The following is a 288,358-nucleotide window of genomic DNA, read 5'->3' as shown; positions in this document are numbered from 1 at the left end:
GGTAGAATCCTTAGCTACGTAGAGAACCTCTAGCTCCCTGGTTCTTCCTGATGTAAGCTGGCTTGTAGAAAGAGAAGTATCTATGATTTAGCTTAAAGTTAGTACTAATTTCTTCATCTCGATTTTCTTTCTTAAGATTTCCTAGAATACTTATGAGTAACTATAACAGGTTAACCCTGCTGTTCGGTGATGGTGGGTTATTTTAACAACAGCGAGGTTTTCAGATTTGCTTTATGCTTATTTTCCAAGTTTTCCCCCCTGTCTATTTTTACTTCCTCCTTTACTCAGAAGGAGAGATAGTAAAGAAATATGAAATTTTTTAAACATTAAAAGTGACTTCATTGACTTATTGTCTAATCCATTCTCTCAGAAAATGGCTACAGGTCATTTCCAGCAGCAATTAAGTCATTAGAACACATCTTCAGAGGGCTGGGGAGATGGGTAAAGTGCTTGTCACCAGCCTGAGGACCTGACAAGTTCAGATCCCTAGGACCTATGTAAGTTGGGCATGGTAATGTGTGTTTCTATCCTAGTATTTCTATGTCAAAATAGGAGGGAGAGGCAGACAGAGAATTTCCATGGAAATTCACAGACCAGCTATATATACGGGAATGGACAACACATCTGTCTCAAACACAGTAGAAGATAAAGATTGACATCCAAGGTTGACCTCTGACCTCCATAGAGGTGGGGCACACACCTGCACTTGCTCACACAATCTTTGTAGTGGCAAAGCAAATTAGTTAGCTCTTTTTATATATCTATATTTTATAAGAATATATATATTCTGGAATATTTTAACAGCTGCCTTCCCAGAATTCTTTATAATGTGTTCCCAAAATAAGGCTCAAAGGATCGCAGTCTTGAGGAAGGTGATTTATGTTAGAGTAAACAAATGTTTTCAACAGAGCCCGTCTGATGGATGTTCCAGATGTTCACAGCAGCAGTTCTCAAAGGAGATTTCTAGAGCAGCAAGCTCAGGCTCACAGAGAGCACGTTGTCCTGCACCAGACCAACTGAAGCAGGCTGTGGAGGCAGCCTCAACACGGTCTCCAGTGCCCCTGACATAGTCTAGCTTTTGGGTACCCCTTTCGTATTTTTCCTAATTCTGAGGTGTAGGGTTCCCAACGTGCCGCATCACAAAGGCAAAACAGTGAGAAATTAGTTTCGATGAAAACAAATTCAAGCAGGCGAAACAGCGGAAGCAATGATGGACTGGTGGCCATCGCCCCGACCACAAATGCTACTCGTATGTCCCTTCTATGATCTTATCAGTTTTCTCATTCTTTTGTATCAAGGAGATTTAATATTGTCCCAGAATGCAATAGAACAACTCATAAACCGGCGTCTAATCTGTCTGGTGGGTATTCGCACCGTCCAAGGCTTTACACGCGTCTCTCCCAAGGAAGAAGGCAAAGTGCATGCAGAGGGCCAGCCACCTCTCTGGAATTTCATTTACAGCTCGTATAAAACACAAATTTAGGACACAGGACCAAGCAGAAGAATTTACTCCAGATAATCTAAACTTGAGATCCAGTGAAGGTGAGGGCAGGAGCAAAGGGACAGTCGGGGAAAGGTGAGGGACCCAGGGACCAGCAGCATCGTGTTTAGGGAAGAGGCGGAGGGGGAAACTGTTCCTGGGGACCAAGTGGCTCAAGGCACCACTTTCATGGAAAGGACCTGGCAGGGGAGGAGGAGGAGAAATGTCATAATGGAACTCTCTTGTGTATCATCTCTTTGAATTTGAAAAACTCAGCAGGAGCCCGTGGCGAGGAAACTTGGGTGCTAGACTCGCCGCCGGGTCTAAGTCCCTGGGCTGGAGCGAAGCAGAGAGGCTGAGCAGGGTGGGAGGCCTGAGTGAAGCAGTGGAAAATGAGAATCCACGAACAGGACTCAGGTTTGGACTCATGAAACGATGCTTTGGAAGCAGCTGTTGTCCTTTCTCTCTTCAAGACTTTTATTACACCTGTGTATTTATTTCGTGTGAATGAGAGTGAGACATGTGGGCCACGGTTTGCGTGTGGGGGCTGGCAACTTGCGAGGGTCGTTTCTCTCCGTCCACGATGTAGCCCCAATGCTGTGCCCACTGAGCCACCTCGCCGGCCCATCATTTCTCTTTATGAGAGGCAGCTTTAAGGTTGAACCCCGCTTTTGAAATTATTGGAGAAAATATTTACTGTCGCGGTGTTTTAGAGACTCTAATGATGTCAAATTAATTACAAGAATTATCAGAGACTTTTAGAAGTTTTGATCAAGAATGTCATTAGAACAATTTACACAGTCAAATAGCTTTAAAACATTGCTTCTATTACACAAAAATGACTCCTAGATGACACTAGCATATTTTAATTAACAGATATGAGTAGTACAATTATATCTAAATTACATTTTGTGATCTCCCTAATAGCTTTGCAAGTAATTTTCAGATATATTTGAAATTCTGCCCAGAGGGTTTTTTTAAAAAAATAAAACAACCAAGGAGTTTTTCATGACATTTATAGAAAGTTTCGTAGCAACATCCAATTTTCTAAGCCATATCAAGATCAAGGTTTGGATACTGTGGGAATGTCTAATTAGCACTGAGACTATCACAAAGTCACCTTCTTGTTAGGTATTTATTAATTACTTTTCGAGACAGGATCTCATGTGTCCCAGGCTGGCCTCAAACTTGCTGAGTAGCCAGGATGATGGGAACTTCTGACCCTCCTGTCTCTCCCTCCTGAGTGCTGAGATAATATGTTTGGAGTCAAACACCCAGCAGGATGCAGGGGGATCAAACCCAGGACTTCACACCAGCTAGGCAACCACTCTACCAACTGAGCTACGTGAACAGTGTCTCTGTTTCACTGATAAGTACCAGTAAGACCCCCAAGTGCAGGGCAGCCCTGTGGCACGCTGCAGCCGGTCCGTGAGAGCCAGTTCTGTGTATCCCCCTCCCAACTTGGCCTTCAGTGACTGCATCAACGGTGCAGTAAGAGGGGAAAGTATATCAATGGAACCAACAACAAACAACAACAAAAGCCAACCACCCCATCCTCTCCCCCTCCTTCCTTTCTGAAAACAGAGACCCACCAGGCACTCAGCTTCTTTTCCCTAGAACCTGGTGTTTTTGCTGCCTGCGGTTTGCTGGAGACTGACTCCTGCCATGTGATTCCCTGGAGTTTAACTATTTCAATGCGCCCTTTGGGACTCACGGAACTGGCAGTTGCCTTTGTGTGTTCTGTTATGAATTGAGGTAAGGGACGCAACTCCACTGGGGGCCTTCAGTGTGACTCTGAGCTAGGTCCCTAACACGTCCATCTCAGGAAGACACTTTCTCTCACCGTCGTGTTCCCAGGGCCTGTGCTCAGCCCCGGTTAGTCTCTTCAGACTCTCCTTACACACCTTTTGGCACTAGTCTCGATCCTGCCACGGTCCTGGTGCCCGAGGAGCTGGTTTTTCAATTATTTTTAGAATATATGATTTTCCTTTGGCCCACACCAAATCTTTGCCTTCTCCTCACATACTTCTGACACTACGGGACAGAGAAGCACAGCCTAGCACCAACACCACATTCTCAGTTCAGAAGCCACATGAGCCAAGCCAAGGTCCCAAATTAGCCTATGCCATCATCACTTTCCTCCTAATACTTGAAACTGTAGCATGTTCTGGGCAGAACGCCAAAGGCTTTCTATCTTGGGACCCAAAGGCCTTCATTACTAAATAAAATGATGCCTGAAATAGAAAAGTCAGATTTTCTTTAACTCTTTACTGACATTTTCTTTATGTCACAAATTATCATTTAGTATCCTTGTGAGCTGTGGGACACCTTGATAAGGATGAAGTTTCCTTGTAACATTTTCATAGTCATATGTAGACAAGAAGTATAATGTCTTACCAGACTCAAACAGCAAGAGTTTTGTACAAGTTAGAAGAAGAAATCTCTTCGTGTGAATTGACAATGGAAGGTCTGTGCAGCTGTCAATACTACACCCTTCTCTGTCGGTCAGTTTTCCAAAACACAGAATGGTAGCTGTGATGTCACCCACCTGGCTGGTCTCAGGTAAGAACCAAAATAGAACTTGCTGGAAGCACGTGTCTCAGCGTGTCAATCATTGTTGTAATTATTGCCAGCCTGAAGCCAGTCTGTCTTCTGTTCTAACTCACGCTGAGTAAAGTTCAAAACAGAACATCTTCATCGCTGTTGTGAGGGAAGTGGTAATATAAAAGGGAATGTATTTATTATGGGTGACTTTCTCCTGAGTCTTAGTCAGTGTTCTATTGCTGTGAAGAGACACCATGACCAAGGCAGCTGTTGTGAAAGAAAACATTTAATTGGGAGCTTGCTTACCATTTCAGAGGTTAGTCCATTATCATCACAGTGAGGAGCATAATAGCATGCAAGCAGACATGGGCTGGAGAAGAAGCCAAGAGCCACACTCTGATCCAAAGGCAGAGAGAGTTTGGACCTAGTGTGGGCTTTGGAAACCCCAAAGCCCCCCCCCCCAGTGACATACTTCCTTTAACAAGGCCACACCCCCTAATCCTTCTAATCCTTTCAAATAGTGCCACTTCCTGGTGACTAAGCATTCAAATATATGAGCCTATGGGGACCATTCTTATCCAAACACCACATCCCAGTATGTTGAAGCTCTCTGATGGAACTCTTCAAAGTTGCTTTTAGATGTCATTCATTATACATTCCTTGGGAGGCATAGTCAAGCAATTGAAAGTGTAATGATAGGGAAAAGAAATGTACAGTTAAAGTAGAACAGAACGTGGTCCTACTGCAGTCTGGGACTGCGTTGATGTTCATGGCCCAAGTTAACCATCTAAGGACATTCCAATATGCATGATCTGAGCTGCCACCTGAAGCCACTGATGTCCGTGGGTTGCGTTGCTACTGGGGACCATGCTGATGTCTGTGGTTGCTGCTGCAGCCAGGGACCAAGTTAATATCTGTGGTCATGTGTGTGGTCTGTGCTACCACCTAAAGCCATATTGATGTTCCTGGTCTGGGCTGCCACGGAGGACTGTGTTGGTGTCCGTGGCCTGTACTGCCAGTGGAGACCATGCTGAGGTCCGTGGCACATAGTGACGCCAGAAGCCACGTGAATGTTCTTGGTTTGTGCCATTGCCAGAAACCACTTAGAAGTCCATGATCTGTGCTCCTGCCGACTATAAAGGACAAGGAATCTTCTTCTTCAGTGGTGTCAATGCCTGCAGACTCATAGTTGAGAAGAGACATAAAAGGCTTCTGGGAAAACCACCCCCACCTCAAAAGTAACAACCTAGACAGGAAGGCATTGAAAGGAACTCTTAAAAATTGGGATAAGGATATTGAAGTGTAGCTCTCCACAATAGATGGCTTCTGGCAGGGGTGGGGATGAGGAGGAACTCACCTCTCTTTAAGGGGCTGGCCACTGGGAGTTTGACCATGCCCCAGTGACTATTATAACAGCACACATTGGTTTTGTTTTTTGGTTTTTGTTTTTTCTCTTTTTTTTTTTTTTGAAGGGAAGGGTACAAGAGCTAGGGAGCAGATTTGGGAGGACGGGGAAGTATTCTGTAAACTTCCAAAATAATCAACAAAAATGTTATGTAAAATAAATACATAAATAAATAAAATAAAGTGGGACAGAAAACCATGGCCACAAAAATGGAATTCTTAATAATAAAAATTCATCTTCTGGCTTCAGTCTTTTTCACTCCCTGGGAAGATGCTCTACTTTTCTTTCTCCAAATTCTTTTATTTCCTTCTTCCTTTTCATTGGTTTGTTTGTCATTGTTAAGGGGTATTCTGTTTGTTTGTTTTTAGGGAGTCTCACCATGGAACCCAGGCTGGCCTTTGACTTGATAGCCTGTTGCCTCAAAGTGCTGGGATTGCAACTGTGCACACACCTGTGCCCTGAATGGTTCTCTTTCACAGAGTCAAGTCATACAAAAGGTTCTCTGTAGTCAGACAAGTTGCAGAGACTAGAGGGGGGGAACTATTCTCTAGCTGAGTGTATCAATACTTTAATTATTTCATTATCCTGCTAAGTCTAGTGGATTATAACTATTTAAAAATTTTCTAAACATTCATTCACTTAAGTAGAAATAAAAAAAACCCAAATTGATAGAGAAAATAAGGACTCCCAGATGTGGATTGAAAGTTTAAATTTCATGTACCTAATAGATTGGATTCTTGTAACTGCTTTAAAGACCTTTAAAAATATAGAACAACATAATAAATATAAAATTGTAATGATATTCCATTTGTATTTTAATAAATGAAGCTGGCCTGAAGATCAGAATGCAAAACAGTCACACTATACAGGCCAGGCAGTGGTGGTGCACACTTTTAATCCCAGCAGCCCACACTAGTTAGCCATAGAGCAGAGTGGTGGTGGCTCACACCTTTAACCCCAGCACTAGAGAGGAATATAAAGCCGGATGAAACAGGAACTCGCTCTCTTTCAGTCTGAAGATTTCATAAAAGTAAGAGCTCTCTAGTGGCTTGGCTGTTTTATGCTTCTGACCTTCAGGTTGAACCCCAATATCTGTCTCTGGGTTTTTATTATTTGTACTACATTTGGTGCCCAAGGTTTGGGGTATGAATTCATAAAAAAGCTGTTTGCCTCTGGCTTTACAGACAGCAACATAGGCCAGAGCTACACACTGCTGGAGTTACTGTCCTACTGGCTATGTTTTTCTTTTGTATTTTCTTCTGGCCAGCTTTCCCTGAACCCCCTTCTTAAGCTGCTGCCAAACTAAGTAGCTGCCTGGGAATCTAGTCGGCTTTTACTGTTCTACACAGCAGCAATAAGCCTCACATCTTCATTAACATCATCAGCAGATTTGGGAATTCTTAAAGGGAGGAATTAGTTAAAAGAGAGTTTTTCCCTCATTAAAAAATGGAACACACCATTGCATCAGAGGGATTTGGGTCTCTGTATGATAATACACTGGACAGTTTAAAGATGGAATGATTAAATAGGAGGATAACTAATTTATAAATGAGAGGATAACTAATTTAGATGAGATTTATGAAACATCAATTGTAAGCATTATCAGCATTATCATTTCAGTGATCATTGCTGTATCACTAAAAAAGTTAGCTAATCTGAGGGCTAAGACACAGGCATAGGGAGAGGGCAGCTGCTTATTGTCACAAAGCAACTCACCAACCTCTCAAGTTCCTGTAATGGTACAAATAAAACTGTGCCTTTCCCCGAGTGGCAGCCATGGGCAGCCGGTCCCAGGCAGGGAGCCATAAGGCAGGAGAGAGACCTCGGTGGGTCAGCTGGTCCCACGAGGAGCTCAGTGGGTGAGAGATAGAGATAGAGACAGATAGACATGCCATGCAGAGTGAGGTTGGATATTTATATAGTGGGTTATGGATGGGAAGGGGGAAGGGGAAAAGGGAAAAGAGCAGAGAGAGGCAGAGGGGGGGAGAGAGAAACAGAGAGAGAGAGAGAAACAGAGAGGGGGAGAAGAGAGGAGAGAAGAAGCTACTTCGTTGGGAGAGAGACAGAAAGGAAAGAACTTAGGCTGGAAGTGGAAGGAAGATCCGCTTGCCTCAGTGGATGGGGAGGGAGTAAATGGGGCTTGTCTCTTCAAGGGACAGGATAGACCATTACATTCTCATCTCTTTTTTTATAATAAAAGGCAGGAGGTTAAGCACAAGTTAAAGGAATTTGGTTGGTGGATTCTCAAGATGACTTTCTGCTTATTTGTAGGTGTCATCTTGAGCGGGGGGGGGGGGGGGGAGGGGGGGCTGAGAAAGCTGGGTGCTGGTCACATCCTGGAGAAGCTGGTCTCTTTGCTCCGGTCCAGTATTTGTGGTATGGAAATGTCTGGTGCCTCTTACAACTGTTTAATGTTGGCGGGAGCTGCGGGCCTGCTTTTCGTCCTGCCCAGCTCCCGCACGGCTAGCTTTACACCAGAAATAACAACACACAAGTTGTATTCTTTTAAACACTGCTTGGCCCATTATATCTAGTCTCTTCTTGGCTAACTCTCGCACCTGGACTAGCCCATTTCTAATAATGTCTGTAGCACCCCAAGGTGCACTTACCGGGAAAGATTAAGGATGTCTGACCTGGCGGCTTGCTTCATCGCATCTGGCTCTGAGAGGAGCTGCATGACGTCTGAGCTCACTTCCTCTTCCTCCCAGCATTTTGTTCTGTTTACTCCACCTATCTAAATTTTAACCTATTAGGGCCAAGGCAGTTTCTTTATTTAACCAATGACCTTCCTCCATCAGTTTAACGTATTGGCAGAATAAAGGACAAAGTTAAGTTTAGGGAAAAAAGGGTGTTTTTAGGACCAGGGAATTGAGAAGGGGTGTATCTGACCTGTTAATCCTTTAATTTGGATCCCTAGAACTCACAAGAAGAAATTTTTTGGTTTGTGAAAATATGAACTTTAGCATATTTATGTCAGAATGGCTGTGACAGATTTTTTGCACAGTGAAAAGTATTTTTAATACTATGAAAGGCAGTGTGAGAGAGAAATTTAATAGTGTGCACTTGTCCTCACACCTTTATAACTTGCAGGCACATGCCTTAATAACTTGCATTTGTATTTTGCTGAAATTTGTTTGGTGAGATTGTCCTTTTAAACTGACAAAACCTCTCAGCTATCAAACTGAATCAGGGATCTTTGAGAAGGATAAACTTTTACTTGAGTTATTGATTAAAACACAACAGAAAACTTACTTGATTGGCACCTAGAGCTACTCCTTAGGGTCCTCCATGGTTGCTGAGGGTCGGATTTGCCTTCTTCTGTCCCCCTTGCACAAAAGATAAAGAACATGCAGAGTTAACTTTTACCCTCAGATCTTCACCTGCCATAAATATCCAATACCCCTAAGGGGGTACTGAGGCTGGTACTCAAGCACCCCATACAGAGGCAGCAAATCTCTGTGAGTTCGAGGTCAGCCTGGTCTTCAAAGCAAGTTCCAGGAAGGCCAGGGATACACAGAGAAACCTTGTCTTGAAAAACAATAACAGAGTGACTTCTGGGAGCAGGAAAGCAAGGCCCAAGCAACCTTCAAGAGCAGGCAAGAAGGCCTGAGAGACTTCCAAGAGTGCCGTATGACCTCCAGGAGTAAAAAGTGACTGGAACTCCACCTCGAGGACCAACCATCTGAGCTTTGGACCCACTGGTACCTGGAGGAGTGATCACCAGAGACACAGCCCCAACTCCAACAACTGGAGGAAAAATGGGTAGACAAGGTAAGAACACACTTAATAATACAAAAAGCAATATGGCACCACCAAAAACTAATGGCTCTACAAGCAAGACTTGAACACCCCAACACAGATGAAGCAGAAGGAAATGACTTTAATAAGAGCTTTAGGAGAATTATTGAGGCCCTTAAAGAGGAAATGAAAATATCCCTCAAAGAAGTGAAGGAAAAAAAACAAACAAAAAAATTGGAAGAAATCAACAATACCGTAAAGAAAACCAAGAAAAAGCAATCAAACAGGTGAAAGAAACAATTCAATACTTGAAAACTGAAATAGAGACAATAAAGAAAACACAAACTGAGGAAATTCTGGAAACAGAAAGTATGGGTAAACAATCACAAATGCAAGCATAAACAGCAGAATACAAGATATGGGAGAATCTCAGGTGTTAAAGATATGATAAAGGAAACAGATTTGTTGGTCAAAGAAAATGTTAAATCTAACAAAAGCTTAACACAAAATATCCAGGAAATATTGTACACCATGAAAAGACCAAACCTAAGAATAATAGGTATAGAAGAAGGAGAAGAAGTCCACCTCAAAGGCACAGAAAATATATTTAACAAAATCATACAAGAAAACTTTCCTAACCCAAAGAAGGAAATGCTTATGAAAATACAAGAAGCTTACAGAACATCAGATAGATGGGACAAAAAAATACTCTCACCACATAATAATCAAAACATTAAATATACTGAAGAGAGAAAGAATACTAAGAGCTGCAAAGGAAAAAGGCCAAATAACATATAAAGGCAGACCTTTCAGTCTTCTTTATATTACACCTGACTTCTCAGTGAAAACAATGAAAGCCAGAAGGTCCTAGTCAAGCATTATGCAGACATTAAGAGACCATGGATGCCAGCCCAGACTGCTATACTCAGCAAAACTTTCAATCACCATAGAAGGAGAAAACAAAATATTCCACAAAGAACCAGATTTAAATAATACCTAGCCCTCCACAAAGTACTAGAAGGAAAACTCCAACTCAAGGAAGTTGGCTACATCCATAAAAACACAGACAATAGATGATCCCACAGCAGCAATTCCCAAGAAACGGAAAAGCACACACAATAACATCACCAACAATGAAAACTAAATTAACAGGAGACAGAAATCACTGGTCATTAATGTCCCTTAATATAAATGGTCTCAACTCATCTATAAAACGACACAGACTAACAGATTGGATACAAAAACAGAATCTATCCTGCTGCATACAAGAAACACACCTCAATCTCAAAGACAGACAGAGAAATGGTTGAGAAGTTTTTTCCAATCAAATGGACATAAGAAACAAGCTGGTATAGCTATCCAAATATCTGACAAAATAGACTTCAAACTAAAATCAATCAAAAGAGACAAAGGACATTTCATGTGTATCACAGGAGTAATCCATCAAGAGGAAATCTCAACTCTGAATATCTATACCCCAAATATAAGGGCACTTACATATGTAAAAGAAACATTACTACAGCTTAAATAACATATTAAGCCCCACACAATAATAAAAAAAATCAGTGGGAGACTTCAAGATCCCACTCTCACCACTGGACAGGTCTGTCAGACAGAAAATTAACAGAGAATTAAAGGAACTAACAGATGTTATGACTCAAATGGACTTAACAGACATATATAGAACAGTCCATCCAAACATAAAAGAATATATCTTCTTGCATCACCTCATGGAACCTTCTCAAAAACTGACCACACACTAGGTAACAAAGCAAACCTCAACAGATACAAAAAAATTAGAATAACCCCTTGTATCGTATCAGATCACCATGACTTAAAGTTAGAATTCAACAGCAACACTAATTCCAGAAAGCCAACAAACACATGGAAAATAAACAATGCTCACCTGAATCATCAATGGATCAAGGAAGAAGTAAAGGAAGAAATTAAAGACTTCCTAAAATTCAATGAAAATGACCGCACAAAATACCAAACTCATGGGACACAATGAAAGCAGTGTTAAGAGGAAAGTTCATAGCACTAAATGCCTACGTTAAGCAGTTGGAAAAATCCCACACTAACAAGAAAACCTGAAAGCTCTAGAACAAAACGAAGCAAACTCACCCAGGAGAACTAGATGGCAGGAAATAATCTAATTGAGAGCTGAAATCAACAAGATAGGAATAAAGAAAACTATACAAAAGTCAATGAGACAAACAGTTGGTTCTTTGAGGAAAAATAAAAAAAAAATAAACCTTTATTCAAACTAAACCTCTAGCACAAGGTAATGCAGAAATCAATCATTTATTGCTGAAATGTGCTGAAGACCTCTGAATTTCATTTAAAGAAATCATGTCAGTAGCAAAGGTTTTAAAACAGACTTTTCTGTCACGTGGCAACAAGCCAAGGAAATTATAAGAAAATGTCCTACTTGTTCTTTATAAAGCAAATACCACTATCTGTAGGAAGTAACCCAAAGGGTGCTCAAAGGAACAAAATCTGGCAGATGGATGTGTTCCGTTTTGTAGAACTTGGAAAAGTAAAATATGTACAACACACCATGTATACCCATTTAGGTTTTCAATGGAAAACTCCTTTGAGTTTGGAAAAGGCTGATTCGGTAATCACATTTGCTAGAAGTTATGGCTATCACAGGTCTACCTGCACAAATAAAGACAGACAATGTTCCAGCATATGTCTCTAGAAAATGAAACAGTTTTTTGCTTATTACAATATAAAGCATATTGAAGGTATACTACACAAACCTACAGGGCAGGCAGTTGTAGAAAGATCAAATCGAACTCTATATAAGGATATGTTAAATAAATAGAAAGAGATGATAAATACCCTCTGAAATAGATTGCATAATGCTTTATTAACTTGGAATTTTCTAAATGCTAATGAGAAAGAAACAACAGCTATGGAGAGACATCGGATACTAGAAAAAAACGACAGAATTAAATCAGCCTTTAATTAATTAATTGAATTAATCAAATCAGGGCTTTTGCTTTTGTTTTCACGGAAGAAAAGCTATGGATACCTTCAAAATTGATGAAGATTCAATTTGAACAAGAGACACCTCTTAATTAGAAGAGATGATAGTACATCAAACATCATGACTTTTTAATCTAAACTAACCTATAAAACTAACAAATAATTTTCACTTGATCAGATTTAACTTTCTAAAAGAGAATCTCCCCAGAAGTAGGTTGGGGAAGGGCATTGTTTCTGTCTTTTCAGGAAAATAAAAGTATTCAACTAAGGAATCTGAAGACCACTGGACAAACGAGACATCTGAAGAAAAAGGACAAATCATCCAGAAAAAAATCTCAAAAAAAAAAAGAGTAAATTGGGGGACTGGAGAGATGGCTCAGAGGTTAAGAGCATTGCCTGCTCTCCCAAAGGTCCTGAGTTCAATTCCCAGCAACCACATGGTGGCTCACAACCATCTGTAATGGGGTCTGGTGCCCTCTTCTGGCCTGCAGGCATACACACAGACAGACTATTGTATACATAATAAATAAATAAATATAAAAAAAAGTAAATTGTCCTATTGGTATATAATGTTTCCAAAGGGATAAAATTTCACAAACCTTCCCAAATGTTTGTTTATGCTGCTTTCTACAGACATATAACGCAAATAGCCTTGTCCCAATCTAATTAAAAATCAAGGCTGGATTTGGAGTTGGAGTGTGGCTCTCTCCTTTTCTTTCTTTTTTTTTTTGGGGGGGGGGGGGTTGAGACAGGGTTTCTCTGTGGCTTTGGAGCCTGTCCTGGAACTAGCTCTTGTAGACCAGGCTGGCCTCGAACTCCCAGAGATCCGCCTGCCTCTACCTCCCGAGTGCTGGGATTAAAGGCATGTGCCACCACCGCCTGGTGGCTCTCTCCTTTTCTAAACCCACGCATGCTTATTAAAGTGAAATCCAAAATCTCTGTCTCATGTCAGAATAGCCACCTGGTATGGGACAGAAGAAAAACAAATATATAAGCACTACTTTGTTGCCACTAATCTCATAATCCTTTGGTTTTATATTGACTTTTTATATAGCTTTTCTTAAGGTATAATATTTATAATATATATATTAAACTTTTTGTCATGATATTAATGGTCATATAAAGTACTAAATAATTCTAGAAAAAGATTTTATCTACCTTCCTGTACATGATTTCTGGTTTGAGTCTCTATCTATTTTCTGCAGTGAACCATGAGCATGCCTAACAACACCTTTGTAGTCTCTATATAAAGGATGGGAGCTCATAATGACTGTTTCCCCAGGACTATGATAATATCACTAAGCTAAAAACAAACAAACAAAAACACCAGCTAAAGATCAGTTTTGGACAACAAACTGCTCAGAACATTTTTGTGGTGGCTAGCTGGGATGATCCAGCGTCACAGACAAGACTAGTCAGTACTCAAGTCCTGCACTTTTCCATTACGCTGAGACTGGACAACAAATGGTACAGCTGCCTCTCCCAGGACTTGACAATTAACCCAAACTTTTCTTTTCAGGATCCCTTAAAGATGTCATCACCCCCAGACAACAGGAAGCAAATTTAAGAATATGATGCCCACGTTCCCAAGAGATGGGTTGGGTAATTTTTGCTCACTTGATGGGTTGTAGATATTTGTCATTGTTTAGGGGGGTTGGTTACAAGTTGTTATTGGTTATGGTCAGGAAGAAAGTTGAACAGAGAAGATTAGATAGAGAGTTCTTGTTTTGAAAAGAAAACAGGAGGATATAAATATGATAGGATAAAAGGGTAAGTTATTAAATTTACTCTGAAAAGAAAAAAGGGAGACTATATAGAATAAGATAAAAAGGTAGATTATTGAATATACTTTTAAAAAGCATCAACCAGTTTTAAATGTTTTACTTGGATTGGAATTTTGTGTATTGATACAAATTTGAGATTAATTTTGTTAGAATATACTGTACATACATTTCTACTTTTGCTCAAGGTATTTGTACCTATATACCTCATCTAACAATGTAATGCAAATTTCTAGTTATTGAAAGCTATTATTACCAACTGCTTAGGATAATAAGGAAATGAAGGTTAGTAATTACTTACCTATTATAAACAAACTTGTAGTCACATTAGGTATGTTTTCTATGTCAAACAAAGATATATTTTAGATAGACAGGTCATCTTCAAGCACTTCAGAGATCTACAGAATATGGCATTTAAGATGTTTTAATAGCATAGGTTCTTTTTTCCTTTTTTGTAACAATGAGACATGTCTGTTCCTGGCAACACCAGTCTATTTCAGAGAAGATGATGGGCATTGCAAAAACTCCACATGGAGTTTACTTTCTTTGTGGCAGAAGTAAGCCACTTGGCAATAAAATGCCCTCAACTGCTGACAGAATGCTGTCCTAATCGGACAAGTAGGACACAAAAGAAAGTGACTGCCAAACACTGTCAAGACAGGATTGACAGCCCTTCAGAACATTCTGCTTAGAGAAATCTGTCAGATGTGCTAGGCCTGTAGGCCAAAGATGGATGTCCCAACGTTGCAGAGGAACCTTGGGTGACTGTCCAGGCTGCCAGCTGTTTCTGTCATTTCTCACATTTTTTGGAAATCGCTTACTTGCACTTCCTGCTTACTCAGTTAATATTATTTCCTTCTTGGGTCTCTGAGGGAGTTGGAAACTAGATAGTTATAGTTTTCCTTGTTTACCAGATACAGAAAGCAAAATATGATAGAAAGTAAATTAGGTACAAGACTTTGGACTCACCAAGATAGGATAGACATGGAGTATTTTCTCTGAATTTTCAAATGCAAATTTACTATACATTGTTGACGTATTTATTGCCTGTATTTATATATTGCATATAGTTATTGTCCTTATTGTTTAAAATTTTTCCTGTATTAGTTATAGCCTTCTTTTTTATTTTAGATTAAAATGGGAAAATGTAGTGGTATTTCATTTGTATTTTAATAAACAAAGCTTTCCTGAAGAGCAGAACACAAAATAGCCACACTAGTCAGCCATAGAGGCCACGCCGTGGTAGCACATACCTGTGATCCCAGCAGCCACACTAGTTAGCCATAGAGGCCAGGCAGTGGTGATACAGGATTATAAGGCAGGATGAGACAGGAACTCGCTCTCTCTCAGTCTGAAGATTTCATAGCGCTAAGATCTCTCTAGTGGTTTGGCTGCTTTTCTGATGCTCAGGTTGAACCCCAATATCTGTCTCGATAACCTGTTTATTATTCATGCCACACAGAATTGGGTATATATTTGGACTTGAGAGGGAGGGGGAGGGTGAATGAGTGGAGGGGGAGGGAAATGGGAGGAGGGAAAGAGGTGAAAATTTGTAATAATAATAATAAAATAAAAATAAAAAGAATTGGGTATATATATGTGTGTGTATGTGTGTGTGTGTATATATATATATATATATATATTTATTTATTTATAGTGATGCCAGCTGTAGACATGCTAATTCCTTGTATTAAACTTTCCTTGGTCTTTTTACTCTAACAGGGAGATCTCTATCATGGAAAATAGAGTTTTGAAACCTAAACTATCACACTCCTAGGTCTGAGTCAACGGCTTTAACCCTGTTTCACCCGCCAGATTAGGATGGTTAATTGTATCAGAGTTTTCTCTGTTTTAAAGCCGAAGAATTACAGACTCATTTACATTTTTATTGTAAATAATGAGTTTGGTTGTAGAGCAATTGAAGCTTCATGCTCCAGAGCCTCTGAGACACAAAACAAATTTGCCTGAATCAAATAGTCCAGGTACGGCGAATTGTAATTTGGAATAAGACTTGATAAAAAAAAAATACCAATTAGCCAAGTGAAAATAGCTTTTATGGTTGTACTGCTGCTACCTTGGTTACAGAGTTTTAATTCACATTTTCCCTTAGTCTTTCTAACTTTTCATTTCTCACAAACATTATAAAGAATATAATACCTGCCCTAGAAGAAGGCTACATAAAGGTATAGGACGGGCTGGGGGAAACTGCCCCACGTTACTTCAAAGACAGGGCACAGCTTTACCGTTACAGCTTCTGTCCTGAGACAATTTCTTAGGACTTGGGGACACTATCGCTGTGCAATAGAAAGACGGTGCACATCAAGGAGAAAGAACTCCTACTGATGACTTCAGGTGCCAGCGTGGATGCTAAGGACTTTTACATTCTAATAGAAACTTCTAACATGAGATTCATAAAGAAAAACTGCAGGTTTGCTCCCATAAAGACACAGGCGTGAAAGTATCTATATCAGAAGGGGAACTATTTCAGGGAGAGGGTAAGGACTAGGAAAAGGAGAAGGGAAAAGAAGATGGCCATGCCAGGCCATGGTGGGGCATGCCTTTAATCCCAGCACTCAGGAGGCAGAGGCAGGCGGATCTCTGTGAGTTCGATGCCAGCCTGGTCTACAAGAGCTAGTTCCAGGACAGGAACCAAAAAGCTACAGAGAAACCCTGTCTAGAAAAATCCAAAAAAAAAAAAAAAAAAAAAAAAAAGAAGATGGCCATGAGGAGAGTGAGTATTAGCAAGTTATATATATGTATGTATTTGGGGGAGATTCTCTTTTGAAAAGTTTTATCTCATCAAGTGAAAATTATTTGTTAGTTTTATTTGTTAGTTAGTTTAAATTAAACAGCCACGATGTTTGATGTACTATCATCTCTTCTAATTAAGAGGTGTCTCTTGTTCAAATCGAATCTTTATCAATTTTGAAGGTATCCATAGCTTTTCTTCTCCCATGAAAACAAAAGCAAAACCCCTTTCCCAACATAACACATGTCCCGGTTTCCATTCTGAGGTCAGCACATCTTTAAAGTATATTGGCTGATTTAATTCTGTAGGGTTTTTTTTTTCTAGTATTCAATTTCTCTCCACAGCTGTTGTTCCTTTCTCATTATCATTTAGAAAATCCAGTTAATAAAGCATTATGCAATCTATTTCATCCCTTTCTATTTATTTAACATATCCTTATATAGAGTTCGATTTGATCTTTCTACAACTGCCTGCCCTGTAGGCACGGAAACACTGAAGCCAGCAAAATGACTCAGTGATTGAAGACGCTTGCCACCAACTCTGACATTCCGAATTCAGCCTCCAGGGCCCAACGGTAGCAGGAGAAAACCAACTTCCCCAAGTTATGCTCTGACATGCATGAGCCACGGTACAAGCGTGCCCACAAGAAGACATGTATACATAGATAAATGAATTTTTTTTAAAGATTTATTTATTATCTATACAGCATTCTGTCTGGATGTTTGCTTGTAGGCCAGAAGAAGGCACCAGATCTCATTACAGATGGTTGTGAGCCACCATGTGGTTGCTGGGAATTGAGCTCAGGACCTCTGGAAGAGCAACCAGTACTCTTAACCTCTGAGCCATCTCTCCAGCCCCTAGAAGAATTTTTTTTAAAGTATCAGTTGTGGGTGGTGGCACATGCCTGTAACCCTAGAATTTGAAAGCTTATTTATGAAGATCACAAGTTCAAGTCCAACCTGGAATACATGACAAGATCCTATCTCAAGACAAAACCCTCAATTTTCATATTATATGCAAACAAAACCTCAGAGAAATGACTGGTCTTAAAATAAATGTTAAAACTCCCGTGACCTGCACGAATTAGGGATTGGCCTAGCTGGGACAGCAGGGAATGAAGAACTGACAGGAACCGGGGTCAGGTGGACCATGCACTCTGATGCAGATGTGTCAGCAGCTGCCCAGACACTCAGTGCATTTGTTCTGTACACGTGAGGAGGATGCAGGTTAGCTGTCAGCAGGAGTCTCTATAGTGAGCTCAACCTCAGGTCGCAGTCAGCCAAGGAGGGGTGGTGGTCTGTCCCTGCACACACTGGCTTTAGCTGAAGGTCAACCATTTGTCAGCATTCTTTCTTGAACCAGGGGACGGCTAATACATGTCCACTGTGGATTTTATCTGCTCCCCACCTAACAACTATTTTATAACTCGTAGAAGAAGACATAATTTTAGAAATCTTAGATTACATTTTAGATAAAGAACCAGCTATCTGTGTCTTTAACGTCTAAGAGCAGACAGGGTATGAGGAGCAGAGGGGTGAGAAAGAAAATCAGACACACAGATGCAAAAGTGGGCCGTGATTACCAAACTTTAATCAGATACAAGTGGACTTTAAGTGGAAAAACTCTAAAATGAGGCAAGTAGGCTCAAAACATAACAAAGAAATAGTCATCAAGAAAATGTAACAATTTAAAGCATATGTTTCCAATACCGGGTCTAAAGGCATAAGCCAAATAATGGACCTAAAACAAGAAATCAATACAAAGCATCCTTGATCACTCTAGTTACAGTGGCGAGCAGACCAACAACTAATAAAGAGAAGGCGCGGTCAGGAAAGGGTTCGACTTCCCAGCCCCCACGTAAGGGGGCAAAGTGCTGGTCTGTAATCCTTGCACTGAGCGGGTGGAGACAAAGAGGATCCCTGGGGCTCGCTAGCCAACCTGTTTAGCTAAATCCGGGAGCTCTAGGTTTGATGAGAGATTGATTCAAAAACGGGGGAGCATGCTGGAGGAAGTTATACAACACGCTTCTGGCTCTCTCACCCACACACAGAAGTCAATGAGGAAACATTGAATTTAACCACACTTTAGGACTGTGGTTCTCAACCTTGCAGGCAGATTTTCCTGTCCCCCCAACCAGCTCCCAGAAAATGACATGGAGACTTAGTATTAATTGTAAAAGCTCAGCCAATAACTTAGGCTTGTTTCTAACTAGCACATATACCTTAAATTAGCCCGTTTCTGTTCATTTACTTTCGCCTAATGACTTTATAACCTCATCTCCATAGTGCCCATCCTACTTACTCTGCATCTCATGGAGTCTCTGCCTGCTTCCCAGTGTCCTCTCTGCCCCCAAAATCCTGCCTAGCTATTGGCTGTTCAGCTTTTTATTAAACCAATCAGAGCGACAAGTCTTCACAGTGTACAAAAAGATTATTCTGCAACACAACCTTCCTAATGCTGTGACCCCTTAATACAGTTCATCACATTATGGTGACCCCCAACAATGAAATTATTTATGTTGTAGTCCAGAGATAAAGCATCTCAAAGGTTCATCACTGGCTAGAAAAGTCGGGTGAAGTCATGGTGAAATGTCCATGCCAGGGCAGGCGGCAGCAGTGATTATGTCCCAGATGATATGTTCAACAAGATAAGCCAGACACATACTGTAAAGTTCTGTCTCCATCATGTTTTAAAGTGGGCAAAGGGGATCTATGGTTATGGGGAAAAGGAACTTTTGAAAAATGGCCTCAGATGAGGATGAGGCAGGGATTGTCTGCCAGGATCTGGAGAGGAGGTGGAAGCTTCGGGGTGCTGGGAAGAGGGTAGTGACAAGGAGGATAACTGGCCCCAAACTGATCAAACTGTGGTTTAAATGGGCAGTTTATTATATGTCCATTTTGTCTTGATGATGATTTCATTTTTTACAGAGGTCAAATCACATTGTCCTGAGAACTTTCCCATAAGCCCCCTTTGACTTAGCACAAAAGTCAAAGTTCCCACCCTGGCCGTCAAGGTCCTTCACAATCTGCACCTTCCTTCTCTACCTCCCAACCACATGCTCCTTCTCTCCCAAACAATGTGGCCTCCACATGTCCCCAAACAACCGAGCTGCCACCTCAGAGAGCCTTTGTGCCAGCTGAGCCTTTCATCTGGAATTCTTGCCTCCAGAAGCCATGTGTTTCTTCCCCTCCTTGGGTCTCTTCTCAAATGTCGACAGACCGGTGAGATCCACCTTGGGAATCCTATTTAAAAGGACAGCCCCTCCTTCCATTCTGCATACCTGTTACTTGCTGTCATTAGTTCTTCCTAAGTGCAGGGACTGTATGTCGCAATACCCACGTGGGAAGACAATTTGGTCTTGTAAGCCAAATTCTGAGGTGATCGTTCCCTTGAGCCAACTTCTCTCCTAGAGGAACACTGAAGATGTTCCCAAGGAGGGCTGTGCCAGGGTGTTCATTGCAACAAATCTCAAACAGTGAGAAGCTGGAAATAATTAGAAATTTTAAAATTGTGTTTGTCGTTACTATTGTGTATATGTGGGGGGGGGCTATGTATATGGGGAGCTGTGTATATGGGGGGCTGTGTACACAGCAACACACATTTGTAGGTCAAGGGACTGACCTGGGGTCAGTTCTCTCCTTCCACTTTAATGTGAATTCCAGAGGTCAAACGCAGGTCTGTAGGCTTGCATTGTCAGCAGCAAGTGCCTTTATCAGCTGAGCCATCTTGTGGACCAAAAACTGGAAATAATTTAACAATCTATTAGCAGAGGAATGAGTAAATATATTGATCATATCTACACTACGAAGTTCTTTTCAGAATTTAAACAGAATTGGGTGTTCTACCAACACGAATTAATCTGTAATACATACTATTTATTGAGTGAAAAACAAAAATTAAAATTTTTATCAGAAAGTGAAGAACAGAAGCTGTGTCATTGTTCAAAATGGTGAAAAAATATTCTTTTGACATGAATAATTCTCTCTGCTGGTCGTGTGCTGGTGTTGTGGTGTGGGAAGTCTACACGTGTGCTACAATTACACAGGTTTGCACCATGACTGCATGCAACCTGGTACAATCTGAATAAAGTCTGTGGGTTGGACCAATGTCAATGTTCTAGTTTTGACACTAAACCATAATTACATATATTACTGCCAATAGGAGGAGCTCACTGAGGGGCTTTCAGTTCTGTTTATGTAGCTTCCTGGGAATCTATAATTATTTCAAAATTTAGACAGTTAAAGTGTTGTGAGATATTTGATCACACTGTGAACCCTGAGATTGCATTATTTAAATAAAATTGACCACTGGTTAAAAAAAAAAAGTGGAGCAAGCACCAGTTGACTGGAAATAGCCATAGAAAGTGAGGGGAAGTCAGGAGGTCAGAGAGAGAGAGGAACAGGAAGTGAAGGGAGGGTCAACAGGTTGCAGGATGTTTCAGATGGCATCAGAGAGAGCTTTCTTTCGGGGATGTTGGCAGAGGAGGAAGGTCAGTTGGCTGCTTCCTTTGACTCTCTGAGCTAGCAGGTTTTCACCCCAGCATCTGGCAGAAGGGATGGAAAGATGGTAAGAACTGAGGTTGTGTCTCCCAGGAACGCAGGAAGCTACAACCATATGATCTCACCAACATTTAAAAAAAAAAAGACTTCCCACTGGTTCCACCCAGTAAACAAATTCTGAGGCCAGTTTTGCCACAACAGCGAAACACAACAGAGAGAAAGAGGAACAGTAACATGCTTCATGAACATGTGTCATGGCCATGTCCCAGAACCCCCAAAATACAACAGAGAGAAAGAGGAACAGTAACATACTTCATGAATGTGTGTCATGGCCATGTCACAGAACCTCCAAAATACAACAGAGAGAAAGAGGAACAGTAACATACTTCATGAACGTGTGTCATGGCCATGTCACAGAACCCCCAAACAAGACCACCGCAGAGCTGGTATCCGATGCAAACACACTGGAGGTTATTGATTACAAGTTAGCTAAATCAGACCATAATAAAACACACTGCCACACCTGGTGAGGGAGAATGGCCCTGAGGCTTCACAAAAAGGGATTTTAAAGAGAAAAACAGCAAGGCAGGGTGTCACAGCCCTGGTGTTTCGGGACTGGGTAAAAGTATTGGGGCATAGGAAAATTTTAAAACAGTCAAAACAGCAGTTAATCGGGTAGCTACAGGACGTTTGAAGCAAGCAGATGCTGTTTGGACACCCTGGTAGGGTCACTTGACCGGGGCTGGCACAGTTTCTTGGGAATGCTTATGACTTTGCTGGGCTGCTTCACCCCCTAGTTAGGTCCTGTCTAAAGTGGAGCTCGTTTTCAAAATGGAGTCTGTTCTTCTCTTTCACATGAATGTAAATTTAACATTAAGTGTTAGTGAGCAAATGGAAATAAAGCAAGCACATGACTAAGGTGGAAGGGGAGGTCCATTGTTGAAAAGCAATCACTATGATCTACCATATGGTCAAACAGCCATATGGAGAGCCAAAAGGCAAAGGTTAATCTAGAGAGAAACTCAGTCCAGAGAGAAAAAGAAGGCCACTGTATCCTGGAAAAGAAATGTGTTTCATCAGCAGGTGAAAGTACCTGATGATCCATGTTTGACTCTGAACCCATGGTGAAAACAGAATTGACTCCCAAAAGTTGTCCTCTGAGCTCTGCATGCCCACCATGGCACATGCACACCCCAACTTACACAACATATCATGCATACACAGATGCAAAAAATAGTAATAATAAAGAAAGATGTAAAAGGCTAAAGGAATGGAGGACCCAGAAATAAACACAGCAAGTTACGAGTGCCTCACTTTCAACAAAGGTGCCAAAAACATACATGAAAAAGAAGACAATCTCCTAACAAATGTTATTCACCTGCAGAATAATGAAACCAGATCCACATCTCTCAATCTAGAAAAAAAAAATAAATCCACAATGGGCCAAAGGCCTGAGTGTACAAACTGAAAGTTTGAAAAAGGGAACATGAGTTACAATGCTTCATAGATGTGGGTTTTCTGAAGACCCTGAGAGCTCAGAAAATAATCATCAGGGGTATAAGAAAAATGGGATTAGATAAAATTAAATATAAAATTCTACTCAGCAAAGGAAATTGACATTAGATTAAGGAGTTGGCCTATCAAACAGGACAAAACTACCAATTTCTCATCAGACAGGAGTTTAATAGCTAGGATATCTAGCAAAATATTAACCAAAATAATAATATCCAGCAAAAGCTAAACACCAAAAAAAAAGAATGAACCATGCAATAAGTAGGCTGATGAACTAAATATATAGCTGTCAAAAGAAGAAGCGCAAACAGTCAATAAAAATGGGAAAAGTACTCAGTATCCTTCATCATCAAGGACTCGCTCATTAAAACTGCTTTGAGACCATCTCACACATATTAGGATAGCCATCATCAAGAAAACAAATACCAGATGCTGGTAAGGATCTGGAGAAAGAGGACTCCTTTACACTCTGGTGGGAGTGTAAACCACCATTTGTAGGAGGAGGGGCTGTTTGTTAGTCCCAGCCGCCCAGCTAGCTTAGGCCCAAAATAATCACACAAAAACCATATTCATTAAATCACTGTTTGGCCCATTAGTGCTAGCTTCTTATTGGCTAACTTTTACATCTTAGTTTAACCCATCTCCCTTAATCTGCGCATCACCACGAGGTCGTGGCCTACCAGCAAAGTTTCAGCATGTCTATTTCTGGCGGTGTCAGACCCATGGCATCTCCTTGACTCCGCCTTCCTCCTCCCATGTTGTAGGCCGAGGCAGTTTCTTTATTCATTAACCAATAAAAGCAACACATACACAGAAGGACCTCCCACACCATTTCCCCTTTTCTGTTTAAAAAAAAGGAAGGTTTTTTTTTAACATAACAAAACAGGTATCAAGCAAGAATTACAGTTATAATATATCTATCTGCTTTCTCTTTTATCATAACTAAGGAAAACTATAACTATAAATTCTTCAACTCCATCAAAGACTTCAGAAGGATATAATATTACCTAAGTAAACAGGAAGTACATTGTAAGCAACTTCCAAAACTCTAGGAATGACAGAGATATCGTGCTACCTGGATAGTCACCCAAAGTACTTCTGTACTGTTGGGGCATCCATCTTCAGCCTTCAGGCCCATGGTATCCAGCAGACTTTTTCATGAAGCAGGAAATTTCAAAGATAGTTCAGTTACTTTCTTCTGTATCCTGCAGAATGTCTCACAGACTCTTTCATGAAGCAGCAACCCCAAAGGATCATCTCACCTTTAGGCAAGTTCAGAAGTCATTTCTCTGAGGGTCCTACATGTCTAGTTAAGAAGTCCAGGCAAGCGCAGTTTCTTGCCCAAATGGCTAAAGAGCCTCTTTGATGCCCACCATCCTCTTGAAGTAGCTTGGTGCTGCCAGAAGCATACTAGGTAACAAAGCAAACCTCAACAAGATACAAAACAATTGGAACAGCTCCTTGTATCTTATCAGATCACCATGACTTAAAGTTATAATTCAAAAGCAACACTAATTCCAGAAAGCCAACAAACAAATGGAAATCAAACAATGCTCACCTGAATCATCAATGGATCAAGGAAGAAATAAAGGAAGAAATTAAAGACTTCCTAAAATTCAATGAAAATGACTGCACAAACTCATGGGACACAATGAAAGTAATGTTAAGAGAAAACTTCATAGCACTAAATGCCTACATTAGGTAGTTGGGAAAATCCCACACTAACGAGTTAATAGAACACCTGAAAGCTCAGAAGAAAAAGAAGCAAATTCACCCAGGAGGACTAGATGGCATGAAATAATCAATTTTAGAGCCGAAATCAACAAAATAGAAACAAAGAAAACAATAGAAAGAATCAATGAGACAAAGAGATGGTTCTTCGAGAAAATCAACAAAATAGACAAAACTTTATCTAAACCAACCTAAAGGCAGAGAGAGACTATCCAAATTAATAAAATCAGAAATGAAAAGAGGGATAGAACAACAAACATGGAGGAAATACAGAGGATCATTAGGTCAAATTTTGAAAACCAGTACTCTGCAGAATTGAAAAACTTAAAGGAAATGGACAACTTTCTGGATAAATATCACTTACCAAAATTAAATCAAGACCAGATAAGCAAATTAGACCTATAACTGCTAAAGAAACAGAAACAGTCATTAAAAGTCTCCCAACCAAGAAAAGCCCAGGACCAGATGGTTTCAGTGAAGAATTCTACAAGATTTTCAAAGAAGAACTAATATCAATACTCCTTAAATGGTTCCACACAATAGAAACAGAAGGAACATTGCCAAACTCTTTTTATGAGGCTACAATTACCCTGATACCCAAACCATATAAAGACATTACTAAGAAAGAGAATTACAGACCAATTTCATTCATGAACATTGATGCAAAAGCACTCAATAAAATACTGGCAAACCGAATCCAAGAACACATCAGAAAAATCATCCACCATGATCAAGTCAGCTTCAACCCAGAGATGTAGAGATGAGAAAATCTGTCAATGTAATCCACCATATAAACAAACTGGAAACAAAAAAACCCATGATCAACTCATTACATGCTGAAAAAGCCTTCAATAAAATACAACATCCCTTCATAATAAAGGTCTTGGAGAGAGCAGGGATACAAGGAATATACCTAAACATAATAAAGGCAATATACAGCAAGCTAACGACCAACATCAAACTAAATGGAGAGAAACTCAAAGCAATCCTACTGAAATCAGGAACAAGACACAATTGTCCACTCTCTTCATATCTATTCAGTATAGTTCTTGAGGTTCTGGATAGAGCAATAAGACAACAAAAGGAGATCAAGGGGATACAAATCGGAAAAGAAGTCAAGCTCTCACTATTTGCTGATGATATGATAGTTTACATAAGCGACCCCTAAAATTCTACCAAGAAACTTGTACAACTCATAAACACTGTCAGTAATGTAGCAGGATATAAATTTAATTAAAAAAAAATCAGTATTCCTCCTGTACACAGATGATAAATGGGCTGATAAAAAAAATCAGAGAAACATCACCCTTCATAATAGCCACAAATAGCATTAAAATATCTCGGAGTAACTCTAACCAAACAAGTGGAAGACCTGTATGGCAATAACTTTTAATCTTTAAAGAAAGAAATTGAAAAAGACACCAGAAAATGGAAAGATCTCCCATGATTTTGGGTAGGTAGAATTAACATAGTACAAATGGCAATCTTACCAAAAGCAATCTACAGATTCAATGCAATGCCCATCAAAATCCCAGCAGAATTCTTTACAGACCTCGAAAGAACAATATTCAAATTCATATAGAAAAGCAAGAAACCCAGGCTAGCCAAAACAATCATGTACAACAAAGGAACTTCTGGAGGCATCACAATCCCTGACTTCAAACTCTACTACAGAGCTACAGTACCGAAAACAGCCAAGTATTGGCATAATAACAGACAAGAGGACCAATGGAACCGAACTGAAGACCCAGACATTGATCCACACACATACAAACACCTGATTTTTGACAAAAAAAAAAAAAACAAACAAAAAACAAAAAATATAAAATGGAAAAAAGAAAGAATATTCAACAAATGGTTCTGGAAATACTGGATATCAACATGTAGAAGAATGAAAATAGATCTATACTTATTGCCATGCACAAAACTCAAGTCCAAATGAATCAAAGACTTCAACGTAAAACTAACCTCATAGAAGAGAAAGTGAGAAGTACACTTGAACACATTGGCACAGGAGATCACTTCCTAAATATAACCCCAGTAGCAGATACTGAGAGAAATAATTAATAAATGGGACTTCCTGAAACTGAGAAGTTTCTGTAAAGCAAAGGACACAGTCAACAAGACAAGTTGACAGCCTACAGAAAGAGAAAAGATCTTCACCACATCAGACAGAAGTCTGATCTCTAAAGTATACAAAGAACTCAAGAAATTGGTCATCAAAAGAACAAATAATCCAATAAAAAAATGGGGTACAGACCTAAATAGAGAACTCTCAGAAGAGGAATCCAAAATGGCTGAAAGACACTTAAGGAGATGCTCAACATCCTTAGTCATCAGAGAAATGCAAATCAAAACAACTCTGAGATTCCATCTTATACCTGTAAGAATGGCCAAGATCAAAAACACTGATGACAACTTATGCTGGAGAGGTTGTGGGGTAAAGGGAACACTCCTTGCTGGTGGGAGTGCAAGCTGGTACAGCCCCTTTGGATATCAGTATGGCAATTTCTCAGAAAATTGGGGAACAACCTACCTCAAGATCCAGCAATGCCACTTTTGGATATATAACCAAAGGATGCTCAATTGCACCAAAGGACATGTCCTCAACTATGTTCATAGCAGCATTGTTTGTCATAGCCACAATCTGGAACCAACCTAAGTGCCCCCTGACCAAAGAGTGGATAAGGAAAATGTGGTACATTTACACAATGGAGTACTACACAGCAGAAAAAAAATAACTACATCTTGACATTTGCAGGCAAATGGATGGAGCTAGAAAACATCATATTGGCCCATCAAAATCCCAACAAAATTCTTCACAGACCTCAAAAGAACGGTACTCAACATCATATGGAAAAGCAAAAAACCCAGGATAGCCAATACAATCCTGTACAATAAAAGAACTTCTGGAGGCATCACAATCCCTGACTTCAAACTCTTCTATAGAGCTACAGTACTGAAAACAGCCTGGTACTGGCGTAAGAACAGACAGGAGGGGCAATGGAACCGAATAGAAGACCTGAATATTAATCCACACACCTTTGAACACCTGATTTTTGACAAAGAAGCAAAAAATATCAAAAATGGAAAAAAAGAAAGCTGTGGGGGCCAGCCATGATAATCTAAATCTGGGCAGGTCACCCAAAGAAAGTTCTTTACTTCCAACCATTATCACCTGGGACTCTGGCCATCAATAAATTTAAATAAGAGGCCTGAGTCTCAGTAGTTTACCCTGAAGCAATACCTGGTAGCAGGAAAACACCACAAGCTGAGATTACCCAACCCTAAGAGCAGACCATTCAAAGGAAATGCCTGACATTCCAACTGCTGTAGATAGGATCACCTGCCAGGGCACCTCACTAAGACACCCCTAGGCAAATGTCAGTCAATCAGGGGTCCTGAACCTCAGAGACCCCCTCACCCCCACTTTTACTACTATAAAAACTCAATTCTAACTGAGCTCGGGGCTCTCTGGATATTCCAATACATATTACATGAAAGCAGAAGGTGGGGTTATCCTTGGGGAAACAGGACCAGAAAGAGGGAGGTAGGGGATGAGGGAGGACAGCTAGAAAGAGATGGATAGGGACAAACTGGAAATAACACATAGGGATAAAAATGCTATAACCAAATGCATTCTTTTATATGTTCACTTAAAAAATAAAATAGCGAAGTAAAGGAAATAAACCTTTACACTGTAATTGTGGATGCCTGTGGTAAAAATGGCAACGTTCACTAGGCAATGGTGGCGCACACCTTTAATCCAGCTCTTGGGAGGCAGAGGCTGGCGGATCACTACGGAGTGATCTACAGAGCGACAGGCAGAACTACACAGGAAAGCCCTGCCTCAAAACAACAACAACAACAACAACAAACAAACAAACAACTTGCAACAGTGACTTCGGCAACACAGACTTAAACGATCTACCATCATCTAAGCAAGAAGATTCAAGTTAGTGCTATCCTGGTACAAACTTTCTCTTTCTCACAGACTAAACACAAAGGCGATTTTAACCATGTAGCATATTTATCCTAAAGTTCATATGGGAAAAAGACAAGTGGGAAAACTACCAATGACTATTTTTAAAAGAAGTAATAATGTTGTGTCTGTGTTTTTACTCACAAGAAACATTTAAAAATATACTCAGAGATTTGATGAAGATTATAAACATGAGCAACATTTTGTTATAAGTTAAAATATGCACCTACAACAGATTGTCTCGAGGGTGATGGAATGGTGGAATAATTTTTAAAATCACAGTTATATTTCCTAAATTTTCTAAAATAATGTATAATTACATTAAATAAGGGAAAAGCAACAGGCATTTCTTTTTTAAAAAACCTAAATATTTCTTTTGCCTCTCAAGAAAATCTTTATTCAGCCCCATCCCTTCCTGTCTGGCTAGAGATCTCTGTTCTCATTATGTAATACTTCGGATAGAGGATATCACAGTTCTTCATCATAATCTAGTCCAACAATCTGAGATTTTCATAAAAGAAGCTTTCAGTTATCTGTGCATCCTTAATAAAAACCTTAATACACTGTCAGTTTTCAGTATTTGTTGACCAAGAAAATAAAAAAACACACTTGCAACTCCTTATCTTACCACCAGAGGGCACCATATCTCCACTAAGACAGTTCCGGGGGCTAGGGAGATGGGGAGAAAAAAAAAAAGCTGTGTTTTTTATTTTTTTGGTTTTTTTCCAACGGAGAACGCTTCCACAAAGCATTGTCAAGTCCACCTGAAGAGGAAATGAATGTGAACCATTCGCAACGATGAAATGTCGATCCTAAGATGAGATAGACTCCCTTATCTAAATGTTGTGTGCCTCGTGTCTGCGCCATCCTTTCTGGCTCTTATCGTAAGAAAAAAAAAAAGCAGCTTTACCGAGTAAAAAATTAGATCCTGTGTTTGCCTCCAAAACAAAAAACGGAAGAAAAAAAAAGCAAAACTAAGTTTATGTTTAAAGCTCATTTCTCTTTCATTCACCAGTTCAGTTTGAATCCTAGGAGTGTAAAAACGCTTGCTTCGTTGAATTAAAAGGTTAAGATTCCCTTTGAATCTTGTGCCTCTCCCAAGAAAAATCCAACAGGCAGAGTTCCAGATTTACAAAACCCAAAAATGATGCGTTCGTTATGAAAACCTTCTCGGATTTACGAACGGTTTCAGTACAAGTCACAATGGAATGTTCTCCTGATTGACTTAAAACAGGGTCCTGTTTTAAGAATTAAAGTGGCAGCCAGTTTCACAGGGATGTGATTTAAAGACTGGCAGGCCCTTGCTTTTGACAGTGGACAGGCAGACAAGACCACTCACAGGAGCAGCGATTCCTCCAGAAAAAAAGGTGTAACTGGAATACATTTGGTATTTAAAACAGGAGTCTACTTGATGTGGCTCTGCCGTGTTGTTGAGACTGGGAGGCATGGAGTAACTAATAAGTTTCCATCAACACACACACACACACACACACACACACACACACACACACACACACACCCGCCGCCTACCTTCCCAAACCCAAATCCCAGCCCCTCCCCCCACTTACTGATCTCGACAATTGCCCAGCTCCTCCAAACTTCCTCCCCTCCCCCCATCAGAAGCGAGACTGTCTTGCTTAGGAGGGGTCTCAAGAGGGTTGCATGAGACACGGCGGCGAGAACACTACCTAGAGTACTACATTCAGTCACCGGTACTAGTCAGAGTACTCGGCAAACGACGGGGGAAATATCTAAGGCGTCGTGCCTGGCCCGAGTGGGCACCAGGTGTGGGCTATAATTTTCTTGTGAGAGAAAGGCTCCAGACAGCCCGTGAGGTTCTTGATCCCCGTGAGAGAGGCATTATCGTCACGTGCAGGAGGCAGGAGACACCCCACTCGTGACAGTGTGGGCTCCCGGATTCTGATTTCAAACTCAGCTATTAAGGAAATAGCTTGCCAAGAAGGGAAGGCAGGGGGCAGCTGATCTGATAGGACCTGGAGTTTAGGATACAAAATACATTCGCATCCCCACTAAAAACCTCTCCTTGACCAAATCCAGTCCCTCTCAGCCACAAATTGAGACTTACAGTCTTTACCTAGGAATATTCTTTTTTGTCTTACTTCTTATTAGCTATATTAGTTTATAGAGGAGCTTTATTACGACATTCCATACATGTACGTAACTAATGTATTTGATCATATTCTTCACCTATTACTCTTTCTTTTGCCCTGCCCACTCCTGCTGAACCCTGTCTTCCCAACCTAGTCCCCTCCCCCGCCTCTCCTCGCGCTCCCACCCATCCCCCACCCCCGCCACTTCGCACCTTTTTTTTTTTTTTGGTGACTTGGTGAGTTTAGTTAGGTTTACTTAATTGGACCATGTGGGAGGGCTGTCCACAGGGGCATGGGCATCTCACCAGTGGCCACACCGCTGAAGGAAAGGTCTCTCCCTCCCTCAGGGAGGGGTGGAGCCCCATGAGTCCCCCCTTTCCATTACATGGTGTTGGTGGGGACCCCAGTCCGGTGCAGGCAATCCCAGCTTCCAGAGTCTTAGAAGACTGCACCCTGGCAGGCTCAGAAGTCCCCATCCCGTCTCACTCCACACCGGGGAGTCACTGCATGTTCTAATGGAACAGGGTTTGTTGGAGCCAATCAGCAAGCATTAATTGAGCACCTGCTGTGTACCAGGTGCGGTGCAAAAGCACTGCAGAGAAAGACAATGGGCAAGCGGGCAAGCCCACCCCCACCCCCATCTCCGCTGCCATTGTTTGTGTTGTTCTAAAGGGGAAGACAAACTATGATTAAGGGCCTGACAAGAAATACCAGATCAGGGACAAGTACCAAGAAGAAAAATAAAATCGTGCTCGACAGTGTGTGGGGACGTAGGTGCAGAGAGCTGCAGTTTTGCGCGGAGAAGACAGAGGGAGGTAAGAGTAAAGCCGCTGGCCAAGAATTGGCTAACCTCTGGCTGCGCCGCTGTAATGTGCCGGGGAAAGCCAGAGTCTTCACAACGGAGCCACTGTATCTCCCCTTCTGCTGAACTCATAAGCATCTGGGGTCAGGACCACCTGGCCCACAGCCACTCCCTCCAGTGAGACCCCTGTCCCACCTCCCAGGGCCTCCAAACACGGAGACTTTCAAGCAATCTCCCCTCACCCCCACCCCGTACCTCTGCTTTTAGCCCAGCGACCACAAAACCTTTCCCTTCTCGTTTTCAACGGGAGTTAGCCATGCCTAACATGACAGGCATAAAGGGCTCCATGACCCCGGTAGGTGACCCTCAAACAACCCAGTCCAGCTCTACTCCATGAGACAGCCCTCGCCCCCTCCCTTCCCCGTCCCGTCCCCGCCCCCCCGCCCCCCCCGCGCCCCCGCGCCCCCGCGCCCCCAGCCTCAGTCTCCTGAAAGGAGAAATCTCTGGTCTGGAGTTTGATGAGCCTCTATGCTAAGGGTCAGAAAAGAATCATTTACAGTTTGTGAGATAAATAGGTTTCTGCCATCCAGTTTTGTTGCTATTTTGACACTGATTACAATGTTCTTGTTTTTGCTTCTGTGTTGAAGATTTCTTTAAGGTTCTTAGCTGTGTTTACCGGTGCCTCCTGTAGTCTGACCACCCCCACCCGGATCCATCTGTTGATTCACATTGCCCTCCACCAGTAGCTCTCGCGTGCTCGATAAAGACCTCTTTGTTGGGCTTAGGGATTTATTGGCTTATTCATTTATTTATTTGGGGTTTTTAAGACAGGGTCTTACTCTGTAGCCCAGTCTGGCCTTGGGTTTGCAATCCTCCCGACTCAGCTTCCTGAGTGCCGGGATTGCAGGCGTGAGCCAGCTGGAGGCATTAGACGCAGGCAATGGGCGGGTGGGTGCTGGGAGGGACTGACGTGGAAGTCTGCAGGATTCTGTCAGAGCCACGGCCCTGTGGCCAAGGGGACAAAACATTACAAGACTGTTTTATGGTCCATCTTGCTTTCTTAGCTCTGAGGAAATATGAACCCCAACTGAGCCCAAACCCTTACTTCTTTCCCCAGGCAAGACTGTGGCTAACTCCCAAGCCTGTGGTACGAAGCACAGGAAAGAATTACAAGATATATTGAGAAAAGAGATTTGTTAAAGCACTGTGAGGGCCTGGCGAGGCTGCCAATCACTAAATGGCCACCTGGACATCTCACTCCAGGTGTGGGGTCCAGGAAGACTTCAGATTGGTGCAATCCCACAGCCTAGGGCTCATGAGATATTTTAACAGCCTGCGGTATACATGTCTACTAGGTGAAAGCTCAGTCCCCAATGCAGGCTGGACCACAACAAACCAGGAAGAGGGTGCGGCAGGTGAGCCAGAACAGCTGGTGCTTACCGTACTCCCTAACAGCAACTTCTGCAGGTGGAGAGGCAGTGACAGATGCTCAAGGTCAAAGGTAATGAGAGCAAGGAACACCAGAAATACCAGGGAGGCCACTGGAATTTCCTTAGGATGTCGGAAGGGACTCAAACAATGTTTCATTTTTAATTTTTTTAATTGAATTTTATTTACTTATTTTTTTAAAGACAAGTTTTCCTGTATCCCATTTTGGCCTTGAACTCAGTACGCAGCTGAGGGATGACGTTGGACTCTGGTCCTCCTGCCTGTACCTTTGGAGTGTTGAGGTAACAATTCCTCCCTGCTCACGCAGTGCTGGGGATTGAACTCCATCTTGCTTGGTTTACCTGCCCACTGCCCGCTAGGGTCCCATGCCTAGGGTCAGCTGACCTTCCCAGACCAGCAGCTACCACCTGCGAGCTTGTGAAAAATCCTGAGTTTAATACTTTATTCTTGACTTCAGAAACTGGTGGTGGGGGTTGATGGGGAGGCTGTCGGTCAGCATTTCACAAGACTCCCAGTGCTTCTGGGGCAGGCTCACCTTCAGGTACCACTGTCATGATGATCTGCCCAAGACACACATGGTTAGGGAAGAGTAACTGAGTCCCCACCCACTTCTTTTCGCTGTTCCTGCAGAGTTCCCTCCTGAAATCCAGTCCTTTCCCTCCCCTCACAGCCTAGGAGGTGACACTTCTCGCCAGTCAGCCCTCAATCTATGCCCTGCTGCAGATGTCCACACTCTGTCTCTGGAACTATGCGCTGGTGGAAAAACTTGGTTTCCTTTCCCACAGTCAACTCTGGCTGTAGTTTTGCCATTTGCCTTCTCCTGATATCTCCTCTGAGACCGCAGAATTACCGTTAACATCTAATCTCTTCTCAGCCACGCTTGCCAGTAACCTTAATTCTGGTCCCTGTCTGTACTGGGACCTCCTCTTAAATCACCAGGGCTCTAGACAACTCAGAGGACAGAAATCACCCTGGCTCACAGAGCATGCAAATACCTTCTGGTCGCATGACACTGCCCCAGATCACAGAAAAGGGATGTACTCCCTAAAGCTGAGTTCAAATTCATATTGACCATGACTTAGGTGACTCACCAGCCTCTTCTTCCATTGCTGTTTCCCTGCAACTTTCTCCTGATTTGTCCTGTTCTCAGCCGCAAAACAAACCCAATTCCAGGAGATTCTGTGACGATGTTATATACACACAGCAAGAAGAAGCCTTCCACTGGGCACTCCAAGACCAAAGGTGTTGTCTGTCCTTACAGGAAGCCACCGTTGTCTCCTTCCCATTGGATTTGCTCCCTGCGGCACAGTAAACTTTCCCCCAACTGCCTAAATGCTTCTGGGACAAGCTGAGCCTTCCTGGCATCTTGGAGCCATGCATAGGATATTCCACAGCCTTAGCAGTGAGCCCAGCACACAAGTCAGGTAATCGTAGATTGGAGGAACTTGGGCAGGTCTCGGGCAAATGATTCCAAGTCACCACCAGGCAACCCTTTACCCAGAATGAGGAAGCTCAGTCTGTTAGGAAGCTTGGTGACAAAGGGAGGAGAATTATCAGCCCAATCTAGTTTTAAAAGCGGAGTACCTTGGGCTCTGCTTCTTTCTGTTTGTCTGTCTGTCCTTTTCCATTCTACACACAAGAGACTGACCTGATACTACCATTCTTTGGACCCCTTTCTCTTTTAAATACAGTCTTAAAAAAAAAACTAAAACCAGCAGCTACATCACGTTGCTTCTTGACGTATGCCATTCAAGATCATTGTATATTTTTTTCTGTACTCGAGATTCATTGTGTAAGCTCATTACAAATAATTAGCTATCATAATATAAGCAGCATAGTGTCATCTTGGAGAATTTATACCCTTGATATCTTCACAGGGCATCATATGAATCATATCAATATGAATCATATCAATATGAAAGTAATTATATTTGTTCCATTTGACATTCTGTTCCTGAATTCTCTTGTATATGATTTTAATGCCATAGTGACACATGGGTGTGTTTCTCTGTCTGCATTCATCTCTAATATTCCTACCCATCTCACTATTTTTTTAACTTCTTAGTCAATTCCATTTTAGAAACACCATAGAATCAAATTTCCTACTCCCCTACCCCCCCCCCTTTTTTTCACTGAGTCTGATACTGATATCTTTGGCTTTTGGTCATTTTTAGCCAATCACATCATTGCAAGAGCTATACTTGATCTCAGTTTTGACCCCTTATTTTATGCTTCTGTTCTTAATGCTTCCCTTTTTTTTTCTAACTCCAGCAATCAGATTTACTCCTCCTCCCATTTGTCATTTGCAAATTACTTTCCATTTTGTTTTCTCATTTGAGCTTACTTAATTGAAAATGTATGGATATGATTAAATTAAGCGTCTTTATTTCATTAGCTAAAAACAGTTGCACAAGTGAAATGTTTGCATTTGAGAAATTCAAGTAGCAGCTAAACATGCTGGGGTATGCCTGAGATTCCAGTCCGGGAGAGAGGCTGAGGCAGGAGAATTGTGGGGGTGGAGGGAGACAACCTGAATTTACACAGGAAATTTTAGACCAGCTTTGGGCTACATACAGTGACATCCTATCACGAACAAAACAAGTCAAAGAAGACCAAGACGTGTGGAGTGTAAGTGTAAGTTTCTTTCAAGGCTCCAATCTCATTGCCCTCTAATAACCCCAGAAAGCCATTATGCCAACACGAGTCCATATTGTTCAAACCTTCTCTATGCAAGTGGGAGAAAGTGTGTATGTGCAGATGTGTAAACATTTTGAAATTCATAATCAGAGCCCATGCCCATGGCTTCCTGCTCTTTGCTTCTTCCATTGGTAGATCTCACTGTCGAGTTCCCTGTCAGCACTCAGAGACCTGTCATCTGTGCTACGGCAGTCGCCCATAAGATGGCGATCCCCAAGTTACATACCTTTCCTGTAGTGATCAGTGTTTAGTTTTCATTTCAACCATGTTCCTGTAACAAATCTTTGACATGCATAGTTGTATTGATAGTTGGAAGTGAAGTTACTGAGTCAAAAAAGTATGTGCCGTTAAGGCTTTCAGAATTACTGCCTCAAGAAGTCAGGGGCCGGTGAGAGAGATGATTCAGTGGGTACGGACACTGCTGTCTGGTGACCTGAGTTTGATCTCTGGAAAGAGGAAAGAGAGAACTCAGCCCACAAATTGTCCTGTGATCTTCACATGCATTAGTATACACGTACACACACACTTGTGCCCACACGCACACACGCACACACACATGCACACACATGCACACACACGTACACACATGCACACACACGCACACACATGCACACACACATGCACACATACACATGCAAGCACACACACGCATACACACATGCACACATGCACACGTGCGCGCACACATACATACGTCCTCAAGAGGCACACCTAGTGCCTCACACCCTTACTAATCTTGGATCTTTAGGATGTCTAAGAGCACTTGCTGCTCATCCAGAGGACCCGAGTTCAGTTCCCAGGCCCCACAGCAGGTGGTGAAAGTGGCCTCTGCCTGACGTATGGTCACCGCCACACATGTAACGACCCTGTAGACTCTGTGAACGCCCTGGACTTTGCCCACTGGCCTACACCATCTCCCGCCATGATACTTAGTAGGTGATTCTTGTGAGTGTGTTAATTCTTTGTCTGGAATGTTTGCTGAAAAATAAAATTACGAGCTCAGGGCCTGATTTTTTTTATTGCTGTTGTTGTTTATGATTACTTTTGCCTACAAGATTTTAAGAGTTTGTAGGATGTCAATCAGCACATATTTTCTTTCATGGCTTCTGGGGTTTGTGTCTTCCTCGGCTACTGAATAATCACAGAGATGTTTTCACAGTAACTTTTAAATTCATATTCTAAAATTTACAAACAAGATTTTTTTGAAGTGCTCCACTCCATGAATCTGAACAAATTATGTAGCGGCCAACACCACAGGAGATAGCAGAGTTCTAGAATCCTCGACGTTCATGCCTGTCTTCTCGCACGCCAGCCTGTGGTAACCCCTGATCTGATTTATTACTGTTTTTATCATTACTGTTATTGTTTTATTTTTTTATTTTTTTTCGAGACAGGGTTTCTCTGTGGCTTTGGAACCTGTCCTGGAACTAGCTCTGTAGACCAGGCTGGTCTCGAACTCACAGAGATCCGCCTGCCTCTGCCTCCTGAGTGCTGGGATTAAAGGCGTGCGCCACCATAGCCCGGCTACTGTTATTATTTTAATATGTGTAGGTGTGTATGTCTGCACGTGGGTATGTTGATGTGAACGCAGGTGCCCTCAGGGGTCAGAGTGTTAGAAGCTACCGGAGGTTGCAAGCCGCCTGATAGGGGTCCTGGAGACTAAACACAGGACCCCTGGAAGAGCAGCAAGTGCTCAATCCACAGAGAACCTCTCTGGTCCCTCTGGTATGTTACGGGATTTCTCCCGCACACAGAACTGACTTCTCCCACTCAGCCCTGGTGTTGTATGGATCACTGTCTGCCTCCCATGGCTTCTTCGCGCTTCATTCTATTATAAGGAAGAATCCTTCACCCGCTGAAAGGCTCTTAGGCTGCTTCTCAAGTTTGGGCATCTAAAGGGTTAGAGGGTTTTACGGGAGCTGTTGGGCCTCACAGGTGGTCACCCTGTCCTCTAAAGCAGGGATACTATTCTGTGTTCCTCCCTCGATGTCCTTCACTTGCCTAGTTGGAAAAACTTGCCTAGTAGGTGTAAATGGGTAATTCACTGTGAGTTAAATTCACTTGTACTTTAAACAAAAACTGACCATGTTCAGCATCTCCCATGGGTGAGGTATCTGAGCACTTCATACATTGAGGGGTTTTCTTATTTATTGAATTTCCAAGTTCTTTATATTTTTAAATAAATCTCTTGTCAGATGCACAATTTGTAAAAATTTCTTCTAGTCTGCGTCTTGTCCTCAATGTTTTTGCAGTGTCTTTTGCAGAAAAAAAATATGTAAGTGTTTATAATATTTAAAGAAATCCATTCTTAACAGTTTATATTTTGGGTATCGTGTATAAGGAATCTTGCCTATCCCCATAATACAGCCATTTTTTCCCCTCTTCTGTGGATTTTCTTCATAGCCCTGGAATTTACATTTAGGTCTATGATACATTCCGGTCATAAGTTTTTAGAAACTGCAAAGTACAAGATACAAGATTTAGATCGGGATCATGTTTGTTTGCTTGTTTTCTGAGAGAGGCACATACTATGTAGGCCAGAGTGGCTCCAAACTTGGGATCGGACTCACACTGTCCTAATAACTGAGGCTGTAAATTAATTCCTTAAATCAAATGATGTGACAAAATGAACTTTATTCTTTTCCAGAATTGTCTTACATTAGTTCCTGTCAATAGATACGACCTGCACAGGAGTCATGACCGATTGGGATTCTGATCTGGACCACACTGAATTGACACGATTTCTACCCTATGCTGTGTCTTCCGTGAACTTGAACTTGTGCATATATAAGCTTTCACTGGTGTTTATTAATTTTATAATCACAGATAATGCACATTTCATTAAACATGTATTAAATATTTCTCATTCGGTGCTAGTTTTAGTAGAAAGCCTTTCTTTTTCTTATTTTTGGTTTTTATTTGTCCATTGTCTGGATATAGGAATACGATTGATTTTTTTTTAATATTGACCTCACATCCTAAAACCTTCCTAAAATTGCTTTTTGTTTCTTGTAACTTTTTGATAGATTCCTTGGGAGTTTTTAAGCAGACTGATCTCATCTGGAAGAGAGCGGTTTCTCGCTGACATCCCAGCAGACATGCCTTTCTTGTTTTGTTTTGTCTTCATGCCTCACTGCATGAAAAGGGGTGAAAACCTCCAGGAAGGCACTGAACAAAGACTGGAGTGGGCCGCCCTCGCTTCCCAGTGGCGGAGGGGACGGTCGCCCCACGCTTCATCGTTAAGTACAATAGAAGTGTCTTTCAGACATCCCATTCACAGTTAAAAGTTTTCTGTGAGTTTTTGTCAAATACTTGTGTTTACTGAGAATATTCTTTCACATCCTAAACTTTATTTTAGAGCTCAGATCGCTCATCCACATAGAACTTTTTGAAGATCGTATGTGAAAGTAATTGAACTTAACCCCCACCCCCCCAAACGACTGTCAATGTTCTTCAGTGAGTGTCCATGTCTCCCCTCACTTGGAATGTCGCCGCTGTTGTTCTTCCCCAGCTCTCTCATTTACATGGCTGTTTCTGAATCATGTCTTTTGTTATACCAATTAACGAGACTATTCCCATGCCTACACCACACCGAATCTTTATGTTTTGAAAGCTGCTAAAAAATGTTACTCCTGTCGTGTTTCTCTTCCAGATGAACTCAAATCCGCTTGCCAGATCCCATCCAGAAACCTGTTGCTTCTCTGAATGGCAGAGCGTCGCATTTATAAATATTTATAAATACACTCGATACTGTGTAGCTGTCGGTACTTACTGAGCTGATTTTTATAAACAGGGTCGTTTCGCAGCACCCAGCATCTCTATGAGGAAACACTATGTGTTTCTCTATTTTCTCAAACCATTATTTATGCATTTCAATTTAGTGGTATAACTCCTCCATGAACATGTGTGTATAGTTATCCCATTGATATCTTACTAGCTACATAGTTTTTAGACTTTTCTCTTGAACTTTAAAAAAAAAGTTACAATGGGAATATCTGTAAAAAAGTAACAGACAATTTTGTATCTTAAAATTTTTCACTTACTTCACACTCTTCAAAGCATTGCATTGGTTGGGGCGTCTGGTTCAATTCTGCACTTATTCCTTCATTGTTCCCATTGTTCATGACTAGACGGTTAGTTCAAGCCTCAGATGTTTGGGAGAGAACTGCTTTCAGACAGCAAATCTTTCTCCCCTTATGACTTATCCGCTAAGATTTGTTTAGCCAGGACTGTGTGTTGCGTTTATCAATTGCTTTCTGAAGCACCTATGGAAAATATCATCCTTGTTCTCTTCAGAGAATACAATGAATTCCATCAAGGTCCAGCCGGCGAACACGCAACACTTGAGCAGGGTTTCAGGGCTCTTTCAATGTTTAGACTGTTTGTATGGCTGTTTGCAAGATTAACTTCTTTTCGCTTCTATCAGAGGAAGCTGTTCCTTGTGAATGAAAAGGTGTCTCTCTGTTTTGTGAGTCCCTTACTTCATAAGACAGAAAGGCCTGTTCCTTTCTTTTCATAGTTGTACATGGCAAAATCACTTGGGTCTGCTTCTGGTTTCTTTCTGATCTTTGATTATTTTCTTTATCCCCCCCCCCCCAACACATCCCAAGACAGGGGTTGTATAGCTCAGGCTGGCCTGGAACTTTCTGTATAGCTAAGGATGGCCTGCTAGAACTCTGGGTGTCTGCTACCACACCCCGTATCCATTTGTTTCTACTCAGCTACTGCTTGTTGAACCATCATCCTGTCTACCTTCCATGGATAGAGCGTTTCCTCTTAATGTTAGCTGTATTTATTTTAAGTTGCACACAACAATCCCTCAGTTTTCTCACACACATTTCTTGCTCCTTACATTGGTCATGTCTTTTATATTTTTCTCAGTCAATCACTCATCCATTTTATTGGTCTTGCCAGACAGAGGATGGTTATTGGTTTTATTAATGAGGTCCAACTATTTTTGTTTTTATTTGGTTAATTTCTAGTTTGTTGCTATTCTTGTCTTCCTTTTACTCCTCAGGATGGTTTTTTTTTTTCTGTTATTTCTCTAACTGCTGGAGTCCAATGCTCAGTTTGTTTATTCTCACGATTTCTGTTCCCACAAGCTCCTAGGGCTGCAAACCTCTGCATTTGCTGCACTTTGCCAGTGCGCAGACCTTGAAGTGCGATTGGTTCGTTTGCTCCTTTCCAAGTAGTTTGTAATCTCAAATCGAATTCCTCTGTAATCCAAGTTAACTAGATGCGTACTTGCCCACTTCCAAGAGGATAGTGGCTTTTGTCTTTGTTGGGTTTTAAAAAACTACCTTTTTGTTGTTAAACAGTGACTTTATGCTTAGGGCAGCAATTGTAGGTTGTGTGATTTCTGTCTTACCCTGGACTTTCCTGGATAGAGCGCTATGTCAGTCTAAGCAAACTGCTCGCCCAGTATTTCTTGAGTATAAAGTGTCTTAAGCATTTTATTAGAATATACCAACTGCTTATTTTGCTACTTGAAATGCTTAAAAATAATATTGGTTTGCATGGTTGACATTTACATAGTATATCTTTTTATATTACCTAAATTTAAATCCCTGGGTGACTTGGTTTTAGGCGTTGTAGATACATAGCATATAGTTTTTAGGATTTTTGGTCCTCTTTCTGTTGACTCCAACCTGAAGGTCTCCGTATTCTCAGTGTGGTGAATCTATTCTCATCAGCATTATTGGCACTTCAGTCTAGCCACATCCATTTAATTATCTTTTATTTAGCATATTCTTTTTCTTTTTCCTGCCCCTCCTCTGTTGGATTGTAGTGTTCCCCTTATTTCACTATAAATATAAATAAATAAATGTAATGGTTGGGAAGTTATGCATCTTACTTCAACTTTTCCCAGTGGTTGACTCTTTAATTTTTAAGCCTCATGTTTAATCGTATTTATAAAATTAATATGTTCAATTATTCACTCTAACTAGCTGCTCGCTAAACAATCAAAAGCCTGCCCTGGACCTTCTGCTGCCTTCTAAGTAGAAACCATCAGGGACTTTAGCTGCAGCTCAGAGGGTTGGTCCGCCTCTCCCCGCACCCCTCTCCTCCCTCCTCCTCTCCCCGTCCCCTCCTCGCTCCCCTCCCCCATCAATAATCATTTTAAGTTCCACTGGGTTTTGTCCCTAAATTTCCTGCCTTCCTCTTTCCACCCATCATTTCCCCAGAATACGCTAACTGCTCTTGCAGGGAGGCTCCTGGGTGCCCTGTGCTCTGACCACGTGCCTTTCTTAAAGTGTTTGTCTAATTGGTTCACCTGAGCGGAGGATCTGAAGTTCAAATCGTTTTCCCAGCGAACCTTGATAGCCCCACTTCACTGTCGCCCCGAATCCACGTGGTTTAAAGGCCGCTTTCGCTCCTAATGGCCAACATCCCCCCTCCCTCTCTCCTAGGAAGCAGACTAAGCGGGGCATCTGGCTAGACATTTGCGGGGCTGCGTCCTCAGTCCCTGCCACTCCATAATCACTCAATCATCTCCGGATATTTGTTGTGCATCTGATGCTCCAGCTGTGTTCTGGGACTTTAAAAAAACTAAAGCATTGCATGGGCACAGAAAAGTACAGAGAATAATAAGGCAATCAGCAATGTACCTACAGTTCACACGGACAAATCTTATCATTTTGCCTCATTCATTTCAGTTTTTTTTAAAATAAACAAACCAGTAAAGAATCAGGCAAAACTTTCCCTTTTCCTTCCTGCTCTAAATTTTTTGTTTACCACAACTGATATATCATACTTTAAAAATATGGGAAGAGCATTATGGATGTAGGTCGATGAAGAATATAGAGATAAACGGCACATAGTAACAAATGCAGTGCTTGCTACCTGCCTGTGTGCTATAGAATCATAGTCCACACATTAACATATTCCTGCTATAACCTGGTGAAATAGGTGCTATTATTCTTTCTATGAACCAGGGACCGTCACGTAATTACTGTCACATAGGTGGTAGGTGACAGCGTCAAACCCTGGCAATCCGGCTGCTGTTTGACCCGCTCACAAAATAGGAGGAACTGATAAGGTAATAATTAGCCCATGTTCAGAAAATTAAGTAGGTTTTCTTGTTGGTGGTGGTTAAAATAAAAGCGGTATCATTTTTGACACCTACTTCTAAAATCTCGCAGTATTTTTTGCCTCTACTCTGCTTACTGAACAGAAAACACCCCCCATGATCTAGCAAGCTTTGGTTCGTCATTTATTTTTAATCCTATATAGCACTGCCTTGCACTTTCATAAATATTTAGGTTGCTTCAAAAGACCACAGGAAATGCTGCACTGAACATGTTTGTGGATGATCTCGGAGGGAGATTGTGAGTTCCTCTGAGGCATGTCACCAAAGCAAGGAATGGCTGAGTAGCGAGGCGTGCACATCGTCATCTTGACAGGTTACTGTCACCAACCTATAATCCCCTCCATGGGAAAGAGGAGGGCACCACGTCCAGCCTAGCTTGTTACATCCCCAAGTCAAATCCCATGTTCTGAGCTACTGAGCAGAATCCAGAGAATCTCACAGGAACTTCCTTCCTGTCTGAATGTAGCTAACTCTCCTGAGTCAAGTCTTATGTGAAAGTTTACTGGGGACTTTCTCTGTTTTCCAGTTCTCCTCAGAAGCTTACAACTCTACAGGCTCTGAGTATTGACCTTTAGTTAAATTAAGGGCCATTCTGTTTTCGACAGATGTAGAGCATCTAAAGCGGGCTAAAGTCCCTGTGTTGTGTAACAGAACTTACACTGTTCGCTCAACTCTGTCCCTCTTGACCACTTCTGCTTGTGAATGAGCGTGAGCCTGAGTGTTAAACAAAGTTGTTCAATTGGATCTAAATGAAACCTGGTCGTTAGGAACACAGTAGTTTACCAGTCCAATCTAAAATATTGAATGCCTTGATAAGATTTTTGTAAAGTATTTTACTTTTAGAATTTAACACTAAATCGATAGCTTTAAGAATATTTTATTATCAGTACACTAAAAAACTCTTTAAGCAAATAATTACATGTAGCATTTTAAGAAACTCAACATCCTGTTCTTCAGGGATAGTTGTGAAAACACACTAGTTCTTTGGTCCTTTTATCCCATCGGTCAACCAGGAAGCAGCTGGACCTCAAACAGCAGGACCTTCATACAGCCAACTCTGCACCTCTACATACATGTCTAAAAGAATGGCTCAGAATCTCCAAAACCAAACTTCCACTTTTTGTCCCCTGAGTCCCACTTCTTTTAAAGCATCTGTTTCCTAATAAAAAATGTCTTGAAGATGCGATCTTTGGAGGAGTTCGCCAATTCTAGTCTTCTTTCATCCCCTCTAGCCAACACATCTGTAAACACCCTGCACTCTGATTTCAAATAGCACCCCAAATCTGGCCACAGCCTCCCCCCCACCTACTTACCACTATCTCTTCTTGTATCTGCAGCAGCCTATAAAGGGGATCGCCTGGTCACACTCTTTCCTGAACCCTAATGTATTTGACACACAGCATCTAGGGAGACTCTTCACAAATTAATTTATATGACCCCACTGCTCAAAATCCTCCTTGAGGTTACCTAAGGGACTCCTTCCATTGGTTTGCAAAATGCTCCATGGGCTGCCTCCCACCTGCTCCAGATCCCAGGACTCTTTCCTCTCCCCATGCTTGCTTTTACTCTATCTGCTTTGGCTTTGTGCTAAGCAGGATGTCCACACCCTAATACCCAGAACTCATAAACATGTTATGTTTGCATGCCAATGCAGAGCGAAGGTGGTAAATGAGCTCTAGGCCTTTAAAGCTGGTCTGGAAATGCAGAGGTCCTCCGGGGCCACTCAAGTGTGCTGCCTGCAGTCACAAGGGCAGCTGAAAGTGAGGGGCAGAGCAGAAGTTCCAAGCAATGCAACAGGGAAAAGCAAGACGTGGTCCAGCCTTGCTCCATTGTTGATGGAGAAAGGTGTCCTTTGAAAAATCATTGCGTGTATTCAGTGTGCTTGCTCATGTGAGTGTGAGTGTATATGAGTGTATGTGTGTGAGAGTGTGTGTGTGAGTGTATGAGTGTGTGTGGTGTGAGAGTGTGTGTGTGCGCGCGTGTGTATGTGTGTGTGTGTGTTCCCACATGCAGCACTTGAGCTTGTACGAGCCAATTCTCTTTCCACCATTGGGGGCTGGGGACTTGAAGGCAAATGCCTTCACCTGCTGAGGATTCTCACCAGTCTGGAAGGTGTCTTTTGTAGCTAAAGATTCAGCTGCCTCTAGAAGCCAGGACTAGAAACAGATTCTTACCTAGGGCCTGCTGTGTCCTTTTTTTTTTTTTCTTTTTTCCTGTTGAGACCCATTTTGGACTTCTGAACCCATGAGAAAACAGTTTTTTGAGTGTTTTAGGCCACTGATCATCTATGGTAAATTGTTATTTGCTACAGCAGTCACCCAAACCCTGCTGCCCAGCACCTCGCCATTTTCTGCCCTGAGAGGGTCCTTTCTCTGTAGTCCTGGCTGTCCTGGAACTCACTAAGCAAAGCCTCGAACTCACAGAGATCTGTCTGCCTCTGCTTCACCAGTGTTGGGATTAAAGGCGTGCACCACTGTGCCTGACTGAGATCTCTGCATTTCCTTTCCCTAGTTTTTAATTTTCTCAATAACCCTACCCAGAATACTCCCTTCAGAACCCCTATTTCACCGATCCCATTGCATAGCTCCCTATAGCATTCATCAACTTCCTGACATGTGTATTTGCCACTTATTGTCTGATATTTGTCTTCCTAAAATGCTAACATGAGAACAGAGACTGTTCTGTTCACTCCAGTGTTTGCCTCATATTCTGCCAGGCAAAGAAGAGAATCCTGATAAATGATTATTAAATAAGTGGATCACTTTGTAACAGAGAGAACAGGGGTTACACTGGGGGGACGTCAGGCTTCTTGGAGGTGGTAAGACTGGGTAAAGATGCCTAAGAGTTCCTCCGCTACCGAGTGAGGCATGAGCAGCCAAGGAGGAGGAAGGAAACCCACTCAAAGGCTTATGAATCTTCAGAGTCTGAGGACCTAGAATTTCCAGAGGCCAGTGGAAGCTGGACTGTAATCAGAGGAACATGCAGGTGGAAAAACAAGCACCAGCCAGGTCGTTTTCTTCTATTTTGGGTTTGCCTTGACTATGCCTAGCTTTGAGGACTTTGTCATTCAGTGGATGACAGAGAAGAGAATGGAATAGACCAAGGGGAAGCAGGGTAATCAGGGAGGGGAACGTGGGAGCACTGTACCGTATTCAAAAATGACGGTTTGGAGTAGGATGCTGGTAGGGAAAATGAGCGACGTGGACGATGCAGATCTAGTTTGAAGGTAAAACTGAGCAGACTTGAGATGAGTTACATGTGGGACTCATGTGGAAAGCTGTGAGAAGCTTGGCAAGCTTGCTAGGAGTGCTGGAGGCTGAGACGGAGAGAATGCGCAAGAATTCAACTTCCGAACCTATTGTCTGAAATATCTGTTAGACACGTCAGGAGGGTTGGGGTGTTACCAAGGGGTTAGATGGATTTGAACCTGGCATCTCTGGAAAAGAGATCTGGGTGAGAGATCATAATTTCCAAAGTTAAGAGTGTACCTATGTACTTAAATCATGGGAAGTACTATACATTACCTAGAGAGACAGGGAAGGTAGCCTGGGAGACAGCTCTGCAGAACTTAAAATTTTAGAGGTGAAGTAAAACAGGAAAAAATGAGTAATTAAGACTTAAACTGCTAAAGAACCAAGAAATGAAGAAAGCCTCAAAGAATGTCGGGTTACGGAAGCCAAGAGACGAGAACGTTTCGGGATTGCTCAACTGCTCAGCTCTGAGAACGCTAGTTACTTGGTGGTTGGATTTAGCAATGAGAGGACCCGGGGGGGGGGGTTATTATTATTTTTAAGCAAGATTTTATTGTGGTAAGGTATCTATAACCAAGTTTGCCATTCTTCGGCATATAGCTCAGTGGGGCTGAGCACCGACACACTGCGAGGCGTCTGCATTATCGTAACCAGGACAATCTCTGTAGAAAAGAGAGAGGGCTAATGCTAAAGTGGCCTTAGTAATACACAAGGGTAAGGAAGGGGTGGCGGAGAATGCATTCAGGCTCAAGAAACGCGCGTCTGAAAGGCAATATAGTTATTGTGTCTGATGTATTGAGGGGGGATTTTTAAAATTAAAGCTATTAGTCCATTATTTGATATTGACTCAAATTGCTGTAAAGAGACAAGGACAAAAGAGCCTGGAGAGGGAGGAAGCCTGTGAGGAACTGGAACTGGGAGAAGAAAAGGCCCAGACCAGGAATGGACCTGCTTTTGACAAAGAGGAACCAGACTGAACCAGATGCAGCTGGGTTCACAGTGTTTCCAGGAAAGCTGTCTTTTTGAGACTGGTGATCATTCATCTATTCTGTGTGTCCTTATTGAATTCCTACTGCTTTCCTGCACGGAATCATTAGGTCATAGGGGGATGTCGAGATGGTCTTCCAGGACATCTGTGTGATGTTCCTGGGAGTCTCTGAACGGGCTTGCAAGATTATCTTAGTAACATTTATTTCCAGGCCACTGTATACACCACATTGAGAAATCACCCTTATTCTACTTTTCAGTTCAAATCATCCTCAATTGTACTTCCAAGAGCCAAATCCCAAGAGCTTCCCCAATAAACACTGGCTACAGAAGGGTTCAAGTGACCTAATAGCCGGGAAATCCAGGAAGAGCGCCCTTCTGAAAACTGAATGTTTGAGAAATCACAGTGAAGTGGACACTCAGCCCGAGTGTCAGGGGTTGAGAAAAAGAAGCCCAGGAAGTAAACATGTGTCTCCATATTTAAAAAATATATATATTGTCAACCAAAGCTGCCCATTTGAAAGGATCACAAATAGCAACAGGCTCGTAAAAAAATATAAATAAACCTTTGTTTATTTAGGAAAAAAAGAGTTCACTATACATAGATATATATGGAACAAAAATGGGGTATGACAACAGAAATAGCAGTACACGTTAAAATGAGATACTATGAGCCAAATTTCAAAATTTTGTAGATTTGAATATATCTATTTTTAAGAGAAAGCTGAATTACCAAAATGATTTAGAGGATAGAGAAATTGTATTAAATTTTCAAAATATGGTAGCTTCACAGATGAGATTCACTAAACATTCGAGGAAGTAATAGCTATCAGAAGCAAACTGTCAGAGAAAATTGGAAAAGAAAAAATTTTCCAAATGCATTTTTTGCAAAGGTAATATAGCCCTGATACCAGTCAACACTCAAGCACAGTATAAGAAAGGGAAACCCTAAGCCTTTACTTGTGAATAAGATGCTAAAATAAATATCTATATATAGATACATAGACAGACAGACAGATAGATAGATAGATGATAGATAGATAGGTAGATAGATAGATGATAGATAGATAGATAGATTGTTTGAAGCAGTGCATTGAAAATGTAACAGTAGTTTATGGAAAGCACCGTTGCTTTATCTTAGAGAGTCAACAGGCTCACGCTGGAAAAATCTATCAACATGACCTGTTGCTTTAACATCCCAAAACAAAATCTATAACTGCTTCAACGGTCTGAGGAAAAGTATATAATAAAATTATAGTACCCATCTCATTTTAAAAAGAGGCCTACTATAAACACAAGTTGGATAGAAAAAAATACCCTAACTTGATAAGGGTTCTATTTAAAAAAATGCACAGCAATCAGGATAAGCAGGGTGGACACCAGATATATCCCCAATGAGACAGAAATGGGTGAGCGCCTCCCAGCACTCTTACTGCACGGGAGGTCCCAGCACACGCGGTGAGATTAAGGTGGGAAAGACATCAAGGGTGTTACTTACTGATCACATGTTAATCTACATGAAAAACACAAAAGTCTTCTAAAAATAAACTAATAAGAATATTTGCCTTTTAAATAAGATCATTAGCCCTTTCATAAACAGCAATCAGTAAATTACATTTTTAATAAAAAAAATTATCCAACTGTCATGATAACAAAAGCTGTAAGGGCCCCCCCGGGGGGGAACAAACAAACAGGCACAGGCATTCTGCAAACAAATTATAAAATGTTATTGAAGGATGCTTGAAAATCAGAATGATATTCATGAACTGGATCACTTGGCTTTATAAAAATATCATGGCTCCTCAAATTAAATTGTTAACCCAGCAAAATACTTTTCTTTAGAATCTGACAAACTGATGCTAAAGTTAGTATAGGGGTGAAGTCTAAAAATGGTCAGTGCAGTTGCAAAAGTGAACTAGAAGGGGCACATCCTTCTGTACATCAGGAGTAACTATCAGGCCATCGTAATTACGACTTATTATCAAGCCGCGGTAATTAAGAGTGTGTTATTGGCTCAGAATTGGTTTGATCCATGGAAAAGGACAGACTAGGAACAGTTCCATGAATATATGGAATTTTAATTTGCAATCATGGTGCTATTACACATTAATAGACACAGGATGACTGCTCAGCAAATCAGGTCACAGCAGGCTTTCCATGGTTGGGGAGAGGGGACTGAAATGAACTCCTGCTTTTCACAAGTGGAAAGGAAAACACCAGAGAGAAAGACGTGCAACTTCATGCATCAGGTGTGGAGGTGTTGCTTAAATGATACAGATGCGGCAAAAACTGTTGTTGTTGTTGTGGTTGTCGTTGGTGGTGGTGGTGGTGGTTTCTAAGGGATCAGTGTGACCACAACTACATTTTACATTTTTTTTTTTATAATACAGAAGACATCAAAAGTTAAAAGACAAGCTATAGATTGGGACAATATGTTCAATGTACATATGCAAGAGACACTATAAATCTAAGGGATGAAAGATAAAAAGCATACATAGCCTATTGGAAAAATGACAAAGGCTATGGGAAAACAAATCACAGACTTGGAAACTTCAACAGCCAATAAATATGCAGAAAAATGCCCAGCCTCACTAGCAGTGAGGGAAATTCAAATAAAATAACAAGATACTGGGTATTTAAAAAATCAAATCGGCAGAAATAAGTCTACATCTAGAAAGTGTTTAATGTCGTGAGGGAGACAGAACCTCTCACCCACTACTGATGGGTGTGCAAACTGGAGAGTCATTTGGCAGTGCCTAATAAAACTCCAAAAGTGGAGTGCTGCCTAGCAGTGCCTCTCTAGGTACACACATGGAGAAAGTCTTACATATGAGCAAGACAAACATGCACCAGTTAATATCAAAATATTGGCAGCAACTCCAACACTCATCAATAGGACCATCGATAAACAGGACACATTCATATGCCTGGATCTAAGATGGAATAATTAAAATTAATGAACTACATTTATATTTAGCAACATGAATAGGAAAAAATAAAAACATACCAAGAAGGAAGAAACAAGCTGAAGAATAATATATACAGCCTAAAACCATGGGTATGCATTTTTAAAAAGCAGTGTCTCATATAGATTTATATGCAGCTGAAAGTGCGCAGCCTAAATTGCAAATTGCATACCAAATTCATGATAGTGTTTGCCTTTGGGGGAAAGGGTGGGGAGTGCTGCCAGGGAGGCAGGCAAAGGGAGCAGAAATGATAAAAGAAGATCTGAAACAGATATGACAGAATGATAACATTTATCAATTACAGAAGACAGGTACGCTTGTATTCTCTTCTTTCAGCATTTAAAAATATCTTTACATGTTTTTCTAAATCACAACTTGAAAAGAGAAACAGGTAGAAAATCATTCTGGTAGAATTTTCCTGTAAAGATTGCTGCAGCATATGAAAATTTGAGGCAAATACCTTTAGCAAAAATCATCAGTTTTAGAACTGGCTCTCCTTAATAACAGTACAGCTGCCAGTATTATTTATTTTTTTTTTTTTTGGTTTTTCGAGACAGGGTTTCTCTGTGGCTTTGGAATTATTTTAAGGCAGCTCAAATGAATAAGCAGCTCTACAGGTATCAGCATGAAAAAAATCACACTGAGAGAAGCAAGCTGCAGAAAGTGCAGCACTGCAGCATTTGTTAAAAATTGCAACTACCCCAACAAGGCTTCATAAACGTATTTACATACATAGGTGACTGGGCAATAAGGTATAGCAAGTGTTGGAAGAGGATACACTGCACTTTACCATAACGAGTAGCTGCGAGGAAAAGAACGTACCGGGGAGAAGAAAAGGGACAGCCAGACAGTCAGCCCTCTCTGAATGTTTAATATAAGTGAAAAATGCGAAGCAAACACGACAAAAATATCATATTTGATTATTCTAGTCATTAAGCATATGGACATAAGTTATTCTTGATGCATGTGTATCATTTTAATTTTCCAAAGGAAAAAAAACACTGAAGCATTGCAAACAAAATGCACAGAGCTTCATATTATAAAACTAAAGCCTGTGTACATCCCAAACTGTGGCAGGGCTATGTTTAGAAATGATCCTGTTTATTTTCTGTGGGTTTTTTAATTTTAAAAATTGAAAAAGGGGGAGAGCAAATAAGGCAGTGAAGACGTGTAATAGCAATTATTCACATATTTGATTATAAACAAAGAAAAAGCCCTCCACAATCACAAACCACTGGATGAACATTCTATATCATTTTGCTGCATTTTCTTATTTTTAAATTTTTGTCAAAAGAGAAATAAAAGACGCTGCCTAATTGGAAACGCGACTTTCTATTATTAAAATTGTGGGAGTCCATTTTAATGTGTTTATCTCGCTGCTAGTCTGTAATTTATATTTCAGCGCGGAAATTTGTTTGTGTGCCTGTGACAGGTTAATGCAGTTTAAACATGCGTTTTTCTTTCGTTGCTTGAATAGTTAAATCGTTACTCCAAGGATTTTAAGTTTCTATTTCAAGCCGGGAGGATTCTTCGCACTCGCCAGGGTTAAAAACGTTTCTGCTTCAAAACGCTATTAATTAGTGGCTACGTGGTGGATCTGTTTAGGACACGGCTGCCGATCCTGCATTAACAGCCGAACTGCTAAATGAGAAAACTTTGTTTCGCCCCCGTTTTCTTTTGGATGCAGACTTGGGGCTATTTTCAATTTGGGCAGCGAGCGGTGGACGCGAGTCAAACGCAATCCCAGCCCACTTCGCCAGCGATCGCGTTTGCGAAGCGAAAGACAAATCAGGTACGAACGCGGCTTTTTTTCGCCCCCCCTTAAAGGAAAAAAAAAGTTTCTAGGACTCCGCTGGACACCCAGCTGGCCAGGGACCAGGGGCGCGGGGGGGCGAGACCGGCAGGCTGCCCAGAAGTTGCGATCCGGGACTTGCGCGCATTGAAATTACCTGGCTCGCCAGCAGCGGAGAGAAAGCGCAGACAAGATAATTTCTCAGGCTGCTGGGAAAGCCTTAGCTCGCGCGGCAGCGCGATCCAGGGGTGTCCTCGGGCCGGGGCGTATCCCCACCACCCCCGCAGGGTCCAGAGAGTCAGGGGCGCGTCAAGCGGGGCGGGTTCAGCGCCGGCAGCGGCGGCTGCGGGACAGCAAGCGGTGCGCACCGGTCTCCGGCTTGTCCGGCTCCGAGCGGCGGGACGGACGCTCCGGAAGACTCTCCAGCCCGCGGCGGGCCGCGCTCGGACGGCGCTCGCCCGCAACCGGGCGCCGCCAGCATGTCAGCCGCCGTGGCTTGCCTGGACTACTTCGCAGCCGAGTGCCTGGTGTCTATGTCCACCGGACCCGTGCTGCACCAGCGCGCAACGAACCCCGAGGGAGCGGGAGCCGCAGCTGTCGCCGAGGTGGGTGAGGTGCCACGGGAGTCGGCGGGGACGGGTTCCGGGACACGGGGGGTGCTGTGGATCCCCCCGGTCCTCCAGATCCCCTCCGCTAACCCTGGCGAGGACGATGGAGCCCCCCACCTGTTGGCTGCGAGCGCTTTGGCGGATCTAAGCTGCAGTGCGGTGGAAGGCTCCCGGGAGACCTCGGGAGAAGTCCCGTGTGCCTCAACTAGCTGCTGCGAGCCGACTTGGTGCTCCAGCCCCACTGGGTGCTCGGAGCCGTTCCCGGTCTTCTTGGAGGAGGAGTACTCCGGAGCTGAGAGCTCCTGGGGTGAACCTGCCATCCTGAGTGCACCTGAAGCCCAAGAAGACCCCGATGACAGCGGAGAGGGGCCCGAGGGGCCCGAGGGGCCCCCAGGGGCCCGCCCCTCGCCAGCAATGGGCCCGACGTTCCGGAAAAGGCCGATTACACCCGCATCCAAGCGACACCAGTGCGCCTTTCCGGGTTGCAACAAAGCCTATTACAAGTCTTCGCACCTCAAGTCACACCAACGCACCCACACGGGGGAACGCCCCTTCTCCTGCGACTGGCTCGACTGCGACAAGAAGTTTACGCGTTCTGACGAGCTGGCCCGCCACTACAGGACGCACACGGGTGAAAAGCGCTTCTCCTGCCCGCTGTGCCCCAAGCAGTTCTCCCGAAGCGACCACTTGACCAAGCATGCCCGTCGCCATCCGACTTACCATCCCGACATGATCGAGTACCGGGGGCGTCGCCGCACCCCCCGCCCCGCACCCCCAGCCATGGCGGAAAGCTCTGGTTCCGACTCCAGCTCTGGCTCTGGCCAGGAGACCAGCTTCACTGCTTGACTGTAGGACTGTCCTTGCAGTCTGTCTTTCCCTCGAGCACAGCCCCCTCCCCCACACTCCTGCCCAGGCCAAGTCCTTTTCTCTCTGCCGATTCCTATGTTCCAGGGTCGTTAGACAAAGGCACAGACTGGTTGCTCCGCTCTGAGGATGGGTTCCAGACAAGGCTGTGGGACTCTGGAGAAGGTCTGGGAGCCCGAAGATAGTCGGAAGTCTTGCAACGCAATTACCATCTGAAAGGAAGGCAATTACCATCTGAAAGGAACTGGTGCTTCAAAGCAGTCAGTTAGGAACCGAGGAGAAGGGATGAACTTCCGGTACTCTTCAACGTACTGAAGATTCTTCCTTCCATGGAACTGAATTCTCTGAGGCTTGAGGAACTCCCAGTCCAAAAAGACTCTGATGTCGCAGTCGTTGACTAGGGCGGACTTTGGCGATGGTACCCAGGGTGGCAGTCTTGGAAATGTCCAGACTTGGATGATGAGAGGCCTTTGGAAACAGAAATTATTTCTATTTCTGTAAACAGCAATGTTTACTAATTTATTTCTATTATCTTTTAAACAAGAGTTCCAGGTTGATGGGAAGCTAATATCTTCCACTCTCCCAATTGTCCCAGCTACCTCTGCTTTGTGGATGTATGGCTGGGATGCGCTTTTTTGTGCCTGGGGAGTGGTATGGGTCTGCTTGCAGTTCCTATAGCATAATGTGGAACCCTGCGCTAGCGTTTTGGCCCTTTTCCTCTTAAAAAAAAAATTCCTTCTCAGGGGTGGTAACTTTCTGGCCCTCGACTATGAGGAGATTGATTAAGTAATTAGAAAACAATCATAATAGCACCAGAAAGAAAAAGCTGGTCTGAAGTACTTTCTCCTTCACCTAGAAGGCAAGCTCAAGTCACTTTTGGGTGGGACGGGTGCAAAACAAGACTTTTCACAACCATTGATAGAAACAGAGAGACGAAGTTCCCGCTGCCTCACCCTGTGTAATCTCAGGCGTGGTAGAGTCTATTCACTTCTTAGTGGCTAAGTAGGATTGAATTTCTGTGGAGGTCTGTACATTGTTGTTTCGGTTACAGGCGAGTTGGTGGGTGAGGGGGAAAAGGTGAGAGATTGGTTTGTTTTAGAGCGCTGCTGTCTTGGGTTTGCAGAAAGAGCAACTAGATAATAGCTGTTTTGAAATAGGAGCATCTTTCTCTAACGACAGAATCTTAAATTAGGACCTCCTTGAAGGAATCGGACATCAGAAGTATTTTTCTGTGGTGTGTCCTAGCTACTGTGGATTGAAATCATTGGTGTGTGTGTGCCTGTGTTTGTGTATGTGCCTGTATGTGTTCCTTTCACTAACTATGAGGCTAGAAGGCCTTTCCTAACCTGATAAGGTCCCCTATGGTCCCTCCTGGATATCTTATACCACCCCATGAATCAACTTGTAAAGGATGTTGTAATCTCGTGGGAGCCTAAGAGGCACCCGATTAAGCAAACTGTTCTCCCCTGTTCTATATATTTAAATGCTGAAGCTTAAGTTATCTTGAAAGTTATATGCTAAGTTTCTGGCAAGTGCTGTGAGTAAAAGTGAAGTGTTTGCCTTTTAAATGGCTTTCCTTCGTGCTTGTGTCCCCATTTTCTCCCTCCCTGCGACCTGAGACAGAGCCTGCCTTCTGTCTCCACGTGCCCTCTCCTGCTTTCTGCTGCTTCTGTAAACCTCTCATGCTGGGGGGGCTCCCCGAGTCCTTTGGCTATTGTATTTAATAAATACCTAAACCCTTCTCTTTCCTTTCCTTTTTATTCATTTATTTATAACTTTATTATGTCTTGGGGGTGGGGGACAGGATTTCGCTGTGAAGCCCTGGCTGTCCTGGAACTAGCTCTGCAGATCAGACTGGCCTGAACTTCACAGAGATCCACCTGCACTGCCTCCCAGGTGAAGTCCATTCTCATGCGCACACACTGTGGTTTTAAAGTGAGAATGGTTCTTTGGCAGCCTGGGAGAAACCTTTCCTTTGGGGCTAATGGACTAACTCTGAGTGTGTTGGTCTCTCTTCCTGGTCCTGGGCATTCAGGCATCCGTGAGAGACTAAATGAGCACAAACATGGCATTGGAATGCAACTAGGCTCTCATAAGCTATGTGTGTGTGTGTGGGATCCTTGGGGTAGCCCAAAGAAGGGGGCCTATAATCCTCAAGAGGTTCAGTATTTTATAATAAGGGCATGAAGAGCAAAGCAGATGGGATTTCCCTTGAATTACACAGAGGAAGAGGAAATCCTAACTTTAAAGGTGATTTTTTTTCTTTTTTAAATTAGTAAGAGAATTAAGAATCACTTAAGAGAATTAAGAATCCCTATAGCTTGTCTGTTTCCTCATACGAGGCTAGATAGTTTGGGTCCTATGGGACCCAATGAGGTAAAGTTTTCTCCTTATCCTTTCACTAGGGGATTTACCATTGGGTAAGCGAACTAAATAAGCTAATAAGAACTGCTATTAACCATTCTGGAATTAAGTTTTAAAAAAATACGTAGATTTCCAACTGATACATAACTTTCAATTTTCAAGGTCTCAAATAATGTCCACAGTAGTAGTCTACCTTGGGGATTTTCATTGAGAAAGCCCTCTGATACTCTACTGCCGTCAGGTCTTAGAGTGCCAATCAAAGAGACACTCACTACTCCACAGTGGACAGATGAAAGAGACAGGATTTTTTTAATGGTCTTTCTTGATCTGAACATTCTTCTTCGTGCTCCAGCAGGTTTTGAGGAATAGTTATGAGTACAATACCTTAGGAGAACATTTTAAATCTCTTGGAATTCCTCTTTCTACTTTTTGTCTATCAGACCAGGCTTAAGGAGGAAATGTTTCTGGGGATTGGTTGGATTTGGGCTGAACCCCTATATCCTTACCCAACCCTCTTCTCCTCAGATCTGATATAGGAATGAACTAGTAACGAATCTATTAATAGAAGTCTTCTTGAAATTTGGATTGGAAGCTGGGAATTAATTCCAAGTCCGACCGTGGATGTGAGATAAGTGTATTTCTTATCTTGCATAGAGGAGGTGAAAGGAACAGGCTGACCCTGCCTATGGAGGCAATGATCTGTTCTTTGTCCCTGTTTCTCTGTTCCTTTCCAAGCAAAGGATCATTGTGAAATATTTCTCTTTGCCCCACCTACCTCTCACTTCTCCCATTAGAAAAAGATTACAATCTCTAGTCGGGGCATCAGGAATCAGGTCGTTTCCATTCTCCATCCGGCTCTCTCCTGTGACTCCGGCTTTGAGTTCATGTGCTCATGAACTGGCTGAGACCCAGATCTGCCTTCCAGAGGCAGGCCTGAAGAGAATCTGGCTCTTAACTACCTGGAGGACATCACTGCTGTCCAGGTAAGGGTTTCTTTTGTATGTCTTCTTTTGAGTGGGTCACCCAAAGTCTAAGAATTGGGTGATGTTGGGGACACAGAGAATTAGGAAGACCTTATTGATCATGATATAGCTTTATCGGCAAAGTACTGATATTTTGATTTTTATCGCTGTATCTATTGTTCATTTTATTGAGAACTTGGAGGGAAATACATATAATACATATTATGTATATATACATATATATTATAAATACGTATTTTTCTCTTTTAATCCCTAACATATGTAAGTGTGCCTTTGATGTTCAGTCTTGATTAGACATTCTGACTGGGACTAAGGGACTGAAATGGGGTGTCTAATTGCTAGGACACCGTTTTAAAGCTTTAGTTAGCTTGAATCTTGCAGTTCTTTGAGTTTTTCAAGTCCAAACAGCTTATGCCAACAATGTTTTACCTTTAAATCACTGTTTTTGAAAGACATTGGAGATTAAATGTCTCCATTTGCAAAAATGGGCCACACAAGAGGCTCGTCTTGATTCTCATAGATGCAGCTGAGACAGACTTGCGGCAGAAAGGGAATGGGTTACACAATTGAATGAACCGTTTTCTGCTGCCTTTATTCCCAACCACCACTGGGAAGTGGTGACTTTAGGTTCCAAACTCTCCCTATACTTTAGAACGCAAGCTCAGAAAGCCCTTGCCCTAAAATTGTGCTAGAAATTATCACACAGCATTAGGTCCATTTCCAAGCTTGATCTCAATCTGAATTGCATCTTTTCCCAAAGACTGATGGGAGAGACCAAGTTCTTTACCTCATATGGAGTAGATGCACTTTCTGTGTTTGTTCCTAGTTGTTGTTAGATTTGTTGACTGTGTAAGCCCCCAAAATGGAATTTCAGGGACCTACTCAACTGAAATTCTCTGTGTTCAACCAGAGATAAAGAATTGATTTTATCATAAATACATAAAAAAGAATAGAGTATGCATTACATGGAAGTTTAAGAAAGTGAGAAGCAATGTCATATTATAAACCCAAAGGCAAAAATATATTTAAAAGAGTTGTGTCATATGTATGTTTTAGATACTGAATTCAAAAGACAAGCATGGAGCCAGTGAAAAAGTAAAAGGATGTGGTTGATTAAGTTAGAGGAAACAAATTTATTAAGAAGAAAGATTGCAGTTTTGGGCGAGAGAACTGATATAAAAAGAAAAATAAAACCAAAAAATACTATTTAAGACAAGATTATAAAGGAGGGTGATATTGTAGTCACTACTAAATTAGAGGAGGTGGAGGGAAAAAGATCTGACAAAAGAAGGAGAGCAAGTTTTCAGAGAAATCCCATCTCTACTGGAGACCTGGGGTTTATAAAAATTTTAGGAAGCATCTGCCTAAGTTTGCAGAGAAAATAACGAGAACTCATCCTTCTGGTCCTGATGTAGGAATACTAGATGACTTGAAGAGCGAAATAATTAGATCTGCAGGAGAAAACAGGAAGACAAGACTCAGAAATATATACAAATAATTAATCAAATGAATTTAAGAAGTTAAGCAGGAAAGATAGCATGAACATCTTAGTAGCCTCCAAAATAAGTATGCGTTACAAACAAAACACCCATTTGTTATTTAATTTACAAGGAAACCAGTAGTAAATGGTGAAGTTGGTAAAGAATGTCTATCCAAAGCCTTCTGCAAATATCAGACCAAGATGTTGAAATGCGATGTTGAAAGTTTACAAGCATTCTTACCCGAATATGTGGTAAGATAAAATAGCTTAATAACCAAGAAGACAGTAACATAAAATACACCTATTTTTATAAATATAATATTAATTATATATAACATATTTATATTATGTAAAATAATACGAACATAGTATTAAATTATAATTAAGCCATTATAATTTTGGAAGTCTAAAAGCAAAGTTCTACATAACTGAGATAAAAAGAGAGATTAATGAAAATATAGAACTGAATGAGAACACACAGCGCAATGCAGAATGGTGAATTGTGCTAAGGCTAGAAATGCAGCCTGGACCTTTTCTCGAAAGAAAGCCAGCCAAAGAAAGGCTGAAAGTAAATGAACTAAGGTTCTCAACTGTAGAAGAAAAAGGAGACAAGCAAATGCAAAGGACACATGCCATGGCCCCGTAGTCTCAGTTAGAAAGACAGTGAGCACAAAGCAGTTTTTAAAAGAGATTCTTAAAGGTAGATACACTGTAAGTGTGATTTAAACTTTCACACAAGCAGGAGGTGGGACGTGATTATGAGATCCAAAAACAATCTTAGTAAGATCATGTTTTTAAAAGTTTAAAAGAAGAAATTAGTGAGACAGAAGACAAAATTAGTATAAGCAAAACCTTTAAAAGCTTAATAAAATCATTTTATTTTAAGGCAAATGAGGATTAAAAATAAGAGAGTTGGCAAAGAGACAAAATCATGTACCACATGAGTAGAAATTTTAATTTTAAGAGAATAATACAAATAACTTAACATCAATAGGAAATGGTGGATAATTTTATAAGAAGAATATAGAATTTTAAAATGGCCTGAGACAATATAGAAAATCTGAAAGTGAAATAGTAGTAGAAGATCTATTCTCCAAAAGGTTGGGCATTTGTATACACAAGTTATATAAATCTATAAGACATAGATTGCTTCATGGGAGCCGGAGAGATGGCTGCAGGAATGGCTGCTCTTCCAGAGGATCAGGATGCAGTTCCAGCCCCAGCATGGTGTCTCATAACCTTCTGTAACCACAATCCTAGGGGATCTGGTGCCCTTTTCTGGCCTCGATGGATGCTTAAAAAAATAGATTACTTCTAAATTTTATAAACTGCTCCAGAGCATAGGGGAAAAAAAGATGTGAGTCTATTTATGCAATTAGTTCTGATACCGAAAATGACAAACAATAAAGAATAAATATATCTATTTAATCTATAAAAACAAATGCGAAAGTCCTAAACCAAATATTAGAAGTTTGAATTCAGCATTAAATGAGAAAGAAAAACATCACAATTCCATGAAGTCTATATCAGCAAGGTAAGATTAATTCAACAATAATGATATATCAACATAATGGCTGAATAAAAAATTAAGCACATGTTCATATTTCAGCAATTATCAATCAGAAAATATAATAGACTAAAAGATTCCACACATCATAGCAAGAAACAGCATTTACAATCTTTGTGGAGGCAGGTATAAAACTGTTACTGAGTGACAGAAGAAGTGGGGGTAATTAATAGAAGTCATGTCTGCGGGTGGTGGAATCTGGTGATTCTGGGAAATATTAGTTCTTCCTTCAGATTTGCCTAAATTGTTAATACCATTTCCAACACCCCCCATGGCTCTCCACTGAGTTGGCCTGCTTTGTCTTGATTTTCTTTTTTCCTCTCTCTCTCTTTTCTTTTTTGAAGCCAGAGCCTCAAGAATGCTAGGCAAACTATCTACCTCAGCTCTCATCACAGAGGAGAGAGAGAGAGAGAGAGAGAGAGAGAGAGAGAGAGAGAGAGAGAGAGAGAGAGACCTCAGAAGAACCAGAAGTAAAGAAGGGAAACTGTTTCGGCTGATGTCAAAATAAGATCAAGTTGAAATGATTGAACACCATAGTCCAGTGTAGTAGCTGGCAAATGGGTAGGAAGAATTGAATAAATACCTCATCAATAAACCCACAAATAGGATTCCTGATGGGTAGGAACAGAGCTACTTCATGTAAGCACAGAAAAAATAGACGGGTGATAAATGCTACAGAAACAGTGATTAATCATGAGGAAAGGGAAGCAAAACATAGCATTGCTCTCTACCGCACAGCTTCCGAAAAGATAAATTCCTCATGGTAAACACTTAAACTGTTTAAAGTTAAAAATGTTGACAAATCTCTCTACTCTCGTTAAACAAGGAAAGCTGTCTTGGTTATGACACAATTTTAGTTTTAGATATTGAATTATTTATTGAGGGGATAAGACTTGAACACAGGGCCTTATGCATGCTGGGCAAAAAAAAAATCAAGAAGGAAAAGAATTTGGCTAAATCAAAATTTAAAAATAGCTTATATCTGAAAACCAATAAGAAAATACATATTAAATTATAATCTGAGAAAAACAATAGCAGTCGGAATATTAATATTCAGGTTATATTAAGAGCCAAGCTTCAAGAGATGAGGGGCTAGACTCATGTACACACAAAACAGCCAAGTGATTGACAGGCATTTAAGCAAAGTACGGGATTAAGAGTGACAGGGGCACCATCCCTTTATATATTACTTGAATCAGTTAAAAAGGCTAACATTTTAAAAATATTTTAAAGGGAAGAAAATTATTATTTAAAAGCCAGAAGCATCCAGGTACCGTGGTTCACCCTGTAATCCCAGCATTCGGGAGACAGGAGCAGGGAAGTTCAGCTTATGCAAGTGCAAGCTACACATCGAAACCCTGCCCAAGAACATAAATAAGGGCAGGTATTAACATTCTGGGTGAATGTTAATAAAAGCAAGCAAATGTGACATGCTACAGTGTCAAGTCCAAATTCAAGGCACAAACCATTAGTAAGATAGAGACTTATTTTATATAGAACAAAAAGTATACTAAGAATCAACCAAAAGCCACCTAAGACCTTTTGCCTCTATTGGAGGGCTGTCAGTTCAGGAGCTACGGCATCCTTTCTGTCACTGGGGCAAAGGGTTTTGTCTTCGCTACCTCTGTGGCTGTAATTTCACAGCAGGTGCAGAGGCAGCAAATGTCAGCAAATATCACAGAGGAACAATGTGAACCTTTGAGAAGCTCCCTGCCCCTCTTCCACAATACATGCGCCCATCTTAGTTACTCAGAATAGCTATTGAGGATTCGGGGTTTGACCCTCAACACCAGTAGCCCCTTCAAAATTTGTAGCTCTGTAAAGGGAGTGATGAGCAAAACCAAATGTACAAACACTTGCAAATCAATCTGAAGGAAAAAAACCGTTGTGTTCTTTCTTATCTATAGCTCCCTGCCTCTGATTAATAAGCTCCCACCCCCATTCGTGACAGAGGGAAAATGCAAATTTGTCAATTAAGGTAACAATTAATTTCTATTTGTTGTTTGCAGTTAAAAATATTCCCATTCCGCTTAATTTTGATTTTGAGATAAAAGTGGAATCGATTCAAAATTCAAACTCTTTCCGAGCTGACTTCTCCCCATCTTCTTGCCGTGGTTTCTGAATGTTGGGGCGTTTATGTATCCTCAGAACAGTAGACAGGAAGTGATTTCAGGATGGTGTGCAATGCTGGTCTCTGGGTCTTCATTCATTCTCTCTGCTTATGTGGCCAGGATGGAAGTTTCTGGGCAAATTGTGATTGTACCCAAAGAATTATAACAGATCTTGTTTGGGTTTTGTTCCTGTTCTGTTTTGCTGCCTTTCTGGTGTTCAGGCTGGAGTCTGAGGTCTGGCTAAATCTGCTCTTCGTGACATCCCCACTGAGTATGACATCTTGTCTGCAGTGTAGACTTTTGGGCTTCCAGTTTTCTCAGCACGCCTGCTCACTCCAGCCAAAGTGTGAAATAAAAAAATATTCTGGTTCTCCTCCATATCCCACGAAAGCCCCAGGGAGCTGGGTACAAACAGAAGCCATCTGCATAGATGCCTCCGCTTCGTAAGTGTCACCAAGGTACCGTGCTATCAATAGGCGTGGAGTAGAAGTGAGGAACTTACCCAGACATTACAGATTCTACCTTAGTGTATACAGGGTTCCTAGTATCATGGTGCCTCCCCCGTCTTGGCATATGGAAGGAGGGACTAGTGGGCTACTTCTCAGGGACCTAAGGATCCAATTCTGTTCCAATCCTTCTAGCCTCTAAGCAGCCCTTGGCTCTTCCAATGGGAAAAACACTTGACTTTCTCACTCAAGAGGTGCTAACATCCTAAGTTTTCTCTACCTACTGACTGCATACAGTTAAAGTTTGGATTCAGGCTATGTACATTGCTCTTAATATTGCCAGACTTGGAGATTTCGGGTTCCCCTTTTCTTTCCCAACAAACATATCAGGACTGCTATTGAGTTGGAGATCAAATGCGCATGATGAAGTAGAGTCCTTTATTTCTATATCCCTGCCCTAGCAGCCTGGATACGCTCTAGCTGAAAGAGAATAGTCACACAGAAAAGAAGGAAGGAAGAATGCACAATATTTTTCAAAACAAATTTTCCCCCTTATGTCTATTTTTGGTTTGCTTAAAGACGGGGTTCTAGTTTTGAAGGTAGAAGCAAAGAGGGGGAAAAAATCTATTTTTCTTTTTTTACATTTTGTTTTTCCTCTCTAAGCCTTTCTAAGTGAAGACTTTTGTCAATATAAGGAAGGCAAAGGAAGCTGTACTCTGTCTTTTGCAGGTCCCCCAAAACCAGGAAAAAACCAAGACAGAGGAAGAGCTGCATCCCTTGTTGCTTTATGTGAGTGAGAGCGCGCGTAGATGGCAGAGCCAATGACTGTAGAATCTTGTCATTACTGCTGGTCCCCAGGGAGCTCTAGAGCTTCCTGCCCCATCAAAGGAGGGATGGCAACTTGGTCAGTGAGTTCCAGCAGGGGTCAGCAATGGATTGCACTGGAATGTACAGGAAGGCCCAGAGGTGATGGGAAAGTCTTTCCCTCTGGCCTGTCATGTTGCCTTGGCTTTGCTCTTTAAAAACCAGGTTTCCTTGGGCATGCCATCCAGTCACTGTTTATCAAACATTTTCAATGTGTCAGACACTGCCATAGGCATGTTGGGGAAAAGGTGAACAGAAAGAAAGCTCTTTCATATTCCAAAAGAAATATAAAAAATAAACAAGAAATAAATTATATAATGGGATAGTTGCTAGAAGATGTGGAATTAGGAAAAAGCAGAGATGCTAAGTGGACTTGAGGGTGCTAGTTGGGAGTAAGAGTTAGGTTGAGGGCTTTGTTGTGCACAAAAGATACAAAGGAAGACTTGAAGGAGGTGAGGATAGAAGGAGCCAGCAGATAAAAGCATCCCGGGAGGAGAACACAGCTAGGGGCTGAGGCTGAGACACAGGTAACATGGCTGCAGCACACTAACAGGCAGAAAGGAGGGGGTGCTAGACTGTATGTACCTCAAAAGCTGTTGCAATGAATTTGTTTTCTTCTCAGAGTAAAACATATTCTTTGGTCTGATAGGGAATGATTTCATTAATCTAGCTAGGAAACTATGTTGCCCTGGATCAAACCAATAGTAGGAGGTATAAGGAGAAGAAATCAAATGTGAATAGCTTTTAAAGGAAAAGCCTTTAGACTTCCCTAAAAGATTTACTATTGGGATGAAAAGAAAGAGTCCAGGAGCTTCAGAGGTCTTTGACCAAAGCATCTGGATAGAGTTTCCATCAGCTTAACTGAGGAAAGCCAGAAGTGGGGCAGATTTGTTGGGAAGAAAAGCATCCATTTGGGGCGTGTTGGACTTTAGTGTATTGGGCGTCCCAGTAGAAAATTTGAATAGGCAGCAAAATAAGTCTAGAATTTTAGAGAAAGTCTGGTCTCAATAGAAAAACAATAGCAACAACATATATAGATATTATTTACACCTGTAAGTCTGAATCATAAACAAAAACAATTATGGAGAGTGAAAGGGAAAAGGTTAAAGTTGGTCCCAAGAGCATTCATTCATGAGGAAGTCAGAAAGGCTAGGATCCAGCAAAAGAGACAGAGAGTAAGGCAGAAAGAAAGCCAAGAGCAAAACATCCCCAGAGCCTCACAAAGAAAGCACATAAAATGGGAGTGGTCCACATCATGAGACGTGGTTGCTAAGTGGTTGCTAAGTCAGGCCGAGGGCTGGGGAGTTGACCATCTCTCTGGCTCTCAGTCAGTTACTGGTGACACAGTAAGAGCCAAGTGTGGTGGAGTGTCAGGAGCTGTGAACTCAGAAAACAGCGAGGACACTGAAGACCACAAGGATAAGGCACTATTGTGAGGGGTTTGTCTCGTTTTGTGAAGAAATGGAATGGAAATCGGCTGGAAAAAACAGAGACAAGATAAGCGACTTTTGGGATTAAAGATGGGAAAGAAATGAACCTGTTAATGAAAATAACCCAAGAGGCAGTAAAAAGTTGTTAGTTCAAGACAGAAAGTGCTAGAACACTTTCCCTCTGCAGACAAGAACAGTGAGGTCTAGTGGATGCATGGGAGGATGGGCTTCCACTAGCTGCATGGGTGTTTCATCTTAAAGCAAACTGTGTGGTAGACAGTGGGTAGAAGTGGTTGTGGGACTCACTGGAAGGTCTTAATGATGGCTCAGAATTTCTCAGGGAGTTCTGAAAGAGAAATGTCACCAACCAAGTTTGAGACTAGCACATGAGCGTGTAGGGTTTGAAGAGGGAGGTGTGTAACGAAGTCACTGGGGAAACTGAGAGAGAAATTAACCAGGATGTGTCGTTGCCAGGCAGCCTGAAGAATTTCACTGCGACTTCATTTAACCACATGGATTTAGGCACAGATTGGGCAGACAAGCCGAGTTAACTGCTTTAGTTTGACTCAAAAGAAATCAGTGTGGGCAAACAAGAGAATTACCGGTAAGTGGGTGGGCATATGTGCAATGACAGAGCAGAGAATTTAAACTGGGTGCGAAGGCCGGAGAAAGATAGTGGGAAATAAATTCCCGGTGCAAATGAAATAATAGATCAGGAGTTCAAGGTCATCTACCACAAGGTGAGTTTGAGGTCCTGTCTCAGAACACCCTGCACCTCAAAGAAAAGAGAAAGAAAAGGACAGTAATGACAAGAACAGAAGTGAGGCCGGAGACTAAATTATTAAGAAATATTGACAAATGACCCACTGAGATTTTTGAAGTAAATCACTAATTGAATCTTGTGACTGAAACATACAATTTATGACTTAATGTAACTATCACACTCAATGAAAGATAATATTGCTACAGAGTAATATGTGCTTGCAGGGGTCTGAACCTAACAAGGAGAGATTTCCCTGGGGATTCCTGTCAATATTTTCCATTGCTCAAGTGTTTCTTCTTAAGGAGAGGGAGCTACACTTTTGACGGTGTGATTACTGCTTTTATACCATTCATGTCAAGGAAAGAGACATTCTGAGCAGCTAAAAAGAAGGAGAAAAAAACCTCACAAAAACCCTGAGTTTCATATAGCCCTGACTGGCCTCAGACTCAAGATGTAGCTGAAAATGACCCTGAACTCCTGAGTTCCTTCCTTTCCACTGCCCCCAAAAGCTGGCATGTACACCACACTTACAGGCATGTACACCCACTTACAGACATGTATACCACACTTACAGGCATGCACACCACACTTACAGACATGTACACCACGTTTGGTTTTATGTGTGCAGGAATTGAACGCAGGGATTTGTATGTGGTAGGAAAGCCCTCTCTCTACCGAGCCATATTCCTAGCACTGGATATTTCAGTTTTGCTTTTCCTTCCAATAGCATAAAATGATTCAGATGTCGATTATTATTTCTATACTTATTTCTCTATGTTTATAATGTTTATTTTTTATTTTTGCAAAAAGCCATACCCAGGGGCTGGGTGGAGAGATAGTTCCAAAGTCAAAGTGCTGGCCAAGCAAGTTGAAATTCCCCCTACCCATGTAAATTCCGGGTAGGTGTGGCGGTCTACCTTAATTCCAGTACTGAGAAAGCAGAGGCAGGAGATTTCCTGAGTAAGCAGGCTAGCTAGACTACTAGCCTTATGTCTGAGCCGGGGTTCAGTTGAGAAACCCTGTTTTGATAAGTAAGATAGAAACGATCAAGGCAGACTCCCAAACTCAGCTGTAGGTTCCACCCATGCTTGTACATACGTGTGGGAGCGTGTATCACACACACACACACACACACACACACACACACACACACACACACACAGATATATCACATAATAGAGAGCACCTGGATCATGACAAATAAAAAATAGCATTTTATTTTATTTTATTTTTTGAACAATAAATTGACTTCTACCAACATAAGCCGTTCCATTCGCTCAATTCTTTGCCCAATTAAGGGAGATTTCGAATTCCTCCCCACTAAAGTCTGTTCCACATCATACTCTCTCCTTAATTACTCAAACACTAATCTAATGCATGATGGGGCATTTATCTCCGCCAGTAGATTTCCAGATTCCACAGCAAAGAAACAGCATCCACTGAAGAGTTTTGAGGTTTTTAAGCTGACTTCTACACGACGTTCTATTCTGTACCTCTCTCCTGAGATGGCTAATGTTGCTTAGTTTATTTTCTTATCAACATTTTCCAAGGCCGAGCAGAGGTATTTTAATCTCTGTTATAACTGCAGAGGTATTTTAATCTCTCTTATAACCGCAGTGACTGCTACAGTCTGGATCCTCTACTTCATTTTGGTGACATTAGTGTCCCTGTGACAGGCCATCTTGCCTTGGGGCCCTGGCCAAGTGGAGGATTACTATCAGTGTGTTCTTAGTGCAGCCTGTCCTGGTACATTTCCTGTGACGTACAGGTAGTTTCTGTTCTGAATCTTAATTTAAAAAAAAAAAATCCTACCATCCTCTGTCCCCAGATGTTAAGACAGATAAAGCAAAATCTCTGTCCTCAGAAAGCAATTAGCTTCGTGAGCACGGGGTTACCGGCAGGGACCCAGCCATATTCCCCAGGGCTATTTCTAAGGTGCTGCAGTCGTTCCTCCCGTAGGTTGGGCAGGCCGGGGATTACAGGGTTTCAGGATCCATTCTTCACACTGTGCAAGAGATACAGCAATGCTATTTGCTGCGAGTCACAGGTCAGCCCTTCCCCATCTTGCCCATAACAGTTCTCCATCATGAAGATCTCCTCTTGGCTTCACCTGGTGCAAGTCTCTGTAATTCTGGGAGCATCCTTGGGGGTCTGAGCTCTATTAGCATAAAAAGAAGGAAAGCTTGGGCTCAAAAGCCTGGTGCCAAGACACCCAGAAACCCTTGGTTTTGTTCTTCACGGAGATGTGCTTTGAGGGCAGGGGTTCCCCTCTTCTCCCCAGACTGCCATGCTGCAGTGGATGTGCCTGGCCCACACTGCTGTCCTGAGGGGTACCAGCTGGTGCACCTATCACCAGGGGCCTCGGTATGAACAATAAACCACAATTTACCTGCAGTAGTGGCTGTGAAGGAAGAAGAACCCAGCATCTTCGTCCTATGTTGACTTTCCACAGCCCGTGACTTGAAACTTCAGGCAAATGTGAACTGGCTGTTGAGGGTAGAAGCCAGTCTTATTAGCTTGCAGCTGGGAAACCAAGTGTGGCTATTCCTGCATGTCAACATTCTATACTTGGACGGCACCTATTCAGCTTTCTTAAAGGGGACAATGGAGTCTGCCCTCTAGGCTCCACTAGCATCCAAGGCACTGGCTCTTAACCTTGCTAATGCTGTGACCCTTTAATACGGTACCTACCTATCTATGTATAATGGAATACCATTCAGCTGTGAAGAAAAATGAAATTTTCAAGTAAATGGATGGTACCAGACCGGAAACAAACACCACATGTTCTTCATCTGCAGCTCCTAGCTCCAAACCTTTAAATGTGAGTAAACCACATGGTGTAGGCAAAGAAACCAGGGAAATATAAAGACACCATGGGTTGGGGTGGGGCGGGGGTGACAGGGAAATAGCAGGATACCTACCGGCCGTATGAACTAGGAAATGGAAGGCAGGAAGGGGAGGTCAATACAGAAGCCGAGACAAGTGACACCAAGGTTGTTTGATAAAGTCTCAATGAATCATATTATTTTATATTTACCTAAAATTATACATTGTAAGTTTGTGTGTGTGTGTGTGAGCACCTAGGGCAAAGGGAGTTATGCTACTTGGGCTGCCGGTGCTCCCCACAATAACCATAAACTAACAAAGTCCCTCGTATCGGGCATAAGAAACCTCCTTTCCAACGGTGACTCTCAAAACCATAGAAGCCATTGCTGCTGCCCTTGGTTGTTTCTCAGAGGCTGAGGGTAAGTCCCGGTTGGCGAAGATACTGCACACTACAGACACTGGACTCACATTATTTGAGCTGGATCTAACCCGAGAGCCTCCTCCCTATGGGCTAGCTCCCGTGGTACCAGGAAGTACTGGGCAAGCCGCCAAGGAAGGTGCTCTAGAGAACGACCCCTCCCCCCACCAAGGCTCTCAGGAACACCTGCTGACATTTCTTTTAAAACCACAAGACACTCAGCAGCGCTAGCCTATTAAGGGTCCCAGTAGGAAACATGACACTCTCAAACTGGGTCAATAGACTTTAATAAAGGAACTGCCTTCAAGGAGGTAAGAAGAGGCTAAGGCGGCGGGGTGTCAGCTAGTGATTTGCCCTACTGTTTCCGCGGGTAGACTTGGAGGAAAGAGCCCAGTGAAGACCTCATATGTGTGAGAGAGAGATGCAATATTCTTCCAGGAGGGTAATTGGCTGACTGGAAGCCAGCCTGTAGGGGTGGACCCAGAAGAAAAATTACCCCGGATTCCTTCCCATGTAGTTGTTGTTCCTTCCCCACTATTGGCCAAACCCAATGGAAGCCAGACAAGGAGAGAGGGCCAGGTTTCTAAAGGAGGAATAGGGAATAGATGTGGGGAAGGGGGGGGGGGGAGTCTCGGAAGATAGCCAGGACATTACCACTACTTTTGGAGAGCTGGAGAACTGTCGGCAGCTTTCTAGAAACTACTATTTCCCCTGTGTTTTGATTACAGAACAAAACACCTACTCACCCAAGACAAGATAAGCAGAGCACACGTTAATGGACGCAGTGTCCAAGTCTCATCTCCCAGGAAGATCTAGAGCAGACATGTGCTTAGCATCTAACCCCGGGAAGATTAATTTTGAAAGCCCTACAACAGCTCAGAGCGTCCAAGATTTTTGTCCTTATCACAAAGCAGAAGTCATACATCTCCATCATGGGACATTTAGACATACAAACGAACCAAAAAGAACATAAAACTGTCTTGGAAGCCCAGCGTCGTGATAACTAATGCTAATATTATAGGATTGTTTTTGAATCTCTTCACTTACATAAGCACTTGTAGGCTCTTCATTTTGACAAAGAAATTACAGGAACAGCGCACAAAATTCTCACATTATTCCCATGCCGGTCTCCCAGATGGCACTTAACACAGTACTCACCCACTGTGCATATGCTTTTGTGTATTCATGTGTGCATGCATTTGTGCACATTCAGATGACACAAATAGAATCTATGTGCTTCCACACCTATATTTTTTCCAAATCATTTCAGAGTCATCAACTTCACAATATTTACAGAGGTACGTCGTGCCAAAAGTCTTATTTATTTAACGTGTTTTGTTTTTTGGGTTTTTTTTATTTGTTTGTTTGTTTGTTTGAGACAGGTTATCTCTATTATGTAGCTCTGGCTGTTCTGGAACTCACTCTGTATACCAGGCTGGCCTCAAACTCCCAGAGATCTGCCTGCCTCTGCCTTCCAACTGCTAGGATTAAAGGTGTGCACCACCATGCCCAGCTAATGTGCCAATACTCTTTAAATAATCACTTTTATGCTTGCAATGAATAGTCCTCTAAACTATAAACAAAATAATAATAGTGATAGCCCACCGGGTCAGAACAGAAGCAAACACCATCTTTTATGAAAACCCCAGCAGATTACTGTGATTCAGAAGCAAGATGGGAAGGGTCCTTTTGGGCAGGCTGTGGCCACACTTCCACTCATGGGGATGAGATGCTGCAAATTGGGACAACCTGAGAAGTACTAGGCAGCCACTAAAGGCTCAGAGAGGGACCTCAGAAAGTGTTGTAGGAGCTGTAGGCTGTGTTCCTGCCGCCCCAGCTCCTGGTCGCCTGGCTAGCTTATGCCCCAAAATAACAACAAACAAATTGTATTCATTTAAACACTGCCTGACCCATTATATCTAGCCTCTTCTAGGCTAATCCTTACATATTAATTTAGCCCATTTCGAATAATCTGTGTAGCACCACTAGGTGCACTTACCGGGAAAGATTCGGCATGTCTGACCTGGTGGCTTGCTTCATCGCGTCTGGCTCTGAGAGGAGCTGCATGATTTCTGAGCTCACTTCCTCTTCCTCCCAACATTCTGTTCTGTTTACTCCGCCTATCTAAATTCTGCCCTATCAGATGGGCCAAGGCAGTTTCTTTATTAGCCAATGACCTTCCTCTCGCATGACTTGGCCAAGTTATTTATTATACAAGACCTAAGCTAGTTAGAATAGGATATTTGTACTTATTGTATATAATTTCGTAGTAGGTTTAGAACTCTCTTACTTAAACAAAAGGGGGAGGTGTTGCGGGAGGTTCTTCCGCTCCTCCAGCCAATAGCTGGTGAGATACCAGCCCATTGGGGCATGGTCTCTCTCTTTAAAAAAGCAGCCACTTCCCTCCTCACGCTCTCTTTGCTTCCTGCTTCGTTTCCGGTGACTAGACTCCTTCCTGATTGCGCAGAGGGCTGTTGTCTGGGACGGTGATCTGTAAGTTTTTTCCCCTTTAAATAAATACCACCCTATTAATCATAATTCCAAACTGATGTGGGATTGTTTATGACTTACACCTTCAAGAAAGTCACCTGTGAGGGGACATCTGGAGGTACTGAGCCGGACTGTGGGCTGCAGATCCACAGATGTTTATTTCAAAGACACTGTTGCCTAATGTCCCGTCTAATTCTACAGTTCTCCTTCCGTGTCAGATTACAAATGCTTGGTCTCGAAGACGGAGGGAGCAGGCTTGGAATTAGTCAGTGGGGCAGGTCATCAACAACCTCTTAGAGGAACCACTGAAGAAGGGACAGCAATGGAGGCCCTGGTTACCCTGCAGGTGCTGATTTGGTACTAGATTACATAGTTTTCATAGGCATGGCACATCGTCTTAAAAAGTCTAAGTACAAAACCAAACCAGATGAGCAGACTGTCCATGTCTCTGAAAGTCAAGGGGGGGAGGGCTTAAGGGTCAAAGCATCACATAATGGCCTTGGGGCACTGGGCTGACCGCAAGGGTGCAGGGAACGTTAAGAAAGGCTCGTTAAGCCAGGCAGTGGTGCCACGGCCTTTAATCTCAGCACTTGATAGAGGCAGGCGGTTTGAGACCAGCCTGGTCTCCAGAGCAAATTCCAGGAAGGTCAGGGCTACACAGAGAAACCCTGTCTCAAAATCAAACAAGCAAACAAACAAACAAACCCAAAAGGTTCATTCAGGAGAACATGACCCTAGACTTTGTTACTTGTCTGGCTTTTTAACAAGGAAGTCCAGAAAGCCCACCCTTTTCCTTACAGTCCCAGAGGGGTCAGTTAATCTGGGCTATTTCTTGATCCAAAGGACAAAGCCTGACAGAGGTTTCTTCTCTTCTAGACAGGCGTCTGTGTCCAGTGAGGGAAGCTGGCAGACGGCACAGCAGATAGACGATCCCGTTGTTGTCACAGAGACACTGAGCAATCTGCCCTTGGGCTTTGAGATGAGGAAGAAAATGTTAAATAAAAAAATGTCATCTTAATTTTATTTCTATTGCTATGATTAAAACAAACAAATGACCTTGGCCAAAAGCAGCTTAGGGGAGAAAGAGATTTATTCCAACTTTTAGAAGCCAAGGTTAGAAACCATCCTTGGAGGAACTTCAGCTAGTCCCATCCCATCCGCAGTCAGAGCAGACAGAAAGGAATGTGTGGGTAGTACAGACTCACTACTCGATTGCCCGTGCTCAGCTCCATTTCTTTAGTCTTCGACAATTCAAGACCACAGTGGGCTGGGTCTTATGCCCACAGGCCCACCCAAGGAAGACCAGCCCTCAGAAAGGCATTTCATAAGAGAACAGATTAGGGCTGGAGAGGTGGCTCAGTGGTTAGGAGCTCTGGCTGCCCTTCCAGAGGTCCTGAGTTCAATTCCCAGCACCCACGTGGTGGCTCACGACCATCTACACCGGGATCTGATGCTCTCTTCTGGAATGCAGGTGTACGTGCGGAGAGCACTCATACATAAAATTAAATGAAGTTTAAAAAAATAAGAAAACAGATTATTACAGTAGTCATTGTGGAATTTCTTTTTCCATTTGTAACACCAGTTGAGATTCTTCTCTAAAAAAAAAATAATAATAAGACAACTACTTTAGACGCCTACAGTCACCTTCCCTCTTCCCAGTTTGCAAGCACACCCCACCTTCCATTCACACCTTCTTACGGAGCGGCACAAGGATCAAAAGCACACCAGCCAAAGTCAGAGCCTTTGTCTCAAGGCTGACCTCTCAGGGGTGTGTGGAATGAACCCTGACTGGCTAGGAGGAAGTCTTAGCTTCCAGTTTAAAGGATCCTGACCTCACCCCCACCAGGGAAGCCTTCCTTCTTTTGAGATTAAGAACTTTCAACGAGTTAGGTCCTAGTGGTGGTGTGTATTGTAATCCTAGGTCTCAGAAGTCAGGGTAGGAGAATGGTGAGTTCAAGATTAGCCTGGGCTATGTGTGAATATTGTCTCAAAAACAAAAAACAAAAAGCAATGTGAAACAGAGGTATGGGGCGGGGGGAGATTTTTTAGAGCTTCTCATAAAGCCCAAAATAAAGACCACGGTGACATTTCCCCGGAAACAGCGTCATCTTTCAGTTCTGGTTCATACCACGTAATTGCTCGGTAGCTCGACCCTGAAGTGTTTTGTGTCAGCGGACACCTAAACTGAGACTTCAGAAGGCCTTTCTGTCCGGTCGCTTCCAGAAGACAGAGTTCACGGTAAAGCCAGTCGATCCTCTTGGGCATAGTCAGTTTTGTGCTTTACTTCTTGTATGGAGATTGGATTTCTTAATTCAAAAAAAAAAATGTATATGAGGGCCGAGGGTATAGCTCAGTGCTAGAGCACTTGCTAACGTGTCCAAGACTTTGGGTTTGATGGCCACGCTACTGTCAAAGGCAATGGTAAAATTTATAACAAAATCCCCAGTTTGTGAATAAGCACTAAATTCAAAGATGACAAAAATAGGAGCCACAGGCAAGCAAGGAAACCAAACTGGAATCTGGGAAAGCAGCACGTACCTGTGATCCCAGCACTCGAGAGATAAATTCAGGAGGATCAGAAGTTTAGATTATTCTTGGCTACTCTCCATTGAGTTCAAAGGCAGCCTGAGACCTTGTCTCAAAACAAATAAAAAGCGATCCATTGATGATTGAAGGAATTCAGTATAACTTACCTATCACCCTCAGCCAAGGAGAGAGGTGCCCCGCCCACCCCCTCGCCACCCGCGGTAAGGCAGGAGAACCAGCCCCGCCCCGCACTGGTTCCAACACTTGGAGAGGGCAGGCAGGCTCTGCATCTTGCCTGGGCATCACAGTAGAGCTGGCCCGGGTGGTAAGGGGAGTGTCAGGGTTAGCACCGCCCAGCCCGAGGGTGTGAGAACCGGAGAACTGGCCCCGCCCCTCGCGGCCTGCAATTTGGGGTGAGCTAATCCTGACAGTGCTGGAGAGCTCTTCCTGGTGGTGAGGATAGGGGAGAACTGGCAGGCTGACCAATCCAGCAACCACCCAGGTTCAGATGCAGGGCTATGAGTTGACCGCCCAACATCCACCCCATCTATGATCTGCTGGAGCACCTGAAGGAGCCAGTCCTACAGATCCAAAGCCGAAGGACCTCCATGACACAGGGCAGCAATAGGATATCCAAGAGCAGGTCTAGTGAGGGCCCAGTATCCACCGTGTAGCAGAAGCCAGAGACCTCCAACCAGACCAATGACTCATTGCAAGGAAAGTTGTATGAACTAAAGGGTGTGTTGTGTGACTCACTGTGACACACTACAGTTCCATGACAAGATTTATTATTTTTTTTAATTTTATTTTATTTTTTGATAGGAGGTTGCAAAGACAGAGGGTAGATACAAAGGGATGGCGAGATGAGCGGGATTAGGGTGCATAATGTGAAATCCACAAAAAAATTAATAAACAGTTAAAAAGAAAAAGAAAACCTTACCCTTTCTGATTGTGAGGGGAGAAATATTAGACATCATTAATGTAGTTGAATCTTTCAAGGAACTTTTATTATGAACAGGAGAGAAATGGGCCAAGAGTTAAGAGTGGGGAAGGAGAATCAAGAAATTTTAGAGCCAAGACACCTCCCTTTTTTACCCTCATTGTTCCCAATCCTCCAATCTTATTCCAAGTCCCCAACTGTGACAAAAGCATGAGTCCTTCCCTTACCTGCAGCCAGTGTGCCTCCTCCCCTAGGCAGCTGTAAGTAAACAAATGGTTCATATTAGACCATGGCATCTCATCTTCATAGACAGGAGGCCTTGGGTTGTTCTGCTTGAGGTCCTCCAACTATTTCGCTACTCCATTTTCCCTCTTGGTTGGCCTTGGAAGGAGCCACAGTCCTTGAGAGGATTCCTACCCGGTGCTACTGTGGAGGGCTGTGTATAAACAAGGGTCCTGAGAAGAAGCGGACACGTGCTAAGGCAGGTTTACCGGCATGGGTAAATCTGTGGAGCCCAAGTAAAGGGTTTTTGTGTGTGGACATTGTTAATTAGAAATTCATGTATTTCATGAATTAGGAATTCATAGAGATGGCTCAGAGGCTAAGAACACTGACTGCTCCTCCAGAGGTCCCGAGTTCAATTCCCAGCAACCACGTGGTGGCTCACAACCATCTGTAATGAGATGTGATTTTCTTTTCTGGTGTGCAGGCATATGCACAGGTAGAGTGCTCATATACAAAAGGAAAAAAGGAAGAGAGAAAGAGACAGGCAGACAAACACATACAAAGAGAGAGAGAGAGGAAATACGTGTATCACCAAATAGGAAAAGACATTACTACATAAAGAGAATGTTCAAGTGGTCAAGAAAAAAAGTTGTTTCAACTCTTGTTTTTCATAATGTCTTAGCCAATTTTCTAAAAAAAGAAAAAAATTATATTGGTGGCCGAAGGGAAAAAGATATAACTGTTCTCATCTGTACATGACACAGGAGCACTGAACAACAACAACCAAAAAAGCAAAACTATCAAGAACTAGTTTAAACTAATAATACATATCTAGAAAGGTAATAATAAAAGTAAGGCACTATTCCTATAATCAATAATAAACCATAAACTAGCTAGACATATGTAGACAGAATTTTCTTTCAGAATTTCGGCTCCCCAATAATGACATGGAGACTTATCATTAATTATGAAAACTCAAACAATAGTTTAGGCTTATGTCTAAATAACTCTTATAACTCAAATTAACCCATTTCTATTCATTTACTTTCTGCCTCATGGCTTTATTACCTCATCTCTGTATTGCCCATCCTGCTTGCTCTGCATCTCCTGGCATCTCCCTCTTCTTCCCAGAGCTCTTTCTGTTCAGAAGTCACTGCTATACCTCCTGCCTAGTTGTTGGCTGTTTAGCTTTTTATTAAACCAATCACAGAAACATATCTTTACACAGTATAATCAAATATCTCACAAAAAACCATAAATTTAAACCCCAGTTTAAAAAAAAAGTCTATAAAATACTGTTAAACTCCAAAAGAGGAAAAAAATTTACCTAAATAAAATTACCTAAATTACCTGTATTTTATATTCTTTTTTTTAAAAAAAAAGATTTATTTATTTATGTATGTATATGGGTGCTTTGTCTGTATTCTATTATAGATCACGTGGTTGTGAGTTGCTATGTGGGTGCTAGGAATTTATGTATGTATATGGGTGCTTTGTCTGTATTTTATTATAGATCAGGTAGTTGTGAGTTGCTATGTGGGTGCTAGGAATTTATTTATGTATGTATATGGGTGCTTTGTCTGTATTTTATTATAGATCAGGTAGTTGTGAGTTGCTATGTGGGTGCTAGGAATTTATTTATGTATGTATATGGGTGCTTTGTCTGTATTCTATTATAGATCAGGTAGTTGTGAGTTGCTATGTGGGTGCTAGGAATTGAACCTAGGACCTCTGGAAGAGCAGTCAGTGCTCTTAAGTGCTGAATCATTTCTCCAACCCAAGCATTTATCATGGAAGAATTACATGATAAATTTTACAGTGTAATAACTTAGTTATAAGGAAAATCTCTAATCAGTATGATAAGATCTAAATAGAAAAAAACTCATGCTTTCAAGTAGTACAGCTTGTTAGGACTGGTGGCCCATGCCTTTAATCCCAACACTCAAGAGGCAGAGGCAGGAGGATCTCTGTGAGTTTGAGGCCATTCTGGTCTACAGAGTGAGTGCCAGGGCAGAGCTATGAAGAGAGACCCTTGTGTCTCAAAAACACAAGAAAACAGAAAGGTAGGAGCTTTATAATACATTTCTCTCAACTAACCTGTACTTTTGGCATGATCAAATTCAAGATTAATTCTAGGTAGACATTTTGAAGATGAAAAACTGACTCTTTTTGTTTGTTTGTTTTATTTTGTTTTTTAAGACAGGGTTTCTCTGTAGCTTTGTAGCCTGTCATGGAACTAGCTCTTGTAGACCAGGCTGGCCTCAAACTCACAGAGATCTGCTTGTCTTTGCCTCCTGAGTGCTGGAATTAAAGGTGTGTGCCACCACTGCCTGGCTTGAAAAACTGACTCTTAAAACTTGATAGAAGTCAATTTTAAAAATGTGAAATTTAAAGAGAGAAATAACAAAATAGTCTTTGTTGTAGAGATATTAACAGGTTTGGGCTCAAGACCAATGGGATAGAATTTAGTGACAGCCATTTATACTAACGAAGGCTCCAAAATGATTTTTTTCCAGTAGATGTTGAGGAAACTGTTTCACTCTGTAGAACAAAGAGTGGATTATTAGCCAACACTGCATCATTACTTTGTGGAGAAATGGGAACTGGAATCCTTGCCTTGCATCAAATACAAAATGGTCATGAAGGAAGAGTGAGATCTAGATGGTCTAGAGACTCAAATGTTGGAAGGAGAACTTGCCAATCAAAGAAAAGAGCTCTCTCTCTCTCTCTCTCTCTCTCTCTCTCTCTCTCTCTCTCTCTCTCTCTCTCTCTCTCGGATTTATTTATTTTAGGTGTATGAATGTTTCACTTACATGCATCTATATGTACCATGAATGTTTCTGATATCCACAGAAGTCAGAAAAAGGGTGCTGGGTACCAGGCAGTTGTCACCAAGAATTAAATCTATATCCTGTGCCAAGAGCATCAAGTGCTCTTCAGCACTGAGCCATCTCACTGCCCAGAACAGGTTCTTAAATAAAACTTAGAAAATACAAACCACAAGACAAAGCACTGATGTATCTGACTGCATCAAAATTGAAGCTATCCAACACATAAAGTACAACTTTATACTCATGAGAGTTATTTTTTTATAGCAGATAGCAAGTGTTTGCAAGAATGTAGAGGAATTGGAAGCATCATCCATTGGTGATGAGACCATACAGTGGCTCAACCACACTGGTAGACAATTTACTGGTTCCTTAAAAAGTTAAATGAAATTAGAGCTACAGTACTGAGAATAGCCTGGTATTGAAATAAAAACAGGCAGGAGAACCAATGGAATTGAATCGAAGACCCAGATATTAATCCACACAGCTTTGAACACCTGATTTTTTTATTGATTTTTATTGAGCTCTACATTTTTCTCTGCTCTCCTCCCTGCCTCTCCCCTCCCTTCCAACCCTCTCCCAAGGTCTCCATGCTCTCAATTTACTTAGGAGATCTTTTCTTTTTCTACTATCCATGTATATTAGATCCATATATGTCTCTCTTAGGGTCCTCATTGCTGTCTAGGTTCTCTGGGATTGTGATTTGTGGGCTGGTTTTCTTTGCATCATGTTTAAAAAACACTTATGAGTACACATGAACACCTGATTTTTGACAAAGAAGCAAAAAATATCAAATGGAAAAAAGAAGCATATTTAACAAATGGTGCTGTCATAACTGGGTATCAACATGTAGAAGAATGAAAATAGATCAATATCTATCATCATGCACAAAACTCCAGTCCAAATGGATCAAAGACCTCAACATAAAGCTAGCCACACTGAACCTCATAGAAGAAAAAGTGGTAAGTACACTCGAACGCATTGGTACAGGAGACCACTTCCTAAATACAACCCCAGTAGCACAGACACTGAGAGAAACAATTAATAAATGGGACCTCCTGAAACTGAAAAGCTTTTGTAAAGCAAAGGACATGGTCAACAAGACAAAAATGGCAGCCTACAGAATGGGAAAAGATCTTCACTAACCCCACATCAGACAGAGGTCTGATCTCCAAAATATATGAAGAACTCAAGAAATTGGTCATCAAAAGAACAAATAATCCAATAAAAAAAATGGAGTACAGACCTAAACAGAGAACTCTCAACAGAGGAATCTAAAATGATTGAAAGATGCTTAAGGAAATGCTCAACATCCTTAGTCATCAGACAAATGAAAATCAAAACAACTCTGAGATTCCATCTTACACCTGTATGAATGGCCAAGATCAAAAACACTGATGACAACTTATGCTGGAGAGGTTGTGGGGGAAAGGGAACACTTCTGCACTGCTGATGGGAGTGCAAGCTGGTACAACCCCTCTGGATGTCAGTGTGGCGATTTCTTAGAAAATTAGGAAACAACCTTTCTCAAGACCCAGTAATACCACTTTTGGATATATATCCAAAGGATGCTCAATCATACCACAAGGACATGTGCTCAACTATGTTCATAGCAGCATTGTTTGTCATAGCCAGAACCTGGAAAGAAACTAAATGCCCCTTGACCAAAGAGTGGATAAGGAAAATGTGGTACATTTACACAATGGAGTACTACACAGCAGAAAAAAAACAACGACATCTTGAATTTTTCAGGCAAATGGATGGAGCTAGAAAACATTATTTTGAGTGAGGTAACCCAGACACAGAAAGGCAATTATCACATGTACTCACTCATAAGGGTTTTTAAACATAAAGCAAAGAAATCCAGCCCACAAACCACAATCCCAGAGAACAATAATGCGGATACTAAGAGAGACTTACATAGATCTAATCTACATGGGAAGTAGAAAAAGACAAGATCCCCTGAGTAAATTGGGAGCATGGGAACCTTGGGGGAAGGACTGAAGGAGAAAGGGGAGCAGAGGAAAATGTAGAGCTCAATAAAAAAAATACCATGTGACCCAGTAGTGCTATTCATGCCTGTCAAAAAGCAGTAACAGCTCAAACGTCTATGAATTAAAGACTGGAGAGATAGATTTTAGTATGTCCACACAAGGAGATTATTTGGCTATTTAAAAAAAATGAAGTACTGATAAATGTTCACAGTGTCCATATTTCAGAACATGGATCTCTAAAATGTATGTCAAATAAAAGAGGCAGGCATAAAGGACGTGTACTGGATGAATTAATTAACATGAAATAACTGAAAATGGGCATAGCGGTGCACAATTGTGACCCAAGCAGTCATGACATGGATGCAGGAGGCCAGAAGTTAATTCTTGGCTATATAGCTCAGGTTCTCTCGCAGTGCGTGTGGGTGAGTGTGTGTGTGCGCGTGTGCAGTGCGTGTGGGTGAGTGCGTGTGGGTGAGTGTGTGGGGGTGTGCAGTGTGTGTGGGTGAGTGGGTGTGCAGTGCATGTGCGTGAGTGCGTGGGGGGTGAATGTGTGTGCGCACACGCGTGTGCAGTGTGTTGCAGTGTGTGTGGGTGAGTGTGTGGGGGTGAGTGCATGGGGGGCAGGTCCCACAAAGTGAGAACCTCCTTTAAAAGAAAAGAAAGAAAGAAAAGAAGAACAAGGACCAGGGGTAAAAATGTGAATTCATTTTCAAGTAACTTATTTAAAAAATCTTCTTAGGCAATTCTCCAGTCATGCGTTGCATTTATTTATGCAACATACCCACATGTGCCCTGTGTTGCCACTCAAAATAATGCCTTTTTCTTAGAGTAAGGTTGGTCAGTTTACTTAGGAGATATCCTTTATGCCCCCAAAGAGCATCCTCTAGATATATGAACATAGATGACCTCATATTTCTTATTTTCTGCATGCTTGTATTTTATCAAAGATCTGAGACTCTGTCTGGATTTCTAATTTCTCAGTGCAGTGAACCAGGGCTGTTTTCTATTCGGTAGTGAGAGGATTAAAGGTCCAGTCCGCATGGTGGAAACCACACTACACTTCAAATGAAGGGCACTTAATCAGAGGAATTAATTAGAACACCACACAAGCAAAAGGAGAGGTTGAGGATGTCAGAGATTAATGTCTTTAGAAGTAGCTGTCACTCCAGACCTAGAAGAACTTGTGCTAACTAGTTTTAGGTCAACTTGACACAAACTAGAGAGGAGGGAATCTGAATTGAGAAAATGCCTCCATCAGATCTGGCTGTAAGGCATTTTCTTAATTAGTGGTTGATGGGGGTTGGGGCAGGTCACCGTGGGTGGTGCCATGCTTCAGCTGGTGGTCCTAGTTTCTATAAGAGAGCAGGCTGAGCAAGCAATGGTGAGCAAGCCAGTAAGCAGCATTCCTTCAAGGCTTCTGCATCAGCTCCTGCCTCCAGGTTCCTGCCCTGTTTGAGTTCCTGCCCTGACTTCCTTTGGATGAACACTGATATGGAAGAGTGAGCTAAATAAACCCTCTCCTCCCCAAGTTGCTTTGATCATGGCATTTCATCGTAGCAATAGTAACCCTAAGACAGAACAAAATGTAGGAAAGGTGAGATCAGAATCTAGGCAAGATGATACTAGTCTTGCTTGGATTGGTGATGGGTAGAAACCAGGCCACTTAAGGGATCATGACCAAATGGATCAAAGCAAAGGGTAGGTCTGGTTGCTTCTGTTGTCGCTATGGAACATAGTAGACAATCCCTAAGAATGTTTAAAGGAGCCTGGGGCTAGAACCATAGCTGTGTACAGCAGATGGAAGTTATAGCAGGCTCTAGCTACAAGCTGGAGGAGATGCTTTCTTTCTCTTTCCCATTCCCACCCCCAGCAATCCCATTTCTGCCAACTACACCCCACTTTTTTACTTTAATTAATTAATTAATTAATTTTTAAAAAAGCCATCTTTTCTCATTTTATATACCAACTCCAGTTTATACTTCCTCCCCTCCTCCCCTCTTCCTGCTCCCTCCACCGCTCCCCCACCTCACTCCCTTCCCCCCCATCCACTCCTCAGGGAGGGTAAGGCTTCCCATGGGGAATCAACAAAGTCTAGCACATTGCTTTGAAGGACCAAGGCCCTCCCCACTGTATCTAGGCTAGGCAATGTATCCCTCCAAAGAGAATGGGTTCCAAAAAGCCAGTACAAGCAGTAGGAATAAATCCTGATCTCACTGCCAGTGGCTACACAGTCTGCCCCAGCCATACAGCTGTCACCCACATTCAGAGGTCCTATGCTGGTTCCCTCGCTGTCAGGCCGAGTTTGTGGGCTCCCATTAGCTCAGTACACCCCACTTCTTAAAAGTTCCACACCAGCTGGGAACCAAGTTTTGAAGACATGAGCCTATGTTTGACTTAACAGGCCAAACCATAAGTCTCCAGCTGGTAGAACCTAACGCAAAACTAACTTGCAAAGGATCCTGGGAAATAAAATTTGTGGTCTAGTTGCCCTACTATAGTGCAGGTCCCATAAGTTAGTAAGTTGTAGAAAGTGCTGACAGTGTATGATCGCTCTGCTAGATGAAAGTCCTCAGTACTTTTCCTTGCCAAGGTAATCAAATACCCACCTAGAGACACCTGATGCCACCGAGAGGCTATTAGTAGCTTCTTGTGTCCCAGAGAGACACTGGGTTTGTCCTTTAGCATAGATACATGACACAGAAGTAAAGTAGGGGAGAAGAGAAATTAAGAAGAGAGAAGGGAGAGAGAGAATACTTCTCCTTTGGACTCTATTCCTGTTGGAGCCCACAAGACTCTACAGTGAATGCAGATCCACAGGAAGTGTATACATACATGTCTACTACATACATGTCCACATGGAGCAACCCGTTTTGCAGGGCTGCGGGAACACTTGTCTGTTGTGAAAGTCACTTTCATATCTGTAAAAACCTTGTGAAGCCATGATTTTTTTCCTTCAAAATGGGATTCGTTCCCGGAACACCTCAGCAGTGAAACCTCTGTACAGGCAGTGGAATGACCTTTCTATCCCCCCACACCGTGAGGCCTTGGAGCAGCGGCATTCACTCTTTGTCCTCACAGTCAAATATACATAGAGTCAGTCCCACAAAGTTACCTGCTAATGGACCACACAGAGATTTCTTAAAGAAGACAGGCACGGAGCAGGAAGGCAGCATGCCCCACCTTTGCTAACAAACAAATCTGGGCGTCCCCAAAGCTGGTTCTCACCAAAGAGATTAGATGAGGAGAATGGGTGAATCCAGGGATCGGAGATGTTTAGTAACTTTATCTAATGGTTTAGGATGTCAGGTACTTCCCCTTGGATGCTGGCTCTTCCCTGGGTGGTGCCGTCTGTTCCAGAGCACAGCTTTGTCAGGTTCTACCTGCCCTCTTTGTGATTTTGATATGCATATTATCATTGTCCTTGCCTGTGGAATTTTCCAACTATGTCTGTAAAAACTAGAAACCTCGTGGAGATCACTCCTTCTTCTTCTTCTCCTCACTACTTCTACTTCTTCCCCTTACTCTCCTTCCTTCTTCTCCTTATTCTTCCCCTTACTCTTCTTCTTACTCTTCCTCCATGCCCCCTTCACTTCATTTTTTTCCCTTGGGCAAAAAATAAAGAAGATGTAGAGGTCATGTACTTGAGTTAATTTTTTTACCCTTAGATCCTTGCCTGCGTAGACATCCAATTCTGAGCCCAGAGGGGGCTCTGAGGCTGGTACTCAAGGCCCCCGATATATTCCATTTTCAACTATTCTGTACTTCTGGTTTAAGTGTATCCAGGTAAAGACTGCATGGCTGGATTTTTTAAAATTATGTTTGTTTATTTATTTATGATATGTGTTTGGGGGAGGGGCATGCACACACCGTTGTGCATGTGTGGAGGCCGGAGGACAGCTTTCAAGAGCCAGCTCCCTCCTTCTGTCACGCGAGTCCTGGCACTAGAACTCAGGTCATCAGGTTGGAAGTAAAGTCCCTTTACCTGCTGAGCTGTTTTACTGGCTGGTGGCTGAGTGATTTTAATCGAACCTGAAGATACCTTCCTCAATAGAAAATTTTAACCATTTGCTTATTTTTTATTGATTTAAATTATGTTTACATATTTTTGATTCAATTTACTATATTTTTGACTTGCTTCCCCTTTTCCTCACTTATATTTTATCACACTTTCTTTGGTCCCTTCTATTTAGTTAAAAACTGTGAATTTATCCTCAAACGTCTCCCACTTTAATCAACGCCCTTTCCTGAAAGCCAGATGTTGCAGATGAAAATGTTAAACGTGATCTTGTTTTCTAGGGTTTTAAATAGAAAATACTACACTGGGTTAGATATCAACAACTCCCCTGCCCCCACAAGTTCCTAAAACAAAACAAAACCATCTCTGGATCATTCACTGACTCCAGTATTAGGAAGAAGGTTTTAAAAAGCATTCTAGTCGGAAACAATGTAACTGCTCAGAAACAGTTGGTTTGATGCAATAATTTGGCCTTTTAGCATCAGTGAAATCTGAAACGCATATTCCTTTGTCAATACTGTGCTTTACAGCTCCCTGTGATTTCCACAGTCTGCTAATTTTAGGTGGAATTTAAATATAATTATCACTACTCGCACACTTTAAAATGCATGCTTTTAGAGTTGTATTGAATTCAAGAGGCATGAATACCATTTTTTTTTTCTAGATGGAAAACACTGTATTGAGCGATGTATTTCAATGACATGAGAATTTACAATCAAAGAAATACAGTGGTGAACGTGTACTCTGAAGGAAATATTCATGCATGTATTTATTAATAATTGAAAATTTTCAACATGCAAAATTTCAAAGCTCATTTCAGATGGAAAAAGAGGGAGATTGGGTTTGTTTGCCCATAATGCCCTGGACCCATTCTTTGGCGTGGCATTCTGGCCCCTCGGGTGGGTCTCATTTTCTTCGAGTCCTGTCCTCGAACATTACCTGGACATATTCTTTGGGGCATGTGTTAGCCATGTTTCCCCATCCACAAAACCATGCTGTCCTGAATCCACTAAAGGATTCCCAAAGTATCTTTTGATCATTATGTGTGTGTGGGGAGGGAGGGCTTCTCTTCTCGTGTAAATTTTCTGCAACCGTTTTGAGTGGTTGTTCCAATGATCAAAGGAGGGTCCAATTGTTCCTATTAAGATTTCCTACCTGTCACCATCAGAGGGCAACTTTCAATAGTTTCCTAGCTTTACGTTTCTTCTTGGGGTGTAATTCCAAATTGGTACCCTGCATCATTTCTTTCCTCTTCTATTAAAATTCGCTGGGATCCATTCTCATCAAAAACATCCCACAGCCACAGGCATAGTAACGAGAAAGGACATGATTAGAACGGGCTGACTTGACTGTATCTGAGGACTAGTGAGAAGGCCAAGACTGGGCTGGAAAGATGGCTCAGTCAGCAAAATGCTTGCAAGGCCGACATGAGAACCCGAGTTCCATTCTCAATACCCACTTAAAACAGAAGACGCAGAATTGGGTGGGGAGGGGAGGGAGGGTGAAACTGGGAGGAGTTGGGGGAGGGGCTGAATGCAATCAGCATACATTGTAGGAACTTTTCTTTGAACTAATAAAAATGAGAAATTAATCAGTCAGATGGAGCAGGGGCTGGGGAGAGCCAGAAACAGTAACACATGTTCCGCATGCATACAACAACAACCCCCACCAAATAAAAATAAAATAAGTCAATAGAAGGTTCTTGAAAGAAATAGGAAGCCCCAAATGGCACGAGCACCTGACATGACAGAGAAGTTAGGGAGGAGCAGGGAGAACCACGCAAGTTTTAGAAACAAGCAGAGGGCTCAGCAGTTACGAGCATTTGTTGATCTTGCAGAGGACTTGGTTCAGTTCCCAGCATCCACACGGTGGCTCACAACCATCTGTAGCTCTGCTTTCGGGGGATCCCACTCACTCTTCTGGTCTCCATAGGCACTACACACACACGGTTCACAGACGTACATGCAGACGTAACATCTATACACATAAACTCTTTTTATTTTTTGAAAAACAGCAAACAGTTTGAATTTATTCCAAATATAACGAGATATTAGGCAGGTTTCGAGCAAGAAATTCCATAATTCTTTTACACTAAAAATATTCCATTAGGGCTCAGCGTGTAAAGGGAATTACCAAGTCGGTCTAATACTCTGAGTTCAGTCCTGGAACCCCACGAAAGGGCAAGTATAAGCACCAACGCCATAAAGTTGTCCTCTGACCTCCACAGACATCCCTGCTGAGGCACATGAGACTCCTTCATACACACATACACATGCATATAAGTCATTTTTAAGCGATCTATAGAAATATATTTGGCTTTTGTCTCTGTCTTTCCACAAGGCAGGCAGAGTTGCAGATTCTGGGAAATGGTGTCTGAGATTATAGTTCAGGGATTTCTGGGCCCAAGGAAGACCATTCAGAATTCCGTTTTAAAAATAGAAACTCTCTAAGTTCTCCACAGAGCCAAGAAGCACACCCAGCACACAGCCTAATTGCTGCCGGCGGAGGGGGGGCTCATTTCCTAACGCCTCTTCTCTCTGCCCTGCCCCCATCTCTCCCTCTAAAGAAATTCACAGGGGTGAAAACTCCCAGGTGAGAAGGCGCTGTGGTGTGGTCCCCGGATGGCTGAAAAGCATCCTGACTTCAGATTCAGAATACATCTGAAGACAGGATCAGCAAGACTTGGCAAAAGACCATTTGGATGTGTCGTGTGAGAGAATAAGAAAAATCAAGAAAACCTTCAAAGTTGCCATTGTCTAAGGGACAGAATGAGTGGCCTTGCCCCTGAGATAAGGAAGAGTGTCAAAGGAACGGGTCTGAGGGGAGATGGGATCCAGGATTACTTTAAACGCTCTGAGTCTGAGGTGCCTATTAGCTATCCAAGAACTCTGGTTGCTCAAACAGGAATGGGCTGCTTCTCTTTGCTCCTCTGTCCCTGGAACCTACAAGAGACGCTGGCACACAGCAGGTGGTGAATAAATATTTCTTGGATAAGTGAGTGAACATGCGTTTGAAGCTTCAGGAGTCTGGCGTCCTGGACCACAGCTCTGGCTGAATAGAAAAGCCAGTTGGCAGTGGAGACTGTTTATCAATAACTCGAGTGCTAAGAGAAATTGCAGATGATCCCACCACTTCTGCCAGAAAGGCGGACAAGAGCTGGAAAAACGGGAAGGGCTTCTCATTTCCTTCAGTCAAGTCCTTCTTTTTTGACAGAAACTAAGAGGAAGCCGGCTAGACAAGGGAACCCGAAGAGTACACTATCTCAGCTTGGAATTTAAGGGGGGTGGGGTGGGGGCTCGGAGTCAAGAGGAAGTAAGTAAATAACTAGCATAGAGGGGTACTGAAAGAACTGAGGAGCCCAGGAGGACATCCTATTAGCTACACTTAACCCTGTATGTAGGACAAAAGACAAAAGAAGGCCAGGACAGAGAGGGTCAAGCCACACCCTTCTTGATGAACTTTTAATAGTCCCCTGAAAAGAAAACGAAATACAAATATCAAAATGAGTTATTCTCTTAAGAAAATGCTGAGTGGGACCACGAGAAAGAAAAGACTTCCCGAGAGCCCCTCACCCCAGCCCTCATCACTCGAATGCCATTAACCTCGATGCTCTCAAAACTTTTGCCAGTAGTAAGATTCAATATTCAAGATCCAATATCACAATAAAGTTGTGAGAATTTAAGGCACGGGTGCATATATGATAATAGTTTGGTATAATTTTGTGTTATCCTCTATTAACTGCTGGGGGGTAGTATGCCATGGAGTCTGGAGTTATTTGGAAGAGCTGGAGGAAGACTCTGGAAGAGAAAGTATTCAGAGAGTGGGAGGCTCAGAGAATGGAGTGCTTGCTTTACACAGCATAAGGACCCGAGTTCTACCTCAGAAACCAAATAATTAGGTGTGATGGTGTGGGTTTGTAATCCCAGCACTGGAGAGGGGGAGGTAGGCTGATCCCTGGTACTCCCTGTCAGTCAGCCTAACCCGGTTGGCTAGCTCCAGGCCAGTCTGAGGCCCAGATCTTCAAAACACAAGATCAGTAGCACCCGAGGAACAATCAAAATGGTCCTTTGGCCAGTGCCTTATGCCCAAGTGAGAGGATGGGGGAGGCTTTTTTATTTCAGCATCACTGAGGTACCAATAAATTCTTTCTGGTTGCCTAGAGTCCCTTTTAGTGAGTACAATCAATTATGCTCAGCCGTGACACCAATGTCTCCCATTGCTGGACAGAATCGCCAAGATGAATAATTTTCTTCCTTTGTGAGGCAGTTATCAGCACTGATCACATCTATTGCTAAACCATTCTCTATTACAATCAGGCTTCCGAAGCGCGCGTTTAAAGGTTAGGCTCTGCTGCTTCATTCTTCAGTTCCATTAAGTTAGATCAAGACGACAAGCGCAGGTCTGAGGGTAGAGGAGGCACCTCAGATGGGAAGCCCACGCCCTGTGCTTTTTAAGTCTGCTTCTTGTACTGGAAACGTTGGGAAATTCGCGATAGGCATCTCCAGTCCTAAGAGTTTGCCCATCCACTCCCTTGAATCCCTTCCTATGCACCTGATATTTTCACAAGCGCAAGGCCCCCTTTTTTCCTTTGTTTCTTTCTTGTTCTTAGAACGCTCGGAATCCAATACTAAACTGAATGGAAGTACCGAGGGGAGAGTCTCTACTCTCACGCAAGCATATTCCTCCACATGTTAAAAAGATAGGCACACAGACATATCTCAAGGTCCCGATTCTGAACTTTTAGGCTAGCCCTCATCATCTCGCTCAATCTTGATTATTCTCCATTTTTGCCACTCTGCCTCAGCTTCCTGCATGTGTCAGAAGGGCTATTGTTGCTGCAGAATTCACCTCCTCGCAGAACTTAGATAATCATCTTCCAGTCATTATCTCTGAATAATACTAATTCTCTTCAGATGTGATGTTGTGGTGAAAGAATTTATAAACCCTAATTCCACTTTCTGGAGGGCAGGTTGCTAAGCAAATCTCTCTGCCCAGTCTCCCATTTCCAGTGGGAGGCTTTTTTTCTGTCTTAAAGAGACAGCTTTCCAGAACTTCGCTTTGCTGGTTGTACGGTATCTGAATCAATGTGGAACGTTAAAATTGCAACAGTGGCATTTTCCCCAGCCAGGATATTGCAGTGTCGAGCATTTAAAATGTTTCAGTCATGTGTGTTTTGCGTACAGCTCCAAAAGCATTATTAAGCATGTGCATGATCACCTAAGTTCAAACGCCCTCTCACTTTTCCCTCTAGAAGGAGGTTTGGAGACATGGTGGCTGGGTTCTGACCTGGAACAACAGAGCTCTTGCTGATGGAAGAAGAGCTTTGCGTGTTGTCAGCAGCTACTGGAAAAAGGAAGAGAGCCCAAACTGGGAGGCGATGTCCCGCTCAGCTTTCTCACTGAAGAAAGAACTATGGGTCTAGCTTCCCAGAAATGGAAGAAGAAAATGTCTTCTTGCCTTTGTGTCCTAACCCTCTTTTGCTTCAGAGGATACATGTAGAATGCACTATGGGAACTGGAGAGATGCTCAGAGGTTCAAAGAGCTTTGCTGCTCCCCCAAAGGACCGGGGTTTAGTTCCTGGCACTTGCATCAGGCAGCTACAGCCTGTAAACCCAGCTCTAGGGAATCTGACACCCTCTCCTGGCCCCCATAGGCACTTCACACACACACACACACACACACACACACACACACACACACACACACACAGAGAGAGAGAGAGAGAGAGAGAGAGAGAGAGAGAGAGAGAGAGAGAGAGAAATGGGCAGATAGAGGTTTTCATTTTTATTTATTAAGATTATGTTTTTCTACATAGCTCTGGCTGTCCTCGAACTCACTATGGAGAGGCTTCAAAGTCCCAAAGATACACCTGCCTCTGCCTCCTGAGCGCTGGATTAAAGGTTTGGACTGCCACATCCAGTCACACACAAGTTTTTTTTTTTAATTTATTTATTTATTAAAGATTTCTGCCTCCTCCCCGCCACTGCCTCCCATTTCACTCCCCCAATCAAGTCCCCCTCCCTCATCAGCCCAAAGAGCAGTCTGGGTTCCCTGCCCAGTGGGAAGTCCAAGGACCTCCCACCTCCTTCCAGGTCTAGTAAGGTGAGCATCCAAACAGCCTAGGCTCCCACAAAGCCAGTACGTGCAGTAGGATCAAAAACCCATTGCCATTGTTCTTGAGTTCTTAGTAGTCCTCATTGTTCAGCAAGTCCGGTTTTATCCTATGCTTTTTCAGACCCAGTCCAGCTGGCCTTGGTGAGTTCCCGATAGAACATCCCCATTGTCTCAGTGTGTGGGTGCACACCTCACAGTCCTGAGTTCCTTGCTCGTGCTCTCTCTCCTTCTGCTCCTGATTTGGACCTTGAGATTTCAGTCCGGTACTCCAATATGGGTCTCTGTCTCTGTCTCCTTTCATCTCCTGATGAAGGTTAATAATCAGGAGGATGACTATATGTTTTTCTTTGGGTTCACCTTCTTATTTAGCTTCTCTAGGATCACGAATTATAGGTTCAATGACCTTTATTTATGGCTAGAAACCAATTATGAGTGAGTACATCCCATGTTCCTCTTTTTGGGTCTGGCTTACCTCACTCAGGATAGTGTTTTCTATTTCTGTCCATTTGCATGCAAAATTCAAGAAGTCATTGTTTTTTACTGCTGAGTAGTACTCTAATATGTATATATTCCATACTTTCTTCATCCATTCTTCCATTGAAGGGCATCTCGGTTGTTTCCAGGTTCTGGCTATTACAAACAATGCTGCTATGAACATAATTGAGCATATACTTTTGTTGTATGATAGGGCATCTCTTGGGTATATTCCCAAGAGTGGTATTGCTGGGACCAGGGGTGGGTTGATCCCGAATTTCCTGAGAAACTGCCACACTGCTTTCCAAAGTGGTTGCACAAGCTTGCATTCCCACCAGCAATGGATGACTGTTCCCCTTACTCCACAACCTCTCCAGCAAAGGCTATCATTGGTGTTTTTTATTTTAGCCATTCTGACAGGTGTAAGATGGTATCTTCAAGTTGTCTTGATTTGCATTTCCCTGATCGCTAAGGAAGTTGAGCATGACCTTAAGTGTCTTTGGCCATTTGAACTTCTTCTGTTGAAAATTCTCTGTTCAGCCGGGCGGTGGTGGCGCACGCCTTTAATCCCAGCACTCGGGAGGCAGAGGCAGGCGGATCTCTGTGAGTTCGAGACCAGCCTGGTCTACAAGAGCTAGTTCCAGGACAGGCTCCAAAACCACAGAGAAATCCTGTCTCGAAAAACCAAAAAAAAAAAAAAAAGAAAGAAAATTCTCTGTTCAGCTCAGTGCCCCATTTTATAATTGGGTTGATTAGCATTTTACAGTCTAGTTATTTGAGTTCTTTATATATTTTGGAGATCAGACCTTTGTCAGTTGCGGGTTTGGTGAAGATCTTCTCCCAGTCAGTGGGTTGCGTTTTGTCTTAGTGACAGTGTCCTTTGCTTTGCAGAAGCTTCTTAGTCTCAGGAGGTCCCATTTACTCAATGTTGCCCTTAATGTCTGTGCTGCTGGGGTTATACGTAGGAAGTGGTCTCCTGTGCCCATGTGTTGTAGGGTACTTCCCACTTTCTCCTCTATCAGGTTCAGTGTGTTCGGACTGATATTGAGGTCTTTAATCCATTTGGACTTGAGTTTTGTGCATGGTGATAGATATGGATCTATTTTCATTCTTCTACAGATTGACATCCAGTTATGCCAGCACAATTTGTTGAAGATGCTCTCTTTTTTCCATTGTATACTTTTAGCTCCTTTATCGAAAATCAGGTGTTGGGTTTGTGGGTTAAAGTCCGGGTCTTCTATTCGATTCCATTGGTCGACTTCTCTGTTTTTATGCCAATACCAAGCTGTTTTCAATACTGTCGCTCTGTAATAGAGTTTGAAGTCAGGGATGGTAATGCCTCCAGACGATCCTTTATTGTATAAGATTGTTTTGGCTATTTTGGGTTTTTTGTTTTTCCATATAAAGTTGATTATTGTCTTCTCAAGGTCTGTGAAGAATTTTGATGGGATTTTGATGGGGATTGCATTGAATCTATAGATTGCTCTTCATAGAATTGCCATTTTTACTATGTTGATCCTCCCAATCCAAGAGCAAGGGGATCCTTCCATTTTCTGGTGTCCTCTTCAATTTCTTTCTTCAAAGACTTAAAGTTCTTGTCAAATAGATCTTTCACTTCCTTGGTCAGAGTTATCCCAAGATATTTTATGCTATTTGTGTCTATCGTGAAAGGTGATGCTTCTCTGATTTCCCTCTCTGTTTCCTTATCCTTAGTGTATAGGAAGGCAACTGATTTTTTGGAGTTGATCTTGTATCCTGCCACATTACTAAAGGTGTTTATCAGCTGTAGGAGTTCTTTGGTAGAGTTTTTGGGGTCGCTTATGTATACTATCATATCATCTGCAAATAACGAAAGTTTAACTTCTTCCTTTCCAATACGAATCCCTTTGATCCCCTTATGTTGTCTTATTGCTATTGCTAGAACTTCAAGCACTATATTGAAGAGGTATAGAGAGAGTGAACATCCTTGTCGTGTTCCTGATTTTAGTGGGATGGCTTTGAGTTTTTCTCCGTTTAATTTAATGTTAGCTGTCGGCTTGCTGTAAATAGCTTTTACTATATTTAGGTATGACCCTTGTATCCCTAATCTCTCCAAGACCTTTATCATAAAGGAGTGTTGAATTTTGTCTAATGCTTTTTCAGCATCTAATGAAATGATCATATGGTTTTTTTCTTTCAGTTTATTTATATGATAGATTACATTGATAGATTTGCGTATGTTGAACCAGCCCTGCATCTCTGGGATGAAGCCTACTTGATCATAATGAATAATTTTTCTAATGTGTTTTGGATTCAGTTTGCCAGTATTTTATTGAGAATTTTTGCGTCGATGTTCATGAGTGAGATTGGCCTGTAATTCTTTTTCTTGGTTAAGTCTTTGTGAGGTTTTGGTATCAGGGTGACTGTAGCTTCATAAAAGGAATTTGGCAATGACTCTTCTGTTTCTATATTGTGAAATACATTAAGGAGTATAGGTATTAGCTCTTCTTGGAAGTTCTGGTAGAATTCTGCATTGAAATCATCTGGTCCTGGGCTTTTTTTGGAAGGGAGGTTTTTGATAATAGCTTCTAATTCTTTGCTACTAACAGGTCTATTTAGATTGTTCACCTGGTCTTGGTTTAACTTTGGTATGTGGTACTTATCTAAAAAAAAATGTATTTCTTTTGTATTTTCCAGTTTTGTGGCATACAGGCTTTTGTAGTAAGATCTAATGATTCTCTGAATTTCCTCTGTGTCTGTCGTTATGTCCCCCTTTTCATTTCTGATCTTATTTATTTGTGTGTTCTCTCTCTGTCGTTTAATTAGTTTGGATAGGGGTTTGTCGATCTTGTTGATTTTCTCCAAGAACCAACTTTTTGTTTCATTGATTCTTTGGATTGTTTTCTGTGTTTCTATTTTGTTGATTTCAGCCCTCAGTTTGATTATTTCCAGTCTTCTACTCCTCCTGGGCGCGTCTGCTTCTTTTTTTTTTCTAGAGCTTTCAGGTGTGCTGTTAAGTCTCCAATGTATGCTTTCTCCGTTTTCTTTAAGTGGGCACTTAGTGCTATGAACTTTCCTCTTAGCACTGCTTTCATCGTGTCCCATAGGTTTGAGTATGTTGTCTCTTTATTTTCATTAAATTCAAGGAAGACTTTAATTTCTTTCTTAATTTCTTCCTTGACCCAGGTGTGGTTCAGTAGTTGACTGTTCAATTTCCATGAGTTTGTCGGCTTTCTGGGGGTAGCAATGTTGTTGCCTTCTAACTTTAATCAATGGTGATCTGATAAGACACAGGTGGACACTGATATTTTTTTGAATCTGTGGAGGTTTCCTTTGTTACCAAGTATGTGGTCAATTTTTGAGAAGGTTCCATGAGCTGCAGAGAAGAAGGTATATTCTTTCCTATTTGAGTGGAGTGTTCTATAGATGTCTGTTAAGTCCATTTGCTTCATTACCTCCAATAATTCTCTTAATTCGCTATTAGGTTTCTGCCTGATTGACCTGTCCATTGGTGAGAGAGGTGTGTTGAAGTCTCCTACTATTAGTGTGTGTGGTTTGATGTCTGCCTTGAGTTCTAGTAATATTTCTTTTACGTAAGTCGGTACTTTTATATTAGGGGCATAGATATTCAGGATTGAGACTTCATCCTGATGAATTGTTCCTGTTATGAGTATAATTTGTCCATCTCAATCTCTTCTGATTGATTTTAGTTTGAAGTCCGTTTTATTAGAAATTAGTATGGCCACACCTGCTTGTTTCTTAGGACCATTTGCTTGAAAAACCTTTTCCCAACCTTTTACTCTGAGTAGATGCCTGTCTTTGTGGTTGAGATGTGTTTCTTGTAAACAGCAGAATGTTGGATCCTGTTTTCGTATCCAATCTCTTAGTCTGTGCCTTTTTGTAGGTGAAATGAGTCCATTAATATTAAGTGATATTAATGGCCAGTGGTTGTTTACTTCGGTTATTCTTATTGTTTTTGGTAGTAGAGTTTGTGTGTCTCCCTTCTTTGAGTTGTGCTGGTGAAGGGTTGCTAGATGCCTGAGTTATTGTAGGCACTGTTGGCAATGTTGGATTCCTTGGGTTGTGATTTTCCTTCTATTACTTTCTGTAAGGCTGGATTTGTGGCTACATATTGTTTAAATTTGTTCTTATCCTAGAATGTTTTGTTTTCTCCATTGATAGTGAACGATAGCTTGGCTGGTAATAGTAGTTTGGGTTTGCATCCATGGTCTCTTAGCTTCTGAAGTACCTCTATCCAGGACCTTCTGGCTTTCATGATTTCCATAGAGAAGTCAGTTGTAAGTCTGATCGGTTTACCTTTATAAGTTACTTGACCTTTTTCCTTTGCAGCTCTTAATATTCTTTCTTTAATCTGTATGTTTTGTGTTTTGATTATTCAATGGCGAGGGGATGTTTTTTTTTGATCCAGTTTATTTGGTGTTCTGTATGCTTCTTGAATATTCAAAGGAATATCTTTCTTTATGTTGGGAAAGTTTTCTTCCATAATTTTGTTAAAAATATTTTCTGGGCCTTTGAGTTGTGACTCTTCTCCTTCTTCTATTCCTATTATTTTTAGGTTTGGTCTTTTTATTGTGTCCCATATTTCCTCAATGTTTTGTGATGAGAATTTGTTGGCTTTGCTGTTTTCTTTGATCAGTGCGTTTATTTTCTCTATGGTGTCCTCAGAATCTGAGATTCTTTCTTCTATCTCTTGTATTCTATTGATTATGCTTGTTTCTGTAGTCTCTGCTCATTGACCTAGATTTTCCATATCCAGCCGGTCCTCAGTTTGTGTTTTCTTCCTTCCTTTCATTTCAGTTTTCAGTTCTTGAACTGTTTCCATTACCTGTTTGATTGTTTTTTCTTGGTTTCCCAGGGTATCATTTACGTATTTATTCATTTCTTCAAACTTTTTGTTGTACTTCTCATCCATTTCTTTAAGGGCATTTTTTACATGTTGTTTAAGGGACTCTATTGCTTTCATAAAGTTAATTTTTTCCACTTCTTCTGTGCTAGGGTGTTCAAATCCTTCTGTTATAAGATCATTGGGTCCTGGTGTTTTCATGTTGTTTTTCAGATTGTTGGGTGAATTCTTTCCTTGGCACCTGCCCATCTCCTCCTACCAATGCTATCTAATGGGTCTTCTAAAACAGGATCAGATTTCCCTGCTGGCCAGGGGCCCCACTTACAAAATGCCCCCGTTCCGTTTCCTGGCTCCCGCCACGGGCCAAGATCCCTCTCACCACTCAGAAGGGTCTTCAGGGACAGGACCAGGCTCCCCATTCGCCAAGGACCTTGCCAACAAAAGGCCTACCACTCTGCAGGCCAGCCACCAAAACAAAGAAACTCCTGCTGCCCTCTGCCCCGAGCACCTGACCCAGTGCCCAAACAGGCTAAATTGGGTGATCCCTCGGCCCCACGGAAGGGAGGGAGAAGGAAGGAAGCCCCTGGGTGCAAGCTGGGATGGGCCAGGGAGAGAAAGGTTGCAGCAGAGGAGGAGCAGCCCCAGCAGAGGGGAGCAGCCCCCGCAGACTGACCAGGGAGTTAAGGGGGTCGGGAATGCCCCCGCTCCTTTTCCTGGGTCCCTCCGTGGGTCAAGAACTCTTTCACCACTCGGGAGGGTCTTTAGGGACAGGACCAGGCTCCCCAATAGCCAGGAACCTCGCCAGCAAAAGGCCTACCATTCTGCAGGCCAGCCACCAAAAAACCTACTTGATTTAGTTGTAGTGGGATGATCTGCTCTCAGTGTGGGCTTCACTGTTTCAAGCTTGGACCATCAAAAAATATAAGTTCGCATCTCTGCGCCGCATCTCTGCCGTGTCTGCGCAGTGTCTGCGCCGTGTCTGCCCACACACAAGTTTTTTTTTAATTAATTAAAGATTTCTGCCTCCTCCCCGCCACCGCCTCCCATTTCCCTTTCTCTTCCCCAATCAAGTCCCCCTCCCTCATCAGCCCGAAGAGCAATCAGGGTTCCCTGCCCTGTGGGAAGTCCAAGGACCACCCACCTCCTTCCAGGTCTAGTAAGGTGAGCATCCAAACTGCCTACATTCCCACAAAGCCAGTACATGCAGAAGGAGAGAGAGCACAAGTTTTTTAAGAAGTTAAAAATGTACAGCATCACTTCAGGTACCCCGTCATTTACACCCAGATGTTTCTGGGGTGTGGACTCCAGCTGAATGTGGAAAGTGTTGAAGATAAAGGGATGAGGAGGTAACAAGATGTAGGAAGTGATGTGTACCCTGAGTTATGGTTGATACAACCCCTTATGTCTCTGGAAAAGGCTATCACTGGCCATTCACATTATCTTGTACCAGATGGTCCCTGAGTCTTTGAACAAGCCCTGGTTCTTCCAGGAGCTCAAGCCTGCTATATCTTTTTCAATCTCTCTGTTTGTTTGTTTGTTTGTTTTCTGTTTTTTGAGACAGGGTTTCTCTGGGTAACCTCTTTGGCTGTCCTGGAACTCACTCTGTAAACCAGGTTAGCCTTGAACTCACAGAGATTCACCAGCCTCTGTCTCCCGAGTGCTGGGATTAAAGGCCTGAGTCACCACACCCAGAAATCTGTCAGGTTTTTGTCTGTCTTAAAACTGGCAGCCTTGGGTTGTTCTTTAAGGCTTCGGCCACCTCTGTGAAGTGTTTCTTGAGACAAGATCTCCTGTAGCCCAAACTCATCTCAGACTCACTGTGTAACTAAAGATGACCTTGAACTACTTGTTCTCTTCCAAGTACCGAGGTTATAGGCATGGATCTCCAAACCTGGCAGCTGTTTTGGTCTTTTTCTGTACCTTCAGGAGTAGCTGTTTAGATGAAAGAGAGGCTTAGCTTCTTTTATTGGACTTCTTGTGACTATGCAGGTACTTTTTCCTGCTTCTCCTCCCAGCCCTAGCCTTTCTTTTTTCATGTTCTTTATCCCGTCTGTTAAGATCTGTGTAATGTGGGGCTCCTCTGCCCTAAGTCTTCTATCTTCTCAGAGCACCGTTTCTTCTCCATAACCTCATAGTCCATTGTTTCAACGAGCACATTCCCTTAGGACTGACTCCTAAGTATGGAGTATATCCCAAATGTCTGAAAACAGTTAGGTTGCTATAGCCAAATGCTGGGAAGCTTATAAACACCGAAATTTATCTCTCATTGTTCTAAGGGCTTAAAGTTGAAGACCAAGGTGCTGGCAGACACCTGATGAACTTCCTAATTCATGGATGGTATCTCTTGCTGTGCCTTCATGTGACAGACTGGACAAAGCTGCTTCCTAGAGCCTCCCTTATTAGAGTATTAGTCACCTCCCCCAAAGGCTGGAACTTCTAGTACTCTCGTTTGGAGGGTTAAGCATCAACCTATGAACTTGGGAGAATATAAAACTCCAATCTTTAGCCAGGCAGTGGTGGTGCACACCTTTAATCCCAGCAAAATTAGACAGAAGCAAGCAGATCTCTGAGTTCAAGTCTGGCCTGGTCTGCAGAGGGAGTTCCAGGGCAGCCAGGGCTGCACAGAGAAACCCTGTCTTGGAGGAAGAAATTTCCAATCTGTAGCATCAAACCTGTCTATTCTAAACTCTGGATTCATCTTTTTAAATATTATATTTATCTTATTTTGACTCTAGAGACTAAACCCGGGGAGTCTCCTTCATGCTACCCTACCACTAGACTACACCGCAAGCTTCAGGCTCCTCATTGAAGCCACCTACTAATCATCCTACCTGTCCCAAGTAAACTCACCGAAACTAACATATTTCTCACATTGGCTCAATTGGTTCGTTCTCTATTATTCTTGAGTTTGCAGAATCGCACCCCCACTTCCTCAGCCAATAAGACTAAAATATAATGGTATTCATTTTCCATGGCTACTCGATCCTGGTCATCCTACCATCCTGATGCCTTTTCCTTCTCCCCACAATCTCTATGTGCTTTAGCGACAATGTCCTTTTGGGCATTTTATGGTGGTTGTTATTGTTATAAATCATGGAAATGAAATCTGATTAATGTAGGCCAAAAATGTTTGTTTGAAAGAATATTGGCAGAGTTCAGAGACTTGGAAGGAAAGCTGAAGAGCCGTTGCTTCAGGAAAGGCTGAATCTGGGGTCTCTAGGAAGCAGCACAGATTCTATCATCTTTCAATGCTGTGTCTCTTTATCCAGCTTTCAAATTCTCAGCAAAGAGATCGAGTCCTTCGGGGCCAGGACCAAGGGTAAATGGCGTACATCTGTAACCGCAACAGACCCTTATCATCACTCAGTCGTCCCCGTCCCCCCACATGCTACCACACCTTATCTTCACTTCTCCATTTTCTAGCCTTACAATCTCCTGTTGTCACTTTCAATGCCACCATTTTCAAAATATTTTCTATTTTGTTCAGCTTATCTTTGTGTGTGCTCTTTTGTCTTTGTGGCTCTTGTTGTTTTAAGACAGGGTATCCTGTAGCCTAGGCTGGTGTCAAGCTCACTATGCCACCAGAGATGATCTTTAATTTCCCATCCTTCTGCCTCCACTTCCCAAGTGTGCGGATTGCGGGTGTACACCACCATGCCTGGCTTAGTGTTTAAGGTATCTTTTTCCCTAAGACTTGTTGATAACTTCTTGTGCTCAGTACAACCGCCAAGCTTCCTAGAGGTGACTCCACTTTAAAATTGAGATTCTGTGTTCTTCTAGCTTCAGGTCTTGCTTCCTTTCCTCTCCTTTTAAACCCTAGACCTTCTGCAGTCATTTTAATACTATTGAACTGAGAGGACCAGGGAGTCAGACCAGGGCCATGACAGGTTTCTATTGGCCCCCGCCAGGGACCAGGACTTAGTTTCGGTTCTTGGGAAAGCCGCAACCCAGGAGCAATCAATTCAAGGCGCCCCCCCCCCCCCACAGCCTTGTACAAGCTGAAGAGAACTAGAGATAGCTTTCTCCCACCAGCAGCTGAAAAGCCCCAACCATGAGCAGCCAACCGATCCTATAGCAACCCATGCACTCTTTGTTTAAAGCTACCAATCCATCCCCAGACTAATCTCTCCTCCCTAAAATTTCTCTAACCAGGTTTAGAAAGAGCCTGTGGGCTTCTCTCAGGGTCACCATGTGCCACCCCAACATGTCGGAATTAATAAAGAGCTCTTGTTTATTGCATATGTGGCTGCTGGTCTTTCCTTGGGGGCCTCTCTCAGACCCTGACAGAGCAAGTTGTCCTTTGTTCCAGTCTAATGTTTTTAGTTGTGGCGTTCCCTCTTTCCCAAATCCTTCCCTTCGCTTAGTAATTCAGTTTAGAAGTTAGTTCTAAGTCTCTACTAGGCTCTTTAAAAATATATGTGGGTTTTTTTTATTTTTGTTTTGTGTGTGTGAGTGTGTTCCATGTGAGTGCTCACAGAGGACAGAAGAAAACATCGGATTCTCCAAACCTAGTTAAAGGTTGTTGTGAGCCATCCAACATGGGTGTTAGGACCCAAACTTCAGAACCTCTGGAACAGTAGCAGGTGCTTTTAAAGCACAGAGACATTTCCTCTGCCTTGGATTAAGTGTTCTTCCTCATTGCCCCTTTGGCGTCCCGAACTTGTCTCTAAATGTGGAAATCACAGTTTGCTGCACTCTCCTTGTGTTTCTTTCTGGATTAATTGCTGTCCTTAAGCTTGAGAAACACACTGAATTTGTGTTTGGTTTCAGGAACCTGGGACTGTGTCTGGTGTATTAGCACATATGTTAGAATAAACCAACGTTGAGTGCCTAACATGCAAAACACCAAGTGGCTGAAAATATGTATAAAAGTGGCAGGTCCATCTTTAAGGAGCTGAGGGTTTTGGAGGGAAGCGAGACCAGTGTGTCAGAAACACACACCTAGAACTACAAGATACTTATGTGCACCAAAAACAAGGCCTCCAGACCTGGAGCAGGAGGCTGGCGGAGGAGTAGCCTAGAGAAGCATCAAATGGTTAGGAGGAGTATCTTAAGGTGGGGGTGGGGAGGTGGGGGGGAGTGGGGGGTGGGGAGTATGAGAGAAACACTCCCTGTGCATATGGCAGACTTACTGTGTTGAGAGATGGGATGAAAGTGTTGGTTAAGGAAGAGATCAGGGGGTGCTGGGCAGGTCAGTGGGAGGGAGAGGAGCAATGGGTTAGACAGACAAGAGCAGAGCATATAGGATTTTCTTTTTCTTTAAATGTGTGTCTTTGTCCCTTACATTCTGTCTTCAGAACAGAGTACTTCAGCATTCTAGATTGCTAATCCATCACCAATTCCTCAGCACCTTCAGAATCCAGAACGGAATTGTGGCCCTCAACATGGGAAGTTTCCCTATTAAGGAATTATATCTTCCTGAGATTTCCTAAAGTCCTTAAAGGTATTGTATGCTGGATCCTTTTTCTTTGCTCCCTCTTTTCTTTCTCTTCCCTCCCTCCCTCCCTCCCTCCCTCCCTCCCTCCCTCCCTCCCTCCCTCCCTTCCTCCCTTCCTTCCCCTTCCCTCTTACATGTCTTTCTTTTTTAAAATAATTTTTTATGATTTATTTAACTTTATTTTATGTGCATTGGTGTGAAGGTGTCAGATCCCCTAGAAGTGGATTTACAGATGGTTGTGAGCTGCCATGTGGGGTGCTGGGAATCGAACCCGGAACCTCTGGTGCTCTTAAATGCCTAGCCATCTTTCCAGCCCTTTCTTTTCTTTCTCTGTTAGAGTCTTTCTATGCTGCCTGTGATGACTTCAACCTCCTGAACTCATTCTTCTCATGCCTTCATTCTTCTCCTTCAGTCTTCCGAGTAGCTGGGATGACTATGTCCCACCATGCCCAGATATATCTTTCCATCTTGACCGTAATTTTGTGTTTGTGTGATTCTTCCTCTTCAACCTGGATTGCACACAAACAATGCAAGACACACAACTTCTCATTGATAGTAAATTTTTTTATTTCAATTTCAATACATACTCAAAACTAGACAGACAATTCTAGAAATGCTAAACATGAGAAAAGAATAAAGAACTCATTAGCTCCCTTCCCAAGAATGGAGCTTTCAGGACTTCATTCAGTCCAAGTCACAGCCTGGACAATTTTTTTTTAAAGGATTTCTGTTTAGACAAGCAAACTGGACGGAAACCCTAAGGGGAAAAATAAAACCTACCAATATGGATTTGGAATATTTTTCCAAACTTTGGTTTTTGCAGGACCTGGGTTTACCAGTCTCGTCAACATTCCACTTAATTTTCAAGGGCCCTATTGGTTACCTCCTTGATTTCTTACTGCTCAAAGCAGCAACCACTAGCCTTCCAGTTTGGTGCTTCATATGCCATCCTAGAAAATTCCTTCTTCTTCTTCTTCTTCTTCTTCTTCTTCTTCTTCTTCTTCTTCTTCTTCTTCTTCTTCTTCTTCTTCTTCTCCTTCTCCTTCTCCTTCTCCTTCTCCTTCTCCTTCTCCTTCTCCTTCTCCTTCTCCTTCTCCTTCTCCTTCTCCTTCTTCTTCTTCTTCTTCTTCTTCTTCTTCTTCTGTTCTTCTTCTTTTTGGTTTTTTGAGACAGGGTTTCTCTGTGGTTTTGGAGCCTGTCCTGGAACTAGCTCTTGTAGACCAGGCTGGCCTCAAACTCAGAGATCCACCTGCCTCTGCCTCCCGAGTGCTGAGATTAAAGGCGTGTGCCATTACTGCCTGACTTTACAAGATTCTTCTTAAGTCCCACATTCTTTAGAAGACCTCCTTCCCAAGCCCCATTATCCTCTCCTTTCTCTAAAGGACAGGTCCCCTCAGCTTGTATCTCATGTCTCTAATAGTCTGTATTAAGAAACACAGCAGGAACTGGAGAGCTCAGCAATGAAGAGTGCTTGCTGCCCTTGCACTGCACCTGAATTTTGTTCCCAGCACTCATGTCAAGTGGCTCACAAATGCCTTTAACTCTGGCTCCAGGGGGATCCAACACCTACACTCATGTGCCCTACCCTTCATAAATAATTAAAACCTAAAGAAATCTTTTTTAAGGTATAGCAGCTCCACCCTACACACATACACACACACACATATACACACACGCATTTGCCAGTTTCTCAGCCCTTAGCTGTAGATAAGGATGGCTATGCGTTGAAAGAAGGAAACGGAAAGTTGGAAGCTCTGCAGATTTCCTTCATCTACATATGATTTCAATTCATTTAGAATCCTTATGGAGGTTAAATCTTGCTACTGTCACCAGATTAGAATGTCACCTTTAAATCATTATGTTAATAATTTAACTTTATAGGTGAAATTGAGACTTCTATGAGATGAAGTTGCTAATGTATTAGCGTGTATTTTTCTTTTCTTGTTTCAGATTTAATAATTATTTCCTTTCCTCTCCCCTCATTAGTTAAATAAATTTAATTTCTCAAGGGCAAGGCTCATCATGCTTATTCAGCTCCCATATCTACAAAACCATTTATTAGTCTTCTTGTTTCCCATGCAGGATCAAGATAGGGTCTGGTTACACAGTGCGTGCTAAGAAAAGAATAATTTTATTGACTTGAATCCTCGTAGAACGTGAATCATTTAAAGAAGCTGAGACCTCAGTGACTTCTTGCTGCAAGTTGGTCCAGTTCTCAGTGAACAGCCATGGGCTCAAAGAAATATACCAAGTACGTAATCTTGTTTACTCATCTAAGCCATAAACACCAATCTCCACTAATTTTGTCACTCAAAGCTCTCTAGATGGCGTGAGTCACAGAGCAGGACCTTGACTAAATGTGTTTGACTTGACCGTCTGTTCGCAGAAAAACGAAACAAAACAAAACAGAGTTGGATCTGTGTTTCATGCGGCAACAAAAGACTTTTGCCAAAAAGAAAGCACCAGGCTGTTCAGGATGGGAACTGCTGCACTATTGAAGAGCGTTTAGGGTAGTTCAAGACTGGAGCTGAGAGTCTGTGCTGTTTTGTAAACACACACACACACAATCATTTTGAAAATTTGCTACACTAAAAATGATGCAGTAGTATTGTTGTGTAATTACAGAATGAGAATACATCAAAACAGCACAAGCTTTAAGAAGTTTAGTCAAAATAAACTTATTTGTATCTTTCCGTTAGACTTGGGAATATTTTTAAACCCTTTTGCCTGAACTTGGAGGACTAGGGATGTAACTCGGGTGGTGGAGCCTTGTTTAGCAAGTGCAAGTCCCTAGGTTCAGTCACCAGTATGGGAAGAGAAGAGTCAAGGACTCCAAAATAATTTCTTAGGTATTGCAACTTTCTCCTTTCCCTCAAAAGGAACTGGTATCTAGTAGAAGATGGAAAAATAAAGGAAATAATAGTACATCAAACTGTTTGCCATTGGTGACTGGTTTTGCTACCCTAGTTCTAGGAAAAGAAATTTTTAGATGTGGTTAGGAAGATGATTAGACCATTAATCCAAGCAAGCCAGTAAGAATCAGAAATGGAGTTGTGACATTCCCTAGCTATATTCTTTTTTTCATGACTGGCCAATTGGCCTTTCCTGGCAAAGTCAGGGCCATTTCAATATGGAGGGCAAGTAGGTAGGTATTCAAAATTGCTGTAGGAGGTCTTTAAGGTAGGGTAGTCTAGTTGTCTGCAGGAGTTTCCTTGGGCATTTTTCTAAAGCAACTTCTCTGAGTGATTCAAAACTCCTATTAAAAGAAAGTTAGCTTACTGGATGCCAGCCTATCTTGGAGAAGACCGTATTTGCTTAACCCTTTAACCTTAAGTTTTTCCTCAGCGTGCAAGCTAGCTATGAGTTCTATTCAGTTCATGAGCTCTCAAGCTCCCAAACTTAAACAGAGGGAGACTGGAGACATACACAGAGTTTGGATTCTTGAGTCAGCAATGCAACTGGATATTCTATTTTTTTTTCTAGGTTTCAAAAAAACAGGGCATTAAAGCCTATGGCAAATGTCTCTATTAAATTTGAGAAAAAATTAAGTCCAGATGATGATGAGGTAAGAAAAACAGGGTTAGTAGTATATGTCCTATGCCATTTTCCTTGGGATTGCTTACAAGGGGCTTTATAAACTTCCCATGAAAAGCAAAGAGAAGCAAACATTTATATCCAGAGTGAGGTTAGTTTATTTTATTTTACGAAAAAGAAACAGAGAAGTTAAGGGGGACAACAAGGACATATTAGCAACACATCAGGAGACAAAACCTAAAAATTAGTAACTTAGGACATATTAAATACTAATTCACATAGACATCAAGCCATTTTTATAATCGGTTAACGCACAGTACATATACATTTTTTGATTGATTTTTTTAAGTTAATATATAAAGTATTTGTTTGCTTGTTTTGTAGTACCAAAGACTAAAGCCAGCCCCTCATGTGTACCAGCCACTCACTCCACATAGAGCTATCTCCATACCCACATTTTAACTACAGGGGTCTCACAAAGTTGCCCAGGGTAGCCTTGAACTCAAGATCCTTCTGCTCTGGAGTAACCAAGACCACGAGCCTATGCCACTAAGCCTAGCAAAGTAATAAATTTCAGTATGGCACTGGATGTGTCTTATGTATGTCAGTATAATTGATTTCTATTTGTCCCCTTCCTGCCACTTCCCTTTCCGTGTTCTCTCTCTTCCTCTTGCTGACCCATTTCTTCCGCCTGAAACAGTACCCTCTTCTGTGTTCATGTCACCTATATTCCACAAGTAGTGTCCTAGTTAGCTTTACTGTCAACTCGACACAGCCCAGAGTCACCCAGAAGGGAGTCTCAGCCGAGGACTCGCCCAGGTCAAACTGGCCCGGAGACAGGTCTGCAAGGGGTTCTCTTGATTGTTAATTGATGTAGAAAGGCCTAGTCCGCTGTGGGCAGCACCATTCCCTGGGTAGACAGTCTGGGCTAGAAAGCTAACTAAGCATAAGCCTGGGAGTGAGCCAGCAATCCTTTCATGGTTTCTGCTACAGGTCATTTCTCTTAACAGCGGACTGCGCCTGGGAAGTATAAGCCCAATAAATCCTTTCCTCTCCTGAGTTGCTTTTTATCAGTGTGTTTTTATTGCAGCAACAGAAAGGGAACTAGATCACCCACCACCTTGAGACCTCTTCCTCCCACTGATGGTTTCTTCCTCCACCCTCCAACACATTTAAATCTAGTTTTTGCATATGAAAGAAAAACAAGTGCATTTATCCTTCTGAGTATGGCTTGTTTTACTTAACATAACGGGCTCCCATCCCTTTTCCTGAAACTGCCATAATTTCATTCTTCTTTAAAGTCTATTATGTATGTAGACCACAAAGTCTTTATCTATTCATCTATTGGATATCTGGCTTGGTTTTCACCCCTTAGTGATTGTGAATGGCACAGCAGTAAGCATGGCTGTGCATAGCTCTCTGTGGTCTGTTGATTTGGGGTAGTATAGCTGCAGTCTCCTTGTTTTTAATTCTTTTGAGAAACTTCCACATGAACTTCCGTGGTGGTTGCACGGTTTACACTCCCTCAAGCAGTGCAGACGGGTTTCAAGGTCACAGCTTATAGCAAAATTCCATTGGATGTCTTGGTTGCTTTCCCAAGATTATCATATTCAAGTGAATTTTTGAAGCCAACTTTTATTTCGCCAGTGATAATGTAAGTCAACTTGACAAAATTAAAAACATATTCCAATTGCTAGGTTTAGTCAACTGCTACAGGCTGATTTGGAGCAGAGGTGCCATTTCTCAGAAAAGTCCAGAAGTTAAAATGTTTTCCTCACAGACTTTTCCCCATAAAATTAATTAAAAAAAAAACTTTAAGGGGGAAAAAAGGTCTTCATATCACACAATATACTTGTTTTCCTTAACTTTCGTTTTGAACAAGTAGACGTTAGTTTTCCAAAAGCTAAAAACAAAACGATTAGCTCTTTGGGTTTTGTCCCATATGTCTCCTCGCCCTTTCTGAGAGAAGGGGCTGGGCTCCTTCAGTCCTCATCTAACCCAAGGGCCACAGCAACTGGCAGCTTCCTCCTGCAGTACCATGCACTCCTCCCGCCTATGGCTCTACCCCATTCTTACTGTCTCCTTCTTCTCCATCTGCTTCCAGCTTCATTCGCTTTTCAGCGCATGCCTCCCTTTCCCAGAACCCCACCTTAACTCTTTGGGGGCATGGCCTCTTCTGAAAGATGATGCAAACCTCGGGTTATGCTTGCCTGCTTGTATTCTGATTTTTAAGTGTGCTACGAAGGCAATTCATGGTCTCCGTCTCCTGTGTTCTTCTTCTTTCCATTCCTACTTAGACAACCCACAGCTAAGCACATGCGGAGGAGCCCTTACTTTATCAGACAGGGCACTCTCACGGTCCGAATAGCAACACTTCTACCAATACAATGATGTTTCGTACTACACAGAGAAGTGACATCAAAATTTAGCTATTTTTCAACAACTTTAAAAGAATTATATTTTGCAGAGATATTCAGAAATGCAAAATGCTCTCTCTTTCCCCTTCTATGGGGAGTCAGTTCCCAGCTCAGTTGGCAGAGTTGCCCCTGGAGGCCCTTGGAGTCGGCACTGCTTAGGTTGCTGTCCTTTGTAGCTGGTTTTCTCCTTAAAGGTTAGCCTCCGGGTCAGCATCAGTTGAGGGGAAAGGTGTGATTCCACGTGTCTGCTACTCTACAGCCTATGTGGCATTGTGCATGTGTAGGCATGTGCTCATGTGTAGGGTACATGTACGTGTGTGTGTATGTGTGTGTGTACATGTGTGTGAGGGGGTCTATGGGGGCTGAGGGTACATGTGTGTGCGTGTGTGTGTGTACTTGTGTGTGAGGGTCTATGGGAGTCAATAGTTCATGTGTGTATATGCGCATATGAAGACAAGAAGTCACCCTCAGGTTTTGCTCCCTGGGACCCCCTCACCTTATTTTTTGAGACCGAGTCTTTCACCCGTTTCCGGCTTTGCTGCTCAGGCTAAGCTGACCAGCCAAGTAGTGCCAGGGCTCTCCCTGTATTTGCCTCCTCAGAGCTGGGATTCCAATCATGTGTCACGACGCATGACTTTTTATGAGGTTGCTGTGGATCTCTTGCTCACGTGGCAAGCACTTTTCGTGACGGAGTTAGCTTCCAACGGCAGGTCCACATTACCGTCTACAAACTTCTTCCTAAATCTCAGGATTTCAAGAATCTTGCTCTCCTGGCTGTAGACCTTGTTACAAAACCCCCAGAATACAACACAGGCAAAAGGGTCTCCTCATTTAGGGTCTGGAAAAAGACCCTCCCAGTGAGAACGAGATGAGGTCATGCTGTTTAGTGAGTGTGACTCGGGCACAGGCAGAGCGCTCAGTGGGAAAGTGTTCACAATGCATGTGTGAAGGACCTGAGGCTGAATCCCCAGGTCAGGGCTGGTAGACTGCTTGCCTGGCATAGGCAAAGCCCTCGGTTACCCCAGTACTGGATAGAATAGGCATGATGGCAGACGCCTGGAATACACACTTAAGAGGTGGAGGCAGGAGGATCAAGAAGTTAGCTTGGGATGCATGAATCCTAGTCTTAATAAAAAAAGAAAGATTTTTTTTTTAATGTGGCAGTGTGGGCTCATAACTCCAGTATTTGTGGGGAAGGGCCAGAGACAAGATTCCTGGGACTTGCTTGCCAGTCCGTCTAGCTGATATAGTAAGCTCAGGGTTCAGAAACACTGTCTCAGAATATAAGGTGGGGAGAAAGACAACTGATGTCTGGCCTCTACCAGCACACACACACATACACACACGCACATACAAACACACACACGTGCACAGAGAGAGAGGGACAGAGAGGAGAGGTGTGGCTTGAGATAACTAATTCTGTTTCTTGTCTACAGATATATGATACAACTGGGCAATCAAAATTTGTCCTTAAGAACCTCAGATACTACACAGTCCATCCAAATATGGTAGGTGGCAAAGCATCCCCGCAAGACCTCTGAGGGTGAATTTCAGCAACGGGTCCAGAACTCCAACTACAGAGTAACCCTAATATCTCCAAGTATCCCCCTGGTTTCCAGGATGGGGAATCAGGAGCGGTTTTGGGGATGCATGGTGGGAGGAGAGACTCAGGGAGGAAGTGGTCCCTGCTCATTTTATTCTTCAGTAGAGAAAATTCCATCAGGGAAAATATGTGTAACCCATGCTTCCTCCCTCCCCTCCGCTCTAGTCTTCCTATTCAGAGAAAAGCAAGCTACGTGGTGCTGGTGCGCACACCAGCAGTGACTCACTGTGCTTTGTGACTGTCTTTGCCTTCTAACCCCTCTACAGCTTGTTAATAATGCCCGTGCCTGGAGACAGATGTTGGTGGAAATAAGAGAAGAGCTGAGCTGAGCTGAGCTTCCGGGGTGCCCCTCCACCTCAGAGACAGGTGGAGAAAGGCCAAGCAGGCTGAGCCACAAACAACTTCTATTTGTGCCACTAAGGCTAGATGCTATCTTTTTTGTGTGTGTGTGACTTTAATCATCTTGTTCTGTTACTATGGAAACCCTTCCGGTGCATTTCCCCAGGCTCCTAGTTTATTTGCAGTTTTAAGGGGAGGCTGTGACAGAGAGCTTCTAAAAGTTTGAAATCAACAAAGTTAAAGGCAGGTTGGTTCAGGCCCTGCTCAGCCTCTCAGCCTACCCTGCAGAGTGAGGGAAAATTGGCCAACTGATGCCTTAGTCCTCCCTTGATCTAATCCCTTTGTCTGTCTGGAAACCTTTCTCTCTACTCAGGCCAAATACTATGAGCCTTTGAAGCCCACTAAGCTGCAAAGATTCCTGGCTCAAAGGAAGAAAATCAACAGTTTCATGGTAAACGTGACTGAGTACGATCAGGATATGACCTTACTGCTCATGACCAACAACCCACCTCCCTGCTCTGTCAGCCAGCAGGAACAGGAAGGAGCTCCAAAATACTTTCCCCCGGAGTTTCAGTTCAAGGTAATGGTGCCCAAGAAAGTCTCCTGGCAGCCTCTGTATGGACCAGAGGGAGGCAGGGATGAGAGGAAACATGGAGAAAGCCAATTTAACCTAGAGAAGGGTTACCAAGATGCTACTACCTACCTCCTTCTTGTGCCTGGCCATACATTCCCTGAAATCAGAATAGCTGTGAGTCTACATGGGCTACATAGCAAAACCCTGCTGTCTCAAAACAAAACAACACACTGAACATATGCTGAACATATTCAGTAAAATAAAAGCTAGAGCAAGACTATGGCGTGATCATAGGACAAATTCTATCTTGAAGAACCTTGGAATCCAATAGGCCAAAAAACGATATACATAAATTACAGCAATTCTACTGTACCAGGATATGTGAATAATCTAAGAATACTTAAGATATAGAAATTATGTAGACTGGAGAAGAATCTCCATGTTGGGGAGAAGGGAGTAATTGTGGAAGTGACTCACTACAAAAGAATAGGAGACTGTTCCAATAGGGACTTGGGCAGGCTTGGAGACATATGAAAGGGAGGCACTTTCATGGGGGTCTGAAAGAGAAAGTGGCAGGAGACAAAAGGGTGTAATCAAGTTTGTGTATTAGAAAGAGCATTTGCAGGCTGAAGGAAGGTGCATTAGTTACAGAAGAGACAAAAGTCAGAAAGATTACTTCTGATGCTGCCTTAATAGTCGATATGAGCAGCACTGAGAATTTGAACTAAATTCAAAATAGCAGAGGAAGTGAAGACAATTCATTTAAGAGTATTTGGGATTCAGGAGCTAAGGAAAATGGTGACAGCCTGGAAAGCAGCCCCAGCCTAACAGGAAGAAATTAAATAAGTAAAAGTACAAACGAAAGAAGCTAACAGAGATGCAAGTCTGGGAACGGGAGAGCCCAAAGAGACCTATTCTTATAGCAAAATGTGAGCCGGGAGTAAGGACTTCTGTCACCACTACATGGGTGGCAGTGAGCGATGCCAAAACGCAGTGGTGTATACTGAAAAAGAACTCATGAGTTCATTGTCTGCGGTCCCTCGGGTCTCAGACTTTCTGCCCTTTGACGGTGACTTCAGTGTTTATTGTGGTAGTGGGTGTAATGTGTTTCTGAGCAAGGGACAAAGGTGGGCCAGGGTTGCTCTCTTTAACACAGAGAAGGGAACAAAACAGACATGTGACCTGAGTGTGCAATGAGCTTTCTTTCCAAAGCTGCACTCCCCCCCCCCCGCCCCGTGAGACCCCGCCTGAGGTCAGGGGCAGGCCTGGTCGTGCTGACCAACAAGCAGTACTAGGGGAATTGTATCAGTGGACAGTGTCAAGACTCTGCCTCGGAAGACTGGAGAGCATGCTGTCTCTAGTGGCTCTGTTCCTGCTGTACGTCCCTCCCCAGCTTTTTGAGACCTAGGGTTACACGCAAGAAAAGCAGTCTTTACTATGTCCAGGCACAGTGTAGCTTCCATTACGCAAGCAGATGAACGCTCCCATCAACCGTTGTTGCTCTCAGCCCCTTCTAAGTGCCTCTGGCCCCAGCACTGTCTTCTATGAGAATGCCCAAGGAGCTTGGTTTTGCACAATATGACTCTCTCTACCCCTAGTATGGACCAGGTATGGATAAAAGAGCCACAGAAACAAAATTCCTAGGCTGGTAACTTATCTGAGGTGCAGACTGTTGCCTCCAAACCCAAACAAACCCAAATTAAACCAATCAACGTACTAACCACCAAATCCCCGAGTTAATCAGAGATTTTCATTTCTAAGCACCTGTATTAGGAGATGAACTGATTAAGGCAATGGGAATGGAACTCGAAAGGGCACACAGGGTGATGCCGTAAATCAAACCAAGGGGAGGAGGGTAGTGAAAGGGCCAGAGATGTGTGTGTTTGAAGTTATGGTGAAGGAAAAAAGATCGATATAATTATATAGATTGTATCCCTTGTATCTATCTCTACATACGTATAAATGTAGATTACACAAGGGCTATAGAAGTTTCAGAGTTTGAGAAGGGGAAGGGAAGAGGAGGAGGAAGAGACAGACAGGAAGACAGAAGGGACATATTAATATGTCATAGTTAAGATAACCGGTAACTCTCCACTAATGCCATCTTGGATCCTAAACAACTTTCAGTTCCTGCTTATTTTATTTGCATTTAAATCTTAGAAATGAAATGAAGAAAGCCTTTACTTTTGAGAGGCGAAGGAGTGGCATGTGGAGGTCAGAGGACAGCCTGGCAGGCAGGGTAGGCTCTCTCTTTCATCTTGTAAATTGTGAGGATGGAAATGAAACCCTTAGGCTTGGCGATAAGCCCCTTTATCTACCTTTACCAATGAGCCGTCTCACCGCCCTTTTCTTTTCCTTTTCTTTTGCTCTGAGGTCCAATTCTACTAAAGTTCTGCTGTTTTTAACGGCAAGGTCATTAACGGTGTCTTAGTTTCTAGGTTCTGCTGTCTCCTTAAGTCACCTGTTAACTTACAGAGAATCTTGTTGTCTTCCAAGTGGACCAGCTTCAAGAGAAGGCATTCAGAACGAAAAAGCAATAGTTCAGTGGCAACTCCAACTATTTTTTAAAAAGATTTTAAAATGATGAAAGAGTTCAGTATGTCAATTGGTAACTCCGTCTCTTCTACTATGTGCCAGACCCCATGAAGGCTAAGAGTCCCAGGGTAAATAAGCCACCAGGGGCTTTGCTTTGCAGAAGTATAAGTCTAATGGCTTATCTATGCAGACCACAGGCAAAGAAGCAACCACACAGATGGCAACAGAATGGGACAGGTGCTGTGGAGATCAGGGAAAGGGGATGCCATGTGAGGGGAGCTCTACACTGTGATTCAGGGAGGTTCTCAGCAGAGCTCGGGACTATTCATCAGATACTTAGGGCTGGGGAAATCTCATGTGATTGCTGCTCCCGGCAAGCGGGGCTCCTTTTTACATAGCCTCGCATTAGGAAAACATTGATTTTTCTCTAGTGAGCTAAATCAGGAGAATAAGGCAATTCAAACGGAGTCAGGTGAAGAATGGTTCAAGTTACTGACGATGCTTCTCTTGGGAGAAACAGAGCCTGGGAGGAACATGGTGGACGTCCTCGCGATTTTTGAGTATGCTATGCAAGAGGCACTGGATTCCTTCTGTTTGCACTGTTTCGGAGAAAGCTACAGGAGATGGTTATTGGTTGACTGAAGAGGAAGCTTATTTCTAACATCATTGTCACGATGATTAGCGTGTGTGTTACATGAGGAGGAGGCAGAACAGGCATGCTTATATTAGATCATATGTGGGAATCAGAAGCCAACTCTGTGGATTTAGCTCTGGGGTTGGAACTCAGGTCTCCAGGCTTGTACAGCAAGTGCCTTTACCTGCTGAGGTGTGGGACAACGGGATCACTTGGCAGGAAGATTATGGATGGGATACGAGTGCCAGACAGTCCCACTGGATGACTTTTAAGAATCTGAAAGTTTTTGATTATGTGACCTTTAGGAATGGTAAAATTATTACCTCATAAGACCTTCCATTCTATGGCCTTTGCACAGGAGAGAAAAGAATGTAGTAGATAAGGCAGCCATCTCTAAGGAAGGAAGGTAGTGGTTCATGGGCCTGTTTCCCAATTTACTCCTAAATATTTGGTCTCCCACGCAATTCACAGATGGGGTCTAGGTGTGCTGTGTCAGAAACACAGACAGGCACATCTGTGTCCTTACCCAATGTCAGAATTCATTGAATAGCAATAAACTCACAGGCGACTTTGCTTTCTTTGGTTGGCTGCAATTTGCCAAGCGGTCCTGATTTCCCTCGATAGCTGGCTGCCGGCAAACACAGATCATTTCATTACAATCTTAACTATGAAAAAAAACCCTCTCAGTTTGGTACACATTACACGTCACACAGTGAATCTGTCTATCCCTTTATCCAGCTACAGATATGAAGGTTTCAGAATAGCTCGAGAAGGGTCATAGGGGCTGCAGAGACTTTACTGGAGGCAGAGGCAGGGTTATTGCCGATGCAAATGAATTACCACAGGTGGTTAGATCAGATTAGCAATCCACGTGGAGAAGAACCCAGCTGGAAAGCTCCCGGAAGCACAGAGCTAAGTGGCAGTGTTGCAGGGTCCAGCTGAGCTGCGGAGGCACAGGGCCATGAACGTGGGGTCTGGATGGATGGATGAAGGAATGGGTGGATGGGAAAAAAAAATCAAGTTAGCTTTGCCAAGAGGTGGAGACTAAGCTGAGCCGGAGCCTCAGGGGCAGCCATGAGTTCTCCACTTGCCAGTCCTTTGGCACACGCACTGGTCACATGGTCACATGGCCAGTCTCTGGGGCTGCCGCCAGCACAGTATTAGGTGACTTCTAGGTGACTTCCTCTTTATGGAGTTCAGGAGCGAGCCACTGGTTTGGTGTGTCCAGTATGGTCTCGGGTTTTTCTGATATGGCTTTACCTATCAGTTTAGGAGTAAGTTACTTGCCTGTGTGCCTCGGGGTTGGTGCTGAATGGGAGATGCTTCCTATGTGTGCTACGAAATACGGAATCCTCCTTCTCTGCATCTGCCCTCAAAATGAAGCCAAATGCAGCTGAGGAACGGCACCGCTACTGTTTCACACAACATGCGGTTACTTAGACCAAGACACAGTGCGACTGCATAAACTCTTTCCCCAAACCCAGGGAGCTTCCTCGGCCATTCACTTTCGGGAGCCCATAACTAAGGAGTTCAGCAGATTGCTCATAAAACCGACCAAACTTTAGGAACGTTACCTAACAACGGATCTCCAGTGTCTCCACTCCTCTCATTGTGGTTTCTGAGTTCCCACCTGTCCTTCTGCTAGGCTGGGCACACCATTTTACCGTAGGCCATTGTGATCTAGTCTAGGAAGCCAGCTCAGATGGTCAACTTCCAAGGATTCAGCTTCCTTCCTCCTTTACTCTTTTCTCTCCCCCCCCCAGGAAACTCACTGTCAGCTCAAACCCACCAAGGACTTCTGCCTCCCCACGATGCCTCAGAAAAAGAAGTTAAGACCAGATCTGAAGCCAATCTTCTCTGTGAAACAGACAGGCGACCCCACCTTCAAGGGACAGCAGTGGTTTAGGTGAAATTCCAGCTCTTGTTGTGTTTGTTTTCTTCTTCTCTTTCCCTTGGTTGTATTGCTGTGTCACTTAGCAAACACAAATGGAAGCCCAAGGAGATTGAGGATGAGGTCGACTGGAAGAGGATGCAGTGGGGCTTCCTCGTGTAATTTTGGTTGTAAAAAAGATGTCAAAGCACGTAAGACAAGTCTTCATGTTCTGTGAGTTAAGTGTTGTCTTCAGCAGCAGGGCCGACCATCAGGTAGCGGAGATGCAGTAGGACCAAGACACATAGGAACTCACAGCGACTGTGGCAACTGGTACAAGACCTGACCAGGTTAAGACAGAAAGTTCTCAGCACTGAGAAGTGAACATGGTATCCTACCCTTAACCAAAACACTATCTGCAGTAACTACACACTGGCAAAGAGAACACTGGTTTTCTCCAATGGAGTCTCCATATGCCACATTTCAGGACAGGCCCTGTGCCCAGGAGTAGTTGGCCAACACAATACGACAATCCCAATGCTATTTTTTTTTGTGGACTTTTGATCTAATTGTTCTTTGTTTTAGCATTTCATTAGCCTTTTGCTTATTTGTTTTGATTTTCATTTTTGTGGGTTTTTTTGTGTTTCTTATTTTCTTTTCATTTTTAAATTCTTTTTTTGGAGAGAGAGAACAAGAAGTTGTATGAGGAGGATCTGGGAGGAATTGGGAAATGGAAAATCATGATCAAAATTTGTATGGAAAACATTTTTTTCACTACAAATGAATAAAAAAAGCAGGGTTGTGGTACTGCACACCTTTAATCCCAGCACTCCAGAGGTAAAGGCAGGCAGATCTCTGTGAGTTTGAGGCCAGTGTGATCAACAGAGCGAGTTCCAGGTCAGCCAGGGATACACAGGAAACCCTGTCTTAAAAACCCCAAAAACAAAAACCAAAAACAAAAACGCAAAAAAAAGGCTACAATATGACCTATGACATCACTTATATGTTAATGAAAGAAACACAGCTAAGCAAAACTAAAGTTTTCCACTGACGGTAATTTCAAAACTGAAGGAAAATGTATAAATGTATTCTAAGGTCTCCATTTGGAGGAGACAGCAAAATCAAAGTGTAAGTTAAGAACGAGAGGAACAAATGCTATGAGGACACAGCAAAAGGAGGTTTTTGAAGGCTGGGAGCTGGCTCAGGAAAGTGCTCACTGCACTCGTTTGGGGACTAACTTTGGTGCAAACCCATCACACTGGGAGGTGGAGACAGGAGGATCTCTGGAGCTTCCTGGCCAGACAGTCTAGCAAACTCCAGGTTCAATGAGAGCCCCTGTCTCAAAAACTAAAGGAGAGATTGAGGAAGACACCCAACACATGTCTCTGGCTTCCACACTTGCATGCACACATATGCACACGTATGCACAGATGTATGCACATACATTAACATTCTTTAAAAACAGTCATAAGAAGCATTTATTTGAAACTATTCATAGGAAGAGATTTTAACTAACATTGAAAAGACAGGGGATTCTGGAATTGGCTGAAAGGTTATAGTGTGACCAGTATCCTAATCCCGACATTTTTTTTTTAAACCAACCACACCAACCCTCTGGTCATTGTCCTTTCTTGCATGCGATCTCTGAGGATGTAGCTAGCTTGACTTTTAGGTGACTGTCCATTAGCCTACAGCCCTGGGTCAACCAAGTGCACTTTTGTTGGTTAAGGTTTTCCACTGACAATGATTTCAAGACTGAAGGAAAGTATTCCAAAATGTATGCTTTGAGGAGACAGAAGAAAATGTATCCTGATCTCATCTTTGCTCCAACCTCCCAAGTAGAGGAGAAGAAAGACGGTAAGTTCTCCTCCCTCAGCACTGTGCTCTACTAGACTGTGAGCTCTCCTCCCTCAGCACTGTGATCTACTAGACTGTGAGCTCTCCTCCCTCCTCACTGTGCTCTGCTAGACTGTGAGCTCTCCTCCCTCCTCACTGTGCTCTATTAGACTGTGAGCTCTCCTCCCTCCTCACTGTGCTCTACTAGACTGTGAGCTCTCCTCCCTCCTCACTGTGATCTACTAGACTGTGAGCTCTCCTCCCTCAGCACTGTGCTCTACTAGACTGTGAGCTCTCCTCCCTCCTCTCTGTGCTCTACTAGACTGTGAGCTCTCCTCCCTCAGCACTGTGCTCTACTAGACTGTGAGCTCTCCTCCCTCAGCACTGTGCTCTACTAGACTGTGAGCTCTCCTCCCTCAGCACTGTGCTCTACTAGACTGTGAGCTCTCCTCCCTCCTCACTGTGCTCTACTAGACTGTGAGCTCTCCTCCCTCCTCACTGTGATCTACTAGACTGTGAGCTCTCCTCCCTCAGCACTGTGCTCTTCTAGACTGTGAGCTCTCCTCCCTCCTCACTGTGCTCTACTAGACCAATATGTGGGTTGGAGAGAGAATCTGCTGGGCTGAGAGAGTTGCTTGAGCAGGCATCTTTTGTGATGGGTCCAAACATGACTTTTCCTTGTAGAAGAAAGCACTCGGGAGGCAGAGGCAGGCAGATCTCTGTGAGTTCGAGACCAGCCTGGTCTACAAGAGCTAGTTCCAGGACAGGCTCCAAAACCACAGAGAAACCCTGTCTAGAAAAAAACCAAAAAAAAAAAAAAAAAAAGATACTCAAATTTTGAGAAGGTTCAGAAGTTATAGGGTTTCCTGAACTATATCATCTACCACTTTCATAGTTTTTGTCATAATGATGCATGCCTTTAATCCTAGCACTTGGGAGGCAGAGGCAGGCAGATCTCTGTGAGTTTGAGGTCAGCCTGGTCTACAGAGAGAGTTACAGAACAGGCTCCATAGCTACTGAGAAACTCTGTCTCAGAAAAACAAACAAATAAAAAACAAAAAGAAAACAAACAAACAAAAAACCAACAAAACAAACAAAAAAACCTCTTAAACTAAATACTATAATCGCTGACAACATGGTTTTGAAATTTAGGTACATATAGCTTAAAATGTTAATCTGTGTACAACCTAAAGCCTCCAAGATGTGTATAGATCATACTTTCTGGAAAATTGCTTTAAAGGGCCAAAGGCTAAGTAGGTGTGTCACAAGGATGACACAGTTGCTCATGCCTCTAATCCCAGTACCCAAGATACAGGTAGGCAGATTTCATGAGTTTGAGTCAGCCTGGTCTACATAGGGAGTTCCAGCACAGCCTGAGCTACATAGTGAGACCCTGTCTTAAAAACAGCAAAAAGTATGTGACTCTCAGAGGCTCACAAAGTCTCTTTGAGAAAGGGGCGAGAATAAGGTGGAAGTGGGTTGGGGCAAGGATTATAGAAGAAAATATAGTAAGAATGCTCATATATTGTCTCTCATTTAATAACACCCATTGGGGGCCTCTGTGCTAGACTCTTATTAAACTCCAAAGGTAAAGACAGTCTAGACTAAGAAGGGCCTTGTATATTATATACATATGGGCTTGGATTTTCTCCATTATGTAGTTGTTGCGCCTCACCGAAAAGTTTCAGAGTGTCAAGTACACAACTGTATGCTAGACATGCAACTGATGAGCCTTTAGGCTTCACCAGCCATAGCGTTAGCATAAGACAATCATTTCTTAAGGGTTGTATTTTACTATCTTTTCATTGGCTCCTTTAATCTTCTCTGTTCCTCCAAAACTAATTTGCCACCTCTTTCGTTCTATCCCTACTAGGCTTCTCCTTGGTTCCCCATATACAACCAAAACCAGTCTATGGTGAGGGGAAAGAAAAATGGATCAATGTCCAAAAGAGTTGAAGAAGCAGAGTGGTCCATCTTGCTTAAAAGAGCCCAGCCTCAGTTTCTTCACTCTTCTACATGCCTTCGCATTTACCTGTCCTTGGGAATAGCCAGGTTTCATGACCCTGTCCTTACCTAACTCCCAGCTATGGTCCAAGGGAGAAGAGGATCTCGATAGCCGGGTTTTCTTGTCAGACTTACTTTGGACCGCCATCCCCCATTAGTAATAAGACACAGAGACTTATTATTAATTATGAAAGCTTGGCCTTAGCTTGGGCATGTTCCCAACTAGCTCTTATAACTTAACCCACTTCTATTAGCCTGTATTCGGCCACATGGCTCATTACCTCTCTTCCATACTCTGCGTCTCACTGCTTTCATCTCTAGCATGCTTCGGATTCTTCCCAAGTTCCTCTCTCTTTCCAGAAGTCCTGCCTATCCTCTCCTGCCTAGCTATTGGTTGTTTGGCTCTTTATGAAACCAATCAGAAGGTGCCTTGGCAGAGACACAGCTTCACAGTGTACAAAAAGATTATCCCACAACAGGGCTCTCTTTCTCCAAGGCCTGTTTATTTTCAGTCTTAGTATATAGAAAAGGAAACTTCTATTTCTTTCATGAGAAAGCCCACCTGATGAGTATGGATTAGATTTAACAAACAGAAGGCAGCTATAATCATTAGCATAGTACTTAAAGATTTATTTATTTTATTTTACATATGAGTGTTTTGTCTATATGCCATATACCACACGTGTGTTTGGTGCCCACAGAGATCAGAAGAGAGTGCCTCAGATCCCCAGGAGCTAGAGTTACTGATAGTTGTGAACTACCATGTGGGTGCTGGGAACTGAATCCGGATTAGGCACGTTATTCAGCTTAGTCTGTATATGGCGGGGATTTTTTTTTTCCTTTTTGGTTTTCTGAAACAAGGTTTATCTGTGTAGCCCTGGCTGTCCTGGGACTTGCCAACCATGACTAGCATGAAATTTTTCTTTAAGATTTGTAATTCAACCTAGATAAGACTTTCTCTAATTTTGCCAGAGCCCTGTCCTTAACAGGATGAGCTAGATACATGCATAAAGTAGTATGTCAGTCTGCGGCCTCTAGTGACAGTAAGGAGTGGTTATTTAGTTTACTTTTGTACCTGAACGGCCAGTTTATGGCGCATTTCTTCAACAATAACCTATCAGCCAGGGTGTTTTAGTAGCGGCTTCATTTCCAAGCTAACATCTCCTCTGTCCTCCAAATGATGTCCCACGACATTTGTGTGTGTGTGTGTGTGTGTGTGAGAGAGAGAGAGAGAGAGAGAGAGAGAGAGAGAGAGAGAGAGAGACAGACAGAGACAGAGAGACAGAGAGAGAGAGAGAGATTTCGAGATCGATCTGGGTAGAAGCTGTGAAGGCTGGTTAGGAGGTTGCCCAAGAAGCAAACCGCGCCCTGAATCGCTGACAGCACTTAAGATCGCATCAATAGACAACGCCCTAAGAACCAGTGAAGCAGGAAAGGCCATATAGAAATGTGACGCCATCCATGTCAAAGGTAGGAAAGTGTGTTATTCATACTCCGAGTCGAGGACGAATATGAGAAAATGTTTTGGGAAAGCACTGAGGTAGGCGATGAGTTTGTCCCTTAAATTACTCTAGTGTTAATGAGTACGGCTGCAGACTGAATCACTTGGAAAGGGCGAGAGCTACGAAGACTACACTGGCAGTGGGTTCTGGTGAAGAAGGAATCCAGAATCATATAAAAGGTCAGGAATGACAGTCCCCAAATCTACCTTCTCGGTAAGAGTTAAGACCCACTTTCTGGTCCCTCCAAACGGATCACTTCTCGCCTTCCTTTTAAGTATCCTTCTAGTGCTTTCAGAGATGCCCATTCAACGTGTCCTGTGCTTTGTCGTAGTCTCGAAGAAGTCAAAGGGTGAGCCACCAACTTCGCAAGTCCTTTGGGAACCACTGACATTTTCAAAGCTCCTGGAAGAGAAGCCCACCAGATGTGCGCCAGGGGATAGCGTCTTTCGCTATGGAAGAGCCCAGCAGTGGGTTATCAAAAATGCCGTTGTCATTTAGGGGTTATCAAAAGTGCCGCTGTCGTTAAGTGAAGACGAATCCTTCAAGTCCCCTTCCTGGCTCTCCAAGAACTGAGAAGGCCTAGAGATGTCACCAACCAAATAAAGTTCCACACTTGCTGCCTCAGACCAGGGTGGCACAGCTTGGCAAATGGGGCGGGGCAAACCTCGGGGCAGCGCCTGGCCACGCCCCCGTGCGGCAGTGGGCGGAGCGGAGGGCGTGCCTGCGTCCCTAGGGGGCGAGGGCGGCCACAACCGCCCGAGGGGGGCGGGCCTTGGCCCCGAGTGACGGCCCGCCGGCCCAACCGGTGTGAGACCACGGGGCCGGCCTTCCTGCAGCGTCTTCCGCTCAACGGCTGAGGCGCCTGGAAAGGTTGCGGTGGGTCTGGGCGCTGGGAAGCCGTCCAAGATGATTAAAAAATTCGACAAGAAGGACGAGGAGTCTGGTACGCGCAGCGCTCCGCACGCCCACCCTCAAGCGCAGGGGTCCCCTTTCCCTCGCCCGCAGCCACCTGCTCCGGGGACTGGCCGCAGTGGCGGGGTCTGCCCGAAGCCCCTCCCCCGGCGCCGGGGCCTTCCCTCGGGCCGCGCGCTCCCGGCCCCGGGTGTCGCCTTGAGCGCTTGGCGGCTCCGCCCCGGCGCGTCCCCGCCCCCCGCACCCGCCCCCCGGCCGAGCCCCTCTAAGCCGGCCCTCCGCGGGGCCCTGTCGGGGGGCGAGGAAGTGCGCGCGCATGTCTCGGTGGCCTGGGGTTGCTGGTGGGGTTAGGCCCCCAGGGCGAGCACCCCTTGTTTTTGGGGCTGGGGTCGACCGGGCCAGGGTTGCGTGTTTATGGACTCTGAAGGGCCTTGATTCTCCTGTTCCCAGGGGTTAAGACTGCCCGGTGGGACACAGCTCATTGAATGCGCAGGCATCTAGAAGTGACTTGCGTGTTGATACCTGTCTGTGGTGCAGTGCAAGTGGGGAAGATGCCAAGCCTCTTCAAAAAAAAAAAAAAAATCTTCAGCTCTTCAGTGGTAGCTGCTCTCACAAGTGTGGTGGAAGGTTGGGTTAGTGGACCTTCATGGCCTCATCCTGCATGGCCTCTTTACATTTGTGATTCTCTGCTTCAGTAAATGTGTGAAACACATAAAATAGGGCTTGTTTTTTTCTTTTAGGGAAATCCATAGTGTCCTGTCATCTCATTACTCTTGGTGGTGGTGGAAACGACACATTTGTTGACATCCATGGGAATGGGGGAGGGGGAAGCAGGGAAGGAAGGCACTCATTTTGGACAGGGTTCCTGTATCCAGAGAAGTCCAAGCTCTCAGCTATGACAACGATAGAATTTGTACCAGAATCCAAATTACTTCATCCAAGTTAATTGCATATTGGTAATAGTTGTCCTTGTGACTTCCAAGGGATCATCCTGTTTAGGTGAGATTTTCCAAGCATGCAATATCTTTCTCTAGAAAAGTCTTTATAGGACAGCTACTGAAGACCTTCTCTTTTTCTTATACTATAGGAAGTGGTTCCAATCCTTTCCAGCATTTGGAGAAGAGTGCTGTCTTGCAGGAGGTATGGCATGGATGTATTCAGTCTCTTGTCAATTCTGTTTGAGATAGATGGGCAACGAAATTCTGAGGTACTAAAATCAGGACACCCCAAATGAGAATGAAGGAGCGTAGAACCATGTGACTGGCTAAAGGTCACTCTTCCCTATATTTGATCAAAGAAAGAAATTCATTTTTCATTTCTATATTAAAAGTAATGGAGTGTAACCGGGTGCAAAGGATAGATTTAGGGAAAAGGACGGCCTAGAACTATAGAAATATATAGACATGCAGATTGTTGTTCTGGGGGATTTTAATGAAATACTAGAAGAAATAGTGATAAGTGAGAGGTTATTGGAAGACTTTACAGATATTAAGCTCTTGATGTTCATATGCAGACAGAGGTTCTGGTAGAGTCTTTAAAGTTGAAGTAGTCAACCCAAGGGAATAAGAAAGTATAGATAGGAAAGTTTGGGTCACATCCAGTAATTTATTGCATACCATCATAACTTGAGAGCATAGACAACTGACATTTGGAGAGTGTACTAACATGTTGGTAATGTTATTATTAAAGGTGATTTGCCCTGTCCTCTCTGATAGAAAATACACTACAGCATCCTGTTTTGCATATTTCTGTAGGCACGCATATTCAATGAAACCCCCATCAATCCAAGAAGATGCTTGCATATTTTGACAAAGATTCTGTACTTGCTCAACCAGGTAAACTGTTCTGACTGACTTCCTTAGATTTGTATATTAGGACAGAAACATGTGACCCGCAGTGAAGTACTTACTGAAAAGTAGAATTGTTTTTTTAAAAATTATGAAATTTGAAAATGCAAAATGTTTGTTTAGAACAATAATGTGTAAAAACTCTTTAATATAAGGACTATATTTATTAAATTCATGAGGTATTAAGCCAGCTAAACATGTATGTTTCTTTTTTTGTTTATTTATTTTTGTTTTTTTTAATTTTATTGATATTTATTGAGCTCTACATTTTTCTCTGCTCCCCTCCCTGCCTTTCCTCTCCCCCCTTCAATCCTTCCCCAAGGTCCCCATGCTCCCAATTTACTCAAGAGATCTTGTCTTTTTCTACTTTCTACTTCCCATGTAGATTCGATCTATGTAAGTCTCTCTTAGTGTCCTCATTGTTGTCTAAGTTCTCTGGGATTGTGGTTTGTAGGCTGGCTTTCTTTGCTTTATGTTTAAAAACCACCTATGAGTGAGTACTAAACATGTACATTTCAATAGATATATTGATTTGAATTCAACAATAGTACTTAGAACATACTTGCTACATGTAATTATTTTTAACTTTTCAATTTGTTTTCAATTTAATTTTTTTATGTGTATGAATGTTTTACCTGCATGTATGTTTATGTACCATATGTGTGCCTGGTATTCATAGAGGTCAGAAGAGGGCATCAGGTCCCCTGAGACTTGAGTTACAGAGCCACCACATCGATGCTGGGAATCAAACCTGTATAGAAGGAGCTGCAGGCTGCTTCCCACCGCTCAGCTCCTGGCCACCGGCTAGCTTTACCCAAAATAATTACATGGAATCTGTATTCTTTTAAACACTGCGTGGCCTGTTATCTGTAGCCTCTTATTGGCTAACTCTCACATCTTGATTAACCCATTTCTAATAATGTGTTTAGCACTGTGAGGTGGTGGCTTACTGGGAAAGATCTTAACCTGCATCTGTCTCAGAGAAGAGAGGCATGGCGACTGCCTGAGGTGTCTGCCTCATTGCCTTCTTCCCAGAATTCTGTTCTGTCTACTTCACCCACCTAATTTTCTGCCCTATTAAAAGTCCAAGGCAGTCTCTTAATTAACCAATGAAAGTAACATAGACAGATGACCCTCCTCCATCAAACCTGGGTCCTCTGTAAGAGCAACAAGTGCTCTTGACTGCTGAAGCAACTCTCCAGATCAGTTGACATGTATTCATGCCAACTTTGAAAACCCTTTGAAAATACAGTATAAAGTCAACTGGGAGGTTGGTGGCATACACCTTTAATCCCAGCACTCAGGAGGCAGAGGCAGGCAGATCTCTGTGAGTTCGAGGCCATCCTGGTCTACAAGAGCTAGTTCCAGGACACTGTAAAGTAAGTCAGGCAGATTTCAAATGTTTGTTTGCTTATTTATTTGGCATAATAGTGCTGTGTTAAAGTTTTTGTCTTAATGTTCAGGTCTCATATTTGTATCATTACACTAATACTGTCAATATGATTTTGGACAAGTAAGTTAACCATTATGTGCCATACTACTCTGCTTTAAATGAGGATTATAATACCCCCTTTCCCCCATAGTTTCTCTGTGTGATAGCCCTGGCTCTCCTGGAACTCGTTTTGTAGACCAGGCTGTCCTTGAACTCACAGAGCTCTGCCTGCTTCTGCCTCCTAAGTGCTGGGACTAAAGGTGTGCAGCATACTACATCTGGCTGATAATACCAGTTTTTTTTAAACATTATAGTTAAATAAAATAGTAGGTGTAAACCATTATAATAGTGCTAGGCACATAATTTTTACTCAGAAATACTTCCCATTTATAACTTAGTAAATTTTATTGCATGCCTGCTATATCTTATGTATTAGGCACTGGTGTTACAGTAGGCAAAGCCAAAAAATATTTTTTTAATTCTGTATTCTATTACTACTGTTAATTTTCTTTTTATTTTGCATCAAACTGTAAATGTAATCTCATAGACATTTAAAACCTTGGAAAATATGATTTTATTTTATAGACAATATATATCTCTATAGGTATTTACATACAAACATATAGACATTGCATATCTAAGATATTTATATGTAATGCTAAATGAGTTATACTTACCAACTTAAATTCTAGGAAAATCTTTTATTTTAGTTTTTTACAGTTACTTATTAAATTTGTATGTGCTTGCAGAAAATGTGTGTGGAGGTCTGTTCTCTCTACCATGTAGAGGTTGAGAATTAAACACAAATCATCAGGCTTGGTGATAAGTGTCTTTATCCACTGAGCCATCTCATCAGCCTCTAAAAAAAACATTTTTATCATGTAGTTTTAAAACCAAAGACCTAATCTAAAGATTTAACCAAATTTTGTTGTTTGCAAATGACGACTGAGAAATAAGCATGTAGTTTTAAAAAGACATGTTCATGAGCAGCATAACCCTACCATGGCAGCATATTAGGAACGTTTAAGCCCAAATCAGCTTGACTTTACTTTGTGCCATATATGTTGTGTTGTGTCCAAAGTGGCTAACTCCATTGTATTAGCAGAATTTGGAGTAGTCGAAGCTGAAGTCAGTATCTCTTTCTTGGAGCAACAACTCATGTTAAGACAATTATCTTGATAAGGTGATTGAGCATAAACTTGGTCATGAAAACAGGTTTGGGAGCATTCATTTTATCTCTTTCCCTGGTCCTTGGTAGAACATTATGAGGGGAAAAAAGCCTTCAGAATTTCTACTAGCGTTGACAGAGCCAAATACTCTTGAGTTAGTAGTAAGTCAAATGTAGTAACGACTTTTCTAATATGACTGAGGAATCCCACGGGCTTTTGGGTATTTGGTAAGTTTCACAGTAACAAAGTTTTCTCCCATGCTGATGAGCAATTGGATACTGATTTAAATAGTTGTAAACTCTTTTTATACTTTGTCTTTCATCCCAAACTTGAGACTTTTTTAATGAAAATTCTTATACCATGGCAATGGATATAAGACTACTTGTATTTTATGTAAAATCTGAACTCTGAAAACAAATTGAGCCCAATGTGTTATATAGGAGCACTTCTAACGAAAGAAGTTAAGTGTTAAAATGGTAATATTTGAGGAAGTCTACAACTAGAAATGTTTTGAAAAGTAGTGAGTTAAGTTGTCGAGCTGAGCTACTCCAGATCAGCAGCATTGGCATGTCTGGGAGCTTGTACCAAGTGGTCCCTCAAGATCTCACTGAAGGAGACTGTATTTTGAGAGGGTCTCTAAATAATCTTTTACTCACATTAAAAACTGTAAGATCCAAATCATGCTTCTAAGAATTTGGGTCAGTGTCTTGGGCTCTATAGCACCATGAAACATAAAAAGGAGGTGAATCTAGATCCTTCTCTTTTGGTTTGGATCCTGTCTTGCCATATTTTCTGAGATTTCTCATAAGCAATCCTTACAGTTATATATATATGATGTACTTGTCCTGTATTGGGCATGTGCCAGGCATTAGAGTGTGGAAATTTACAAGGTGTAATCCCTGCTTTTAGGTTGTTTGACCTTATGCAATGCTGACTGGAAATTCTACTTCCTGTCATGTTTGCCTCCTTGTAAATCTGTGAGGGGAATAAGCAGTTTCTGTTAAAAATGTAGAGACTGCAATTCCGGAACTGTGGCGTGCTATTTTGAATTATTTTAAATAACAAGTCTCTAAATGGTCGTGAGGGGGGTTTTCTCCTCTGCAGATTTCTAAATTGAAAGCCAAACTGTTGCCATGAATGCTAATAAAGAGACCTCCTCCTGAATTCAAAATGATTATTGAGAAGTAAAAGCAAATCCTTAATGTCTACATTTTTTAGTTTAAAAAATTGTTTTCAATTTTCCTTAGGGTGAGCCCTTTGGAACTGTGGAAGCTACAGAAGCCTTCTTTGCAATGACTCGCTTGTTCCAATCTAATGATGTAAGTCTGTTTTGTTATTTTATGATGAAAACATTTGTTTATTTTCCCCCGGGAACTAGAGTGTTCCAAATTAAAGAGGGTTGTTTGAAATGTTTAAAATTACTTTAAAACCATTTATCTTGATAAAACTTACAAATGCTTTTTAAGCAATATGTAAATGTGGAAGAATTAAAGTACATAGTATAAAACTCTTCCTGAAGTCATTAGAGAAAAAGTTGATACCTACAGGTCCACATCTATTGGTCCTAGTCAGGTTTTCTGTGGGCCTGGGTTATTGGTCAGCAGGGCTGGCAGTTGAGAAGAGCTGGGTTTGGCGTGGGGATACAGTAAGCCTGCCAGTACCTCTGTAACTGTGTCTCGTTACCCTGGGCTCCCTCAAAGCTTAGAGTGTAATTGCTGCTGCTTCCCTTCTGTTTTCTGAATGTGGCACAGTTCTTTTATGCCCAGGTTTAATACGGAAAAACACAGAGAGTAGGATTCTGGGGTACATATATCTTAGCTTTCTGTTAGCATATATTTGCCAAATTCTTTTTATACATAATATATATCAGCATAGGCTACATTTTGTGTTTAATTCCCAGGACCCCTGTGCATTTGTGTCTGCTCATATGTCTTGATAATGAAGATTTTAGGAGTAGTTCTTCAGGAAAACCAACAGACCCCTGTAAGACAGTTATATTAGCGGAAGCCTTTATATATGCTCAGACAGAGGGAGGAGTGTCCCCTCAGATTAAAGATCTGACAAAAGGTGCTTGGCAGAATTTGAGGTTTTAGGTACCTTTGTCTGTTTGTCTCCACCTCACTTTCATGGCAAATGACTTCCTGTTATATAGCAGTAGTGTGTGTGTGTGTGTATATCCTATATATAGTATAATACACACACACACACAAGCAGAGAGGCTCTCTCCTTCTTTCAGACTTTCAGCTGTCCATTTAAACCTGTTATGCTCATCATTTTCTTTTAAAAAAACGTGTGTGTGTGTGTGTGTGTGTGTGTGTATGTGTATGTATGTATGTATGTATGTATGTATGTATGTGTGTGTGCATGCGAGTGTGTGATGTGTATGTAGATATAAGAGGACAACTTGTAAGACTCAGTTCTCTCCTTCCACCATGAAGGTCCTGGTGGTTGAACTCAGGTCTTCAGCATTGGTAGCAAGTGTTTTTACCTGCTGAATCATCTTTATCAGCCCCCTAAACAAATTACTTTCAACATCTTAGTTTTTAAGAACTTATTTTTATTAAAGTATACTCCAGCAACATTTGCTTATTTACCCAAAATGTTGTTTTCTATAGGTTTTTACATAAATAATTTAAATATTTATGCTATTTCATGCTATGGACTACTTACATTCCCTGATTCCCTAGAAACAAGATCATTGTTATCTTCAGTCCAAACAGAAGCAGTTTCAAGTTCCTAACATTCAGGACATGCTTTCCTTTAATCGCTTCCTGTACCAACAATTCAGGGTTTAATCAAAGAAGCAGAGCCACTGTGAGTGTTATGGGATTAGGCATTTCCTTCAGGAATTAGACTAGAAAAGTATGCATTTCAAGTTGTTGGAATAGGGCCCAAACATTGCTGTTAGAAAAGTCAGGCTCTATGTGGCTCTGATTTTGCAGTCAGGTACTTAGTGTTGGGCTAGATGGGGTCAGCAAATAGTTATAGGATTAAGGGGTTATAAATGATGATAGAATGAACATCTTGGTTTTTGGAGCCAGGAGTGGTAACTGTCACTGAGAGAGGCTGTGACAGTGAAAATGAGTCACCGTACTTTAGGGGAGAAGGTGCACTGAAAGAAGGCGTTGTCAGGAGCCGATAAGGCAGTGAAGAGTAGCTTCTTTGTGGAGAGCATGAGAAAGAAAACAGCCACGGTTTAGAAAGTTACAGGGCCGTCCTTAGGGAATAAAAGATAGGATAGGAACATTTATGGAAGAAGTTTGAAATGATATGGAATTTTTCTGATGAAGAGCCAGAGAAATTTGACTGTGTGTGAGTAGGGGGGGAGTGGAAAATAGAACTGTTCATAATCCTTTTTTATATAATGTAGAATCTGTAATGATATCTGTCATTCTGATATGGGTAAGTTACAATTACATCTTGTATTCCTTAGAGTTTTATCTAGAAGTTTATATATTATAAATATCTTCATGGAACAAGCTTTTTGATTCATTGTTTTTCTTATTAATTTTTCTTTTCTAAAATAGTTGGAGGAAAATATAGTGAGCTGAGGATATTGGTTAGTTGGTAGACTGCTTGACCTGAATGCATGAAGCTCTGGGTTTGATCTCCAGCCCCTCCTAAACTAGGCATGATGGTGTACATGTATACTCACTTGGCAGGTAGAGGCAGGAAGACCAGAAGTTTAGGGCCATTTTTAACTGCGTAGTGAGTTCAAGTCTAGCCTGTGTCAGAGTGTGAGACCCATTGAAAGACTGAAGCAAGATAATGAGAGCGAGAAAAGAGAAAAACACACAGATTTATCTAACTTTATACATAAATAAAGGATACATGTTTACAGAACTTTGCTACAGACTTGGAATAAAAGCAGACAAGTAATTTTAAAGGAACAAAAGCATACAGACTATGTTCCTTAGTTGTAGTTTTAACTATGCTGCAGCAGGGTTAGAAGTCAGTGGTGAAAGAAGCAAGAAGAAAGGGGTAGGAAAAGAAATAGTTATTTTGTATAAATTACTCTATGTTTTGATGTTCAGAACCACATTTCTGTTTTGTTTCCAGCTGTGTAAATGGCTGGATTTACCTTGCTACCATAAATACGAGAGACCCAAACAAAACATACCCAGTTTCAGTTTTCAGGTAGTATGTCCAGCTTGCAATGACTGTGATTTGAAGAAGAGAAGCAAGCAAGATGCACCCTGGGATTGCACCAGTTAGCTGCCTAGAGGCAGATTACAGGTACCAGGAAGGGCAGGTAGAGTTGGGAAAGCCAAAAAAGTTTAAATTTTTAGGAAGGATAAAAGTGAGGAGGGAAACCAGTGTACTTGAAGACAATGATAGAAACAGTCTGAAATAGAACTGAAGAAGGAAAAAAGGCAGCAAAGTGAAGAACACCAGTTACATACTGGATAATATTTTCAGAGTTTTTGACAGTTACCCTAAATTGCTTCATGAACTTATAAAAATCTAATACTCATTTTAATCTTTTCTCTGCTTGTGGGAAATTTGAGAGTCTTAGACACTCTTACCATCTCTAAGAATATGTTAATAGACATGTTTATATATATTTCTAAATGTATTTATATATATATATATTTAGAAACATATCTTTTTAGGTTTTGTTCCTTCAAATAAATTTATCTTGAATACTTTTTTTCCTTCCTACTTTTTATTCCTTGCTATATGTCTGAATTACTATCTGGAATATACTATCTGAAATATATTCTGCACCTGCAGAATATATTTTTTAGAACCCATTTTTTATATACTATTTCTCATTCAGTGAGATTTCAGGTTTCTATTTCATGAGAATGAGTGTTTGTTTTTGCTGCCAGAACTCCTGACCTGGGAATTTCTCTGTATTTTGTCCATGGCTACATAGTAAAATTTTGGGATCAGTCTTTTCATGTGATTATTGGCCATTTATGTCTTTTTGGATAAATGTCTCTTCAGATGTTTCCCTAAACATAAGCTGGACTTGCTGAGTTTAAAAAAACTTAGAAAAGGACACAAAATTGGACAAGTAGAGAAAGGGTGGGGGAGTTGAGCTGGGAGGAGTTGGAGAGTGAATAGGATTAAAATACAATATGTAAATTTTCAGAGAACTAATTTTTAAAAACATCACCAAATCCTTTATCCATTTAAAAAATGTTGTGCTTTTGTTATTGAGTTATGATAGAGTACATATAATCTAGATGCATATTCTATCATACATATTACATAGAAATTGTTCTTATACTGTGAAATATTATTTTTAAAAATAAACTTTGATTCATATTGTGTTTAACATTTCTGTGTATTTATCTACATAATGTGTTTTGCTGGTTAAAAGCACACTTATGCCAACACTTTGCAGTGCTAGTTTTTAGAAGTTTTGGCATTCTGAGGGCCATGAGGTGTGTCTGAATCTAATTTCCATTTGCCTTATGCCTGCTAACTTGAACACTTGTTTTTTTCTTCTACTTTGGCTAATCCAGTTTTTATCTGTGTTTTATACTATGTCTTTTATGTAGAATGGAATTTGTTTTAGTTCTGAAATTTTGATTTCTATTTACCATTTTTTGTTGTTCGCTTTGTGTTTGTGTGACTTTGATTTGTTGTATACTTGCCTGCCCACTCCCCTCCCCTCCCCTCCTCTCCCCTCTCCTCCCCTCCTCTCTCCTTTTCCTTCCCTTTCTTTTTCTTCCCTCTTCTCCCTCCTTCCCTTTCTTCCTTGTGTTAAATCACTCTGAGAATCTTCCTTTTCTTCTTCTCTTATTGGGTTCAGTGGTGTCAACTAAATTTTTACTATAGCTTAGGCTCTGGAACTGGGTCTGATGGTGAGTTTCTGTATTTATAAGTACTGAAGGTACTTAGGAGGCTGGGTAGACTAAAGGAGCCTGGGGTCTACAAGTAAATCAGAGATGCAGCTGAGGAGAGCTGGGCTGGGCTGGGCTGGGCTGGGCTGGGCTGGAACTGTTATTGTTACTGTCTCACTTTGGATCCTGGTATCCATCTGGAAACTTTGATAACTTAAAATGGGAGTTGATTATCCAGCAATGAGTCATTTTAGGAGAAACTTTGGTATTCACTGAATGGAGGGGAAAACAGAATTAGCATTATGTCTGCATACACTCTTTCTTTCTTTCTTTCTTTCTTTCTTTCTTTCTTTCTTTCTTTCTTAAGATTTATTTATTTATGCTAGGCAGTGGTGGCACATGCCTTTAATCCTAGCACTTGGGAGGCAGAGGCAGGCGGATCTCTGTTGTTGGAGGGCAGCCTGGTCTACAGAGAGAGTTCCAGGACAAGCTCCAAAGCTACAGAGAAACCCTGCCTGCATGAATACCTACATGTATGCGTATATACCATAAGAGGTCACCAGACCTCATTACAGATGGTTGTGAGCCACCACGTGGGTGCTGGGAATTGAACTCAGGACCTCTAGAAGAACAGCCAATGCTCTTAACCACTGAGCCATCTCTCCAGCCCTCGCATACACATTTCTTAGAAATCTTAATAATACATTTTGTGAGACAAGTCTTTATCACTTTAAAACAGTTATATCTCTGTAGAAGAGTAATTGATTGTGTGTGTGGGGGGGGGTTTTGCAGGGCAGGGTTTCTCTGCATAATAGCCTTGGCTCTCCTGGTACTTGCTTTGTAGACCAGACTGGCCTTGAACTTGTAGTTTTCACCTGCCTCTGCCTCCCAGCAAGGAATGGATTTTTTTTTAAAGCAGTCTTTTATTTTACACACCAATCCTAGTTCCTTCCCCCTCTCTTTCTCCCCCATCCCCATCCACTCCTCATGTGGAGTCAACAGAGTCTTATTGTATCACTTGAGGCTCGACCAAGCCTGCTGCTCCCCCATCTCCTGGTTCTTGCTTAGCCAAGTAATTGATTTTTTTTAAGGCTTTGCTTTTATGTTTTCTCAGATATCAATGCATCAAGTGTTTTTGCTTAAGAAATAGTAGTATTTTGAGTGTTTTTAAAAAATATCCGTATAGTTTTAATGATATTTTTTAGATATTTTGAAGGCTATCTCCCTTCTTTGTTTTTAATGTTTGTTCATGTGTGTGTCAGTAGATAACTTGTGGGAGCTGGTTCTCTGTTTTCAGTATTTGGGTTTTAGGGATTAAATCAAGCTATCAAACTTGGTAGGAAGCACCTGAGGTATTCTTGAGGTATTCTTGCTGGCCCACGAATACCTCTTAATATACTTGAAGTCTTACTTAAAATAACTAAAAAGTTTTCTTACAAATAACCTGCTATAATCTATAAATACACTTTCAGCAAACATTGAGGAGAATGTGCTACCTGACCATTAAAGAAATGGCCACCATCTCTGAGGATGTGATCATCGTCACAAGCAGGTATGTGACTAGTCCAGAGTCTGGGATCGAGTCCTTCTGCACTAATGGCATATCTGCTGTGTTCTTGTAGGAATAGCCTATCTTAAATTATTCTTTTTTAAATTGTAATTTTCACATACAATATTTGTTATTCTCTTAATTTGATGTTTCTTTTAACTGCCAATAAGAATTTTCAAGAACGTTATATCTTAAACCCTCCTTTTCTAAACCACAGTTGCCATATAAAAATCATGCCTATCTGTTAAGAGGGTTACAAAGGGTACTGATAGTAAACTGTGGGTTAGTTTTTAAAAGTCTGTAAAAATTGGGATGGAGAGATGGCTTGAGTGATTAAAAACTTGAGTTCAGTTCCTAACACTCATATTGTGACTCATAACCATCTGTAACTTGAGTTACTAGAGATCCAGCACCTTCTTATGGTCCCTGTGGATGTCGGGTACACATGTGATATACATACATACCTGCAAACAGACACTCATACACATAAAATAAAATTTCTTTCTTTTTTTTTTTTTTTTTTGGTTTTTCAAGAAGACAGGGTTTCTCTGAACAATAGCCCTGGCTATCTTGGCACTTTCTTTGTAGACCAGGCTGGCAGAGAGATTCACCTGCCTCTTCCTCTCTCAAGTGCTGGGAATGAAGGCGTACACCACCACACCAGGCATAAAAAATATCTTTTAAGCTCATAAAAATAAATATAGGTAAAACTGAAAAGTAACTGCTTACTTAAATAAGGTATTAATGCTTACAATAAATAATATCAAAAGGTTATCATCTTACATATAAATTATCCTTAAAAAATACTGAGGGATAGTTTACAAAATAACCACTGTAAAGATCTAAATATCTTTAGTCACTGTCGCCAGTAACCAAAATAAGTAAATTAAACATTTAAGAAGGAACTAGAAATACTCACTTATCAGATGAGCGAAAGAGCAAAGGCATATTATTACATTCCTCTACGAAGACTGGTGCTCCGGCACCCAGAGTAGAGCTGGAAAGCTAGGAGCGCTTGGGACTCCTCATAGTGCCACGTTCTGATCACTCATCTGCTGTGTCTGCCATTGGTAACATTAGTTCATTAGCAAGTATTGCAAGCTTTTGGAATTATTTTTGAAAAATCTTTAAGAATATGAAAATTCTTTAATAAACATAATCCTGAATGGAGGTGGGTACTCTGTATAGCCTGACTTTGAAATATTGTATATGTGTGTGCCTAACATGGTGGTGAACAGAGATATAGTAATAGTGGTGTACATATGTGTATAACATGGTGGTGAACACAGAAGTAGTGATAGTAGTGTATATATGTGTGTAACGTGGTGAACACAGATGTAGTGATAGTGTACATACGTGTGTAACGTGGTGGTGAACACAGATGTAGTGATAGTAGTGTACATACGTGTGTAACGTGGTGGTGGACACAGATGTAGTGATAGTAGTGTACATATGTGTGTAACGTGGTGGTGAACACAGATGTAGTGATAGTAGTGTACATACGTGTGTGACGTGGTGGTGAACACAGATGTAGTGATAGTAGTGTATATACGTGTGTAACGTGGTGAACACAGATGTAGTGATAGTAGTGTACATACGTGTGTAACGTGGTGGTGAACACAGATGTAGTGATAGTAGTGTACATACGTGTGTGACGTGGTGGTGAACACAGATGTAGTGATAGTAGTGTACATACGTGTGTGACGTGGTGAACACAGATGTAGTGATAGTAGTGTACATACGTGTGTAACGTGGTGGTGAACACAGATGTAGTGATAGTAGTGTACATACGTGTGTGACGTGGTGGTGAACACAGATGTAGTGATAGTAGTGTATATACGTGTGTAACGTGGTGGTGAACACAGATGTAGTGATAGTAGTGTACATACGTGTGTGACGTGGTGGTGAACACAGATGTAGTGATAGTAGTGTATATACGTGTGTAACGTGGTGAACACAGATGTAGTGATAGTAGTGTACATACGTGTGTGACGTGGTGGTGAACACAGATGTAGTGATAGTAGTGTACATACGTGTGTAACGTGAACACAGATGTAGTGATAGTAGTGTACATACGTGTGTAACGTGGTGGTGAACACAGATGTAGTGATAGTAGTGTACATACGTGTGTAACGTGGTGGTGGACACAGATGTAGTGATAGTAGTGTACATACGTGTGTAACGTGGTGAACACAGATTTAGTAATAGTAGTTTATATATGTGTGCAACATGGTAAGTGGTGGTGAATACAGTAATGTAGTAATAGTAATTTATCTTTAGCTGCTTGGAATTGTGGTTAATATTTTGTTTAAATGTTTGGTAATTTCTAAATATCTTAGAATGAATGTGTATAATTTATAGTAAAATATACAATGTTACTTAAATATAGTTGCATTTTTAGTGATTAATTATAACTCATTTAACTGAATATAGTTTTCATACAGTGAAACACATTTTGAATACAAGTCAGTATATTGAATACAATTTCAATTAAAGCTTTCAATTGAAAATATCAGAAAAGCAGATGTAAAAAGTAACTTAAGAAGAGAATGTATTTTCTCTCGTGTAACTGTCAGTCTGGAGGCACAGACCATTTGATAGTGGCAGCACTGGTATCACTTGGGTTCTTTTGGATGCACTCCATCATGGCAAAGTAGATGCTTGAATTACTGGCAGTATCCCATGTTCAAGCAGGAGAACCACTGGGAAGGGGCCAAGGGATGCCAGCACCATCTGCCTCTTTTAGCAGAATGCAGTAACATTTCCTGAGCAGTTTTTAGATTTCATTTGGCCATCTATATGATATGACTCTTCTTAGGAAGCCAGGAAAGTAAGTATTTAGCTTTATCGTCCAAGTACTTAGGGGCAGGCAAGGAAGAAGGGGTTGAAAATTAGTGTTGAATTGATCAACTAATAGTGTCTGTGACAAACAAACAGAAACCCTTCAGTTATATTTTTTTAATTCACTAAATACTTGAAAAATTAAAGATAAAATAACTATATTGTTTGTTTCCTTTCAGTGCTTAATGCTTTCCTCTGAGCCTAGATATAATTCTGGTTTATTTTTTAATAATATATGTGATTAGTGTGCATGGTAGCCCAGATAATGGTCTTCTGAAGATGCCCATGTCCAAATTCCCAGGACCTGAGAATGGGTTATATTTTATGGTAAAGGACGGTTAAAGTTGATAGGAGTATTCTGGTTTATTCATGTGATCCTTTAAAAGGTAAGTGTTCTTAAAAATGGAAGTAGAGGGCTAAAGAGGTGGCTCAGCAGTAAAGAGTGTTTGCTGCTTCTCCAGATGGCCCAGGTTTGATGCTCAGCACCAATATTGGGCAGCTTACAACCACCTGTAACTCTCACTCTAGGGGATCTAGGAGGAGGCTCTCTTCTGGCCTCCTTAGGCCATTCAATCTCTCTCTCCCTCTCTCTCTCTCTCTCTCTCTCTCTCTCTCTCTCTCTCTCTCTCTCTCTCTCTCTCTCTCCCCCCCCCCGTCTCTCCCTCTTTCTGTCTCTTTCGTCTGTCTCTGTCTCTCATACACACACACAAATAATAAAAACATGTTTTTATAAAAATACAAAGGGGTGCCAGGTGGTGGTGGCACACACTTTTAATCCCAGCACTCAGGAGGTAGAGGCAGGCAGATCTCTGAGTTCAAATGCAAGTGGGAGGCAGAAGAAGAGTGTCAGTAAAGAGATTTGATGATGCAAGTGCTGGAGAGATGCTGCTAAAGATTTGACAACAGAGGAAAGGGCTGAGTCATGAGCTCTGACGTTGAGACAGATGAAGAAATGGAGTCATCCATCTTTACTTTTTTGTTGCTGAAACAATGCCTGGAGCTGGGTTCTTTAACAAGTAGGGAGATTTATTTTGTTGATTTGTGGCTAAAAGTTCAAGATTGGTGTCTTCGTTTTTTTCTGTTGTTGTGGTTAATACTTGGACAAGAGCAGCTTAAGAAGAAAGGGTTGTTTTGGCTTAGAGTTCCAGTCTGTCATGGTGGGAAGACATGGCTGCAGGCAGGGAAGGAGTGGTGCAGGAGTAGGGGGCTGGCTGGTAATCCACATCCAAGAGACTGAGAGCAAATAAAGATGTACCAGGCTATAAGGTCTCAAAGGCTACTGCCTCCAATGACCCACTTCCTTTGGTGAGGCTTCACCTCCTAAAGGCTCTACAACTTTCTTAAACAGCACCAGCCAGGGACCAAATGTTTCAATACATGAACCTATGGAGAACATTTCTTGTTCAGACCACAACAGTTGAGTAGCTCTATCTCTTTGACCTCTGCTGGGGGCTCCATGGATTATAATAAACATCATAAACATCATAATGGCAGGAGTGTATATAAAAGAGGTCAGGTGGTGAGACTAGAAGTCAGAGGAATGCAGGAAGCCAGTATTTATATATATTTTAAATAACAACCTGATCTTGCCGAACTAACCATGTCCTCAGTGATTTTAATAACCACTTCTGAGGGCAGCGTCCCCAATGACTTAAGTACCTTCTACTAGGTCCCATCTGTTACAGGTTCCACCACATTTATACTGCCAATCCGAACAATAAGCTTCCAGCACCTGGACTTTTAAAGGTCAAACTCAGCAAACCCCTATGACTTTCATAATATAGGCCTCCAAAAATCTTGATTTTCCAGTGAGACCTGTTTTGGATACCAACTCATTAACTGTAAACTAACTACAATATAAAGTGAATGCTACTCTAACCCTCTAACTTTGTGGTACATTGTTACAGCAACAGTAGGGTAGAAAAATAATGCAGATTTTATACTTAAATATGGAGTGCTACTATAACAGAAAATCTGAAAGTAGCTTTGGAACTTTAAGGAGATGTTAGGAAAACCCTAGACCAGTGGTTTTCAACCAGTGGATCACCTCCTTTGAGGATTGAACAAACCTTTTATGGGGCTACCTAAAACACAGATATTTACATCACAGTTCATAACAGTAGCAAAATTAGAGTTATGAAGTAACAAAGTAATTTTATGGTTGGGGGGGGTCACCACAACATGAAGAGTTGCAGTATCAGGAAGATTGAGAATTGCTGCCCTAGAATGTTAGTGGACATGTAGGTTTTAGTCACTGTGCAAGACTTAGAAGTTAAAGGAGCAGGGAAAAAATTACCTTAAAGAATATCCAAATCACTGTGAATAGATCATTAGTGGAAACAGGCATTAGCGATGCCGATAGTGAGGATCCAGAGGAAAATGAAGATGTAGGAAGTGAAATCTTTTTATTATAGTGGCAGGAAGCTTAGCAAAAATATATTCTGTGATTATGTGAGAAGCATGACTTACAAGAAATAAACTTAGATTTTAATTGATGAGATTTCCAAGCAAAGTGTTGAAGATGCATTCTGATTTCTTTTTATGTGTTTAGAAAAATTTGAAAGTAGGTAAATTGAACCAAGTTTTCTTTAGTTGAGACTTGGGAGGTAGAGGCAGGAGGATCAGGAATTCAAGGCATTTTTGGCAACCTAGCAAATTTGAGGCCAGTCTAAGCTACATGATGCTGTGGGATAATGCTTTTATACCCTGTAAAGATTCGCTTGTATTGGTTTAATAAAACGCTGATTGGTCAGAAGTCAGGCAGGAAGTATAGGCAGGATGACCAGACTAGAAGAATTCTGGGAAGGGGAAGGTCTTAGTCTGCAGTCTCTAGCCAGATGCAGAGGAAGCAAGATGAGAATGCCTCACTGAGTAGGGTACCAACCACATGGTCAAACATAGATAAGAATTATGAGTTAATTTAAGTTGTAAGATCTAGTTAATAATAAGCCTGAGCTAGTAGACCAATCAATTTATAATTAAGCCTCTGTTTTGTTGGAACTGAATGGCTGGCTGCAGGACCAGGCAGGACAGAAACTTCCGTCTACAGCATGAGATTCTGTCTCAAAAGCAACAACCACATCAAAATCAAAGAAACAACAACAAAACAACACAAACCACCAAAAAGTTAGGACTTGCTAATTTTGGAAATTGTCTAAAGGGCATAGGGATGCTAAGACTGAGACCGTCACCTGGCCATGGTGGCACACGTCTTTAATCCCAGCACTCAGGAGGCAGAGGCAGGAGGATCTCTGTGATTTTGAGGCCAACCTGGTCTACATACTGAATTCCAAGATAGCCAGGACTGTTTCACAGAGAAACCCTGTCTCAAAAAACAAACAAAACAAAAGACTGAGAGAATCATTGTCATGAAAGTGTGCTATAGAGAAACAATGAAAGGAGTCAGTGCTAAAAAATGAGATCAAAAGGTCAGAGTGTTCATTTTGAACGCTAAAGAGGTCAACAGTGAGTCCTTACCAGCAAAGCAGAAACTGGAAATAGAGATGAGATTGTTAAAGCACGATCTGTGGTTGAACCTCTGTCTAAATGCAGTGAGTCTCTGTACTTATGGTAGCTCCACAAGGTACTTGAGCATACTATACCAGCAGAAATGCTACTGTCTTGAACCTAAAGGGACACAGAGAGGACAAAGTGAAAGAAGTTTTCAACCTCAGACTTGAGCACATAGGAAATAGGCTAATAGTCCTACTCAGTTGTGAGTACGTGTTAGCTGTACCTGTGGCCAAGTGGAGGTGGCTGCCTATGTGAGCAGAAGTGCATGCCTAAAGAATGCCACTGGGAACTACTTAGGTTGCTGCTTAAGCACTTTGCCCAGCTAGATTTTAAAGTTGTTTAGGGCCTGTCTTGTATCTTTATCTGTTGCTGTGATAAAGTACGCTGACAAAAACAACTTAAGGGGTAAAAATTTGTTTGGTTTACCGTTCCATTTTACTAGGGAGTCAAAGCGGCAAAAACTTGAAAGAACTGCTCACATATTTTTAAAGTTCAAAGTTCCAGGTTACAGTTCATCAGGGCAGGAAAGTCATAGCAGTAGGAGTCTGAGGGAGCTAGTGACTTCATGTCCACAGTTAGAGAAGAAAAGAACAATGAACAAATGAACACTTAGTATTCAGCTTGCTTTTTCCACTCCTATTCAGTCCAGGATCCCTTGCCTGGGGAATGGTGCCATCCACAGGGGGAGGTCCAAAATAATCCCCCATAGATATGCCCAAAGGTCCCCCTTCCAGGTGAGTCCAGATTTTGTCAAGTTGATAATTTGCACTAGCCTTTACAGGGCCAGTGACTTACTCATCTTTCCATTTTCTCTGTTTTTAAATGGGCACATCTGTAATTGTTACACTGTGGCATTCTTACATTTTATTTTATTTTTTATTATTATTATTATTATTATTTTGGATTTTCGAGACAGGGTTTCTCTGTAGCTTTTTGGTTCCTGTCCTGGAACTAGCTCTTCTAGACCAGGCTAGCCTCGAACTCACAGAGATCCGCCTGCCTCTGCCTCCCGAGTGCTGGGATTAAAGGCGTGCGCCACCACCGCCCGGCTCTTACATTTTATTTTTGTCACAGGTTCAGAGATGGGGAGGATTGTTGCACCAGGAATGACAAAAATCTCACCCAAATCTAATTGATGATTTTGATAATAAGATTGAGATTTTTGAATCAGTGAAATTTAGATGAGATTTTAGATTGACTGGATACTATAGTATGTTGATACTGTATATCCTTGATACTACAGTCTGGGGAGATTGTGGGATGGGGTGAATGTATTTTGCAGATGAAATGGATGCAGCTTTCATGGCACAATAGTTTTTGGCCTAGTGAGTACTATGTTGGACTTCAGTTCTACAGAACTGTAAAATTATAAATGTGTGCTGTTAAGCCTCTAGTTGTGGTAATTTGTTACAGTAAGAATAGAAAACAAATAGTGCAGGTGACCATTCTATACACATAGACAGTTGCGTTAAGAGGGCAGGAAAACCTGAAGGCAGATACTTCATAATAGAATATATATGAATTAATAATAAGTACATGGAACTGTGATTTATCAGGGAAATGCAAACTAAAATCTTAATAAGCTATTATACCATAGGATAACTAAAGAAACCTAGCAATATAAAAACAAGAACAAGACAACAAACTTTTGCTCTAGTACAGAGTAGATAGAACAACTGAAACTTTCATGCACTATAACAGAACTATAACTATTTAAAAAACAGTTTCCTATAGAGTTAAATGTGTACTAACTCTGTGACCAGTAATATGTCTAGATATTTACCTACAGAAAATGAAAATATATGTGTACATACAAAACTGCATAAGAATTCTGTAGCAACTTTATTTGTTTGTTTGTTTTTTTTTGTTTTGTTTTTTCGAGACAGGGTTTCTCTGTGGTTTTGGAGCCTGTCCTGGAACTAGCTCTTGTAGACCAGGCTGGTCTCAAACTCACAGAGATCCGCCTGCCTCTGCCTCTGCGAGTGCTGGGATTAAAGACGTGTGCCACCACCGCCCGGCTAGCAACTTTCTTTGTAATAGGTCTAGTCTAGAGATAACCCAAAGTACCAAGTATAGAAAAATGGATAAATACAATGTGATAGACTCATGCAGTGGCCTGCTGCACAGCTACTGAAGAGAACAAATTGCTGATTCAAACAATAGCATAAATAAACCTCTAAAACTTCCTATTGGAACAATATCAAAAAGATACAAAGAATACATCCTGGGTGGTTCTACTTTTATATCTTAAGGACAGCTCAAACTCAATGTGTTAATAGAAGCTACAAGTCTGGTGGCTTGGAGGAAATTGCCTAGAAATGAGCATGGGGAGCTTTCCATGGACATGCAGATGTTTAATAATTTATTTTTGGTAGTTACATGCATATCACACTTGCCTGAACACTTAATTGTTTTGGTTTATAGCACAACTCAATTGAAGAGTAACTTAAAGAGATTTTGTTAATGGCTTAAAGTTGGTCACATAGATTAACATCTGTTGATACTGTTCTGTGTGTAAGTCCACAAGTAAAGAATTCTTAGGATTCTGGAATTGAGTTCTGAAGAATGGTCCTTCACTTGAACCTCGGGAGTAGTATATTTGTGGCAGGGTGGTGCTAAATCTTCATTGCTGATCTGAGTAGCTTTAGAATCACCTGGAAGATTGGGGAGGCACAACTTTGGATATGTCTGTAAATTTGTTTCTGAGGAAGGAGTAACCACCTGGAATGTGTGGTTCCCCCTTATAGGCTGGAGGCCTGTAGAGTGGGGGAGGTCAACAGAATGCTGTCATTTCCCATTCTTTGCTTCCTGGCTCATCATGACTTCAACTGCTCTGCTTTATCCTATTCACCACAGTGGGCAGAACCCACTGAAACCATGAGCTGAAATAAATGCTGTTGGTTTCTGTAAAGCATGTGGTTACAGCAATGAGGAAGAAAAGTGATACAGGATGGGTTTCAGTTGGAGTAAGTTAACACCTCTAGTCTTGGTGAATAAGATCTGTAGTTCATTATTTGTGATTTGGGAAGAAATAAATGTGTTGTAGAGTTTGTAATCATGTTAAATTTTGAATTGTAGAGTTAATATATGGATTTTTGTTGGGGGTGAAAATAGTTTTAGAAAAGTGAAGTCTTTCCACTCACTTGATAAGAAGCATACAAACCTGAGCCAGTTTTTCTGATTGAATAACTGTTGTCACTGGATGATTAGTTTGAGGAGTGCCTGACTGGGACATGCTCAGTCTTTGCTGTGGTGAAATTCTTCTTTCAGAGGTCTTCAGTAACTTTTTCGTTGCAAAATCAAAAAATGAATTTCCAGCTGATATTGAAGTTCTGCTGTCTTTGGCTGTGAGGAACTTTAGAGTCCTAAATGATCTCCCATCTCTCCTCCAGTTTGTGTTCAGAAGTGCTTACTCATCGCCTGCCTGGGTCAGAGAACACTTGAATCCTGGGAATTCATGTCAGTGCAGTTCTATGGCCAAAATCCCAATGCTGTTTGATATCTTGTATCTTTTTACGTGTTTCTTTTCATGCTGAGAATTGTCCTGTTTCCTTTCTACATAGCTCAGACAGTCTTTTGTGTATTGATTTCCCCTATTCTTGACAGTTTACCAGTTTCATTTGTTCCTGAAGCACTGTTTTGTAGGCATGTTCTGGTATTTAGTGTGTTGTTTTAGATCTTGAGAGCAAGAGCCATATCCTACACTGCTTGTACTGTTAAAGCTGAAATAGTGTCTTCCATTTGTAGAAATTCAGTGTAGGCATGTTGAAGAAGGTGAACATAGCATAGTCTGCTTTTCTGCTTTAAGCAAGGGCATTGGAAGCCTGAGGATTATTTATCTTTCTTTTTTAGGAAAGTCCTTTCACATAGTCACAGTATGAAAGGTGTGATTTAATGGCTGTTGAGAAACCTGTCTGTGTCTGCTTTTCTTTGTATTTGCAATACTACCTTGTTTGTAAGCCTGATTGTTTGAATTAACATTTATTCTCTTTTTAAATGAAATTGTAACAGCTCTTGAAGACATCTTCTCCCAAACCTACTGAACAACAATGACTAGAAATGAAGGTCAGGGACTTTTAATTCCAGCCAAGATGAAGTAAAGACACTGTAGTCTATTTTTCCCAGCAGTACAACAAAAAACCTCAGGAAAAAATAAACTACTGAGGCCTCCAAAAAGGAAATTATAGCAAATAAATGGGGGGGAAGCATTATTTAATAAATGAATGATAAAACAATAGCAAGCTTCATAAGTTCTCTTCCTTGTATTCTGGGCAGCTGAATTTAGGACTCTGTACCAAATGGGCCTCCAGGGAGAAGTCTTCCTCTTTGTGCTCAACAGATTTGAAGAAAAGGGGCCAGTGGAGAACCTGTTTTCCTGAGCACAGGAAAGAATTCTTGTTGCTTTTTTTCCCCTCTAGTTTTTTCCTGAGGTCAGCCCCAGTAATAGAACACTTGTACTATGGTATGTAACTGGTATTATAGACACGTCAACCTTGAGAACAAAGCTGTTCCTAGACAGGGGTACATGATAAGTAGGGAGAAAAATCTACTTAATAATATTATTATTATTAACAACTTTTGTTTAGTATTCCTTGTCCTGAAAGTGAGTCCAGTTATGTAAAATTGGGCATTAGCACAGAAACTAAAACTGAGTAACCTCACGTTTCTCAGAGAACAGATAAAAGAGGTCTTTGATAGCCAGAGATATTGACAAAAATGATATTCAGGAGATTGTAAAGTTCTGGAAGATCTGGAAAGATCTGAGTGCTTTTTCAGGGCAGCACAGATGTGAAACCACATGACAAAGGTTTTGAAATATGAACTAACTTTGAAATCAACATGCATAGGACAGATGGGATCTGGAACTGAGTTAATTCCTTTCTAACTAAAGCATCAACATCCCTAAATCTTCTAATAGAACTAGGTACAAAAAGTGATCTCCAGATTTAATATTAATTCTCAGCTGAATGACCAATAGCATGCTTCACAGAACTAGAAAACAATCTTAAATTCACATGGATACAAAAAAGATCTTTAATAGCTATGGTGATTTGAATAAGCTATGGGCCCCATAGGCTCATATATTTGAATGCTTAGTCATCAGAGAGTAGCACTGTTTGAAAGGATTAAAAGGATTGGGAGGTGTGGCCTTGTTGGAGGAAATGTGTCACTGGGCTTGGTATTTGAAGTTTCAAAAAGCCCATGCCAAGTCTAGAGCCTCTTTCTTAGCTACTGCTCCAGTGCCTACCTGTGTACTGCCATGTTTCTTGTCATGATGATAATGGACTAAACCTTGGTCATGGTGTCACAACAGTAGAATAGTGGACTAACAAGACAATAGCCAAAGCATACTGAGCAAAAAGAACCATGATGGAGTTATCTACAGTGCCTGATTTCAAAATATATTCCAGAGTCACAGTACTAAAAAACAGTATGATACCAGCATAAATATAGATACACACAAGACCCAAAAATAAATTCACACATCTGTATCTAAATGACTCTTGGAAAAAATGCTGAAGGCTTATGTAAATAGAGACTGCTTGTTATTTCCCCATCGCCCAGACCTGAATAATCACACAAAACTATTATTAATTAAACACTGTTTGGCCAATAGTTTAGGCATATTCCTAGCTAGCTCTTATATCTTTTTTTAAATGATTTATTTAACTTTATGTGCATTGGTGTGAAGGTGTCAGATCTCGTGGAACTGTATTTTTCAGACAGTTGTGAGCTGCCATGTGAGTGCTGGGAATTGAACCCAGGTCCTCTGGAAGAGCAGTCAGTGCTCTTAACCACTGAGCCATTTCTCCAGCCCCTAGCTCTTATATTTTAACTTAACCCATTTCTATTGATCTGTGCATCACTACAAGGATGTGGCCTACTGGTAAGATTCCAGTGGCAGCTACATGGCGTCTCCCTGGCTCCACCTACTCTCTATTTTCTGCCCGATTTTATTCTGCTAAGCCATTGGCCAAAACAGCTTTATTCATTAACCAATAAAAGCTGAATTATACAGAAGGACATCCCTCATCAGTCTTGCTTTGGGAAAAAGACAGCTTCTTTGATAACTGGTACTGGGAAAATTAGACTTATTTTATATAAAAATAAACTAAAATTATATTAAAAAAATTTTAGTAGGACACCCTAAACTTTGAAACTACTAGAAGAAAACATTTATATGGGCAGTGATTTCCCAAATAGCACTCTGGTAGCCCAGAAAAGAAGCAAGAACTGAGAAGCAGGATTATGTTAAATTCAATAGCCTCTTCACAGCAAGAAGGCAATAGAATTAAGAGGCAATCTGCAGGGTGGTAGAAAGCTCTGCAAATAACATCTGACAGTGAATTAATGTTTAGAATATATAAAGATCAGAAAACATACCAGAAAAAAAAATCAAATTCGACCAGAGAAGGGCAAATGATAAAGACATTTCTCAAAAGAAGTACAAATGGTCAATAAGTATGGGATAAACAGCTAGGTATCTCCAGGCATCAGGACAGTGAAAATTAAAACTGCATCAAGAGCATTTTTATATTCTGATAATATAAAGAAATATATTGTAAAGCAATTTTGTTATGCATATTATTTTACCATTTATTAAAAATGAACAAATTTTTATACTAATGATATTTTTATTAAGGAATTAAATTTTAGCTAAATATTTAATATATAGGATGTAGAACATCTTCAGTGATTTTAGAGTTGATTTTGTTTTATAATTTTCAGTTCTGAGAGCGTTGCTTTGCACAGATGTGTAGTACAGAATGGCAGAAGAAAATGTGTTTGGAGCCATTTTGGACCCTCTAGTTTCAGTCTGAAATTCATTTAATTGTTTTTTATGAAATTAAATTAATCATCTCAAAGAGCAGTTTTAAAAATAAAACATTTTAATTTAATAAAATCCAGAGATGCAGTAATTTGATGCTGACATGCTCCAGAATTATGGTAGAAAAGTATCAAAAAATTTTGCTTTTCCATAAATTATGTTTTATAAAAGCAAAAAATTCATTTGTACAGGAAAAGTACTACACTTCATAACCCACAATCCTCTCCATCTGAGCCAGTGTTTTTAAAGCAGCATTGTTGACACTGCTAGTATGATGGTCTGTGTTGTGTAAGAGCATGTATTTTGAGCTCAGAACCAAGGCCTCAGTGAAGTCACATTGTGTAACATGGTGAGCATTGCCAGAAACACCTTGACTTTGTCCTGATTTCCACACATGCACTGTGGCATGCATACAGCCCCACTTAATGTACACCCTCCCAAACATGCACACATACACACACTACACACAAAGACACATTTCTTTAAAATAATCTAAAGGCAATTTCAGACATATAGAAACTGAAGTATTCGTTTTTAGTATATTAATATATAAATTCAAACTTTTTTCAGTCAAAATAAAGTGATAATGAAAATGTGGATCTACATAAAGGAATAGGACATTGAAAGTAAAAACTCTGGAATATAAAACAAGCCAAGGGCATGAAATAGGTACGTTCTCATGAATACTGTACTTGATGTATTGTTATAGTATGCTACAAGACATTGCCACCTATTTGATGGCAAAACAATGTGACAGTAGATGTGAGTATGGGATGTAATGGTTAGCATGATGGATTTTGCCTAGAAGCAGGCAACCCAGTGGAGTGCTGGGATGCCTACTGAAGGGTATTAAGTCAGAGGTGGTTCCCAATGAGGCTGAGGAATATGCCTTGAGGACAGCAGTTCTTGACCGTTAGGGGTCGCATATCAGATATTTATATTGTGGGTCATAACAGTAGCTACATTAAAGTTATGAAGTAACAATGAAAATAATTTTATGGTTGGGGGTCACCACATGAGGAACTGTGCTAAAGGGTTTCAGCATTAGGAAGCTTGAGAACCACCACTTTAGGAAGCAGTATATGATGGCATGTGTGTGGTGCTGTTTTAGTTCCAATGCAGTAATATGAAGAAAAGAGGGCTTTAGGGGATATTAATTAGGTCACCCAGCAGATTAATGCTGTTTTAAAAGAAGCTTCACAGTACTGCCTGAAATTCCTGGTGCAAGCGAGAAGGAAACACGGAACAAATCCACTTAGGAGTTTATTAGACAGGGTGCTTACAGGCTTGGGGAATCGGTGTGCAGAAAGAGGGAGAAAGAGAGAGAGAGGAAGCAGAAGCTGGTGCATCAGGTTTTTTAAAAGCCGCCTAGCGCATGCGCACAGGGGGTTGGCATGACTATGTCATAGCAGACGATGGGCTCATGCATGCGCACAGGGGCTTAGCTGAGTCATCGTGGACGTAACCACGCATGCACGCCTGTGTATCACACAGGTGGGTCACATGGGCCCTTTAACGTTCAGGCACCTCCGCGCCTGAGGGCCCATCTGCATGTGCACGGCTCCAGAACCCCAAAATATCAGCCTTACGTGGCTGAAATCATTACACTGCCTCTTTGACTTCAGGCCTTTTGACCCTTTGAAGTCCCCCTGGGTAGTGCCATCTATAAAGACCAGGCCCTCTTCACACATTAAGTTTATTGGTACTTGATCTTAGACTTCCCATCCTCCAGAACTGTAAGCAAATGAGTTTCTATTTATGATAAATTAACTCAGTCTAAGGTATTTTTTTTTATGTCAGCAGAAATAGACTAGACAGTATTCTCTTCTCACTCTCAGTGTAGTTTAGAGATCCCTGTTTGTTGAGGGATAAAAAGGCAGAAACATTTAACTAATTAGCTTCTTGTTACTGTTGGGTGATGGTTGTCCTCAGCACAGAAATACTCCACATTTCTCTTTTATATGCCCCTGAATGAGAAGTTGACAGCCATGGTTACCCCACACTCCCACATCAGTGAAAGCTTGGGAAGGAAGTGAACTATATAGTATATCAGGAGTAATGCCTGCTGGGCCACTTTGAAGTCAACATATTAGTGAAGGTAAAGTAAGTCACTCTACTCACAGAAGTAATTGATTTTGTATAGTGGCAGCCAATAGCATTGTATTCCAAATCCATGTTACTCATTTGACTACATTTTGGTGCTTTTATGTCTATGACAGTGGTGAATTGGAAGTAGGGAACAATTAATAGTCCAACCAGGGTACATCCAACAAAGGGCTCCCATCCTGTGGAATGTAGGTTTGAGGCAAGTCTTGGAGAGACAAGATTGGAGTAAGTCCATACTAAAGATCAGGGGGAAATAGATTAAATGGCATAGGAAAGAGATGATGGACGGAGGGGTCCTAGCAGCATGGCAAATATGATGCCAACAGGTTTTGCCTTTTCCCCTTCTCCCCCTTGTTACTAAATTCCTAACGCTAGCCCCCATGGCCTATTCCACTGACTCAAGTCCAGCAATCGAAGTCCAATGAGGATTTTCCAGCACAGATTCCCCCCTTTTCTCCTTAAACACCCACTCCTGTGAAAAGCACCTCCTTTGTTGCTTGCACTTGCTGCCTTTGCTTGCTGTCTGCCTTTGCAGCCCCCCTCCCTATCTCCTTTGTGCTGAGAATCTGGTGTCTGGGTATGTCCTTTACTGACTCTGAGGGGGGCAACATCTCTTAAAATGGGACATAGTTAGCCTTGGATGAGCTGTAGAGCAAGGATTACATACTGTGTGTTCTGCTCACTTTCCTGTAGTAGACTTTTGTTGAAATAGTAAATGGTTACCATCTTGAAATTTTAATAGTAGATTAGACTTAATAGAGATAAGCAGATTGAAGGATGTGTGTAACCGCCCAGTGGGTCAGTTAGTCTAGGGTTGTTACCCGCCTGGCAGGTCAGTTATTCCAGGGTCCTGAAGAGGCGCTATCTGAAAAGACATGGGCGGGAAAGAGGTAGGAGGCCAAGCAAAATCTGTTGTCAAAGCCTCCATTTATTAGCGTAATGGCAGCAGCTTATATAGCCCTTGGATGAGGAATTTGGCTTGGGATGGGGGAAGGGGGCAGGGGCATGGGATCTTGCCAGGGCAGCAATGGTCACTAATCGACACTTGGTCACGAGTCATCGGTCAGAAGGTCACGAGTCGACACACCTAGTGTTTTCTATGTAAGCGGAATCGTTCCTTTTGTGATTCCAACCACAAACAGTTCTCTAGATAGTTGGAATGTGAGGCAGGTTCCGCTAACAGGTACAGGTAGCTCTCAAGATAGTTGGGTGTGGAGTGGGCTCTGCCAACAAACAGTTCTCAATACAGTTGAGGTGTGGGGCTCTCTGCAAACATCCCCAGGACAATGGTCCCCACTATACTTTTGGGAAAATGGCTCCTGACAGATGTGTACATCCTGTATTAGAAACTGTTATGTCCAGATCGTGGGGTCCCCCGAAAACCACCAGAGTCCAAACTTGTATGTATAAACAAAGAGCCTTTATTCAGGCTCAAACTTGGGCTCCCAGTCTGTCTGAAGCAGTGGTGAGAACAGAGAGCCTCAAGCTCAGTTGGGGTAGGGTTTTTATCATAGCAGACGTTGGGGGTGAGGGGATTTCTAAGGTTCAGGATCCCTGATTGACTGACATTTGTCTAGGGGTGTCTTAGTGAAAAGGAGTGGCTGTGTGCTGGGTTAAGGCGTCTGTGATCTTAGCTATAATGGTTGGAATGTTAGGTATTTTCCCCTTGGATGTTGATTGTCTTCTTCCTGGGTGGTGCTTGGGTGGACTCATTTTGTGGTCTTTCCTGGAACAAGGTGTTACCTTACAGTAAACTCAGGTCTACTTTCTGGCTGGTCTCTATTGAGCCTGTCATGGCCGTATAGCCAAGGTACCCTGGGCTCCATAAATGCCTTTTGTGGGCCACTTGATATAGTTTTAGGCTTCTTTGATTTCAGCTATGGTATAGTGAGCAGTTTTGTGCAGGATTCAGCTCATTTAATTTATACTGTCTTATTTCTGGCTTTTGTTATGTATTTCGTTTCCAATCTAGTGGGATTACAAACAGACAACTCATATCTACATGCCACAGAAAAGTGGAAGAGTTGCTTGAAGTTAATGTTTAGCCAGGGCTAACTAAGAGTAGTGGCTCTGGAGTATATTTCAAAAGGCTCCTTAGAAGGCTGCTTTGTTAGTCAGTTTCTAATCTCTGTGACGCCATACCTGATGAAAGGAATAGAGGAAAGACCGTTTCAGAGGCTTCAGGCCTTTGTCACTTGGCTCTCTTGTTTCTGGTCTCATCCCTGATGAAGCAGATCATTGTTGGAAGGAGAAGGGGGTGCTTGTTGGTTCCGGGCCGCTCAGCTAGCTTAGAACCAAAATAATCACACAGAAACTGTATTAATTAAATCACTGCTTGGTCCATTAGCTCTGGCTTCTTACTGGCTAACTCTTACATATTAATTTAACCCATTTCTATTAATCTGTGTAGCGCCATGTGGCAGTGGCTGACTCTGGTGGTGGCTCCATAGCGTCTCCCTCTCCTCCTTCCTTCTCCCAGCATTCAGTCTAGTTTTCCCTGCCTACCTATGTTCTGCCTTTTCAACAGGCCAAGGCAGTTTCTTTATTCATTAACCAATAAAAGCAACACATAGACAGAAGGACCTCTCACACCAGATCATTGTGTTGGGCACATAGTGGTTGGCCATTTGGGACAAACGTGAGGCAGAAAGCAGAAGAGAAAAGAGTTCGGGACAGAATATGCCCTTCAAAGCACCTCTCAATGATGCCATCATACTACAAATCCATCAGGATCACAAAAGCCATTAGCTGGTAACTGAGTCTTTAACACATGAGCCTTTTGATATAGCACTTCATACCCCAGCCATACAATTGCTTATTAAATAACTGGTTGCAAACTGGAGAAAATCTGTTGACACTGGTGTCACCTACTAACCTGCTGCCCTTGCTGTGCTTCGTAGTTGTGCAGCACATTGCCATAGAAGCCTTCTGGAGCAAGCCTTTTCCAACACACAGGGAAGCTAAGACATTTATAGAACATAATTTAGGGAACTCTGGGCCATGGCTAAAATCACTGCTTACTCTTTTAAAATAAAATTTTATTTGAATATAGCCACACCCATTTTTTTCTGGAGCTGAGGACTGAATCCAGGGCCTTGCTCTTGCCTAGCTTACCACTGAGATGAATCCCCAACTCGCCACACCCATTTTTTAATGTATTGTGTATGACTGCTTTTATACTATAAAAGATTCGAATAGTGTTGAGGAAACATATAGACTACAAAATTCTAAAATGTTTACTTATTGATCCTTTTCAGAAACAACAAAAATCCAAGCCTGTTTCCTACTGCTGCTTAGCAAGTTACTACAAACCTGCTAACTTAAACAGTTTGGTGGTTTAAAAACAGGACAGAGAGCTCTTTTCCAGATGAGGCTAGGAAGATGACTCAGATGACTCAGCGGGCAATACATTTGCAATGCAAGCATGAGGACCTGAGTTTGAGTCCCCATGGTTCAACTGGTGGATAGCGGCTAACCTCAGTGCCTCCCTGTAGTGAGCCAGATGGGAAGCTTGTGGGCCAGCTGGTCTAGCGTGTGGAGCAGTGAAACAACAAGGGGAAAGGCAAGGACTAGCATTTTAAGTTGCTCTGACTTCCACATGTTTGCTGTGGCATACATGTGATCACTCTTACACACACGATTGTGTACATATATACATATCATATACCAACATACACAGAACAACTCTGAAAAGCAGTTTCACTTGGCTTGAGTCAGAGGTATGGCCAAGGCCTGCTCTCTGGCCACTCTAGGACATGCTTACCTTCTCTAGCTGGAGGCTGCCTGCATCGTCTATCTTGAGCTTCACATCTTGTACTTCCTGTGCCAGGCTCCTGCTTTACTCTTAGAAGGATGCTTGTGATTATATTTGGGGCCTGCCCCACTGTTCTGGCATAATCCCTCCCATCTTACAATCTTTACTCACTTCTACAAAGAACTTTGCCTCATAAAATAAATTTGTAGGTTCTAGAGAATAATACCTGAGTATCTTTGGAACCTTGCATATAGCTGATCAGTCTTCCCCTAGTCCCCGCAGGTTTACATCTGCCCTACATGTAAAATGAATTCTCCCTCTCATAATATCCTCCAAAGACTAAACCCATGATGTCAACTCTAGCTCAAAAGTCCTAGATGTCCCCATGTAAATTGTCAAAATGTAGTTATGGGCAAGTTCCTTGGCATATTTCCTCCTGGTGAAGAATAATGTGCTTCCTAGTTTCTTACGTCCACGGGTCTCTCCATATGTGCTCCCCAAATACAGTGGTGGAGTGGGCAGAGAATCACACTTAACACTCTTTCTCATTCTTAAAGGGAGAAGCATAGGGGGAAAAAAGAAGAAATTAATAGTGCTAAAGAACTTTGAAATCCAACCATGTAAACGTCTTTTAGGCTTAAGGTTGGGAATACTATTTTCCCTACCCCTGTGTGTGTTCTGCTTCTGTGTTTTTGTGTTACTTTAGTAGAACTGAGTAGCTGTGAGGAGGTCTTACAGTCTGCAAAAGCCTAAAATACTGCTTAGATTGTCCTTGAGAGAATATACACTTGTTGACAGCAGGAATATTTGTCTTTTACTCATTAACATATCCAAGTCTCTAGAATACCATTTGCTATATAATAAACCCTTACTGTAATGTGGAACAAAATGTAAAGATTAAGGTAGCAATGGAAGTGAGGGATAAACCTTTAATATTGCTGAAACCTAGTTTATAGATAAACGAAACATTCATTGATAAAATAGGAAAAAATTTTCTTGGCTTATAAAGAAAGAAATTAACAGCTTAAAATAGCATACTGCATTCAAACAAAAATTACAGTAGAATGACCGGTGCTAAAATACATCTTGGAGAGATTATATTGTTGAAAAAGACAATACTAGTCACGTAGATGTGATGGTGCAGGTCTGCAACCCTAGCACTTTGTAAACTGAAAGAGAGGGACTGAATTCCAAGTCAACCTGAGCAGTATAGCAAGTTCCAGGCCAGCCTGTGCTATATAGTGAATGGGGGGCAGGGAGAGATAGACTTCAGAGACTGACCTCTTGACCCAGTCTGATTTTAGCCATTCATGATAATTTTAAGTGTCAGAAAAGAATGGGGATAGTGTCCGCAAAGCTATAAGAGAAAGAATGAGATTTAAGAGTACTTTACAAATTGCTAAGCAAGTTGTATTTCAAATACAGAGACAATAATCAGACTTTTAGACTTAAAAGAATGTAGGGACCATAACATCAATGAGCATTTCTTACAATTCAAATTACAGTAATCCTAAAATTAAGAGTAAATCCTATAATAGGTTGTAGAATATGAGTTAGCAGTGAACATTGAGTTTATAAAAGAAAGGATAAAACCACTCTAGGAATTATTGTTAAAACTGAATATAAATATTATACATATATGCATATAAATATTTCTCATAATTCAAAAATTCAAAATTGAGGAGAGATGAGCAAGCAGACAAAAGTGATGTTATATTTACATTAATTTTCTTAGGTTTTATAAGTTAATTTTTTATTTAAAATTTTGTGGCAATCACAAAAGAGCTGAAGTTAAAATATAAACCTTGCACATTTCAGAAAGAAAGCATAACACTTAGTAGAGCACAGTAACTCTAGCTCTGTCAGTAAGATAGCAAGTAGCTATGTAGGCTACGAAAATTATAGAGAACATAACTGAAGCTGAATTTAAGACTTAGTTCTTTAGTTCCTCCCGTATATTGTGAGTGCTCAGTAACAATAAAGAACCTATAGATAATATATTCAATGATGTAGAACATTCTCATCATTGTGAGAAGTCTCTTGCCTTCTAAGAAACAAAGAAAGTATTCAAAATAAAAGTTGCTACACAAAATGATTAGATGCAGTTAACCCTAAGTATAGTCTGCTAAAAGAGATACAGAGATAAAATACAGCCAGCCAGGTATGGTGAAGCACAGCTCTAATCTTAGCACTTAGGAAGTGTTAGCAAAGAGGATTCCAAATTCAAGGCCAGCCTAAGCTATATAGAAGAATGATTTGAGCCAAAACTTAAAACAGAAACTAATTGTAGAAATTAATTCCTTTTAACAGGTTTTTTTTGTTTGTTTTGTTTTGTTTGAAACAGGGTCTCATTGTGAACCTTGCTCACCTTGGATGAGTTCTGCTTGCCTCTACCTTCCAAACATTAGGGTTTTCCAGCACCCCAGTTTTACTTGAAGCTTTTATAGCCAGATGGTGGTGCCTGCCAATTATTCCCAGCACTTGGGAGGCAAAAGCAGGTGGATCTCTGTGAGTTCAAGACCAGCGTGGTTTACAGAATAAGTTCCAGGACAGCCAGGGCTACACAGAGAAGTCCTGTCTTGAAAAAATAAATCATACAAATAATATTGAATCCATATATAGTATAAACCTCCAGGCCCAGCATTGGGAGGCTGAGAAAGGAAGATTGTGAATTTGAATCTAACCTGGGCTACATAATGAGATTATAATAAATTATAATATTTTATATCTGCAGGACATTATTCCATATTTCTACTTGAAGCATCTTATGTTTTTAAATAAAATTAATCAAATAAGGAAGTATCATATCAATTTTTAAAGTATGTGTGTATGTAGATGTGTGGGCATACACATGCAATAGCATACTTAAGGAGAGCAGAGAACAACTTTCTGAAGTAAATTGTCTTCTTATATAATGTGGGTCTCAGGGATTGAACTCAGGCCACCCCTTATCAATTCCTTAACACATGGAATTCCCTTCATGTACTGTCTTGCATTAGTATTTAAAAGCAAAAACTAAATGATTATATATCCAAAGAATATTGTCAAAATTCAATGCCTGTTATTTTTTTTTCTTTAAAAAAACATTGAGAAACAGAAAAAGGTGAAGAATGCATTGACAATTAAAGTATATCATAAACTTAAAACTAGGGATACAGCTCAATGGTAAAGTGAGTTCAGGGTTCTGAGTCTGATCCCCTAAATAGCAGCATTGCAGTTAATTTAATGGGAAGCATTAAATAGGATAAAATACCTAATATTATCATTCTTTTAGAATATTAACTAATACAGTCACTTGGTAAGAAGCAAAAGAATATTGTTTTGAAAAGAAAATAGCGAGGATCTAGGAAGGATCTTGTTTTATTATTAAGTAAAAAAGGAAAGGTCAGCATTCAGGGGTAAGCATTTTAAAAAATCTTGGTGTTATGGTTAGTGCTAATAACTTCCTTACTAAGAAGTTATTCTCAGTTAAGTGGCATTGAAGACTTGGTGGGTGAGGAGAGACAAGTGTTAACATTTGTTTTTCACTGATCTTTTTTAATACTTAGAACCAGTTTTGTTAAATTAATTGCTTTTATAACTTAAGGAGTAAACAGTGAGTGGACTCTGAGTTTTTCATACTTTTTGCTCCCACTGTCCTAACAGAAGGAGTCAGTTGTGGCTATTTTAGATGACATGAAGAGGAGTTGAGAAAGGGGGAGTTTGATTCCCAGTTTAGGCGTAGTATAGATGAGTAGAGCACATGAGTAGGAGGATGAAAGGCTAGCCTTCTAAAGAATTATGTGAAACCACATAGCTCAGCACACAGCATCTGCCTACTTCTAACGCTTGGCAGAAAGAGCTGAAGTAATTGGTGATTGTCAGTTTGGGAACCTGTGGGTGAGAAGGCGGAAAGAGGGAATGAATGAGCGTATCATATGTTAATTTCATATAGAAAGTTTCTCTAGTCTGATGGCTAGGATTTTAGGATTTGGGGAAACTTTAGCGTAGGGCTTTCTATAATATTGCCATTATCATCATTATTATTGTTTATTATCTGTACTTTAAATTACACGGTTTTTTTTTTCATTTGTCGTTTGTTTTTTCTTTTTTATCCTATTGGAGTGTGTCTTCCAGGTCAGTATTTGTTGAACTAGTGGTGGTAGTAAAGTCACTATGAAGACAATTAGGAATTGGTTAGAAGTGGACTCTAGGGAGAGAACATTTTGATTAAACTCATGCTAATTAATTTGTCTTTTAGTCTGACCAAGGACATGACTGGAAAGGAAGATGTGTACCGAGGCCCAGCCATCAGGGCTCTCTGCAGAATCACAGATGTGAGTTCTCTTTGTTTTAGTAGGTTGCTAAAGGAGACTATCTTTAGGTAGCATGCAGATCTAGACCCCAAGTCTGACTTGGTGGATCTTCAGTGTGAAGAAAGGTGACCACCAGAGAGGTTATTAACTCCAGTATTTTTCTCCATCAGCTTGTTTTTCCTTTTATGTATTGCAGTCTCTTCTTTTCTGTTTGCTGTCATGAACTATTATACTTGGGTACATCATACATAGGAAACAAAAACCTCATTTCATACTACCTTTTTACAGAAGCTTTATTGTAGACTCAGATCTTTTAGGATTTGAGGTAAACCTTTAACAAAAGAGGGACTAGAGCATCTGTCAGGAAATCATCAGTGCGGTTTCCCTTAGCCACCGTGGTAATCCATCACTTACTAGTGATGCAGATACTTGAGGGTAGATATGTGACTAGTCACCAGAAAGCTGGTAGATTATGTCTACCTTGCCCGGGTCATTTGTTTACTCTTATCTATTCTGTTCTATGTGGAAAGGTAAGATTATATAGCTGTCTCTTCTAGGAACTCGGAGTAGGAAAATTTAAAAGGGTCAGGATTGTCAAGCAGATTGAATAATCGCTGCAGATCTATGCTTGGGTGTGTCTCTAAATTGCAACCTTTTCAAGATTTTTAATTTTTTTGAGATAAGATCATTAACTCAGTACATACCTCAGACTGACCTTGAATTGATAATCTTTCTGCCTCAGCCTCCTGAGTGCTAAGATTAAAGGTGTGGATTACCATACCTGCTTCATGTTTTATAATTTGATCCAGATCAAATTGGAAATCTTATAAACCTAAATACTAGAAGAAATAATATAAACAGCTTGATTTATTTTTTCTACCTTACTATTTTGTTGCTTTCTTTTTAGTATTCTTAGTATAAGACTTGGAAATATTATTGTTTGCAATAAAATTATTTTTAATCTCAATGCTGGTCTTAGTATATCTACTCATTTGTATCTGCCACTACCCTTCCAGGACAAAAGCCTTTTTCCATGTTTAAAAGAACCTTACTTTCAAAAGATTCCATGCTGAGGGCTTGCTATAATAGTGTATTATACATTTAATTTCTTATACCTTAAAATAATCAGAAATTGCATTCGATGTGTAGAATTGTTCAAGATGTAGAAAATGTACTTTTTGTACAGAAATATCTAACCATCTTCAGGATTTCAGAAGGACCCTCCACTCCCATATAGGAATTTCTTTTTCTTTTCTTTCTTTCTTTTTAGGGGGAGACAGAGTCTAATTTGCTCAGGTTGGCCTTAAACACACACATACATGCATACACATTTTGTCTCTTTCTGTATGTGTGTGTGTGTGCGCATGGGCGTGTGTGCTCATGTGTAGCTTGTACTGGTTTTGAGTTCTGTTCTCTAGGATATTATTACTATATATAATCTTTTATTACAAAATGAATATTTACACAGAACACACATATATGGCCAGTTTCCATACTTTTTTTATGGGTAGTTATTTTATATGAATGATTTTTAACAACTTTTTCTTTTTGAATGTTATTAGGGAACAATGTTGCAAGCTATTGAAAGATACATGAAGCAGGCCATTGTGGATAAAGTCTCCAGTGTATCCAGTTCAGCACTTGTATCTTCCTTAGTAAGTGATGAGGCAGCAGCTGTTTCTTATACATGGTCTTGTTTCTAGTTAAAACAAATTTCACTATTGTTCTCTCACAAGAGAAACAGTCAAAAATGTGTGCATCCTGTTACTTTATCCAGCTGTGTTTTATTTAGAAGAATACTGATCAGTTTTAATGGGCAATAAAAACTTGAACTTTCCATGTTTGGAAGCTGTGGGGAACCTGAAAATTGTGCACCTACTGAAGGTGGTGCGTAAGATAAGAGCAGTGAACAGGAAAGAAACAGCATTGGTTTTTATGTTCTTCCTTTGTGCCCCATATGTTTGCCTTTTTCCTCTTTGTCCTTAGCTCTCCCTGGTTTCCTGTATCTATGTCCTTTAAAGTCTCCCTTACCACTTCTGAATTTCAAGAACCTTTTGCTTCAGTAATAGCTTTTCTTTCTCCTTTCATCAAAACAAAATTATTCATTACAACCTTACACATTGCATTTGGTTAAAATCAGGAAATGTGGAACTAGGAAGACTGCTTGGTTGATTAAATGCTTGCCAGTGAGCATGAGGACTTGAGTCAGAGTTTCATAACTCACATAAAAAGACATGCATGGGGCATATGCTTGTAATTCCAGCTCTGGGGGCTGGGGGTGGGGAGAGGCAGATTTCTGGAGCTCACCAGCTAGCCAGCCTAGACAATTGTCAGGTCCCAAGTTCTAGTGAGAGGTCTTGCTTCAAAAAATAAGTTTGACCTCTAGCCTCTGTATACATGTGCACACCACCCACAATATCTCACCCCCAGGAACAAACATACCTACCCATACATGCATTCAAATCATTAGAACACTGAAATTACAAGACTGCCTGATTCTAGGATGTAATGGATTAGGCTTTAGACCAAGGAGTATATCATAGTCTGTCTCTTCCAGGGGAATTTTCTGGAAGTAAAGCTTATATTAACATTATTTAAGTACATTCTATATTTTTCCCCCTTTTGTTGCTTTCTTTAGCTTGCCTCTCTCAGCTCACAAAGGAATGGGTGTTTATTACTTTGCAAAGAGATATTGAGAAAAAAATTACAGTTTATAGTTGTCCTAGGAATAGAGACATTGTAGACTTAAAAAGAAACAATATTTTCAGTGTTTGGGAAATGTCTTCTAGTAATTTTTGCAAGAAATTTAACTCACATTTCTAATGTCTAATGATCATGCATTATATATTCTCCCTTTTTTCCTAATTAGCACATGATGAAGATAAGCTATGATGTGGTGAAACGATGGATAAATGAAGCCCAAGAAGCTGCATCGAGTGACAATATTATGGTGCAGGTACTATCTTTGAGTCTTGTCATCTTATGTTTCAGGACAAAGTACTGGTTATCCAATATTAAAGGCAATTTTTGACATATTAGTCCACTTATTAGTCATTTTATCTACTAGGTATCTTACAAATTTTGATTATTTTCATTTGTTTTCAAGTGTTTGGTAGAAAATAGACAATCTCTTGTAGGAGTGTTCAGGGAAGACTGTCCTTTCAGTAGTACATAGACATGCTTATTGCAAAGGGATTCACAATGCTTTCCAGTCTTTCACTTGAAAATAATTTGTGTAAAAGAAAACTCTGTTTCTTAGGTGTTGATGATATATATTGTAAAAATAGTCAATTTTACTGTGTAAAACATTAAAACATTTTATTAAAAAGATCTTAAGATAAGGTCTACAGTACAGAGCTAGTTCCAGAACAGGCTCCAAAGCCACAGAGAAACCCTGTCTCGAAAAACCAAAAAAAAAAAAAAAAAAAAAAAAGATATTTAGTAGGCTATTCTTACCTAAAGGAATATGATCAAATTTTTAACTGATGGTTTTGTGTGAAGTCTCTGTATATGTTTGACCAAGTATTAATATTTACAGCTTCTTATATTAGCATATTTAATAATCTGGAAAACAGTCATTTTTCTGTTCAAAGACATCTATTTATTGGTCTGATTCTGATCATTGTACTTTTATACAAAGCATCAGGATGATGACACTCTCCTAACCTACTTTAGGAGATTAATCTTTTGTTAAGGTGGTAACAGATTTAAAGCCACTTGAAGGGGCCTTGAACCAGGTACAGTGGAATGTACTTATAGTCCCAGCACTCAGCAGGGGAGGATCACTTGAGTTCATGAGTTTGAGACCAACCTGAGAAATCCAACAAACCCTGTTTATAAGTAAGTAAATCTGTTATGCTGGCAGAACCTTGGATCTGAGGATGTAAGCCAGTGTTGAAACCACTAGATCTAGCTTCAGATTGTCTGAAATCCCTTTCTTACTTGTCTACTCTGAATTTAAAACTTCTGAAGTAAATTAGACTCATTTTTAGTGTTCCCTGTGTTTAATTTCATATAAAAAGATACTGTATTTTGTCCATTTGACTTGCACATCTTTTTTTTTTGAAAATTATTTTTGTCTAGTTCCATGCAGTTGTCTTTGCTGTAGGTATCTTATCATCGTCCTAAGCTCATGGTGCACTTTTTCTTGTTCTTAGTACCATGCATTGGGAGTGCTTTATCACCTTAGGAAGAATGATCGCCTCGCTGTCTCCAAGATGTTAAATAAATTCACCAAATGTGGTCTGAAATCACAGTTTGCATACTGTCTGCTGATTCGAATTGCTAGTCGCTTACTGAAAGAAAGTGAGGATGGGTAAGTACACTAAGCTGAGCTGGCTTCAGTTTACACGTTAATGCACCTTATCATAAAGGAATTGATTTCTTTTATGAATATTTTTAGGAAAGCACTGACTTTACAGATTAAAAAGAAATTTTTTTACTTTAATGTTTGCATATATATAATAATTATTAATAATATACCTACAAACTAATGGTGGACAAAAATACTATTGATCATAAGTTGTACAGATGATTGAATATGATATCTAGGAGGGATATTAAGAATGATCTTGTATATCTTGTATTTTTATAAGAGAGAATGTTGATATACTAAATCTGCCCAGGGTTACTATGTAAGTGTGCTTTAGAGGTGGACTTAGCAGTAATATTGTAGCAGTCCTAGAGGCTGTGGGGGAGAACAGGAAGAGGAAGGGATCTTTCAAGGTACAGCAAATTTGAAACAAAGAAGGCTCCTCATCCTAAATGGTTGTGGTTTTTCTTTTTAACTTATAGACAGGATCTCTCCAGGTTAGCCTCTCTTGCCTCAGCCTCCAAGTGCTGGGATTACAGGCATGCATTACTACCTGGCCAATTATGGCTTAATTTTAAAATAGCTTTCTCATTTGATCTCCTAACACTAAGATCTCTAGACTAGGGAAGGATAATAATCTGTCTTCGTGTCAGCTGTGACTGTAGTGTGCTGAATTTGATTAAAACCAAAACAGCTGAGCCCAAGGTTAGCTACTGGCTTCTCATAACAGAAAAGACTTGCTATTTTCTTGTTTTAAGTATTATTTTATGCCAGTCTGTACTATACTTTTATAAGCAATGCTTGAGTTTAATAGTCAAAGCAAAGAGGCAAGAACAGTGTGACTTTAATGAAGAAAAAGTATTAGAAACAAATTCACTGATGACCACTGCTAGTTAACAGTAACTTCAGTAGCAGTTTCACCTTAGGGTACCTTTGCTAATTATGGTAGATACGCTTTTTCATGAGAGTGCTTTTTGATAGTTGAGACTGACTTTACAGCTCTTAGAACTTTTGGAATCCGGTATAGTAATCTGGCAGTTTCCCATTCTTTTAACTTGAAAGGCATATTTATACCTTATAGATGGAATAGTTATGCTTTTAGATGTGAATTTGATCCTGGTAGTAACTGGCACTTGTGACTTAAACAGCTTGACATCTCTTAACATCCTTAACTTTGAATTTATCTGTCAGAATTATTGCAGTGTTTTAAGTCAAGTACATTGACAGTAAAGTGGACAAATTACTAAAGAACAAAGTATTATTCTTGACCATATCTAATGTAGTTTATATACAAACCTTTTGTAACAACTGAAATCCCAAGTTGATAGTGTTACATAGTAGTGATTCCTTAAACATTTGGCTGTGCAAACATCTGTCTACAGATATGTCAAGGTAATCAGGTATTTCTGATGCTTACCATCCTACTCCTCTGTTGTGTGACAAAACTTTTCCTGGTGAGACATAATATACACATCTAGTCACCCCAGATGGGGAACTGAGGACAAACCAAAGTACAGATACCACTAACGTTCAATTTCATGAATGAATGAGTTTTACAGGATGATGGTGGAAGGTTACTTACAGGCGCAGAAATGACTCAAAGCTGCATCATCAGGGCCCACCACAGGATGACTAATAGCTAATAAAAGATGGGAACCTGGAGCACACTGCATAACCAGCAGGCAGCTCAACAGTTTGGAGAGTGTCCTTTCTACGTGACTCTGGTTTAAGCCTCTTCCAGGCAGGTGATTGATGTCAGATACTTCTTTGTAGCTTTTCTCCTCTGAAAGTCTTCTTTGTAGCTCAGATTGTCTACTCAGACAATCTTTGCAGCTCTGTTCCCATTACTTAATCTGGCAGAGAGTGGGCCTAGTGAATCTGGTCAGTTTCAGGAACTTCCTGAAACTATTTTGAGTTATTTACCTTCCTACTTATGGAGCTTCCCTGCAGGATGAATGTTTCAATATTGGAAGAGACTGTTAACATGACATTCCACCTCTTCCTTTGACTGGGCCAGATAGACGTTCTTTCCACTCTCCCTTCTGTAATGATCTCTGAGCCTTGGAGAGGGTGACTATAGAACTTCACTGTGACTAAGAAATAGACCACCACAGTAATATGCCACAGGAATAGCCACTTCTTCTCAGGAGCTTCACCAGTGGTTATGGGTTGAGGCTTAACAACAGTGATCTATCTATAAAACACACATGTTTAGAAGGCAGTTTGATAGGCACATCACATCTATCTAGAAAAACCATAGGACTTGCTTCCGTATTGGTAACCATGACCTCCCTATTTACAGATTTTTGTGCTGGCTTACAGTATCTGACATGAAAGTCCCTTTTGTGGAGAAGGACTTAAATCAGTTGGATTTACTTAAATCAGTTGGTCTTATTCACAATAGCCAAGCCACTATTACACAAACAGGCGCATCCTGCCTGGCATATTGCTGTTTCAACACCGAGGGTCTATAGCCAAGCAGGAATGTTGGTGACAGTTCTTCACCAGCAGCCTCCCTGGCCCCTTCTGGCACTATGAAAGCCAGCCAGCAAGGTGTAAGCTTCCTGTTCAGTCTCAGCTTTATTTTTCCATTCCTGTAGTCATAGTATATACATGAATTGTCTTCATCAATAGGATCTTACTGTCTAGTGCTAGGATACAGCCAACAGCAGTAGCAATAGCCTTCATGATTTGTGGGGCCTCGGGGGCTTCCCTAGCCAACAATTCACAGGAAAGTAATCTACCCCTGGCATAGGGTTTTCATTCAGTAACTTTATGGACTCTGGGAGTGTCCATTTTCACCCATGTAGGATACCTTTTGGCTTTGTTTCCCTATCAGTTAACCCAGCCTTCGTAAGGTTGTAAGGTAGGTGGAAGTACCCTTGCACCTAATTGTCTCTCCAGTGACTTTCCAAGTCTGCAAAACACTCAGAGGTCAGCATTGTGTCATCTTTAAAACAAAACCTTTTCCAGAGGGTGGGCAGGACAAGGCAACATGCTAAACTACCATCCCATAACAAATAGTGGGGTTACACAGATAACCTTAGGGAAGCACCATCAAAGTGCTTGGTCATCTGTTCTGAGCAAGTGTCAGCTGACCCCAAAAGTTTGCAAATAAGAAGATACTAAAAGAGAACTTAAGCAACTTCTAATACAGCATGGAAAAATTCTATCCATTTATATCAGTTGCTTCCTCCACAGATCAGAGTTGGATACAAAGTGTGGACAGGAGGTGCTAACTTAATTAATTCTTAACCTTCAGACCTTTTCTTTGAGCTGTTTACATTTCCTGGAGGTCTTCCACTGAGCCTTCCTATATTTCTCTACACCTGATAAACTCAGTGGGCCTGGCCTAGTCTGTTTAAACCTACACCCAAAGCCAAAGGGGACTGTGGTCTTGCTCTCCCTTGCTGTACCTGTTGGCTTTCTGGGTCAGAGAGGACCTGGGTTGGCACTGTGGATGTAGCTGCAGCTGTTGGGCTCTCCATTCACAACACCTGGCTGTTGGAGGGGGTTCCCAAATCGGCAAACCATCTAAACTAGTGGAACCTTTTGCTGGAGGGAAATGTACTGAGGTTTTGATCACCCTTGGACATGCTTGGTTATCTTCACCTGTATTATTGTTCTTCTGTGGACTGCTCCTTGGACTTCAAAGCCTTCCAGAAGATCCTTAGCACAGAATTTGATTTTATCAATTCTTACTTAGGAACTGTAGCTTGACACAAATCCTGCCACATTTGTCTTCGAATAACCCAGACAGACCTCGTCTTTTGCTTTATCATTTTCTCATCCCTAGGGTGCTCTTACTTTATGGACACTCTTTACATGCTGGTCTAAGTCACTGAGAGCTACATAAGCTTTTCCTACTTCATAAAGATCCTGCCTCACACCAAAGGGCCCAGCAAAGCCACTAAAGCTCCACACCAGCCTCAAGGTCCCTGTAGGATCAACCTTTTCTTTAACTTCTCTTGTAAACACAGTTCTATCTGGGCTAGTGAACTGGGGTTCAAACATAGTTTCTCTAATTCCTAGTTCCCTTAATAGCATCTGCCCCTTCTCTATGGTTCTCCAGCCCTTGATACTTATGGGGACATCAGATGGGGATAGCCCAGTGTTCCTAGTGACTTTGGTAAGCCAGTCTGACTTCCTTCATACTGTACAGGTTATGCAGCCTTTGCCTTAAAGGGGGATAGGTAGTTAGTTAGATGACTCAGTTTTTCTGCCTCTACAGCAGTCAAACAGATCCCATATGCTCCTGTGTCCCACAGCCTCTCAAGCTATGCTATGACAGGCTCTTTCATTGTTTGCTTAAAAGTCTTTCCAAATTCTAGAAGTTCAACTGCCGAATATTCCCTGATCATCCTAGTTTCTTATACCAGACTATTGTAAAGGTCCCCATCTTTATGTTGGGTGACAGATTTTTTTTTCTCTTTTCCTATTAAAAGTTGAACCCTTTAGTTGTCTTCTATTGCTTTTACTATGTTCTCCTCTTCTTCACTTTCTGAATCTTTCCATGGTTCTTGGATCCCACAAAGAGTGTTGGCACATGAATCTAACTTGTACTCTCTTTTCCTTATGGCCCGCAAGCCTTAAGCAATAAGCCAGCACCTCCATCTTGTCTTCTACTTTATCTAATTTACTTGCCCAGTCAGAAGCTAACCCAGAGGATGCTAATTGGATATCCCTTCTTGTTGCAGTTGCTTCTTTACACAGACGACTTCCTGCTTTACACAAATAATTTCCTGTTTAGCTGTCATCTTGGCTTCAAATGAATTTCTTATTTCACCCAACAGAGGCCAGGCAACCTGAGCTGCTGCTTGCTGACAGTCTTGACCCTTGTCCACTAATCTCTAAGACTGTAAAATTTCCTTTAAACCTTAAAATGTTTTCAGGGCATCTACATCTTCATGTTTACATTTCATGTCTGCTACTACACAAATGAAGTCTGACGTCTGGGATTCTCCCCACAGACACTCCTAGTCCTGATGGCTCACCCTTAGTTACATGTCTCACTCCCCTACAGAGCCATGCTTCTGCTGTCATAGCACAGAGGTACAGTAACACACACCATACAAGAAAGGACAACTCAGAATTTCCTCTGAGGATGATCCTCTCTCAGTCTGCTCAGCTTCAGTTACATGCCTCCCTCTACCCATTGCCTGGATCATGTATCCACTTCTCACCAACTCTTCGTTTGTTCTTTGATGTCTCTGTTTGGGTGCCAATTATGTAATATGACTAAACTTTTTTTTCCTGGAGAGATATGAATAGATACCTGAAAAGGAACTGACAACAGACCAAAGTATGGATACAACCAAAGTCCAGCGTGTATTGGTAGGATATTACTTATAGGAGCAGAAATGACTCTGACAGCTATATCACCAAAGCCTTTCCTAATTCATGTATTCCAGGACAGTAAGGGATATGTCTCAAAAAAAGTCAACAGATGGCACTTGGCAAATGGTACCTGAAGTTGTCTTTTGGCTGCTACACACATGAACATGGACCTATTCTCTCTCTCTCTCTCTTTCTCTCTCTCTCATACTTGAACTTGTAAAAAAAATGTAAAGCAACCATATAAAAATGTTTAAAGATTTAGTTTAGTGGACATTTAAATGGGTAAGAAATTTCACAAATCATTATAGACATGAAAAAAAAATCTGATCAAAATACAGCATCAGAAATAAAAATATATTTGAAAATTAATTACAGTGGGAAAGAGATTAGAGAATTTTGGACAGTTCAATGGAAACTACCTAAGTTGAAATATAGGAAGAAAATAAGGGAGAAATGAATAGAATACTTGAAGGCTAGGGAAAAACATCATAGTCTAATGTATCTGCAGTGTGACTCAGAAAGAGAACAGGGAATAGGCAAAGTGAGTATTTGAAGAGATAAAAGTCAGCTGCAGATCCAGGGAAGCTGGTGAATTCAGGTAGAGTGAATAAGAGTGAACCACATCTAGTCTCGGTTAAGAAAGCCTAGAAGACAGAACTAAAGAGAGCAAAGCACGTCAGAGTCGAGGAGATGAAAGTAAGAATGACAGTTGCTGTGATGTTCTTCATCATTGTCAGCTTGACCGGACTTAGACGACCCAAGAGACACACTTCTGGGTGTGTCCTGGCCTGAATATGGCCTAGGGTTCCCAAATGAAGAAAAGGTAAAAAGGAGAGTGTGAGCTGGCATCAGCATTCATCTGTCTCTGCTTCCTGACCTTGGGAAGAATGTTTCTAGCTGCTGATACTCCTGCTGCCACAGCTGGAGCCACTTTCACTATTGTGTGAGCCAGAGTAAACCCTTTTTCATTTGGTTTTGTCGTAGAAATAAGAAGAAAAATAACTGACATAGAAAACTTATTCCAGAAAGTGGGGCTGTTGCTGAGACTACCTGACCATGTGTCCCAGTTACTTTGGAACTGCTTTTTGTTAGTTAGTTAGTTTGTTTGTTTGAGACAGGATCTATCTATGTAGTTCTGCTTGTCCTGGAACTGTGTAGATCAGACTGGCCTTGAACTCAAGAGATCCCTCTGCCTATGCTTCCTGGAGAGGCTGAGGCAGGAGGATTGCCACTAGTCTGGGCTTCATAATGAGTTTCAGGTTAGTCTGGCCTACAGAGTAAGACACTATCTCAGTATACATATATATATATATTATATGTACGTATACATACTTATATGTACACACATAATTAAAATAATAGAAATAAAAACTTGGAAACTTCATTGAACTGTGATGTCTAGAGATGGAGTCTTTGAGAAGTGCTTAGGACTAGATAAAACCATCAGGGTGGAACTCCTGTGGTTGGGTACTGACGCCTTTTCAAGAAGAGAGTATTGAGGATATGGCTTGTACAAATACCCTCTGACTCTTGCTGTATTCTGGCCATCCTCCCTTAAAGTAATCTCTATAATCTTTTGTAATTAAACCATGAAATTACCAGGGTTTCTAGATAAAGGATTAGTATCCAAAGTCAGTTTCTTATTCAGGCAACCAATAAATATGATAGAATTTTGAAAAGATAGCATGATTTATATTTTTATTGAAATAAAGTCTGTAGGAATAAATTTTCCAAAAATGTGTCTCTTCACAGAAAATTATAAAATATTATTTTATGTGCTACTTGAAAAAAATCAAAGTATATATTTTGTTTTTATACTGAAATATTCAATATTATAATAGTGTCATCTCTTTTAGACTGACCTGTGGATTCCATGAATCTAGAGCAAAACAAAACAAAAAAACCCCACCTCAGTCACTTTATAAATACCAAACAGAAATGCATACACTGTATGAAAAGACATGTACAAGAAGGTTTAATCTTAAGATGTAACAGTCCAAGTGTCCATGAGCACTGGAGTCCAAAAATAAATTACCGTGTGTTCATACAAATATTATATGATAGAAATGAACAATTACTTTTTAATGCAGCCCCATGGTTAAATCTGAGAAGTCATGCACAAAAGAATACATCCTGGGCCTGGGATGTGGTCCAGTGTTAGAGCATGTGCAAGACCATAGGTTCAGTCTGCAGCACAGGGAGGGGGAAAGATAGAGAAAGAGAGAGAGTGATTGGTTGATTGATCCCACTTAGGTTCATTTCAGTGGGAAGAGCTTGATATCTCAGCAGGATATCACTGTGTATCCCAATTCTAGCCTGGAACTCAAAATGACTCTCCTGCTTCAGCCTCTTGTTGTTGAATTTTCATCCAAAATTATCATAGTCGTGTTCTGTTATACTCAGCTAACTACTAGATGTTTGGTGTCTTTCTTGCAGTTGCAGTCAGGATAATGGTTTGGGTTGCAGTCATCTTGGAGCCTGAAAATTTGACTCCTAAATTATTTTGCTGGTGTTGTGTTGGCAGAGATATCTCAGTTGTTTGCCATGTCTGCCTCTCCATAGTGTTGCTTGAGTGTCTTCACAGCATGGACATTCTACAGAACAACAGAGAAAGGGCATAATTTTTTCTGACCTAGTCTTCAGAAACATACCAACTGTTGTTGGATAGCAAGACTAGCCATATTAAAAGGAATAGATAAGGAGATCAAAGAATCATTGGGGATTGTTGTCAAGTTTGACTACTATGTTAGCTGTAGACTGCCATAACAAAATACTTGAAACTGAAGGCTTACACGGCATGTTCACTGCTCTCTATGCCACCGTAGCTAACCCACAAGTTTCCTGCAGTTCTCCTGCCTCTCCTCCTACCTTGCCTTTGGACCACCACACTTTGGAGCTCAGCATACTGAGGTCTGCTACTCTGCCTGATTTTGTGTGTGTTCTAGGAATCCATACTCATGTCCTTACTCTTCCATAGCAAACACTTGATTCACCAAATCATCTCTCAGCCCAGAAGTTGGTATTTCTAAGTCAAAATATTTGAGTGATGAAATATGTGTGTGTGCATGTTCTCATAGTGAGTACATGTACTTGTAGGTCAGGTACATATACATGTTCATGTGGAAGCCAGAAATTTACATCAGATATCTTCTTTGATTGATTTCTACTTACTTACTGAGGCAGAATTTCTGAGCCCAGAACTTACTGATTCACCTAGTCTAATTAGTCAGCTTCCCCAGGGCATTTCCTGTCTCAGTGTCCTGAGAACCTGGATTACAGGCCAGTTGATGCTCCCACACAGTTTTTATGTTTTATGTAGGTATTGGAGATCCAAACTTTGATATATATATATAATTATAAATATATATAATTATATATATTTTATATAATATATATTATATATTTATATATAAATATAATTAAAGAAAATTACTTTTCATTTTGCATACCAAACCCAGTTCTCTTTCCCTCCCCTTCTCTCACCTTCCTCTCCCCTTCCCATACCCCATCCACTCCTCAGAGGGGATAAGGCCTTTCTTTGGGGATCAACAAGGTCTGGCATACCAGCTTGAGGCAGGACCAAGCCTCCCCCCCATATCAAGATATCGTACCATAGGGAATGGGCTCCAAAAAGCCAGTTCGTACATGTGTGATAGGTCCTGGTGCAACTACCAGGGCTCCCCGCAACATATCAAACCACATAACTCACCCACATTCAGAGGGTCTAGTTCGGTCCCATGCAGGTTTCCCAGCTGTCAGTCAAAAGTCCATGAGCTCCCAGTAGCTCAGGTCAGCTGCATCTCCTGGGTAAACTGGGAGGGGAGGTAGGAGGGAGGGGATGGGATGGGAATGTGAAAGATCAGGGAGATACAAGTTGGGGGAAGGACGGAGTAGGAGAGCAGTGAAAGAGATAACTTGACAGAGGGAGCCGTTATGGGGTTAGGGAAAAACCTGGTGTTAGAGAAATTCTCAGGAATCCACAAGGATGACCCCAGCTAAGACTCCTAGCAATAGTGGAGAGGGGGTCTAAAAGGGCCTTGCCCTTTAATCAGAATAGTTACCACCTTAATTGTCATCATAGAACCTACATCCAGTAACTGATAGAAGCAGATGCAACGACCCACAGCCAAGTACTGGGCAGTTGAAGAGAGGGAGGAGGGATCATATGAACAAGGCGGATCAAGAGCCTGATGATGAAAACCACACAAACTTTGGTCTTCATACTTGGTGACATGCACTTTATCCACTGAGTCGTGTTCTTAGCTTCTAAGCCATTTTTTAAAATTATTAAAATTGCCAGGCAGTGGTGGACAAGCCTTTAATCCCAGCATTTGGGAGGCAGAGACAGGTGGATCTCTGAGTTCAAGGCCAGCCTGGTCTACAGAGTGAGTTCCAGGACAAGTTCCAAAGTTACTGAGAAACCCTGTCTTGAAAAAAAAATTAAAATTATAATAATAAGCTCTGTGATTCCAGGGGAATCCCAGAATAATAAGTTGTAGTTAGTATATGGTATTAGAAATAAAGGGGTGCTTTTTTTTGTTTGTGAAGAAAATTATAATTAAACTTATATAAGGTTATTAGGGGCAATGATAAAGTGATACATATAAGCAGGAGACAGGATGAAAATGTCAGTGTTTTAGATAGTTCTTGCTGTGCACAAAATTGGCCTCAGACTTCTTAAAATAAGCATTTATTTTACAGTCGCCATCATCAGGGATCTGGTAGCAGCTTAGCTGACCAGTTCTGATGTGGGTGACTTGTGAGTATACAGTCAGGTTGGTCAGGCTGCAGTCCTCTGTTACTGGAAGATCTGCTCATATTTGCTGTTGACTTCTCCCTGGCTACGGGCCAGATCTTCCACCCTTGAGAACTTTTTATTGGCTGTTCAGTGTCCACTTAGCATGACAGCCACTTTCTCCCAAAGCAAGTGCATACGGGAGAGAAGCTCATTTGGGAACTACAGTCTCGAAAGTGTTGTGTTGTCGCTTGTCTCATATCCTCCTGATGCAGTAATGTACAAGGAAACTACACGGGATTTGAATGGTTAGCAGTGCGGATTTGGTGGACCCATCCTCGTGGGCTCTCTAGTGCAAAAAATACATCATTTATCATAATAAACCTAAGTATTACCTATTGAAAGAGGCTCAGATTAAAAAAATAGTAAGATTATGGTTGGTTCGTATGTCACTAATAAAAAAACTGACCTCGTATTTAGGATGCTCTTCCAAAAGACCCAGGTTCAATTCCTAGCTTCCATATGCCAGCTCACAACTGTTTGTAACTCCAGTTCTAAGGAATCTAACACCCTCACACAGAGATACATACAGGCAAAACACCAAAACACATTAAAAAAGGAATAATTAAAAAATAAGGCACATACAGAAAATGAAAAACTTATTTATATGTCTGTTATGTGTATAGGACTGAGTGACTGTGTATATTAGGAAATAGCATTTTGTAGTGCCATGCTTTATGTATGTTACTTAGTTATAGCTATTGATCTCCAGAAGAACAACTAATTTGACATTTAAATCACTCATTTCTTTGCTTTTCTTTGTATTTTTTTTTACTCCCCTATATCCATTCCTAAATATTGAAGTTGTTTCATCTTGTTCTGAACTTGTTATTGATAGACTCATGTTACATTTTGTGCCTTGGTTTTTTTTTCCCACTTAGAATGTTGTTGTAAGAATCACACTTGGTTTTGTTTATACACTTGTTATTCACTGTTCATTTAGACATATTCCTTCGTAATTTCCCAGCTCGTTCTTCTTAGAACAGACATCTCTGTTGTTTTCTGGTTTTGGCACTTGCGAATAAAACTGCTGTTAAATAGTTTTCTTGTCTCTCACACTCCTTTCCTCATCCATTTTTGTTGCTATAAAAATATAGATGCTCTTCAATTTATGATAGTTTGACTTGGGATTTTTTTAAAAAAATTTTTATGTCAGGTGACAGCAATATGCATGGGGTGACTCTTCCCCAGACCTTCAGTAGAGTACTTTATGATGATGAAGAGTAGCAGCCGTGAGCCATAGCCACGAGTGTGCAGAATGAGGGTGGAGAGCTGTGCTCCACGTGTGGTGTGCTGCTAGGCTCTGATGATTAGTAGATAGGCATAAAGGAGTTTTGAGTTATATTGTTGTCATTTATTATAGGTTTATTAGAACATACCACGTTGTGCATTGAGGAGCATCTATATCTAAAACCAAGACATTTATTACAAGAGATGTTGGATTTAGCTCAGTTATAGAGATTGGGAAGGCAAGAGCCTGCTGCTGGCATTTGCTCAGTATCTGAAAAGCCTTCTTACAGCCTTACATGGTGAGACAGAGGAGAGATGTCAGTTGAGGTATCTTCTCTTTACATTACTTACAGCATTACTCTTGTCATATGTCCCAACCCCCACAATACCATCTAATCCTAATTACCGTCCCCCCAAGACTCCACTGTAAATAGCATTAACATATGGATTTGGGGATTAAGCGTTCAGTGCATGAACTTCTGAGGAACACATTCAAGCCACAACAGTGCCATAGCCCTGTTTCCATGGTTAAGCACACACTTCTTTTTTTTTTATCTGTTTCATTCTTTTTTTTCTTTTTTTTTTATTGAGAAAAGGAAAAAAAGTATCTGCTTCCTCCCAGCCTCCCCTACCCCCTCTCCCCCTCCCCCAAACTCCTCTCCCCCTCCCTCTCCAGTCCATAGAGCAGTCAGGTTTCCCTGCCCTGTGGAAAGTCCAAGGTCCACCCCACTCCGTCCATGTCTAGGAAGGTGAACAACCAGACTGGCTAGGCTCCCACAAAGCCAGAACATGAAGTAGAATCAAAACCCCGTGCCAAGGAAGGGTGGATTGTGAGGTCATTGTCATATATACATCTGTGCTTTATAGGTTAACACAAGACTGTTTTGCCAAAATTGTTGTTTCTACACACATTCCATGGAGAAGGGAGATTTCCTGAAGCTGAGATGTGGAATTGAAAAACTTCTAATTGATGAAGTACCTTACATAGTTTTAGTGAGATGTAAGCTTACAGACCATAACAATCGCCTTTTGATAATGAGGAGTTTAGTGTTTTAGTATATTCTAAAAGTTAGGTCACCATCACAAAGAAGTCCTATTCAATTAACAATCACTCTTCAGTCTCCCTTTCCTCTGTGTAGGAGGGAGGCCGCTTGTTCATCCCGGCCACCCAGAACCAAAATAACCACACAGAAAATGTATTAATTAAATCACTGCTTGGCCCATTAGCTCTAGCTTCTTATTGGCTAACTCTTACAAATCAATTTAACCCATTTTTAAATGTGATTTATTTATTTATTTATTTGTTTGTTTATTTATTAAGGATTTCTACCTCTTCCCTGCCACAGCCTCCCATTTCCCTCCCCCTACCCCAATCAAGTCCCCCTCCCTCCTTAGCCCAAAGAGCAATCAGGGTTCCCTGCCCTGTGGGAAGTCCAAGGACCACCCACCTCCATCCAGGTCTAGTAAGGTGAACATCCAAACTGCCTAGGCTCCCACAAAGCAGTACGTGCAGTAGGATCAAAACCCATTGCCATTGTTCTTGAGTTCTCAGTAGTCCTCATTGTCCGCTATGTTCAACCTACCCCTGGACCCAGCAATACCACTCTTGGGAATATACTCAAGAGAGGCCCTATCATACAACAAAAGTATATGGTCAACTATGTTCATAGCAGCATTGTTAGTAATAGCCAGAACCTGGAAACAACCTAGATGCCCTTCAATGGAAGAATGGATGAAGCATGGAATATATACATATTAGAGTACTACTCAGCAGTAAAAAACAATGACTTCTTGAATTTTGCATGCAAATGGACGGAAATAGAAAACACTATCCTGAGTGAGGTAAGCCAGACCCAAAAAGAAGAACATGGGATGTACTCACTCATATTTGGTTTCTAGCCATAAATACAGGACATTGAGCCTATAATTAGTGGTCCTAGAGAAGCTAAATAAGGAGAACCCATTTTTATTAATCTGTGTATCACCACGTGGCTATGGCTTACCAGCTAAAGTTCCATCTGGCTCTGGTGGGGCTACATGGCTTCTCTCTGACTCTGCCCTTCTTTCTCCCAGCATTCCATTTAGTTTTCCCTGCCTACCTCTATTCTTTTGCCCTATTAGACCAAGCCGGTTTTCTTTATTAATTAACCAATCCTATTCAAAGGGGAATCTCACATCACCTTTGCTCTTAGAAAGCTGGGAAACAATCTTGTTTTTTTTTTTAATCTCCATGTATTTGCCTATTCTAGACATTGCTCACAAATGAAATCATACAATATACAGTTTCTTGTTTCTGACTTTTTTCGCTCAATATAATGTGTCAGTGTACATCTGTATTGTGGAAGTGTCAATTTCTCTTTCCTCTTAATGGCTGAATACTATTTATTCCATTATGAAGATGGACTACTTTCATTTTTCCATTCATTTATTCAGGGATATTTGGATGTATCCACTTCGGGCTGTTATGTGGAATGCTGCTTTAAATTGTATAAGTTTTTCTTTGTGTGTGTGTGTGTGTGTGTGTGTGTGTGTGAGAGAGAGAGAGAGAGAGAGAGAGAGAGAGAGAGAGAGAGAGAGAGAGAAAGAGAGAGAGAGAGAGAGAGAGAGAGAGAGAGACAGACAGATGATGGAGGAAGGTCATTGGCTAATAAAGGAACTGCATTGGCCCATTTCATTGGTTAGAAGATAGGTGGGAGGAGTAAACAGAACAAAACGCTGAGAGGAAGAGGAAGTGAGGTCAGACTCAACAGCTCTCCTTTCGGGGGCAGACACCTCAGAGAGACGCCATGCTCCCCGCTCCAGGGAAGATGCACGCATGAAGCTCCAACCCAGGATGGGCATAGGCTAGAATCTTCCCGGTAAGACCGGTGCTATACAGATGATAAGAAATGGGCTAGTCCAGGTGCGAGAGTTAGCTTAGAAGAGGCTAGGTAGAAATGAGCCAAGCAGTGTTTAAATGAATACAGTGTCCGTGTAATTATTTTGGGGCATAAGCTAGCCGAGCAGGCGGCTGGGGTGTTGGGGACGCAGCCCCGCCTCTCTGTATTACTACAGACAGACAGACACAGAAAGACAGGATCTCAATTTGTAACCTTGGCTGTCCTGAAATTCATAGAGATCCACCTGCTTCTGTCTCCTGCGTGCTGGGATTAAGGGTGTGCACAACCATGCCTGACCCAGCATGTATAATTTTTAATATGAAAATATGTTTCAGTTCTTAGTTCTTATGGGTATATACCTAGGAATGGAACTTCAGGCCCCTAGTCTAACTCTGTGTTTAACTTTTGAAGGCACTGCCAAACTGTTTTCCAAAGGAGCTATACCTTATAGCATTTTTATCAGCAGTGTGTTAGAATTCTCATCCTTATCTGTTTTAGTAAACCTGTCCTAGTAAGCATAAAGATGTTGTATAAATTTACTTATTTTAATTTGCATTTCCCTAATCACTAATGATATTGATATCTTTCACATATTTATTAGTCATTTATATATCATCTTTGGAGAAACCTCTGTTTGAAATCTTGAAATTGAGGTTATTTGTCTTGTTATCATTGGATTCTTTTTAGCTCTTTATGTATTTTGGATATAGTAACTTTAACAGATATATACTTTGCAAATATTTCCTCCTATTCTTTATGTTGTCTTTTTTACTATTTTTATAGTGTTCTTTTAGGAACAGAAGTTTTAAATTTTGATCAAGTATAATTTGTAAATGTTTTTTTTTTGCTTGTTTGTGGTTTTGGTGTTGCACCTAAAAAACTATTGCCTAATTCCTAGGTCACAAAGGTTTATTTTCAGAGTTTTTATCTTAGATATTTAGGTTTTTGATCCATTTTGAAATAATTTTTTAAAACTTTTAAAAATGATTTATTTTATTTTACGTGCATTGGTGTTTTGCATGTGTGTATGTCTGTGTGAAGGTGTCAGATCCCCTGGAACTGGAGTGATAGAGTCATGAGCTGCCATGTGGGTGCTGGGAATTGAACCTGGGTTTTCTGGAAGATCAGCAAGGCTTTTAAACACTGAGGCATCTCTCCAGCCCTTTGAAGTATTTTTTAATGTAATGTGAAGTAGAGGTTACTTCATTCTTTTGTATTCTAATATTATGAGCTGAATACAAAATTCCCTCTCCCTATGGACTGAAACTTGGTCTGTTGGTAGTGGTGCTGTTTTGGGAGGTTCTAGAAACTTCAGAAATGAAAGCTCTAGTTGGAAGAAATAGGTCCTGGTCTGTAGTCTCTTCTTCACTCTCTGCTTCCTGACTGTCTAAGGTGAACAGTCTCCTCCCTCACACATATTCTGTCATAATTTTCTTCCAGAGTATATGGGACCAAGCAGAAACTGACTGTTCTCTCTAAAACTGTAAGCCACAATAAACCCTTCCTTCCCTGTGTTGTTTTTGTTTGGCATATTAGTCATAATGATGGTAATACAAACTGATAGTTGTTGTTTTACCATTATTTTGTAAAATGCTATTTATTCATTCATCAAGTTTATGTCTTTGTTATTGTGGTTTTGATGTGTAATCTTAACAGTTTTTAATGTTCTGTTTTATTAACAAATTTTTTTCTCTAACAATTTCACATATGTATTTAACGTATTCCGGTTAACTCTCCCACACTTATTTCGCTGCTGCTCCTGCCTGACTTCTTTCTTACTAAAAGTCTCTTTCCTATATTCATGACTTTTTGTTTTGTTTTTGTGTCCCTCCGTGGTTAGTTAGCTAGGGATATTTCTCTCTATGAACATGGGTTTGAAACTATCCATTAGAACCTGGTGGACTCACCTGTGGGTATACAAACACCTGAATTCTTTTCTTCCCATTCTCCCAGATTCTATTAGTTGCTAATAATTAAGAAGTAAGTGATAGGGCCTAGTGAGCCCCTCCCAAGTCATAGCCAACTGTTAGTAGGGCCTGCTGTGTCTGCCCAATGCCTACAGACCACTGTTGTGAATTCATGATTTCCATGGATTTGTCATGCTTGGAAGATGTTTTTTCTTGCTTTTCTTCCTATCTCCTGTCTTCTCACACTTAAATTCTTTCTGCCCCTCTCCTGCTGTGTTCCCTGAACTTTGAGGAGTAGTATAAATGCCTTATTTAGGTCTGAGCCCTCAAATGTTCTTAGCCTCTTATGTGACCACGGATCTCTTCATTCACTTGCATTCAGTGCTAGGAGAGGCTTCTCGGATTAAATCTAAGATTTGTTTCTGGATGTAAACATAGACTTTTAAAAGGTGACTTAATGCTCTTGACACTCTGTTTCTGAGTTTACTGTTCATTTGATTTTCTTAATATGGGAACACCTGTTTAATTTTGCCCAGTGGTTTTATTGTATTGTCTGCTTTTCCCATAGATTTGTAGGAATTCTTAATATGGAATAATAAAAGTTCTTGATTGGTTATAAGTATTACAGACATATTCCTCCATACTTTAGATTGGCTGTTCTTTTTCTGATATCTTTGATGAACATAAAAGAACTACTTAGACGTAAGACAAGTGTATTGGTCTTTTTTGTTTTGTTTTGTTTTTCGAGACAGGGTTTCTTTGTAGCTTTGGAGCCTGTCCTGGAACTAGTTCTTGTAGACCAGGCTGGCCTCAAACTCACAAAGATCCACCTGCCTCTGCCTCCCGAGTGCTGGGATTAAAGGTTTGTGCCATCATCACTTGGCGTGTATTGGTCTTTTATTGAAAAAAAGTTGTTTTGTTGTCTTGCTTGAGCCCCAATTTCACAGATACTGTTTTTGTTGTCTTGATTAAACCCTAAGTTTATAAATATATTTTCTGTATTATTTCAAGCACTATAGTTTTAATTTGTATGCTTTGGGTCTGTATTCTACCTGAATTTGTTTTCTAGGTATGATGTAAAATGACAACTTAATTTTTCACCTCATCTGAAAGCTAGTAGACTCAGTATCATTTGTTGAAATGAGTCTGAGTCCATTGCTGTATAATATCAGTTTTATTGTAAAAACTAGATTTCGTTACATGCTTTGGTCTATTTGGGGGTTTCTACTTCCCACTGCTGTCAGTTGCAGTATCTAAGCCACCACCCTGCTGACTTCATTAGCATTACAATAATGTAAATATAGGCTAGAGGCAAATCTTTTGTTTTTCTGCACAAGAGTTTTTTTAGGTCTTGTTTTTCATCTTTATTTCTCTGTATCTATATGATATAAACAAGGATTACTTATCTTTCTTTTCAGTGGAGTTTGTTTATTCTTAAGAGACTTGCATCAAGGCATTATTTTTTTTATTGATTTTTATTGAGCTCTACGTTTTTCTCTGCTCCCCTCCCTGCCTTTCCCCTCCCCTCTTCAACCCTTCCCCAAGGTCCCCATGCTTCCAATTTACTCAGGAGATCTCATCAAGCCATTATAACAATCAGGAGTTCTAGCCTAGTTTGTTAATCAGCTTTTCATCATTAAGATAAACATCTTAAAACATAAAGAAATATTTATCTTGGCTCTTGGTTTCAAAGGTTTGAGTTTGTGGTTGTGTTGCAGCATTGTTTCTGGGCTCATGCATGGTAGGTAAGACAGGATTATGGTAGGGCACATGTGATGGGAAAAACTGATTCAGTTTTTCCTCCAATAAGGCCCTCCATCCTAGTAGTCCATTCACTTTGAACTCAGTGGATGAATCCTTTGATTAAAGTTAGTGCTCTCGGTCACCTCTCAGTAACCAGGGATAGAGCATGAGCCTTCCCATGATCTTATCGCGAGGACACTTTACTTCTAAATCATAATACCTGTGTGTTCTTAAGTCCAGTTGTTTCAATTACATGACATTTGGATTGTTTTCCCCCAGACAGACAGTGATAAATGTCAGTGGCTGGTAGTGTTAAGTAAAATTTTCACCTCTGATTCATTGATTCACTTCCAGAAAGCCATGGCAGAAATCTAACTTGATGCCCAGTTTATATGACATTTTAAAAATGCAAACCAAGCACAAATGGCCAACTTGGACTCATAAATTCAACAGGTATAATGTACATTGAAGGAAACTCTTAGAGATCAGACTAAAGTAATACTAGGTGCTCTAGCCCCTCCGTTGTCCATTTGTGCTAGGACAGTGTACAGGAGAGGAGGGGACAGGAGTTGGACATAGTGGCACTCTCAGCTATAATCCCACCACTTGGGAGGCTGGCCAGCCTAACTACATAGCAAGACCATGTCTCTAAATAAATAAATAGTGTGCAAACCATTTTATAATTTTTCACTAAGTAAAGTCAGTGTTTTACTAAAACAAAGATTTTGCAGTGGACATTTTTAAAAAGTTTCACCTCACCATTAATCAGAAACATACACATCAAAATAAAATACCATTTTCAGCTATCATCATATTTGCAAAATGCTTAATACTTTATACTATCAAATATTAACTAGAATGTGAATATTTCCAACGTTGCTGGGAATATAAAACAGAACAGATACTTTGAAGGGTCATTTGCATGACTATTAAAAATCAAAAGCACATACGTTGCTGGTCTATAATCCAGAAGTTTCTCTTCAAGAATTTCATAGAGGAATATTTGTACATATGCACAAGGAAACAAAATGTCAGTTCCTATATTATTTATAATGTCTGAATTTTGAAAGATATTTTTAATATGGACCCAACAAAAATTGTATAGAAAATTTAGTTATGAGATATTCTAAAATATTTAATGATTTTAGATAATAAATGAATTTTATCCATATGTCTTTATCTCTGAAAAATACTGCTTCTTGGAAAACATATGGTAAAGTGAATGAAGACTAGCATCATTTCTGTAAAAGAAAACAGTGCACTGAATACAGTCTCATGTGGTGCATATGTGTAAGTGTGTTTATGTGGGTGCATATGTGTATGTGGTTGCATGTACACATGTGTATACATGCATATGAAAACCACAGGTCAACTTCATGCAGCTACTATCTGTCTTGATTTTTTTTTTTTTTGAGATAGTGTATGTGGTAGTTTGAATGAAAATGGCCCCAAAGGCTCATAGGGAATGGCCAAAGAGCAATCAGGGTTCCCTGCCCTGTGGGAAGTCCAAGGACCACCCACCTCCATCCAGGTCTAGTAAGGTGAGCATCCAAACTGCCTAGGCTCCCACAAAGCCAGTACGTACCGTAGGATCAAAACCCATTGCCATTGTTCTTCAGTTCTCAGTATTCCTCATTGTTCGCTATGTTCAGTGAGTCCCGTTTTATCCCATGATTTTTCAGATCCGGGCCAGCTGGCCTTGGTGAGTTCCCGATAGAACATCCTCATTGTCTCAGTGTGTGGGTGCACCCCTCGTGGTCCTGAGTTTCTTGCTCGTGCTCTCTCTCCTTCTGCTCCTGATTTGGACTTTGGGATTTCAGTCCGGTGCTCCAATGTGGGTCTCTGTCTCTGTCTCCTTTCATCACCTGATGGAGGTTAATATTCAGGAGGATGCCTATATGTTTTTCTTTGGGTTCACCTTCTTATTTAGCTTCTCTAGGATCACGAATTATAGGCTCAATGTCCTGTATTTATGGCTAGAAACCAAATATGAGTGAGTACATCCCATGTTCCTCTTTTTGGGTCTGGCTTACCTCACCCAGAATAGTGTTTTCTATTTCTGTCCATCTGTATGCAAAATTCAAGAAGTCATTGTTTTTTACTACTGAGTAGTGCTCTAATATGTATATATTCCACACTTTCTTCATCCATTCTTTTTTTTTTAATTAAGGATTTCTGCCTCCTCCCCTCCACCACCTCCCATATCCCTCCCTTTCCCCCAATCAAGTCCCCCACCCTCATAAGCCCGAAGAGCAATCCAGGTTCCCTGCCTTGTGGGAAGTCCAAGGACCTCCCACCTCCTTCCATGTCTAGTAAGGTGAGCATCCAAACTGCCTAGGCTCCCACAAAGCCAGTACGTGCAGTAGGATCAAAACCCAGTGTCATTGATCTTGACTTCTCAGCAGTCCTCATTGTTCACTATGTTCAGCGAGTCCGGTTTTATCCCATGATTTTTCAGACCCAGTCCAGCTGGCCTTGTTGAGTTCCCGATAGATCACCCCCAATGTCTCAGTATGTGGGTGCACCCCTCGCGGTCCTGAGTTTCTTGCTCGTGCTCTCTCTCCTTCTGCTCCTGATTTGGACCTTGGGATTTCAGTCTGGTGCTCCAATGTGGGTCTCTGTCTCTGTCTCCTTTCATCGCCTGATGAAGGTTAATATTCAGGAGGATGACTCTGTGTCTTTCTTTGGGTTCACCATCTTATTTAGCTTCTCTAGGATCACAAATTATAGGCTCAATGTCCTGTATTTATGGCTAGAAACCAAATATGAGTGAGTACATCCCATGTTCCTCTTTTTGGGTCTGGCTTACCTCACTCAGGATAGTGTTTTCTATCTCTGTCCATTTGCATGCAAAATTCAAGAAGTCATTGTTTTTTACTGCTGAGTAGTACTCTAATATGTATATATTTCATACTTTCTTCATCCATTCTTCCATTGAAGGGCATCTCGGTTGTTTCCAGGTTCTGGCTATTACAAACAATGTTGCTATGAACATAGTTGTGCATATACTTTTGTTGTATGATAGGACATCTCTTGGGTATATTCCCAGGAGTGGCATTGCTGGGTCCAGGGGTGGGTTGATCCTGAATTTCCTGAGAAACTGCCACACTGCTTTCCAAAGTGGTTGAACAAGTTTGCATTCCCACCAGCAATGGATGACTGTTCCCCTTACTCTACAACCTCTCCAGCAAAGGCTGTCATTGGTGTTTTTGATTTTAGCCATTCTGACAGGTGTAAGATGGTATCTTCAAGTTGTCTTGATTTGCATTTCCCTGATCGCTAAGGAAGTTGAGCATGACCTTAAGTGTCTTTTGGCCATTTGAACTTCTTCTGTTGAGAATTCTCTGTTCAGCTCAGTGCCCCGTTTTATAATTGGGTTGATTAGCCTTTTGCGGTCTAATTTCTTGAGTTCTTTATATATTTTGGAGATCAGACCTTTGTCAGTTGCGGGGTTGGTGAAGATCTTCTCCCAGTCAGTGGGTTGCGTTTTGTCTTAGTGACAGTGTCGTTTGCTTTACAGAAGCTTCTCAGTCTCAGGAGGTCCCATTTATTCAATGATGCCCTTAGTGACTGTGCTGCTGGGGTTATACGTAGGAAGTGGTCTCCTATGCCCATGTGTTGTAGAGTGCTTCCCACTTTCTCTTCTATCAGGTTCAGTGTGTTTGGACTGATATTGAGGTCTTTAATCCATTTGGACTTGAGTTTTGTGCATGGTGATAGGTACGGATCTATTTTCATTCTTCTACAGATTGACATCCAGTTTTGCCAGCACAATTTGTTGAAGATGCTCTCTTTTTTCCATTGTATACTTTTAGCTCCTTTATCAAAAATCAGGTGTTCATAGTTTTGTGGGTTAAAGTCAGGGTCTTCTATTCAATTCTATTGGTTGACTTCTCTATTTTTTTTGCCAATACCAAGCTGTTTTCAATACTGTCGCTCTGTAATAGAGTTTGGTCAGGGATGGTAATGCCTCCAGAAGTTCCCTTATTGTATAAGATTGTTTGGGCTATCCTGGGTTTTTTCCTTTTCCATATAAATTGGCAAAACTTTCTTTACTTCTTCAAACATTCTTTCTAAAGTATCCATGTTTGAATCAGATAGCAAAATGTAATCCATGTAATGGTAAATTATAGACTTAGGGAATTGTTTACGGAGGCATGCTCTACATAGGCATAAATAGTATAAGAAGCCACACCCCAGTGGGCGGATAACCACTAACTGTAAGACTTTCTACAGCAGTGTCTCTTCACAGCAACAGTAACCCTAACTGAAACAGAGCCTTTCATTGGCTTGGAGTTTACAAAGTAGTCTAAGTAAAGGACTGTTGGAAGTGTAGTAAGTGATGGACTATTGGAAGTGTAAGATGAGATAAACCCAGGTTGATGCCAGTGTTTCATGACAGCAATAGAATGCAAATCAGGACAGTATCCAGGAAGATATTGGAAACTGTTTTAGACTACTGGACATAAGACTTTCTGCTGGTTTTTTGAATTATATTTTAAATATAGTAGAGTCTATGAAGAGTAATATTAAAAGATAGGGGTTGCATTTAATTTATTCACTATTAATGCAATCTGGGTGTGATGACTCATGTCTGTAATTCCAGCACTCAGGCAGAAAAGGCAAAAGGAGTGCAAGTTTGAGCCAGCAAGGGTTACAGAGGGAGGCCTTGTCTCTTAAGAACTAGCTCCACTTTAATCTCAACACTTGGAAGGCAGAGGCACATAGATAGATCTCTGTAAGTTTGAGCCTGGCCTGATTTACAGAGCTAGATTCAAGATAGCCAAGGCTACACAAAGAAACTATGTCTTGAAAAACAAAACAAACGAAAACAGAAAAAAACTGCCTCTCCCAAAAGAAATTTTAAAAAATGTATTGTTGTTATATGAGAGCATGTGATTAAGAACTTTGAAAATTATACAGTTGATTGATAGAATCAGCTCTAGTTAGTTAATGGGAGTTGAAAACAGTTACCTTGGGTGCCACCCAAGAATAAGAAAGAAAGATCCATTTAAAAGAATACTGTAGAAGCAGCTTTGTTTGTCATAGTCAGAACCTGGAAAGCTAAATGTCCCTTGACTGAATAATGGATAAGGAAAATGTGGTACATTTACACAACGGAGTACTACACAGAAGAAAAAATAACGACAGCTTGAATTATGCAGGAAAATGGATGGAGTTAGAAAACATTATTTTGAGTGAGGTAACCCAGACACAGAAGGACAATTATCACATGTATTCACTCATAGGTGATTTTTAAACATAGAACAAAGAAAATCAGCCTACAAACCACAATCCCAGAGAATTTAGACAACAGTGTGGACACTAAGAGAGACTTACATAGATATAATGTACATGGGAAGTAGAAAGTATAAAAAGACAGGCTCTCCTGAGTAAATTGGGAGCATGAGGACCTTGGCAGAGGGTTGAAGGGGGGACGGGACAGGCAGGGAGGGGAGCAGAGAAAAATGTAGAGGTCAATAAATATCAATAAAAAATTGAAATAAGAATACTATAGATACTTATAAAAGAATACTATAAACTTAAAAGAACATAATCTAGATTTGCCATCTCTATAGAGTATAAGATAGAAAAGCAGTTTGCTGATGAAATGGCAAGTACTTAGTAAAAGTACTTGCCATGAGAGGATTTTAAGTTCCCAGGACCCATAATGAAAAGAGAGCAACAACTCTAGACACTGTTCTCTAATCTCCACACATGCACACCCACATTCATTCTCTCCCATAAACACACACTGATAATAGTAATAATTAACTAATAAATAAATAACTTTTAAAATAGTTTGTTTTGGTAGCTCTTGATAACATAGTAAATGAATATGAACTTCTTTTTAGAACAATTAGGCTTCCTTCTCAACAATATTATATATGAAAAGATTTTCATATTTTAAATTTTGTACTAATGTAATATGTTTGTTTTTTAATTAGGGCTTCATTCTATAGTCCAGGCCTGCTGGGACTCATAACAGTAGCCTCTGCCTTTCAAGTGTTGAGATTATAGGTGTGAGCCAACCGTACTTGTTCACTGTTAGGTATTGTTTAACAATTTCATTGAGATTCATTTACAGTTGCAAGCTTGCAATTATATAATTTATTAATAAGCTCATATAGCTGCACCCCCATCTGCACAATCTGTACTTAGAATGTTTGTGTCACCTTCTCAAGTTGCCTACTTTTATGTCATTAGTTCCTCAGCCCTTGAGCTGCCTTTTGTCTCTAAATTTTGCCTGCATGGACATTTCCTATAAATTGTATCATGTCGTGCTGTTTTCATTTAGCCTAATATTTAGTCCTTTACTTCATTGCAGCATGGATCTTTGCTCATTTTTATTGCTGAATGATATTACTGAAAAGTTTTTGCTCCCCAATAAAACTCTTTGCTGACGCAATAATCCAAATTAAACCAAATTAGAAAAAGCCCAGGTTTAATGGCTACTAGTGCTCCTGGGAGCCTTCCAGGCCCTCAGAGAGGAGATGGGAAAGGAAGACCAGGAAAACATGTTTGTTTGGTCTCTGAGGGGCAGTTTAAATACCGTTTGGAAGTGGTCTCGAGTGTCTCGAGGGGTCATCATTTGGCAGACTTTTGGGGAGGTGGAGTCTGGACTGAGGCAACTTCCAGAGGGCGCTTGGGATGGAACTTCGACCCAGTTACAATGGTATGAGAAGGACAGGTTTTGTTTATCAATTGATGGCCATTTGGGTTGGTTATATTTCTACTATGGATAATGATAACTATTGATAGGTACAAATCTTTGTGTGAACATACATTTTCTATTTGCTTGGGAAGATTCCTATAAATGGAATACCTAGACTATATGCTATTTTTAATTTGTAAAGAAGCTGAAGATGAGTTTATGAAGTTCCATACTATTTTACATGCCTTTGCTCTTATCTGCATCAATGTGTGATGTTGTTTCTGATTTCTACTTGTTTCAGATTGCTATCACTGTTTATCCCTGTCTGACCTGGAGCTCTTCTGTCTCTGCCTCCTGAGTGCTTGGATCCTAGATGCACCTATGTGCCTGGTGTTACTAATTACTCATAGTTACTTTCTCTTCAGCTGCTTATTGCTTTACTACTTTCTTCCTTTTTTGCTGTTACTAAGTAGAAGTCATTCAGATCTCTTACCCACTTTTAGAGTTGCTGCATTGTTAGACTTCCTTACCCATTCTGGATACAAGTCCTTTAAAAAACTACAGATAAAAGCCAGGCGGTGGTGGCGCATGCCTTTAATCCCAGCACTCGGGAGGTAGAGGCAGGCGGATCTCTGTGAGTTCGAGGCCAGCCTGGTCTACAAGAGCTAGTTCCAGGACAGGAACCAAAAGCTACGGAGAAACCCTGTCTCGAAAAACCAAAAAAAAAAAAAAATCAAACAACTACAGATAACAAAATTTGACAAAAATTTCATAAAGTCTGTAGACAAGTACATCTCCTGGTATACCTCCCTCCCAAATTTTAATAAACAAATACTTTTACATAGTCTGTTGCTTGCCTTTTGTTTCCTTATTTTAACATTTTATTGAAATTTGTTTTATCACCTTTGTTTTTGAGAGATTGTGCTGTGTAGTAATAGGAGCGGCGGGGCTGCATCCCCAGCACCCCGGCCGCCTGCTAGCTTATGTCCCAAAATAACAACACACAAATTGTTTCATTTAAACACTGCTTGGCCCTTTAGCTCTAGCCCTTACTGGCTAATTCTGATATCCCGATCAACCCATCTCTAATAATCTGTGAGCACCGGTCTTACCGGGAAGATTCTAGCCTACGTCCATCCTGGGTCGGAGCTTCATCGCATGTGTCTGCCCGGGAGCGGGGCATGGCGTCTCTGCTCCAGAGAGCAGAGCTGTCAATCTCTGTCTGAGGCATCTTACCTCACTTCCTCTTCCTTCCAGCATTCTGTTCTGTTTATTCCACCCACCTATGTTCTAAGCTATGAGCCCAAGCAGTTTGTTTATTACTTAACCAATGAAATCCACAGATTGATATATGACACTCCCACATCACTTCCCCTTTTCTGTTTAAAAAAAAAAAAAGTAAGGCTTTAACTTTAACATAGCAAAATTACATATAACAAAACAGTTATCAAGTAAAAATTACAATAATCTTTATCATAACTAAGGAAAACTATAACTATAACTAACTATTCTTAACTCCATCAAAGACTCCAGAAAGATACAATATTACCTAAGCAAACAAGAAATAAGTAACTTTCAAACTCTAGAAATGACAGAGACATCTTGCTGCCTGGACAGTCACCCAAAGTTCCTCTGTATCGTTGGGGCATCCATCTTCGGCCTACAGGCCCATGGTATCCAGAGACATTTCCATGAAGCAGGACATTTCAAAGTCAGTTCAGTCACTATCTGTTGTGTCCTGTAGAATGTCTTGCAGACTCTTTCATGAATCAGGAACCCTGAAAGATCATCTCACCTTTAGGCAAGTTCAGTAGTCCTCTCTCTGCGGGTTCTCTGTGTCCAGTTTATGCAATAGTCCAGGCAAGAGCAGTTTCTTGCCCAAATGGCTATCAAACTCCATAAGGATTCTCTTCGATGCCCATCTTCTTCTTGAAGTAGATTGGTGCTGCCAGGAGCAGAGTGTCTCATTGTCATGAAAAGTCCTAAGTTATTAAAACATTTAAAATGCCATATTCTATAAGTTTTGAAAGATATGAAGAATGCCTATCTAAAATATATCTATGTACATCTAGAAAATATTAACTAACATGACTACAAACTTGACTATTATGATTATCTATTAACTACCTATATACATTACATTTTTAAATGAACTACACAATCACAATACCTTAATCAAGATCAGAAATACATATACATATAACAAAATTGACCTTAAAATCCATACCAATGCAAATTATTCATACCTATATCATTTCCCCCTTTAAATGTAAAAGAACGTTTATAAACCATATTTGGGAACATGGGTGCAGTTTTTTCTCTCCAAACTGCTTCCTGCTGAATGGGAGCATCTTTAATTAGGTCTTTCATGGTATAACCTGTGTGCTAGTTTCATCTCAGTTGGCAGTTGAGCAAAGCAATTTTCTGAAGATGTTCACAGCAACCCTTCAGGAGGGCGTGGTCCATCATACCATATCGGAATAGAAGAAATGAACAGGGTCTCATCCTCTGTGAAAACAAAATAAGAAACTCCTTTCCAAAGCATCATGTCCTTAGATCCAAATTTCAAAGTCAAGGCATTTTCAAAATATCTGTGGTGGATTAGTTCAGCAGCATTTATAAACAAATACCCTTTAGCAGCTGTTGCTCCTTCCTCAGCATTCAAACAATTCAAACAGAGCATAATAGCATACAGTATCAAAATTCTCTGTATTTTCCATCTTTGTACAGCTTTGTTTTAACCTCTATTTCGTTTATTTTTACTTTTATTTTTTGCTTTTTAAGACAGGTTCTCTGTATCTTTGACCTGGAATAACTCTGCAGACCAGGCTGTCCTTGAACTCTCAGAGATCCGCCTGTCTCTGCCTCCCAGGCATTGGGATTAAAGGTGTACTACTACACCTTGAACTCACAGAGATCTGTTTGTCCCTGCCTTCTAGGCACTGAGATTAAAGGCGTGTGCTACCATACCTTGAAGTCACAGAGGTCAATCTCCCTCTGCCTCCCAAGTGTTGGGATTAAAGGTGTGTACTACCACACCCAACTACTCTCTTTCTTCCTTATTTTTTTTTACTTTAAGAATTTTAACTATTAGTCTGCATATATTTTAACACTGTAAATCATTTAAAATTTTTCTTTGTCTTTGACGCTCTCTTTACTGTATCTCTGTTTTTCTGACCACATGAGTCTTTAATGTACCAAGCAATATCAGTAGGACTAAAGCCGTGGCTTTGCCGGCTAGATGTAGCCCATTCCTTAGCTTTTCAGCCTCATGGCTGAGGTACTGGCTGTAGCCATGTTTATAGCCACAACTCTATGGCGTTTCAAGATCCCTGCCAGCCAGCGAGCTACAACAGACAACACTCAAGTCCTCTCTCTGTAGCCTGCCCTCCTGCCTCAAACAGTCAGAGTTTGCCCTGGCAGGATAGCCCAGAAAGCCGGCATTTTTAAACGGTGCAGCTTTTTTCCTGCTACGGCTGAAAACCGAAAAGCATGTGTTCAGCTTTTTGTCAACAGTAAGTGTTTTGTGGCAGGACCTCTTAATGAGCTGCAGGGTTTTGCAGCTAAAGCTGAGTCAGGAAGCCTCTCTTAGATGAGAGCGCTTGCTTGCCTCTAGCAAGCAGAGTAGACCCGAGAAATTGTCACTACCAAGAAAACATGCTTTACTCTTTCCCAAGCTTTTCAGGCTTTCAGTAGATACAGTTGTCCACACATCTGGGCGCCATCTGTAGTAATAAGGGCGGCGGGGCTGTGTCCCCAGCACCCTGGCCGCCCGCACGGCTAGCTTTACCTGAAATAATTACACGGACACTGTATTCTTTTAAATACTGCTTGGCCCATTTCTATCTAGCCTCTTCTAGGCTAACTCTCGCACCTGGACTAGCCCATTTCTAATATTCTATATAGCACAGCTAGATGCGCTTACCGGGAAGATTCTAGCCTACGTCCATCCTGGGTCGGAGCTGAATCGCATCTTCCCCGGGAGAGCGGAGCATGGTGTCTCTCTGAGGAGTCTGCCCCCGAGAGGAGAGCTGTCGAGTCTCTGAGCTCACTTCCTCTTCCTCCCAGCATTCTGTTCTGTTTACTCCACCCGCCTATGTTCTAAGCTATGAGCCCAAGCAGTTTGTTTATTACTTAGCCAATGAAATCAACAGATTGATATATGACACTCCCACATCAGTGCTGTGAGTGTTGTGTCCAATAACTGCCTACTCAGGATTACAGTGCCTTCCTCAATGTGTTCTTCTAGAATTACATTGAGAGCCCTCGAGAAGATTTTATAGTTTTCAGTTTAAAATTGTGATAGTTTTATTAAAATCATTTAAAAGTATGTGTCTATTTTGTGTGCATGTAGAACCCATGTGGATCCTGGGGAATCAAACTCAGATTTGAAAGCAAGTATATTAACCGACTGAGCCCCAAACTTTTGTTCTTAGGAATGGAATGGTTTCATTTCCTTTACTTTAGATTTCTTTTTGCAGCACATTGAAACAGAGTTGTTTTTATGTCCATCTTATAGACTATAAACTTACTATGCTTCTCGCTCTCTTGATCTTTTGCTCTCTCTGTCTCCTCTCTCACTCACTCTCACTCTCTGCATTGGTGTACTATGGATTTTCTGTGTACAAAATCATGTCGTGCCACCTATGAACAAATATGTTTTCTAGTCTTTGTTTCTAGACCAACTTCTGTATTTTAGGCTTGATCTTTTTCACTGCTCAAGCCTTTAGTATACTAGTGAGTAGAAATGTTGAAAGATGGCTTCTTTGTCTCACTGCAGTGTTACAGGGAAACCATTGAGCTTAATGGTAGTTATAGGTCTTTAAACATCTACTTGATCCAATTGAGGCCATGCCTTCTGGTTGTTAGTTTTAATGTTGTTGTTTATAATAGTAAATGTGTATTAGTGTGATATATAACATTTGATTTTTTTCTAATAACCAATTTTGTTTTATTATAATTATGTTTTATATTACATGTAATATAGTATATTGTATAATAAGTGTTTATCATTTATTTGTTATGAAGAGTGCAAGTATCTGTAGTATGCTGACTTAGATTCATCCAGATACATACTTAGCAGAGATATGACTTTAGTTTTTTGAGGAACCACCATATTGATTTCCATAGTGGCTGTGCTGATTTACAGTCCCACCAGCAGTGTATGAGGGCACCTTTATCTCTGCATCCTCACCTGATTTTCTTCTCATTTGTTTTCTTATCATGTAGCTATTCTGATTGGGGGAGATGGAATTTCAATGTAGTTTCATTTGCATATTGCTGTTAAGGCTGGTTAAATATTTAATATATTTATTGGCCATTTTTACTGCTTTTGATAAATTTCTGCTCATTTACTCATTTAATTTTTTTCAGCTCTTTAGTAACAAGTACCCTGCCTGATGAATAAGCTAACAAAACTTATCTCCCATCCTGTAGGCTGTCTTTTCAGTTGGCTGTTTCCTTTGCTGTGCACAAGCTTGATGTGATGTCTGTCAGGCCTAGCTATTATCTCCTGAGCTCTGGAGTCTTACTCAGAAGGTTGATGCTTGTCCCTGTATCTTGAAATGTTTGTATTTTCCTTTCATAAGTTCAAAGTTTCAGGTCTTATTTAAGGCCTTTAGTGCATTTTGAGTTGATTTTTATACCAAGTGGAAATAAAGATTGTGTTTCAGTCTTTGCCACATGCATATCCAGTTCCCTAGCACCATTTGTGGATGAGGTTATTTTTCCTCCCGTAGTCACTTTGGCATGTTTGTCAAGAATCCATTTCCTATAGGTTTTCTAGTTACTGAAAGGTAAGTCTTCAAAATCCTTCCTAGTGAGCCTCTGGGTTTCAGGGAATATTTGTTATAACACTCGTTCACCCCTTTCACCTCTGATGTTGGTTATATTGGTTAGTTTGTCTAAGCATTTGTCAGTCTTGTTTATCCTCTCATAAAAGCATCTTTTTTTTTTGAGACAGTGTTTTACTCTGTAGGCCAGACTGGCATCGAACTCAGAAATCTGCCTGCCTCTGCTTCTTGAGTGCTGGGATTAAAGGTGTGCACCACCATTGGCTGGCTCATTGATTCTCTTATGATCTTCATTTCATTGATTTCTACCCTAATCTACTATTTCTCTTTATTTCCACATACTAATTTTGTTTGTTTTTTTCTTGTTTGTTTCTTAGTGACCTTGAGGTATGTCACTAAGATATCTATCAGAGAATTCTCTTGACCTGTGAATATAGGCACCCATCTCAATAAGCTTGCCTCTTCTGCCTTTTCTATATACCAAAAAATTCTAATAAATCATGATTTTATTTTCACTTGATTCTAGGATTTCTTTAGTTTTTAAAAACTATACTTTATATGTAACAAGTATAGTTTACATATTCAATCTCCATGTGTTTGTGTGGCTTCTATACTTTCTCATGATACTAATTTTATTCCATTATGACAAATAAGATATAAGAATTATCTTGGAACTAGTGTTACAGGTATTTATGAACTATTTGACATGAACTTGACCACTGAGCCATTTCTTGATTTGGGTAGTTGCTCTAGTCTGTTCTTTTCAGGTCTTTCTGCAGCATAGATCGGTTGGTTAGTTTAGTGCACTAGAATGTTATTTTTATTATTTCTGGATTTTGTTTTCTTTGTTGTTATCCGAATATAGATTTCCCACTTTTGTCATCAATCCTGATAGCTTTTCCTCTACCTGCTCTAGGCTGTTGGTGATACTTTCTAGTAAGTTTTTATTTGACTGAGTTTTTCATTTTTAAGATTTTTTTTGGCTGAATTTTTTATCCAAGTACTAAATTTTTAGTCCAATTTTTTTGTACAGGTATCATATTGGTATCTTCACTCTTCTCTCATTTGAGCCTCCTTATTAATCTCCATGTGTGTATTTTGCAAGCACATGAATATGAGAGTATGACCATGTATGCAGAAGCCAAGAGCAGGTTGTCAGATGGCTTCCTCTGTCACTCTCTGCCTTACTTCTTTGAAATAGGATCTTTCACTGAACCAGAAGCTCCCAATGTGTCTCCTCTGCTCCCCAGTCCTGGTATGTGCAGCCATGCTTGGCTTTTTATGTGGATGCCAAGAGTTCTAAATCAGGTCTTCATGCTTGCAAAACATGAGCTCTTACAATGCCATTTCAACAGACCCTCTTTGATCACTTTTAAAAGCAAACTTTTGAAATATTCTGGCTTTTTAATGATTTCAATATCTTTAGGTTCAATTATTCAAGAATTGCAAATTTTTAGAGGATCCACGCTACTTTGTGTTTTCATGTTTATGATTTAGGTTACACATCTATTAAAATGGCTATTCCTTTTTTTTAGTTAGTTTTTAGTGAGCAGCATTCTTAAGGACTCTGCTCATGAGGAAAAAGAATTGTGATAATACCATTAACACCAAAATAATCATACATAAAAATACGATTAAAAGAGGCTGGAGGGATGCCTCAGTGTTTCAGAACATGGGCACCGCTTTTCCAGAAGAGTTGGTTCCCAGCATCCTTATCAGGCAGCTCACAATTACCTATAAATCTGCTTCCAGGGGATCCAGTGCCTCTGACCTCTGCACACCTATGTTTATATGTGCATAACCACACACATATACATTATTTACAATAAAGTAAATCTTTAAAAGAAATATAGTTCAAAGAAATTAAAGTCATTTACTACATAAGTGGAAATAGAAAAGAAAATAATAAAAAAGAACATAGAATAAAGTATGAATTTAAAAATTAATAAAAGCACAAGTGGTGAATGAAGTAAAAGAGAGGAATGAAACAAGATTTAATGAAAAGAAAAAGGCACAGGATATAAAAGGAACAGATAGCAGCATGCTAAAAATTCACAAAATTAAACAAAATACAGGAGAAAAACTGGATAAAAGTAAGATGAACAGAAACAAAAAGATGGAAATAAAATAAAACACTAAAATATCAGAAAAAGGAAATTATAAAGATGCATAAAATATTATAAACAGTAAAAATTAAGAGAAGGAGAATGGCAGAAAGAATGAAGTAATAAAAAATGAATGAATGACTTAGACAAGCTTCTTTCTATGTCCTCTAATATTCAGCCTGGGAGGTGGGAGTTGGCAGTGAAACTGACTGGGTGCTGTACATAGGGTGTAGTCCCCAAAGTCATCCATTAATTATATAATTCTATTGATTTCTGTAAAGTGTGATGAGTTGTCTTGGTTTTTTTTACCCTGTTGCTGTCAGAATTATTTATTTACTTGATACTTCAACAACATTGTGTCTATATGTATTTATCCTGATTGAAATTTGTTGAGTTTCTGTGGAATGTAGACTTGGTTTTGATCAATCAGTCTGGAGATTTTCAGTCATTATTTCTTCAAGTATTTTTCCCCCTTGTCTCTTTCCTTCTGTGACTCTTAATTACATGGAGTTGACATATTGCTCATGCTTCCAGGTCTCCAAACCTTGATCATTCTTCCTGTCTTTCTTTATTTCACTTTACTTGTAATCAAACCTCTATAGCAGGCTTTTTCTTATGGGCTACCAACCAGCTCCCAAATCATGACACGGAGACTTAATATTAGTTATGAATGCTTGGCCTAGCTTAGGCTTGTTTCTGGCTAGCTCTTTTAAATTAGTATGTTTCTTTTTTTATCTCCCTTTTGCCTTGGGGTCTTTTACTCTGTCTGTCAGTCTGTCTGTCTGTCTGTCTGTCTGTCTTACTTTCCTTCTGTCTCTCCGTTTGACTGGCACCTGCCTGGCTTCTGCCCCAAGAGTGTCCCTTACTGTCTCCCCATTCTCTTCATTTTTCTTCTTTCTCTTGTTTTTTCTTCAAACCTAGATTGCTCCTTCTATTTATTCTCTCTGCCCACCAGCTTCACTTATTCCTCTTCTGCCTAGCTATTGTCCACTCAGCTTTTTATTAGACCTATCAGGTGCCTTAGGCAAGCAAAGTAAAATAGCAACACATCTTTTCATAATTAAACAAATGCCGCAGAAACAAATGTAACACATCTTTACATAGTTAAATATTCCACAACAAATCCCCTTGATTAATCTTTTATTACACTCATTCCTTTTTCCAAATCTCTGGTTTTTAATCAGTTATAATCTCTCATAGTTATATGTTGATTTAATTCTTTTGATGTAGTTTCTTTTAGTCCTTTGAACATGTTTGTATCAGCTGACTGTTGTGTTTGTCTAGTAAGTCTGATATCTTAGGCTTCCTCAGGAATTGCTGGTGGCTACTTTTCTCTTGTGTTTGGGCAGAATTTTACTGTTTATTTGTATGCCTTGTGATTTTTAGGTTAGAAGAGTAATTATGTAGTTTTCAAATTTTTATTTTATTATTTTTGGGGGGTTTTTCGAGACAGGGTTTCTCTGTAGATAGTTTTCAAATTTTTAATGTGATACGTAACATAAATTGATTTGGCTGATGTTAAACCAGTTCACTGAGGCTGCTGACAGTCACAGGCTGAGACTGCTGGTTTCCAGAGCTAGAAAGAAGGGATGGGAATTGGGAGTACAGCAGGTAAAAGCACCAGAAAGCTCACTATTCTCACTGAGATCCGTGTTTTTCTTCAGTAATAGCTCACTTGGTTAAATTTCAAAGTTCTGAAAAAACTGGGTTTAACAAATGTCATTGCTTTTTGAAGAAGTGAATTTTCAGTGATCTTTTATACAGTGTTCCAGAAGTATATCTCAGTCTACCTGTGCTTTTAACCGTTGTGCATATACCCTGCTATTTGATATGTAAACATGATCTATTTGCATTTATTGGCAGTCATGAAAGTCCACTCTTTGATTTCATTGAGAGCTGCTTGCGAAATAAACATGAAATGGTTATTTATGAAGCTGCTTCTGCCATTATTCACCTTCCTAACTGCACTGCAAGAGAGCTGGCGCCTGCCGTCTCAGGTTAGTTGTATTTGATAGCTGTTCTCTATGTTCTTACGTTGATTTTTCTTTTTTTAATCAGTGGGTCTGCAGAGTGGTCATTAGAGTGGTGTTTAGGGCCGAGATTGCTCAGTGAATAAAGAAGTTTGTTAGTGATTTCAGTTCTCTTTAATGTTTAGAAAACACATTTGTGCTGGGCGGTGGTGGCGCATGCCTTTAATCCCAGCACTCTGGAGGCAGAGGCAGGCAGATCTCTGTGAGTTCAAGGCCAACCTGCTCGACAAGAGCTAGTTCCAGGACAGGCTCCTTTGCTCTCACAACTAGCACTATTTCTCTTAAACAATTCAAATACTAATTGGGATATTAATTCTTAGAGAAGCAAAGCAAACCTTGTTTTCTATTAAAGTTTTTACACCTGAACAGTACTTTACCCCCTGTTTTTTTTTTGTTTTTTTTTTTTGGTTTTTCGAGACCCCCTATTTTTGATATTATTGTTCACATGAAGATTTTATATTGTGATCTAGTTTTCTGATACAAACAGTGAATGTGATTCATTACACATTGTAATTTTCAGCTATATGGTGAACAGGAACCACAGTTACTTTTCTGTTTCCCTTTTTCCAGTTCTTCAACTTTTCTGTAGCTCTCCTAAACCAGCCTTGAGATACGCAGCTGTGAGGACCTTGAACAAAGTAGGTATCCCGTTGGTGATATAGACTTGTATGTTTAATTCAGAAACCTTAAATACAAAGCATTTGGCTTTCTCTTCAAGCTTAGTATATCTGATCTATGGGCTTCACATGTGTAGCGCCTTAGTTGTGGCCATTTATACTGTTAGTCTATGAAAGATTTCTGACTTCTGAGTACTTTATGTTCAAGGGGTACACTGTTCAATGTGGAGGCCATTCACAAGTGCCAATTTAAGTTTATTAAGATTAAGTAAGGGGTTCAATTCCTTAGTCACACTAATCATATGACCTATGCTTATAGCCACTTGTGGTTAATAAAAATCATATGAAACAATACAAAGATTGAACAGTTTTATCAATTCCTCATCTCTCATCTTGAAACAAGTTGTGTCTTGGAATTCACGTGTTTGTGAATTTTAGAGAGGTTATATAGTGTGATGCTATCTTTTATATTAACTCCAGTGGGCCTGAAGCAACACCTCACCATTAAAATACACAGAGATTTCTGCATAGAGCCTATGACTCTTTGCTACATGGATAAATGAAGATTTTTTTCATTAGTCTGGGTCATCTTTTTCTGTTGAATGAGTTTTACTGATAATGATCTGCAGAAAATGAAGATTTTTTTCATTAGTCTGGGTCATCTTTTTCTGTTGAATGAGTTTTACTGATAATGATCTGCAGAGTATTTTTACATTTCCAGATTTTTGGATCAGACATTCTGTGCCAATATGGGATAAACAGAGATGGAACATCAATGTAGAATGACAGACATATTTTAGCAACAATGAGTACTCCAATTTGACAGGAATTTGTTTAGTTGCAGGAGTGTTTTAAAAGTGACAGAATGTCTTTCATGATTAGCATTTACCATAATAGATCTTTTTCTCAGAGTTCTAATATTTTGTAGAATAGACACTCATGAACATATAAACTATAAGGAGATATAGGCTGTCTATAAAAAAGAGACTGATGCTGTCATTAAGGTTACATGGAAGAGGTTAACAAATGAGAGTACTATGCTATATTGTGGCCATTACTTATTTATCAGGTGAAACCTGGTTAGTTAAAAAACAGTTACTTTGGGTGGGGAGTTGAGACAGGGTATCAGGTAGCCCAGGCTGGCCTGGAAGTTGCTAAGTAGCCATGGTTGACATTGAACTTCTGGTTCTTCTACCTTCAGCTCTCAAGTGCTAAGGTTATAGGCATTCACCACATGACCTAAAATGATCCCTTTAGATTGTCACTTACCTTATTTAAAGTTTAGGTTCTGGCTTTTATCAACAATAATGTGCGTTATTTTTGTTGTTGTTGTTTGTTTTGTTTTTCTTTTACCTTCTACAAGGTGGCAATGAAACACCCCTCTGCTGTTACTGCCTGCAACCTGGACTTAGAGAACTTAATCACAGACTCAAACAGAAGCATTGCTACCCTGGCCATTACTACATTGCTCAAAACAGGAAGTGAGAGCAGTGTGGACAGGCTTATGAAGCAGATATCTTCTTTTGTATCTGAAATCTCAGATGAGTTCAAGGTAAGAATTTAAATAAGCTTTTCCTTGGTCTGTAGCTTGCTATAACTGTGTCCTTTGAGAAGGTCTTAATTTTTATGAAGTCTGCAGTATCATTCTTTTCCTTCCAAGATAATGCTGTATTGTACATGAATAACTTTTATATTTCTCCAGGTTGTAAAGATATGTTTTATTCTAAATGTTTTATGTCTTTAGCTTTTACATTTTGGTTTGTGACCACTTGAATTTTTTGTATGATAAGTTGGGTGTTTTCCTATACTCATACCCACTTATTCTAGCATAATTAGTTCAAAAGACTTTCTTCCCTAGTGGAGTGCTTTGGTATCTGTCTTAGTTAGGGTTTTATTGCTCTGAAGAGACACCATGATCACAGCAACTCTTATAAAGGAAAACACTTAATTGGGACTGGCTTATGGTTTCAGAGATTTATTCCCTTATCATAATGGCAGGAAGCATGGTGGCATGTAGGTAAACATGGTGGAAAAGGAGCTGAGAGTACTATATCTTCATCCGCATGCAGCAGAAGGAGGCTGTGTGCCACAATGGGCATAGTTTGAGCATATGAGACCCCAAAGCCCACCTCTACAGTGACACATTTCCTCTAGCAAGGCCATACCTCCTAATAGGATCCATTCCCTATGGACTAGGCATTCAAACACCTGAGTCTATGGGGGCCATTCCTATCCAAACTACCACATTCCACTCCCTATCCCCCATAGGCTTGTAGCCATAGCATAATGCAGAAATGCATTCAGTCCAACTTCAAAAGTCCCCATAGTATATAAAAGTCTCAAACTTTTAAATAAGTTTAAAGTTCAAAGTCTCTTCTGAGATTTATACAGTCTCTTAACAGCAGTCCCCTGTAAAATCAAAAACAGATCACATACTTCCAACAAGTGAAGGTACAGAATATATATATTACCGTTCCAAAAGGTAGGGAAGGAAGTATAGTGAAGAAATACTGGACCAAAGCAAGACCAAAAACAAGCTGTGCAAACTCCAAACTGCATCTCCATGTCTGATATCAAAGTGCTCCTCAGATCTCCAGCTTTGTTCAGCTTTCCTCTGCAGGTATCCCACAGCTCTGCCTCTCCAAGCTTCACCTATACAGCTTCACACAATGGGCCTTCTGGGCCTCCATACAGAGACATCCCTGCCACACGCCTGGCCTCTGTGGCTTTCCCAGAGAGAGATAACCCCTTTCTTCTAGCCTTGACTCTAAAACCAGAACCACGTGGCTAAAGCTGCCAAGTTCTGCTGCTTGCTGGGGCCAGTATATGCCCCCCCCCCTTCACCTCATTCAATTACACCTTCACCAGCTTTCTGTTTTCCATGGTCTACTTCACAGTTTGGCTGTCCTGGAACCCAATCTGTAGACTAGGCTGACCTCAAACTTAGATATCCGCCTGCCTCTGGGTCCTGAGTACTAGGATTAAAGGCCAGCATCACCACACCAGGCTCTGAGCTTTTCTTTAAATTCCTTTTCACAAATTGGAAGTTTAAGTACGTGAGGTCTTGCCCTAAGGTCACCACTCCCTTTATTCCATTTACTTTCAAGCTTTTCTTTAATCTGTTTATCTCCTTGAACACTGGATTTAGCTCCATTCCACTTCCTGATGCCCCTTTTCTCCTTGAACTGTAGGTCTTGTGTTGCCTTCCTCAGCTTGCACCTGTTCGTTAGAGAGCTACATAAGAGTGACCTCTTATAAACACACAACAGAGTCAGTATTAGGCTGTTTCGAGGTTTCCTCTGCTAACAGAATTGACCCAAAACTCTTCAACTTAACCTCAGGTAGACATTTTGGACAAGGGCAAAAACCAACTACATTCTTCATCAAAATATCACAAGAATGATTTCTAGGTAGCATACTAAAATTCTTCTCCTCTGAAACCTCTTGAGCTGAGCCCCCATATTTCAGTCATTCTCAGCATCACTGTCTTCCACTTAAAACATTCAACTGCTTTTCTAATTCAGAGTCTCAAAGCCCACATTACTCAAAACAGAAACATAGTCCAGCCTATCACAGTAATACCCTAGTCCCTGATACCAACTTCTGTATTAAGGTTTCATTGCTGTGAAGAGACACACCATGGCCTTGGCAACTCTTATAAAGGAAAACTTTTAATTGGGACTGGCTTACAGTTTCAGAGGTTTAGTCCATTATTCTAATGGCAAGAAGCATGGTGGCATGCAGGCAGACAAGGTGCTGAAAAAAGAGCTGAGAGTACTGCATCTTGATCCACAGGTAACAGTAGGAGACTGTGCCACACTGGGCATTGCTTGAGCATATATGAGACCTCAGAGCCTGCCTCCACAGTGACACACTTCCTCCAAGCAAGGCAACATCTACTCCAACAAGATCATACCTCCTAATAGTGCAACTCCCTATGGGCCAAGCATTCAAACACATGAGTCTGTGGAGGCTATTTCTATTCAAAACCACCATAGTATCTTTATCTGAAAATCAAATAATCAAATAATTGTTTATTACTAATGTGTAAAACTATTTTTCTTTTAATTTTCCATATTAACTTTGTATCACGTGATTTTGCTGAATTACCATATTGCCTACATTGTTTGAAATTATCTGTATAAATAATAATATCTTGTGTAAATGAGGTTTCCTTATTTGAATCCAAAGATCTTTCCTATCTTTTTTCTTATCTTACTAAAATAGCCAGCACTTTTAATAAAGTGCTGAGTAGAACGAGTGACAGTGTATTAGAAAAGATGAAAGGACAATAAGTTTTAGTGTAAAGAAAGAAGACCTTACCATTCTTTCCAACACTCAGCCATGTAGCAAAAGGGACTGTTGCTCTCTACTTAATATGAAAAATAAACAAAAGTAGACCATTTCAAACTTTGGAATGTTATAAAAATTGTTTAGAATGGAAAGAATGGAAGTTGGCAAATGACCATAAAATAAATATTTTAGATGATCTGGGCTCCTGAAATTATCTGTTTACATGTTCTTTAGTTTTATTCTTAATTCTTTAAAAACCCTAAAACATTAGCTCAGGTAAACTGTTTCAATGGGTATCCCCATCATGGTCTTGACCTCTTTGTTCATATTCTTACTCTTTCCTCTCTTTAACTGGACTTTGGGAGCTCAGCCCAATGCTCCACTGAGGATCTCTGCCTCTACTTCCATCAGTTGCTGGATGAAGGTTCTATGGTGACATTTAAGATAGCCATCAATCTGACTACAGGGCAAGGCCAGTTTATGCACCCTCTCCTCTATTGCTTAGGGTCTTAGCTGGTTATCCTTGTAGATTCCTGGGAATTTCTTTATTGCCAGGTTTCTTTCTTTCTTTCTTTCTTTCTTTCTTTCTTTCTTTCTTTCTTTTTTTTCTTTTTGGTTTTTCGAGACAGGGTTTCTCTGTGGCTTTGGAGCCTGTCCTGGAACTAGCTCTGTAGACCAGGCTGGTCTTGAACTCACAGAGATCCGCCTGCCTCTGCCTCCCGAGTGCTGGGATTAAAGGCGTGCGCCACCATCGCCCAGCGAGTGCCAGGTTTCATGCTAGCCCCATAATGGCCCCCCAATCAAGATATCTCTTTCCTTGTTCTCCATCTCTGTCCTTCCCCCATCTCAACTACCCTGTTGCTTCAAGTTTTCCTCCCCCCTCCATGCCTCCCCTCCTCCTCCTCTTTCCACCCTCCCTTATCCCCCCACCCCATGCTCCCAATTTTCTCAGGAGATCTTGTCTATTTCCTCTTCCCAGGTGGATCTATACATGTTTCTCTTAGGGTTCTCCTTGTTACTTATCTTCTCTGGGGTTGAGGACTTTAGGCTTGTTATTCTTTGCTTTACAACTAGTATCCACTATTCCTGAGCTAATGGGAGCCCACCAACTCTGGCCTGACAGGGAAAGAACCAGCACAGGATCAACTAGGCCCTCTGAATTTGGGTGACAGTTGTATGGCTGGGACAGACTGTGGGGCCACTGGCAGTGAGACCAGGATTTATCCCTATTGTTTGTACTGGCTTTTTGGAACCCATTTTCTTTGGAGGCATACCTTGCTTAGCCTAGATACAGTGGGGAGGGCCTTGGTCCTGCCTCAAAGCAGTGTGCTAGACTTTGTTGACTCCCCATGGGAAGTCTTACCCTCTCTGAGGAGTGGATAAGAGGTGGGGGGAGGGGGTGGAGAGAGTGGGAGGAGTGGAAGGAGTAGGAACTGGGATTGATACGTAAAATGAGAAAAGACCATTTTTAAAAAAAAATAATTAAATAAAAAGTTTTTTTAAAAAACTAAAACCATCATAGCGTTCAAACCCTACAAAAATAGGATATACGTGTGGAATGGTGTTATGTGCCAATAATCTTAGTACTCAGAAGGCTGGAGCAGAAACATCATGAGTTTCGGCCAGCCTGAGCTACATACAAGTTCTAGGACATCCTGGGTAAATAGCAAGACTCTTGTCTGGAAAAAAAAAATCAAGTAGAATGCAACCAAGATTGGGTAATAGTTTACTGTCTTCAACTTTAGAAAATTAAAAAGTTTAAAAAGATTGAAAATTAAAGTGCACTAAAAAATTGATGGCCATGTTATGATTCATTGGAAATATTTGTTTATCCTTGTGTACAATTGCTTGTAGCATTAAAAAAAATCCAATGTCTACTAAAAGTGAATTTTTTTAATGTTTGTTTTCATTTTTTTCTTCCTAGTAAGTCGGGTTCTTACTAGGTAGCCTGGGCTAGTCTTAGACTCACAATCCTGATACTCCAGCTTTCCAAGGGTGGAAATTATAGGTGCTACCATGCCTGACTAGAAAAAAGAAGAAGATGATGAAGAGGAGGAGGAAGAGGAGGAGGAGGAGGAGAGAACCCCACAGTTTCACTCTTTGAACTATGAGACCTTTTCAGTTGTACGCATTACTAGAAACATATTGGGCAAGTTGCAGGTTATATACAGAATGATACAGTCATGTCAACACCAAAGAGTAAACTTACATAGATTTATTGTCTGGGGGTACATTAGTAAACTGAAGAACAATAAGGAAATAGGAAAGAGATCAGGAGAATAATCATACCAAGGGAGGCTACAACAGATATGATCAGGCAGTAAAGAGGTACATAAAAGAATTTCAGATTATAAAAATCTTTTAAACTATGAAGAAAGTATATAAGCATTGTTATTGTAATAACTTTGTTATTTTAATTTATTTAATAATGCTATATATTTTAATAAATAGTCTGAAACATGCCATAAGAAAGTTAGAGCCGGACGATGGTGGCGCACGCCTTTAATCCTAGCACTCGGGAGGCAGAGGCAGGCGGATCTCTGTGAGTTCGAGACCAGCCTGGTCTACAGAGCTAGTTCCAGGACAGGCTCCAAAGCCACAGAGAAACCCTGTCTCGAAAACCCCCAAAAAAAAAAGAAAGAAAGAGGTGATAATACTTTTGTTAAGCTGCATTCTTCTGCAGTCAAATGCTCTACCACTGAGCTATACCCCCAAAGCTGCATTCTTTATTAGCAGAATCTCTCCCAATTACTAATTTGCTAGCTTTTTAACCTTATAAAACAAATTCTCATTAAGTTGTTTAAAGCTCTGTGTACTTTTTAATCATCAGTAATTGAAAATTGTAGAATTGAAAAAAATTATAGAATATCATCAGTGATTTTCTTGATTTTTTAGTTCTTGATTTCTATGACTGTGTGGAGTTTTATAATAAAAACAGGATGAACTCATAGCCTCTTATTTCCTGTAGAAATAAAAGCATAACCTCTCCCACAAAGTAACATATCTTTTGACTTAAATTTTGAAGTCAAGATATTTTTAAAATATGTAGGTTTGTTGAACATAGCAGTTTTTATAATCCAGTGTCTCTTAGCAGTCAAAAAATTCAAAGATAACACAAAAACATACATGATCTAAACTCTCTGTATATTTCCCATCTTTACATGGCTTAATATATTTTTTATTACTCTATTTTATTTTTTTCTGAGACAGGGTTTCTCTGTTTAGCCTTATTGCCTATACTGGAAGTAGCTCTTATAGACCAGGCTAGCCTTGAACTCACAGAGATCCTCCTGCCTCTGGGATTAAAAGTGTGTGCCACCACCACCTGTCCAGCTCTATCCCTTTTTTAAGGACTTTCTCTACCCTTTTTCTTTTTTCTCTTAAGCCTTCATGTATTTTTAGACACATTTTTACTCATTGAAAGGTATTTTTTTTTTCATCGAATCTGTCATTACTGTGTATCTGTAACCTTTTCTCTCTGCATGAGCAAAAACCCTAAATCTGCCATGCAGCATACTGGCAGAGCTTGCTCTGGCAGCTCAAATCTGCAGGCAGCAGCTAGAAGTCTCTCTGTACTGAGACCCTGTGAGAGACTGTGGGAACCTACCATGGCCCTTAATGCAGCAGTTGGGAGATGCTTCTCTGCCCTGCAGCTGGCTTGTGACTGTCAGACTAGGAAGCTGTGTTTGGCTCTGTTTTTGTGTGTTTAGAACCTTTATTTTAAAAGAACTTAGGTCTTACGTGGATCGACACCCTATGATGGATGCCATTTGTAGAAGGAGTTTTCCTGCCCCGCAGTCACTCTTAAATAAACACACTACGGCTTATATTGATTATAAATATACTTCAGTTCTGCTTCTACAAAGTGATTCAGAGAAGTCCTATTTGCTTGAAGAGGCAAGCCAGCACCCTTAACATGATTGCTTGTGCCTGAGAGTGATTTCTTGATAGAGTGGGATGTGTGTGTGTTGCATGTGTGTGCGCGTGTGTGCGCGTGTGTGTGCGCGCATGTGGGTGTGTCTGCGTGTGTGCCCGCATACGTATATATAATTTTAAAAATAAAACATAAATCTGACAAACTAGAACTACTATAGAATTTATATCTTTATTTATATTTATTTATATTTACATCCCATTTCCTGAATCCCCAGCTTCATCCCTTTACAAATTTCATCCCATATTCTATTCAAATATTGATAAAGTATTGATGCTGAGGAATGTTACAGTGTAGGCAAAAAATCACATTTATACTGTAAATGTGAAAATACAGGAAAAATCTTCGGAACAACAGATATATTACGTTTTTTTATTTGGGGAGAGGGGAATTTGGATTTGAGATAGTTAATTGGGGATGTCAGTTTTTGCTCCCACCTCCCAGTCTTAGCATTAACCTTGTGTTAACTTTCCTCTCCCTTTCTTTCATCATTTCTGTCTCTGCATTTTTATTGGTTTACATACATTTCAAACATATACATTTCATACATTGTATACATAATTTTCACACTAGTATCCTCTTTGCCTTCCTCCACCTTCTGCTAATCTACACCCTTTCCCCAACTATCCTCCCTTCTACTTTCATGGTATGAATGGGGGGGGAGGGCAAGGGGTTGCTTCCCAATAAATTTTTTTCAGGTTGTTTACAGGAGCATGAACACCTTACCAATGTCTATACCACTGAAGAAAATGTCTCTCCTTCCTCTCTCAACCATAAATTGTGAATAAATCCTCAGAGGGGGTAGAGCCCCATGAGCCTCTCTCCCTTTCATGACAAGGTATTGATGGGCCCAAACTTGTGCAGATAACAGCTGCTATGAGTTCAAGAATGTGCAATAGTCCTATCAGCCAGGAAGTCAGCATTCCACACCACTCCACCTTCCTTCCTGTTCTGACATTCTTTCTGCCCTTCCATCACAGTACTCCCCATGGGAGAGCGCGCGCGCGCGCACGTGTGTGTGTGTGTGTGTGTGTGTGTGTGTGTGTGTGTGTGTGTGTGTGTGTTTGTGTGTGTGTATAAATGAAACTTTAAGGGGGGATCTTGTTTATGGCTATGTGTTCAACAGCCATTTATTCCTAGTACCTTGACCAGTTTGAATTGTCTGTATTCACTCCTGATCACTCCATAAAGAAGCTTCTCTGACTACAGCTGACAGCAGTATTAATATATGGTCTTAAACACAGTGTTTAGAAGGCAAATCCAACCAGAAAAGTGTTGGTTATCCCCATAACAGACTTGCCACTATTGTACTATTGGTCATACTGACTGCCTAGTTGATATTTCCTTTCCTTAATCTTTTAAAAGTCCATCCTTTACACATATTTTCATCATCTACCGTACTTATATGAATTGTTAATCTAGAAAGAAAATGCAGATGGCACCCGATTTAATTAGGGTTTCAATTGTTGTGAAGAAACACTATGTCCACAGCAACTTTTATGAGAAAAAACATTTGAGGCTGGCTGATAGTTTCAGAGGTTTAGTCCATTACCATCTTGTCAGGAAACATGGTGGCATATCGGCAGGCATGGTGCTGGCAAAGGAGATGAGAATTCTACATCTTGATCTGCAGGCAACAGCAAGTGAACTGTGTGTGGCAGTGTGCATAGCTTGAGCAAAGGAGATCTCAAAACCTACCTCCAAAGTGCCATATTTCCTCTTGACAGGCCACACCTCCTCATAGTGCCACTCCCTTTGGGGGGCCATTTTATTTCATATACCACAGCACCCTAAGAAGTAGTTTTAGATCAACTTTAAAGAAAAAAAAAAACAGACTAAGATGGCTTCTAAAGAGAACATACTTGCTCAGCTCATAGATCTCCTGTATCCTGTCTTACTGTAAATTCATGTCCCATAAACGCTCTTTATGGTCCCTGCATTCCAGAAGACAAAATCTTTAGATGAAGGAGTCTACTTTGTCTTCTTCAGGGTCAGTATTCAATGGACTTGCTTTTCTTCACCAAAGCAAACATCTAATCTTAACAAAACTACCATAAAGCATGTACCTAAAAATTTCTTTTGTTAAAAAGCATTGACTCCTCCCTTGGACCCATAAATTAACTAGAAGGATGAAAGCCTGGCATCCAAAGTGTACGGTGTCTTCAGCAATAAACTATTGGTTTTTCAAGACAGGGTTTCTCTGTAGCTTTGGAGCCTGTCCTGGAACTAGCTCTTGTAGATGAGGCTGGTCTCGAACTCACAGAGATCCTCCTGTCTCTGCCTCCCAAGTACTGGGATTAAAGGCATGCACCACCACCTCCTGGCTAGCAATAGAATCTTACCTTCAAGTTTTAGGATGCAAACAGGGGCAAGCAGTACCTATATTGCTTTGTTTTAGAAGTCTCTTGGACACTGCCTACCTTGATGAGGATGAGGCAGACCAAAACTTACATATATTTAGTGGAAATATAAATACAGTCATTTTGGAAAAATTTATTAAGCTTAATGAATCCATGCTCTGTATGTGATCCAGCAGTTTTACTCTTAATTATATTCCCTACAGAAATGCATGTTTAAGACTCATTTTAAATGACAGATCAAGCAGTTAATTTTGAAAAGAGAGAGAGAGAGAGAAGAAAATGACCTCTAAATTCCTGGAATTAATTTTATGACTGACAAGATGTGTGACTCTGGCTGTCTCAGTTTCCTTGGCTATACCAGGGAGATGATGATAATAATAATAATCTCATAGAGTTGTTGTGAGATATAAATGAAATAATAAAAAGCTAATTGTGCCCTAGTGTTACCTACTGCTGTTTTCTGTGTGTTTAATATGAAAACTGTAATTACTCATGTAGAGTGGTTAATTTTTTTTGGATTAATTCTTATATTTTAGTGCAATTACCATAAATCTTTTATGAACAAATAGACTAATTTCTTTCAGCTTGTTTTCAGTTGTAGTATTGCCCTTCCCATTTAATTATTTCATTTTTGATATGTAAAATATTATACTATTCCAAGAAGTGTTGATATATTCAAAAGAGTATCACTTCCTCCCATACCTCCTTATAAAACTATTTGCTTGCACATCTTTGGTGCACCTTTTATAAATATAAAAGATACATCCATGTTTCCTGTTTTATTGTACATTAAAGATAGCATACTGTTGCGTTCTTTTTGTACAATGTTTCTCCTATTTTCAACTTAAAAATAAATAGAAGTCATTTAATGTTTTTGGAAAGAGATATGCTTTTTTTATTTTTATTTTTTTCAGTCTTTTCAGAACAGGGTTTCTGTGTGCTCTGACTGCCCTGGATCTTGCTCTATAGACCAGACTGGTCTCAAACTCTGGTATGCTTCATATTTCTTTCCAGCTGCATAATATCCCAGCAGCTGTGTGGAATGTAGCTTATTGAACTAGTCTCCTGTTTGGGTAGTGTGCAGTTATTTTGTACTTAGGAATAATGGTGCAATGGATACTCTGAGCATGTGTTTTTCAAACATTAGATCTATGTCCTCAAGGCATATTATGAAAGCTAAATATAATAAATACATCATTCATAGAGCATGCTAAATGCTGCCAGCAGTGTATAAAAGTATTAGTTTTCCTAATCTTTCCAGGAGTGTGTGTTGAGCTATTGTTTGCCAACCTTTTGGATGAGAAATAGTGTTTCTGTGTTTAGTTTTAATTTGAATTCTGTTTTTATGAGGAATATAAAACATCTTTCTCTTTTGAAAGCCCTGTTTGTGTGTCTGCATAATGTTTGTGTGTAAGAATATGCATAGGCGTGGGTCCACACATGGTAGAGCACATGTGGAAAGGCCAGAGGACAGTCTTGATTGTTACCACACTCACCACCCTAGCTTGTCCACTGCTTCCTTCTCCCATCTCCCTGGAGAAGCTCTGAGATTACAGATGCTCACTACTTGGGTCTTCACACTTGGTTGATGTACACATTGATCCGTCTCCCAGCATTTCTAACCATTGTCTTCACTCTTAAAGGTCACTTAAGACCTCTTTGTGAGCTGTCTGTTGAGTTTTCCACCATGTTTTTTATAAGGTTTTGTCTTTGTTTCTCAATTATTTAAAGTCTTCTTGTATGTTAAGGATACAAACATGAAACATATTACTAATTTTTTTCTCCCAGTTTTTCATTTATCTCCTGTATTAGAATGGGTTTTGTAATACACAAGTTTTGGGTTTAGTTTCTGTTTTTAGTTTGGTGGTTGGTGGGGTTTTTTATTTTATTTTTTATAGTTTGTCAGTCTTTTTGTCTGTTCCACTTGATTTTGAGTCATTGATAGAATTCCTACCCTTCAATATGGAGGAATTCACTCATGTTCACTTCAGGTACATTTTACACTTCTATGTTTCACTCAAGTTCCATTATGTGCTTGTTCTTATTTTCTATATACTTGTTTATTCACCTATTTGTACACCATTTTAATAAGCTTTATTGGGCCTGTTAGCAACTGTTAACTCCCCACTGAAGCTGTTTTTACCCTTTTCTTAGCTATGCTTGTTTGTTTTTCTTATCAAAATAAAGCTTCCTGATTTCATGAAATTTTTTATTGTCATTTTTATTGAAATTATATTAAATATAAAATTACCATAGAGGAGAACAGCTATCTTATTGATGTTGAAAGATCCTAACCAAGTACAAGGAATGGTTTCAGCTCCTTTAACTGGTCTGTGCTTTTCCACAGGTGGTGGTTGTGCAGGCGATTAGTGCTCTCTGTCAGAAGTACCCTCGAAAGCACAGCGTCATGATGACTTTTCTTTCCAACATGCTGAGAGATGATGTAGGTAGCAGACTACTTAAACATTGGAAGTTGTTCTCTTAAATTCCCCTCATTGCTGTTAAATATCACAGTGTTTTGTTGTTGTTTACTCAACAAAAAATGGTTTGCATTTTTATTTTATATTCTTTAAAAATTGTATACATATATTCAATGATTCTTAATCATGTCTACTCTTTACTTCCCCCTGTACTTGCTCCAGTTCAACCCAGGACATCCCATTAGTATTTTAAGTACCTTTCTTTCTTTCTTTCTTTCTTTCTTTCTTTCTTTCTTTCTTTCTTTCTTTCTTTCTTTCTTTTTTTGGATTTTTCGAGACAGGGTTTCTCCATAGCTTTTTGGTTCCTGTCCTAGAACTAGCTCTTGTAGATCAGGCTGGCGTGGAACTCACAGAGATCCGCCTGCCTCTGCTTCCCGAGTGCTGGGATTAGAGGCGTGCACCACCACCGCCCGGCTTAAGTACTTTTCTTTATAGTATGTTAAATATATTTCTTTCTCATTTCTGTATGTCTCTCAAATACTATACAAGATTCCAATTGCTGTATTATCATGGCTATTTATTTTCCCACTTGAAGGGGAAATACTTCATTGTTATTGTTATTTTAAGTAAAGGATGTTAATTGAGATATTATAAGCATGAACCTTGAAATACAAGCATTTCTTTTTGGAAAAAAATCCCTTAAAATGGGGATGGGGTGGTGAAAAATAAAAGTATGAATATTGAAATTTAAGCATTTCTCAAAAAAAAAAACAAGATGGGCACTTATTGGTGGGAGAGAAAAAGGTTCTAAGAACAAATGGCAGTTTTATCTTCTCTTTTATTAGGGAGGTTTTGAATACAAAAAGGCCATTGTGGACTGCATAATGAGCATTGTGGAAGAGAACCCTGAGAGTAAAGAAGCTGGTCTAGCCCACCTCTGTGAATTCATTGAGGACTGTGAACACACCGTTCTGGCTACTAAGATTCTACACTTACTGGGCAAAGAAGGCCCTAGAACTCCTGTCCCCTCCAAGTACATCAGATTCATTTTTAATAGGGTAGTCCTGGAGAATGAGGCTGTCAGAGCTGGTGAGTCAGTAGAACACAACTAGTGATACGATTGCTGGTCTTTAAAAATACGTAATTCAAGAGGGTGGTAATGAAACTGGACAACAAAGTTATAGGTGTGCTATGATTTTGGAGGGTCTAGATACACAGCTTTTCCTTTGTGTTCCAACTTCTATACAGATTTTGGCCTTGTATTGGTGTCCTACAGCCCTTACCTTCAGTGTAACAAGAACACTAGAATGGTACCTCTTTTTTTGGTTTTTCGAGACAAGGTTTCTCCATAACTTTAGAGCCTTTCCTGGAACTAGCTGCCCTGGAACTAGTTAGAGACTGGCCTCAAACTCACGGAGATCCACCTGCCTCTGTCTCCTGAGTGCTAGAGTTAAAGACGTGCAGTACCACCACCCGGCTTGATACCTCTTATTTTTTTCATTAAACCATTAATTAAGAATTAATTAAATTAAAACATTAAGTCAGAATGTATATGGGATTTGTGTATGAATGTGTCCATCTGTACATTTTAAGAGATTCTAGCGTATTCCACTAATATAGGTAAATTCTCCTGTAATCCTTTGTCCCATTATCTCCTGATCTTATCCTTCTACTTTGTAGCCAGATAAACTCAGAAGCCATCATTAGCTGCCTTCATGTGCTCTTGTCCCATTTTCTTCTCCACTCAATAAAATTTGGTCCTCTTCTTATTTTTTTTCTCAAATTACTTTTTAAATTACATACAACTTAGCTGGAAAATGAGACTAATATTTTTACTTTAGTTCACATCTCAACTTGATATACTGTTCAGTGGCTGCTCAAGGAAACTCTCTTCCTTTGATTTCACAGTGTACTTCATGTTTCTTCATCCTTTGGTCATTTATAATCTTTCTTTCTAAGACATTAATTGGCCGACCGTAGAACTGTCTTGTCATTGTATACATTCATCTAGATGTTTTGGGGGCCTCTGTTGATAGGCATAACTCTCCTGAATATGAATGCTCACCATCCGCCCCAGATGTAATGTGAAATTCAAACTATTGTGAACTGGAGTCTTCACTTGATCTTCACTCAGAAGGCAGAGTCTGAGGTCATGGCTCTGAAACCTCATCCATTCTTCACCACATCCTGTTACTTTCACCTCCTTACTGGTTTCATCATTCTCTTATTTCTTGTCATTGGGTACTGGTTTAGGCTTCCATTCATTTCTGATCCCTAGCTGATCTGCTTCTAGTGTCACAGATATTATGTTTGTTTGTTTGTGGAATATGAAGAATGGGCCTTAAAATAACACAAATTTGGGCTGGAAAGCTGACTTAAGGGTATTTACTGATCTTGCCAAGCTCCTGAATTTGGCTCCACTTGTAACTCCAGCTCCCAGGGGATCTGTTACTTCTGGCCTCTCCTAGCACCTGCACTCATGTGTTCATATCTACATACAAGCGTATATACTTTGCATAATTAAAAATAATAAAAATAAATGTTTAAGAACAATCACAAATATATCCTGTGCCTATGTGGTAATGTAACCTTTAATTAACATGCAGAGGTTGAGCTATGTGCGGGTTTAGTTTATCTCTAGTCTCTAACAGAGTCTAGTGCTCAGCCTTCTTATTCAAGTCTAGTAATTACACTTTCTGCTCTGGGCATAGGACATTTTTATTTGCTTTTCTTTCTAATACTCTTATCCTGCCTTTTCCCTCTGACCAAACTAACTATTGTACAAAGTTAGCTGCAGTAGAGTTTCTCACTTCCTTTTCTGAGCCCAGCTCCATCTCTTTACTCACCTAGCATCCTGGCTCTAGTTCTGCAGAGATTTACTAGGCTAGGCAGGCTCGTTCCTCACCTCTCTTTCTCACTTCACTCTCACTTCTTACAGCACAGACCATGTCTTTAGCTTTCTTCCTCTCAGCTCCTGCCACTTCCAGGTACACTTTAGGTGAGCGTTGAATCTTTGTTGAATGAAAGGAATTTTAGTAATAGTTTCTTGGCGGTAGTTGTTGGAAACCTGAAGTAAATCATGTCAGAGGGTGGATGAGAGGCTGTCATGCGGTAGAGACAGCTCACACTCAGTATGTACATGATTCTTTTTCCTCACTGAGTATGTCATGTTCCTATGTAGAGCTCACTAGATGCTTTACAGTTCTATTTATGCTTAAGCAATCAAGGAACTGCTAATGAGATGAAACTTTATTTCTACTGAATACTAGCTGCTTCTCTGATTCACTTTGGTTTTGGTTTTTTGTTTGTTTTTGTTATGTAGCCCAGGCTGGCCTAGAACTCATTATGTAACCCAGACTGATCTCAGACTTTGAGTAATCTTCCTACCTTGGCCTCACAAATGTCTGATTTGATTTTGGAATGCTTATTGCTTAACTCTGAGAAGCTAATATTTATGTTGCTTCATTTTATGTTTTACAATAGCTGCTGTGAGTGCTCTGGCTAAATTTGGAGCTCAGAATGAGAGCCTTCTCCCAAGCATCCTTGTACTCTTACAAAGGTATGTAAAAGAATGTCAGTTTTTGAAAAATAAAGATTCCGTGTAGCTAAGTAGTGACAAGTCTCATTGTACTATGTCAGACACACTGCTGGGCTAAGGGTAGAGCTAATAGAACTAGAGAGGGCCAATGGAGTGCTTCCATTTCTGACAATTATATGTGCAGGATAGATGTGGAATTTGAGTTTTGGATTTCTTTTACATGACTTTGAAAAAGTAAGGTAAACATATGTACCTCAGTTTGTACAGTAAGCACTAACTTCAAAGAGATGTTAAACGATTTATATGAAGTAGTAAAGATAGTAACCTTTCATGACCTTCATCCCTCCCTAATTAATAAAGAAAAGGCCTTTTTAGCAAATATTTTGTGATTGCATTTTATAATTAAGGCAATTAAGTCATAAACAAAAGACTGACTAGTTTAAATGAATCAGAATAGTACTGAGTACTAGTTTTCTTTGTCTCCTTTGTGAAACATGTTCATTTCTTAGTTTTAGAGAAGCTAAGTCTTTGTTGGGTTCAAGGTTAGACTCTACATTATTATGCCATGGTACTGTGTTCTTCCTAGTGACATCAGTACCTCCTGATTTGCAATAGCAGCATTTCTTTAGTAACTCATAGCCGCTCAAGAATTGTGGAAAATTTAGGAGCCCATGTTGACTCTTATTGACTCTGTCATAAAAATCATATCAGGCCGGGTGGTGGTGGCGCACGCCTTTAATCCCAGCACTCGGGAGGCAGAGGTAGGCGGATCTCTGGGAGTTCGAGGCCAGCCTGGTCTACAAGAGCTAGTTCCAGGACAGGCTCCAAAGCTACAGAGAAACCCTGTCTCGAAAAACCAAAAAAAAAAAAATCATATCAGATGACCTCAACTGTGCTCTACAGGAATGGTGGCAAAACTGTTGGAAATCTTTGGGATTTAGAAACACATCTCTGCCATTTCTTCCGAACAGGTGTATGATGGATACTGATGATGAGGTACGGGACCGAGCTACCTTCTACCTGAATGTACTACAGCAGAGACAGATGGCTCTGAATGCTACGTATATCTTCAATGGTCAGTGAGAGGCAGGAATGTGGGGACATAATACTTGTTCAAACCTATTTTATGGTGATTCACATATTACCTGACTCCTTTAGGCAGTTGCATGGTTTTAATCTTTGAATGCAATTCCATTTCTAGGGAAACCCCATATTCACAAAGGTATTTCCTAATTTGGTGATAGAAGTTCCTGTGAAATAATATATAAGAATATATTTTTAAAAATATAATAGGATCAAATGAACATTTCTTATCCCTGATTCTTCTTAGGCTCCCTCTTATATCTCTCCCCATTTTTATTTTCTTCTGCTTTTCTTGTTCCCATGTAGCTATTTAATTTTCTGAGAGATGCTTGCATTTTGTTGACATTTTTAATGCTCTATTCCCACGTTTCCTTGAAAGAAATAAGGCAGTTTATAGGTTTATAAAACAGTTTTATATAGTAATCTTTACTTGGAATACCTAGGCTATAGCAGTAGTTCTCAACCTTCCTAACGCTGTGGCCCTTTAATACAGTTCCTCATGTTGTGCTGACCCCAACCATAACATTATTTTTGATGTTACTTCATAACTGTAATGTTGCTATTGTTATGAATTGTAATATAAATATCTGTGTTTTCTAATGGTCTTAGGTAACCTCTTATGAAAGGGTCGTTTGAGATCTTTAGTAATAAGACTTATGACATTGTTTAAATTTAGGATTTTAATTTTAACTCTCTTGGGTTTTACCCAAAAGCAAGTACAAGAAAATGTCCCAAGATGAAAAAAGTTTTTTTAAAGTCAGTTTATACAAAATGTCACACTACTTAAAGCTGTTTACTATAGTCTTTTGATATGCGTTTCTCTTCCTTCAGAGAACTTTAAGAAGAGATTGTAATGCTGAGATTTTTCTGTTTATAGGTCTGACAGTTTCTATACCAGGGATGGAAAAGGCCTTACACCAGTACACACTAGAGCCTTCAGAAAAACCCTTTGACTTGAAGTCCATTCCTCTTGCTATGGCTCCTGTCTTTGAACAGAAGTCAGGTAACAGAACTGTTTAACTGTTAGTTTTTCTGAGTGTAGGTAATTTATTAAAAAAAAAAAAAGCTTGTAAATAGTAACATATCATTTAACCTAGAAAATAAAACTAGGAAAGGCTTTTAAAAATAGCATAGTTTCGAGCCTGGCGATGGTGGGGCACGCCTTTAATCCCAGCACTCGGGAGGCAGAGGCTGCCGGATCTCTGTGAGTTCGAGACCAGACTGGTCTACAAGAGCTAGTTCCAGGACAGGCTCCAAAGCCACAGAGAAACCCTGTCTCGAAAAACAAAAACAAAACAAAATAGCATAGTTTCTCTCATTTTAAATTTTTGTTTGTTTGTTTTTGAGACAGGGTCTGTCTACATAGCCCTGTCCTGGAACTCACTCTGTAGACCAGGCTGGTATTGAACTCACAGAGACTCACCTGTCTTTGCCTCCCAAATGCTGGGATTTAAGGTGTGCGCCATTGGTGATCTTTTAGTACTAAGGTAGATGACATTGTTTAAATTTAGGATTGTCTCTTGAGTTTTACCCAAAAGCAAGAATAAGATGAAAAATCCCAAGATGAAATTTTTTAAAAGTTATTTAATATAAAATGTCACAATACTTGAAGCTGTTTGCCACTGTGTATCTGCTAGAAGTTACTGTCCTCATCTCTTTCTGTATACATGGTTAGCTAAAAGTGGAGAGAAACTCACTTGATTGCTTATATCTGTCTTTGTAGAAATCACACTTGTGACTCCTAAGCCAGAGAAGTTGGCTCCTTCCAGGCAAGACATTTTCCAAGGTATTTTTTTATGAGTACAAGTAATAATTTTAATCCCTAGGCATTATAAATTAATAACATCCACCACTTTTATTCAATTTGATTAATTCTCAGTTCAGTAACTTTTTCCATGTCATAGGTTATAGTGGCTGGAATTACCTGGTGTCCATGGACTTTCCAGTGACTAATTTATTACCTGGGAGTGTTGTTCTTGGGCATATTTTGTCGGTTAAGAGGGGAAAAATATCAGCAATTTAGTGTGTCCTCCCCCCGCATACAGGAATCTAGAGTTATTTTACAGAAGCTTGGAGACCACTGACTGGGTGTTGAGTTGAGTTATTAGTAAAGCCATAGAAATGAAACCATCTGTCTACTCCGTGGTAACTAAAGCATTTTAATAAAATCTCTACCTGTCTTCTTCATACTGTACTTCTACTTTTCTTTCTCTTCGTGTTTAACAGAACAGTTGGCTGCCATTCCTGAGTTTATGAGTCTGGGGCCCTTGTTCAAGTCTTCTGAGCCTGTTCAGCTCACAGAGGCAGAGACAGAATACTTTGTGCGCTGTATCAAGCACGTGTTTACTGACCACATTGTGTTCCAGGTGAGATAAAGAATTCTTGGTTCTTTCTAGGCCTTTAAATATAAGCTGGTATATTGTAGCCAAATAGCACTTCCCTTTAGTTTATGATTCTAGTTCCTTTCATAGAGGGTTAATTTAGCAATAATTCTAGTTTTCTTTTCAGAGGTATAGAGGTTTCTTCTTCTGAGGGGCTATTTTTTGATAACTAAAATTTAAAAGGATATAAAATTGAGTGTCTCAAGAAATAGACTATTTTAAAAATATCAGCATTTAATCCAGGTGGTGGTAGCACATGCCTTTAATCCCAGCACTTGGGAGGCAGAGGCAGGCAGATCTCTGTGAGTTTGAGGCCAGCCTGGTCTATAGAGCGAGTTCCAGGACAAGCCCCACAATTACAGAAAAACCCGTCTTGAAAAACAAAACAAAAACAAACAAAAATCAGCGGATGGCTCAACTCGAAGAACTAAAAAGAAGCCTGCCTGTTTCACTGGGGCAGTTTTTAGGGGATGTGGGAGCATACTCGTGGCAGGTGTGAAACCTGGGTTCAATCCCTAATTAAAAAAAAAAAAATCTTAGGAGTCTATAGTGCTATTTATAGTGTTGAATACAGTGGATTCCAGAGTTGAGCTGTGGACAAATGAGTGAGTAGAAACAACTTTTTGGAAAATATTTCTTATTCTTTACAACTTTTCTATTGCTGACTTTTCAGTTTGATTGTACCAACACTCTGAATGACCAGCTGCTGGAGAAAGTAACAGTGCAAATGGAACCATCTGATTCCTATGAAGTTCTTTGCTGCATCCCAGCCCCCAGCCTCACCTACAATCAGCCAGGAATATGTTACACACTTGTTCGCTTGCCAGATGAGGATCCTATAGCAGGTACTAACTCATAGAAGGGAGAAGATACTTAGTGGTCTAAAATGCATCACCCCTTGAGCTGGTAGAATGTCTAGACAAGTATTTAATGCTCAAGAATATGATTCTTTCCAGAACTTAATGTTATGTGAGGGGTATGTTTAAAAAATTGGTTACTATTGTAGAACTATTACTTTCAAAACTAAATCTGTGAGATTGTTGATAATAATGCTAAAAGAGAAGCTGAATGTATATAGTGATAGCCCCCAAAAGAATTCAGGGTTTCTGTTGAAACAATGTAACCATGAGTTAAGGTTCTAATACCTGATATGTCTTGGAAGAATCATGATGTTTCCTTCCAGTGTTCCTGGGAAAACTTGGTTATTTAGTAGATGGCTGGCATTTTAACACGTCATTTTAACCATCTTGTTGTATAAGGCTGTGGTCTGCAATGTTTCAGCTTAATAAGTAGTTTAGTCAACCATTTTGTATCCATATTTGAGAAAGCCTTTATCATTTACTTGACCTATGTTCAGTCTTGGTGTAGAGGTGGCATAAGGGGTCTAAAAGAGAGCCAACTGCTAGTGCCAGTGATAGTATTTGTTTGAGGACTTAGGATAGTCTAGACAATAGATCCTTTATAAAATGTTGGAATATATCACAATTGAAGTCTTTCCCTCACTCAGTTTTCCCATACTCAACATAGACCACGTAACAGTAGTTACCCAGCTTTCCCAGAAATAAGCACACACACCACATTATAGTTAAACAGTTTTTACTACTAATTAAGTACAGGAAATACAGAAATTAACAATATTAACAAACATAAGGGAAGTTACAGAGTTACAAGAAATCATAAAGTACTAGTAAATAGTTATCCCCAGTCATCATTCAGTTACATTTGGGGCTTAGTTCCATTTGTTTGATAGCCCCTCTCCTAACTCCCTTCTTCGATGTTCATTCATGGGAGCCCCTGACCAGTCTTAACTGTGTTGGGCGCTAGACTAGACTACTCAGACTCTGGCACGAGGTAGATTCATGTTGGCACCATTGCTGAGTCCCCCTGGTGGGAAGGCACTTTCCTATCTGGACTGTGACATTTCTCCTTTGAGCTTTAGGCCATCTGTCTTTAAATTCCATTGCTTCCTTTATTCCCTTGTGAGATTTTTTACACATTCCATTTCCTTAGAGCTTCACTTTTCTCTCCTGGTCTGTTTTCCTCTATAGGTGTGTGTGTGTGTGTGTGTGTGTGTGTGTGTGTGTGTGTGTGTGTGTGTGTATACATATATGTGTGTGTATATATATATATATCTATATATATATATATATCTGATGTCAGCTAAGAATAATTAAGCTTTCTGTTCTCAAGTAAAGCTAGTTTTATTTGCCATTGTTACACATTTATATCTGGATCCGGCCTTAATGTAGCTCAGTGTCTTTTGCCATCATCCCAGGAGACTGCATTTTATATTATTTTTCCAACAGCCATTTTTCCTTGCTTCAGAATTCCTCTACAATCACTACACTTCTCGCGAAACCTATGGGCTGTTTTATTTTTAAGGGTTGTCATTACTTTACCACTTAATTACAAAGGGAAGTGAAATCTGAACCCGTAGTAGATTCCAGCCCCTCGCAGTTGAGAATACTAGCTACTCAAGCTCTTCAGATGCCCTCTAATATGGGATAACTCAGGAACCCAGTCCACAGGGAATGGGATTCAAAGAATAAGTACAGTTTTACAATACCAAATACACAAACCAACAGTATTAAAATCACAGTAGTTACATAGACAATAGGAAAACAACAGTAAGTGTACACACTTCCCCAAGAGAGGAGTAATAGACACTGCCTCAGCCCTCTTTACTGAGGAGGGAACTTCTTTTTAAAACAGATCTTACACATTATTAGCCCAAAGGTCTCAATGTTTGGTCTGCTGGCTATGGACTATTTGGGTTTTGTTTATAAAAATTTGGCAATTAGAGAGAATTTTCCTTACGTTAGATTCAGAGTGTTTCCTGATCAGTAGCAGAATGTGGTTATAAAGTCTAATCTTGTTTCAACATTTTGGTGTTTGATTACCATATGCATGATTACTCCTTTCTATTCTTTAGTTTTTATTAAAATTAATGAAATTTTAATCCATAGCCAATCTCAACTCTACTTTGCAAAGAATGAAGTAAAATACCAGGACATAGATGGTAATGGAGTCCTTACCTATCCTCCCATCCTTCTTTTTTTGAACATTTTCCATTGCAGATACTCTAAAAATTAACCAGTACTTCAAATTCTTTCACTTTCTAATATCAATCTTATCTCAGAAAAATATTTTTCCTTATGGTCACAAGGGAAAAAAATAGAAGTTCTTGGTTATGATTTCCTTCAATTTGAAAATAATATAGCATATTAAAGAGAAATATGGGTTTAATAGATAGGTATAATAATTTGAGTTCTGGCCTTACTACATGCTGATTCTATGAATCGGACAAATAATTTTCTTTGTGTATATCTGATCTGGCACCAGACACAGTAGATAATAGATAATATTTTGTTTAATTCTGAAATTGCTTAAATTTTTTTCTTATATCAGTTTTAAAAACAATTCTTCTGCAATTCAAAAGATACATGCCTTCTAGTATTCTCCAGAATATTATTCTGTTAATTATACCTTTCTTTGCTCAACCTGTAAACATCATTGGCTATCAAATACTGGAGATTGTTGATCAAGCTGTTCACAAACACATGTCTATGTGACCATTTGTTCTCTTTACTCAACCCATTCACAGGTGATAGCTGACGAAGATTTTAGGCATTCAGATTGTCTGTTGATAAGTTCTTAATATATACAATTCCTATTTTCCTTTATTCAGAATAGATCTTCAGTAAGCAATACTACTACCCATCTGACCATTCAAAGTGTCCTAAGTAAATCCCAGATGATGTAAAATGAACACTAGTCACATAACCCAGTTCCGTTAGCAGTATTTCTTTTCCATTTGGGACATGTGGATTTTGTTGCAGGCCATGTTCAATACAATTCAACCTATGTCCAATTCTTTTCTCAATTACCATCGTTCCCTACCCCCTTTTTAAAGTTTTTTTTTTTTAGTCTTTTTCTTTTTCTTTTTTTTTTTTCTTTTTCTTTTTTTTTTCTCTTTCTAAGACAGGGTCTCCCTTTGTATCTCAGGCTCGCCTTGAACTTGTGATCTTCCTGCCACTAAACCTTAAACCTAATTTATATTTTCTGATTTTATATTCAACCATGTGATGGTATCACTACTTTCCTGTGATTTTTGTCCTTCTGTCTTTTAAAATCAGTGAAGTTGTTTCTATAATGCATGAAGGCTTTGTCACCTGACTTGTCTCTCTTATAAAGACAACTCTGCTTAGGCCTTCAAAGTCTTTGTATCATTCATTGCTTAACCTGGAGATCTGATAACACCTCCCACCTTGGAAACCCTGAATTCTGCCTTTTGCTTTCCTGCACTGGCTCCATTATCAAGGGTGAGCCACAATTTCAATTGGTTCTGTCCACCTCTAACCCTTTCATTTCTCATCAGTTGTGTGACCAATTGGATTCAAAATGTTTATTACCCGCCTATTGCCACCTTCTTCAGTGTCTACTTTGGATGCAGGATTAATCCTTGTAAGACCATGCCATATATTTTTCTCATGTGAATTTTTTCAGAGACATGCTGATTCTTCCTCAACACTTTTCTTGGAACCTTCCAGTTGGTGCATGGATTCGGGAGTCTTTCTAGCCCTATCTGATCACGTCCTGATTTGTACTCACTGCTCCCAGCTTTGCCACCCTCTGAGCCTGGGGCAAGCTCTTGTGAGTCCAGGTGCTTTCTGAATTCCCCTATAACCAGACTAGCTTCTCAGGGCTACCATTGTGGAACAGTGGTTCTCTGGTTTGGAAGCACTGTTGCCGTGATTTTCAGTGACATAGTGCTCCCAATTATTTTCAAGGTACTGCCACCTCCAATTAGCACAACTGAAGTGAAAGCTTCATCTTCTCTTTCCCCTCTAAATCCTGAGTGTACCTTCCTGGAATGGTGCCTTCCCCTGAGCCTCTGTGTACCCTCTGCTCTCTCAGCTGCTGGCTCCTTCCACTGCTTATGCTAGTTTGTTAACTCAGTGGCCCAGCTCTTCTCTCATCCTCTCCCACCTATTACAAATTCCTTGCCTCCTCACAGCAGTCCTGGGTCCAGCTAACCCCTTCTCCTGCTCTACCTTTCACTGCCCTGAGAAGCAAAGTTATCCTCCCAACCCCTGATGCCCTCTGTGATGCTCTGGTGTAGTCTGTGGACCTCTGAGCCTGCACCCTCACTTGACCTGTCCTCCACATCCACCACTTCAACACATTTGGTCCTCTGCATCAGACTGATTGCACCAAGTCTGCATGTAGCCCTCACACCTACGTATCAGCCATCTCTTCCAGCCTCGCTCCTCCACCTCAGTCCTCAGCAGGGACCACAGTGTTGGCACTGCATCCAGTTGCTCACTGTCATCCCCCTGCACCAGCGGGACCTTTTCTCCCAAGTCTGACGGTCATGACTTGATGTCTCCATCTGCTCACCCTTCCTTCTCTGTAGCCATCTCCAGTCCCTGCCCCCCCGCCTTCCACCAGTGATTCTCACCCAGAGGTGCATGGCCCCCCAGTAGCCTATCAGAACCATCTTCTAACTGGTGTTATTGTTAGTATTTGTGAGCAGATCACTGCCTCACCTTTGGTGTTCTGATAGGCCACCTGGGGGCCGTGCCCACCCACCCCTCTGGTGGAACCCCTCCACCCCCCACCCCCCGGTTAAGAATCACTGCAGTGGATGGCCCCCTCTTCTCTCAGACTTTCAGTCTTCAATTCCATGCCTGGAGCTTTCTAGTGGTGACTGCTTGAAATCCTCATTTGAGCATCTTAGCACTTCCTCAGAACTTCACTCTCCTCTTGGAACCACCTTTATGCTTGTTTATTTCTGCACAGATAACATGCCTGCCTTCTCTTTTCCTACAGACTGGCTCTTCACCCTTTATTTCTGTCCTTTCGTCATCTACTCTTTTTTTTTTCTTGAGCATTTTCAGTATTCTCCCAGGCTTTAGTCATCACTATAAACACAGGACCTAGAACCATCTGCCAGCTCCATTCAGTAAGATGTCTTCTTAATGCCTAAAACTAGGCTTATGTCTCCACTCCAGTCCCCACTACTTCCAAAGCTCACCTTCCATTCAATCCAGTGAGCTGTATCAACCCTAGCCCAAATCCTGTCCCTGCAACCATCCTTATCATCCTCCCTTTCCTGCCAGACCCAAAGTAAAGAGCCTGGCTGCAGATTTGTACCATTCTAACAAGGTTCAGGGGTTTAAGATCATAGATTTCCCTGCAGGTTGCTTCCCATCCTTGTTTGATTTGGTTTGGTTTTTCTTCCCAAAGTATGGTTTGCAAGTTGACTGGAGCACTCTTAAGGGCCTCCTTCTGCCTCTAGGACTTCCTGCTTTCTTGTTCCTGTCTAGCTTGTGTCCCTTCTTCCCCGTTCCCTGTGCTCTGCTCTGTTCTCTCTGGGTGTCTCCTCTGCCCTGTCTTCTCCAGCTGACTCCACTGCTACATCATCTTGATATGCCTACTTCCCTTTCCACAGCCCTACTGCTTGAAGCCTGTTCTGCTTTTGCCCTCTACTTAGTAGAAAACCTCTGCTTTTTTTCTGTGGCCCATACTTTTCTCAAACAACCTACAACATGCCACTTGATCGTACTCATGACTCTCGTCTCCAGGACTTTCTTCTTCCTGTATCTGCTTTCATACTCAGATTTTTCCCATCACTGTCCCACCACCACTACTGAAGCTGTTTAGGTCACTGATCTGGGGTTTTCATTGATTCTACCTGCTCCTTGTCTTAGACTGTCATTCCTTCAGCTCTCCCATGTCAAACATTTTCCTCTTCTTTCAAGCAGCAAGTCAGAAGAGTAAAGCCAGTCCTGCCACATCCTACTCCTCACTTTCTCACCTCTGTTGCAAACCTCCTGAAAAGAACATAGCCTTGCTTGTTGCTGACACACTACTTGAAGCCCACTGGATGTTTCTCTTTTCCTTGCTGCCACTTGGAAATACAATATTCATTATACTTGTATTTATATTTGAAGACATTCTCCTTATGTAAATACCACACTATACCCTCTTTTTTATTTCCTTACCGTTTTTCCTCTCGATCAAGCACACGGTAGCCTAAGCCCAACCTGTCACCAGAACCTGGCCTTCTAGGCCAGGCTCATTCCACTGCTCATGGACTAGTGACCTACCTTCACCCTGAACCTGTGAGATTCCCATGGTATTGGAAGGTCCTTCCTACCCTGGGCAGTTAGAAGGTCCTTCCTGCCTTAAACGGCTAGAAGGTCCTTCCTGCCTGGTAGTTGGAACGTCCTTCCTACCCTGGACAGTTAGAAGGTCCTTTCTGCCTTGAACGGCTAGAAGGTCCTTCCTGCCTGGTAGTTGGAACATCCTTCCTACCCTGGGCTTCACCAAGACCCCTTACACGTCTCTCTGTTTCACAACGCACCTCTTTTCTTTTCAGCCAATCTTGAACAGTAGAAGCACAGGTTCAGAGGTCAACTGCGAAGTGGCTGTTCCGCATTGGTACCCAGCTGTGCCTCCACCGTTTGCACAATCATATATCTACATTCTTACCGGACTCTCTTCATGAGAGTCTAGTACTGGACTCTTTATGAGTCCAGTCCCATTGCAGAGGTGGCTCTAACAGGTGTCTGTGCAGGAGTCTGTAAGGTGCACCTCACCTGGTTTCCTCTAAATTAACTCAAGCCACTCTTGTCCCTTTGCTATAAACACCATCCAGTTCCATTCTACAAACTTCCGGGCTTTTGCTCATCTTTTCTGTCCCGCTAAAATCTGACATTAATACCATCTTTTCAACAAACTTGCCCTCTGAGATCTGCCAAGGATCTCAGTTAGGGAACTCTACTGTCTGCTTTATTGTTTTCCATAGTGGCCCCTCATCCTTGACTGAATCCACCACAAGCTCAGGAGACTGAAATGCCTCTTCTTTTTTTCCCACACCAGCTGCCCTAATCCAGCTCAACACCACCTTTCACTAACAAGCCAAAGATGGCTTTTTCTTCCATACAGGGGCTCTAAACTTTCTACCACCATCCCCTGCAGATTGTCCCTTTCTCTGTCACCGACACTGTGCTTACACTACTAACTTCACCTGCTGCCTTTCAGTCAGTGCAGGAACTCCTCATCAGTCTTCCCTTCTCGGCTCCCTTCCCCACCTTCACCCATTCCTGACATTGTCAGCCTCTGTGTCCAAAACAAGTTCTCCCGAGTCCATGCTGTTGGAACCCACCATTGCCAGCCTCGCTTCCTAGTTCTTCACATTACAAGCAAGTCAGCTACTTGTCTGAGACCTTTATATCTAACTCACTGTGGCCTCCTCTAACATAGTGTCCCAATATTTCGTGGGTATCGTGCTCACCACAGCCTACTGCAGATGCTTCCTTCACCTGTCGTCCTGCTCTCTCCCACCCAGACCGTGCTCTTTGCTTCCCTGGCTGACTGAGCTCCATTCCACACTCTCCATCTTCTTACTTTTTCTTCACTCTTACTGTACCATCCTTGATGTGGTGTCTTCCCCTGAGCCTCTGTGTACCCTCTGCTCTCTCAGCTGCTGGCTCCTTCCACTGCTTATGCTAGTTTGTTAACTCAGTGGCCCAGCTCTTCTCTCATCCTCTCCCACCTATTACAAATTCCTTGCCTCCTCACAGCAGTCCTGGGTCCAGCTAACCCCTTCTCCTGCTCTACCTTTCACTGCCCTGAGAAGCAAAGTTATCCTCCCAACCCCTGATGCCCTCTGTGATGCTCTGGTGTAGTCTGTGGACCTCTGAGCCTGCACCCTCACTTGACCTGTCCTCCACATCCACCACTTCAACACATTTGGTCCTCTGCATCAGACTGATTGCACCAAGTCTGCATGTAGCCCTCACACCTACGTATCAGCCATCTCTTCCAGCCTCGCTCCTCCACCTCAGTCCTCAGCAGGGACCACAGTGTTGGCACTGCATCCAGTTGCTCACTGTCATCCCCCTGCACCAGCGGGACCTTTTCTCCCAAGTCTGACGGTCATGACTTGATGTCTCCATCTGCTCACCCTTCCTTCTCTGTAGCCATCTCCAGTCCCTGCCCCCCCGCCTTCCACCAGTGATTCTCACCCAGGGGTGCACGGCCCCCCAGTAGCCTATCAGAACCATCTTCTAACTGGTGTTATTGTTAGTATTTGTGAGCAGATCACTGCCTCACCTTTGGTGTTCTGATAGGCCACCTGGGGGCCGTGCCCACCCTCCCCTCTGGTGGAACCCCTCCACCCCCCCCCCCCCCGGTTAAGAATCACTGCAGTGGATGGCCCCCTCTTCTCTCAGGTCTTCTTTCTCCTATATCACAGTTCTGACTTCCTAGTGGTGACCATTTGGTGTCCTCACTCAAGCATCTTGGTGCTTCCTAGTCGTACTCCCTCTTTTTAGACACCTCCTTCCTTTCCAACTGTTTATTCTTTCACACAGAACATGCCCTGATCCTAGTCTGCCTGTGAAAGCTACTCTTTTTAACCCCCCATTTCTCATCATATCTTCCCTACAGCATCACTCAAGTCTTCTGTTAGTCTGGGTCTTTGGGGTGATTGTTACTGACCTTTTCATTTCTTCCTCTGCAATTAAAAAGCTAGGTACCCGTGCAGAGATTATACCTTTGGTCCTCAAGATCCTTGTTGTAGTGGCCCAGTTAGTGTTATTTGGAGCAGCTACTGCCTTATTTCACCCCTAACCATCCTAAAACCCTACTTCTACCAAGGTACATACAGTCATTTCTGGTCACAACTCTCCCGACCTGTCATCATCCTGCCTTGCCCTCTGATAAAGAGTCACCACCCTTTCCTGGTGCTCACAGCCCTGCAGCCTTGCTCCCCTTTACACTCTGGCCACCTTTCCTTTCCCTTTGACTGTTCTACTCAGGCCATGCTTTTTCTCCATGGAATTAATCATGGTCATTCTCTCTCTTTGCAGCCTTTAAAAACAGAGTTCCTAGTTTTCTTGTTCCCAATTTATCCCCCTACCTTCTTTGAGACATACTTTCGCTGTATAACCTGGCTGTCTTGGAACTCACTCTGTATACATACCAGGCTGGCTTTGAACTCAGAGAGCCACCTACCTCTGCATCCTGAGTGCTGGGATTAAAAGCCTCTCACCACCATGACCAGGCTAATTGACACTGTTCTTGGTCCTCAGTGCACTTTTTAGATTTAGTACATTTCCTGAACTCTCTTGGTTTCTCACATGTTGCAAACTCTAAACCTCTTCTCCCATCTCCTGGGTCCAGCTGATCCTTTCTCCTGCCATACTCTTTATTGCAGTGAAGCATAGTCACCCCCACCACAGTGGAAACCTTTCAGCTGTTGTGTGGGATGCACAGTCTGTAGACCTGGGTATGTACTCTCTGCTTCATTTCTCCTCCATACCCATTGTTCTAACATGCTCCTTCATCTTTGTGTCCAACTACTTGTCAAGCCTGCATACTATACCCAAGAGTCTATGTAAATTCCTTTTAGAACTTTATTCTCATGGCTCCCTGTAAACTGTTTTGCTTCCTTTTGTGCTCTTCAATTGACACTATTCCTGAAAAGCCCACAGAGAGCATCTGCCTCTTAATATTCCTCTGCCCTCATTTCTGCCTATTCATCCTCAAACAAGGGTGCCCACCTTCACTCTGACATGCTGTTGAGCTGACAGCTCTCTTTCAGGACACTCCAGCCTTTTCTTTCTTTTCTTGCATCTCCAATCCCCCTTCCACCAGTGATTCCCACCCAGGGGTGCACGGCCCCCCAGTAGCCTATCAGAACCATCTTCTAACTGGTGTTATTGTTAGTATTTGTGAGCAGATCACTACCTCTCCTCTGGTGTTCTGATAGGCCACCTGGGGGCCGTGCCCACCCACCCTCTGGTGGAACCCCTCCACCCCCCACCCCCCGGTTAAGAATCACTGCTGTGGATAACCCCCTGTCCTCCCTGGCCTTTGTTCTCCCATTCCATGGCCCTAGCTTTCTGGTGGTGACCACTTATGTCTTGACTCAAGCAGTTCAGGGTTTCCTTCCCTGTCTCATATGGACCAGGCACTCTCTAGTTGGAAGCACTTCCTTCCCTTCCTGGCTTATTCCTTCGCACATAGCAGTATTCAGGGCTTTAAGATCACATTTCTCCCTGCTGGCTGCTTCCCATCCCTGCTTTGTTTAATTTGGTTTTTTCTTTCCAAAGTATGTCTGGCAAGTTGACTGGAGCACTCTTAAGGGCCTTCTTCTGCCTCTAGGACTTCCCGCTTTCTTGTTCCTGTCCAGCTTGTGTCCCTTCTTCCCTGCTCTCTGCTCTGCTCTGTTCTCTCTGGGTGTCTCCTCTGCCCTGTCTCCTATAGTTGACTCTTTGATGTAGCTTTCTTGAAGCAATGTACTTTCTGCTTCTGATCTATGTCTTCTTTTCCTCGCCAAGAGAAAAAAGGTTTTGCTTGTCTGTAGTACTGTCACTTTGTCAGATAATACATCTCCCAGTGCTTTCCTAACCTCTCCTCACTACTCAAACTCTTGCCTCTTCTCCACATTCTATGTGCTTTTCTAGAACTAATCATTTTTATTCTTCTTACCATCCACTGATTCTTCCCTCTACCTTTTCGGCCCATTGTGTCCACTGTCATCCTGAGTTCTTCTTTTTTCTTCTTCCTGTTCCCACAAAACTTGAAAGTCTACCCAGTACTTTTCATACTTTCTCCTCTTTATCACTTCTATGCCACCAATAGGGGTCCATTAAGGAAATGCCCCCTACCTATTACCACAGACCCCACCCATTCACAGCATGTACATCTCCCAGTGCTTCATTCCTTATTGCCTGCCTGTATCACAACACTTGTGTTGAATTTTTAACATCCTTTTCTTACACAAGGCCCACTCTCCAGCTTCCTCTTCCTACCTGTTTTCCTTTAGATCAACCCTCCCCAAAAAGAAGCCGACTAGACACACTAACTCTCCCCCAGGATGTTCTCTGGCAGAACAAGTTTGCTCTTTTGTAATCTATTTATAATGATTTGTTGGGTTTGATGAGCCATCCACATTCTTTTGTCATTTTTATTCTTCGCCAATGCCTGTCTGTCTGCCAAGCACTACAGCTCTCTCCTTTTAGATACTTTTAAATAGCAAAAGCACAGGCTCAGTGGTCACTGCGAAATGCCTGTTTCGCATTGGTTCCCAGCTGCACCTCTGCCATTTGCAAGTATTTTGCTGCTAACATAATGGTCTCAGTACGGAGTAGACCTTTCCCAAGTCCCCAAGGTTACTTGCCGGTACTGTCTATGCATGTCCCATTTTTAAAATGCGTGCTGTCTGATTTCCCTATTTAATTTAGATCACTTTAGGCATTTGTCTCTGTTCTGCTCTGCCTCACATGTCTGGCCCTGACACCACTCACCCTATCTACTTGACTTGTCTACTAGAATCTGAATGCCCTTCATTTGGAAACTGCGTCTCCATATACTGCTATCTGAATTCACCTCTAAAAACATCTTGGCTTCTTGACTCCACCATTCTGGACAGTTGTCAACTCTTTTGGAGCTGCTGCCCTCATCCTCCCTCCTGTTGTCCTTCATTGGACAGCCCTGACCTAGACTATTTCTGAGATAGTGCTCCCTCTGCAGTCTCACTACCCTTGGCCTCTGTCATCCTTGCTTACTTAGGCCATGCTCTTTCTCTTCCACAGCTTTATCCTTAGAAGGAAATGTTTGTACTTCTTCATGTTCAGTCCCTCACATTTGGCTTATTTTCTTGGTTTATTTCATTTAGTATGCTCACAATAGCCTTCTCCTCTCAGTTGCTAGGACTTCATTATGTGCTCTTTCTCATTTTTTTTTCCTGCCCCATGGTCTCGTGTAGTATAGGCCTTGAACTCACTGTGTACCCAAGGAAGACCTTGATTGAACTCCTGATCCTCCTGCCTTTCCCTCCCCAGTGTACTGTTAACCACAGTTGTATCTGCTGTTGGAGATCAAGTTTAGGGCTTCTTGCATTCTAGACAAGTACTCTACCAACTAAGCTATATTCCCAGGCTCGCCTTCTTGTTCTTCTTACCCAGTATATGACATCATCACTCTTACGTCATGTTCCCTATGTGATTTGTAAAACTCCTTCCCCACCCTTGCATCTCCAAAACCCAGTTAATCATTTCACTTGTGATGCCTCTGTGGTTTCCCTTAAAGTACTGATACCGCTTCTCTAGTTATCATTTCTGAACTGTGCAACTGTAGGGGTCTCAAGACTGTACTTTCCTCTTTACCTTTACCCCATGCACATTTGGCATCTTTGCTTCAAGCTGTTACCACATGTACTCAGCCTTAACATTGCTATAGCACAAGACTATGGGTTCTTACTTCATGGAAACCTTTCAAGAATCCTTTCATGCACCTCCTAACATCCTTCTAAAATGTGTTTCAGATATCTTTACTTCCCTACTGTGTTCTTACGCAAATACGCTTCTGTCTTATGCCTACACCCTCTTCACTCCTGCCTTATACAGCCCTAACACAGAAGTACCTATCCTTTTCTTGACTGACACCTCTCTCCTGGGTACTCCAGTTCCTGACTACAGTGACTACTACTGCTCTTCCCCCCTGAACTTATCTCCTTCTTTCAGCTCCTATTAACTACTGCTTCCATTTTTCTCTGTCCCTGACTCTCCATGGACAACCAGCCACACACACCCCATCACACCTACGTATCAGCCATCTCTTCCAGCCTCGCTCCTCCACCTCAGTCCTCAGCAGGGACCACAGTGTTGGCACTGCATCCAGTTGCTCACTGTCATCCCCCTGCACCAGCGGGACCTTTTCTCCCAAGTCTGACGGTCATGACTTGATGTCTCCATCTGCCTGGACTCACAGTCTCCATCTGCTCACCCTTCCTTCTCTGTAGCCATCTCCAGTCCCCGCCCCCCCACCTTCCACCAGTGATTCTCACCCAGGGGTGCATGGCCCCCCAGTAGCCTATCAGAACCATCTTCTAACTGGTGTTATTGTTAGTATTTGTGAGCAGATCACTGCCTCACCTCTGGTGTTCTGATAGGCCACCTGGGGGCCGTGCCCACACACCCCTCTGGTGGAACCCCTCCACTCCCCCCCCGGTTAAGAATCACTGCAGTGGATGGCCCCCTGTTCTCTCAGGTCTTCTTTCTCCTATATCACAGTTCTGACTTCCTAGTGGTGACCATTTGGTGTCCTCACTCAAGCATCTTGGTGCTTCCTCATCTCAAATGGATAGGATACTCTCCACTTAGAATTACTTCCTTCCCTGCTGTTAATTCTTCCACACTGATACAGTATAAGTGAGCCGTTTTCTTTTTCAAACACATTCCACCTCATCCTAGTCACCCCTACCAAAATATGACTGTCGAACATTTTGATGTTACCCCAATCATGATGTTTGCTTATTTTACCCCAATTGCATTATTGTTTACTTACCATTTATTATCCCTTTTAATTTCCCCCATTCTTTTGCAGTTACAGACAGTGAGTCCTAAAGAACCATCTTGTGTTTTTGTCTATCCTTACTTCATACAAAGCATCCCTGGCCTTCCTCTTCCCTTTCCTCCCCACCTGAACCTACTCTTCCTCTTTTGGGTAGATCCCATCTCTCCCAGCAGGTGTCCATCTGTTCATTTGAACACTAGACATTGAATTGTTTTTCAGCTCAAACTGTAGAATTTTCTCAATACCTGGCACTTGGCTCATGTCCCCACCCAAATCCCATCCCAGTCCTCCCACCCCCCCACACACCACCCTACCCCACTACTCCTAACCCTGCCCTCCCCACCAACCCAAGTAAGCCCCATCCCTTTCTCCTTCCCACCCACCCTCCCTTCTCCGCCGGATCCGTAGTAAAGAGCCTGGCCTCAATTTTGCTCCTGCAAGAACACTCAAGACAATAATTCAGCATTTTGCCTTAGCTATTGTTGACTACCCTTTTCTACTTTTCCTTCCCTATGCTGAGGCTTACAAGCTGTTCTGGGCACTCTAAAGTGCCATCGTTCTGACCCTGGGATCTCCCATGCATCTTTATTCCTTGATGGTTTCCAGCTTGTTTCTTTCTAACCTAGTCTCTGGTGTTCATGCTCCCTGGGTATGTCTTCTGCCCTGTCTGTCTTCTGTGCAGCAATATCTCTTCTTGCTGCATTTCTTCTCTTTCCTCCCTGGCTGAATTGTTTCATTGCTGTGACTCTTATTTTGTTGTTCATCTACCTAGTATCTATCAGTGACTTCATCACCTCTTTTTTCTGTAGTATATGGTCTAGTCTTTGTTGTGCTCACATGCTCATATTCTTTCTATTCCTCTGTCACCTTCTCTTCTGCAGCCATTTAGTGTCACTGGTGTGGATATTCAATTGGCCTAATGTAAGACTGCCCTTTTCTTTTTCACCCTCTCACGCCAGCCTTATTATTCTTCTTTCCCTTCCTTCTGTCAAAAAGAAGCACAGAACACTACAACCAACCCTGCACTTACTGCTTTTTGCCCATCTTACTTGCAGTTCTCCACAAAAAAGATTCCCCAAACCAAATACAACCTTATCTGTCGCACTTGCTTCTCCACAATTAAAGATTATCTAGATCACCCACTCTCCTTCCATATCTAGCCTGTACCTGCCTTCACAATAGGAATGATACCACTTTAAAGGCCTCTTCTTGCACAAGAACCAATTTCCGTTCTAGTCTGCCCTTCATTCAACAAAGGAAACCTTTCAGTTGAACCCTACTTTGCATTATTAACAAGCTTTCCTATTTACCATCTATATTGAATCTACAAACCTTGCAGAGTTTTGAAACCCTCTGCCCACTTTCAGCACATCTCCTGTCCCTGCACAGTCTCTCTGTTGCACGGCACACCTCTGTCCTTTCAGCCAATCTTGAACAGTAGAAGCACAGGTTCAGAGGTCAACTGCGAAGTGGCTGTTCCGCATTGGTACCCAGCTGTGCCTCCACCGTTTGCACGCATCCCATATGTACACTCTTACTGGACTCTCTTTATGAGTCCAGTCCCATGTTTCTAGGCGGCCTAACAGGTGTCTGTGCAGGAGTCCATATGATGTACCTCAATTGGTTTCCTCTAATTCAAGCTACTCTTGTCTCTTTGCTACAAATGCCATCCACTTCCATTCTACAAACACCCAGGCTTTTGCTTCTGTTCTCCTCTTATGAAATCTGACAATGTTACCACCAATCCTATAAATCTGTCCCCTGACATCTGTTCCCAGCTACGAAACTCTAAAGTCTACTTTTCTGTTTTTCATTGTTGCCCCCTTGACCTTTGCTTAAACTATCACAAATACATAAAGTTTGTTTGTGAATTGCTTCCTCTTCTGTTTTTCTGTTAACTCCCCTGACCCTACTTGACTCTCATTTGTCACTTTCCCATGCCATCACACCTCTAGTGTGTCTCTTTCTACCCTGAATATGAATGTAATCATTGCACAGCCGTCTCTTTATTTTCTCATGCTGTCCTTTCTAGATACCTTGCAGATCCTCCCTGTATGCAATGGTATTTCTCCTGCAAGCTCTCAGTCAGTTCATGGGCCCAGGAGCTCTGCCCTTCATGCCTACTATATTCCTAGCTTTCCCTTACTGTTACAATTATTGCTAACCTCTGTTCCCAGCCAGCCCTACTGAGTCCTTCTGTTACATTAGTTCATCCAGACAATCCTAGCTGTGCTAATTTGGTGACAGTGTTCTCTGCAAAAGATGTTCCCTATATCTTTCCTTTTTTTTTCCTCCTTTTTTCTGTTTGTTTTGTTTTTTGGGTTTTTTTTGTTTGTTTTTGTTTTTTTTCTTTTTCCTTTTTTTTTTGTTTTTTTTTAGGGGGGGTTGGTTTTTGGGGTTTTTTTTTTTGGATTTTTTTTTTTTTTGGTTTTTCTAGACAGGGTTTCTCAGTAGCTATGTATGGAGCCAGTCCTGGAACTCACTCTGTACACCAGGCTGGCCTAGAACTCACAGAGATCCACCTGCCTCTGCCTCCCAAGTGCTGGGATTAACGGCGTGTGCTGCCACCACCTGGGCCCTGTAACTTTTCTTACTCAACAAGCCCTTTGTTGACTCAGTGGTTCTCAATGCTCATGGCTGCCTCTACAGCCTCATTCTTTAGACCTCTTTTACCATTGCTTCCTTTCTAAATTCTATCCATGTCACAGTCTTTTCTCTCAAATGATTTCAAATTTTTTTTGCCCATATAGATGGTAGAGTCCCTGGATTCTCTGAGTTCACCCCCTCTTTGTCCTTGCAATCTTAGCAGCCCATAGGGCTCCTTCTCTTTTCATCTTTCTGACTTCCATAAATTAAAACTCACTTCCTCTCCTTTTCATTGTTGATATATGTTACTTATTTATCCTGCTTCCCAACAATTCTACATAGTCCCAGTATGTAACCTTCCCCATCTGCCATTCTTTTAGCTATCTGATTTGTCAGTCAGTAGTTGTCCTGTTCCATGGGAATTCTTTTCATGGTCCTGACAAATGAAAATATATCCAATATCCCTTTCATTAGGCAAATTATACAAAATCCACGTGCTCTACCCAGCCATTCAGGCTCACCACCCTGATCTACAAATGTGTGTTGTTTCTGACTCCCAACAACCATAGCTCCCCTCCTAATAGTCTTTCAGGTATTTCTTTTATGTTTTTTACTTTTTTCTCACTCTATCTGCTGGACTTATAGCTCTCTTCCTTGGCACTCTAGCCCCTAACTCTCCCTCCTATTTCAGCAGTCATCTCTGTTCATGAGCTCCCCTCACTCCATTCTCCTCTGCTCTTGCCTCCCTATGGACAACCAGCCACACATATTCAGTATCTACCTTCCTCAATGCAGGAACCACAGTGTTGGCACTGCACTCCTGCCCCTGACAGGAAACCTCACACAGCTCTCATCCTTCTCACACCTTCCTTCTGCACTGCATCCAGTTGCTCACTATCATCCCCCTGCACCAGCGGGACCTTTTCTCCCAAGTCTGACGGTCATGACTTGATGTCTCCATCTGCCTGGACTCACAGTCTCCATCTGCTCACCCTTCCTTCTCTGTAGCCATCTCCAGTCCCCGCCCCCCCACCTTCCACCAGTGATTCTCACCCAGGGGTGCATGACCCCCCAGTAGCCTATCAGAACCATCTTCTAACTGGTGTTATTGTTAGTATTTGTGAGCAGATCACTGCCTCACCTCTGGTGTTCTGATAGGCCACCTGGGGGCCGTGCCCACCCTCCCCTCTGGTGGAACCCCTCCACCCCCCCCCCCCCCGGTTAAGAATCACTGCAGTGGATGGCCCCCTCTTCTCTCAGGTCTTCTTTCTCCTATATCACAGTTCTGACTTCCTAGTGGTGACCATTTGGTGTCCTCACTCAAGCATCTTGGTGCTTACCCCATGTCGTACAGACCCAACACTCAATAATTGGAATCACTTCCTTTCTCTCTGTTTCCTTTCACACACAATGTTCTGGGAGGCTAGTTTATGTAAGAGAACTTTAAACAAATATATTCCTCCTCATTCCTCATAGCTTCCAGCAATTAGGACTTTCAGACGTTCTGACAACAGTTTTTACTTTAACCTGGGCCTTGTGCTTGCTTATTATCCCCCGTTCCACTTCTGATTCTTCCCTCTTCTTTACAGTATCACAAAGATTCTGGGCAGAGCATTCTATTGTCATATCTGTCCTGTTGTTACAGATCAGCACTTTACCATTGTTATCCTTACCACCCGTTCCCTGCTGCAGCTGCTCTCTATCTCTTAGGAACCTCAGCTTAGTCACCAGCCTGTATTCATCAGGCTCTGTACTCAAGGTGGAGTCTTTTATGGGCTAAGCTCAAGACCTGTATCCTGGCTTGTACCTTCTCAACGTAACCCTCTCATCTCCCCATGTTCAGCCCACTACAAATAAACCTCACCCTAGCCAGCCAACCTTCCCTGCCAGCCACCCATCCTTCACCAGTCTGTACAGAGAACCTGGCCAAAGTTGCAGTATCCAAGCACTTTCAAGGCTTTAAAAACTCATCTTCCATTTTGCCTTCCCCACCCCCAGCCTTGAAGGCTGGCAGAGTCATCCTAGTGCCCTCGTTCCCACTCTGGCACCTCTCCTCTTGCTTCCTAGCCTGTTGTTGCCAGCCTCTCTCCCTTCCACCCTGCTCCTGCTCTCCATCTTCCCTGGGTGCCTTTTACGACATTTGTCTTTCATAAGTGACTGCCACTCTGGGACTGCATTATTGTCCTGTCGCCTGTTCCTCTTTTTCCTACCTACATTACAGAATTAATTCATCCTCCCATTTCTCTGAGGCTGATACTTCTCTCAGCCACCTAGTGTCTGCCACTCCATCCCCTCCCCTGCTCTGTTCTTCATAGGAGTCTTCCTGGACCCATTTGCAGGAAGACTTTCCCTATCACCTTCTCTTCTTCAGCCAACAGCTGTCATCTTTATTGATATTCCATTCATTCCGGCTTCAAGATACACTTAGGCTGCTTTTGCTTTATCATTGCAATGATTTGGATTGCAGTGGGAGTTGTCTTTCATCAGAGTCACTGGGTTCCTCAAAAGTCTTTACACTGCTGCCTTTGAAGCTTCCCTTCCTCTCTTGTTTCTAATGCACCAGAACCCTTGTCTAAAGAGTGGGACTGCACTCTGTGGCAGTTGCCTTCTCACTATCAGTCCTATAGTCCAGGTCACTCTTGTTTTCTTTTTCTCATATGGGCCCACTACATTATAAGATTAACACTCACTCAGTTTTGAAGTCCTTCTGTTTATACACATGCCAATCTTCATCCTGTTTCTCTTCTTTATCTCTTTCTCTTTGACAAGAAAATAAAACAAATAACAATAAAAACCTAGCCCGTGAACTCCTAATCCTCAAATCCCTAGAACCTTGCTGTATCCTGTAAAAATACTGTTACCTACTTTCTTTACCTTCTCAAACTAAACCTACAAACTTCATGAGGTTAGAAGATCCCCTGCATTAAGGCTCACTAATCCCCTGACCCTGCACAGTCTCTCTGTTGTACAGCACACCTCTCTCCTTTCAGCCAGTCTTAAACAGTGGAAGCACAGATTTAGTGGTCACTGCGAAGTGGCTGTTCCGCATTGGTACCCGGCTGTGCCTCCACCATCTACATGCATCCTATATCTACCCACATACTCAATTCTTTCCACTTTCCCCATATCCCTGAGGTTGCCTTCCAGTGCCATCTGTTCAAGAGCTGTCATAAAGTGCATGTCATAAAGCCAAATCGCTTTGACCCTTTACTTTACCTTTTCCTAAGGGTCCTATTCTGCAGCACTTGGAGTTTGCTTCACTTCTTTTCTCCTGAAACTTGACACTGATATTCCCATCCTACTACCTTGTCCCCTGAGATTTGACAACGCCCCCATTTAGAGAGCTTTACATCCAGACTCCCCCTTTTGTATAGTGGCCCATTTGCTTTAGCCAAAACCACTTCACAAGATCTTTCCATTTTCTGCTGAATTGAGTCTTCTTCTCTTTTTCTATCAGCTCTGATCCACCTTGACTCCCATTGGGCACTTCCTCATGGCAGCCAACTGCAGGCTCTCTTTCTGCCCTGAATATGAATTTAAATTTTGCATGGTATTCCCCTATGCCTCTCTACTATTGTTTTCCAGAAACCCTCCACTTCCCTGTCAGCATCCAGCCTTGCTTGTTCTGTCACCTCCCAACCAATCCATAGACTCAGGAATCTTTCCCTTGGTGTCTGCTGTGCTGTTGACCTGTCCTCATTGTTGCCACTATTGTAAGCCTCTTTGTGCCTAGCCAGCAGTGCTGAGTCCATCGGTTGTCCAAATTCACCTCTAACCTTCTATGTTTATGTTAAAGTCAGTGACATACTTGGATCCTCTCCCTCATTTATGCACATCAGTGATAAAGTACCCATGACCACCCCTCCCTCATTCTGCTTTGGTCTCATCTGCTTCTTTGCTGTACACTTGTCTTCTGCCATGTTCTTTGTCTTCCCTGGGTCCTCTTAAGCACTTTGCCTGCATTAAGACCAAGTTTCTGCATGTTCCCTATTTTTATTCCCATGCCCATGGTCTTTGCCATATCTCTCTCGATGTAATGCCCTCCTTAATCCTCTCATCATGCCTTTTATTTCTTTCCTGCCAAACTACTTACTTCATTTTCTTCTTTCTCATTCTTGCCAAATGGGGTGTCTTAGCTATCACAGGTCTCCCTCGGGTTGAAAACCTCTAACCTCTTACTTCTGGGCTCTGATTAACCATTTATTTTGTTTTTCTCTCTTGTGCATAATAAAATACTATCTTATCACTATGCTTTGCTATGCTTTGAGCTTTCTGTCTGTAAATCCTCTAGCTGATCTAGTAGACAGTTCCATGAGTGCTCCCTTTCTGAGCTACCCTTGGTGCCCAGTGTTTCATTGCATTCACTAAACTGGAGTCATACTATACCACTATACTCCCATACCTAGGCACTCAAAGTTGCCTTCTCATGGCCCGAACTAAGGGATCCTCCCAGCATTCTACATCTGCGGCATGAGTTGATCACATTGCCTTTCACATTCTTCTAAAACGTGCACAGGAAAAATGGATCTTTCATGCTTTACTGTGTTCCTATCCATGCATGCTTTTGTCTTCTGTGCTCATTTTGTTCCCACACACGATACCACGTACCCACACACCCCCACTCTGAATTGCTGGTGGGTTGACAGCTCTCTTCCTGGGTACTCCAGTCCATGATTCCTTTTCCTCCTACTTTAGCATTCATCTCGTTCCCTGAGTTCCCCAACCTGCCTCTCCATGGACAACCAGCCACACACACCCATCACACCTATGTATCAGCCATCTCTTCCAGCCTCGCTCCTCCACCTCAGTCCTCAGCAGGGACCACAGTGTTGGCACTGCACTCCTGCCCCTGACAGGAAACCTCACACAGCTCTCATCCTTCTCACACCTTCCTTCTGCACTGCATCCAGTTGCTCACTATCATCCCCCTGCACCAGCGGGACCTTTTCTCCCAAGTCTGACGGTCATGACTTGATGTCTCCATCTGCCTGGACTCACAGTCTCCATCTGCTCACCCTTCCTTCTCTGTAGCCATCTCCAGTCCCCACCCCCCTGCCTTCCACCAGTGATTCTCACCCAGGGGTGCACGGCCCCCCAGTAGCCTATCAGAACCATCTTCTAACTGGTGTTATTGTTAGTATTTGTGAGCAGATCACTGCCTCACCTCTGGTGTTCTGATAGGCCACCTGGGGGCCGTGCCCACCCACCCCTCGGGTGGAACCCCTCCACCCCCCACCCCCCGGTTAAGAATCACTGCTGTGGATGGCCCCGTCCTCCCTGGCCTTTGTTCTCCCATTCCATGCCCCTCGCTTTCGGGTGGTGACCACTTAAGTCCTCACTCAAGCATCAAGCACTCTTACATGCATTGAGACCTACATTCTCCTCCAACTACCTCCTTCCTTCCTGTGTTCACTCCCTTCACAAACATGACATACTGCAAACCCAGTCCTTATGAGAATTATTCTCTTGAAGACCCTACCCATTGTACTCTCCCATCCTTATGTCAATATCTTTGATTCCACCCTGATCCTTTCTGGACTTCGATTTCTTTTCCTTAAATCTCCCTTCCTCTTTCTAAGCAGAGACACAACAAGCCTTTGCAGAGCATACTGCTTTTAGGCAAATCTCTTCTTTCCCATAAAAATGGCCCCTTGCTTTTGCCCCCCCCTTTTTACTATACTTAAAGCTGCTCTAGTTTCTTCTCTTTGAAGACTTCTTCAACTTGCATTAATCATCCTCATCACTCAAAATAGAATTTACAAGCTCAGTTCTAGAAAATTGTTACCTCTATGCCTATGTCCTCAATTCCACCTCCAACATTACTACTCTCAACCCTGCCTTCTAGGCTAGCCCAGTCTACCTTCACTCAGTGCCTATCCCAAACCCCACCTTAAAACCACCCACCCTTTCCTACTAGATCCTAAGAATCTGACCAAAAGTTTACACCCACGACAGCATTTACTTTCTATCCCTTTTCTATTCTCTCTCTCCCTCTCTCTAGCTCCCTCTCCCCCTCTCTCTTATCCCCTCTTATGCCCCACCTCCATGAGCTTATGATGTGCTTACCTTCACGTAGCCTTGGAACCACTTCCTTCTCTTTGGTCCAGTCTCTGTCTATGTCGCTACTAGCCTGTGCCACTTCTACCATACTCTGTGCTGTCTGTCCAACCTAGTGCCTCATCTCCTTCTGTCTTCCATAGCTGTCTTTCTCCTCCTCATCAGAAATCTCCCCATATCTTTTCTTGCTGCGTTTTTCTCTTTCTTAGCCAAGAGAAGGCTCCCTGCCTCATATCTAAGCCATACTCCTCATTTCTTCATAAGGATCAACTCACTTTAACCCATTCTCACTGTTCCCTCTTCTCCTTATCCCACTGTCTCTTCAGGGTCTTTGACTACCAGTTTTTCCATTGATTCCAACCTTTTCTTTTTCTTGGTAGCCTTTGTCCACTTCTCCCCTGCTAATAATAATTCAACCTCTTTCTTCCCATCCCATGAAACAAATTCCCACAAAGCTCTTTTTTTCTCCTTTCTAATAATCATTTCCATTTCCCCTCTAAAAGAACCTCCATTGATCATAGGCTGTCCAATTTCATTTGTTTCTGCTTTCGGCATTAGCATGCTACCTTCATACACCCATTTCAGATGTTAAATCTTCTTCTTAAGTAATTACTATTTTCTAGCCTGTTGTTCCATGTCCTCTCTTGCCCTTTGAATCAGCTGACCCAGAATAGAAGCCCACACACAGCTCCAAAGCCCTCTACTCCTAGAGCCTAGTTTCCTCCCCTTTCATTTGCCTACCTTCTTTACCCCCAATACTAAACTCATAATGCTCAGTGGGTTCCAATGTCAACTTCTTACTCCACCTTGCCTTCTATGTCAGCCAATTACAGACTTCTAGCCACCCCGAAAAGGGGAAGAATGGATTGAGTTAACCCTACAAAATGTCTTCTCAGCATTGATCAACAGATGCTCCTCCACCATTTACAAGCCTCTTTACCCACATTCTGGACTTGGTGTCCATGGGTTCATCTCCATGTTCCTGAGATTATCTACCAATACTGCCTGTGCAACTTACTGCATGTAAACACTCTCCCATGTTCTGGATCTAACATAAGTCACAGTGGCTCTGTGCCATATTCTCTTAAGTATACTACCTTGTAGATATCTGGGCTTTGGACTTTCTTCTCTGCTGTGCTCCTGTGCTTTGACATTGATGGTGACTTGTCTCCTGATGCCTGCAGACACCTCCATATGGGAACTTTGGATCTCATCTGTCCTTTCCGTAATCAGCTCACGATCAAGACTGACCGTCTGCAAACTCATTACTTACTGCCCCTTATGTACCTTCCAAGTGTTGTCTCTCCAATCAGCTCTTTTAGGTGAAAGCCAATCTCTATCTGCTACATTCCTCTGGCAGCTTTAATAGCTTTCTTTCTACTCGGATATAAATTAACCTTTATATCACCACCACCACCACCACCACCACCCATATTTTGCCTGAAAGACTGTGCTTGTATTGTAGCATTCTCTGCCACCTTCCAGTGATTTTCCCTTCTTGTCTGTTCCCTTCCTAAAATTGTCCTCGCTGCAGTGTCACCAGCCTCTTTGTCTCTAGTGTACTATCTGAGTCAACTTCTGTCTGATCTCACTATTGTCCTAGCTTCTTAGTTTTACTGCATTAGACAAAGTTGTTTCCTACCTTTGGGGCCTTCCCTCAAAGCTGTTATCATCTCCCCACGTCTTTCATTAACATGGTAATCCTAGAGTAGGTACCTTCCCAATCTCTGTTTCCTGCTTTAGCTGGCCTGCCCAAACTCTCTTCCTTCCCAGCTTGGCTCACCTGGTTTACTCTTATCTCTCCTCTTCTTTGGTGTGGTGTGGTGCCTTTTCCTGAGCTCTCTGTACTCTCTGTTCTCTTAGCTGTTTGCTCCTTCTACTATTTCTCATTTTGGTCCAGTGATCCAGCTCTTCTTCTATGCTCTCATGTTTTTCCAAACTCCACACCTCCTCTCCCATCTCCTGTGCCCAGCTAATCCTTTCTCATGCTGTAATCTCTTCTGCCCTATGTCACACCTTCAATGTCTGAAGCCCCTTCAGATGCCCTCTTTGATGTTCTGGTGTATTCTGTGGATCTCTGAACCTGCATCCCCCCTCCCCTGCACACACCTAACCTGTCCTCCACACCCACTGCTTCATCAGACTGGCTGCACCATTTCTTCACCCTCCTCCCATGAGGCCTTGTGACCCAGGCTTATGAGTTCCTTCTAGAACCCCACATCCATAGTTCCCTGTAGCCTGTTTTGCTTCCTTTCACATCCTTCCAGTCATGCTCTGATAAAGCTCTCAGGAAGCATCTGCCTCTCTGTTCTTGTCACTGTGTGATTTGGGTATTCTGCTCCACACAATCCACCCCATCCTGACAGTACCCTGACTTGATCATAATGACTCTTCCTCCTAATGCTCCTGCTTCTCTTCCTACTCCTCAACATTCAACTCCTTCCTTCATCTCTATTTTGTTACTGGCTCCATTCTCCTCTTTTCCTACTTCACCCTAAATGACAGGCCTCAACTTTCATTAATTCTGAACACTACCCATCTCAGCCTCGCTCCTCCACCTCAGTCCTCAGCAGGGACCACAGTGTTGGCACTGCACTCCTGCCCCTGACAGGAAACCTCACACAGCTCTCATCCTTCTCACACCTTCCTTCTGCACTGCATCCAGTTGCTCACTGTCATCCCCCTGCGCCAGCGGGACCTTTTCTCCCAAGTCTGACGGTCATGACTTGATGTCTCCATCTGCTCACCCTTCCTTTTCTGTAGCCATCTCCAGTCCCCACCCCCCTGCCTTCCACCAGTGATTCTCACCCAGGGGTGCATGGCCCCCCAGTAGCCTATCAGAACCATCTTCTAACTGGTGTTATTGTTAGTATTTGTGAGCAGATCACTGCCTCACCTCTGGTGTTCTGATAGGCCACCTGGGGGCCGTGCCCACCCACCCCTCGGGTGGAACCCCTCCACCCCCCATCCCCCGGTTAAGAATCACTGCTGTGGATGGCCCCGTCCTCCCTGGCCTTTGTTCTCATTCCATGCCCCTCGCTTTCGGGTGGTGACCACTTAAGTCCTCACTCAAGCATCTCAGTGATTCCTCTTCTTGTACAGACCCTGCACCCTCCTTCGGGAACCACCTCCTTCCCTTCCCTGTTCATCCTGTCACATACAACATGTTCTAACCACAGTCTGCACTGTATGATTGATAGTTCACTCTTCATTTCTACTTTTTTCTCTTTAAAAGTTATTCTTTTAGGAGACCAGTATCTGGTTTTCCTTGTGTTTTTAAATTTACCTTCTTCCATCAGTGCTTCCTAACATCATTCTGTTGACACTGAGCTTGCTTTCTAGGCATGGATATGCCCTTTTCACCTTTCCCCAGCTTAATTCAGTTTTTTTTCTCATTTCTTAAGTTCCACTTTGTTTGAAATTAGACTTAAATATTCTTCCTAGTCCTTTTCCTCCTGTTATCCATGATTGTCATCCCACTTATTTCTCTCCCACTCACCATTTCCCGTCAGGATATTTGGGCTCTCTTGAGTTCTCTAGTCCTTTCCTTGGCTTCTACGTTCATTCTACTGGCCTTATTTTATTGTTGGTTGTTGCTAACCTCACTCTTCACAATCTTGTAAAGCTAACTAGCCCTATATTTACTCAAAGTTATCAAACCCATAGAGCGCTCAGCGTCCACCTACATTCTATTCCTTTTGATGTAATTCCAATGCCAAGACTTTTTTTCCAACATGTCATCTTCACATGGCCTTTCCCATGTATGGGTAAGTTTTACCTTGCTTTTTTTATCCATATACTTTTTTTGTTACACATTTACCACTCAGTCTATTTTCATAGTTCTGCTTTTTCTATGCTGTGCTCAGTTGCTCTAGTTCTCTCTGTTCGCTCCTTAGTAGGACTCCTGCCACTTGCTTTGTTTCATGTTTACACAACTTAATTCTTTTTGTTTTGATTTTTTGAGACAGGGTTTCTCTGTGTTGCCCTGACTGTCCTGGAACTCGCTTTGTAGACCAGGCTGGCCTCGAACTCATAGAGATCCACCTGCGTCTGCCTCCTGAATGCTGGGATTAAAGGTGTGCGCCACCACTCCCAGGATGGACACACACACCCACATATACACACACCCTAATTGTTTTCTATCACATGTTCCTTTCTTTGCATCCATAGTTTCCTGAATGTTACCCTTCCCTCCCGAGTGTCCTGTTTTTGGTTATCACTTGATTTCCTTCCCTTTTTTCCTTTAATAACTGCCTCCCTACACCACCTTCTTCCTAACACATCTGCTTTGTAAATAACAGTTGTCATTAACCTCCCCCCAACACACACACACACACTTTTTATAGTAAATACACCGCATTCTGAGTTTGAAAAAGCCTTCACCTAGCTCTCTTTTGGGGCGGGGGGAAGCACATTTTTCACAAGAATCATTAAAATGATAATGAAAAATTTTAAGAATGTTTTACAATATAAACCATGTTTAAGGATAGTTGTCCAACTATTTTAAATGCAATTTTCAATAGAAGACACTTTTTATATGGTACAAAATGATCCCATACTATAATATGAAACAGTGATGTTTTTAACATAAGTAACAAGTTGCTTACCTTTACACATTAAATATATACAATATAAATAAATATTTTGGAAATGTTTACTTACCAACCGATGAGTTTCTTGAGTTATCTTGCCCATGTTACTGGGAAGATGACAGGAATATTTCACAGCATTTTTTTACGGTCCTTGGTCATAGAAAATGAGCCTACTGATAAGTACTATGGCCATAAAAAAAACTACGCTACCCCAAGCAGGCTTATGTACAAGGGAATCAAGGGAATCAATATTACTAGCATCTGAGTGTCACTCACTACATCTGACTTCCTAAGCACATGGGTGGGTGTGTATACAAGAAGTTTACATGCAACTTGCTCTTAGACTGTGTGCTGTAGAGCTAGCAATACTTGCGTCCCTCTTTCTGGCCTGACACATGTGACACTCTGAGCCAACCTCAATTTGTGTATTTTATCGCATTCCAGCACACACGTTTTCCTGGTTGTGGTCTCACTTCTCTTACTTTCAGCTGGTTCTATAAGATTCCTTAACAATACCCCAGCAAATCCAACCTCAAACTGTCCTGTCTGTCCTCTGCAGTATCTGAAACATTCTGTGTGCCTCATTCTGACCTGCTGAGCCCCCCTGAATTTCTGATTCAGTAAGTCTGTGACTTTATAGTTGTAACACATTTAAGAAACACTGCTCTTACCTTTCCTTCCACCAAGCCCGTTAGTTAAAAAGTCTATGCCAAGACATCAGGAACAGTGTACTCCAGCTCTCCTTCCTGTTCTCTTTTCCGTACACTCATCATTGTGACCAGAGTTTAGTTCTGGAAACCTCTGTGGCTCCATGATCTCGCTCATTACTGTGCCACCTCAGAACCATTCTATAGGTTACAAAGTTCCTTTGGGGAGTTAACCTCTCTCCTTCCTGTCTTTTAACCCAAATAAAAGGTTTCTCTTTCCAGTCAGTACCTCTGTTATTTTCACCTGTTACTTTTCCATTCCTTTCCTCCTCACTATCTTGTCCTAAAATAATATCATCCCCTCTTGAAGAAACCATATGTGTTCCTCTTGAACAGAACTTTCTAGCCAGGTTCTCTCCCTAGTATGCCTCTCCTCTCTAATCTGCTCGTGCCACTTTTACTGTTAACTCTCTTCAGATAACTCCGTCTTTCTCATGTTCAGTACAATTATGGCTTAGTCCAGACTTTCAGAGAGTTCCTGCAATTGGCATAGCTCAGAGCTGTCTTATTTATACTCCCAATCCCTAAGTCTATTAGTTGCTTCAAATAGCATCCAAGGAAAGATTGCCAGATGATAGTCCTTCATAACACTGTTTCAGAGCCACATTTCTTCCCTCCATCTTTGGCTGCAATCTAGCATAACACATAGGTCTCTCCTCCAAATTCAACTCTGTCATTTTTTTTTCAGCATTCCTCATTTTGGCCCTCTATAATGCCCTTCCCTATTCACCCTTTGTACTCACTCTGTCCTTCCACTCAAAATCCTACTTACTTTTTTCTTTTTCAGATTCCAACCTCTGTCTTCTCTGTGATACTTTCATACAGGCTCCCTAAGTATCATGTCACTCCGAGTCAAACAAGATCCACAGAGCATCTCAGCAATTTGGATGGCACACTATGCAATAATCTTCATCTGTCATCCTTTCCATTCCCACCCCGCTACAGTCAACATGGATGCAGAATTCTTTAGATGTATTTGCCTCCTCATAATCTTCACTCATTCTCCACCTTGTAACGGGATTCTAGTCTCAGAACCAAGCTACCCGCCTGTATTCTCCACTAAGCAATCCTAGTATATCCCTAAGTTGTCATCAGTCACTTCTGTCAGCACTGTGGCATCTTAATTGTTACAAACCTTCCCTCCTTAACAACCTGATTCACCATGGTCTCTATGCCTAAATGTGACCAAGTAGATTTACATTGAGCTGACAGGACTTTCCATTTGAGATCTTTATTCTACACTTTATCTGCTTGTTGGCCGGCCCTCTGGCATGTTTTCCTTCCGTTTGCTTCCAATCTACCTTTCATTTTGATTCCTTCCTGATTTGGGACCCAAGAGCTATCTTAAGTTTCATTTGATGCCTGCCATTTCTTAGTACTGGCTCTTTTACATCTGATGTTATCTTTAATGTTGATCTTCTGTACTGTTTTTCCTCCTTTAGCCAGGAAAAAAGCCTTAATTTTCAGCATCCCTCCTGTTCTGTGTGTAGCCACTCACTTTTTCTTTTTTACATTCACTGCCTAACACTTCCATCCTCCTTTATTTCCTGTGGACTGCATATGGCATCTGCTCTCAGCTCATAGACCTAGGTGGATCATTATGGATAGCCTGTTTCAGATCCATTCCTTTAACCTCATTTCTGCTCTCTTGGTACATCCATTCCTTCAGCTATCTAGGAATCTCTTCAGATCTGTATCTCTTCATTGTGCCATGGTCTTCCCCTCAATGAACTTCTCCAGCTTTCCACCCTGATATGTGTTTACTATACACTCTGTCTCCAGCCCAACTGCACCTCCCTCTCCCTATTTAGCTTCCAGCATTGATCTTTGTTTCCAATTCTGTATTCTTTTCAAATTTATCTCCTTAGCAGGTGACTCTCATAAAATTTGCTTCATTTTTTTAAGCCTCTTTAAGAGGTCTTCAGGTTTTGTTTTCTTTCTTCCTTTTGGGTTTTGCCTTTCCTGTTTAATGAAGCTGTAACTGTGATAGTAAAGTGCTCTGGCCCTGGAAGGGTCCCTTTGACCTCCTCTCTTGTCTTCCAGTGTCTGTCTCATCTTTGGTTTGACTGGTGCATTACTACCACTGACTTTTAATGTAGCTCTTGGCAGGCTCCCTGCAAGTCCTCATTGCATCAACCAAATCGTTTAATGAAAACTGCCACAAAGGTTTCACTCACACCTTCCTCCTCAATCCGTCCCTATGTGTCACATCCTCAGTACTATTAAGTGCCTTCTCTTTTGTCTTCTACATATAAGTTAACTAGTCTGATCCAGTCTGTGATCTAGTCTACCATTCATTTTGTCTCTCTTTAATTTATCCCCAGGCTCCTAACCCTGCAGCTTCACATAGCACTCTGTTAAAATTTATACTAAAGGATCTGTGGCATTGAATTGTAGTGTCAAGAATAGATTAATCACACTAATTTAACTCTTTGTCAGCTTTGGAAACAGAAGTCATGTGTCACTCATTTCTTGTGTATACCGCATTCCCTTATACCTTTACTTAAGTGTCAGTGGGAGGGATGGATGGATGGATGGATGGATGGATGGATGGATGGATGGATTGATGGATGTTTAAAGACTGAAAAAGTACCTCTTATTCCCATACTATCATAAGTGTTTACATTTGCATCTCCTTTCTTCTCTTGCTCAAACCCCCAAATAGCTTTCTAATGCTCCAATTTCTAGTATTTTGTGCACAAAAACTCTTTCTAGATCCCTGATTAGATCATAGACACCTTTCCTCCATCCATGTTGGCCAAATTCTCTCCTTTAAACTGGAAAACCCTGTCTTCAGCAAAACTTCACTTTCCAAAATTGTGTCAATTTTTCATTACTCATTCTCTACTTAATTCTGTGAGTCATCTGAAACATAACAGTGAATGCTGCTTGCTTTTCCACTCTGAAATAGACTTTACCAATAGTAAAGCCTCCCTTTCATCTATTCACTGCAGGTTGAAAGCTGACTTAGTTTATTCTGGTGTTCTCTGGATCCACAAAGTCCACAGTCTAAAGACAGCACTGAGACCGTGTACTTGGTCAGTGTTAATCTGATGATTTGTGTACTTTGCTGTCAGTAGTTTTTGCTTTATTGTGGTCCTAGAGCATCGAGTGGTTCTTGTTTTTCAAAATATTGGCTCTTTTAACCAACATGACAGAAAGTCCCCCCAAAATATCTCCCCCTCTTTCTTCACATCAACACAAAAACAGTTTGTTCAAGTCATCTCTTCTGTGTGCTCTTCTAATCTACAGTACAGAAACATTTTCAATCATACTTTGTGAAACTGGCTTTTTGACCAGCTTACAAGCTGCTCCAAGAGCTCTCCCACCTTAGAAGAGGGTGCAAATGTTAACACTTGAAATGTGGAACACAATACTGAGCACAGTGATGATGGAAATGTGCTTGTTTTACCCACTCATGTGGATTTGCCTGCTCTTCCCTCCAGTCGCAGGCACCTTTAGCTGTACCATGAAGTTTACAGTCCGGGACTGTGACCCTAACACAGGAATTCCAGATGAAGATGGATATGATGATGAATATGTGGTGAGGCTTCCCTGCAGACCCTGCACCTCCACAGCATCAGTGACTGCTCTCACAGAGCGTTTTCCTAGAACCTAGACTGTCCCTCCCTGTAATGGAATTGTATCCTGCCAGAGAGAATTTAAATGGAGTACTTTACCACTAAACCAAAGGAAGTCACCTTTTTTCCTCTATTAATGGGAATAAGTGATAATTGCATCATTTTTAATGTGATTGGGTTTATTTATAAAGTAGGTTTCAGGAACTTTTTGATTGGTTATTTCTAATACTGGTAAGTCATGGACTGAATAGCCTTGCCAGAAAGGAGGGGTGGTGTGTCAAGTTAGAGGGTGTGTGGCCTCCACAAGGGGTCTGACTGTGGCAGTGACTACTGTGCACCTCAGGGCCACTGGCACTCAACCTATACTTACTTGGCTCCTGCCAGGTTGTTCTTGCTCCTCTGTACTGGAACCTGTAGTGAACCTGTAGTTCTAGTACAGAGCTTCCTTTAGGCCTTTGCATGCTTTGTAAACAAAATGCCAAGTGATCAGTTCCTTCTATTTTTGTTGTAGACTCAAAGGACTTTTATTTACTGACTCCTGCTTATTGCCCACTAGCTGGAAGATCTTGAAGTGACTGTGTCTGACCATATTCAGAAGGTACTGAAACCTAACTTTGCTGCTGCCTGGGAAGAGGTGGGAGACACCTTTGAGAAAGAAGAAACCTTTGCCCTTAGCTCTACAAAAACCCTTGAAGGTGAGAATTTTGCTGCCAGTGAGCTGCCTGGGGCCAGCATAAAACCCAGGAGGCATATATGCAGTTCCAAAGGAACTCCTTTCTGTTGAGTATGGTTTAAGTCATCTACTCAAAACCCAGTTACCTGTCTGTATCATCTGACCAGATCAGCCATTTTCTAGAGGAGTGGCCTCTGTACCTGCAGCTCCTAGGACAGACCCTCATGTTCAACTCTCCTAATGCTGTCACATCAACTTTCTCAACAGAGGCTGTGAACAACATCATCTCATTTCTGGGCATGCAGCCATGTGAGAGATCAGACAAAGTACCTGAGAATAAGAATTCCCATTCCCTCTATCTGGCAGGTAAGAGATTCCCATCCGCTTTCTCTTCAAATGTATAGAATTTAAAAGGAAAGGATGTGGATAGGCACTCCCTGCCCTGTTGTTGTCTGTCATCGCATTATTTAACAATTTGAGACCTAATCAAAATGAATAACTGATTGTACAGGTTCTCCTTAGGTTATTCTTTTAGGAAGCACAATGGCTTAAAATACTTCAATCTCTAACAGATGCCAGCTCCACTCCCTGAGTACACTAAGTTAGTGATACTCAATACCTTCCATGACCTGGTTTTCATATGAACATTTAAAAATTATAATTATTTGTAGGAGTCACTTCCTGTAAATTTCTATAAAGGTGAAACTAAAATAATAGAAAGGAGGTACAGGCAAAACATGATAAATTTCATTAGTCAGGGCTTATTTGAAGTTCTTAATATACTTTCTCTTTTTTCTCTCAGGTGTATACAGAGGTGGCTATGACTTATTGGTACGGTCTAGACTGGCCTTAGCAGATGGAGTGACCATGCAGGTGACTGTGAGGAGCAAAGAGAGAACACCTGTGGATGTTATCTTGGCTTCTGTAGGATAAGTTCTTGCTGGGAAAGGTGATGTTGGCTATGCTCTCCCTACTGGTGGTTTTTAAGCTTATGGCATGAATTTCCCAGAGTCTCGTTTAAAGATTAAGAGACTTTGAAGAAGCAAATCCAATGTTTGGCCCTGAGCCAGCAGATCAAGCAAATGTTTGCCTTTGTGCATGGATTTTAGTGTTTCTTCCCTTCTCATTGTCTCACTTGTTCAGCTTTGGGATGACAATGCAGCTTTGAATGATCTTGAAAACCAGATACTATGTATGTATGCTATTCTACAGCTGCTTGGCTTCATTGTATGCTTTTATTTAATGTGTGAAAACTCTTGGCAATGTTGGAAATTTTATCCCAGAAGGGTGGAGCGGGAGGGGAAGCCGGAATCCATTTTTGTCACAGTTTGTTTTTATTAATAGAAAATAAACACTCATTCATTCCAGTTTCAAAGTTGCTATACTTGAAATTTCTAATTTAAAAAATGAATTTAAAATAATCAATAATGCTGCTTTAACTAAGTTAAAACTGTGGCTTAAAAAAAGTTTTCAGCACCATTGCTCTTTCAGCATTTGTTCTTACGTCTCAGTACGGGAGTTGCTGAGTTACATGAGAAAGCCTTGCTGAACAGCCAGTAGGGTGGGTGCTAAGCAGCCATCCTAAGAGGAGTCAGTGGGCATTTGGCTGTTACATGGGCCCCTTGCCTCCACTTCAGACTGGAGGAACATGCACCTAAGTACTGTTGCGAGGAGGAAGGCTGTTATTTACTGTTCAGCATGGACTTTCTAGCCAGTGACAATAAAACTCTGGCACAGATACAACTGGTTAATACCTCGTGGTTTTAGGAAATTCTGTAAATAATTTGAATCTTTTTATTCACAAATTATATGTGTGATGAGGTTCTCTACTCTAGCAAGTAAGGGCCAACATCTTAATACCCTTAGAAAATACATACATGAGTATGCTAATAAGTCTCAAAAGCATATTCAGAACATTGTATCGTGATGTCTATTTTGGTTTGGTAAGGTTTTGGGGGGGGGGGGCAGTTCTGGGGATTGAACCCAAGGGCTTTAGCTTGCTAGGCAGACACACTACCACTGAGCTACATCTCCAGCCCCCTAAGCCAATGTGTGTTTCAACAAAATGTCTATAATTAGAAGCAGCTGATGAAACTAAATGTAAGGCATGACAAGATACTCCTTCTCATAAGCTGTGCTGTATAGAGAACTTGAAGGGGAGATAAGCAAGCTCCTCCCTCCCTCTTTACTACAGGACTCCAATTATGGTTGGGCCAGAAGTTAGCATTTCTGAGGATTTCAGCAAAGTTCAGTTAAGGGGTTTTTTTTAAGTGTTTTACGAAAAACAATGTCCAATGCTGTCTTTCTACATAATTGAGAAGTGTTATTCATCAGAATTTTCTAATAACACTAAACAGCAGATCCATACACTTGGTTAGATGTCACAGGAATGAGGGGAGGAGTATCTTGTCACCCATAAGAGAATGAGAGATGGATTAGCATGCCATCCTTAGAGTTTCTGCTGCCTGTTTTCTATAGTTTGCTGACCAATGTGAATCAAATGGACTTTTATGAAAGAATAGTATTTGATTGCCAGGACCTCTTTGGGGCATTTCTAAGTGGAATACACACAAATATGAGAATGGGGGAGGTAATTAATACAGGGAAGCTACTCTTTACAGCTCAGAAGGAGTTGATGAAGCCCATATATGCATTCAAGAAGCCCATGGGATCCTCTAGCTGTGGGTAGTGGCTAATGTGGTCATCCAGAATCGACACTGTGGACCGCGGCAGCGTTTTCCTAGTGGAAGAGAACAGCATGGAGGTAAACTTAAGGCTGGAGGATGAGAGGATGTAAGCCATGGGAAGCCCCATAAATGCCCATGTAGACAGACATACCACACTGGAAAGAGCCAACAAAGAGCTTGTTCATCTCCTACTTGGGAACTATACCTTAGCCAGATAAACTTGCCAGTTCCACTTAGACTGGTTTCAATTGTTCAGAACACAACAGACAACATCTTGCAAATACAACACTTCTGTAACAGTCCTCAAAACATGACTTTCAGCTCCTTAGAGAAGCATCAACAGGTGGCTCACTCTGCAGCTCACTGCCCAAGCAAAGATAAACAAAGAACCTTCCTTAATCTCATGAGGAGATTGTTTAAAATTCTAAACAAGCTGTTTATTGCCAGATTGTATCTACTAGGACACATGAAGGTATGGAACACTCTTACATGACAGTCAAGATTTCATATTCCAGCACCTTCTGAATAAGTACCCTGAAGGAGTAACAACCAATGAAAAAGCATTTTTCATAGTGAGCTGTTCATAACTGCTCACTGAAGCCTGCTCAGTTGAGGTCAGTGAACTGGCTTTAGAATCAGCTAACACATTCCTTAAGAGGTTCCGGTCACATGAAGGTTTTTCCCCCTTTCCTCTATACTTAGCAATAATATAACAACCATATCAGTGAAAACAGGACGTATGAATCCAGAGAATGTATAATCAAATCTCCTTTGGTGAGAATAAGATTCCCTATACCTAACTGGTCTATTTATTTTATGTTTTCAGTGAGATCAGAGGCAATAGCTAGTGCCAACAGACCTGTTAAGATGAAACATCTAACAAAAACAAAACCTCTGAGGACTCACCTGTACAGCTCCAGAAATTCTGGATAGGGATTTATAGGATCCAATGGCCCATAGATAAAATGAACTAGGAAAAAGAAGAGGAAGGAATTTCTAACAACTCACATCTATGCTTCTGTTGCTACCTTAAAATTAACTTCTCTCCATTTATTTAAAAAAAATATGCGAATAAAGTTTTTCTGTAGAAAATGTTCTTATTTGGTGAGCTATAACGAACTTATAGAACAAGCCAGTCCATCTTCTACATAGAACCATTTGGTCCCTTCTTGTTCTTGTATACTCTGAATTCCAAAAAGGAATAAGCTCACTTTGAAGATCTTCTTTCTAGAAATGTAGGTGCAGATAGAATCATCATCCTTTGTTCCCTCTGTTGTGACTGACCTCTGACATATTGATCACTAGTATGTGAGACACTGCTAATTCCCTTCGCCATACCATATGACCGTCATTAATGACTTTACTAGCTTCCTGTCCCAACAGTTCCGTTTTTACCATGGTAGGCAAGCCATACCAGCTCCATCTATGTAGTAGCTCAGTGCCTTCCACCCTCACTCTGGCATTCCAGGTGTTTGCAATAGGGTTGCCAGTAAATAAAGATTGGGCAGTTAGCTGGGCAGTGCTAGCACACGCCTTTAATCCTGGCACTTTGGAGGCAGAGACAGGTGGCTCTCTGTGAGTGAGGCCAGCCTGGTCACATACTTTAGTAGCTGTTTTTATGTAAGACTCAGATTGACTTGTTTTCATTTGCTAACCCTAGAGTAGCCCTGCATGGAAATCTTATGAGTGGGAATTATGTAAGTCACTATTCCCCAAGGGTCCCTGTCAAGACGTGACGGAAGATTGCACGCAGATACTCACTAGGGATGGTCACAGAAGCAAGTGCTCCCACCCAGCGTCTTCTGAATTTCTTTCTTTGATTGATATACTGTAAAAGACTAGAGCACAGGAGAGTCAGCAAGAGCAGAGCAAGAACTAGTATCAGTGCAGTGTCCAGAAAAGCATCTGCATACAGAAGCAGCCTCAGGTCCCAGGAATAGCCCACACCAGCCGTTTGTGTTAACTACCGTGGGACAGAACAGTGCTATCAACATAAGCACTTATGTTCTTTGCATTTCTAAAGCAGGAAATGAGATCTTCAGAAGGATTACAGTTGGTTTGGAATGTACCTAATTTAAAACCTGGGTCTAAGAATCCAGTTTTGATCCCAGCTCTGTGACTCTAACAAAACACTTTTTTAAAAACCTAAATTCCTCATTTGAAACTAAGACCAAACTACATAATCTCTGAGTTGATAGCCACCTCTAAAAATGCAAGTGTATAAGTTTATGGGATCATGGCTTCATTACTATACTTCATCCGACCATGGAGTGGAAGACTCCTCCTGTAGTGGAAGCTGCCAACAGCCTCACTGCAGGCAGCCCTGACTGCTCTCCCTAACTCTGGGGCAGTTAGCAAGGCAAAATATGAGAATAATGTGTTTAAAAGAGAGGTGTACTTGTTTTCAGTTTGATTTATATTTAAAATATATATATATAAAGGATCTTGTGGGCTAGGATAGGGAGGAAGAAATGCCTCTCTCACAGAAAGCCAGCAATTTAGAGCACTGGGAGTCATAGACCCAGCTCGCAAAAGGCCAGGCCTCATCTTGAGAAGCGATGCACATATTGCATCGCCCAGTCTTTCCAAGGAGACGGCTACAGTCTTACTAAACCAAAGCCTTGCTTCTCAAGCCATTGCTACTGCAGGAATAAGCAGAAGAGCTTTGTACTTAAGAGACTTGAGGTTTCCTTCAAAACTGATTAAAACATTCTGAAATACTGAATATTAACCAAAAGTCTAAAGACGGATATGTCAAAGTCATTGAATCATTTTCATGCAAATAAGCACTAAGATTTGCAACTATTTATCCACGTTCTCTGTGCCAAATGCTTCAGGAGTAACTCACCCTGGGCTTGATTTCTTTGTTGGAAAACACAGACTAGGACTGTCTCGGGTTCATCTCATAATTCCTAACCAGCCCCCTTGGGACAGGGAGTATGCCAGCAAGGAGGAGAACGTAATCCCACACCTGCCCCTCTCTCCAAGAGAGCCTCACTGGGGCCTAGAGCAAGGTTCCTGTCTCACCTGTCGATGACCAAGTTCCCGTCATTGTTGCGGATTCCAGCCCACATGTCCCATAGCTCACTCTCAGAGGGTCGAGTGTACGGTCCGAAGACTGGAGTCAGGCTGAAAGAGTACAGATGCAGGATGCTGAGACAGCTCAGAAGGCCATACTGTCTGACCCTTTGCCAGTTCAGAAATTCTTCTAGAAAATCTCTAGGCCCAGACATGCTTTGGTCCAACCCTATAATAGCAGCAAGTTTGACTACACTGTTGTCAGCTCGCTCAGTCTTTGATGATGACTTACCCTCGAGAGAACACGAAGAAGTTCATGAGCCTTGTGAGGATAGGTGAAAGCACGCCTCCATCTTTGAGGAGCTGCAGGTCAGAAGTGAAAGTAAGAATCAGGGATCCAGAGAAAGTTGACAAAATGTTTTACACCAGATAAAATAGAACTTAGCCATGTCTTCTTCTGGGGAAAGAAAATGTATAACCCCTAAATCTAACTGATGAAATCATCAAGTTTAGCCTAGGATCTCAATTTATTTAAACATCATACTTAAGACACAGATCTTCATGTAGTTCTATTTTTCTAAATAGTCATCTCTTATTTCTCAGAAATGTTTGTAGGTTTTATGTAGGAGAGCCTGCTTTATTTGATTGAGGATGAAAAATTAACTTGATTAATGTGAATTGATGATAAAGATTTCAATAGAAGGCTCATCACAAGTATGACCCTTAAGGGTCCCAGGTTTGTTTGTTTGTTTTACTGTCTCAGACATCTGAACTAAGGAGCTATGCAATGAAACTGCCAACCTTTTGAAGAAGGAGAGGACGGTGGGTCTCAGGAAAGATACCTGTGGAAAGAGAGACATTTACCCATTTACCGAGAACTGCAAGTTAGAAAGACAGCCATTGCCAGAAACTAATTACCCTATTTGTTGTTACATTTGGAGCTTTCACTGCCAAAACAGAATTAGGAATAAAAAACAGCTATACACTACGTAACAACTTATACTCAACTATGTAACAACTTATACTCAACGTGGAAACTACATACATGTGTTCCAATCTGAAGAATGATTATACTGCTAATTTCTACAAGATTCTCTGTGTAACAGTCAAGTTCCAACACCCTGATATTACTTTCCTCATTTTAAAGGTACAGAAATGGATAAAATAATTCATAGGCTCTTCCATAATGCATTGATGCCTAGGCCTAAACTCCCCTCAGCATCTCCTCCGCTCAGAATACACACTGGTGTTAATGAACTGGTCTGTAAACACACATGTATGTGTATTTTTCTCTTGAACTGATAAAGGGACAGACTCACTATTCTCCCAAGCCACCCATAAGACATTCAGATGGGGGCATTTGGGCATTTCTGAATTAATGAGCTCCAAATAATACTCATTCATTCCCAGTCTGACACATTTGTGGTAGTCTTTTTTTGTTTGTTATGTTTGTTTTTGTTTTGGGGACAAGGTCTCTCCATGTAATCCTAGCTGTCATGGAACATGTTACATAGATCAGGCTGGCTGTAAACTCAGAGATCCACCTGCTTTTGCCTTGCAAATGCTGGGATTAAAGGCGTGCACCACCATACCCAGCTCTTTAAAAACAAAATCAAAACAAAACAAAAACCATGGTATTTATTGTGTTCGTGAGTACATCGGTGCCAAGACACATGTGCAAAGGGCAGAGGGCAACTTGAGGAGTCAGTTCTCTCCTTCCACAGTGTGGGTTCCAGAACCAAATTCATATTGACAGATTTAGCAACAAGCACCCTCACCCACTGATTTTCTAGATGTTTGTAAACATATATTCCATAAATGCCATCAACTATCAGAACTATTCGTGGCACAATAAAGGTAAAAGATGCCCCATGTTTAGTGTCTGCTTATAATATCAGGTTATCACTTAGGTGTCTTTATGACTTAAAAAGGTGGCCTTCCTAGGCTACACCCCACTTTCCACCTACCACCAAGGCAATTACCTCCATTTGACAGACAGAGACTCTTTATGGTAAGCCGGCCAGATCGATTCTGCTTGTACCTGTAAAGGACAAGAAGAAACATACATGTAGCTGAGCAGCTGGCACCCATGCAGAGGGCTTCAGACAACCCCCAAAGTTTGAAGATCCCAAACAACTTGACTTCCCATCATCTTAAGTTCCTGACATCTGTACCAAGGACAGAAGTCTGGTCTCACCTGTACAACAGCTCCTGAGCAACAATATCTCCATAGTCATGAGACAACAGGTTGATTCTGCGGTTTTGGAGTCCCAGGTGCCGAAGGAGGGATTCCACGATGCTGGCTTGCTCAAATATGGAATACTGATGTGGTCGCTAAGGAAAGAGCCAGAGACATAGCATGACATCATCAGAGCCTGACCTGCATTCATACCCATCCCCCCATCACTGGGGCCCACCCCACTGCTGCTCACCGGTTTGTCACTGAAGCCAAAGCCTAAGAAATCAAGGGCAATCACTCGATGAAACCTCAGGGTCAGACCTTCCCAGATCTGTAAGAAAGCAAGCATGATGTGCATTCTACTCCCACAACACAAGACCCATGCCTCTATGTCAGCTTGGATAATGTGAAAAAATCCCATGAAACCGTCACAGGCCTGGGAAAGGGTATGATTCCTAACATTTAATATATTGAGAACAAAACTCCAGCCTTAACTTGGCAATGATTCTTTCTGGGCAGCCAATTTTTTTACTCCCCTATAGTACATGAAAAGCAATTCAATATTTAATGGGATTTTATCAAGCAGTTCAGATCTGCTAGGGCTGACCAAAAAAAAAAAAATCTAGAGTTTGAATATATTTTTAGGACATAGCAGGACCTAGAAATCAAACTTTATTACCTTGTACCAATCATAGCTGGATGTTGGAAAGCCATGTAAAAGCACAACTATCTCAGGGCTTCCAACCACACCAACGGAGTCTAAAAGGAGGAAAAAAGAGAAATCAGGCAAACTCCTTGCAAAGTAGCCTTGAAGACAGCAAAATCTATTTCAGTAAAAAAGGATCAGACCAAATTAATGATATTAAAAACGTTGCTCTTTAAAATGCAAGCTTACTAGATAAGAGGAGCCTCCTCTTAATCTGTATTTTAAATTGTAAATGGCACACTTTACATGAGAATTCTTGAAACAATTTGCTCATTATCACTTAGATTTTTTAGAGATATTCCCTTGTAGTTATCAATATTAAAATGCAAAATATTTTTCATTTAGCAAAAAGTAAAACACTTAAATAAAAAATAAAACCAATTAAAATGTTACAGTCACAACAAACTAAGATTCTCTGCACTGTATATCCAATGCTAGCAGATACACCCAACTCCAAAACAAAGGTACAGAATTCTGTTTCAAAAATGGGCTAATGATGACATAAACTTTTTCCTGTATGTGACATCTTTCAGATTATTCAAACAATAGAATCCTCGCCACAGTACTGGATTTAAATTAATACTGTCAGTGGCAGAAAATATTGGTAATAAGCTTTCAAAAATTGTTTAATTAGAAGCAGTTAAAAATATCATGTACTGTACTTAGGCTGACAAATCTACAAATACTATAAAACACTAAATATTAATTCTGGAAAAGAACCAACAAGCCAGTGTAAGGAAAATTTCATACTTACTTGACTGTGGATAACAAATGAGAGGAGGTCAGGAGCAATAATGAAAAACGGTTTACGAAAAACAAACATTTTTCGTTATTGCTCTTGACCCCCGCCCAAAAGAAATCTTTCCAATCTGTCTCTCAGTCTCTTCACCTATAAAGTGAGATTAATGACACCTATCTCCAAGTGCTGTTATAAAAATTAAATGAAAAATGAAAATAATTAAGATTAAAAATATAACAGAATGCCGTGAGTGTGGTAATTAAGTAGCAGTCATAATAATTCCCAGTAAATCTCATCAGTTTTAGATACATATAACAAATCATGGAAAATAATAAAATGACAAACAGAAATGGAGGGGGGACAAAGGTGTAGACAGGTCTCTAAATATCACGTTACCTGACACTAGGGGCGCTCAAGAGAAAACTAACATCAAATACAAATGGAACTGGAAGAAACTTCCTGAATTAGGTACAATTCCATCCCCACCCCCACCTCTCCATTGCTGAGTGCCCTGTTCGCAGAAGACCGAAAGGAGTTAGTCCGTTATACTCCAGATACACCTTACACAAACGGGGTTACTCCCCTCCCCACGACCCGCCCCCCGTCACTGTGGAGCAACAGAGACCAACCAAGGGCTATAAAATAAGTACCTCAGCTGAGACCCACATGACCCAAGTTTGTGGGATTCTCCCTTCAAGGTCCAGTTCTCACCTTGGTAGAAGATGCGAAGTCCCTTGTAGGTGAAAAACTTGCCGGAAGTCTTCCATGAGTGCAGAGCCGGGGAGAGCTGAGGGGGCGGGATGTGCAGGTACGCAGCCAGCAGGGGCACAGCCAGTAGCCCCACTTGGACCCACCACTCCCTCATCCTGTGGGAAAAGCAGCCAAGGTAACATTGTACATTTCCAAAAATCAAAACAGAACATGGAGTGCAGAACTGGCGCCACGTGACCGTGGCAGGAAAGTTTACCAAGAAGACGTAAAAACGTCTTTGCAGTGCTTACCACCATTCTTCCATATGTGATCTCCAAGCATATGTGTAATTTATTACATGTCATTAAGCAGAGAGCTGCTCCTAATTTTAATATACACCCTCTGGCCAGCGAAGCCCCATTTGGCACTACTATCTGGATTTGGGCTAAGAAACTGGTGAGGGGGAGGGGATGATACTGAAAGCAAGATGGCCGCAGCACTTTACATTCCAGTAAGCAGCTTTGCCCTGACCCTGAACATCTAATCTCTTAGAAATCTGGGCAGCAGATTCTATTTTTGCTTTCTTTGCAGACTCTTGAGGCGGTTCCCTTTTTTAAATTAAGACCCCACTCACACACCTAGCACTCAGGACTTGGTTTTGTCTAGCACAAATTTGTGCCCCCAGCTTGCTATGCCCAAATTTCAAAGGTCCAGATTAATTTATCTCCCCTGAAGGCAAGGATTTAAAGCAAGAATAGAAACTATTTTACCAAGGAAAGGGTTCTCTAAGTGGGAAAATGCCACCTAAACTGAACTAGAGGTGTCAGGAGGCTAGCTACAGGTAAAACAAATTAATTGCCAGAGTCCTGAGAAGCGTTGGCTTGCTGGCTCACTTTGTATATAAGAATGCCCTATGGCACATTACCTGCAATCTCGCAAAATTGGCTTTTCTTTTTTTTGGGGGGGGGGGTGTTAATTCCAGCACTAAACCTGACGTGGTAAAAAAAAAAATGACACACCTTGAGAATCCTCATTTCCCTGCCTAAACTTCAGACTGCGGCTGGACTCTCGCTTTTTTTCTGCCCTCCGAAGTCTCTGTTCAATAAACAGTCACAATGTCTTGGTTCTACCTTTCAAGGCAATACTAGAAATGACTGGAACAGTGCCAGAACGTGATGGTTTTATGGCAGTCTGTGATCCACTAACTGATTTTACCGCCGAACCTCCTTGAAAGGGAAATAACAAAAGCGTTAGGTTTGGGGTTTTTTTTTGTTATTGTTATTATTATTTTTGTTTGATTATTTTCCGCAGCCTCCATTCGGTCCTGTTACCTGTTCATACATTTTCACGTAACCTCTGGGGCATCCATGCGGGTCTCAGACTGAATCTGCCGTGACTCAGCAGAACACGGGGAGGGGCGCCTACGGCAGAGCGAACAGGGGCTTCCCGCTAGCGCTGGGAACAGAGGTGCCACACCCACGCTCTCCACACCGTACGTCGGCGCACCTCCTCCATTCAGGAAAGGGGGGCAACCCCACAGGGAGCTGTTCTTAGTCTTAGTTACCTTGGTTAAAAAAAAAATCCCCCCCCAACGTTTTATGATTTTCAGTAGTCAAGCAAACTGGCAATCAGGCGAAAGGTTTAAACAAATTTTTTTAAGTCAAATCCCCGTTATTTAATGGCACCATGACTTAGATTAAAAATTCAACACACCCCCGTAACAAACTTTACGTGCCTTGATTTCTTATTTCTGTTAATGATGTAAAAATACATTGATCTAATACCACCAAACCAGCCCATCTAAAGACTTCTTAGCGAGAACTACACTGTGAACCCACAAATCGAAGCAAACATTTCTCATTACGTTTTAACAGTCTGGCCGCGTGCCCGATCTCCCGAGGGTTCCCATTTCTGGCTTCGGAATAACACTTATTGCCGCGGTCACACAGCGCGGCAAGGTCCGGTCGCACCTATGCGGTAACTACGCCACTACGATTCCAGAAATCTTAAACCGCACCGTGGCAGTCTCGGCTCCTCGAATCCTCAACCACACACCAGGGTCTAGAAATCCCAAGTCACGCAACAACAATGACCAGCTCTACACCGGGGCGTTACCGAGGTTCGCAAATCCTAAATTGCACCGCACCACCACCACTGCCGCCTAAATCACACCACAGCAAAGACCCTGACGGGGAAAAAACCTAATTTGCACCAGGAGTAATACGGAGATCCAAAAATTCCTAAATCTTACGCAGCTGACCCCCAGTTTGAAAATAAACCACCAGCGAGGACGATCCCGAGTTCGGGCCGAGCGACCACCTTCCAGCCGGGGCAGCATGGCCCACCTTTTGGTAAGGATTTTGCCACGGGCAGCTCCGGGGTGGCAGAGATACCCACACGGAGTCGGGCCGGCCACACCCCCCTCGCGGCACGGCCGGCAGCACCCACCTGCGCAAGCGGTCTCGGCGCACCATGGCCGCATTATCCCATGCCGCTCGCCGCAGGATTGCGGAGCACGGGGCGCGCCGAGGCGCCCACAACCGTACAGGATCGGAGGTGGCGTCGGCGCAGCCCACGGTCCGCTCAGGGCGGCCCGCGGCAGCGGCAGCTGAGACAGCGAGCGGCCTCTCGGGCGAGCCTGCGGCACTGCGCCGGTTGGCGAGGCGCGGCTGCCGCAGAGGAGGGCTGCTGCGTCTGCGAAGAAGCACCGGGATGTGCTGGTGGCCGCGGCAGAGCGGAGCGAGCGGGCACCGACTTTTAGAGCCTATCTAGCCCCGCCCCGCCCCGCCCACCATGCTGCAGTGTCCCTCCCTCCCGCTCCCGCCGCAGAGCCCTCCCCAACGCTGCAGAGAAGGGGGGCCTCTCTTGTGGGCACCTTCCGGGCTATCGACCCCCTCTTTTCTCGCAGATCTCTAATCCTGAACCCCACATTCTGCTGCAGAAAAAAAACCTTTTCCATGTGATAATGCCTCAGGCAAAGATAGCAAATGTCTGAGACTCCCCGCCACACACACACACACACACACACACACACACACCCTTCCCTTGGAGTACGCGCAGGTCCCCAGCCCGAGAAGGTAGCTGTTAGGCATAAATCACCTCAGGGCTAGGGTGCTCGTTGTGCCACCCACTTCTTTCCTACATCCTAAGTGGGTGCTAAATCCTAGGAGTGATTACGCGTTCGAAAATGCGGTCCACCAGAGCGCGGCAACCCCAAGCCCCTAACCCACGATAACAATGAAGGAAGGGCACACTAAATGTCTAGGGAACCAAGTTCTGTGGTATCCTCCGCTGGGCTAAGTGGACACATTCATGGAAGGGCAGTGAGCACATAAAGCCGGCCAAAGTCACTGCAGACACCACGGTGGCACCAGTACACTTCCTTTGCAGCAAGCAACACGCTGTGGTCGACATGCCAGAAGCTGCTGCGGCATCCAGCTGAAGCCCAGCTGGGGACCGTTTATCAGGGTCCAAGCCTCCTTTATTTGTGCATAACACAGTCACAATGCGAACACCCTAGAAGTGCAGGAAAATCTAGAGACTTTTTTAAATATCTATAATCCTTTTAAAAGGTATCTCTCGCACCTTCGCCAAGTGTCAAGCATTGTGGTGCCTGTGTGCCGTTTGGAGCCACAGTGAAATTCTAACAGCTCCGGCGCCAGCTAGGGACACAGCGCAGACTGGCCCAACGGGGGCGCTGCAGGCCTCTTTTCTGCGCCTGGTTTGCTGCAGCTCTGGCTTTGCGGTTTTCAAGCCCGGCCATGCAGGCAAGCAAGATTCGGCCAGAGGACCGCAATCGGTCAGCCGAACCCGAGGGCATCTAACCTGTGGGCATCTAACCACAGTCCTAGAGTTCGGGGCCACGCAACACACACTGAAAGTGCCAGCACCTCAGAGAGGGTCCTCAGAACGCATAAGGTGGTCGAGGGTATACTTCTGCCGGGATGGCATGAAATAAATAATTGTAAGAACCTCCCCGGGGCGATACACGGGGTTATGAGTGAGTGAAGGGTGGGAGCGTGGCACTTTATACATTTTATTTTTGCTTTCAGAACATTTACTAACAGGTCGGCCTCGTCTTTCCCATCGTAAGACCCTCAAAGTCTGAACCATGTTTTCATTCACCTTTTGTATCCCGGATTCCGCCATGGGGTGGGCCACAAAGCAGGCCCCTAACAAATACCGCATGGATAAGTTCAAGAATTTGAGGGCGCACAGGGGAGGAAGTAATTAAGGGGAGGGAGGAAGGGGTTGTCTTGAGTGATGAATAGACATTTACCGGAGACAAAGAACATTCCAGCCGGCGGGGACAGCTTTCGCAAAGCACTGGGGGCTCCATACCGCGTAACCTTTGGTTTAAAAAAAAAAAAGTGTTTCCTTTGGGCGCCAGCACTGATTGGGGAGGAAGGGGGGACCAGAAAGTATAGTCCATCGGAAGGAATGTGGAATTTGTCCTAAATGAGAAGGGGCCGATGTATTTAAAGCCCTGTAAGACCGCAATTTAAATTAGTACCTTTACAAGTGAGGATTACCTGCCTACATTAACTAACCACCAAACCTTTTAAAGACCAAATTACTTAAAATTTGAACTAGTGTTTTCTATAGAGTAAAGGCTTTCTGATTTTAGCAACTGCCCGTGCGGAAAGCTTCTGCAGTATATGGGTTTTTTTTTTTTTTTCATATTTGCTGTCAATGGAATCTTTGAGCCTTACAAACAATCCCACTTTGATTCTCACTAGGCCGAAGCACCAGCATCTAAGATGAAGGCAATTTTCTAATTAATGGACTGAATGCCCCACAAAAGATCTCATTCTGAAGACGGGAAACAAGAGGGTCGTGGGGATGGGCGCGTTTAAGCCCCCGAGGGGAGTAAAGTCAGTGAAAGCGCCAAACCACAAAAGCAATCCAGTCCAGGCCCAGGGGAATCCTTCCTGCTCAGGAGGACTAGGAATAACTCGGCTGGTAAAGGGCGGGATGCGGTTGAAATGGCGTGGACCGCAGAACTTGGTTAGACAGAGAAAGCTGCTAGCGGCTCCGACACAAAGGCAAGGAGCCGAAGAACACGCGACTACTGGGAACAGCTAAGGCTAGGGAGAGCTTTGCTTTCTAATGTTCAAAGGGTTAGGGAATCTTCCAACCAGGACTGACATTTCTAGAGGGAGCTTCCTCCTCAGCGGGGAGAATCTGACCTACGTTCTAAAAACCCTGGGGGCACCTGAGAAACAGAGAAACTTCATAAATGAAGACTGAGCTACCGAGTTTGCCGCTGGTGCCCCCCCCCCCCTTCTTCCAAACAGGCACTAACTATCCTTGGCGGACGTGACCCGCAGCAGAGTTCCCTCGGCCAACAGCTTGTCAGGCATTCCCTTCACATTCCTTTTCTAACATGGGTTCACCTCATAACAGCACCTCAAATTTGTGCGAAAATCAGCATAAAACGTCTCCGTTTACAGTCTCACAACAGCAAGCAGTGAGAAACCAGCCCGGCTTCTTTCTACCGTAGGTTCAATCATCATTTTTCTAACCCCATTTTAAGCGCTGTAATAATAGGACAAATGCAACGGCACTTGTAGACTACAGGACGGAGCCGCTTTCTAAAGCCGGAGTTAACAAATTTGAATAAACTAAGCAAGTACGGAATGGGACAAACTGGTTTGAACAAAAACACTTGGTTAAAGAGATTTGGGGCTTTACTTGATTTTTAAAAAGGTTTCTTTGGGACAGTGAAATGGCTCTGGGTTGTTTTTTTTTTTCAGATGGGGGGTAGGAAAAAAAGCTACTGTGTCTGGAGTTACGGCAATATACCCAGAATAGCCTGATCCTGTACTATTTTATTCATCAAACCTCACTGAGACTATTTTATTCTGCTTTACAGATAGATATTAAGAGACATTTAGGCACGCACTAATGTATTCAGAGTAAAACTAAAACACTCTGCCAATCGTGAGACTCAAAACAGAGCGACTAGCCTAGCTGAAGTCCCTACTGTGAGCACATGTATCGCCCCAGTACCCCCATGTTCTCAGGAACCGGCTAGGTGAGAGTTTCCATTCATCCCTGAGAAAGAGTCTGTGTCTCAGGGTACTGTGTGCAACCACCGAGGCGCTGGGGGCTGAACATAGATGGTCTGGCCCCAGAGCTGGCGTTCCTTCCACTGGCCCACACTGCCTCGCTGTTTGAAATAACTGGGCATGTTTAGTCTAAAGAAAAGGAGCCTTGTGAAATGAGTGGAAGGAGGAAATGTGTTCACAGTCTTCAAATATTTGTGGAAGCGGTGTTAGACATTTTATTCCATACGGCTCCAGTTAGAGCAAACGGCACAGAGACAAAAATCCACTCAGCATAAAGAATTTTTCAACAGTCCAGCCCTGCTAGAAGGGTTGAGTGGCTCGTGACAGGCTCCCTGTCACTCGGGGCTGGGCAAGCTGGCCGCAGGTATGTAAGGTCCTGGTCTTCTGCTCAATGAATGGCCTTTGAGGGCTCTGACATCCAGTGGCACTGAGAGCACAGTGATCCCTCTGCCCAGAGAACAATCTAAGGCTCAGTCTTCCCGAGTCTCGCTCCTGAGCCCCAGACTCGCTTAGGGAAGTATTAGGTAGACTGGGGGTTGGGCAGGAGGGACGTTGCTGCGACTTTATTGATAATTTCTTCGGTTTGTTTTGCTTCCAGTGCCCCCCCAGCCAAATGTACCTAATATATTTCTAAGTGATGCCTTCCTCCCTTTTCAGACTCTTTGAGGATTTAAAAAAAAAAAATGCAGCAAAGAGCCCCCCAAATGAATGGTAGTTGAGGGAATAATATCGAAGCCGAATAATCAAATGAGAAGAACCTAACGGACAGACAGCATCCGTTTCCTTCTCTGCAGTATTACAGAACACCCCGAAACAATCCTACTCACCGGGTTCTCCATGCCTCGCCTCCCGACAACCCAAACCTGGCGCTACCGAAGCCCACTAGTCCACCGGTAGAGGCCATCTTAAGCACTCAGACATCACTAGGCTTGAGGGATTCTAATTAGCTAATAGTATCTTGCATTTTCACAGCCTTTACCCTGCTCACACACATTATCTCATTTGCTGCTCGCCACAGGCTCTCTAAGGAACAGCTGCTTTCAAGCAAGCAGGCGTTCTTTTCCCAGCTGCCTGGAAAAGAAGGCTGCCATATTCGACACTGTTGCTCCCTCCGGGCCCCTGCTTCCTTTTTTATTTTTTATTTTTTTTTTCTATCTTTCAGGGTTTTCTTCCAGCTCGGAGGAGCAGACCCAGGGGCAGGTGTTTTGGGTTGTCTTCTTGCTCTCAACTTTACACCTTCCTCAGCTGTCCCCACTCCTACCCCCCCCCCCCGCCCCTCAGGGATCCCGTGGGACACACCAGCACTTCTGTCTCAGGGGCCCTTTGTCCCCAGCAACCTGCACTCCCGTCTCCCTGGCTGCCCAGGCCTCGCCCTCCACCCCGCAGCTATTCCCACGTGTCTTCACTACCCTGGACACCCACCCGCACCCAATCTGCACTGCACTGCAGTCTGGCTTCTCCAGCTTAACAGGAGAGGTGCAAGAGGGAGCAGGCCTCAGCCGAGGAGGGCTGGATTTGTGTTCCCTTCACTAGAGGGGCGGTCACAGGACAGGGATGGGCGTCACTGTGAGGGTTCCTACAGCCCCACACCATTGTCACTCCCGTGGTCCCATGACTGGTGAGGTCCACCTTCCCGAGAGTGACCAGTCTCAGGGGCTAATTGATTCAGATAAGACTCCACCCTCACCCCTGCGGGCGATAGGGGGAGGGAGGGTGCACATGCACTTCCTGGGGCCGGAGGTATGTTCCCTGCTTCGCCCAGTAACCAGTATCTATTGGGCCAAGCCACTGAATACCCGGATCTAGCTAGAGGTTTCCACCTTGGCACACTAGCCCACCTCCTCCCTTGCCAGGCCCCAGCGCCACCTCTTGCAAAGGGTATGAAACGGCATGCGCACCTTAACAATGGCTAAGGGAGAATACAGTTATCTGAGTACTTTCCATGGTTCATCATAGAAGTGAAGGCCAAAGAAGCAGTACTTGGATAGTTCTTAACTAGGGAGCCATCTCGGTGAGTCTTCCATTCACCAATCAGCCTCCCTCCTCACTTCGTAGTTACCTCAAGTCTCCATGTCTACAGCTCCAGCCCTAGCTTCTGACCGGGTGATCGTCTCTACATAGGTAACAAACATTTCATACACGACAAGGTCTAGGTTAAATGTCCTCTTTCCCACACTGCACACTGACGGGTCCACGTTCTCTGCCTCTGTCTGCATCCTGTCTTGCACCCTGCATCCATGCCAATCTTCCATGCACACGTTTCTTTTCATTTACCTCCCAAGTCCCTCTTAAATTTCCCTGGCTCCCTTCTCTTGCTACCACCACTTATTTCCCTTAGCTCAGGCTCCTCACCTCTCACCCGGACCTTTGCTTCCTAATTGGCTCCCAGGTCTCCACCATAGCTGCTTTTCCAGTTCCTCAGGGACACACCTGCCAAAGTGATTTTTCTAAAGTGAAAATCTGGTGGCATCGCTTTTCTGCTCAAAATGTGTTACTGATGTTAAATCCAACCTCCTTAACTTGGCATGCAAAACGCTTCACACAGAAACCTTCAAAACCTTGCCTTCCTCTAGAATCTTCTCTCCTGTCCTCCTAGTTGTCCACCCCCCAACACTTCATACTCTGACCAACCGTTACACATCGAATTACACCAGGCGGTTTCTTTCTCCTTCATACAAGTCCTCTGCCCTAATCAAAGGTACCCTTTCCCACTGCTCCACCTATTCATTCCTCAAGAGTGAGTTGAGTTACGGTATCTCTTGTCTATCTTCCATGGTGCCTTTCTGTGCCTTCACACTTCAACAGACTCGCCTACCACATTCTCTGGAGGAGACACTTGGAGATCTGCTTTGTCTCCCCTACCACACTTCTGAACTCGTTAAGGTCAAGGAACCATGTCAACTATTTGTGTCTCCTTGGTCCACCCAACATTTTCTAGTGATGACAAGAACAGATGATTGTAAAACCTTGCTGGTCATTTTGTATGAGACCCTGTCTGCATATTTACCAGGCAACTGAGGCTTCGAAAGCCTGAAGATTCCAGCCCAGATTTCAAGCCTGGTAAATTGCTAGGTAGGATTTGAATCCAGTTCAATCTAATCATGTTTATGCATTCATCAGAGAATCTGGGAGAATTAACATAATATTTGGGGGAAGTCATTCCCTAATGTTACTGTGTTACAGGTTTGATTTCTCTCTTCGAGGGAAATTATGAGGCAATTCTACCCAGTGGATGGACACAGAGTGTTAAACTGCTCACACCAGAGGCTAAAGTTAACAGTCTTGCTGACAGGCTGATGAGAAAGCAACCCTGTTATTATCTCATAGCTTCAGATCTTAATGGATAAATGTGAATATTTTTGCTAAGGAATATCATGATTCAAAATAATGTCTTCTTTTGTTGTTATTGTCCCCCCCAAACTCATGGGTAAGTTAGAGAACAGCGATCTAAATTGAAAATCACTAGAATGTTCAAGAAGTTGCCAGAGATACCACGAGGTCTAACTGAGGTTATGTGTGACACTCATGTGCCCGGCACACAGAAAACACTGTATTATCACAATTACTGTTGTCATTAAGATAACTAGCTCTCAGCCCAGCATTGGGGAAACAGAGAAAAGAAAAATGATAGACTACTTAATACAGCTGTGATCAAAATGCTAAGGGAGCATCAAGTGAGATCCACCAGGGAACAAGGAGAGGCAAGGAAATTAGATGGTACCCAGAGGTCTCATGATAGAATTTTCTTGAACTAGAACTCTACCAAAAGGGAACCAGAGCATCAGAAAGTGTGGAAGAGGTCATGGAAACCTATGCTGGTATGGCCCTGCACTCAAAGGAAGTTCAGGATGCAACTGGAAGTCCAGTAGGGACATCACACTTGAGGACAGAAGAGCACATTCCCATCCCCCGCTGCTGGGCTCCGTGGCGTAGAAGAAACAGCCAAGTACAAACACAGTGATGTGTACATTAAGTGAGCGGCAAGGGGGAGGCTGGGGACCAACTCTGCCAGCATAACCCGCTAAGTCCCACATCTTTCCGAAATCCCAACCCATGCCAGGTGTCTAGCACACTACCCCACTGTTTCCCGGGCCAAACGACGTGGAAGGCGGCCTCAAGATCGACATTCTTCACCACAGGCCATTAACTTTATATAGGCAAAGCGTATTTATGTTCCTCCAGTTTTTCAACAAACAGAGAAAAGAAAATTTCTGTGAGTTGTTCAATCTGTCCACCCCTCCACCCTCTCTACCCACCCCCAGGTCATTCCACTGGGAACTGCTAATGAGACACATGGCGGGGGTGGGAGGGTGTTCAAAGTTAAACAGAGGAACACTGTTGGTAAAATTCAATAGATCTATCTTTCTCTTTTTGAGGATAATTTGGCACTATCAAAATGGACCCAGCAATATCACGTTGTCAAATTATCCCCCACGTATGCTCCCTGGCATGTGTCCAAGATTGAACAATACTTCATTATTTAGGGGAAAAAATGTTTTCTAAGCTGGAAATGACTTCAGTGTCCATTTATAGGGTACAAGTGAAGAGGTCCTCTAAGATACCAAACTTCTCAGTATTGTGTGAAAGAACAAAATGCCTGCGCATTGTAATCGTGCCTGCAGAAAAGCACGTATGCTCCATATTGTTAAATATAATACCAGTATGTAGTTCTGAGAGTGGGGGTATATGGTCCATACTGTTAAATATAATACCAGTATGTAGTTCTGAGAGCGGGGGTATCTTTGGTCCTGTGCCAAGAATGCCTGTAAAACCCTCGGGTGACAAAAAGGTTGGTTTTAGATTTACATTTGAATATCTTAGGAGAGTGTCCCCTGCCGTTCCCATGAAGCCGCCTGTTCACCCACACTGTCCCATCCCCTCAGCCAGTACTTGACCCCTAAATAGACGCGAAAACAGACCAGAGGATGAGGAGGACTGAATGGATGCTTAGTCCTCACTTTCCATTCTACGGGGCAGGCAAACATTTCTTTCGCATCTCAAGGGAGTGTGGGGCTTGGACCCAGGTCTTTCCTGGCAGGGAAAGGGTAGGGGGGTAGGGACTGCCAGCCAATAGGGATCTGAATGAAGAGGCACTAATTCAGAAGCTGTGACTATAGTTAAAATAACAGCCAAGGAAACCATGGCAAACAAAGCCTACATTTGAAACTTCTGTTTCATTCCACTTTCAACCACTGCAATAAGAGACTCTCTGTGTCTTGTCTTCTTCTCCATGAAAACTGCAGCCTGAGGTTCATCACCTGAGCTGGTGGGCAAGGGTCTAGTGTACAGAGGAAGAACAACTGGCCCTAACTATCCCAGAGGGGCTCACTCTCCAGTGCCTCTGACTTAATTCCTCCTCCTTTACTGTGTTGGCACCAATGTATAGGAAACAGGAGTTGTTCCAGCCAATGTACCATGGAAATCAAACTGGAACATCCCTGAGCCAAGGACTCCAGAAGATTAGTGCTATCTTGGCTCATGCTGCCCACCAAAAAGGATTGATGGTTTCCACAGTTAAAAAAAAAAAACCTTCAAGTCTGCAAAGGATTTACCTAAAAAGAAGAACAAAGAGCCTTAGTGTGGGAAGTCCTTCCATATATGTGTTGCTTTTATTGGTTAATAACAAAACTGCCTTGGACCTATAGCAGGGCAGAACAGAGCTAGCCAGGGGAAAACTAAACTGAATGCTGGGAGAAAGAAGGCAGAGTCAAGAGAAGCCATGTAGCCCCGCTAGAGACAGATGATGAACGAAACCTTGCCGGTAAGCCATAGCCACATGGTGATACACAGATTAATAGAAATGGGTTAATTTAAGATATGAGTTAGTCAGAAATACTCTTAAGCTATTGGACAAGCAGTGATTTAATTAATAGAGTCTGGTCTGCCAGGAACAAACGAGCTGGCCTCCTACAACAGAGCCTCTCAAAATGAAGCATGCTCTAGTTCTTTGGCAGAAGCTAGACAGACTGGCAGGAGAGTTCCCAAACTGTGCCATACAGCTCCATCTACTTTAAGTTCTTCAGCAGAATATTATTTGAAAAAGTTTTACTTCAGGAAGGTGGGTAATTCAGAGCCATCTCTTCTCTGGAAGTGTTGTTTAACAATGTCTTCTGAAGATGCAAACATTCTCTGCTGCAGTGTAGGGATGCAGAAAGGGAAACAACTCCAACTAGCTTCAGGAAGTTCCTGAAACTGACCAGATTCACTCTGCCATGGTAAGCAATGAAAGTTGAACGTCCGTCTCAGAGAAGCAGCCTGAGCTGCTAAGCCCTTCAGACAAGCTAAGATGCCTGCAAGAACTTTAGACCAACCTGTTGAGCTGCCAGCAGGCTTCACAGTGTGATCCAGGTTTCCCAGCTTCTGTGAGTTGTCAGCTGTACTGGGGTGGGCTTTGGTGATGCAGCTGTCTTTCAGTCATTTCTGTTCCTGTAAGTAACCCCTCAACCCCACTCCTGTAAGCAACCCCAATAAAATTCATCAGGTCCCCAAGTTGGACTTTGATGGTGTCTGTCCTATTGCTGTCATGGGATCCCCGTCTGGGGTGAACCAACAATAGAACACAACAGGTGTAAAAATGGGGAGTCTACCGTGAGGCTGAAGCGGGGAGAGTAGTCTGGGAAGGAAGCCAAATCCACACTTGCCTATCATTTTGTCTTGATTTCTTAGAAAAGGAAAACAAACAAACAAAAAAGAGAGTCCACAGGCATAGAAGCAGCTGGGTCACCAGCCACTACTACCTCTGTTTCTGTCAGGGAAGTGCAAGTCCTTCCAGGCAAACCTGAAAGGCCCATCATCTGATGGCTGGATAAACAGAGTGTGCCACGTCCATACAATGGCACAGAGTTGATATGTAGACCAGGCTAGCCTCACATTCATACAGTGCCTCCTGTCTTTGCCTCCCATGTGCTGGGGTACATGGGCATGCACCACCACACCTAGCTCTTGTAACTTTTTATTTTAAGACAGGTCTCACTAAATTGCCTAGATTGGCCTTGAGCTCAGCTTTGTAGTCCCAGCAAGACCTTCAACTTGTGATCCTCCTGTCTTAGGCTTCGTAGTAAGTGTGATTATAAGCTTATATCGCCAGAACATGTTACAGTTGGAGTTTTTAATTTTCTTTCTTGATAACCTTTAGAAGGAGTAGACAGAAAATCAGAACACGGGATACATGAGCAACTATCAGCTTGAACTCATTTCCATTAAAGAAAACTTCAAGCCACTAAAATAGAACACACATTATTTTTAGCTACACATGAAATAGTCACCAAGATAGGTCATTTTCTGGACTATAAGTCTCAACAAATTTTGAAACTCATATGACCCATTCAAAAACTGCAATAGAATCAAATTACAAATTCATTTGGGAATCCTGAAATTCTTAGAAATTAAAAAAAAAAATAAACGTCTAAGTAATCCATGGTTCAAATAATGACCTCACTAGAATAGAAATAGGAGCACAGCAGAGTAGGCTTGTAGGGGTAACTCACACTGTGCTATTATGGCAGTTTGGGCAATGAATGATTCAAGATGTGTTTCAAATAAAAAAATACCATCTTCTACCTAGAGAATCTAGCAGGAACAGTGAACCCAAAGTAAAGAGAAGAAAAGAAATGTAGAGAAAGAAGCAATCAAACAGAAAACCACTATTAAAAAAAAAAATAAAAGTTAATTCCTTTCAAAGAAATCACTGCAATTTTAATAAAACCTCTAGAGAACGAGAGAGAAATTACCAGTATCCAGAAGGAAACTAGAAAGAATCCTTAAATAAAAAGGAAACATTGTATTGATACATCCAAAAACTTCAATAAAATTAATTTCTTTAATCCAAACTATCAAACTCATTGAGTCGGGAAGGCGAGGATCCTGTATCTACTCAATGAACTGGACTCAGGGTTCAAACCCTTCCCGAAGAGAAAATCCCAGTGACCTTACTGAGTGCTTCCAAATATCTCAGGAAGAAATAGCCCGTCTTCCAGTCTCCTAGAGCCAGAAGGGGCCACTTCCAGCTTAGTTTATGAGGCTGGCATCATTCGGTTGCTAAACAGGCAAAGGCAACACAAGAAAACGACACACCAATGGGTCCACAAAGGCCATTTGCACAAGTCCTTAATCCATTTTTTTGGCAAAGTGAACCCAGCAATACATAAAATGGATGACATATTATAACTAAATGGAGTTTGTTACAGAAATGCCAAAAATCATTTTAATATTCAGAAGACAATTAATATAATTCAGCAGATTGAAAGGCTAAAAGTGAAGAGTCATCTCAATAGATTTAGAAAGGCATTTGGCAAAATTCAAACTCCATTCTTGATTAAACTCTCTCGGCAAACTAGGACCAAAAAGGATCCTCTCAGATCTAAGAAGGGCTCAAAGCCAGCACCACTCCCTGGGCCTTTCCCCCGAAATGGGGCAAACACGAAAAGGGGGCTTTCTCACCCCTTTCTTCCACATTGTTCTGGACACCTTAACCAGAGAAATAAGGTAACAGAAAGAAAAAAGACCACAGACATTAATTGAACTGTGGCCATGTAGACACACGACTGTATGCGTTGAACATCCCAAAGACCCCACACAGAAGCTACCAGAAGCAATCAGTCTAGCAAGGTTGTAACACGCCAGGTTCATAAGATCTGCTTCCTAATGAGGGGCAGTTAAAAATTGTACTTCAGAAACACCATTTACAGTAGCATCCAAAAATACGAAATCCTTCGGGTAACTTAAATATGCTAACCAACCAGCACTCTGAAGAGAAGTCGATTATCTCAGTAAGTGGAGAGTTCCTCTAAGCACCTAAACTGGAAGACTCCATTTTCTAAAGTGCCATTTGTCCTCAAACTGATGTGTAGATTCAATAAAATTACAAGAATCTAAAGTGTCCTGTAGTAGAAAATAGTAAACTGAATCCATTTATGTAAAATTTTAAGACTCACTCTAGCCATGCAAAGGTGATGCTGGTATAGGAACGCACACATAGGACAATGTCTCAATAAAGAGCTGAGAAATCCCTCTAAAGATGTATAATCATTTGACCACCAGAGAAACCCAGACTAAAAGGATAATGTATACACAAAACAGAATGAGTGTGCATGTGAAAAACATGAAAGAATAAAACCCTTATGTTGTTTACACACCTTAATTCAAGAGAGGTCATAGACATCATTAAAGTATACTCAGAATGAACCACAGAGCTAGTTATAAGAGCCAAAGGCACTAGGAAAAATTCTCAGTGGACTTCGGCTAGACAAAGTGTTTTAACTAGAACATTGAAACAACTTTTAAAAAACTTCTATTGCATCTTTTAATGCTATAATTTCTATTTTTTCATAAGATGACCTCTATCAGTCTTTAGGTTGTTGATAAAGAAGAAAGAAGCAGAGGGATCTGCCATTTCTTGCACCCAAAGGGTCGGAGGTGCATCCGTACACGGCCAACTCAGGCACTCCAGTGAGTCCACTGTGGACGAGGTGTCTCCGACCATCGGCCGCTCTTTGTGCCACCTTCCTTCCTGGGCAGCTGCTCCCCCAGGATGATGTGACAGAGCCTGCCACCTTGACAAGCCCAGAGAGAGACAGAGTTAAAGTCTTGGACCAACTCTTCATGGCCCAGCTTGGCTACTCGGCCTTCCCTGACCATGATTCTGATGGCCAAGGCCAAGTGCAGACAAGGAGGAAGAGAAGAGAACACAAAGGAGAGGAAGAAGAGGGCTTGTAGTCAGGCAGGTGAAGGCTTGCAGCCCTGCCTAGCTGAGGACACCACACTCCCCAATCAGAAAAGAAAGCTGTTGCTTTCTTTTCAATCTTTAGAATGTCTGAGCGTAAGGGAATAGCCTTCGGGGCATCTCTAAGAACAGAGCATGAAGAAGGAGTGAGGTGTTCTTTGACCTCATGTACCGGCACTCTTGGAGATGGGGTAGAGAAGGGTGAAGGAAGGCGTCATGTGAGGGCACCCCTTGTCTCTTCGGGCTGAAACAGAAGGTAATTTGCTGAAAGAGGTGAAACAGGATTAAGCTCTCTGGGTTTAAGATATTCCATTGAGGTAAATGCCACAGGAAGTTCACTAGGTATAAATAAAGGACCTCTGGGTCAGCTTACAGGTGGGTCACCAGTGGGGTCCCTTCTTGGGCCATCACTTTTTGTGCCGCCTGCCCTCAAGCTCCAGGATAAAACTATTGTACTTTCAAAGGTCAGACCTATTTTGCTTGATGGTAAAATCATTGGAAACACATTCATATTCATACAAATAGGAATTTGTTATGAAGTCAAACACAAGCATTACATGAATTTGAAGATCAAATGCAAATTTTGTGCTCACAGTAATCCCTCAAAAATTGCTTTGTGCTACCCCTTCATGCAAATGCAGCTCTCTCCTCCGTGGTTAGGAGGATTCTAGTGGGAACATTTGCAAAGTACCTCTTTAAGAAATAAGGCCTGGAAATCAGGGATGTTCTCGGTACTTTTTTTTTTTTCAGTGTCCAGACACTTTGGCAGAAGAAGCCAGGCAAGTCTTCCAAGAGGAAGGACTAGGACCGTGGGGACAGCATTGACATCTGGTTGGGCTGGCCGACCGGTCCAGGCACATGCATGAGGGACTGGTGCCTGGGGGCTGCTCATATGAGCAGCTGCATTCCCAGGTGACCTTTCATGTGGAAAGCATGGGATCCTGCCCTGGCCTGGGTCTGCATGAGTGTCTCTGGGTAGAAGTGGGAACCTGGTGTTCTCAGAGAGGCAGACTGGCATCGGAGGACATCCACCTAAGAGCAACCTGCTCCAGCAAGCTGACTTTTATCTTCAGAGTCTCTGAGAGAAAGAGATGGAGGCCAGACAGAGAGGTCTTGAGCTCCCAGGATTAGTAAGACAATGGAGCTCCAAGGAGACATCTTAGGAAGAGAAGGGGAGCGTAGGGAGGGAGGGAAGGAGGAAGGAAGGAAAATGAGGATAAATAAAACTGATAGCCTTCCCCCAGGAACAACAATGTCTATAAGCTAGCCCTCCTTTTTATACTTCCATGCAGACTACCAAAAGCTATTTATGAGAGGCCACACTATTCAGGACTAAGAGTCAGTGATGGGCAGGGTAGGTCCCCATGCTCAGAGTGAAGATGACTTCAGGGGAGTTGGGGAGAGGGCTTAGGAAGTGCTTGCTCAGTAGATGTGAGCTGAGTTCTAGTGGCAGAATCCATGGTGGTGCTTGCCTATGAGCCCAGGACAAAGAGGCAGAGACAGGCAGAGTCCCAGTCAGACAGTCAAAGACCTTGTCTCCAAAAAAAGGCAGGTTCTAGATGCCTCCCGAGGAACTCAAGGTTGATCCCTGGCCTCCATATATAGATGTGCGCACACACAAGCATGCATGCACACAGGCACATACACACAAGGAAGAGACACAGGGAAAATATAGAACGACAGACTGGGTCACTGATACTAGAGATGGTTTTGTTGTCTCAACACTCCCGTGAGCGAAATACGAACCAAACTTAAAAGTGATCACTGTTGGGGCTGGAGAGATGGCTCAGTGGATAAGAGCATTGCCCGCTCTTCCAAAGGTCCTGAGTTCAATTCCCAGCAACCACATGGTGGCTCACAACCATCTGTAAAGAGGTCTGGTGCCCTCTTCCGGCCTGCAGGCATACACACAGACAGAATATTGTATACATGATAAATAAATAAAATAAATTAAAAAAAGTGATCACTGTTAATATTTTGTATATTAATCATGCTGAATTATGTAATTTTACAGGTTATACAAGAGATGTATTGTCCTTTCATCCACACACAGGCCGAAGGATCGGTCCTTGGTCATCACCACAAACCTGCAGCCCGAGCACAAGATGTCCAACCACACAGCCATTTCTGTCTCTCTTGGTTGGGGGCCCTCTGGAAACGTTAATCAATAGGTCTTGATTATCACAGAGGATTTGAAAGGATGGAGAATAAAGGATGTCGAGTGGGAGGGACGAATTAAATCGCAATATAGCTTCTTTGGCCTCGGTGGTTGAAAAAAATTAAATAAGCATAAACCCAAAGGCAAAGGGAGGGGGGAGGAGCAAACAAGAGAGAGAGCAAGGCAATCACAGTCACCCACGGCACCTGGAGCATTAGGCGCAGAAAATCCAATTTGCACATAGCAAGTGGAAGGGCCTTCGCTGAGGGGGCAGGGGCTGAAGCCTTGCGAGGGAGCAGAGGACCGTTGCCCTGGAGACAGTCTTAGCTTGGAAATGGCAAATAGGAAAATAGCAAGGGCTTAAGGGAGAAAAAAGGGGGGCGGGAGGGGGAAACGGGCCCTACTTACAATGGTTGAAATCTTAGAAACCAGACCAGACCACATAAAAGAACTGTACTTAAAATGACAAACACAGATTTAACCACTTTGAAAAAGAAGCCAGGAAGAGGGCTGCTCTTCCATCGTCTCCATGGAGTGCTGAAGACGGTGATCAGACCCTGGAGGGGTTTCAGATTGGGAAGGAGGAACATTTGCTCGGAGCACAAACGGCCTCTTCATTTCTGCCCCCAGAACACACCAACAAAGCTGTTCCCGGGGAGCCATTAATAGAGATAACGATGAACGCCGAGCCTCCTCGCAGGTGCCCGTGACCACCTGCGGCACCAGATGCAAAGGGATGACTGCAGAGTTATTAAAGCAAAGGACTTCCTATCAGTTGGTTAGTTTCAAAGTGGGATAACGATGGAAGGGAAATGGTTTGGGAAACCTGGCCAAGGGGCTGGACAGATGGCTGAGCAGCGAAAGTGTTTTTTCTGCTCTTCCGGAGGACCAGAGTCTAGTTCCCAACGCCCACTCAGGGTGGCTCACAACCCCCTGCACCTCTTGCGGCCTCCATAGGCACCTGCAAGCGCGAACACATACACATAAAACACAAAGTAAAATAAGTCTGGGACACCTGGTCCGTGAGCTCCTAAGCTAGAATTTGATCAGAAATGATCAGAACACACAATTCAAGGTACCTTAGTGTTGCGGGGAGCTCCTTCTGCTCCTTCAGCCAATAGCTGCTGAGATACCAGCCCACTGGGGCGTGGTCTCTCTCCCTTTAAAAAAGCGACCACTTCCTTCCGCTGGCTCTCTGGCTTCCAGCGACTAGGCTCCCTTTCTGATTGAGCAGAGGGCTGTTGTCTGGGACAGAAGGAGCTCCCGCAACACCTTAGGATTCGGGGGCTGAATTCGGGACCCAAAGAAGCCAGAGCATGAGAATGGGCCTCTACCTAGCGGTGGGGAACAGAAAGAGTCAGGGAGATAGACCAACAGGTTCAAAGAGGGGAGAAGAAGAGAGTCTCAAGTCCGAGAGGAGCACGAAGGATGGATGTGATCAAGGAAACAGCAAGAAGGCACCCAGGGGGCTTTCCTGCCGCCAACTGAGCTGTGGCTACGAGTGTAATAATGTACAACAGCAACAATTAGTAGGAGATAGTAAGGCATTAACTCTCTGTTCCCGTGAATCAGCTACTCTAGGGGTGGGAACCAGGGGCCTGCCACAAACCCTCAAAGCAGTCCTGGTGTGCCCTGAGGACTGAGAAGCACCCTCCTTGAGCCACCCTGACTCGCCTTTGATGGATACTGGGTTCACACTTGCTGGGGAGCAGCCCCCTTAAAGCCAGCTCAGACAAGTAGAGAGGTGATGTGATCACCCACGCAGGCAGTCACAGCTGGGTTTGCGAAGGACGGGGGACGTGAGGCTGATGGTGGAGAGATGGGAAGAGAAGCCTAAAGCAAACCAGCGTGATAGGGCTCTGGGAAGCGGCAGGATTCACAGCCCTACCTCTCCGCTCTAGAACAAACTATGGAAAACTACGGGCTTGTGACAGCAGAATTAGTGAGCCCAATAAGGGAAAACAAACAGAGATAACCCTCTGATCTCAACACTGGCCAGGTGTGCAGTTCAGAAGGCCCCCGGGGAAACGAACGAGGCACATTTTCAGCTTGGCGAAACCAGGTAGTGGAGCGGCACGAAGTTTTAAACACCAGGAAGCAAACATGCAGACATAATGGGCTGGGGTCAGGGCACTAATGGAGAAGGCGGCAAATGACTGTGATTTTCAGACCTGTGAAACCGTAAATCGGACCAGGAGAACTCTGCCTGCTGTTAGCGTGGCATCTGCGCTCACGCCGAAGCGGCTGGAGCCTGCGGAAGTGGTTCCAATGATTCTTGGAAAACGAAAACTGTACGTGCGGCCTAAAGCCCTGACTATAAGGACCTGCACCAGCATCAGGGGTAAAACCACGTTCACGTTTCAGCAATGCGTGGACAGATTTTTACAGCTAAAAACTCAAGGGCATTAAAAACAAACAAACGAACTGCCTGTTCTGGCTACCAGTAAGCGGTTAGCTTTCCGTAACAACCAACCCTAGAAGGGCCCAGCTAGTCCAGGTGGGGACTATGTGCAGGAATTACGGGGGCAACAAAGCTGTTTCTCTACAAATAGCCTCAGCTTTGGGGACCAAGAAAGCCAAGAGACATCCCAGGGCTCAGGAGAGACTGAGAGACCTGGTACCTTCTTCACGTTCCAACCCCTGAAACCGCAGACACCAGCGCAGGAAATAAAAACCAAGACACAAAGTGAGGATCAAAACACTAGAAGAATCCCAGGATGAGACCAGGAGAGTGCTGGAGCCAGAGCGTTGGGGAGGCCTCTCTCCATTTTGAGTGTTTATACGTTCTTAATGGCTTCACCTATAATCGCTGTTGTACAATGTACATTAACAAGCTATTGTTCCGTGTACAATAACTTTCAAAGAAAGTATGTGGTTTCACAAATCCCAGCACATGGTAGGTAGACTCTGAAATAACACCATGGTCAAAGCAATGGGCACATCCTGTATGCATCCGTTAGCAACATTCACATCTCTCTAACCCACTTCTTGTCCTTTATCCCTGCTCTCCGCCACCCCAGGGACTCACCTACGGATTCAGTTTCTGTTCCTGTAGCTTAGTCAGCGCATTCTAGAATTATATGTAAATGGGGCTATGTAGTAAGCACCCTTTTATTTTTGTGTTAATTTATGTATTTGTATGTGTGCCATGGCATGCATATGGACATCGGAGGACAACCTGGAGTCACTTCTCCCCTCCTACTGTAGGTCCCAGGGGTTGAACTCATGTTGACAGTGCTAGCAGCAAGTGCCCTTACCCACTGAACTACCTTGCCAATCTCCTACATGCTCCCTTCTGACAAGCTTTCCTCCCTGAACAATTTGTTTTGGAGTTTCGTTTATTTTTCATGACTAAGTTGTATTTCACCATGTGTGAACAGATTTCTCTTAGACAAGTATGGAGGATGCAGCATTTGATTTTACTAAGATGAGTTTCTTTATCTTATGATATCTTTGTCTAATTTTAGTACCTAATTGATGCTGATCCTAAAAACATGACTTGGGAAGGAATTCTTTTTTCATCCTATGGAGTCTTGTGTAAAATGAGTCATATTCCTCTCTTAAATATTTGGTGGAACTATCAGTGAAGACATTTTGGCCTGGAGGGTTTGTTGGGTAGAGGGTGAGCCTGTTTTATGGAAGAAACATTTCAATCTATACATAGGAACCCTTTTATAGCTACATTACAATTCTTGTCACCTGCTTCCATCTTGAATGAGTTTGAGTAGTGTATTTTGTTGTCAATTTTTTGGCATACTTTTTCCATAAATATCAATGCCATTTTTGCATCTGCGGGATCCATAGTGATACCCTTGCTCATTCCATGCAGAAATAGCGTGTCTCTTCTTTTTTCTTCTTGACAAAGTGACTACACATTTATCAACATCATTGATAATCCCAAACAACCAGATTTTAAACATCCCGAGAGGAATGCGCTCTTGAAAAGTTTCCAGGACTTGGGGCTGTTAACCCCCTACCTATCTTAAGAATATTCTAGTCCAATACCTAAAGGGACTCACATAGCCACACATGGTCAGCTGGGAGAATGAAACAAAAAATTGCCTCAAATTGATGGCCAGCCTGGGCTAAAAAGTAAGTTCCAGGATAGCCTTGAGAATAAATAAACAAACAAGCTCATGTATTAGTGCAGTTGTCAGGGGAGTGTGCTTACAAATCCATCTTCTGTCCCTCCAGCTGCCTGAGTCCATAGCAGGTCCAATCACACTGGCCTTCATGACACCAAGAGAGTCAATTTTCCATTCAGAGTGAAAAAAATCTACAGGTAATTCTTAGACCAGCACTGAAGTTCACTGAGGACTAAATGCTTTCCTAGCCTTGTGAGAGCTCCAGAACAGAGGGAGTGGAAGCCAAGTTTCTTCCTATTGGAGAGGGACGTCTCAGAAAAGCAAGACAGGACAGTGAAAATGAACTCTGTGGGACTGCGTGGTAGTCAGAACAGCACTATGAACTTAGTCGTCTACCTACCTACACACACACGCGTCTATACACATAAACACACATACAGAAAAACATTTAGAGATATATTTATTTTTATAAATCAGCATATATACACATTTCCTAGATCGATGTGCTGTGAAATCTAAAAACAATGAGCAAATCTAGTATCAACATCTAGCTTAGTAGATAACATTAGTCAAATTAACACAAAAGTTAGGCTAGGGTGTGCAGCTCAGTGTTAGGCAACTGTCTAGCACACACAAGGCCCTGGGTTCTAGCTCCAGTGCTGGAAAAAGATAAATTAAATTGAATCGAAACAGGCTTCTTGAAAAGACTGGTTGATGCTGGAGTGCAATGGGCAAACCAAAACAAAGTTGGAGCACTTTGTAATGCCAAGAGGTAGGAAAAGCTCAAAACACAAAGGGGTGGGCGGAGGCTGTGAAGGACCAATGTGGAAGACTCCCTAAGACCAAAATCTCAGTCAGTTCAAACAATTCAAAAGTCAGCATGGAATGTGAATCCAGTGTAAAGTAAGTCTACATCAAGTCCCAGGTAAATAAATAAGTAAACAAGTAAAGCAGAAGAATTCAAGCTCCAAAAAACACCCAAAAGCCATCTGTAGCTATTCTCCAGTCCAGCGTGGAGAACTGCAATCTTTCTTCCGCTGACTCACGCTGAAGAATCAAGTGTGAAAATGGAGAATAACACCTATACCACAGAGAAGGCAAGCACAGACTAGTTCACCCAAGGATGGCGGATACCCCCTCACCAGTGATGTCATGTGGATAGGATGTGTCTCCTCATCTTCCTGATGAAATCTCATACCCTCTGTCTTATCACAAGAAATTGCACCAGGGAAATCTTCTGAAGAACATTCAGTTTTGCAAAAGAAGAAGAGACTAGACAGAGGCCAGAAAAACCTAAGGATGCATGACCTCAAGAATACATAAGCAGCCGGCCCCATTGCACACTGGTAGCCATCTGACTCCCAAGATTCATAAGCAAAGGCAGATATGAAAGAAGGAGGGGGCGTTGGGGAGAAGAAGTGGGGAGTGGGGTGGTAGAGGATAACGGGGAGAGAAAATGACCAAAGTATGTTATCTGTATGTACGAAATTAATTAAAAAGTGTGATATGTATCTTGGGACAGAATCCAGGAACAGGAAGACTGCTCATGGCAGAGCGGCCGCAATACAGGGGAAGTCTAGAGTTCAGTTCATAGGAAGGTACAATGTCGGCTTCATGTCTTGCCTAAGGTGTCCTGTAATGTAAGATGCTGGTAATAAGGGGAAGGTAAGGGATTAGGAACACCCTCTGTGTTGTTTTTATTCTCTTCAAAATAAAACCTAATTTCTACATGAAGGTGAAATAGATACATTTTTAGATCAACACAAGCTGAAATCATTGAGCTCCGGTGCTACCGGTCCCTGTTAATGAATTCTTTATGATACCTGAATGAAAACTGGTTCTCTACCCTTCTCTGCTGCTGTGGGTTCAATCTGGACTCACCGCCCCCCCCCCCCCCGCGCCAGGCCATGTGTTTAGCATCTGCTGTCCCCAGCTGTGTCACTATTGGAAGGCTGTAGAGCTCTTTAGAGATGGAGTCTGGCTGGAGGAAGTAGATCACTGGGAGCGAGCCTTTGAGAGTTGTACCCACCTTTGGTTATTAAAAAAAAATTATTTCGTGTGTATATGTGTTTGCCTACATGAATATATGTACACCATGTATATGCCTGGTTCCTAATAATGTCAGAAGAGGGCTTTGGATCCTTTGGACTGGAGTTAATTATGTTTATGAGTCTCCATGTGGGTGCTGGGGAAAGAACCTGTGTCCTCTGCAAGAGCAGCCAATGCTCTTAACCACTGCGCTGTCTTTCTAGGAACTTTCTTGACTCCTGGTCATTCATCACGCACAGAACTAAAGCTCATATTTCTGCCTCAGGGACTGAGTGTTCCTGCCTCCATGCCTCCCCCACCGTGACGAACTGAAGTCCTGAAACCAGGAGCCCCATAAACATTTCCTCCCTTCAGCCTTCCCCTCAGATAGTCTGTCAGGATGAGACAAAGGTAGCCAGTGCACACCCAGCAGACTGTGAGTTAAAAGAAGGACTTTTCTAGTTTTATCATTTCCTTAAAGTATAGTTGATATTTAGACTGACATATTAACAGTAGCTGACATATTAACTGGGTTTACATATGTACAAGCAGAATGTACTATAAGAACAAAAGGACCAGAAAGGCATACAAAGGCCTGCAAAATGGCTTAATGGGCAAAATACTTGCCACAAAGTCTTAGCAGTCTGAGTCAATGCCCAGAATGCACTGCATAAAGAGAGAACCAACTCCTGAAAACTGTTCTCTGACCTCCACATGTCCCACGGCATGCATGTACCCACACTCCCTCACACATCACACACAAGAGTAAATAAATAAAGAGACAAGTCAAATTCAAATGTACAGTTGCATACTTAACACAATAAGACATCAGTTGAAGGTACAATGTAATTATGAAGGACAACCATTAAACGACATCAAACAACCACAGGAAGAGAGAGCAAAGAGCTGTCACCAGTAGCTTAACAGAGAAGATCAAATAAAGCACAAAACCACATCCAATTAAGGCAAGAGGTGTGTGAGGGAAAACATCAAATGCAGATAAAATAATCAGAAAATACCAAGAACAGACACGAATTACACAATATATGATAAAATCGGAATGAACGAAAGTTTCTGCTGTAAAGCCAAGTGAATAATAAGACAACGTGGTCGTTGCAGAAAGACCCAAACATCTCAAGGAAACAGGCAAAAGATGCATGTAATGTGCAAGCCCTAAGCATAAGAAATCTGGAATTGACCACATGAAGTTCAGCCAAACAGACTTCAGGATAAAAAATATTAGCAGAGATAAAGGAATGTGTCCACTTTTTATTGCTTTATAATAAATGACCACAAAGCTATTAGTTTAACTTTAAGACAATCCCCATGTGCTAGTTCACAGTCCTGTACACGGGCAGCCTAGCCAAGCATTGTTGAGCTTTCTCCTCCAGCGATTACAAAACCCAAATTCTCCAAGTTAAAGCTTCTTTTAGAAGCTCCATAGAGGGAATCTACTTCCAAGAATCAAATTCCTTGTGGTTTATTATTGAGTTCTTCATGTCTTTGCTGCCTCTCAACCCTTCGTTCCCACAGATTGTCTACCATAATTGACATGTGGTCCCTTCCATCTTTAAGCCAGCGCCAAGGTATTAAATCTCTCTTAGGCTTCAAACTGCTGGCCTGGCTTCTGGAACCAGATAGAGAAAAACTCCACTTGTAAGTGACTGGGTTAGACCCTCTCAGACAGTTCCCATCTTAAGGACAATGGCAGTCATTGTGATAGCCACACTCACCAGAGGGACAAGAAATCTATGTGGTTGTTTTAGAATTCTTTTAGTCAGAAACTCAAGACACATGAAGCAAACACTAATAAAGATAAAAAAAAAAACGAAGAAGAAAATTCACATTTATGGTTAGATTTCTCGTCCCTTCTCAGTAATTGATAGAACAAATAGAAAAGAAAAAAATACAGATGACCTGAGAATGCTAACAACCAAATTGGCCTAACTGAAATGTGCAGGGCATGTCCCGATGATTTCAGGATGCCTGTTTTCCCCAAGCTTGCATGATTCGCCAGTGTAGACCGTATAACCGCAGTGACAATGGCTGAGAATCATACAGTGCGCTCTCAGACCACAATAGCGTTCAATTAGAACTCCATAAAACCCCTGTCACAGCAACTCTACCAAGAACAGAACATGTGTGGACATCAACAGGATGGTATTCCTTTGGGATGCTTGAAGAAATACTAACTTCCTGGGAGTGGAGGTCCCAAACATCTCAAGAGTTATAGAGAAGATGGCTTTCTGGAACAAAGTTCGGAAGAGGACGTGAGGAATGATCGAGCGTGCAATGTTTTACAACAGGAAAGTCCTGCCAGTGGGAATCTTGAAAGGGCCCCACCTACTATGAAATTTCAGAGGCAGTAAACACATGTACTTGTGAGACCGGGAGTGGGAGAACTTTACAGCATCCTGCAGAAGAGCTGCAGACACTGGCAGGAAATGAAGCTCAGAGATCCAGAGGTAACGCAAGTCCCAGAAGCCTTTGTATGGTCTTCATAACCAAGCAGAAAGAAAGCAAACAACACATTTATAGCTACTTCGCGGGTCAAGGAAATCACGAGGGAAGTGAGAAGATATTTTGAACTGGACAACAATGAAGCTATATTGGGGGCTGGGGAACGCAGCTCGATCGGTCATTTGCTTGCCTTGGGTACGTGAAGCCCTGGGTTCCATTCCTAAGATCCATAAAACCAAAAATCATAGCACACGCCCGTGATCCCAGCACTGCTATAGTGGTGGGAAGAGGCTCTGAAGTCCAAGTTCGTCCTTGGCTATATGATGTCTGACCCCAGCATGGGTGTCATGAGAACCTGTCTTTAAAACAAGGTAATAAATCAGAATTCTGGGGATGCAGCTAAGGGAATCCTTTCCTGACTCTAAGAATGTCTACAACCTAAGTTTCTGCCTTAAAAAGCTGGAAAAGGAGCAGAAAAAGAAGCATATAACCAATAAAAAGAGATAATAGAAAGAAGAACAGACATTAATAAGGAGAAAATAAAGCAGGAAAAATTGTAAAGAGTTTCCCTGAGAACAACAACAAAACTGGGCTTGATTAAGAACTAAACGATGCATGCCCTGACATCCACAGGAAGGGGACCAGTACCGCAGACGATACACACATTAAAGGCAAATAAGATGGCCCTGCTAATTAGTTTGTGATGAGTTTGACACCCTAAATGAAATGGTGTCCTGCAAAATATACAACGTATAACTCAGACCCAAAATCAAATTCACCACCTATGTGTAAGGAAAAGGACGTGTCTTCAGTACAGATGTAACTCTTAAAATGCTCTACTAAGAAACCAAAGATCTAAAGAGTTCTTTACAAACGAACATATTTAATGAGCCAACTAGCACACAAACGTTACAGTATCACCAGTTAGCAGAGGAAAGCGCCCCAAACTTCACCGTTCCCCACCCACTACAATGACTATGACTTTGAAACGTAGAATGCTCCACGCTGGAGAATTCTTCTGTCTCATGTGGGGACTGCAAAACGTTTTGGTCACGTTCAAAGAAGCCTGTCACTTCCTTGCACAGATAAGCACACCCTTATCCAGCAACCCAGCCATCCTGTTTACACAAGGGATGCAAAGACACATGTCCACATAAAAGCTTGTAGGAATATTTATAGCGGTTTTATGTAGAGGCTCTCAAACCTTCTGAAAATAATCTGTCTGTTAACGGGTGAATGGAAGCAGACTGTGGTATATCTATACTAAATAACAAAAAGTTAACGAGTAACCAATTCCTGAGAAAATGGTGTTCTCCGTCAAGGCATATGCCAGTTACCGCCATTAGGTCATTGCACAAGAGCACCGAAATGTCGCCCGGTACCCCTTAAGTATGCAATTGCTGTGTGCAGACTTAAACTAAACGGACATATTTAGGGCAGAATGATGAACGACAGTAACCACACCATGCGATTCTATATGGATGAACCAGAAATGAATAGCCAACCTGTAGTGAGCAAAGAAGATCTGTGGTAGCCTAGGACCACGCGTGCTGCCTGGACACAGAACATTCCCAGCGGGACGGAACGGATTGCCACTGTGGTTATGTGGTACACGCGTTTTCCCAAATTCACTGGATTGTATGTTTGAAATCGGTGCATGTCACTGCTTGTAAATTACAACTCAATAACGTTGGGTATAAACAATCTTTCTACAAGGAAATCCCGAGGCCCAGATGGTCTTGCTAGTTTCTACTAAATGATTAAGAAAGAAATAATAGCAATTTTATACAAACTCAGAAAATAGAGGTGAGGACACTTTTCGGTTCATTTCTTGAGACCCGCAATACCTCGACACCAAAGCCACATACGTTGCAATCAAGCAGAACTCCAAGCCAACATTCACTTGTGAACACAGATATGAAAGCAGACTAACATTAATAAATTGAAAGTAGCAATAAAAAGGATACTACATCATGACCAAGCGGGGGTTATCCCAAGAATGGAAAATTGGCTTAACATTTGAAAATCAATTGATGTAATTCAATCTACTCTTGGAGTAAAAGTAGGAAAGAAAAAGAAAAAAACCACCATAAACGAGGCAGAGGATTCGGTAGGCACAGGTAGGGTGCTTTTGAACTGCCTCTCTCCACCAGCTGACTCCGGTTCAATGCCTGCTAATGGTTCCTGAGTGGTTTGACCCACCTGCTGATTTGCCTCACACCTAATCACCACCTCTGCTTGCCTCCATTAGAAAGAGCTTTGCATTATGGGCATTGCGGGCTGGTGCCTGGTGATGGTGAGAACAAACCTGGGCAGGAGAGCAACAGCCCTGCCACCTGACTCTTTTTCTTGATTCTTTTTCTGAGAGATTTCTCTCACAGGGAGGGTTCGCTACTGCGGTAATGACACTGAATTCATTTCTCGTGTCTTATCATCTTTTTAATTTTATTACTATTTTTTGTTTTGTTTTGCGTTTTTTGTTTTGTTTTCCATAATTTTATTTTTTGTGCAATGGTGTGAAGGTGTCAGATGGCTCAGGGACTGGATTTACATACACTTATGAGCTGCCATGTGGGTGCTGGGAATTGAACCCGGGTCCTCTGGAATAGCAGTCAGTGCTCATAACCACCGAGCCATCTCTCCAGCCCCTTGTTTTGTTTATTAAGACAGGGTTTCTCTGTGTATATCCCTGGCTGTCCTGGAACTCCTTTTGCAGACCAGGCTGGCCTCAAACTCACAGAGATCCGCTTGCCTCTGTCTCACGAGGGCTGGGATTAAAGGCATGCACCACTGCCTGATGTGACTTATTATCTTAATAAACAACTTTAGGATATTTGTTCAACACCAAGGGAACTTCCGCCTGGTACTCCTCCTGTCCCCAAACGAGAAAGCAATGAGTGAAAAACTGCCTGTCTTCAACCCAGAAGAATCCAGAGTTCTCAACCACAGTCAAGTGTTACCTTGAGCAGCCAGCAGGCCCCAGTCTCCATGCGGCCAAACATATCGCTTACCATGGCCTCGAAGCCTCCAGAGTCTTTTACCCGACACCTCTGACAGACCAGACAGCAAGCGTCTTCTTCAAACCAACAGCCCAACAACTGCAGTCCCTCAGGAGCTTGAGGGACCTGCGCGGCCATTCCACAGCTGCTCTAACCAAATAACCTAGGAGCCGGAAGAGGCCTGAGCTCACCTGGGCACCACAGCCCGTGGAAGGAGGACGGAGGGAAGGCCGTGAAGTGCGCAGAAGCTTTCAGTGTGAAGAGGAACTGCCCCAAACAGAAGTTCAAAGGATACCCAAGAAGCCACCGGCAGCTCCTCTCTACCCTTACTGGGGAGCCAGGCCCAAGCCTTTCATCCCCTGGTGCATTTGTAACACTAGACCGGCCATATTTTCCTTTGTTGCAGAGGCCCCTAAAGCTGTGGCCTCCAGCAGCTGTTGACCATAAACTGTATCACCCAAACTGGGACCTTCTGAGAGTAAAACGCGAATGCGTTAACAAACAATAAACTGGATTGTTCCAGGGAACACGGGCACATCGCTCCCTAACAATTGCCCCAGGATGGGTCCTCTCACAATCAACTGGAAAGCCACGGCCCTGACACTGTCGTCTTCTCAGCCCCCACAGAAATTCAGGCCAGCTTTTAAAGACGTTATTTTCCAGACACTAAACTGAGATTGAAAATGGAAAGAACCAATATGGTAAAGTTATACGAGTGTTCCTGGGTCATTGCAGTCGTTCACTGGGTGAAGGTGCTTGCTGCCAAGACCGGTGACCTGAGCTCAATCCCGGAGACCCACACGGTAGAAGGAGAACACCTGCTCCTGGAAGCTGACCTCTGACCCTCACATGAACGCTGTGGGACACACGCATGCATGTGTCCACCACCACCACCACCACCACCACCACCACCACCACCACCACCACCACCACCACCACCACCACCACGAGCAACAGCAAATAAATAAAAATGTAATTTTAAAAACTAGTAAAAGAAAGTTCCCAGTTTATAGTGTCTAGTCTAAATAGCCAAACTGATTCTGAGAAGACAAGTTTCTCATTTCAGCTTTATATTTGGTGTGTGTGTGGGGGGGGGGGGTAAATAACTGCTTACTGTTGTATAATACCCATCACACATATTGTGGACAATTAGAAAATTTAAATCAACTTTAAAAAGTCACTATTGCATGGTTATCAGAGTCACTCTAACTGAGCGAGTTATGTTAGCAAAAGTGGTGGACTGAGGACCTCAGAATCTAGTTCTCCATAAAGTAAAAATGGTTCTAAATCAGCTTTTTCAGAACCCTGGACATCAACCCCAGGCTTTAGCAATCCAGGGAGCATTTATTCGAGAAAGGCCACCGAGCCATCTCCATTAAAACAGTGAGTTTCTGATTGTTTACCTTGCCCTGTTCCCAAACCCGCCAGCTCCACAGTAGCCTTGAAAACAAAGAGGCCACAATTCTAATAGCCTGGCCTTTACTGAGGGAGCCAGCTCTCGCCTCTGTGGAAGAGCTGGGGCCTCTTAAAAGCTCCATTCAGCAAGAACTGCTATTATTTCACCTATCTGGTGTTTCCCTGGGAGACTCCATTTGCAAGGCTTTCTTTATTTGATTAGAGTTCATCAGTGCAAGTAAAACCCACTTTTCCCTAGGATGTTTGTCAAAAACAATTAGAGCTAATTGTTTAACTTCATGGCTGCTTGAGTCTGCAAATAATGGTTGGGACAAATAATAGACTAACCAGAAAGCTTCAAAGGAAAAGTCTGGGGATGACA

General features: G+C 41.8%; 4 protein-coding genes and 1 long non-coding RNA gene across 6 annotated transcripts; 3 read left to right on the top strand and 2 right to left on the bottom strand.

Moving 5' to 3' along the window:
• Nucleotides 1-18,261: 18,261 nt before the first annotated feature.
• LOC142838325 (uncharacterized) lies at nucleotides 18,262-20,431 on the bottom strand. Its single transcript, XR_012908536.1, has 2 exons — nucleotides 20,313-20,431; nucleotides 18,262-20,174 (listed from the first exon to the last, which is right to left on the bottom strand). It is a non-coding gene; the product is annotated as an uncharacterized LOC142838325 (long non-coding RNA).
• Nucleotides 20,432-51,865: 31,434 nt separating this feature from the next.
• On the top strand, nucleotides 51,866-53,492 carry Klf14 (KLF transcription factor 14). The gene has a single exon (XM_075953626.1). The coding sequence runs from the start codon at nucleotides 52,040-52,042 to the stop codon at nucleotides 53,012-53,014; it is 975 nt and encodes a 324-aa protein (XP_075809741.1). The 5' UTR covers nucleotides 51,866-52,039; the 3' UTR covers nucleotides 53,015-53,492.
• Nucleotides 53,493-102,494: 49,002 nt separating this feature from the next.
• Nucleotides 102,495-119,516, top strand: Tsga13 (testis specific 13). Its single transcript, XM_075953609.1, has 7 exons — nucleotides 102,495-102,499; nucleotides 103,654-103,735; nucleotides 107,558-107,629; nucleotides 108,437-108,643; nucleotides 113,570-113,712; nucleotides 115,406-115,533; nucleotides 119,350-119,516. The coding sequence occupies exons 1-7, from the start codon at nucleotides 102,495-102,497 to the stop codon at nucleotides 119,514-119,516; spliced, it is 804 nt and encodes a 267-aa protein (XP_075809724.1).
• Nucleotides 119,517-119,776: 260 nt separating this feature from the next.
• Nucleotides 119,777-248,779, top strand: Copg2 (coat protein complex I subunit gamma 2). Its single transcript, XM_075953501.1, has 24 exons — nucleotides 119,777-119,961; nucleotides 121,018-121,070; nucleotides 121,685-121,765; nucleotides 125,626-125,697; nucleotides 131,646-131,725; nucleotides 155,006-155,081; nucleotides 156,623-156,715; nucleotides 157,930-158,016; nucleotides 159,218-159,375; nucleotides 193,679-193,812; nucleotides 194,416-194,483; nucleotides 195,826-196,014; nucleotides 207,397-207,492; nucleotides 208,315-208,558; nucleotides 210,953-211,028; nucleotides 211,979-212,082; nucleotides 212,968-213,093; nucleotides 213,814-213,876; nucleotides 214,317-214,456; nucleotides 215,145-215,316; nucleotides 246,233-246,330; nucleotides 246,924-247,062; nucleotides 247,308-247,406; nucleotides 247,843-248,779. The coding sequence occupies exons 1-24, from the start codon at nucleotides 119,925-119,927 to the stop codon at nucleotides 247,971-247,973; spliced, it is 2,616 nt and encodes an 871-aa protein (XP_075809616.1). The 5' UTR covers nucleotides 119,777-119,924; the 3' UTR covers nucleotides 247,974-248,779.
• A 210-nt stretch (nucleotides 248,780-248,989) lies between these two features.
• On the bottom strand, nucleotides 248,990-259,778 carry Mest (mesoderm specific transcript). 2 transcript variants are annotated; one of them, XR_012908518.1, is made up of 13 exons: nucleotides 259,508-259,660; nucleotides 257,081-257,235; nucleotides 255,604-255,683; nucleotides 255,178-255,255; nucleotides 254,943-255,079; nucleotides 254,728-254,786; nucleotides 253,547-253,587; nucleotides 253,038-253,108; nucleotides 252,755-252,856; nucleotides 251,489-251,565; nucleotides 250,634-250,697; nucleotides 249,933-250,090; nucleotides 249,672-249,780 (listed from the first exon to the last, which is right to left on the bottom strand). XR_012908518.1 is itself a non-coding variant. In XM_075953503.1 (12 exons), the coding sequence occupies exons 1-12, from the start codon at nucleotides 259,531-259,533 to the stop codon at nucleotides 249,663-249,665; spliced, it is 1,008 nt and encodes a 335-aa protein (XP_075809618.1). In that variant the 5' UTR covers nucleotides 259,534-259,778; the 3' UTR covers nucleotides 248,990-249,662. The 2 variants fall into 2 exon arrangements, 1 of the variants encoding a protein (XP_075809618.1); XM_075953503.1 differs by lacking the exon at nucleotides 249,933-250,090 and having other exon boundaries at nucleotides 248,990-249,780; nucleotides 259,508-259,778.
• Nucleotides 259,779-288,358: the final 28,580 nt, after the last annotated feature.

The sequence above is a fragment of the Microtus pennsylvanicus genome, chromosome 19, assembly GCF_037038515.1.
Source record: "Microtus pennsylvanicus isolate mMicPen1 chromosome 19, mMicPen1.hap1, whole genome shotgun sequence".
In the NCBI taxonomy this organism is placed as follows: Eukaryota; Metazoa; Chordata; class Mammalia; order Rodentia; family Cricetidae; genus Microtus; species Microtus pennsylvanicus.
Note: the sequence above shows the minus strand (reverse complement) of the source record. Positions and strands in the feature narration are given on the sequence as shown.

Excerpts from the sequence above, each read along its gene's own strand:
- Tsga13 (XM_075953609.1), top strand. Across the intron at positions 113,713-115,405 it reads AAGGGACAGCAGTGGTTTAG|GTTTTCCACTGACAATGATT; the intron begins GTGAAATTCCAG and ends TTGTTGGTTAAG. Across the intron at positions 115,534-119,349 it reads AGTAGAGGAGAAGAAAGACG|TCTCGAAGAAGTCAAAGGGT; the intron begins GTAAGTTCTCCT and ends GCTTTGTCGTAG.
- Mest (XM_075953503.1), bottom strand. The coding sequence starts at position 259,533 with ATGGTGCGCCGAGACCGCTTGCGCAG. Across the intron at positions 257,236-259,507 it reads CGCCGAGACCGCTTGCGCAG|GATGAGGGAGTGGTGGGTCC; the intron begins GTGGGTGCTGCC and ends CTTTTCCCACAG. Across the intron at positions 255,256-255,603 it reads CCAGCTATGATTGGTACAAG|ATCTGGGAAGGTCTGACCCT; the intron begins GTAATAAAGTTT and ends GCTTTCTTACAG.
- Copg2 (XM_075953501.1), top strand. The coding sequence starts at position 119,925 with ATGATTAAAAAATTCGACAAGAAGGACGAGGAGTCTG. Across the intron at positions 193,813-194,415 it reads GCTGGCGCCTGCCGTCTCAG|TTCTTCAACTTTTCTGTAGC; the intron begins GTTAGTTGTATT and ends CCCTTTTTCCAG. Across the intron at positions 211,029-211,978 it reads ATCCTTGTACTCTTACAAAG|GTGTATGATGGATACTGATG; the intron begins GTATGTAAAAGA and ends TCTTCCGAACAG.
- Klf14 (XM_075953626.1), top strand. The coding sequence starts at position 52,040 with ATGTCAGCCGCCGTGGCTTGCCTGGACTACTTCGCAGCCGAGTGCCTG.